Raw genomic sequence first — 231385 nt, 5'->3', positions numbered from 1 at the left:
CATTTGTCACCCCAAATCAAGAATGTCAGCAGTATTAAGACCGAGGACCCTTGGAGCAGCCACTTCCAATTATTTCATTAGCAATATTCTGGTTGTCACCACCCCGAGACGAATATTTTGGGCATGATTAACGTTATCATTCCTTCCCTAAAGTCGCTCTCATGTTAGCTAACTCAGCCCCTAAAATCAGAAGGTTAAAAGGGTTACAAAGGACTGAGAATCTCAAGGAAATGAGAAGCGACCTTCTGCTTTCTGGAAAAGTTCACAGAGCGGGGCCCCTGGCGCTGCACGAACAGGGGGTGACACTCACCTGGCATCACTGAGTTCAGTCCAGACGCCCCAAAGTCCCCAGTCCTGGCTCCGCTGCAACACCGCGGAGAAGGTGGTGGCACGGCCCCTGAGCACCTCAGCGTGACAATACACACACACTCACAGGGGGACGGCTGCGGAGATCAGACTCCCGCAGTGACAAGCCCAGGACGCGCAGGATTGCCCGCAGCCCGCCGAGAGGGTCTGGGAAGAGAGCACAGCCCTGCAGGGGGCATCCCAGCCCTCTGGTCTCCAGCACAAGACAGAGTAAAGCTGGTGAGCACGTGTGAACGCACGGCTCCCATGTGGATATTGGCGGGAGTTTTAGGGACCATTAATGGCGGATCTAATTTGAATGGAGGTTGGGGGCTGCGGGGTGGACAGGGAAGAGAAAGGGATCTTGGGAGGGCAAAGGGGAGCTGTGCCGGCATCTGTGTTGTTTTGCTCCTTAAAGAAGTAAGAAGCGAGTGTGACCAGATGTTAGAACTCAATATGGCTGAGTGGTGCACGGGCCCTGAAACGTTAGGGGCATCTCTGTGTACGCGAAGCACCTTATACCTTAAGAACGCCACTCAGAGGCATGCCTTCTAATAAAGCGAGCCTTCCTTTCTCCCTCAGCCCCTCTGTTGCCCCGGCACATGCACGTGCCTCCACCCCACCCCACAATATTTCACACCTTGGCCTTGACCCTGCCCAGGCCTCTGTCAATCTGGAAAAAGGACGAATGTGTCACAGTTACACAGGCTTCTGCCCAGCAGAAGATAACAGGAAATGTCCTCTCGCCCTTCGTGAAGTGGGCTACCTCCCGCTGACCACTAGGGGGACACCAGCTTGCCCGATGCCAGTCAACACAGCGCAGCCCCAGTCCCGAAACACAGGTCCCTACAGACAGGACTGCAGGCAGAGAGCTGCCAGTGGGACAGTCCCCCGTGTGCGTCCTGGTTTGGAAGCGGCACCTCTTTGAACTCCTGCCGAGGACATTTATTCTGGGGGCAGTGAGTAATGTATTTCTAATTCACACAATTCCAACTGGAATTTCCTTTGGTCCATAGTTGGTTTTTCTCTGGCTAACTGTGGTTGCAAGAAGGAAGAGAAAAATGGAAAACAGCATTTATTAAGTATCTACTATGTGCCAGAAAACAAACTACAGCCTTATCTTGTATAACCCTTAGGCTCATCCTTCAAGAAAGGATATCATTTCACAGTTAAAAGTGGGGGAGCAAAGGCTGAGAGGCGCTAGGTGCCGCGCCCAGCACCCCACAGTGCGCAGCAGACAACAGGTCTGCACCCACCTCTCTCAGCCTGCACGGCTCGCTCTCCTTTCCCCGCTCTCCCTCTCCAGAAAGCCTTTGAGAGACAGAGAGGAGAACGTATTTAATACAATTTAAATACCCTTAGGTACAACTATAATAGAAACAGATAATAAGAAAATAGATAAAAGGTCAATCACCTCCTGGTTCTGCCTGAGCCAAGAACACCAAGTAAAATAAAAACCATTCCAGCTTATTCTTTCCACAAAATGAGTTTTTAAAGAAAGTGAAGGGTCTAGGGGGCTATTCCTAGATACCAAGAGTGAAAGGAGAGCCCTGGTATAATCTTTTGACTTGGGGTTTCATGAACTGGCAACAGATCCTGGGGCTCACAAGTGGGGTGCGTGTGAGAGAGGGGGAGAGAGACGGGGAGCGGGGGGAGAGGAGGGAACTCACTCGCTCAGGCTGCCACAACAAAGCCCCACGGAGCAGGTGGCCTGAACAACAGAAGACTGTCTTCTCACCGTCTGGAGGACAGGGGCCTGCAATCAAGATGTCGCAGTGTGGGTCACACCCCACCCTCCTCGGCTGCAGATCGTCCACTTCTCCCTGGGTCCTCACTGTCCCTCTCTGTGTGCTTATGCCCTCTTCTCACAGGGACACCAGTCAGACTGGATTAGGTACCGGTAGGTCAGCACCCATGGGTTGCGCCTAAGACCCTGTGTCGAATACGGCCCCATTCTGAGGGTCAGCACCTCCACACAGGAGTCTCAGGAACCGAACCAGCGCCCGGCAGAGGACACCCAGGCCGCGAGGGGCCAGGCGAGGGCTGCGGGGCCCCATGCAGACCACCCCAGCAGGGGACGTGGCTTCATTGGGCCACCCGGCCAGGAGAAAACCATCGTCTCTAGGAAGACCCCAAATGCCTGGCATTGGTGGTGAGCCATCAGTAACCTGGGAGGTTTAAATAATCCTTTGAAAATGATTATGACAAGGATTCTGGGAAGACTGTGAGAAATAATATTTTAATACCGCCCCCCAATTCCCCCATAAAAACACACCAGGCAGCCCGTGTATCAAAAGCAAAGACCTCGGAACATCTCCCGCAAAACCAGTGACAAGGTTCCCCAGTGACTCTCACCGGAGGAGCCTGCAGGTGGACGGCCCACGGCTGAGAGACCCGTGGGGCTAAGCAGCTGAGCCCATGGGGAGCGAGGGGTCCCCAGAGCCCCACAAACAGGGACCGACAACAGCGCTGACCCACGTTCCCCGGGAAGCTCGGAGGTCCAGTTTGAGGAGACGGAGGGTCAGTTCCCGGGCGGGAACCCACCTCTCTCAGCCTGCACGGCTCGCTCTCCTTTCCCCGCTCTCCCTCTCCAGAAAGCCTTTGAGAGACAGAGAGGAGAACGTATTTAATACAATTTAAATACCCTTAGGTACAACTATAATAGAAACAGATAATAAGAAAATAGATAAAAGGTCAAACAGGTAAGAGCCTCAAAGAACAAGATGGAAAAGAGGGGATCTGACACACTAAAAAAGAAATAAAGACGTTTCCCTCCGATTCAGGTCCGACCCGGGCGAGGACCTGGACCCACGAGACAGTGTTCTGACCGTGCGGGCGCAGGCAGACCGAAAGACCTCAGAAAGGGCACACGAAGCTACCTGTCACCAGTGCCTGCACCCCAGTGAGGCACAAACCGCGCACAGAAAAGCGATGATGCAGGAAGGACAGGGGTTGCGGGATCCGAGTGCCAGGTCTCGAAGGCACAGGCAATCTTTTATCACTTCGCAAAAGTGGCAGAAGGGGGGAACGCTCGAGCCGGGAGCCAAAAACTTATCTTGACTCGTCTCTCCCTCCTAAAATACAGAAACACTCATTTTATGTAAAAGAGAGAGAGAGCAATAGAAAGCGGTCGGGGGTCGACTCTAATGTAAAGTTACTAGAAGAGGAAAGAGAGTAAGAACATAATATTGTCCCCACAGACAAGGAAAACGGAGCAGAAAGACACACTACCCGAGGCGGATGGAAACGCAACCTGACGTTCCAAATGAGGTCGCGAGGATAAGAAAAGGGTAGGTGTCGTTCAAGTGTCACTCCAGTCGCAGCTGGAAACCTTCAGAGAGATCCGATTTGAAAGGCCAGGTGACAGGCCTCAGAGCAGAACTCCAAGGCCGAGGGGAAATTTTCAGAAGTAAGAGCCAAATGAGAACGCACAGGGAAACCAGTAAGTAAAACAAGTAAGAGCCTCAAAGAACAAGATGGAAAAGAGGGGATCTGACACACTAAAAAAGAAATAAAGACGTTTCCCTCCGATTCAAACAGAAGGGCTCACAGAAGACCACCACCAGAGCCTGGCAAAGCGCTGGCCAGGCTTTCCATCATCCGCGTCTTTAAACCCATCGCCGGGCTGCAGATCAGAGCGGGTCCGAGCAGACGAAAATGCAGAGGCATGAGCCCCTCTCCGGCAAGCTCGGACCAGTGGCCCCTGCCTTTCCCAGGGCACAGTGTCGAGTATGGGGGCGTGGACGGGCAGAAGAGCCCGTCTAAGGGGGACGCGAGCATCTAACAGCTGGAGTGTGGGCCTGAGTCTGAAGGAGTCCCGGCAGCAGCGCTGGACACCGCTGCCTGCAGACTCCCTGCCGCAGAAACACACTGAGTGGCTGGCGGCCCGGGAGCCCGGCGATGACACAGAAAAGCCAGAGAGATCTGCAGTGTTATGGTGCTCGGGGGGCACAGCCCTGAGGGAGGGAGGGAGGGGCCTGCACTGGAGACAGTGAAAGCCAGAGGCAAACGAAGTTACCTGGAGCGGCAACCCTGTCCCACTTCAGCTGGACCAAAGAGGGGACTGGAGAGAGCAGACCCCAGTCCAGACCCTCCGCTTGCAGAGGGAGAGGCTCTTCCTGGAAAGAGAAAGGAAACGCTGGGGTTTTCTCCAGTCTCCGTTGCTCTGTACGTCATACGCAGTCTGTACCAGTTAAGACACGTGAAAGTGTACAACATGTGAATAAGCTAGAAAATATGGCCCATAATTAAGAGGAAAAACTAATCAATAGAAACAGACCCACAGATAACCCAGAAGCAGCCTGTGCTCATTTAAACACTTCAAACATGTTAACACTTTTAGAGGGAAATACAGGACAAAATGGGCAAAAATATAAAGAGTTTTAGCAGAGAAATATAAACCCCCAAAGAACCCAATGGAAATTATGGAACTAAAATGCACAGTGCCAACACGAATGATTCAGTGAGCCAGCTTACGAGCAGCCTGAACTAGAGAAAGGACCCATGAACTTGAAAACGCGTCAGTAGAGATTCTCTCAACTGAAGCTCGGGGAGAGGGAAGTACGAAGGAGAAGCAGAAGCTGGAGAACAGGGAGACAACACCCAACCGCCCGGCTACCTGCCATCGCGGCCCGGAGAAGGAAAGGGGAAGACCAGGTCAGGATAAGCGTTTGCAGAGACGGTGGGCGGACTGTGTTCCCCAGAACTGATGAGCGACATCCACACCCCAGTCCAAGAACTAGACCGCCGTCCCTGAGTCGCACTTCCTCCTTGTGACGGGCAGACTGGAGTGGCCTCGGCAATTCTGGAGAGCTGGCCAGGGGGAAGTGAAGCTTGGCTTCAGTGTGGCTCTCACAGGTTTCACGTGGGAGGTTTGCAACCGCTTCCACGTAAAGTGAAGTTACCGATAGCTAGTCTGGGGCAGAAATGATTTGCAGGAATCCTCCTTCTGCCCACTGGTCCAAGTCACCTGGCTTGGTGACACACACATCATAGTCTCTGCCTCGTGCATCTCATTTCTGTGACCGAGTAGGAGAAAAAACTGCCGGCACAAGGCCCAAAGCTGTTGACTTCAGTGAACGTTTGCAATCGTTATGTTTTCCTCTCAGGTTTTTTGATGGAGTATTTTCAGCACACAAATCAACTGGATTTTCTTTGAAGAGTCCAATTGTAGAGATGCCATTACGAATCTACCCAAGCCTTGCAATTTGAATATAACAATATTATATTTCAAAGATGTAAGAAAGAAACCCAAACATAATAGGAATGCCAAAAAAGTATTCAGAAAGTTGACAGTACTTGAATATGCCAATTTAACTGCAGTTTGGAAAGATATTTTGGAATGCAGCAATAACACAAGTAAGAACATACAGACCCCTTACGTGGGAATGTTTAAGAAGTGCTGTTTTTGACGCTTTACAATACGTTACCGTGCTGAGAGAAAACACACTAAAAATTAATAGAACATTTAAAAAGCAATTTATAAGCAATAAAGGTGAAAAATGAACAACAGAAATTATTCCAATATTGAAAAGAGAATTTTAATAACAGAAAATTTAGATTAGACCAAAAGTAATAAATCATTAAGACAAAGAAAGAAATTTCCAACAGACAGAATAAATAGACTGTTGAATGATTTGCTATCCAGTGAATAATGAGACATGAATCATAGCCACGCATGGAACGTTTCCATTTCCTGTTTATGCGACTGAATACTGGCCCTGAGAGAGGCCGTGTCAAGCCCCTAGCATGCCACTGTAACGAGGACACCAGTGACCGTCTGCTTCGTGAGGAGCGCTAGTTCAAACGACACTCCATGACAGCCCAACACAACGAGTCACCTTACCCGTCGTGAGCCGTGTCAGTAACACCGCATATGCAGCACTCGCCCATCGTGGACAAGCCGGTGACAAAGACCTGTGGGGGCAGTTCTGTGCCAGACCCTCGGGTGGGAGCTTCCTCAATGTGTTGCTGGTCCGACACTTGCACGAACCGCAGAGGGCGGTGTTACTGTCACCCCTGGTCTGTGCACATGGGGTTACTGTCACCTGCGGTCTGCGCACATGGGCACAGGCCCAGGGACGCTGGCCAGAGGTGTGAGCTGGACCTGGCCCCCCAACCCTACACAGGATCCTCTCTTCCACTGAAGGGTTGGGTGGATTCGCTGAGGCAGTTTCTGCAAAATCTTCTGCATTCTACACACACACCCCAATACAGTGTTAGCTCATTTTACCTGTTCTTCAATTTTAAAGAGGTGAATCAAGAAAACTGACCCGAAGGCTTAGCTACAAAGCTACAGTATGAAGCTCAGCCAGACCTCCCACCCGGGAGCCATGGAAAGCACGGTGATCATGTGATCAGAAAACAGCCCTTCCTGTCCTCACGCCTCGGCTGCAGACGGACAGCAACTGCCTGGACGTGTAAAGGCCTGGGGCAGGGGCCAGCGCTCGGCCAGGCAAGAGTTACTGCGGAGAGGCCACGGCCAGGGAGGGGCTGCGGGTGTGTGGGTGTGCGGGTGTGCGGGTGTGCGGGTGTGCGGGTGAGCTGGGGTAGAGGTGCNGTGAGGAGCGCTAGTTCAAACGACACTCCATGACAGCCCAACACAACGAGTCACCTTACCCGTCGTGAGCCGTGTCAGTAACACCGCATATGCAGCACTCGCCCATCGTGGACAAGCCGGTGACAAAGACCTGTGGGGGCAGTTCTGTGCCAGACCCTCGGGTGGGAGCTTCCTCAATGTGTTGCTGGTCCGACACTTGCACGAACCGCAGAGGGCGGTGTTACTGTCACCCCTGGTCTGTGCACATGGGGTTACTGTCACCTGCGGTCTGCGCACATGGGCACAGGCCCAGGGACACCGGCCAGAGGTGTGAGCTGGACCTGACCCCCCAACCCTACACGGGATCCTCTCTTCCACTGAAGGGTTGGGTGGATTCGCTGAGGCAGTTTCTGCAAAATCTTCTGCATTCTACACACACCCCCCAATAAAGTGTTAGCTCATTTTATCTGTTCTTCAATTTTAAAGAGGTGAATCAAGAAAACTGACCCGAAGGCTTAGCTACAAAGCTACGGTATGAAGCTCAGCCAGACCTCCCACCCGGGAGCCATGGAAAGCACGGTGATCATGTGATCAGAAAACAGCCCTTCCTGTCCTCACGCCTCGGCTGCAGACGGACAGCAACTGCCTGGACGTGTAAAGGCCTGGGGCAGGGGCCAGCGCTCGGCCAGGCAAGAGTTACTGCGGAGAGGCCACGGCCAGGGAGGGGCTGCGGGTGTGTGGGTGTGCGGGTGTGCGGGTGTGCGGGTGTGCGGGTGAGCTGGGGTAGAGGTGCAGTCCAGTGCTCAGGGAGCACGGGGGTCTGCAAATCTGGATGAAAGCCACATAAAAGCAAGTTTCCAGCAAACCCTGAAGTTAGGTCTGACGGCAAATGAGGGCGAATTGTCAAAATTATCTTTTTTCAGAACTTTGGACCGTAACCCAAGGGTTTGCAACAATTTGAAGAGTTCCAGTCAAGAAAAGAGGACTGAATCTCAGACAGCATTTTAGCTTGCCCTCGGCCGGACATCCTCTTCCCAGCTGGGGCCGGAGGGGCACGGAGCCCCCCAAAAGCCCCAACGCCCAGACATTGTCATTATCTGTCCTGCCTGGAAGTTCCCTAGAAACCCCAGTGGCTACACATGATGAAGAACAGATGTGCCCGTTTTCGACAACAAAAAAAACTGATTAGACTGTAAGGACGGGAAGCCTGGCCCACAGGCGGAGAAAAGTAGCGTTGGAAGGTGCCCCCGAGGAAGCCCAGAGGGTGGAGCCACTGGGCACAGATGTTAAAGCAGCGGTTACAACTGCAGTCAGAGAACTACAGGAGGCCACGTCTGAAGAAGGAAAGGAAAGGGTGAGAACCACGTCTAAAAATATACATGGTGCATAACTTTTGGAGCTGAGCAGGCAGAAACCACAGTGGAAAATGGGCTGGTGGGCCTCACCAGCAGATTCGAAGGGAAATCGGCGGAGGGTACCCAGGTCGCTGTCGGTGAGGCAGCTGTAGCAGAACTCCTCAGCCTGGGGCTTCTGTGGCACGCATTTCTCTCTCACGGTTTGGGGGGCTGGCAGGTAAGGGTGCCGGTGACAGGCCCCTCCCCCCCACGGACAGCTGCCTACCTGCCTCTGCTGGGAGAGAGGGAGCTCTCCTCCCTTCATCCACATGCAAGGACACTAATCCCACTGAGGGGCTCCATCCCCAGGACCTCATCTAAACCTAATCACCTCCCAAAGGCCCCACCTCCAAATGCTGTCCCGCTAGGAATTAGGGCTTCATCACTTGGATTCAGAAGGGACACACACATTCAGTCCACGACAGACAGAAAAAAAGAACTTTTCAAAGAACAAGCAGGACCTCAGGGACTGGTGGGACACCATCAAGTGTACCACCATGCACATGATGGAAGCCCGGAAGGTGTTTCTGCCACGGGACATCTGCACCTACTGCTGCTCCTCGGCCCAAGTCGTTCCTCCTTTATCTATCAGCAGGGCTTACTGCCTTTCCCAGGCGTCTGCTCAGATATGACCTCAACACTGAGACCTCCCCTGGCCTCCCGTGTAAACCAGCAACTCCCTCCCATCCCCAGCCCACCGTGAACCCTCCCACCTGGCTTCGCTTCTCTCAGTGCCATCACCTGTCAGACAGTCTGTGTGACTGCTTGTCTATTTGGCTGTGGTCTGCTCCCTCCCCGGGGGAGACGAGTTCCAGGAAGGCTGAGAGTTCGCAGCCCCTGATGCCACACACGCAGTCCTGGTGCCCCAACAGACCCTCGCCAAATGTTTTCGAATGAATGAATTCCATCGGCCGTAGAAACGTCCTCTGTGTGCTGTGATCCAGGGAACTCACTCCTGGCGAATAGAGCAAGTGCTTCAAGGGAAGAGAAAAGTTACACAAATGCAAATTTTTGTTGCCAGGGAGCCGGGTATGTTGAACTTCATTTTACCAAGCGCACAGGGAAGGCCAGGGGTGGCAAAGGAGCCTGTGGAGCCGGGTTGCTAGGGAAGACCCCTCAGAAGAGAGTTTTGAGTAGAATCTCCCAGGAAGGGGCAGGTTGGGTTTGGCAGAAGCAAGTTTCTGGCCAAAGAGCCAGGGGAGGGGACAGCTCCTTGAGACCCAAGGTCACCAGCCAGCCATCAGCAGCAGGGGTACTGGGGGCGCAGAGCCTGAGGGCCAGAGAGAAGTGGGTGGGTGTGGGGTCTGGGGGTCACAGAACACACCCCAAATCCAGTATAAACACCGCAGAGCCCTTCTCTCAATAAGTATCGGAGCACCCCAAGACCGTGTAAATGTGAAGTTTGCATCTTACAAAAACCGTTTTAAAACACCTGCAAACGTGTAGCACATCTGAGATCTGCTCCTCCGAATCAGGGAGTCAGTCTGCAGCTCCTGGCAGATCCTGTCAAACACCCGCCCACCCGGAGTTCTTGACACAGAGCCCGCCATCGGCAGGGCGGCCCCCTTGGCTGAGCACGCCCTCACGCCTACTGAGGATCCGTATCAGATCTGTTGAGGGTTGTCGGCGTGTTTGCAACTCTATCAGAAAAGATCTGAGAGTAATTTCAACAGAAAGAACGAAAAGCCTCTCCTCGAGATGAGAAAGGTCCTCAGACGGGAAAACTACTCAGGCAAAAATATCTGAGAATACAATAGCAAAAACAAAAGTCTTGGGGCCGGGACTGAACTCTAAAGACATTTGGGGGGCTCTGTCTTAACTGATGAGCAAGTGACTTAGGCACATGTGAATCTCAGCAGCGCGTGAATCTGCAACCCCCACTCATTGACTGGGGACCTGTATGGAACCAGGCACAGAGCTGGCCTCAAACCATATCAGCTCGTGGAGCCCACAGGGGCAGTTTCTGTGCTCAGCGTGTGCACAGATACGAAAGTGGTACAGTCCCAAATCCCTTACCCAAACTCCCGGGATGCCTGGCAATTCAGAATATTCTGGATTCCAAAGGAGAATAAGGTGCGCAGACCTCACATTTCATAGCAGCCCTGGTGAAGTCCACAGCAGTGTCTGTAATCAATCACATAGGTAAACATAGCCTATAGGTAGCCTCTGTTCAGGTCACAGATTTGCCACCAAACAAGTTGGCTGCTTTCTGGGTTTTAGGATTGTGGATACAAGATGGTGAACGTGGAAATGAGCTCTAGGTCCAGAAAGGCTCAAAACCACAGAGGAGACAGAACGCATGGAACTCAGCAGACAGAGTTGGGCCCACAGGATTTCCATGGCTCAGCCTCTCAGCCCCAGACCACACATGACCTTCACATACCATGCATGCGACTGACCAAGGGAAAGAAACATCCATGCCTTGTGATCCCTGAGGCTTTTCAGAAGCAGGGAGCACCAGGGCCTTTGATTTGCTGAGAACCCAGACTGCAGAGAATGGGTGGAGGCCAGGATCTGCTCAGGAAAGAGGTGGGCAGCGAGCAGAGAGGACGACTCTGGGAGGGGAACTGGAGCGGGATCTGGTGCCATTTTGCTTTACAATTTGTAATTTCTTGTCTCCCCACAAGTCATCCAAACTCTCCATATCTCATTAAGATGTTAGAAAGTTAGATTTATTTTTTTAATTAATTAATTTATTTTTAGAGAGTGGGAAGGGAAGAAGAAAGAGAGGGAGAGAAACATCAATGTGTGGTTGCCTCTCATATGTCCCCCACTGGGGACCTGGCCTGCAGCCCGGCATGTGCCCTTACTGGGAATCGAACTAGCAACCCTTTGATTCGCAGCCCGAGCTCTATCCACTGAGCTATACCAGCCAGGGCTAAAGTTAGATTTAATTCAGGGATGCGTGCAACTGCTGAGTCCTGCTTGAAAGTGGATGTGCGCCTAGAACTGAGTCCACGCTGGGATCAAGCCAGACCAGAATACACCACCCACCACCTGCGTGTTGGGTCAGTTACCGAAATCTACAAACTGAAATCTACAGCATATATTGCATCAGCAAAAAGCCAGAGCAAACAGGAGCCCCCTAGTGGTTGGGAGCCCCTGTTGGTTTCAAGAAAACACTGGTATTGATTAGAAATTAGAGGGGACCCCAAATGACTTTAACCATTTAAAACCAAAACTGTAACAGAAATACCTTCTAAGGTGGCTTGGTGGGAGGAAAACTTGACGGGGTGGTGGGGGCGGGCCAGGGCGCTGCATAAGGTCTAAATGCTGCTCCTTATAAAGAAGTAGGCAAGCAGTGACCAGCACCAAGACACTGTCCTATGGGGAAAGTTCCACGAAACAATGGAAATGGAAGTTGCTAGAGTTTGTCAAACCAGTAAATGTGAAAAGGGGCTTCATAAACAACCTGGTCTTCCAAGCCTGGGTTCCTGCAAAATGCTGGAACAGAGAGACCCACTCAGAAGGACAGGCTCTGGCCTGTCCCAGGCGCATGGCAGCCTGGGAAATTCTGAACTCAAGACACACAGGACAACCAGGTGATGCCAAGCAGTGGCTGGGAGTGGAAGAGTCAAGCACAGAAAGGATGCTGGAATAACCCATGTGGATTTCAATGTCTGCTGGAATAAACCTTGTTCCTCTGTGCTGAGTGCCTTTGCAGACGCCGTTCCCCTTGCCTGAAACTTTTCCTCTTCCCCACACCTACCAAATCTGCTTTGCCTCAAAGACCAGTTCAAATGCAACGGGAGAGCAGTGGCTGGAGTCCTGTAGGCGGAGCACGTGGCTTTGACCCCGTAGCATGTTACTGTGCTTATTAGGGGTGAGTTGAAAGCCTGGATTAAGAAAGAACCCCAGTTCTAGGGTCAGATGATCTGGATTCGAATCTCAACTCTGTCACCTACCAGCTTTGTGACCCTGGATGATTCACAACCTCGAGAGTTCCAGAGTCTCCTTGGACAACTTGGAGATAACTACGTCAAGGGTAACTGAATTTCACACACATATACACATAGGTGTGCGCACAGGCCTAACTGGGGCCTCTTGGCTGGTGGAAGCTGCTGCACTCTGCACTGTAATAGTTCAAGAGCCAGTTCCCTCTCCCCTTCTAGACTGTGATCCCCAGTGGGCAGGGTTCCATTTTCTGCAGGTCTCTGAGCCCCGCGTACACGGTTCTGGACGCTGCAAAGAGCTGGAGGAGGTGGGGGATCTATTCAAGCAGAGCTTGTGGGAATCCTGAGCAGGCTCCCCAGTGAATTTACACGGCAATGAGGCCAGCAGCAGCCTGCCACCTTCCGCCAGGAAGGAGAGAAATGTCTGCAACTGTGAGTCACTGTGGAGGTTTCACTGCAGATCCGCCTTGGGGAACGCGGGGGTGGGGGCGACGCGTGGAAGGAGGGGGCTGTCCTGAGGTGCGAACTGTGTTCCCCAGGGGAGCACAGTAAAAAGCAAGCTGGGACTGGGCTTGGACGCTGGGGGCAGGAGACTTTGGCCTCTGCCCGGATTTTCCTGGAAGGGTGCCCTCTGGGCAGCGAGTCTGCCTCAAGCCGCGGGCAGAGAGCACAGCCAGGAGGTGCCCCTCGAGGCGGGCTTGCTTTCCTAGAGCCCGGGAGCCCTACGGCGTTCTCTGGAAGGTCCTGTTCCGGGAAGCGGCCCTGCACGTTGCTAAGGACCAAGGGACAGAGTCCTGCAGGACACAAAACTCGGCACATCGAAGGCGCCCGGCCACCTGGAACCCTGCAGCACACACGGCGACTGTGACCGGGCTGGCAAGATGCCCAAGCCGGCTGCACTCAAGGGCGCTTGAGGACACGTCTTCCCCGCCAGCAGCACCGCCCCGGGGCGTGGTCCAGGAGCAAACGGCCAATAGGAGTCGTGGACGCTTGGTCACGTGGCCAGCGCAGCGGACAGGCTCTTCCGTTTTCCGCCTTGCAGCTCCGTCCCACGCTGACACCCCCACCCCGCCCACAGCCAGGGTTTTCTCGCGATAGCACCCCTAAGAGCGTGTCTTCGCTTCCGTCCGACACCGCGGAGAGCCGCGCCCTGGAGGGGAGGCTGCGAAGGGCAGTGACCCCGTCAGGGTTAAGGGCCAGAGGTTCGCAGGGTTCGGCAGCCCTCCCGCCCCTTTCCTGGCCGAGTGGTCTCCTCGGGGCTGCACGCCGCCCTGGTTTCATCTCGCATCCAGCCCACGGCCCCGCCCGTGCGCTTGCCCGGCCGGGTTAGCGGGCGTCCGTGGGGGCTTTGGGTACTGCGATTTTTCCGGCTTTTCTTTATCTTTGTCAGCACTCGCCACTCCAGCCACTGAAAACCTTGCAGGAGAGAACGTTCCAGCCAGAAATCCGGGTCGACCTTAGTGTATCACACGGAAGCTCCTGCTCGTCCCCAGACTGCCCTGCCCTGCCACCACCCCGAAGGGTGGGCTTCGTCGCCTCTGTTTCAGAGATGAGGACACAGGCCCAGATGTGTCTGAGGAACTTCCAGGTTTTGCGTCTCGGCCGGTGGCATCACCAACCAGAGCACCCACTTGCGGTTTCTGTCCCAGAGCTGCCAGACCCAACCCCCCGGGCTGTCAGGGCAGACAGGCTCTCACCAGTACCCACAGGAGCAGAGCCCCTGGCATGCCCCTGGCCTAGGAGCCCGGTGCTTCGCCGCAGCTGTAATGAGAACTCTTCTGGCTGTGTAGGGGCGGCTTCTTAACTTCGGAGCCGGCCATGAGTGAAAAAGCGCTCTCTCAGGCCTCTCTGAGGGACCTCCTGCGGGGGTTTTGAAATTGCCCCAACTTGCGTTCATTCCTGTCAAACGAACCTGTATCTCAGGTCCAACATGATACCTTGGTAGATAGAGCCAAACCGATCACCTTCAGCCACCTACAGGTGACTCAGAGCCACCCCCCACCCGACCCCCACCATCTAAAACACTCTGGAAATGCCCACCAATAGCAGTTCTCTGAGATTAAGAACCCAGTTCTCTCCGTTCATTAATAGATGAAATGGACCAACCCCTAAATTCCGACAGAACAGAAGGTAAAACTAAAGTGCTGTGACCCCAGGCAGAAGGAAGAGGATACAAATATGAGAAAGGGACTCCCTCTCCCAGGAAGGACTGGGAAGAGAATCTGAGAGGGACCTTTCCACTTGGCACAAAGCTCTCAGGAAGTTTCTGGCACCTGTTTTGTCCCCCTCGGTGTTCCTGGAGCCTTGGAAGGTGCTTTTCTTCCTTTCGTGGGGTTCTAAGGCCACAGGAACCGACTGATCGCTCACAGCCAATGTGGCCACTCTCCAGGTATTGCAACAGGAATCCCAATGCTGTCTGCTGGCGAGATGACCCTCTGAGCAGCCACAACGTCAGAGAGCAAGAATTCAAAACAAGGCTGCTCTCAATTCATCAGAACAATTTCTGTTTCCCATTCTAGGAAGCAGAGCAAAGTCATATTCAGAATAAAATGAAAAAGAGCCATTAAGACAAACCGAAAAGGAAAACAAGTCAGTAAATCAACTGTGTGGCTCTAAAGAAGAGATCAAGAACCCCAAGGTAACACAAACATTAAACATTGTGATTAATGTGGGAAGACTTGCAATGTTTGAAAATGCTTTTGACGTATATCTTCGTCTGCTCAGACTCCTGCTGACATCAAAGAAAAGCCCCGGTTGGCAGTGTGGACATCGTAGAAGGGGTGCTGGTCATTTAACGTCTGACAAACAGAGTTTACATCCCCCACCCTTCTAGAAATAAAGGATGTATTTAGACAGCAAAAGCATAAATTTTGAGAAATGGTACCAACTAAATAAAGCATGTGGTCCAGAGGAAATTAAGTGCGTCTTCAGTGCGCGAGCAGCAGCAGCAGGTGCTCAGGGAGTGGCCGTGCTCAGCTCTCTGATCAGAGCCCGTCTGATGGTGCTCAGAGGAAATCACCCTCTCCCAACAGGCAGGAACCCTGTTAGCCCCCTAATAAAGGTGCCATCACTTCCACCCGCATGGAGGGTCAATGCACCCAGAAGTCAGGCCCCTTTACATCTTGGTTTGGGCCATCCCTCCCTTTCCCTCCTCCTCCACCTCACATCCCACCCCACTGAACCTAACCCGCTAAACCTCCACTGAGTAAATGTCAGCATACACTGGGTAGCAGGGAGGTGGCCCATTCCAGACATTTGCTCCCATTTGCAAAAGTTATGTCGCAGCTCTGCTTACTACCATTTCTCAGCTGCTCACCACACTGTTTTCACACAGACAGATGCAGACACGCAGTGACCCTGCATATCAGGGCCCTGAGAACATGGCACATGTGGGAGTTCACTGAACACTCTGTTCCTCCACAGGTCCCTCCTGAGGCTCCCTATATAAGGCTGTGTAGCCACGCTCACAGACAGACAGACAGACCGAGTCATCAGCACCCCAGGCTTGGCATTGCTATCTTTGGAAACAGTGCCCATCTTTTGGGTCCCACTGAGGGCATGTCCACCTGTGGTTATCTTCTGGCTGGGCGTTAGCCTTATAAAGGCACGCACATGCCCACGCCACTCACTCAGAAAGAATGCAGGCATGCGGCTGACACAACCCTCCCAGTTTAGGGACTGCGGAGAGCTTAGCCCCACATTCCGAGGTTGTGCAGTCCCAGCTCCTTCCTTTTGCTGGGCTTAGAAAACAGTCAGGTGCGTGTGACCTGAGATCCAGGGAGTCAGGTTCAGAGGAAGCTGGAATTCAAGTCACAGGCCCCAGGAGCTCTGGCCACCAGTGGGCCATGGAGCACACTTTGAGAAGCTGCTTCACCATTTTACAACCACAAGCTAGTGTTGGAGGCAGGTGTTTGGAGGGGTCAGTCCAGGGCAGCACACAGATACCTGTACAGAGCACAGAACAGCTTCCTTTTCAAACCCAAGTGCAAACCCCGCCAAAGTTTAAGGCAAGAAGCAGTCTAGAGGAGATTGGGTGGAGAGGGTGTATTTTTCATCGCATCACCAGGGTTCCCACTCTTCCCACCAAGATTCTCCCTCCCTGTTGGAATTGTCTTTTTTTTACTCTGATTTCCATTCTGCCCATCAAAATTCTAATCCTAGATCAAAGTCTCTTTCCTCTTCTCCCCTGAGTATAACCAAAATTAGCTGATATTTGCAGAAGAGTGTTAATAAAACTAACACTGCAGAAAACTAAGGGGAATCCTTATTGAAAATACCAATAGCAACAAACACACATGTTTCCAAAGGGTAGGTTTCTGGTGCTCAGGTGACGGCCCACCAGTGGTGAGTGGGCATCCCTCACCCCCCCCCACCCCAACTCCCGGACTCGGGCCAGCCCACATTCCCATCCATTCACCGGCCCACACAACCTTCACCTCCTCTGAGAACTGAGGCAGGAAAGTTGGTTTCTTAGCCATGTGCATGGGAGGGGGTTCTCCCCTGTCCATAGAGAACTCCCTCCCATGCTGGTCCCCCCAGGCCACCCTGGTGTCTCTGGCCCCTGGGCTCTACAGGGATGCCTTCGGGCAAATCCCATTCACTACACACCTGTCTCTTTACAGGTAAATGAAACAAATGTGCTGAAATAATCCACACCCACAGCAGTTCACAGTGTGTTCCCCAGAGCCATCCCGGAATCCCGTGAGATGCAACGTACCAAATGCAACAAAACCTTGGTCCAGTTAAACACACCCAGCTCTCCAATCAGAAACTCTAGGGCTCACTCTTCCCTTCACACCTGGCTGTACCTCCAGCACATACTTCCATGAGCTGTCCTTGGTCTTAACCTCAGGAAGAGGCCATGGCCTCACGGCGATACAGCAGGGGGCCAAAGGAGATCCACTGTGGTGAGCACGTGAAACACAGAGTTCATTCCTGTGTCCTTATTTATTCATTATCTACTTTTGCCTCACCCTATATTTTCATTTTAAAAAAGAAAAAGAAAGAATGAGTGTTGACATGCCAAAGCACGTGTTTGGATTTCTGGATTCATGTATGTGTAATGTGGTATAATTTCTAATAACTAACTTGCATGTAGATGGTGAACAGGTCACCTGTACTGGAAAGAATCAGATTCCACAGAAGGGAGACTGTCCTGACAAAGCTGGATATGTGGTTGCTGTAGTAATCGATGCCTCCCAGAACAAATCCATCCTTGGCTAATCACAGCCTTCTATTTTAAACTCATCTACATTCTCCACCCCCCCCCCACATTTCTCACCCCACTTCAGCAGTAAAACACTATCACTGTGGTTTGCACAGCCTGTGCTGATCTCAACATAACACGTCCTGCCGGCTCCCACCGGCCTGCAGCCTGCCCTGCGGGGCGAGAAGCACTGGCTCCTGGGCACGGCAACCAGAGGCCACACCACTTGCCTCTGGCAGAGACTTGCGGGCCAGTGGGGCGGAGAAAAGCTTCCAGTGGCCCTGGCCAGAGGTGGTTGGCACAGAGCAGCTGGAGGCAGCTACCCAGAAGCAGCCATCCTCTGTGACTGGTTGTGAGCGACATCTGTTCTCTCTGGTGGGTCCTAAATTGGAAGTCGGGGTGCAGATTAGGGAAACTGGCTGTTGCTGACCAAGTCCTGCCTGTCTGGGCCTGGCCGCTCCCAAGGATGCGGGTTGGAGACCTATTTGTATATGTACGATCTCTCCAGCATCCGTTCACGTTCGGTCTGCGCAACAGCGGCCTCCCGTGGGGCCCAGGTGCTGCCGGCCTGTAGCCTGGAAGGGCCTGGGAGGAGGGCCTGGGGCAGGCGGTGTGCACGGCCCCATGCCAGGAAGGCTCAAGGCCCCAGGAGCAGGGCGCAGGCAGCACCACCACACATACTCACCGAGTCCTCACCCAGAGCACAGGTGACCCCACCTGGGGCCCCTTCTGCAATCTTCTGTCTTTTCATTCCCAGAGGGCTGAGCACAGAGCTTAGCACCATTTTGAGGATCGCAGAAAGCTTTTGTTTCTGTGCCGGAAAGCTGTCAGTATTTTCCACCTTAGAACTGAGGCATTTTCAAACCACTAAGTGGATTATATGCTAATGTAACAAACATTTTTAGGGGGGGAAAAATGGCCCTGGCTGGTGTGGCTCAGTGGATTGCGCACCAACCTGCAAACGGAAAGGTCACCAGTTCAATTCCCAGTCAGGGTGCGCGCCTGGGTTGCAGGCCAGGTCCCCAACTGGAGCATTCAAGAGGTGACCAATTGATGTTTCTCTCACACATTGATGTTTCTCTCCCTCCTTTCCCCACTCTCTAAAAGTAAATTAAAATCTTTTCTAAAAAATTATTTAAAAAAAGAAAACCACACTGTATTTTCCAAAATAAAAAATTGCAAGAGTGGCACTACTTAAACATTTTTTAAATCTCTTGATTCCTTCTATTCTGGCTGAATGGAGGCCAGCTGGAGTCTCCTGTCTGCCTCTGTGTCCAACCTGTCCGGACGTCACACATTGAATAACGCATCTGGAACCCCCACACCACAATCCCGAGTGAACAAAAGCTATACCATGGTAAAATTATCAGGAAAAACAGTTTGGATCTTGCAGACCCTCTGAAGTGTCTCGGGACCCCCAGGAGTCCCCAGACCACTGCCGTAGATTCATGCCTCTGTGCTGAAGCAGGGTCAGACCCGCCAGCTCTGACTACGGGGAGTGTGGGGGAGGGCACTGTGATGTGGGCGAGGAGTACAAACAGCCTTCACAAGCCAAGACAATGCCCCAAGCCTGGGGGAAGAGATAAGAAGTTTCAGACTTGGGTCAAAGTCAGAGTCTAACCTCTACCTTAACATGAAAAGGTGAAAAGGGCAGAAATGAAAACAATAACCCCTCTGTGTTCCTTAGCTCCATTTTTCCTCCACGAGTTCCACGGCCACGTGGAATAGAAATGGGTTCCTGTTTTAACTGGTGGGTGCTGGGGGGCATTAGCACCCCCAACTCCCAGCACGTGGAACAGAGTCCTCAGCAGACCTGCCCGGTGGCTGGCGGCTGCCCAGGGATCCTGTGGGAGCTTCTGTCGCTTCCCACGCTTCTCTCTTCCCAGCTACTGCAGGGTTTTTGTCCCTTTTTCTCCCCTGACCCCCACCCACTCTGATATACTCACAACATTTAAGACGAAAGAGTCCTAGCCACTTACTAGTGTGGATTGAGACTAGTGCCTGTCTTTAAAATGGTTTTCATGTTCTGTGAATTTCACCTTGTTTAAAAATAATAATAATACCCTTATTTTAAGTCATGTGTTTTCATTTTTAAGTCGCTACACAAAGTGTTTCATCCATTGATTCGGTAAGAGCAAACTGTAACTTACGATTTCATAAAGTGTGATGTGTTAACTCTTAAGGAAACATTGGCAAGCCGTGTGAAGTTTCCGGAGGTCACGCTCCACCCTATTGAGATCCATGGAGAACAGCAGGTTTCGTATGGACACCAACGTAGAGAACCAGAGATACTCGACTCAGTTCTCAACGTGTGTCCCCAGAAACCCCACTTCACAGACCTGTCACTGCAAAAAACAGGTGTCCGAAAATAGTGTGGGGGTCCCTTAAGAAGTTAAAAATGGAACTACCCTATGACCCAGCAATTCCACTCCTGGGGCTTTATCTGAAGGAATCCAAAATGCTAATCTGAAAAGACACATGCGTCCCTCCGCCCACTGCGGGATGATGGACAACAGCCAAGACGAGGGAGCAGCCCAGTGTCCATAGAAGGAGGCACAGTGCGTATACACAGTGGAATGTTACTCGGCCATAAACAAGAATAAATTCTTGCTATTTGTAACAACAGGCAGGGAATGGGAGGGTGTTATGTGAAGTGAAATACATCAGAGACAACTACCACATAATGTCTCGTATATAAAATCTAAAAACAAAGTGAACAAATGAAAAAGATTGAAGGCTGCCAGAGGGGCTGGACAGAAAAGGCGAAGCGACCACGAAGTCCAAGTTGCTGGTTATAAAAACAGCCACAGAGGTAAAGCACAGCACAGGGAATACAGTCAGTGATGCCGTAATGACTGCCCACGGTGCCAGGCGGGCCCTAGACTCGGGGGAGGTCGCCTTGTAAGGCACATAGATGTGTAATCACACATGAAACTAATGTAATATTGTATGTCAACTGCAATAGAAAAGTATTTAAATTAAATTTAGAAAATCGGTGTCTGAGCAGAACCCAAAGACGTAGGTGGTGCAGAATGGCTGGGGGAAGTAAACATGGACAAAGATGGAATGAAAGCGGAAGCATCGATCCACCACGGCTGCAAACAGAGCCTGGTGCTCAGCCCCTTGCTGCTGACCGCGACCACGGGCCACAGAGTCGGGCCACAGAGTTGCCCAGCTGCGACCAACCCAGGCTGTGGTGAGGGCTCCAGTCTCTGCTCCCTGTGCTTCCCAGGATAAACAGTGGGGGCGAGAGAGGTGGGAAAACCCACACGGGCTCCACTAGGGCCTCTGCTCGCACCCCATCAGCCAATGTCCCATTGGCCGCAGCCGCCCGCCTGGCCAATGACCCTGCACCCACAGGCACAAGTGCCCACCGTGGCAGGGGCTTACTGCCAAACAGGAATCCTCAGGATCCGTCTGGGGCACGGCCCGGAGAGCAGCCCGGAGAAAATGTGGGGGGCACCCTCTTCCAGAAAAGTTGCAAAATGCGTCGCCTGGATTTAAAGCCTGGGATGGAAGAGAGCCTTAGGGAAATATTTTAATAAGCGTCTTCTTAAATCATGGTGTCTTGCAAAAATGAAATGTATTTCTAACTACACTGGAAAACATTGATTAAATTATGTCAGACAGAAAGAATGTACGTTTAGTAGGAAAAACTCTGAATCCAGGCATGTGACCCACAGACGGCGAAGGGAGAGCCTTGTCACTTGGTTGCTCCGTTTCTCATTCACACTCGCGTGACTGGCGGCAGCCGCGTGCCAGGCGCTGTGCCAAAGACCCTCAGAGTCCCTCTGGGGAGGACTTGCCCTGCGATGCTCGTAAATAACTAGCACTGGAGATAAGCAGTGATAAATGTCATTTTTAAACAGGAGATGCAGCGCCCCGGGGATCGGCAGCGGGAGTGTTCCCTCCAGATGCAGAGTAATCTGGTGGCTGTCAGGGTTGCCAGGAATTCGCAGAACTTGCAAACCCGTGGGGACCGGCCCTCCATCACCTTGACTTTACTGAGAAGGAAACTGAGGCCTGGGGAGGGGACATTAGGTGACGGCCCTGCGATGTGCCCCCTGGTGACGGGGTGGGACTTGCACTCCGCCTCCCGCCACGCGGGTCCTCGCCCTGCTCTGTCTGCTGTGCACCGGCCCAGCGCTCAGCTGGCCCCTCTCCTGGCGACGTTTCAATTTCGTCCGATGAAAAATGGCTCAGCTCCCAGGATGGCGTTTACAAGGGGCAGAGGCGGGCAGGGGGGGACGCGGTTAAAGAAATACCAAGCCTTCGGAAAACAACTGAGGGGAACTCGGCCAGAAATTTATGACCCACAAGTATTCGCCTCCCTTTTTCTGCCATGTGTATTCATCCAGACTCTTGGGTTTTGTTTTGTTTTGACCGAAATACCCAGAAACGTGCTGGTCGTTTTGGGCAGGAGGAGCTGGGATGTTTTCAGCGATCCCAGGTGCCTCCTGCTCTAAGCGCTCTTTAAGGATGTGAGTTATGGGGCCCTTCCTTCTGCGTTGCTGCCTTTAAATCATGTTCAGAGCTTGGCAAAGGACTGTTGGCTGCGCGGCCCATTAATCAGGCCAACCCATCAATTTCCTGCCTCATTGCCCCGGGGAGAATGGGGGGGGGGGCGGTTCGCTCCGGAGCAGTTTGGGAAGCTCCCACAAGACCGACGGCCTTGTCGAGGCGGTGTCCCCCTGCCCGCAGGGACAGCAGGGCAGCCGCAGGACGCAGGCCGGGGCCTCCCGCGCGTGGTTTCATAACCTAGGGCAGGCCGCTGGTCCCCGTGGGACCCTCGCGCGAAAAGTGGGAGAAATCCTGTTCAAATCCTATTGAAGGTTAACGACAAAGTGAACCAGAGGCGGTAATGAAAACAACAGGTCATCGCAATGGCATCCGTACAGCCCAGAACGGACAGGCCCCGGGCTCCCCCGAAGCCGCCTCCGCGGTCTCTCCTTCGGCGCCGCCGGAGTGCCCCGCCCGCTGTGCAGGCCCTCCCTCCACCCGCCCGGGTGCGGGGGCTGGTCCCGGAGCTGCTGAGCAGACTGGGGTCGGGCGTTGGCTACGGAGCAAACTTATTTCGTCTCTTTTTTTCTCTGGAAATGGGAAGCGCGCAGGACACAGCGCCCCGAGGGCCGTGGGAACTGCCGGCCCAGCGTGGGAGGCCGCCCTCCCGGCCTGGCCAACACCTTTCCCTCTGCGATCTTGGGTGGCAGCCCAGGGGTCCCCTTCGGGGACGCCTGTCAGGGCGCGTCTTCCGTGGCTGCGCGGCTCCGTTGTGAAGGAGTCACCCAGTGAGCGCGAGCCGGTGTCCGGCGGTGGCTGGGACTCCAGATCCCGCCTCAGGCCCAGCTGCGGCCCCTGATGGGTCGCACGCACCGGAGCTGCCTGATCCTGGGGAAAGCGGGCGCATAAACCCAGAGGGACGCAGACGTGCAGACGATTAAAGCTGCAGCTGGACGGGAGGGGACAGCGAGGCCAGAAGGGGCCCCGGGTGTGTCAAAAACCAGCAGCTTCTTTGTTCTGAGTGTAAATCAGCCCTTCCTGCTGCCCTGTAGGAGACCCGAGGCCCCCACTCTGTCCAGGCTCGCAGGGATGGTCTCTGGGGACCGGGCCTGGGACAGGACCTACCCACAGCATCTGACCTGACAGGGTCATCCTGGGCAGATGACCACCACCGCCACTTACCGCCACCCCACGTGCCTATCCCCACCTCAGAGACAAGTGTGTGGAGTGGGAAAAAAGGGGTGTAGTTTGGGGAGGTTCATCTTACCTTTGTTGTGTTAGGTGACTCAGTAACAAACAGAAGTGACATGAGGACTTCCTCTTGATTATGTCTGAAAGCAGTAAAGTGAACGTAATGGGGTCCCCAATAGAGCCCCGACCTGCTCCGATCTTTCTCAGGAAAGAGTCAGAGCCCTAATCCCTTCTCAAATCAACTCTGGCTTCCTCCCACTGCTGTGGCACACAAATCAGTGGCATGACTTCTTGAAAAGTATTTTGTGCCCTCAGCTGGCGTAGCTGAGTGGATTGAGCACAGGCTGCGAACCAAAGTGTCGCTGGTTCGATTCCCAATCAGGGCACATGCCTGGGTTGCAGGCCAAGTCCTCACTTAGGGGCACAAAAGAGGCAACCACACATTGATGTTTCTCTCCTTCCCTTCCTCTCTCTCTAAATATAAATAGAAATTTTAAAAATCTTTAAAAAAAAGAAAAGTATTTTGTGTGTCCTGCATCTGAATGGGAGATTTAAGCCATCTCTCTCTCTTTTTAATGTTAGATCTGTTCCTTACCTTTTATTTAGGGTAAAATGAACATAATATTTAGGGATGAACAGATCTTCGGTGTGACGAACAAGCGGCCCCGTATGAGTCCAGCCCTGGTCGTAACACAGAATGTTTTACGGAGGAAGGCTCACTCGGGTCCTGCCTGTGTATCTTTCTGCTCGGGGAGCTCCTCTCGGGACTTCTCTCTGCACAGACTAGCCTGGCTCTGAGGTTTCACATACAGAACAAAACGGGCTCTTTGGTATCTGGCGTGTTTCGCCCAACATGCTGCTTTGAAGATGCGCGGGGTCGCCCGTGTCAGGAGTCTGTCCTTTCCTGTCGCTGAGTAGTATTCCGTTGTCTGGATACATTCAGACACTCGCTTGGCCCACGCTCCTGTGGGTGCAACTCTGGGCTGTTCCCAGTGGTCAGCGAGCGGCAATAAACCTGCGGTGAAGACCCTCGTACAGCAGTTGCGGTGCATGTGTTTTACTTCCCATCAGTAAATGAACACCCAGAAGTCCAACTGCTTGCTCACAGCGGCCGTGGGTGTGTAACATGAAACTGCCATTTTCCCCACGCCATCGTAGCCTCTCGCGTGCCTGTGACATCTGCGAGTTGTCACTGCACCCTCGTCGTTCGGTGTGGTGGATCTGTGGCATGAGCCACCCTCCCGGGTAGAGGGGCACCTTGTTCCTGTTTTAATGTGCACGTTACTGAGGAACAGTGGTACCGAGCACCCTCTTAGGAGTGCGCTCATTGGCCATTATGTCCTTCCTGAAGGGCAGGTTCAAATTTCTTGCCCCCGCCTTAGTTGGGTTCTTCATGTTCTTGAGTTGCAAAGGTTCTTCCAGAAGTTTTTTGTTCGATAAACTTTATAGTTTTACCCCTTCTGTTCAGGTCAGGGATCCATTTAAAGTTCACTCCTCTCCATGGTGGGAGGTAAGCCCAAGGTTCATGTTTTCTCAATGATGCATGTCCAGTTGCTCCAGCTTCACTTTTTGAAAAGACCACCCAGCCCCCCACTGAATTACCACGGCGCCTTTCACGAAGATCAGCTGACCGTGAGTGTGGACCCTTTTCCGCACTTTCTCTTCCAGGACAGTGATCTGTTTGTCTACTTCTCTGTGCAAACACACTCTCTTACTATGTATTTCTAGTGCATCCTGAAATCAAGTAGCATATTCTCTCCAAGCTGATTATTCTTTTTCAAAATTATTTTGGATATTTTATGACATTTCTATAAACATGTTAGAATGACCTTGCCAAATTCTACAGCTAAACCTGCTGAAATTCTGATAGGGATGGTATTGAAAACATAGATCAGTTAAGGCAGAAAAGCCATCCTAACAATTGTGAATATTTCAATCCATACACACGGATACTTATTAAGGCCTTAAAGGATATCGTCAATTCTCTTTTCTTCATTCGTCTCCATTTATTTAGGTCTTCCTTGATTCCTCTCATAAAAATCTTTTCATTTTCAATGTAAAGTCTAGCACACATTTTCTTAAATTTGTCTCTAATCATTTCAAAATGTTTATGAAACATAAAGCATAACACCATATGAGAGCAATTTCCAATTACTTGTCCCCAGTACGCGGCTACTGAAATTTAAACATGCCCACATAATTTCATGACATGAAATATTGTTCGTTCCATGTTCTTCAGCCATTTGAAATGTAAAACCCATTCGTAGCTGGTTGGGCCATACGGAACCAGGAGGCTGGCTGTAACTGGCCCGTGGCCTGTGACAACGGACAGGAAGTAGGGACCAAAGCTAACCCCGCTGTTCCTGAAGGGCCTGCCCCCAGGGAGGATGTCCCAAGGGCTCACTGCCAGCCGCCAACGGAGACATGCAAGCAGCCACAGCAAAGAAAGCAAGCTGAAATGGTTCAGGGCCACAAACAACCAAGGCTGCCAGAGTCCCTAGAAGGTCATGATCTCCTTTCTTCTTCCACTTACCACCCGGTCGTTCCTCTGTCCAGAGTCCCGCAGAGCCTCCCTGTCTCTGAACCCAGAGCCATGTTCTGGGGACGCTCTCGCAGAAGGGCTGGCAACAATCCCGTGGAGGAAGGGTCACACGTGGGGCTCCAGGTGGGACGGGTGGGAGAAGCATCACTGTAAGGGGTCGCCCGACTTGGTGTCACGACACCCCGGAACACCACTGGGGAGGAGTTGAGACTGGGGTAGGAATGATGGGCCCTGGAAAGCAGAAGGGGCCAACATTCTGCAGGGAGGAGGCAGGGACAGGGAAGCTGGTTCAGCGGAGGAGGAAGACAAAACAGCAGAACCTTTGCTGTGATTCTTTGGAGCCCCCTGGAAGCTATTTTAGTTACCTAGTTAAACGAAAACAGAATCAGAGACAAACCCGTTCAACATTTCCAAGTTCACGGAAAGCCTGCCCCAGTAAAAACGTGGTTCACCAGGGCGATGCAGCCCTGCTCCAATGGCTGCGCCTGCCGGGCTGTAAGCCGGGCCCATGCTTGCTGACATCCACAGAGGACAACCGTCTCCCCGTCACCCTGGCTGCGGTGGCACAGCAAGTGGAGGGCTCACCCAGCTGTGGGTGGTGGTGTGTGAGCTCAGTGTCAAGGTCAACCTGTGCAGGACTGGAAGGAGGCCTGGGCGAGCAGCCAGGGACTGTCACCGGGGCGCCGTGATGTCCTGAAGGAGCTGCTTATACTCTTAGCCTTTCTCAGATGGAGAGGGAGGCCCAGGGCTGCTGAGTGCTTCATGAGAATTACCCGAAGGCCTTGTTCAAGTGCAGGTTCTGAGCAGGTCTGGGCCAGGCCTGAGGTTCTGCAGTTCTAATGCGCTCCCAGGCGACGCCTGACTCCACTGGGTGGTGAGGGACTCGATGACCCCATGCCCCTTGACGGCTCTAGAACATCGTCTCATTCATCTCCCTCACTCGTCTTCACTTGCCTTCATGAGGACAGACCAAACACCGACCCTCACCAGCTTCCCCACCTTCAATCCATTCATCTACACCAAATTCCCAGCTTGACTCGGGTGTCTCAGAAGCCCTGAACACTCCAAGCCCTAAACTGTGAATGCTCTACGCTACCACAGATGTCCCCAGTCCCAGTCAACAGCACTGCCACCGCCAACGTGCTCCAGCCCAGGGCTGGACGAAGCCCGACTCCTCCGCCTCCCATCCCCCTCGTGCTACCCAGTGGGTTCCTAAGACCCGTCCACTCTCCCTCCTCAATAGCGCTAGACTCCGTTCACTCAGATTGCTGTGGGAAAGGCCTCTTGATTTGCTCATTACACCAGGCTTTCACCATTGTTTCCTCCTGCTGGATTCTAGGACATTTCCACCACCACGTGGATGAAGGGGAATGTTCCTTCCCTTTGCCCAGTAAACACCTACACAGACCTCCCTCCCCCAGGGAAGCACCCCCCAGCCCTCGGACCAGAAGAGGGTCCCTGCTCACAGCCCGGCTCTTAAACACGTGCCTTACTTGGGTTTTTTACCACCTGGCTGCACCTCCCTTGAGAACAGTGACACACTCGTGGGTGTCACGCCTAGGGCGTAACAAAGCCTTGCACAGGACAGGTGTCCGTTATTTCTGTCATACAGTCCTCACGTCAGCTGACAAGACGCCCCACCGATGACACATCTCTCCTCAGGGCAGGTCTTCTCCCTTTTAAATTCTTTCCCCAGGATTAGTGCTAACCACTTTCATTGATTGGGAGTGTCTTCTGCAGGAAGTGGGGAGATAAGCCACTCAGTAAAGCAAGTGGCTGGTGGCTTGTGGCACTACTCACCGCTAGTCACCCACTTGCAGTGGAACTGAAGCAGACGGAACTCTGACCTGCCACACGCCCTCGCTGCGGAGCAAGCCCACGGTGAGTGACTTCCCCACAGGAGGCCTCACCGACAGGCTCCTAACTCGGGCCCTTGTAGGCTGCCACAGAGGTGAGGGCACCATCAGGAGCACATCTGGGGGAGGAGGGCACAGGAGTCCCGAGTGCCCACCCTCCTGCCAGTGCAGCCAGTGCACCTTAGGAATGAAGAGAAGGGGGGCTGCATGGAGGGACCCAGAGCTGATGGATGTAGAGCCCCCTGACGTTGCAACAAATAAAAGTAAAGACGGAACCCAACGGCAGCTAGCCCTTCGCTGCTTTGAAAATGCGGGTCACGACACAGGAGGTTGCGGAAGCTTCCCCAACACTGTGCTGTTTAAGAACTTGGGGACTGATTTCTACTTACCCTGTTTCCTGTCTGACCGAAGTCAAACCTCTGAAGGCTGACATTCGACAGACATGCCACGGGGGGCGGGGGGGAGGGGAGGGGCCCCTGGGAACACAGGGTGACCGGGTCTCACGGCAGTGCTTGGTGGGAAAGTGCCCTTTCACAGTCACTCCTCCAAAGAGCCTCCAGGAACTTGCAGAGGGAAATTTTGCCCCAAACTGACCTCTGTGGAACATATAGGGAAGCAAAGGCAACTACAAAACTCACAACTCAGCTCTGCAGCAGACGCGGGCACCGCGCAGCAGCAACACGGAGCAGGAAAGAACGCTAACGCCCAGGCGGACCCCAGAGGTAAGTCCACTGGAACACACTCCTGTTTCACTGTTCACCCAAAATGGTCCTTGCCGTCCCCCACACGGCATCTGTCACATTCCTACAAAAAATTAGATCTCTGGCTGTTCACAGATTCTATGTGCTGAGCACTTCCCATACTGTGCCAAGACCCTCCTGGGTGTCCCCTCATTGAAGCCGGCATAAAACCCCAAAGTGGACACTGCAGTTGCAGTGACAAAAAATGGAAGGAAGCCCAGAGAAGGAACGTAACTTGCCTAGGATAAGAGCGAGCATTTGGACCCGACTGTGGAGCTGAAAATGCAGCCGCTGCACCGAGGGCGCTCCGACCAGGGGGCTAACACCCCGGAGAACTCCCATTATTCTCCCGGACCGTGAGAGATTTGGGAAATCCACTTAACGTGTGCCACTCTCATGGGACACCTGAGAGCTACCGATAGGATGTCACATCAAGCCACTTTCCAAAGATGACAAAAAGATACATTGTGAAAGTTTTACATACTGCCACCTGGTAATTCCTGCCTTTCTTGGAGGCCTGTTTTCTAACATTTTGTGATGCCATACATGTTGTGAATTTGAGTTATGTTTAATTATGTACACAGAAACTTCAATAAAACAAACACTTTAAAATGCTAATTCGCACCGCCAGGTGAGCCACCTGCTCCTCCCTGCCGGCTGAGTCGAGCCGGGGTGCAGGTGTGGAATCACCTGCGAGGCTGCTTCATGAACACGGGTACCTAATCCCACTCAACTCCCATCACAGGCTCTGGGTGTGATGGGCACGTCTGTGAGGACAAGCCCTACAGCTGAGTCTGGGGTGCAGCGGGGTTGAGAACTTGTTCATCGACGGGCACAGGGATTCAGCGGTCTGACGAGATCACCCGGAGTTCACCAAAACCACTGTGTTTCTACCAGATCTTGCTTACCCACTGCTGGTCGGTGAAAGGGGAGCTGTGTCTTAAGTTCACTACTGACGTTTCACCCTGCTCAGGATGTCCTCCCCTCCCCAACAGACTGGCTTTCTCCTTAGAAATAGTGGCCGTAGAACGCTGACCATATGACGCTGTGATCTTTAAGTACATAACCCCGTGAAAGCACCAGGAGACGTTTTCGTGCCAAAGGGAGCTGACAGCCCAACCCCCACCCAGCCCACGACCGCAGCTCTACGCCGAGCTTCCATGCGAATGACGGAGCGCGATGCACCCATCCATCACCCTGGGCTCTCTCTCGCCCCATTAAACGTTTTGCTCTGGAGTAAGCTCTCCCCTCTAGGCAGCTGTCCCTCCATGCAGCCCTCTCAAATCCTGCCTGGGTGGTGACATGCTGGCCACCAGCCCCGCCGGGCTTAGTACTGCCACCACCCAGGACCTGCCACTGTATTTTTCCCTTGGCTCTGAACCTCCCACTCGAGCAGCTTCAGCTCAAGAACTCGGGGGCAACTACAGTGAGTAATGAGTAAACATTGGGAACATTTCCAAGAAAAACCCCCGATATCCCAAAGGTAGCAATTTTCAAAATTTAATTGGTAAGATAAACAAGTAAACTATGGTTGAACAGACAAGACATTTAATGTAACACCTACACGGCCTCTGTGTGGCAACCTGAAAACACGGTGAGGACCTCTCTAGACCTGAGAGCACGCAGGGAACTGTGCCCACAACAGGGCCACCTAATCACCCCATCTCCCACTGGGCACAGGGGGCGCTCCACTCTGTCCCATTGCCTCCTCCTGCACCCAATGCTTGGCCACCATCTGTGCGGCTTTTCATTAGCCCTAGGGGCTCCCACCCTATCACTGGGCTCCTCCAGAACCCAGGTGAGGCCAGACAATGACACCTGGCGACAATAAAAGGAAGAGAGTCCAAGGCCCCTGTGCCTCCCCTCTCCCAGGCAGCACACCAAGTTCCACGGCAGGTGGCAGGGAAGCCACACTGGGGAGACACAGACACGCGACAAATCCCGGCCTGGCTTCTCAACGGGCTTACCCCAAAGACGGGAAATTGTGGAAAAACTACGGGTCTCAGGCAAAGACACTGTACCAAGGCCTGTGGGGTTCTAGATATTCAGTATTACGCTTCCAAGTTTACGTCAGTGATCTCACTGCAGAAACACCAATCTTTGAAGAAACCCTAAGGTAGGGAATTGGAAGAACTTGACAATGACAACTACTGTGCCGAGTTAAAGTATTATCCACAACAGTGGCGATGCCAGAATTCCCTGGTTCTTCACCCCTTCTCACTGCAGGCAGCTGAAATCTGGGACCTTGAGGGGACATAATGACAAAGACACACACACACACACTTCCAAAAAAAACACCTAGGGCATTAAATACAGCGACACGTAAGCCTTCCTAGTCCCAGGTGCGAGCCCAGAGGGCACCGTCGGCACTCTCAGGGGATGCACTGACAAGGTGCTACTGTGCATTGAGAGGGATGAACAGAATAAAGAACCTGGGCGACTTCCTCAAGGTTTTCCTTGATGTACTAAAAACTGCTCGCCCTGTGATTCCCCCTAGGAAACAGGTCTAGGCGGAAAGAGCCACAGCCGGGAAAACGAGGACTTCTGTCCTCCTGTTCTGGCGCCCAGGGTTCGACAGAGTCCGAGTGTGGTCACACACACCACAGCCAGCACCCCCACAACCTTGACCTCAGCATCTCCCACTTCCTTCACGTACAGCCCGAGGACCATGCTCTGCATCTGAAAGGAGCCACGAGGAACATGGATACAAAAAGGGTACTGGACCGGTGTTCTGAGAGCTAACAGCAGCCGGGCCAAAAGGCACTGAAGTGCCAGTGAAAGGCCGAGAAGAAGGTGGGCGTCTGGCGTCCCATTGGCGGCTCTTGGTGATACATTTCCTTATTGTAAGACTTGTGGCAGGAAATTTAACACAGGACCTAGAAAAGAGGGCACAGTGGCAAACACGGCGGTCATTTCGTGGGCCTCACAGAATTACTGAAGCCTTAGTGATTTCTTTACATGTAGTTGTAACATTCATTAAATAAAAATAAGCCTCGGTTTTCCAAGTCCAGTATGGTCCACAGTGTGCGATTACCTAAGTAAAATGCTCACTCTTAAGAAAAACCTGAGGGAGTTTCTTCTCACAACCAACACTTTAAAGTTTCTTTGCCTTCTGCAAGCCACCTTAATATATACTTATGCAAGTTAATTTATATTAAAAAAGACTTTATGTTAGTGATTCATCCACCGTAGCAGAGTTCTGCACTTTGTACACGGAAGGCTCCGACAGGCCCCGGGACGAGGCGTTTCTGGGTCCCTATCGCTTCCCAGGAGGTCGAAGCTCTCCCACCCACGGCAACCACCACGGGCTGTCGTTGCTCGGCAGCAGGGATGCCATGTGAATGTAGTCATCGTTCGTGACAAAATCAATTTCAACAATCAGAATGATCTGTTCCACCTCCAAGTTTTACTTCCCGAGATTTCTGGAGCCTGGGTCAATGTAACTACTTTCCTTCTTACACGTGACACTGAACTTCTGTGCTCAGGACACCTGCCAGACCATTACCTGGGCCAGGAGAATTGCATAGGAAGATTTTTACTAAGTTTACATCATTCTGAAGTTAATTTTAAAAAAGCATAGTAAAGAGTCTGAGGACAAATTATTCAACTGTTTATCATACATAAGACCGCATGACTATAATACAAAGGGGGGGTTCTTTTTCATTTAACGTTACAATATACACAGCAAGTCCGGACCAGATCTTACAATCTGCACACAGGTATTTAACCTTTTCCATGCTGTTTATGTTTACAATGCACAGAAGTCCTGTAACCAAACCGTGTAGTAAAGCACACAAAACTGGACTGTAACATAACACAGTATGCAGAAGCATTGGATTTTATGATTTCCTTTATGTAAATAGCGGTTTAAAAACTGCTTTTGATTTTTTGGTGCTTTTTAAGATGTGGCAACCAGCACAGAAAAAAATGACCTGACCCATGTAAGTATCTTTACCTTATATTCCTAAACAGCAGTAACTACTGAATTCCTTTTGATATTGCTATACTCAAGATGATATCCTTTTATTCACTGTAAACCTTTATGAACTACCAAGTTCAAAAATCATCCACAGGCTTGACATTTAATTATAAAATAAATATGGGTTTCCTGATTAATAACAAAAAAAATTGTGGTATATAAAAACGAGTATTTCCCGGTTTCCATTCACATAGTTCTAAGCCTTTCTTTTGTTATTGTTTACATATAAAAACCTGCTTTTGTTCAGAAAAAACCGACTAGCCAGCCACACGGAACTGACCGGTAAGAAGTAACGCGGTGTTCTGCTGAGTTGTTCTGAACAGGGTTGTCGGCAGAGGTAGATTACCGCTTCTTTCCTAGGCTTCTTTTGATCCTGGACAGGTAAATTGCTCATCTCCATTCTCCCAATTCAACCGCTCAAAAGTGTAACACCCTAAAATTGGTCAATTTAAAATGGGAACAACACAAATTTAGCAACTGCCAGACTGTGTTACATTAAGGCAGCATCATCTCGAAACTAGGCACCTGTTCGACACCAGCCTGTTTGCTTCAGGTCACGCAGGAGACTTTCACTTTGCTCGCGATCTTACTCTGGACCTGTTGGTGCAACCAAGGTCTCGCTTTCAAGTTCACAAGAAGATTACTCAGGGATAAAGAGCCGACTGCTGGCTCCACAGCTTCTGGACCCAGTGCCCTCTCCCTTCAGAAGCCTGAACACATTCAGAATGTAACAGATGTTGGAGTCTTGAATTAGATGTCAATCTATTATGTTCAGTACACAGATTGCTGTAAATGTATTGGCTATGGATTCGACAACAGTTCCAGTTTTGTTTAAGCAATAGTACAGCCATAATTTCAACTGACATTTAAAAATGGTCTAGTTACACCTTGTGTCAAAGTGCAGAACTGCTACATTATTGGTTACAGACATCTATGTGCTATAAAAACAGCTTTGGTACAATAAATTATCAAAAAAGAAAATAAATTTTTGTAAAATTCACAGCATAATTGTGAGGCAAAAAAGCAGTCACATAAAATTCTGCATTTTTTAAAAATGTTCAGGATGAACAGAAGACATCTTTGTGCAGAAGAAATGGTGGAGATACCACGTGCCGAGAAAAAGCAAAAGAAAAGGTAAAAAGCAGGAAGGGACACAGCTGTAGCTATTTCCATCAAAGCAAACCACTACCTCTGTGACCTTCAACCAATAAGGAAGTCAACTTTATGACACACGCAAAGTGACCTTGCAATACCTTACAATTAGTGGGTCACAAAAGTCTATTTTAAAAGAAAGGCCTCTTGAATTACCCATTCTCTGTGTTTTCAGCATTAAGGACTGTCTGCAAAAGCATGTCCGGAAGTGATTGCATCTGAAATGGCAGGCTCTTCTAATGTCGAGTCCAAATCCATAAGGCCAAAGGCTATCCCAAAGACCACCACTCAGACCTCCCCGGGGCCGGCCGCGACTGACCCGTTGATTGCTTCTCAGTGCACCTTGTCGGGAGGCCAGTCACACTCCACTATCTCCCTGGGGCCCCTCCAACAGGAGACCCACAGGATCCCATGTAATTGCTGCTTCGCTCCTCAGTAGGTTCAGACAGGAGAGTTCCGATCCCCGCCACTTAGCGTGCTTCCTGTGCCTCACAGACGCCGACGCAGCCAGCCGCCCCTCCACACAGCCGACGGCGATGTCTGCGTGAGCTGGAGGCCCTCTTCCTTACAGTACTGCGTTTCCGTGCCCGAGTGTGTTTAGGACTTAAAAACCCAAATTTCCCACCCCCACCCCAAACAAACAAAAACGAAAACAAAAAACAGAAAAGGAAAAAAAAAAGGAAAAAACACCCTCATGGGGCCCTTTATGCAAATATGTGCAGTGCCTTTTTATTTTAAAATTAGTTGGCAAATGACCAAGACCAACATCTGAACATTAACTTCTGTGGAATAGAAAGACAAAACCCCACTAGGACTGGGATGTGGCAAGTTAAAATGGGGGAGGCAGAAAGAGGACCTCTCTGAGCTATCCATGAAGATGGGTGTGGACATGGCTCTTTTAAAAACTTCATTGTCCCTTTGCAATCTTTTCAAGTTAAAAAAAAAAAAAACACGTCAGCTTTGCCCTCCTGTAGCGGTTCAGTGTGTTAATCTCCTTCTGATTCAAGCAGCTTTGCACTTTGTTTTTTTGGAAAAAAAACACCACTTCTATAAAAACACACAAGAAACAAACTCAAGTTTCAATGTAGTCACGAGCTAGCTACAGGACTCTGTTGCACACAAACTCCTGTCATGGGAGACTCTTCTCTATCGGCCCCTTGCCTCATCGTCAGATGTCCTTCAGTCATGTAATGTGCAGGACCTGTGTTAGCAGAAAATTGGTATGTTGGATGTCCAGCTATGCCAGTCTCTTGGCGGGGATTGGAGTAGACGGTTAAATTAACGTCCATCGCTCCATTCTGTCCAAAGTCCAAGGTATTAGCAGCCACTGGGCGGTTCTGGTAGGCCTGATTGCCTTGATTCCCAGTAGAGGAGGAAGATGTAGAGGAAGAAGTAGTTGAGGAAGACAGGGATGTCATGGAGTGGTGACTATGGCCAACCTCCATAGAATCCTGGGTAGAGGAGCTATTCGTTGGAGAATTGTAGACCCTTGGCCTGGTCCGGTTACCCAAGGCTTGTTGTCCATGGTGGTGGTGGTGATGGTGGTGGTGGTGGTGGTGATGGGAACTATTTCCATGGTGATGATGCAATGCATTCGGTTGAGAGGCTACATGAAAGGTTGTTTCTTGAACAGGATGAGTTTCGACAGTGACTTGTGTAGGAGCTTCAGTGCCTGACCAACCAAGGGGAGCAGGAAATTGCTGACGCACCTGTAAGAACAGATTTTAAGAAGATTTATACAGAGTTCTGTTTCAAAGTTTTAATCTCAATCAAAAGCTACAACACTAGCATTTACACTAACTAGAGAGGGGAAGATTTTAAAACTGATAATATGTTAGACAGTTCTATGATGCAAAGTTCCAAACATGCCTAGGAGTGCAAAATATGTTATGATTAAATGCTACAATTTTGAGCAAGTTATACACATAACTAAGTTCTTGTATTTCACAGGCCACTTTCTTTCCCTGGAAGCACTGTTTACGCCGGGGTCAGTGCCTTTCCTCTGAAACGGGGCAGCTCAGTAAGCATCTGACAGGCCCAACGGGAATTGGGAATTCCTCGCTTTCCCCCTAAAGCCCCTCCTCTCTCCCCACCCTTCTGCTTCAACGTAAGCACTGCTCCCCACCCAGCTGGTCAGCCATCCCTCCGCCAAAACCTTCAGCAGTACTGCTGATGCTGCCTCCCAGCTGGACCCAAACCTGGACACTTCCCCGTTCTCGCCCTGACGCTCTCTCCCAGGCCACCGCCATCTCTTGCCTACACTAACATAGCAGCCTCCTTGTCAACTCCCAGTTTTATCTTTGCCTTTTACCAAACTATTCTCCTAAAAAAATCAAAAGAATAACCTTTTTTAAAACACAAATCCAAATTAGACAAGGAAAAGAAATAAAAAGCATTCAACTTGGAAAGAAAAATGCAAAACTGTCAATATTTTCAAATTATATACACAAAAAATCCTTAGACATCAAAAATTGTTAAACAAATTCAGTAAAAGTACAAGATACAAAAGATCAATACACAAAAACCTGCATTTCTATAAACTAATAATAAGCTATCGAAGACATAAAGAAAATAATCATGCCCTGACTGGTGTGGCTCAGGGGGTTGAATGTCATCCCGTAAGCCAAAGGGTCACAGGTTTGATTCCCAGTCGGGACACATGCCTGGGTTGTATGGCCAGGTCCCCGGCTGGAGGTGTGTGAGAGGCAACCAGTCAATGTTTCTCTTGCATATCAATTTTTTCTCTTCTGTTCTCCCTCCCTTACCCTCTAAAAAAATAAATAAAATCTTTAAAAAAAGAAAACAATCCCACTTTTAACTGCATCAAAAAGAATAAAATACCTAGAAATTTTAACCAATGAGGTAAGAGCCTTTTATCCTTTTATATTGTATAAGACACGAATGAAAACTGTAAGACACTAATGAAAGAAACTGAAGACAAGTAAATAGAATGATATTCGTGGAAATGGACTGGAAAGATCAACATTGTTAAAATATCAATACTACCTAAAACAATCTACAGATTCACTGAAATATCTATCAAAATTCCAATAGCATTTTTCAAAGAAATAGAACAAATAATCCTAAAATTTGTATGGAACCACAAAAAAGCCTGAATAGCCAAAGCAAAACTAAGAAGAACAAAGCTAGACGCATCACCCTCCTTGACTTCAAATTGTAGTACAAAACAACAATAATTAAAACAGTATGATAAAGGCAATAAAAACAGACTCACAGGTCAACAGTACAGGAGAGAGCCCAGATATAAACCCATGCATATACAATCCATTAATATGACAAAGGAGCTGGAATATTCAATAAATGGTGCCAGGAAAACTGGACACACACACACACACAAGAACTTTGACCACTATCTGACACCATATGGGAAAATTAAGTAAAAATGGATTGCAGACTTAAACATTAGACCTAAGACCATAAAACTCCTAGAAGAAAACACATGCAGAAGCTCCTCAGAAGCCCCTGGATGGAGGTCTTGGTAATAACTTTTTGAATCTGACACCAACATATAAAAGGAACAAAAGCACACTAACAAGCAGGACTACATCAGATTGAAAAGCTTCTGTGCAGTGAAGGAAACCATCAACAAAACAAACAGGCACAGCATATATCAAAAATGAGTGTTTACACACACAGCAAATAAATGAGTATCACATACCACATATAAAGTAAGGGGCTAATATTCTAAATTCATTTTAAAAAACCTCCTACAACTCAACAGAAAACAAACAAAATATCCACAACAATCCAATGGGAAAAATGGGCAGAAGATCTGATTCACATTTCTCCAAACAAGGCACACAAACAGCCAACAGGTACATGAAAAGATGTTCGACACATTAATCATATTAATCATCAGGAAAATACAAATCGAAACCACAAGGAGGTATCACCTCACACCAGTCAGAATAGCTATTATTAAACAAACAAACAAACAAACAGAAAACACAAGAGTCAGCAAGGGAGAAGAGGAAAGAGAACTCTCATGCGCTGCAGAAGAATGCGAACTGCTGCGGCCTCTATGAAAACCAGTACGGCTCTGCAAGAAATTAAAACGTATTCAACGCAGGTGAAGTGAGAACCAAGATTCAAAAACCACAACTGAAAACAATCCAATAGAAAAAGAGGCAGAAAGTCTTCAGAAAATAGTACAGTCTGTGGAGCTATGCAAATTCATCCCTAAAAAGAAAGAAGCACAATAAAACTGTACTCGATCCAATACCACTTTTCATCTCAGACTGACCCAAAGGCAAGCACACTGACCGCCCCTCCAAACTGTCAGTGGAGAACGAAACTGGAGGAGGAAGGCTGGCCACACAGGAGCCAGAGGCTGAGCGAAGTACGAAGTCCTGGTGACGGCAGGAGGACAGGGCAGGGCACCCAAGGGGACTGGCCTCCAGCAGGACGGAACCTCTGCCTCGAGTGGAAAAGGGCAGGACAGAAGTGTACAAGCTCACAGAGGCCGAGAAAGCTGCTCCTATTGGAAGAACTGCCTTACACAGAAAGAAGTGATCGAGAGCAGAAGGGGCGGGGCCAGAGGGTTCTGACAAAAGTCTGCGGGACAGGCAGTGGGGGAGACGCGATGACCTGAGTGGCACGGGTGACTGCCCAGGAGACACGGGTGGATGTTACTTCACAGTGGCAGCAGCCCAGCAGATGTGTGTGGTCTTCCCTCATGGCCTTCAGGAGCCCGTCAGGAGAATGGGGATGCAAGTCAGCAGCCTCACTTTCAAATGACCCCTCACTACAATGCACCCTAAAAATAGTGCTCTGTGGGACCCAATGAGATCCTCTTCTTTCACAGGGTTAAAAAACTAAAAGAGAAAAAAGCCGCAAAGCCCTCCCCAAACACTGCGGAGTTAAAAACCAAACCACAAACCGACTCAGGACCGAGGACAATGGGCACTGAAAGAGCACTGGGGTCGGGGTGCAGTCGGGGCAAGGCACACCCAGGGAAAGCCCGTCTCAGCTGCCACCTGCCACCGTCAAGTGAAAATCCGAACAGCGTGAAGCCAACGACGTTGCCGTTGCCATAGTCCCTGAGATAAGCGTGGGGGCGGGGCAGACAACCGGCACCAGCAGCGAGGGCCGGTCTGCACCCGACAAATGCTAACTCTTTCTGAATGAGGCTGTGGTGTCTCAGTTGTAAGTCATAATTCTTTACAAAGGAGGAAGCCACGGACCTTTCCAGTCCACGACAACCGTTCCCCAGACACTCAGCCCCCGATACCGCTCACCAGGAGCCTGGCGAGGGGTGTGAGCCAGCAAGGAGAGCGCTCACCTGGGGACTGTGGGTCTCGCAGTCCATGGCCTGGACGGCAGCCGAGAAATGCCCGCCGCTGTGCCGGTGCTGGTGCGTTGGGTCGGACCGGGCTCTCCCACTGTTGCTCGTCCCCGACGATCCTCCTGAAGTTTCACGACACCAAACAGCTCGTGAGTTTAAAGTCAGTTCTGTTCAAGTCTAGTAGCTTAAAACTGAAAGGTTACAACTGGAAGCGCGACAGCAACAAACACAATCTGTATTAAGGGAAAGTCACCTGACTGTCTGATCTAAGTTTTTTCACATGAACCGCTATCAGTTTGGTTTTGTTACTGGAAAACTCAAGTTATGTGGACAGAGTATTTCCATTTTAAAAAACAATTTAAAAATGTGGTTAATAAAGAGTTTTGTTTCCAGCTATCAAACAGAATTTATGACACGTGTAATTTCACACTGAAGCTTTGGGGAAGGTGGAGTTTTTATTAACTACAAAGACCAGGTTTGGGTAAAATAATCCCTCCCCACCCCATTAACAAATTTTTAAAAACACTTTACAATGACCCCCCCACTCTGTAAAGCAAACAGCCATCACTGGAAGCCTCGCCTGCACCCCGAGGACGGACCTGAGCTGGACGAAGTGCTGGAGGTGGTGCCTGAGGACTGCGACTGCTCCATCGCGGGGCTTGTGGACACGCTGTTACTTGTGTTTGTACCTTCATCCGCTGTTTTCTTGAAAAAACTGTGCTGCAGGGCATAGTAAGGTTGAATTCGAGTTTTGGGGTCATAGTCAAGCATCCTTAAAATGAGGTCTTTGAACTTCAAGTAGTCTGCTACGGTATGACCCGATTCCCCTGCACGACGTCCACCAGGTCCTCCTGTCTCCACTCCAAGAATATTATGAAGTTTACGGGTTCCTGGTGGTTTATACTCCTAAAGAGAAGAAAGAGAAAAAGGCTTTCTCTAAATTTGATGGGCTATGTAAAAGTCTATGTAACTTCAGATATACTCCAATATATTACATGTTGAGGCCTTCATAAAACAGAACACTTCATAGTTAGACCCTCGAATGTATTTTCACACATTACTATTCCAAATGCACTACAGTTAGAAAAACTCAAAATAATCTTGGGGCCAGAATTTACTGTAAAGACCACCTGGTCCTGGGTTCAGCAAACTGTCCTGGTCCCAGGGCCTGATTCTGTATGGCTTTATAAAAACCAGCACCAGGTATGGTTTTTATACTTTTAAAGGTTGTAAAGACAAATAAGCCAAACCGAATAAGGACACGCAGTGGAAGCCCACCAAGCCTAACCCCACCCTCGGGTCCCTTAGGAAGAGGCGAGCCGCCTGCTCCAGCCCCGTGGCTCTGAGTCTCCTCTCTCCCTGAGGCACCCGACAACGTGGGAGCCCTTCCTGTGGTGACAGTGGCTTTAGCGGTACTGATCACGCCAAGTAGGCTCCAAGTAAAGAATCACGGCCTAACCCTGCCTGCTCATGTTTGGATAAAGAAATTAAAAGGAAATTTTATTTATGCCTCCCTTTACAATATCTTCAATAGATTACCTTAACATGTGTTGAGATTTTCTGGAAGCTCACTTTTAAATACATATAGTATAACCCTTAACATCCCCATGAATGTTGAATTCACTAAAAAATTGAATCACTGAATTTTTTTTTCCTTTAAAAAAATCCATCAGACAGCTGAGGAGGAAAGAAGCCAGAATTAAGTAAATTCTAGAATATGAAAAGCTTTTCCTCAAGGAGCCTTTCCTTCTTGTGGTGAGGGAAGGAGCAACTGCTGTCGATCTGGGTAAGGAGAATCCAGCCTGGCTCTGAACTGACGCCTAACAGCTGCATTTGGACAGGCCTGTGGCTGGGGAGAGGCAGAGAAACCCAGACAGCGGCCCCCAGGGCACTGTAAGGACACACAGACACCGGGAGCACAGAGCAGGAATGGGCTGCTGGATGGGAGACAGATAACGTAGGAATTGCCCCGTCTCCTCAGAGAATGCTCCAAACCCCAAGGACCGTGGAGAACACAGTCTGAGTCAAGCACACAAGCAAAGCCTTGACTTCCCGAAACTGTAAGCAGGACTGAGTCGTCCCCCGCGAGTGACCCAACAGAGTGAGAGACGCGCCTCTTCTTGAAGAGAAGATTTGCTTCCATCAACGAGAAAGTTTGGCATCCCTTAGAAAAAATTACAGACACAAGAAACAACAAAAAAGGGTCCACAATGAAGTGAAAAAAAATCGAAGAGCCACATAACTGGTGATCCAGATGTTGAAAATGGCAGACAGGCATTTTAAAACAAGTATGATAAAAATGTTAAAGAATTTAGTTCGGAGGGTTGACAGCATGTGTGACTAGTCGGGGGATTTCAAAACAGAAAGTAAAATTTAAAAAAAAAGCCTAAATGGATTATAATATGGAAATACTAAAGCAAAAAAATGCAATATCAAAAAAGAAGAATCTATTTAGCGGTTTTTTTCCCCAGCGGTTTTAATGGATGACTGGACTCCGCAGAAGAAAAAAAAGTCACTGAACTAGACGACAGACCAAAACCAAACCAAAACAAACAACCCCGCCCACAAACCAATAAATAACCAAAAACCCAATAAATAAACCAACTAGAGAGCTTTGAGATAATATTAAGCACTACAACATACACGTATTTGGGGGGTTCTTAGAAAGAAAGATGCTGAATCGGAACTAATGTTTACAAAGATAACGTCTGAGGATTAAAAAACCCAATAAAAGAGATCATCCACCAGATCCAACAGACTCACCAAACTCCAGTTTTTGTGAAATATTGAAGATCATTGGAAAGAGAGGATATCTGCCTGAACAGGCTTTAAAGGCAGACAAAAGTGCCCTATCCTGAAAAAGAGACACCATGAAGGCCATGCACTAGTAAGAAAGAGAAGCAAACTTAAGGGCGAAGGGCTAGGCTAGTTGTGTTCTGTGGAAATGCAGGTGGGTTTACCATGCACACTGCCTCCCTCTATAAAGCTCACCCCCAGGCCTTGCAGGGAAGATGAACACCAGCTGCCAGGCTTGTGGTTGTACCAGAAGGCAGGACCAACAAGAACGTGCCCCTGCTCGGACTGGCTCCACTGATGCTCTGGCCCTGAAGTCAGGCAGTACCTATACAGTAAAGGACTGCCTTCCCAAGTTCCTCTGATACCGGACAGCTACCCGGAACCCACGAGCTCATCAACGGAAGAGTCACGGTGGTCTACTTGCCCCAAACACAACTTTAAACTCCGACTCTACACCAGAAAAGCCATATGGACCCCTAAGGCCCGTCACACACGGCACTCCATGGACAGGATCATCAACGCCACCGAAGAGAACCCCAACAGAGAACACCGCGGAAGGAGGGGAGGACTGCACAACTGAAGATGCCACTGTTATTCCAGAAAACGCCATGAAAACCACCAAGCCCAAAACAATCAATTCATGTCCGGGTCTCGTGTATGACCTCACAGGGTTTACGACACGGCCAACCAAAAAAAGGCATAAAAGAAATTGTAGATAGGACAAAAGGGGTGAGGGTGGAGGAGAGAGGGTTTCAAGACACAGACCTTGGAAAAGAACGAACAGATCGCACCAGAGAAATGAACAAACAAGGACGTGATGGAGATGAGTGCTTGTCAACCAGTGAGGAAGAGGAGGCACTGTCGGGGGAAACTGACATTGGGCCATGCGGTAGAAGAACTCTGAATACTCAAGACTGCTTCTGACTACTTTTATGGCAGGAACTCTCCCATGACATAGGAAATTTTTTTTTTTAATGAAAAGAAACAAAAAAGCCAGCCGGAAATTTCAACATACTTCCATGAAGTTATGCCCTGCTCTCCCCGCCTCCATCTCTGCCACCTGAGACGGCGGAGCCAGTCTACCCCGGCAAGGCCTTTGCTGCCATCTACTTCCACTTAAAGAACAGTGAGTAACTGTCATGCCACACAGTTGGTAAGCTCATCTGTTGTGTGCGTGTCTCCATGTGAAAATCTAATCAATCTACAGCATGATCTGCAGATGTCCCTGTCATCATCGCTGTCATCATTGCCAAGTGCCCACAGCGGAGAGCACCACGCACAAGACTGACCTGGAAGCGGATTAACACTCATAAAGGACCTTCTTACTGTTCTGTAACTATTCCTTCAAAAAACTATGCTACTATATGGTATGCCTCTCTGTATCTCTCACTTTCTCTCTTGTAATTGGAGGAACTACATGTCAGCTTATCATCACAGATAGTGCTTTTTAAAAAATACAGCAATGTTTCCAATACTGTTTCATAAAGTGACTGTGATACTGTATGACAAACATTTATTTTATGATGATTCATTCATGTGTGTGTAAGCTAGGCTTCCATGAAGGTATCATATCACTGCTTCTTCACGATCAATGCATGAAGTGTTATACCTGTAAAGTATGAATCTGTCTTTTTGTTTTTGGTGTCTACTGTTAATAATATTGTATAACATCTACAGTGTTTGGTAACATATAAAACTGTTGATATAGGTACTAACAATTTATCTTGTAAATAGATGTTAACTTCCAATATTGATAAATACAATACTATACAGTATTGTATTTATCAATATAGTACTATATTGATAAATACAGTACTATAAATGTATTTTCTCTTCCTTATAATCTTTGTAACATTTTATTTTCTCTAGCTTACTGTATTATAAAACTACAGTATGTAATAACTTTCATACTAACTAAGACTTCCAATAAACAGTAAGCTATTAGCAAAGTTTTGGGGAAGTCAAAAGTTATTTGCAGATCTTTCACTGCATGGCAGGGTCAGCACCCCTAACCTCTGTGTTGTTCAAGGCTCAACTACTTGAATTTGAGACTTACCACAAAGCTGTAACCAGCACTGTAGTAATGGTTTAAGGACAGACAGACCAATGGAACACAACAGAACCCAAATATAGACCAGCACATGCAAGACAGCTTTGCATGGGACAACCATGCAATGTCAGGTAAAGGCAACAGGGAAAGACAACTGTTCTCAATAAATGACGCTGACACCAGGTAAACATTCGGGGGAAAACTTCAACTCCTACTCCTCGTTCCATACTAAAACATCGATTCCAAAATGGACCACAGAACCCTCACTGTAAAAGTTCAATCAGAAAAACTTAGAAAATATCAGACAATACCTTCACAAACTTGAGAAAGGCAAATAATTCTTTAAAAAAAAATACATTATGCTATTACAGTTGTCCCATTTCCTTTCCTTCTCTTCTACCCTGCACATCCCCTCCCACCCACATTCCCCCACTTTAGTTCATGTCCATGTGTCCTAAGTTCTTCAGCTTCTACATTTCCCATACTATTCTTGCTCTCCCCATTTTTCTTTCTTTCTTTTTTAAAGGGTTCATGGATCAGTAAGGAAGACAGACATTACAAGTTAGAATGAAATGAGGTTTATGTTAGAAAGGTAAGTAGAATCATAGATCTTTGAAGTACATATCTCTGGCAAGTAGCTTAGAGTATATTGCCTTTTTAAAGATTATTTATTTATTTATCTTTAGAGGGGAAGGGAAGGAGAGAAGGAGAGAAATATCAATGTGTGGATGCCTCTCGTGGGTCCCCTGCTAGGAACTGACCTGCAACCCAGGCATGTGCCCTGACTGGGAATCAAACAGCGATCCTTTGGTTCTCAGGCCTGTGCTCAATCCACTGAGCTACACCAGCCAGGGCCCCCTGTCTATTTTCTATCTACAATCCATGCTGTTTATTCTCTGTACCTTTCCCCCCTCTCTCCTTCTCCCATTCCCATTGCTAACCCTCCATGTGATCTTCATGTCTGTGGTTATGTTCCTGTCATAGTTGTTTCCTTAGTTTGTTTTAGTTTTAGATGTGGTTGTTAATAATAGTGAGTTTGCTGTCATTTTATTGTACATGTTTTTTTACCTTCTTTTTCTTAGATAAGTCCCTTTAACATTTGATATAGTAAGGGCTTGGTGATGATGAACTCCTTGAATTTGACCTTATCTGGGAAGCACTTTATCTGCCCTTCCATTCTAAATGAAAGTTTTGCTGGATAAAGCAATCTTGGATGTAGGTCCTTGCCTTTCATGACTTGGAATACTTCCTTCCAGCCCTCTCTTGCCTGCAAGGTCTCTTTTGAGAAATCAGCTGACAGTCTGATGGGAACTCCTTTGTAGGTGACTGTCCCCTTATCTCTTGCTACTTCTAGGATGTTCTCCTTCATTTTAATCTTGGCTAATATAATTATGCTGTGCCTTGGTGTGTTCCTCCTTGGGTCCAACTTCTTTCAGACTCTCTGAGCTTCCTGGACTTCTTGGAAGCCTACTTCCTTTGACAGATTGGGAAGTTCTCCTTTATTATGTGTTCAAGTAAGTTTCCTACTTGTTGCCCTTCCTCTTCCCCTTTTGGTACCCCAATTTGGATGTTGGAACGTTTAAAGATGTCCTGGAGGTTCCTAAGCCTCTCCTCATTTTTTTGAATTCTTGTTTCTTGTTTTGTTTGGTCATTTCTTTCTTCTCTCTGGTCCATTCCATTGATTTGAGTTCCAGCTTCCTTCCCATCACTATTAGTTCCCTGTGCATTTTGCTTCATTTCACTTAGTGTAGCCTTCATTTTTTCATCTAATTTGCGACCAAATTCAACCAATTCTGTGCGCATCCTGATCACCAGTGCTTTGAACTGTGCATATGATAGGTTGGTTATATCTTTGTCATTTAGTTGTACTTGATGCGGAGCTCTGATCTGTTCTTCTGTTTGGGCTTTTTTTTTGTCTTGTTATGCCTGTTACCAATGAGGGGTGGAGCCTTAGATGTTCACCAGGGCGGGGCAACCCAGTTGCTGGGTTGTGACGCTGGCTGTGGGGGCGGGGTCCGAGAGGGAACAGTGGTGCTTCCTCCGCTCTCTGTTGGGCCTCAGTCCCTTCGCCACTTCCCCCAAAGAAACTGGGCCCTTCTGGCACTGATTCCCATGTGGGTGGGCTTGTGTATGTTCCAGAACCCTGTGCGTCTCTCTCCAATGAACTCTCCTGTGAGGCTGGGAGTCTCGCCTGCACCTCAACCCCCACAGGTGTTTTCAATTGGTGTTTTGAGGCTTTATTTCCTGGCGCTGGAACCCTCGGTTGCAGAGTCTGTCTCACTCCCCAATTTAGCCTGGCTTACCTGCACGTGAATGTGGGACCACCTGGCCAGCCAGCCACCATGTGCGCAGTGCCTTGCTTCACAATCACTGCCTTGCTGGCTCTGCCAGCCCCCCCCTGGGCGTCCAGGGTCCATCTGCTGCCGTCTTGTGCACCCAGGGTGCCTTGTGTGCCCAGTGCCACCGCTGTTTGTGCCACGACCCCTCTCTGCTTGGCGGCCCAACTCCACCCCACCTACTGGTCTGGATGAATGTGTCTATTTTATCTCCTTGGTTGTCCAACTTACATACAGTTTAATTTTCTGTCAGTTCTGGTTCTTACTTTGTTTCTAAATTGTTGTTGTCCTTATTTTGGTTGTAGGAGGAGGCACAGTGTGTCTACTTACGCCTCCATCTTGGCCAGAAGTCTCCAAATGTTTCTTAAAATACAAAAAATACTACTCATAAAAAAGTTGGCAAAATTCATCAATATTAACATTTCCTGCTGATCAAAAGATAATCACTAAAAAAAATAGGCAAGCAACAGTCTGGGAAAAAACAGACACATATATGACAAAGGACTTTATAGTATGTGTAAAGGACTCCTACAACTCAAAAATTAAACAAGCAAATAACAAAAGGGTGAAAGAATAGAAAGATTGCCACGAAAGAAGAGAGACATTAATAGCTAGTAAGCACATGAAAACGTGGTCAGTATCATCAGCCATGGGGAAATGCAAATGAAAACCGGCCTATACCCATCAGAATGGCTAAAATCAAAAAGATGAAACATATTGAACAGTGAGGACACCATGCAACTGGAACCCTCACTCACTGTGGGAAGTAAAATGATAAAACTCTCTGGAGTACTGTTTAGTATTTTCTTACAAAGGTGAAAACACATGTACCCTATAACCTGGTAATAATTCTACTTTGAGGTAGTGACATCACAGAAATGAAAACATGTAAATACAAGAGAGTTTCCAGTAGCCTTATTTGTAATATCCCAAACTGGAAACAAACCAAACATCCATCAACAGATAAATATAGGTAAGTTATGGTATTTTCATTCAATGAAATACAATGCAGCAATAAAATGAAGTACCTCCTGAGACACACAACAATATGAATGAAACTCCAAAAACAATGTTTACAAAGTCAAAGAAAAACATAATAGAATTCCAGTTATATGAATATTTTTCTATGTATAGGCAAAACTAACCTATGATGATAGAACTCATAAAGCGGGGGTGGGATGACCAGATCAGGGTGGTAGAAATACAGGGGTAGGCCAAAGCAGGTTTATAGTTGTTCGTATGGAAAAATATATGCAGGTCATCATTATTACAATAGTTTTATTAACTCAAAAGGATGTCACAATGCAACCGTAAACCTACTTTGGCCCACCCCTGTGTATCTTGTGATAGTTTTATACACTGTAAATAAAGATCAAAACTCAACAAACAGCACTATAAATACACCTATCAAGTTGAGTATAAATTACACTTTAACAAAACAGCACCATTTATAGTCTTAATTCTTCATCCCCCTTCCTCATGGAAGAAAATATATATATATACAGTGGATATGGATTTCAATCCTGGGAAGTTAAAAAGGACTCTTGAATCATAAAATGAGAAACTGAAATTAAAAATAAAGCCACTAAGAAAATCAACTGCACAGACACCTAACGGCAGCACATGCGCATCGAGTCAGGCTCATGGTTATAACTCCTGGGGAGGCCTTCACAATGTGACCCTTTGGCTACAGATTTGTGGGGGCTTTTCCTTTATTTTACAAAATTTATTTCTGTTTAAAGAGAAATAGTTATTTTATACTTTAAAAATTAAGCTTCTTAGATCAGTTGCTAATTGTGGCTACAGAAAAAATCTCATAAAAATCTAGTTAATTATAGGTTAAGATACTTTTAATTCTAGGAAGGTACAAGATTTATGTACTCTTATGAAATGACCCCCAGAAATGATTAAAAATAATGATTTATAGCTCAAATTGGGAAAAATGACAGGTTATAACCCATAGTGACTTAACTATGGTTTTTATAAGGTAGAGATTTGGGAAATGGGACGAGCATTTTATTTAGACAAAGAATGAAAACAGCATAAGAAAAAGACGATCTCAAAGTGGAGGAAGCAGCAGTAGCAGCCGGTACTGCAGAGAGGTAAAATACAAAGCATGTTTCACATCCTCCAGACTCATTCCAGTCAACTGGCAGGAGCTACCTTGAGTGCTGGCAAAGCTAAGCAGGAGTCCCAGGCTGTGTTCTGGTTCAGTGGGAAAATAGGGCCGTAACTGATTAAGCTATGTGAACAAAGGCAAAAGGGCCCAAGATGTCTGTGTGGTATTTTCCATCCCTTCCTTATGGGGAGGTAGGCAGAACTTAATTGCCGGATATTGCACTGCCCTGAAACTTTAGAGAATAGGCAGAATGCAGTAAGTTACTGATCACTTGTGAAACATACGATGACATCTATATCTTTAAATATTCTAAAGAAAATCACTTGATATTGAAAGTGAAGAGTCCTTAGCTACATGAAGGTGAATGAAAACAAACCACAATGATTCATCCCCTGAAAATGAATGACACGTGGCGGCAGTAACGCTAAAACCAAGGGCAAAGTAAGGGCTGGAGCAAAGACAGAATCTCTTAAGTGTTAAAAATGCAAAACCACAGTCATAGGTGTCTGTTACACACATCATATACAACTGCATTTATAAATTATATTCATTTTATACTAAAACAAGCTAGATCACAAAATGCATGATTATTTTCTGATATCTAACACAGAGAGTCGAATCAACATGCACCACTGCCATCACTGCGTTAAACTTACATTGTTTAGGTGTCTGAAAAAAGTTGTCACATGGAAGACAATCACTAAACAACCCTAACGTGTTAAAGCCTCACTTCTAAAGATTTCAGAGATGGGCCATCCTTGCTATCCATGTCATCAGGCTAGGAATATAAAATCACAGAACAATCTAGTCAGTTCATATTCTTGTCACATATTGCTTAAGTCAGAAACCTTTTCCTTCTATCTGAACCTGGGGGGGGGGGGGGAGCCATTCACTGCAGTCCTGGTTTCTACTGTTCACAGCTGCAGTGCTGTCGACTGTGGGTTCACCACACCACCGAGTTGTGAGAAACGGAGGTTGAACTTACCCATTCTGCTGCTGCGATCTGATGAGCTGTCTCCCAAGGCAGAGAGTGGTTACAATGAAGCCTTAGAGAGAACTCTTGACCATTAAGCAAACACTGGACCCTACAGAGAGTTCACATCAAACTATATATCCAGCTTGTGAAGAAAATATATACCTAAGTGACTCTAATTACAAAGCCTCAAAAAAAAAAAGTTTCCCATTTTACCCGTTTTCCATCTTTGGTCTTCTTTAAGTTCCAAGTGCCATCTGGCAACTTCTCAAAGAACTTTCTTGCTTTTGGTGCTTGGTCAAGAATATGAGCAGGTGGAATACCCAGAACTTCCACTATTTTATTCATCTGATCTACCTGTATTAAGAACAAAAACAAAACAACAAAGCCTGTAATTTCTCGTTAACTTCAGCTTTTGCTCATCAACTCGTTGTGCATTCATCAATGGTAAGTAAGTACATGGGCGTCTCCCATGTGCCAGGCACCCTTCTAGGCGGTGAGTGTGCCACAATTAGCAGAAGAAAGTTGAGGCCCTCCTGAGAACCTGCTGGGGTGCAGGGGTGTGGGGGGGCACAGACAGTGACACACACACACCCACACCCCTGTGGTGTATCAGGTGGTCATGGATACAAAGAAGAAAAAAACTAGAGGGAGTTTTTAAAAGTTTTTAGAAAGTCTTAGATAAATAACCATGAAATAAACACCCAAACTGTCCTTGAGCAATTTAAATAAAAAAACAAGAACAAAACAAAACAATAAACCCCAGGGCTTCCTAAGGTGTGGATCTCGTAAACCATTTTTAGGTACAGATCCATTTAAATACCAAGTATCCACCACATGCCAAAAACCACACTCAGGAGAATATGGCAGTGAACAAAACAGACACACTCCACAGCAGGGAGTTTGTGGGGAAGAGATCACCAATAAACTATACAAATACATTATGTTAGATGACAGCTAAGAACTCTGGAGAAAATGAAAAGGGGACAAGGAGAAAGGGCACTGCCACTCACCAAGACAGTGACTTGAGAGCAAAGACGAAGGGCAGTGAAGGAAGGAGCCCAGTGCTCTCCGGGGGAAAAGCACTTTAGGCACAGGGAGAACGAATGCAAAGGTCCGGGTACAGGCCTGTGCCTGCTCTTTGTTTCCGAGGGACTAGACAAGGTTGTGTGCTGGGTCAGAAAAAGTGAGGAGAGATGAGGAGGCAAGTGGGTGAGAGAGGACAGAAGTGAGAGGAAGGAGGGAGTTTTCCATTCACTCGGAGGACTCCGGCATTTACAGAAAGTGAGACGGAGGCCACTGAAGTTGTGGGTGATGCTAGTGTTTAGGCCACGACAAGGCACCAGTTTACAGTGATATCGTTTACACTAGAACAGAAATGAACACACACTACGGCAGCTACTGCCCAACAGCAGCTCTTCCTGTGAACAGTTGCAGAGCCCAGGAGAAGTCACTAAATTTCACTGGTCTTTCTTTTCACGTTTATAAATGAATAGACTGATCAAGGTCTTCGATGGTTAACTTTTCTTTAAAAATGAAGAGAGCACACAGGTGAAGTTTTTGTGTTTTTTTTTTAAGAAGACAGACTTTGCCCTGGCTGGTGTAGCTCAGTGGATTGAGCTCGGGCCTGCAACCCACAGGATCACGGTTCGATTCCCAGTCAGGGCACATGCCTGGGTTGCAGGCCAGTTCCCAGTAGGGGACTCACGAGAAGCAACCATACATTGATACTTCTCTCCTTCCCTTCTCCTCTAAAGATAAATAAATAAAACCTTTACAAATTAAAAAAAAAGGCAGATTTTAATTTTTCTAATTTTTTTTAGTCCTCACCCAAGGATATATTCACTGATTTTAGAAGGAGGGAAGCGGGGGGAGAGAAAAAAAGAGAGAGACAGACAGACAGACAGACAGAGAGACAGAAACATCAACTGGCTGCCTCCTGCCCAATGCCACCCGCCCCCAAGTCAAACCTGCAACCTTTCGATACATGCAAGGACACTCCCGCCAACTGAGCCACCCAGCCAGAGCCAGATTTTTATTTTTAAATTAAATTTACTGGAGTGGCATTGGTTAGTAAGATTATACAAATTGAGTGTACATTCCTATGATACATGATCTGTATATTGCATTGTGTGCACCCAAAGTCAAATGATCTTCCATATACTTGACCCACTTTACCCTTTATTACCCCCACAGGTGAGCACTGTTAAAACCAACCAAAGGCAATTCAACTCATCTGACTGTGAGGGAGTGTGGCCTCTCCTTGCCCTGCCAGATACTGCCCCCTGACATTCAAAAATCTTCTAAGAACACGGGCAGAAAACCTGGGGACAAGAAGAGTGATATGCAGTCTGTAGCTCTAAAACGCTGCAACACTGATTTGCCCTACGTTACCCACAGGCCCAGCTGGTGAGCACTGGTCTCACTCCAAACCACACTTGAGATACAGGGCGTACTTACTCTGTCGTCGGGGTGGCCCCACTCCTCCACTACCGTCTTGTTCTGGTATTATGCTTAAAGTTTGTAAAATCTGCACCCAAGTACTTAATGTTTTATTAATCTCCTTTATCAGCAGATTTAAAGATCTCACTTCCCATCTCATCATTATATGGTAAGTGAAAAAGACGAGTAACATAAATTCGGAAGTACGCCAGTGTTGGCATGACTACGTCGGTGAGCAGACATCGTGTCCCACAGACAGCTCTCGGGTCGTGCTGTCCCGGATCAGAAGCACAACTACAGCAGCAGAGACAGGACAGGGCAGCCCGCCGCGTACCTCATTGGCGCCGCTGAACAGAGGTTCTCCAGTGTGCATTTCAACCAAAATACACCCGAGGGACCACATGTCGATAGCAAGGTCGTAAGGCATTCCCAGTAGCACCTCTGGAGACCGGTAAAAGCGACTCTGAATATACTGGTATATCTGAAATATATTTCAAACTAGTATTAATTCCAAAATAAGTTTTGTTTATTGTAGTCCACACTAGATTAAGAACACTAATCTAGTGTTAACAAAATAATAACAACAATAATAATAGATTACCTTATAAATTAGGTTCCTTTTACTGATTTCAATAGAAGACTATAAATAAAGTCTTCTCATTTAGTCCAGTCCTAACTAGTAATCAAGATACATCTTAAAACAAGTATGCCTTATTATAAGAAAATATTGAGAATAATTTGTTTCCCTATTAATTATGTTGTTGCTATGGCTGGCACTTGATTTACTGTTAACAGCTAAACTGTATTTATAAGGTTAACCTTCTTTAGGGTAACTTAGGTTGGACGTATTTCAGCAGTAAGAGTCAAACACACTGAGCACGACGTAAAGGGAAGCCCGGACGCCGGCACTACACCAGTGCCGCAGGTTCACCCCAGAAACACGGCCGTGCACAGATGCAACGGAAGTTGTTTCTGGTCAATCAGTCCCGTCTCTGTTCTGTCCCCCTCTCACCTCAATCTAATACTTCTTAGAAAAGAAAATACTGAAATGGGTTCTTTTCAATGAAGTAATCTGAAAATGTCTTGAAAGACCAATTCATCTTCATTTAGCCATTGTAAATTTATATCTAGAAATACTGGCAAAGATTAATTAAAAATAAAAACAACAACTAAGAAATAAAATCCTCCTAACTAAACTTTCTCAGTGAAACTCAGACCAGGCAGCCAGGAATGTGGCTCCCACCTCTTGCTCCCAATCTCTTGCTCCTCGGGCAAGTAAACCCCACCTTACAGTATTCTCAGAAAAGAAAGTCTAATTCAAAGGGGCCAGGAAGAAAGGCTACGTTTCCCAGTGTTTACAAACTAACTTCACTGCTGAGTCCCAAAGACTCCCCGCTACTGAGATGATCTTATGTCCCACCTAAATGCAAGTCAGCCTGTCACCTTCACACGTAGCTTGGTTACCGTGGCGACAGAACCATCTAAAAGGCTGTGCACCAGGATCTCTGAATGTTCTCTGAAATTCACCCGCCCTGCCACCCTCTGACGTTGAGCCCAGAGACCTAGGGCACGGCCAGTGCATGTGTGTTTTGGAAACGATTGCCCACGTGGATGCAAGTCACTGAGCTCAAGGGATAGTTGTCTCTGTTTGGCTGGCAAGAGAGTGTTGGACATCCGACAGAACTTGGTTCAGACAGAGAAAATGTTTTACCCAGTGTAGAACCTAGTCAAGTCACTGTAGGAGGAGTGTGTATTTTCCCGATACACACGCCACCTCGCATAAACAGCTCTGAGCATCCCGACCTTCAAAGGCATCTGAAACAGCAAAGTTTCCTTCCCATACCTTCAGTTTTGAAAATTATTTCAATGATCTATATAGTATTGCTGCCATAAAATAATTTGCAGAAAATAAAAAAATAACAACAAGCTGAATAATCCTGTGAGCTGGCTACAACCCCCCCAGATTAAACTGATCTGCCGTATGTGAAGCTCAGAAAAGCACTGCCCCAGACAGGAAATCTCACTAATTTGGAAAAACAGAAAATAGAAAGGCAGTATAAAATATGAATATACGTAAGTTAACTTGTGTTTTTCCCTTTGTTAAAATAATGCAGTCTCAATACTTTCGAGCAGAAGGAATAGTGTTTAACACAGTAAAATATTATCAAATGGTGATCCTACATCTTCCCAAGAATAACCTGTAACTTCTATTTTAGACCTAAAACACTGTTCAGAAAAATGTAATAATGCTACAAAAAATAAAAAAACTTCCTTTCCTAAGTCACCTAAACCTAAATTTATGTTTTGTTATAGCCAAGTCTATTTTTAGCAGTCTGAAGAAAACCAGTTGGGACAAGCTTCAGAATTTATATAAGAAAAATATTTTTATTTAATTATCAGAAAAAGTATGTCTATCAACTATGCAATTTCTATATTATATTCCCACGTGGAATACCAAGTTATCTATATTTTTAACCCATTAGTTTTGTTTAGGAAAAATATTTCTCTCGCTGTATCACTAGGGAAGTATTTTACAGCAATGAGTCTATGTTCTAGCACTAGAATTTCCCCAAGTTTACACTAAAATCTCTATCTGAAAAATACAGCTACAAGTCACCTAACATTTAACTCACTCATTGCCTACTGTCTCAGTCTGTTAGCATACAGTTTAACATTTAAAATCCGCTTTGAAAAACCAGTACCTTCCAATTCAAGGTATTACTAGTCACATTTTAAAAGGCATTTCCACAAAACAGGTATCAACACAAGTTAATTCAAGTGCTACCTTTTAAAGACAACCATTCCGTAACTGCCTCTATACTGTATACACATTAATAACACTTCCCATAGCTTCCGACATGATTTCACCTAATTCCAGTTAATTCACAACTCCAGAAGCGTACTTACCCGCTGCCCCAACTGACAAGAACTGCCAAAGTCAACGATCTTGATTGCACTGCGTTTGGGGTTACAGAGAAGGATATTCTCGGGTTTTAGATCACAGTGAATGATGCTAAGTTCTGGAGTCGCAAGGAAAAGCAGTGCAGTGCACATCTGCTGTGCAAACTTTCGTGTTAGGTTCAAAGAGACCCCTCGAAAATTGGTGTTCCTCAGTAAGTCATAGAGGTTGTAGGACAGCATTTCAAAAACTAAACAGAGATGGTTTCGAAACATAAAGTGGCGTTTCAAATGCACTGAAAGAGAAAAGAGGTTCATTTAAAATTATACATGAATCAATAAAATGAAGGTGCGTGTGACCTCTTAAAACTCTGTAACATTACAATGTCACATGTAGAGTGAAAATCATGTTAGAATCTGGAGATGCATATCCTGCACATTCTTTAACAGTTAAGAGAATCTAAATTGTCCATGTGCTTTACTAGGCAGCTGCCATGTCTGCCAATAAGAAACATAATGGAAGAAGTACCACCAAAATGTCTTGTGTTTAAAAACCTAGGTCAGGTCTAAAACCTGAGTAGCAGCCTGACAAACAGCCCGTAGAACAGAATGCTTCAGAGCCTTTACCCTCACGTGTGGGACAGAGCACCTTCCACCTGCTGAAAGCCCTGCCTCCGAATCTCACGTGCCCAAGCTCCACCCCAGGATCTGGCCTGTCCAAGATCACAACACAGCCCTCTCCAGGGAAGGCTCCGACATATACACACGACCTGCGTTGCTGTGCCTTGGATCTCACTAGCAGTTTCCTATAATAATTGTCAGAGAAAAATATAGATTTTTTTCTCTTTTAGGCAAATATAGCAAATGTCTGAAAATCAGGCTTTGCAAGGTACAAAGTTCATAATCAAAGCATTAGATCATCAAACCAGTATATGGGACATCTTGTGTAACGCTGAAGGTTTGGGAACACTTCAAAATACAGTTCAATTGCAGGAAGAAATTATAAGTATACTTACAAATAGGGAAGGAGAACACATTACTTGCTATCGCCATTGATTCTCTATAAAGGCTTAATACTTGCTCGACTTCTTCAAAGAATGTGCTTTAAGTACTAACACTAACTGCACATCAGATGCAGTCATTCGGCCCAGTGCTGCCCTTCACTGTAAAAATTCTTACATACGTTTAAACCAAACACCTGTGACTCAATCGTTTGTCAAGGTTGCCTTTGTTTTGGTCTTTTAGTATCATAAAAACAGGTTACTCTACAGGTCTACCTGAAGTAACTATGACAGTATTCAGTGTCTGGTCCCTGAGGATCAGGATATTGGATTTATCCTGGTAGCAACACTGTTTTTAGATCACTCCTAACACACACATGATCTAAAAATAGAGTAAACACTACATGCCTCTATGGGAAATCTACAGTACAAACCAATACTCTGCAAATAAAAACAATCCTTGCAGATTACATAAGAATGTGTAACATCTGCTCTCCATCACTGAAATCCATAGGTTTAAAACTAAAAACATGGCTCCGTGTGACAGTAAGACACCTCACATAGTCCACAAAGGAGTTTTAATGTGGTCAAGCAGCAGCTACAAAAGGAATGTGAAAGAATGCTTCCGATGAAGATCAATCCACTCAGCCCCTCCTGATCTCCCTCCTCAGCACCCACTACCTACAATGTGCTAATAAGCACTAAAGACATCGTCAAAGAATGTTCAAACCCAAGTACATCTGTCTAGCCTTTCAAACTAAACTTTGGGGGGAAAAATAAAGGGTTATTAGCAAGACTTTGTTTTAGACCTAAACTGAATTTTCTTTGAACCAGACTGTAGAAGGTACTAAATAATCCAGGTAAGAAATCACGCCAGCCTTGGCACGATAGCTCAGTTGGCTGAAGCATCATCCCGCGACCCCGAGGTTGCAGGTTCAATCTCTGGTCAGGGCACATACAAGATTGAATGTGGCAATAAATGGAACAACAAATCAATGTTTCTGTCTCTTGCTCTCTAAAACCAATAAATACAAATTAAAACAATAAAGAACTGTCGTAAAAGAAACTATGCTAGATGAAGATTTTTTAAGAGTTCAAAGACTTAAGACTAAAACACTCAGATCTAAGTAAACTATACTAAACAATCACTTCAAAATATAAATAGTTTGCACCATAGAAGATCAACAGGACTTTCAGACACTTTGCATTTCAGTATCAACTCTACTGGTGTGGCTGNATCAATGTTTCTGTCTCTTGCTCTCTAAAACCAATAAATACAAATTAAAACAATAAAGAACTGTCGTAAAAGAAACTATGCTAGATGAAGATTTTTTAAGAGTTCAAAGACTTAAGACTAAAACACTCAGATCTAAGTAAACTATACTAAACAATCACTTCAAAATATAAATAGTTTGCACCATAGAAGAGCAACAGGACTTTCAGACACTTTGCATTTCGGTATCAACTCTACTGGTGTGGCTGCATCTACTTCAGAAGTCCTTTCTTTACTGTTTTCAAACACAGAACCTTAGTTTCTTGAGACACTGCATTCACCATCTTCCCAAAAGAACTTAAAAAAACTCATCCAAAGGAACATCTGTGATAACTTACCTAATTAATAAGGATTAATCAGTTTACTAAGAACAAAAATGATAGCCATTATTAAACAAGAACACACTAGCTAATAACATTTATTGAGCCCCTACCACATGCCTGGCATATTTTCTTTCACTGAAGCAAAATTAAAACGTTACTGCAACGGAACAACACACAACACAACACCCAAGAGTGAGAAGAAGAGGAAAGGCAGGCCCAGGGACCACTGTTTAAGTCGAGCTTCCTCAGAACGACCTTCTTGTGTTTCCAAGCCTCGTGAATAGAAATGGGCTCTCCTTATACTAAGTTATAGTCAGAGTGAACAGCAAATGCTCAGTAAATGTGAAGGAAAAAAGGGTTGTTTTTAAGTGTACTTTACGTATGTATGTATGTATGTATGTATGTATTTATATATTTATATTTTATTTATTTATCTTTAGAGAGGAAGGGAAGGAGAGAAGAAGAGAAACATCAATGTATGGTTGCTCTCATGAGTCCCCTGCTGGGAACTGGCAACCCAGGCATGTGCCCTGACTGGGAATCGAACTACAATCACGTGGTTCGCAGGTCCGCGCTCAATCCACTGAGCTACACCAGCCAGGGCAAGAAAAAAGGTTTTTAATAATAATGTTATCACTGTGGATTATAATAGATATCTGAAGAGAAGAAACTAAGAAAGAACAAATAATAGTATAAACTCATTTTATTGTACAGTGGGGAATGAAGGGTGTTCATAAATGAAATCTACTCTGAGTATCTGAACCTTATAGCTTTGAATATACATTTCTTTTGTTTCTACTACTTTGGGGGGAAGGAATTAAAGAACCATTAACACCACAGTGTCCCCCTTACTTTCTTAAAACAGAGTTAAATAAAATTTAACCTCATGTTTATCAGGTAAAGCCAGAATTTCTGAATGTAAGTTGCTAAGTATGCACATGCCCACAGAAACTTCTCTAATTAATTAATTAATTAGGTTTCTATCATTAAATTGACGGCTTATTTATACTTGGCAGCAATTTATTTCTTGGTGGCACATAAAATATTGGTGTCTGACAACCACCACTGGCATCTCAGATTTAATTAAGAATAGTGTTAAAGAATGTATAATTAATTTTATGTTTTGCCCATACATCAACTGGCCCTAGACTTCACTATTCTCTTCGTTTTTCTGTCTCTTTCTTTTCAGGGAAAATATTACGTGAAAATGAAACAAACCCAATGTCTGAGGCTGGGCAGAGGTAGGTTCACATCTGATCTCCAGAGTCCTGAGGCCTTGAGTATTGTTTCTCTTTACACTGGGTTGGCCAAAAAGTCCACTGAGTGTTTTCCATAAAATGAACGACACATTTTTCATTTTCACCAATACTTTGTTGATTTGAACACTTTAAGTATGTTGGCTACCTACTGCTTTTGGCTTCTAGTGGGTAGAGGCCAACGGTGCTGCTGAACATCTTCCAGTGCATAAGACAACCCAACACAAATAATTATTTGGCCAAAATGCAATAGTACCAAGAAACTTTGCAAATCACTTTAACATGTTTGACCAGTCACAGCACCTTCTCCATACAGTGCATAAATTTTTTTTTACATCTCAGTTGTGTTTTTACCTTTCTTGAAATAATGCAACTTAATATGCTGAAAATGTTGCTCATTTTCTTCCACCTTCAATATTAAAAGGGCTACACAAAAATTCACCAATTTTGGTTTTTTTTTTAATGCACACTGATAATGACAGCTGTCACAATACAATCTAACAAAATTGTCTTGAATGAAGTTGAAGACAACTAAGCACTACTAGAGCCATCATATGGAAAAAACACAAAAGACTTTTTGGCCAGACCAATATAAACCGTCTGTACCACCATCTTCCTTACAGGACTGCCATGATTATTACAGATGGTGGGAAAAAACACAAAGGATATGGCCGAAGTTCAATAGATGGTTGCTATTATCTCTTTTCTGTTGTAATCAAGTCCCACAGTCTCTAATGCTGCCAAATTAACAAACGGCCTAAGGAGGAGCCTGAGATCTTGACTCAGAATGGTTCTATAACACTAAGAACATTATTAGCTTAAGTCTCACTTCTGATCTATAATAAAAAGGTTCAAGTCACCAGGAAGAGGACTCTCTACATAACTGTGCATGATTAAAGCAAACGAATGTGACTTGTAAGCTGCCACCAAGCCCGTAGGACGCTGCTCCCGCTTGTCTCTAAACAGCAGGCACTTGGAACGCACCTCCCCCAAAACTCAGACCACGACCACCAGGTCAGGCGACTCAGACAAACCCATGCCCGCTGACAGACACCAACAGCTGAGTGTTTAGTCGATCACTTTAAGATAAAACGAGCCCATTTCCACACAGAGAGGACCACTAACTCAGGGTCCTGCTCTGGGTCAGGGCTCGCCGCCCCCCTCGCCCACGCGCTCACCTATGTAGTACTTCATCTCGGTGTCATGTTTGTTCATGAGCTCAAGAAGTCGCACTTCTATCTGGGCTTGATTCAGAAAAGCCTTCTTGTTCTTTATGATTTTAATGGCAACCCATTCTTGCTCCACACGGTCATAGGCCTTTACAACCTAAAAGAGAAGAAAGAGGAATCACGTCTCTATTTCATTAACGGCAACAATTTCTCAGCAGCTGACAACTCACCTTAACTGCACATTTACCTAACTCTCCTTTTCTCACTCCCGGACTCAGAGGAGACCCCCCTTCATTCCCACTCAGTACCATCGCTTACTACTGCTTCACAAGCACTCTAAGTCAATGTTTCCAACCGAATTTCTTTTGCATCCTTATAGTATTTATAAATATCCATAAAGTAGAAAACTTTCTTAACAAAATTATTTCCCTGCTTAAAAAAAGTGTGAATTTGAACAAGTGCCCCACTCTTCCCTTCCCTACTAAACAATACTGTAAGACAGTCGTCCAACTCTTCCTTCAATGAGAGAGAAGCCTGGTTCAAACCCCAAATTTTAGTGTAAAATATTTTAAAAGTTCTAAGTCACCTGAAAAATGTAGATAACTTTCTAACTTTAAATTAGATTTTCATAGATAAAAACTAGGTATGTGAAATAAAAATTTAAACTAGAAAAGTCAAAAACAAATTACCAGTACAGTTCCACAATACAGGGGTGGGCAAAAGTAGGTCTATAGTTATTCATATGAAACTATATAAGTAATACTAATTACAATAATGAATAAATAATAATACAAGAATAAACTGTTTCTTGTACTCATAACTGTAAGCCTATTTTTGCCCACCCCTCTACACATTAAATGACATTATTAGAAAATTTTGATTGGTTTAAAATGAGAATCAGTACTAAGGAAAGAGGTGTTCCTGACCAAATCACCATACATACCTCTCATTTTAAATAAGTATAATACTAACAAAAAGGTTTACATAAAAATTAAGAAATATGAATAAAAGAAACTATCTCTACCAATCACAAATACCCACTGTAACTAATTAAATGAGTTATATTTATAATATTGTACATAATATGAATAGTTCACAGTTTCAGACACATTATTTAGCACATCCAGAAAGTCTGGAGACGCAGGGAGACGAATCCCAAGTGATTCCAACTTGTGGGCTGAGCAACACTGGATTACAGGACACACATGGAACATAGTTTTTTGAATGTATCATTCAGGGTTAAATACACTGTTAATGACAAGGCAGAAACAACTCAGCCGAAATCAAACTTGGAATAAAAAACGCAGTCCTTCTAGCTACACCCAATGCTACAAATGACTGTCTACTGTCTTTTAAACCAGAAGCTGCCCGCAGAAGCAAGTGACCCAGTGCTTCCCACCGAGTCTACACATACTGGCTGCACCAGAGCTGCAGTTTGGTGCCCAGGTCCCAAAGGTCTCCAGGACAAAGGCCACAGAGGCGGCCCAACGGTTCACTCAATTAGCAAGCAGTTCACCAGCTAAATGCCAAAGCAACATATTTTTGACCCTGACTCACGCATGTAAACAGGCAGTTTTTAAAAATACCAATATCCACAGGAACTATTATAAAGGACACATGGACAACAACTAAGGGGGGTGGAAATGGGAGGGAGGTGGGGAGCACTGGGGGGATGGGCTGGGATGGGAGTAAAAGACAGAAAACTGTACTTGAACAACAATTAAAAAATTAAAAAAACAAAACAAAACAAAACAATATTCTTCCCCAATTTGGTTGTAGAGAGTCTGATCCAACTGGTTTGGAGCCTAGCCAATTAAGCTTCCCAGGGAAATGTCCACATGCAAGGATAACCACTGGCCGAAGAAATGAAGGAGAGTCCCTTATTCAACAAGGACCTGGCAGAGAATTCAGAGAAAGCCTGACCAAGTCACTAGGGAGACATTCTCTGGTGAGTGGTGGGTCCTAACCCTGAACACACCACAGTGTAGGAGAGGGGCATCGATCTGACCTGTTAAAAGCAAGTTGGATGTTAAAGAGGCCTGTATTTTCACAGGTTCATAGGAACTAGAGCATAAAAAAAATTACAGTGGAAGAGGAGGAAAACATCACTCTGAGCTCAGAGGCTGAATATTCAGGGGAAACCAATTCAGAGAGTAGGCTACATGGCCGTAATTTTTTTGGTGGACATCACAAAAGTAAAAACATCCTGTAACTAGCAACTGCCTGAGCGTTGGAGTGACTTTAAAGGTGGAGACAGCAATCCCTACACTGAAAGTGTTCATAACCTTTCTTAAAAGCTGAGCTTCTGAAGTACCTTTCCTTAAGAAGCTTTGCTAGAGAAAGCAGCTGCTTGACAAAAAGTAATATTTTCATAAAGAGAAACACCGCACACACTGAGAAACCCCAGACTCATAAGAAAAGGGGTCACAAATCAAGAAAAAAGTTTCTGAATTATGTGCAATCAGTAAAACCTCCTTGGTATCTCGAAGGGGGAACAACAAAAAAATTTTAAGGTAGTTCAGGACAAGTAATACTAAGACTCCTATCTTCTTCATTAAAATGTCAAAAGAAGTATTGATAACTCGACTGAGGTTAATGACTGACTCGCTGCACAACCTTTACAAAACAAAGGATTCTGGATCAACAGTAAACTGTACCTCAACAAAACAGCTCCAGACTCAGTGACACGCAATGCAGAGAGCTGAGGGAGCCACAGCCAGAGAAAAGGCTTTTAAAAGTATAAGGGGGAAGATTGGCCAGCTCTTGGTCCAGCCACAGCTGATGAAAGACTATTGTGTTTAGGTTTTTGTGCTTTGTGTTCGGCCTGAGCAGCCAGGTGAGGAAAGGAGAGTTGTGGGTAAAAGAAAAGGCTAGGAATGAAAAGAAAAAACAGGTCCATTGGAGTTCCAAATTTCTGGAACCCCAGATGAACTTCATTTCTGGGACTCCCATGAACTTCTATCAGCCTTGGTAGGAGCTGCTGAAATGGCCCTTTCAAAGCATCGGAAATACTCCACCACACTACTAGTCGTGCTGGTCCTTAGAGGCCTGAGAGAGTCAAAGGTGAGTTGAGAGAAAAACCTCAGGCAAGGCGCTGGCTTCCCAAGCATTTAAAAAATGCTCGTACCAGCGGAAAACAGTAATTCTTTCCTCTCTGAAAAGGACCATCACACGGCAAGGTGAGTATCTCCACAGTCATAATGAAGAATCATCCACAGACTACACAAAGCCCATATGAAAGGGGTAATACTATATTAGCGATTAAAGTCAACCACTTAGTAGCCTGAAGTAGTTAGTAGCTACAGAAAGTAAATAAAGAAAAAAAGGTCCAATGGGAGTTTTATAGCTGATACAGTTTTACTATCTTTAGAGAACTATGATAATCCAAATACATACCCACTGTTTAGCTCTGTTTACAAATACTAAAACATATGCTACTGAGGAAAGAACACAACAACATGATTCACTAAAAAGTCCTGATTTATGAAATCCAGCATCTTCCATTAAATTACCTGTCCAAAGGAACCTTTGCCTATCAAGGAATCAATTTCGTAACGATCCATCCACTTCTCCCCGTTTTTTACAATATAGTCATAGTTATCGTCGTCATAACCGTCATTGTAAACCTTCCGCTCCTTCTTATGACTCGAGTCGTCTCCCTGGCCCTGCTGGTGTCTTCGCTTCTTCTTTGCATAGTAAACCTGGAAGGAGAGCAGGCAGGGCGACTGTGTGATTTCAAACGGCACCATGGGGTGGGGGTGGGGGTGGGGGTGGGGGGGGGCCATGTATCTAGAGACAAGTCCACTATCAGTAGGAAATTAATGAATTTTTGTTCTTTATAACAAATACAAAGAATAAATCAAAAATTTCCTGTAGTTGCTATTTGAATTACAGAATGACACTGATATATAACCAATGAAAAGTATTGACACTGAAATTCACTTTAAAATTATACTGCTTATACATTTTATAAATAGATGTTAACAGAAACTGGCCCAAAGTGCCCCATGTCTGAAGAGTAACAGGACTCGATTTACATTTATTTTTGAAACTAAGGTACACCTTATATACAGTGAGGTGACATGGATCTTAAGAGTGTAATATGAGGCATTTTGAAAAATATGCATATGCTGACATAATCAACAAATGACAAACAAAATAAAGAATATTTTCATCTTCCTCATGTGTAAGTTTCCTCATGACCCTTTCCCATCAATCTCAATTTTATATTGGTCATGAGGCAAAGAGATTTTATAAACGCAAATTTAAATGTACATACACGATACATTCTCAGACATGCTCGACTTTTCAGCCTGTAATAATGTAAGAATGAAGGGAAAACAGCCACTCCACACCCCAACACTCAGGGCCATACCCTGGTGGTGCATTACAGAGTGAGCTATCTTCCTCTGGTTTCCTTACAAAACAGTTACTAAGACCAGTAAAAAATAATAGGTCGACGAGGCAACAGTCCAAGTAATTGGTAACTAACTTTGAGGAAATTATAAATTAAGTTTCATTGAGTAACATTAGAAAAACTCTAGTTTACAAGGTAGCAATACAGTTAACAAGCTTCAACAAAGTTATTACTATTAACAACAGCTTAACAGTACCTTTTAATATTTATCAGATCTTAACAAGTTAACATTAATAAACAATTTATCCAAGATTTTCAGATGATCAAAAGCTAGTTGGGCACATCTTTTGCAACTCAGTGCATACAAAGCCCAACTCAGGAATGTTCCTCATGGAGTCAATTCTAATTGTATCTAGTCACATCAATATAATAATACTGGCATTAAACAGCATCAAACTGCTGTGAAATCTATATATAAGAAAGAACATCTTTTTTGTTAAACAGCTCTAAAAGCTGGTTGTGAAAGATGCAGGGCTCGCATTGGAAGAGGGAAAAAAGCACAAGCGTGTCCACTCTTCTCCAGAAAAGCTCACTGAAGCATTAAGTCACAGGGCTAGAGTCGAAGCTAGAAGCAAACGGCAATCAGCCAAAGGGCTAAGACACTAAAGAATAAGTTTTAGTGGCAAAGAGTCAAGTTGGAAGATGAGTGATGAGTAATTCAAACTGTTGTCTATGTTTTCTCTCTGACCTACTTCCACCCCAAAGGGCTTTCAGATATCTTACACCGAAAAGATACAGATAAAAGAACACACGCAAAACTTAAAAAGATAACTTAAAACCACAAAGTAGAGTAGATCAAATAAACTAGGCCAAATGCCTGTTAACTGGTTATTAAATATTATCTCAGAGCTCCCTCATACGCATGGCGAAAGTAGAAACAGATACATCAAATCTTAAGCAAAATTCTAACATAAACATACTTCTATAGTGTCACTGTGCCCTCACTTCCCTCTTTCTTATTTTAGAAAAGTTATTACATAAATGATAACTCAGCACATATTAAAGACAACTCTGAGAGAGGGGGAAATTATCTACAAGTACAGTCGTATTTTTTGCAGTCCTTATTTGTGTATCTTCCTTCTTTACATAATCATATTGTCTGAGGATCATTAACTTACCAGTTTTCACAATAATCATCAACACAACAAGCACTGGGGTAAAACAAAAAAGTTTAGCATGACTAACAGGTCACAAAATAACTTTTCCCCTATACTGCAAGAGACATGCTGTTATAACAAATCAACAGTCTTACCTCATTAATATGCTTGTATGTTTTGATCAAGTCAACAGAGAGTTTCCTCAGCGGAGCGGTTGCGGGGTCACGGAAGGTTTGGGGCATCCGCCTCTGTAACATGACAATATCAGGCATCACCTTAAATAGACAGAAAAGACTAGCACTTTAACTATGCTGTACTGGTATGAATTCCCTCCTCTGTAACCCATGTATATGCTACTGTTTAAAAAGGCATTTACATTAAAGGGTTATACATTCCATTATCTCTTTCAACCAGTTCGACTAAAGACAATGGCAAATGATTCAATGAAATTAGCAGATAATAAACCCAGCTGCCCAAGGCTTCGATCCTGTTCCCCAAATGAAAAAGTGGGACTGCAGACACGCCCCTAGTCCAGGAGTCTCTCACAATGCTGCCTAAGAGGGCTTCTCCATCATAAAACTAGCCCAATAAAAATTTTCTCCTGAATTATTCCTAAAGCCTGGCCTGGTTCATGACAGTCAAAGACAAATCCAACGTCAGTTTCCTCAAACAGGATTTCAGGACCCAGCTGGCACCACAAAGCAAGCTGGCTGTGGAGCAGGAACGGAGGCAGGTGCTGCAGAAGTACAGCTCCCCAACACCCCAGGCTCTGCCCTCTGCTCTCACTTCATTCCCACACTGAGTCAACAGGCCCTCGGCAGCCCCACCCCCGTGCTCTGCTGCTCAGGACCAGCGGACAGACTACACACATACACACTCACTAGTCTGAGGCTTTTCTCCTCTTTCCACTCAACGGAAAACTCCATAGGGGCAAGAATTCTTGTGTTCAATGTTGTATTCCCTTTGCCTCTAACAATGCCTGTCGCACAGTAGGTGTTTAATAAATATTTGAATAAACAAACGGATCCATTAATACCGATCAATATCGGTACTTATGATTACACTAGGAACGCGCCACAAACAAGTTCCACAGGACACTTAAAGCCAGTGAAACTGTCTTTTAAAAAACTCCTTTCACCTATACTCCATTTCCTCCACTCCCCTGCCATGCCCTCCCTGCCCCACCCTGCGCCAATCCTAAACCACATCTTTTTCATCACCTAATAGGCAGTCAGGGTTCAACTGGGAGTTTCCTGCTAGAGGGGCAGGGAGAGCAGAGCAGGTGCCTGCCCTTCCCCCTGTACCAACACCCAGGACCACTGCAGCTAGCTCCTCACCAGCACTGCTACTTTCCCCCCACTCTTCCCCTGTGGGTCAGGACAGAAGGGGAGCCCAATGGGGCTTTTGCAATCAGCACATCCTCAAAACCAAGTAATTGGATCAAGGTACCTACAGTCACCACTAGCGGCCATCCTGGGGTTCCCCTCTAGCTCTTACTGACATTTACACCAGTATAATCTACTGAGCCCAAGGCCAATGATGCAGGCCCTCTCAAAGGACACTTGGGTCAGTCTGAGAGGCAGAGAGACAGCAACCACATCATATTGAGCAAGTCTTCACAGAAGTTCCTGGAGTCTTGGGATAATTAACCAAGTTGGGGAGGGGAGGAAAAAAAGAGGGTTCTAAGGTGACAGTGGACATAAAGCAGGACAACAAAAAATCACCACCCTTGTGGCATGAAAAGATAAGAGTTATCACAGCAGTTACCTAGGCACACATTCTCTTTAACCAGTATTAACATTAGTTTCCTGCGCACCTATACACAAACTCTAAAAAGTTATCCACATGGTACAGTCACAGAATTACATTAATAATGATCTCTTCTCATGATCATCTGTCTTAAAGTTCCAAATAAGGTTTAGGGAGAAAAAATCTCCAGTGATTACAATTTTTCTGAAAAGATAGTAAGACTAAGAAAATCTGATTAACTTTTCTTATAGTTTTGTTTTTCTAAATATAAATAGAAGGTACAGCTAGACTCACAGAATATTTTATTCTTACACTATTCCTTGAAGATTTAATTTAATGAATAGAAAGGATCAGTAATAAGCATGCCAATTACTTTATGTGAATGAATGTTATTCGCATTTAAGGTAATAGATTTCCTTCAACATATTTCCTTTTTTAATTCTGAAGACCCTGGCACTGTCTTCATGCAGGTGATCCACTCAGCAAGCCCCTGCTTGGACTGCTGAGGTACACAGCCTCACTGTGAGGTTTCCCAAAATCGGAGCCAATGAAACATTTCATTACAAATGTAATGAAAGTCGGTAGAAGGCACAACTACTGTTAGAAGCAAATGTGTTACTTAAGGAGCCAATTATAAAATAACAACAGTGGTAGCAAGTATTTGCTACATACATTTTGAGCATGATATTCTACATGTCTCTCACATAATCCTCTAAACAATCTCTGAAGCATAAGTAATGTTCCTATCACCACTCTACAAATGAGAAACATGAATCTCTGGTATAAAGTTACTTGGCGAAGTCTTAGAACCAGTGAAGAATACAGGTGAGATGACAAGAACTAAGGCCATCATCTCATGCCCAATCCCATGCTTGAACCACAAGACTAGGCCAGGAGCCCCTTATTAATTGTATGCCCCGATCTACCCTCCTGGTTGAATCATTTTTAACTTATTTGTTGGGCAAAATAATTGAGTCATTTATAACAAATACCAACAAAATAAGCACACTAATTTATTAAAATTAGTCATATATGAAACTATGAATGTGTTTAAGTTTTTAACTTGCCCACTTACAATTCCACTGGCATTTCAAACATCTGAAAAAAGAACCACTGACTGTATCTTTCCAGGACTAATCACGCTCATTCAAAACACCAACATCACATGAATTTTTTTAAAATCCTTAAATGTATACTATGTAATATAAAATTGGGTGTGGGTGTCATCCTGACCAAGTAACGATGTTCTTCTGCCTCCCACACGAGTGCACACTATGGGCCGGGCACGCCCTAAAGCACTGTGGACCAGGCCCACGAATGGCCACACACCACCTATGAAGCCAGGTCGAATAGCCAAGTCTAAATACCTTACTTTTCTTGGATAACTCAGGCAACACAAGTTACTATTTCAGGGGCATCTGTATATTTACACCAGATGCATTCTGTTCACAAAAAAATTAGCCCTTGAACCAGACTGTTATTTCACTGCTTCAAAAAGGGCCTTGTACAGAGTAGGTTCCAAAATAAATGCAAAGAACAAATTAATTTCTACAAACTAACACTCCCTTCACTAACTTTTGTTGTAATTTCATGTTAGGTGACCAAATTTTCTACTTCTCAACATTGTGCTGCCAATAAGCACAAATCCAGAATTAGAAAATAGCTCTTCTATATACTGAATTACAAATCTATATAAGACTCAAGACCAGCCCTGTGTATTTGATGCTTTCTCCACTTCCTGCTTCTTATAGTCACCAAGTCAAAAAAATGCAGAGTAATGTAGCAAGCTCCTTTCTTCCTTCCACAACTGAGAAAAATTTGCCCACTGCATTCAGAAGACTCAAAAGCTCACCAAGCTGAAGGCGCTGGTCCCCCGCCCGACTCCACGTCCTCACTGTAGAAAGTCGAGTTGATGAGCTTCTCTCCTGCTGCTTCAGCCACCGGCTGGGGCACCCAGAAAAAGCCACCCCCACCCCACCCCCCGCCACATGGCTTGGCCTTTCTGTGTGAAGACACAGAAGCAAAAGAAAAGACACAGATCACAAAGCAAAAGAAAAGTCGTGGCTTCTGCCTCCTGCTGAGGTAAGGGTCAAGAGCTAAAACAATCTTTTTTTTCCTGAAGAGATTCCGCAGTATAAGCTCCAGAACTTTATTTAGAAGTTATTTTCTAGTGTAACTATCTATTACATCCATTTTATTTATATTTACCTCATATTTTTGCTTATAATGCAGAATTAGAAACATCATATTCTACTTGTTATTTTGAGAGCCGTTAATAAGGCTGAATGCCCCCACGCTGAAGAACGACGAAAGGTACTGTGAAAACAGCCCAGAGATTCAGCACCCCAGATAGCAACGATCCTTTCCATCCTTGTCTTTACTACGTCTTCTCTTCTTTCCTAAATTTATCTCTTGAACAGACAGAAGGTCCTTGTGACTTCTGAATGCAGTGGGCAAAACTCTTGAACAAAACTGTGTTTAAACGTGTATGAAACATTACCAAAAATAAAAATGTTAAAGTTATCTCATTTCAATTTATTTGTATAATAAACCTAGTTTAAAAGATGATAGGATGATTAACAAGAAACAAAGAGTCAAATAACTAAATTATAGAATTTTAGGGCTAGAAGGTACGGAGTGGGGTGGGTTTGGGAGTGGGGGTCCCTAGTCTAAGATCACAATCTTACACTGAAGGAACAGACAGAAGGTCCGTGTGACCCAACTCCTACAGCCAGTCATACAACAAGACCTTGAACCCACGCTTTATGACTTGCAGCCCATGCCACAGCAGCACCCAGCTGTAGTGTTCCGCACACCAATTACAGGAAAGCTCTCTCCTATCTGAATGCCTTATAGGGCTCAGAAATGTATGGGGTTTAGCAGAAATATTTTGCTGAATACTATTTTATAATATAAATATTGAATATGAATATTACACTTAAGACAGTCTTTTACATCATATAAATCTTTTCAAATACTTTATAGATTAAAATGAAAATCCTAAGTGAATTATCTCTTATTCTAAAAATAATCCACAAATAGCCCTGGCTGGTGTGGCTCAGTGGATTGAGCACCAGCCTGAGAACCAAAAGGCTGCAGGTTTGATTCCCAGTCAGGGCACATGCCTGGGTTGCGGGCCAGGTCCCCAGTAGGGGGCACACTAGAGGCAACCACACATTGATGTTTCTCTCCCTCTCTCCCTCCCTCTAAAAATAAATAATCTTTTTAAAAATTCACAAAGAAGATGTTTACTATATCTAAAAACAAGCATTTTGCTAAATTACCTACTACAGTAACTATAAAACTAACTTGAAAGGACTGGAACTTTCCCCTTCAATGGAGGGCAGGTGTTAGAACTCACAGAGCACTGTATCAGAAGAAATAGGCCTGGGCTGGACCTCAGAGTTAACTGCTTCCACATTTAAAGAAGTCAGTCCCGCCCTGGCTGGTGTAGCTCATTGGATTGAGTGTGGGCCTGCAAACCACACAATCGCAGTTCGATTCCCAGTCAGGGCACATGCCTGGGATGCAGGCCTCTCTCTCTCTCTACTTACCTTTCCCTCTAAGATAAACGAATAAAATCTTTAAAAAAAAAAATAGAAGTCAGTCCCATTGGCCGTGGAACATATAAAAACAGGCATCCTGACGGGCTAGTTTTGAACAAGCAGAAATTGAATCCTAACACACTTTGTTTCTTAAAAACACAATACATACTCCGGTTTCTGCATAGCTTGTATAAATCTTTCACCTGCTCCTAACAGCACAATGCAACTAAAATAGTGTGCTGTCATTACTTTCCAGGTGTCCAGAGAATTTTCTTCTGCTATACAATTTAATTCTTCCCAAACCTGAATGTTCTGACCAACTCTTTAATTCTGAAACATATGACTTCTCATTTAAAGTCCTGCCACAATTCATCTTACTGCTTAACTGAATGTTATTCACACGCTACACACATTTATAAAAGTAAAGCTAGTTCGGCTAGACAAAATTTTATAATACAAACAAAGGGGGGCCCCTCATAATGACATTATTTAACTGTAGCCAAACACATTTCCTCCAAATAATCCAGGATAAGAAATACTTTGATATTTTCCACATTTTTGATCCTCACTTAATATGGTAAAAGACCTAAACGAAACACGTGCAGAAACTGGCCATTTTCAGCACTCCGTGCAACTCAGTCCCAGCAGGGAAGGCAACTACCACACTGCAGCTGGTAAAAGATCGTCCCCAACCAAAAGCAGCGCAATGAGTACAGATAGCTCAGGAAGATATTAAAAATACACATGCACACTCATATGCATGCGTGTGTATATGTACATCAAGAGATTTCAGCATTTACTCTCTTTATACAACCTATTTTTTTTGAAAAGTGGTAACTCTCATCTATCAAAATGAACACCATGGTTAATTTGCATTATATGTGTTCCTTTTCAGTTTAAAAAGTATTATTCATTTTTATAAATGTATACATGCTAAAGTAGCTTATACAAACCTAAAATCAACTCCTTAAGTTGCTGTAATGGACTCTGACTTGTTCTCCTATCATTTACATTTTTCTTCTTAACCAGCTTTCCCCCACCTCTCCAGAAAAATAAGCCTTTTAGTTTCTTAATATTTTTCTTTTTTATTGTATTTTTTCCATTACATTTACCTCCAGTTTCTTTAGCATTCTTTTTTTAAAGGAGGCATTTATTTATTCGATGTTACTACAATGGGTTTTTTTAAAAGGAATTTTATTTATTTATTTTTAAAGAGAGAAGAAGGAAAGGAGAGAGAGAGAAACATCAATGTGTGGCTGCCTCTCATGTACCTGCTCCCAGGGAACCTGGCCTGCAACCCAGGCACATGCCCTGACTGGGAATCGAACCAGTGACCGTTTGATTCACAGGCCCGCATTCAATCCACTGAGCTACACCAGCCAGGGCTCTTTAATATTCTTTAAAAATAACTTTCTCCCCTCCCTGTCACAGAATGAGATAACATGGTTATGTTTTAGTGTATTTTAAGAGAAATACATTAAAAAAAAAACCAAACACCAAACTCTTTAATGTGACCTTCTTAATATATTTTGTCCATCTAGAATTCCACCTGACATGTAAAATTTAATACCATTAAAGCATTTTACCTATTTATTGCCATTTTAAGGAATAAACTATCATTCCGATAAGTCGTTTCTGGCATGTCATGAACTTACCTGGTTAGTTAGAGGTTGCTGGATCTGGTCAGAATAAGATAAGGCAGAAACCTGTTGGTCACTTATGGTTGGCTGGCGACGGTCACTGTACTGATGTGAATGGGGCATCTGTCCAGCCATCTGAAGGCCAGCAGCATGGAATGAAAATGACGGTGCGAGCCGAACAGATGAAGGTTTGCATGCTGAAGTCTCTCCTCCTACAAGACATAAGGGAGGGTTACTGGAGGTACTTAGTGCCTGATATCTATCCGTATGTTTAAAGTAAGGACTTTAATAATGTTCCCTGACATCAGAAACCTCTGAAACTACGAACATTAAATCACTTAACACAACAGCTCTATGTTAAATGGCATAAAATACAGTAATTAAAATGAGTATCTATAAATCTGTATTAAGAGAAAATCCTAAGTAAATAATTTTGTAAAGCAACAGGAATACTCTTTAATACTTGTATTTTCACACATGAGGTTTTCATCAACTGGGAACCATAAATTACATAAATAATCTTCGAATTCTTGTGAAGGGCCTCTCCAATGGACTGGGCTTCTCAGACACCAATGAAAAGGAACACTGCTAAGATGCTGCTTTGTACCTGTCAGGTGTATGGCAATTAATACCCCAAGCATCCCCAAGCCGGGTGAAAGATACGTTCTAATGGTGCTCACCACTGACACAGGTAACCAAAGGCTGAGCACATGATACATAAAAACAAATCTACAGGAATGCTGGATTGCTCTGGACTCTTTCAACAGCCCTGAGACAACCGAGATCTGGGGAGCCTGCCACAGGATGAATAGTCAATGATTACCCCACGGATAAGCTGGGCCCATCCATGACCATGATTTTCATAGTAGAAATAAATTTCATAGTAGAAATGAAAATGTTTTGGGCCCATAAAAGTATTTGGCAGCTAATAAAAGTTCATTATTCCTTAAAGGAGAAAAAAAAAAAACCCTCCTTACATTCAACCAAACTTGCAATCACAGACTAAAGCCAAAAGGCAGGCATAAAAACCCTAGTCAGCAAACTGGAGATGCAGCATACTCATGCTTGTCTTCCTGCATAAAGCAACTATCTCCCACCCCATCACCAAACAAACTGTTCAGCAACAAGGTCCTTTTCTAAAGCCTGCTCTTCTCCAGACACACAACAGCACTGGCCCAAGAGGGACCAGCATGGACTCTTGGCCAGCTGCTGCAGTTTGAAATCTCAGTTCCACACTTACCAGCTGTGTGGCCTTACACACCTAATTTCCTGATAATGATAATATCTACTTCAACAGGCCATGGTGAAGGTTAAGCGTTTTAACACACGTAAAGTACTTAGAACAGCTCCAGTAATTAATAAATGGTCGGTATCAGCGGCAATTACTATGCTGCACAGTGAAGGATGACGGACAGTGCCCATTCTTGCAGTCTCTACCTGAATGCTGCACAGACTCTGCCAACTGGGAAAAACCAAGCCCAGCCCCCCCCAAACGTAAGTTCCCCTTCTATTCCTACCACAGTGGATAACCTGTCTTTCACCAGCCCACCAGAATCAAAGTTCTGGGAGTCTGGAAGAGTCTTCTCCTCCAGAGACCACCTCAAGCAAACAGCCACCCAACTGGCGGGTTCCACCTCCCATACAACATTCCAATATTACCTCTTCCTTTCACCTCCATTCCTCCATGCCTCACTTAGATGAACAACTGCGAGACACCATCTGCAACTTCGCATTTATTCAACAGCATGACTAGAGTAACCTTTCTAAATTGCATGTCCCAAGTCTTCTTACCCTACTTTTAACTTGATTATCGCTTGCTTTAGCATTGCTTTTATTTTCTCTTTTTAATTTATTTATTTAGTTATAGAGAGAAGGGGGGGAGGGAGGGAGGGAGAAAAACATCAATGTAAGAGAGAAACACTTACCAGTTGCCTCTTGTACGTACACCAATGGGCAACCGAGCCTGCAACCCAGGCACATGCCCTGACTGGGAATCGAACTAGTGATCTTTTTCTCTGCAAAATGACGCCCAACCCACTGGTCAGGGACTTAGCATTGATTTTAGACCCTATCTACAAACTGTCTTCAAACACACTGAAATTGCTCTTGTGAGACCTAAATAAATGCTCACATTTTTCAGTCTAAAACATTAATTAAATCTGTGTATTAAATTGTTAAGAATAACAATGGGGTAGAAATAAAAACATGTACCTTTGAAGACCTATGATATCAGGCTCCCACTTCTGACTATTTTAGAGTACCTGGTACCAAACCACCTCACTTACAATAAATCCCTGTAAAGCTGGTCAGAACACACAAAGTAACAGCTTTCTGACATTACACGACAGGCAGTACAGAACCGTGATCACTGAGAAAAGGGGACAAAACCGGGCAAGCCTCACGATCACCTGTGGTCCCTCCCTGGAGGCAATCCCAGAGTACAGAGTGGAAAGGGGGAGCCTGAGCAGACTGCAGTGACCTCACTGAGCTGAGGACATGGAGATGAGAGTTCAGGGCTTCTGGGTGAGCGGGAAGGGCCGCGCAGGCAGCAGGAAGCAAGGAGCTATGCACAGAAGGAGCTCCACAAATCTGTACCCAGAGACCCCTGTGACTCTCCGGTCAAATACAAAGCTGCACAGGAGCCAGGGGAAGGCCCATGAGGCCAGGCAAAGCACAAGCCCTAGGAAGGGAGCCGGGAGCAGAACGACCACAAGAGCTCACACAGGACGGGGAGTCAGAAAGTGTTCCAATCACCAGGGTGAGAAAACCCAGACTGACCCTATGGACGGTCAATGAGACAGGAAAAACCCACGCTCTTAACACAGGTGTCCAGCCTGTGGGCCATGTGCAGCCCTGGATGGCTATGAATGCAGCCCAACACAAAATCATAAATTTACTGAAAACACTGAGTGTTTTTTGTTGTTGTTGTTTCCATTAGTGTTTGTGTATTTAATGTTTGACCCAAGACAACTCTTTCTCCAGTGTGGTGAAGAGATCCAAAAGGTTGCACGCCCCTATGAGAAGAAGGGCTAAACCGGCCCCTCCCTAGAGGCGGCCTTCTATCCGTCCTAACACAGACCAAAACGGCAAGGGGTGAAGATGACCCACAAGTAAGTGAACAGCCTGTCAGGACAAAATTCAGCACTTCTGTGGAAGCAGGACAACAAAATCCAGATGCTTAAAAACCTAGCATTATTAATGCCCACACCCAATAAGAAATGACCAGGCACAGAAAGGAGCAGGAAAATGGGGCCACATTTAGTAGGAAAATAAACATCTATAGACCCAGAAACAATACATGAAAACTAGCAGGCAAAAAATAGGTATGTTTTAATATAAAAAGAAAACATGAACAAAATAACAGGACAGCAAATCTTAATAAACTAACTATAAAATGGAACCAAACAGAAAATTCCAGAAATGAAAAAGAACTGAACTTAGTATTTAATTAAGGGACTAGACATTAACAGATTAGATACTTTAAAAAATCAGTGAATATGAAAACAAAGCAATAAAAATTAAGCAAATTGAAAACAAGTATAAGAAATAATGGACAAAATATAAACAAAGCATCCGAAACCTAAAAAACAAATCAAGCTAACATTCCTGTTTGGATGAAGTATCAAAAGTAGGAAAAAACTAGGGAAGGAAAATTTATGAAGGAAAAAAGTTTTCCAAATTCAATGAAAAGTATCCACCCACAGATCCAAGCTCAAAGAACCGCAAGCAGGACACACAAGCACAACCCCCACAATGAGGCACTAAACCAAATTTCTGAAACCAACCACGAAGCATACAGAATGCTGTAAAAGCAGGTGGGACTGCAGACTGGTACAAGCCACTATGGAAAACAGCATGGAATTCTCTCAGAAAACTAAAAATGGAGATCCATTTTGACCCAGCAATTCCACTGCTAGGATTATATCCTAAGAACCCTGAAACACCAATCCAAAAGAACCTATGCACCCCAATGTTCATAGCAGCACAATTTGCAATAGCCAAGTACTGGAAGCAAACTAAGTGCCCATCTGTAAATGCACGGATCCAAAAACTACGGTACATTTACACAATGGAATTCTATGCCGCAGAAAGGAAGAAGGAGCTCCTACCCTTTGCAACATCATGGAGGGACCTGGAAAGCATTATGCTGAGCGAAATAAGCCAGGCAGTAAAAGACAAATACCGTATGATCTCACCTTTAACAGGAAGCTAAACAACAAAACAAACAAGCAAGCAAAATATAATCAGAGACACTGAAATAGAGAACACGGGGACAGGGACCAGAGGGGAGAGAGGAGGGAATTTCAGGGGAAAAGGGGGAGGATTCACAGGAACAAGTATAAAGGACACATGGACAAAAAACTAAGGGTGGTGGAAATGGGAGGGAGGTGGGGAGCACTGGGGGGGTGGGGCTGGGATGGGAGTAAAAGACAGAAAACTGTACTTGAACAACAAATAAATAAATTTTAAAAAAGAATGTTGTAAAAGCAGCAAGAGGGGGAAAAATACCCACTGACATACAGGAGAACCCCTGACTTCTCATCAGAAACCACACAAAGACACACAAAATAAAGGAACATCTTTAAAATGATAGAAGAAAAATACTTTTAATACAAATTCTATATCCAGTGAATACATCCTTCAAAACTGAAGGCAAGCCCTGGCCAGCGTGGCTCAGTTCGTTGGAGCATCATCCTGTAGTTGAAACGTTGTGAGTTCAATTCCCCAGTCAGGGCACATGCCTAGGTTGAGGGTTCGGGTCCCTTGACAGGCATATATGATTCCAGGTCCAGGCATGAACAGAAGGCAACAAGTCAATGCTTGATTCTCTTTTGCATCAATGTTTCTCTTTCACTGATGTTTCTCTCCCTTCCTTTCTCTCTAAAAAGAAATTTTCTTAAATGCCCTTAGGTAAGAATTTTTTAAAAAATTTTAAAGGCAAAACACTGTCAAGACAAATGAAAGTGCAAAAATTTGTCAACAGCATTCTTGTACTAAAAAAGTTACAGTTCACAGTGGAGAATGAGTCAAGATAAAAACTGATATCTTCACAAAGAATTAAAAACCACCAGAAACGGTAAATATGTACATGAATAGTAAAGACATCTCTCTTACCAACTTTTAAAAAAATAATTGTTTAAAGCAAAAATAACAATGTAATTATGGAGTTCATAACATATGCAAAAGTAAAACATGTGACAAACTTAGCATTAGGGGCCCAGGAGAGACAGATAGACAGACAGACAGACAAAGTACACTAATGAGCCACTAGGGGAGACAACATGGAATACTAACTGCAGTTAAGAACTAAAAATAACAGTCCTGATACTTTGAGACTAGTATACATAAGCATTCATTTTATTCACACTATGTTTGAGGTACTATACTATCTCCAGTAACCACGTTATAGAAAACTTACTTAACCTACTGTAAGTGGGGCCTTTACCCTTTCGTTATAAAGAACAAACACCAAACTCTTAGCACTGAAATAAGAGATCAAGAACTTACTTTTAGTCATAGCATCTGGAACAGAAAAATGACTAAAACAGTCACCCAAGATGTAACTACTAAATTCCATAAATTATATTGTACACAGTATAATGTGTAATATGCATAAAATTATTCTTTCCCCCAATATTCTAAAATTATAAACTATTTTAATTAGTAAAAATAAGTAAAGCAGATAATACCACCTAATATTTTAATACGTATCAGTAGTCATGAAAACTCCACATGGGAAAAACAGTATCTTTTTTACAGTCCATAATAAAAAATGTTTAACCAGTAGCAAACTCATTTAAATAAAAAATTTCCCCATTCAGTAGGAAACCAGTACCAAGAAGAACCACCCGCCCTCCAGCTCTGTGTCCTCCTGAGTCCTGGGCACACAGGACAGGCTACCTCAGGGACTGCTGCGTGTCTGACTGAGTGAGCGGTACGTAAGGGGTGTGGACATTCATGCGAATCTACCACTTGTAAAATGACCCTATCATTCACAGGTTTAGAAATACCAACACGAAAATGAAAGATTGTTTATTTATTTACTTTTAGAGAGAGGGAAAGGGAGAAAGAGAAGGAGAGAAACGCCAATCGGTTGCCTCTCGCACATGCCCTAGCTGGGGACTGAACTGGCAGCCTAGGCATGTGCCCTGACCCGGAATTGGGCTGGAGACCCTCTGCTTTGCGGAATGACACCCAGCAAACTGAGTCACACTAGTCAGGACCAAAATGGAAGCTTATTAATATGTTACAGTAAGTTAAACATACAAGGCAATAAATTTTAGGTATGATGAACTGACAGCTGATTTTAAATGTGAGAAAACTTTTGAAATCAAAACTGGAAACTAATGCTTTACTAGGAAATTACAGTGTATGCTAAAGAAATCAATGTATTTAGCACAGCAACTGAAATAGTTATTTATACAAAATGCTCATGAATATGCTTTTGAGGCAAATAAATTTGAGGCAAAAATGACTTGTTTATCTTCAATAACTATAGCTGCATGATCCTTGCTGGCTTACAAGTACTTAAATTTTCCTATTCTCTAACCTGCCTGCCACACCTGAGTCCTTTGAGGGAACAAAATAAAAACTCATTTCTGGTAGAAGTTTAACTTTAGATGCTAGCTCACATCCCTGCAGAGGGGCAGAAAAAGATGCCTTTCGGATTAGCAGATTCTCCTAACAGCACCAGAGAAGAACAAGTAAGACTGCTGAAGCAGCCTTTTCAGACACTATCAGTGTCTTATTACAGAAACAGTGCTACACATGAACACAGGGCCTATGTTACATGAATTTCTTTCCAACAGAGTATTAGAACATCATTATTCATGGAAAAGGTAACTAATCGGGCTAAAGACCAAGTCCCTTCAAAAAAAAAAAAACTACTACCAGTAGGAGAATGAAAGTATTGTCAGGAATCTAAAACATCTCCACAGAACAGTGATGGTTGCTCCACTCGGCATCCAGGTTAATCCTAAAGAAAATGAGCAAATAATTGGGGGTCCTGACTAAACTGCTTGTACAGGGGTGGGCAAAAGCAGGTTTACAGCTGCACTGTGACAGTTTTGAGTTCATAAAGCCACTGTAATACTCAGAAGCTGCATATCTTTTTCCATGTGAACAACCGTAAACCTACTTTTGCCCACCTTGTATAAATGTATAAGTGCTAACTACGTCTTCATTCACTCTCACTGTAGCTATTCAGCCTTCAGTGTTTAATTTTCACAGACACAACGATTTCAAAAGTTTTATAACAATGATGCAAGTCATTCAAACTAACATATTAGTTATAACCAATAAACCAATTTTTTTCAAGCTAAGAAATTCTTATTCAGATTAGATGGTAAACCAGATCCTCAGATCTAGTATATTTTCAACAAGAAAAATAATGCCAGTGACCATACAGCTCAAGGCCATGAGACAGTCTTGATTTCAAAGCTGCCCCTCATACAAGTACCCATCAGATGATGCATCCTTGCTGATGGCTGAGCAAACACAATTGGCTGGGACAGAAAGTAGCAGTGGTCGACAGCACATGAAACAAGGTCAAGTCCAACCTAACTGGATGTAACATGACACTCAGTGAATGCTACTTCCTATATGCAGGCAGAAGTTGGGGTCTTCGTTCACTACCTCCCAGGTCAGAGTTATCTGTGGGGCAGCTGAGGGCAGCACTGGGACAATCTAGACAGCAAAGCTCTAAGTCTCAAGTCTCTCATAATCGCACTCGTGAAAGCCCCAGGGCCTGGGCCCTGCTTCCTGCATCTTCAGATTCCTCCATAACACGTAAATTTCACATTTTCAGTTACAAGACAGGTAAAAAGAGAAAAACATTTCGAAAGTTCAGTTTGCTATATAGAAATACACTGAATGAGGATTTACGACCTCCTCTTCCTTGCCTTAGCACCAGAATAAATGCAGGGACAAACAAGTCAGGGTCCTCATACATGAAATGAGGTAATTCGTCCTCTTGTCCAATCATGTAAGACCAAAGTATTCCTTCCTTTCTAAAGCGCCAGAGACCTGAACAGTTACACAAATTGTAGCCAGACAGAAGGGAAGGTTGTGCTCCCAAGTCTCTGTTTAGAGATTAGAAGGCACATTTTAATAAATAGTGGTTGGATTCTAGCTTGGTTCCTTTTTTAAAAAAATACCTACAAAACCCAGTAAACTACTACCTAACAGTTTTATTTTTTAAAAAATTAATTGCTTTTTTTTTTTTTATTATTTTAAATTTTTAAGAGAGCGGGGAAGGGAATGAGAAAGGGAGAGAGAAACATTGATCAGATGCCTCTCGCACATGCCCTGACCTGGGATGGAACACGCAACCCAGGCACATGCCCTGACCGGGAATAAAACCTCTGACCTTTTACTCTGCAGGACGAAACCCAAGCAAGTGAGCCACCCAGCCAGGGCTACCAAAAATTTTTTAAAGTTATACATACACACACACACATAATGTATGTATATGTGCATATATAAAAAACCTAAATTACCCAAAGATGCCCCCCCCCCCCTCCCAGCTGTGTTCCAGGGTCAATCTCAGATCTCCTGACCNATGGAACACGCAACCCAGGCACATGCCCTGACCGGGAATAAAACCTCTGACCTTTTACTCTGCAGGACGAAACCCAAGCAAGTGAGCCACCCAGCCAGGGCTACCAAAAATTTTTTAAAGTTATACATACACACACACACATAATGTATGTATATGTGCATATATAAAAAACCTGAATTACCCAAAGATGCCCCCCCCCCCCAGCTGTGTTCCAGGGTCAATCTCAGATCTCCTGACCATGACTTTGCCAGGGCCTACAGGCACACTAAAGGTGAACTTCCAGAAACCTGAAAGTACAAAAAGAAGAGAAATTACATGCTACAACACATCTAAAGGCTCAAGTATTATGAACCCATTAAAAAGCTGAACTTCACCTGCTTGGCTGCCATCACCTTGAGAGTAAAAGGATCAAAACAGAGAGAGGCAGCTAGGAACACAACAGAGACAGAAACATCACCTAGCACAGGCTGCCATCGCCATCAGCTATGCAAGACCGCGCCAGCTTAAGAAGCATCTGAAGACTCTACTAATCTCGGGCACATAAAGTTTCTCTGGAAAGAAAGCTGCCTCGAGCCTTCCCTGATCTTTACCTCTGCCTTCTCCCAAAGCAGCACAGCCACAGCAGCCAGGAGGGGAAAAACCACCACTTTTAAAAACCTTCGTCCCTCCACCCCAGGCAGAAAAGAGGAGAACCTTACACACACTCCTCACTCATTTTTAGTTCTAGCTAGACAGCTGTTAAACACAGATATTTTTAAATCCAGTTAAGTACTTGGGTACCTATATTAAATTGCAGCGTAACTCTTAAAATTATCCAGTGAGGCAATCATTTGGCTTTGTGATTCCAATTAAAACACTGTATATTTATGGGGATTTTCCATTACAGAATGCCCAAAAGGCAAGACATTCATCTGACCAGACACTTTAAAAGTGAAGCATTAAGCAAATTTTTAACTGTTCAGGAGAGGTTATAAAATTTAATAATATAAAAACAGTGACCCTTCATTAAAACTATATTTATACACTTTTATGTACAATATGCAAATATGTATATGTACAATAGCAAATAAATACACCATTGTGGAGCTCATAATTAGTTTTACCTCTTCTATATCTACTGTGCAAAAGCGGTTACAATTTGCACCTCAGTTCTCTATCAAATGAAAATAGTCTGGCCCTAGCAGGATGGCTCTGCTGGTTGGAGTACTGTCCCATACACATACATCAAGGTTGCAGGTTCAACCCTGGCCAGGGCACAAACCTTCATTGTGAGTTGAATCTCCAGTTGGGGCACTACGGGAGGAAACGGATTGATTTTTCCCACACTGAAGTTTCTACCCCCTCAAAGGCTGGGCCTCAAAGAAACAGGGGAGCCCTGACTGGTGTGGCACCATGGGCTGAGCACTGGCCTGTGAGCCAAAATGTTGCCAGTTCAATTCCCAGTCAGGGCACGTGGCTGGGCTGCAGGCCAGGTCTCCAGCTGGGGGTACACAAGAGGCAACCATCTGATGTATCTCTCCCACATCCATGTTTCTTTCCCTCTCTTTCCCCCCCTCCTTCCCCCTCTCTGAAAACAAATAAATAAAATCTTTTCTTTAAAAAAGAGCGGAAAAGTGCATACAACACGTAAGAAATGCCTCCATGAGACAAGAGACTGTTGAATCCCTGTCAAGGAGTGAAGGTAAACTGAACTAATAAGGAGAGGGGCGGGGGGTTAGGAAACCCACCTGCCTGAGCATGTCCTTCCCCAGCACAAGCCACTCAAACTCGGGTGCAAACAGGCCAGTAAGTGGCTGTGGCTGGAAGAGAAGGGAATTTAAAAAGGAAGCTAGGAAAAATGAGAAAACTTCACATCATTTGACAGAGCATCTCAAAAAAAGGAAAAGCCAGTTTTCTAATACTCATGAATTTTAAAAAGCTCATGAAACTATCCTGTGGAACAAGACGAGACTAGAAGTGTGCACAACCCGGCCCCGAGCTCCACCTAGGGTGGCACCCTGTGACTCCCCCGACCTGCCCCAAGGCTCCAGTCCCACCCCACCCCTCCCCCTCCCGGCTGTTTGTTACCCGTCCTCTCTGAGCTGCCTCAAACATTACAGCCTCACTGATCAACTCAACCCCCATTCCTCAAATGTCACCTCAAGTTTGACTGGACAATAGAACATAGAGGAGCAGGCTAAGGACAGAAAGGCAGGCTGCACCCAAGAGACTTACTGCCAGGCTAAGGAATTTGGACTCTAAAACAGATAAGAGGGTGTCTGAAAAGCTGTGCCAGGAGTGACACGACTCCAGCTGTGTTTTTAGTTACAGCAGTGAACACTCCGGATTGTCTGGATTCAATTTCGCACTGACTATCTAGCTACTGTGTGACTTTGGGTAATTAAATCCATGTCCCCACTGGCAGAACTGGTTATTTACAATATATGAACCTCAAGATTATTATAAAAATTAAAGAGTTAATGTCTAAATACTATCTAGCACATGGTAAGTGCTCAGTAAATGTCCTATTACTTAAGTTTATCATAATAGAACTGATGTATAAAACAGATTGAGGCCCTGGCTGGTGTAGCTCAGTGGATTGAGCGCGTGCCTGAGAACCAAAGGATGGCGGTTCGATTCCCAGTCAGGGCACATGCCTAGGTTGCAGGCCAGTTCCCAGTAGGGGACGAAGGCAAGGCAACCATACAGTGATACTTCTCTCCCTCTCTTCTTCCCTTCCCCTCTAAAGATAAATAAACAAAATCTTTAAAAAAAAATGAACTGGGAAAGGGGAAACTACAAGCACAGATTAATTAGGGGCTTTTATTTCAGCAGTCCAAGTGAAAGATTAAGAGAGCCTTTCGGAGGTTAATGTTGAGAACGGAAAGAAAGGAGTCATAGGAACACACACTGAGAACTGAAAGGACTGGAAAACTTGTTTAAATACAGAAGGTGAGTCTGATTCAAAAATGACTCAAAAGCCTGGAGCCTAGGTGGCTTAGAAAACTAGTGGTGATGATTAGAAATTCAGAAAAGGGCACTCAGTTGAATGATGACATCTCCTTTAGTACATTGTGATTTAAACTTAAAAGATTACCTGTGAGTATAGCTCAGAAGTTTTCATTTTATCAAGCACATGTGGCAGTTAACATTTTATTGAATATATAAAGGAAAAAGGTACAAAAATAATAAAAGGGAAAAAGGGTGTGGCAGAGAAAAAAACCTGCCCAGGGAACAGAAGCCCTGGGTTCTGGTCCCCACTGAGAAGTGAACCACAGGACATTGGAGAAAGCATGCCACCTGTCCAGATAAGCCTGCCCGTCACAGAGGAAGGGAGGGTGGGAGTGCCACTACGCATCTGGGGCCTCCTCAAGTCACATACGACCAGTCTCCTGTCTCCAAATCACTGGTTTGGAGAGCCTTTATTTTTTTGACAAGTATAACCAAACTGTGCTCTGCATGCTTGAGCAGGGAAAAAAGTTTACCACACCCAAATAACCATCTCCAATCACTTTAAGCTTTGACATTATCCCCTTTTTTTTTGAAAATCTAACTGGGTTTATTAAGTGGTTCATGAATAGGACAGCATGCCATCCCCCACCCAGAAGGGTGGGCGCTCGCTCCCTGACACCCTGTCAGCCTGACAATACCACAATCGGGATGACAAGGCAGCCCCAAAGGCAAGAGGACTGCGCATCTCTCCACAAGACCAGCACTGCATCTCTCTATACAAGAGGCACTTGTCTCAATATGCTCAAAAGCCTGTCACCTTCGACCCCAGTGCCTCTGTCAGCAACCAATTTCCCTGAAAGTCCTCTAGGTTTTCACGAGCACATAATCTCCCAGCGGTTTCAAACACAACCCTTTCGAATCCCTGTATGATACTATAACTGGATACTTCATCCTGGGTAATAACATTACAAAAAATGTTACCATTGGAACAACTGGTATTTTCCATTAACACTATGGGTATATTCACAATTACTTAAAAAAGAGAAAACAATCTTTAAAAGTTTTATTTACAACACCAATACCTGAAAACATGAAGTCATAACTTCAAAATCTATCAAACTTCTCTGCCTCACTTTGTACAGATTCATTACATCAAGTGACCTCCATAAGCCTCCCCAACTACTATTGTAAGAGGTGTCTCCGTGCCTACGTACCACCCTCAAACAGAACTTATTCAGAGTAAAGCAATGGACAGCACATCCCATAACATGAGACACCACCTGAGACTGTTTAGGGACTCAAACTTGTATGCAAGGACTGAGGGGTCATTTGGGGAGACAACCTCACTGTATGCTGACATGTACAATACATAATTTAATAAAATTCCAAATACAACCATAAGGCTAAAAATCATACTCAGGTATTCTTAACATAGAAAATACTTATTTTTCTAGTTGAAGGACACCAGAATATGGATACATAACACTCCTCCCTACTTCTCACCTAAAAAGATATTTTACTTTTCCTTCTTAAAAAAAAAAAAGTGTTTAATTGGGTTTAAGGGCCATGTAACATCCCGTTAGTCTCAGGTGTGCCACGTGACACTTTGGCCACTCTCTGCTCTGTCACTCGAGATCATCGCTGTGCTCTGGACCCTGCCCTGGCCCACAGGGCAGCCGGAAGTCAGAGGAGATTACTGAGAGCAAGAAATGCAGTCAGCTGGGACTAGATGTGCTATGCATGTAACACAAAATTTCAAGAATTTGGTGCCCCAACAAGTAAAATAGCTCATTAATAATTTTTAATTTTGAAATAATATATTTTGGAAATACTGGAAAATAAAATATATTACTAAAATTATGTAACTTTCTCTTTCCTGGTTTTTTTAAACTGAATCCTAGAAACTCTAAGTACAAAAGTGGCTTATATTTCTATTGAATCGTGCTATACTAAAGACAGTTCTTAGCACTAAGGACATAAATGTGAAGCTATTGGGCAGAGTCTCTTGCCACCTGGAGTTCACATTTTATTGCCAGGGGTGGTAGGAACCCTAAGACAGTAAACAAGTAACCTCAGTAAGATCAGAGAATTAGTGTTCTGAAGAAAACAAGACAGAGAAAAGAAAGTGGGAAAAGGGAAAAGCGCAGCAGCTGTCTCACTCTTCCCACTGCAACAGAGAAGGCGGCCAGGTTTCCTCTCAAGCACAAACGCACACAGACCGGCAGCGCTGTCCGGAACAGGCGCTGGTAAGAGCCCAAGGCTACCGGAACCTCGGCGGGAAAGCACAGCACGCTGTATTAGCGGTGTCGGCCCAGGGCTGCAGAGTGGGTAGGAGCGCCAAGGGTGGCCCTGTTCCTTAGGGCATCTCCCTGCCCACCCACTCGTGCCAGAAACCTGAGTCTTGTCCACTCTTTCACTTCCCCTTACACACACACAAACACACACCCCGCCCCCCCCCCCCGCAACTACATTCTCTGCCTTTGGCCTCAGGAATGTTTCCTAAATCCACCTGTTTATTTCCTTACTCTGTCAAGATCTTAATTCAGGAGACAGTGGTGAGGAGGAATTCTGTAGTAACTGCTCCTTATCCAGTCTCTGTGCCTTCGGTTAATTCTCCCCAAATTAACTCCCTTCAAAATGTAAGTTTCAGAATCACCAACACTCTAAAACATGAAGGGCTTCTCCAGTTTCAATGTTCACCCCTCTCTCTTACCTTACCACACACCATCCTCTCTCCTGCTCCCCGAACAACACATCCTTCCGCTCACACACAGCAGGACTGTTCCATCTAGAATCCCGCCCCTACGCTTCTCTGCACCTAGGAATCTTGAACTCGGCCTTCAAGACCCAGATCTACTGTTGCCTTCTCCAGGAAAGCTCCCCAGAATCTCAGGAGTGAACTGCTGCCCCCCACCCGCCCCATGAGGCGACTCCTCAGGAACAGCTTAGTCTCACTCATCTCTTCTACGCCAGCATACAGGCACGTTAGTAAGGTAAATATTACTGCGGTAAATATTTATTCAATGAGTGAGCGGATGAACAGGTATCGGACATCAAGTTCCCCACCTCAGTTTACAGAGGGGCAGCTGCAATCCAGAAAGTTTAAATCACTTGTCCAAAAAGGTTAGTGGCAAAATCAAGACTGAGACACTTTCCTATGACACAGCACAACATGGGATTGTCCTGGTAAAAACGTCCTACAGTAGGTTCACTTGTCATCTTTCAGTCACTTGGTATCTCTCCCAGTTTGGGGGAACTGTAGATGACAAAAAAAGCCGTGTCCCTACTATAAAAGCCAAACTAACAAAAAAGTCACTCTTCCTCACTAATTGAGAACTAGGGGTTTGCTAGAGACTGAAATTTGGAACAAACACTCATGCTCCGAGGTCAGAATCCTGCTGGCGCAGGGACAGCGCGAGCACACCCACTGTGGGTCCCGTGAAGCTCGTGCAGCAACCCACTGCCATATGCCAGGAGTGGCGTGCTCCCCAGACTTTGCCCAAGGCTCGACCCTGGCTGTATTCTATGCTGCCTGCCACTCTGGTTCCTACTTCGTTTTTCTACCCTAATCTTCAGCTTTCCCATCAATTCTGTGGGCTAACATACAGCCTTCCATTAAATTCACTGTCTGCCCAAGTTAGCCAAGGATGAGTTTCTGTTGTCTGTATGCATACCAAAACTTCGTCACACATAAACAAACAATGAGTGACCAGCCCCTCCCCCCAGAAAACAAGATCATGAGGGATGGGAATAATTTTGTAGAAACATGGGGAAATGGGAACAGAATAAAAGACACAATTAATTATGCAGGATACATCAATGGCTGATGGGTGTTTAGGGTGGCCACACTGACCACATGATCGAGACTGCTCACCAATAACCAAGGGTGCTTTCTCTTTCCTGCCCGAGGCAACGAGCCATTTCCCAGGCTGCCTGGCAACCAGCACAGCCACAGACTAGGACCCGGCCAAGAGAGTACCAACGGAAGTGGTCAGTGCTGTGTGTGTGGTGCTAGCAGGCCCGACCCATGAAAATCTCCCATGTGTAAACCTCCACGCTCTCTACCAATCCAATGACTGAATGCCAAAACCAGGGTGACCTTCAGACACCATATGTTTGTCAACTATGAGAAGTGTCCACAGTGTGGCCCCTGGGCAAGTAAGTGGAGAGGGCAGAGCAGTCACCCCCTGGTCTGACATTCACTGGGCTATTACATGAGCAAGGACATAAACTCTGGATTTAAACCACTGAAATGTTGGGTACGCATATTGTATCAGTTAGCCTACCTTAATGAATACAGAAATTAATACCCACCTGAAACAGCTGGTAAACACTTACAAGAAATGTTATTTCCCAGTCTGAAAATACTGATCAGATGTATGCCGCTTACCATCAGTAAGGATTTGGACTAATACAAAATTAGCTCCCAAACTTTAAGTGTGTTTGTCGTTTTGAAAAGATGAACTTTTTCTTAGAGAACTGATACATAAGAGTAGAGGCAGGAGTAAGAAAACTGATATGAATTATCAAATGAAATAATCCTTATTTTATATATATTTCCATCAGTTCAATATATGAATTCAGAGAAGTCAGCATACAAACTTTCTTCCAAAATAAATCATGACCTAGACTAGAAGCACGTTAAACTTGGTTACTATCCTACCAATTTTCATTATAAAAATTGCTACCTACTAAATATTTAGCTCATGTGGGAAGCTTTCATAAATACAGATGACATACACCTGAAACTAATACAAAATATTTGACATAAACTGTCACTGAATAATAAAATTTAAAAAATTAGAATGATAAAGCCAAAAAATACAGATGACATCCCAATTTCTACAGATTTAAACTCAAATATATTAAGTCTGGAAATGGGGGACAGACATCAGTATTTTTCAAAGATTTCCGAGGTGATAGGATTATAGGGGTCCCTCCACTAAAACAAGAATTTGATTAAAAACTTTAAGACTCAAAATAGCTGTTATATAGCACAAAGTACTTTAGTAAGTGGCATGAAAGTGTGATTTTAAAAATGTACAGTATTAGCTCATCAACTGACAGGGAGGCTTCTACTAAAATCCTTTCAAAACTGTTTCACGTCACTATTGTGTGAAACAAACACTCAGCAGCTGGTCAACCCCTATTAGCATTGTGAGGAACCACGTCAAACGAGGGGGGTCACAATGTGAAGATACAGGATCAGAAATACAGATTTTAAAAAGTATGGCTAGAAAAGAATATTTAGACAAAGGGAAAAGTCCAACTCTTAACGACTCTAACTCTTCCTAACACTTCTGAAGAAGGGGTCTAAACAGAAACCACTTTCACTGTCTAATTTACACAGGTACACATTTTATTGTGCTTGACTTTCCTGGGTGCCATAAATGTCATGTTTTTTGACGATACCTCCTTTACTGAGGTGGTCTGGAACCGAATCTACAGTTAACTCCAGAGGTATACCTGTATATGCCCTTACAATCGTTTTAATGCACACTTAAACAACCACTATACACAATTTACATTTACTAGAAAACACCAACAATAACACTCCTTTGAAAGCACACTAGGTTTCCCACCTGGAAGCGAAGACGCTCACTCACCTCTACCTTCTGACTCACCACGGTGACCCAACACTAGAGGACAGGAACTACCCAGCTCCAACAACCCGTCACCTCTGCTGCCACTGCAGGCAAGCTGTCTTGTCTAGCTCTGAAGCTGAGCCATACACCTTCTAGTACAGTGGTGGGCAAGGTCTTGAGAAGGGATCAGCCAACTTTTTCTCAGGCCAGAGTGTGCATATTTTAGGAACATACTGCCTGTTGTAATCGATCAAGTCTACTCTTGTAGCACAAAAGCAGCCAGACAATACATATAAACCAATGAGAGTGTCTGTGTATTTATAAAAAAGAGGCAGCAAGCTGGATTTGGGGTCTTGAAGCTTCTGAGGCTACAAGGTTAGTTTTAGTCTGAGGCACCCTGAAATTATCATTCGTATGTACATGAAAACATCTACAGACACACATATAATTTACATGTGTGATATGTGAATTATCATGTGATAAATCACGTGATAGAGATACATGTGATGTATCTTTATATACAACACTATACAGTTATATATTCATTTCTATAGCCCACATGTTTGTCATTATCTCTCTCACACCACTTTAAGGACAGAACTGCTGCTTCGTGCGCTAACCGTTAAGTGACTGGGCATGTAACGACCCTCCAGACATACTGCTTGACCCAACTCACTCAGGTCAGGAGACTCAACACAGACTAACAAAGAGGAGGGGAGTACAAAAAAAAGCAAACAAACTTTCTTGTGTTAGGAGAGTAGAAAGGCCATGAAGTTACACTTCTAATGTCAGGTGCTAAGCACCATTCATTCCCTCCCCTCTCAAGCCATGATTGTCCCTGGGGGGTGAACAAGTGCTGAGGATATGGAAGAGGGTGACCCTAATACCAAGCAGCAGAACACATAGTCTAGGAAGAGCTGCAGACCCGAGAATCACTGAGGGAGCCCTCAGAGCGAATGCCCACCATTGGTCCTGGAGGCTGTGCTTCCACAGGGGGAAGGAGGGGTGGGAGCCAGGTCTCCCCAGTGCTGGCGCCTGCAGTGCCCGAGCAGACAACAGGTACTGTGTAAGTATCGCATCAAAAAGGACCAAGTCCAGCCTCAGCTCTAACTCGCGGTGTGACCCTTCACCTTCTCTCCAAGGCTCAGGTGCCCTTCTGTCGAGTGGGGGTGAGAAACCATTCCAAGACCCAGGGGAGGCTCATCTGAACTGACACATCTGAACATACTTTAGGGACTCAACCACACAAACTCAAAAGATGAAGGGTCTGAAAGCTGTCTTCATGCTGTGGATTCCAAATGTCAGGACGACGGTATTTCAATAGCTTGAAAGTAGTGCCAATTTTCCCATTAGCCACTTTAATGAATTAAAAAAGTCAATTAAAATCTTTTTAAAAATTTCCCCCATGCTCCTAAGTAGACAACTGTCATTTTTCGTTTTTGAAAAATGCAACTTGTAAGCTTCGTTTTCTCAGTGGCACCCACAGCAGGTATTTAATAATAATGGCTTTAGTTCAATATGTTTTAGAAAAAGGGAATTTCAGAAACAATTACAATACACAGGATAGTTACAGTAAGACAATGCAGTGTAATCCACTTTATGCAAAATGAGTGAATTGAGAGACCTAGAGCTCAATTTTTCAAACTTTTTCAAACTTTCAGTTATCAAATGTTCTTCCACATTCACTAATGAGAACTATGAAGGGTAAGTACGGTTCTCTAGTAGGGACTTCCATCAACTAAATGTTCCTGCACATTATCCCACTGTTCTGCCTCCTAAAGCCTCTCGCATTTTGGTAGCAAATTCGACCCACTTTTTTAAAAGCAGGAAAGCCCACAGTGGCCAAGCGGATGGAACATCGTCCTTACACCAAAAGCTGCGGGTTTGATCCCTGCCAGGGGTGCGTACCCAGGTTTGGTTGGGGTCCCCAGTCAGGGTAAGTACAGGAGGCAACTAATTGACGTTTCTCACACCAGTGTTTCTCTCCCTCTCAATGGACTACATATCCTCAGGTGAGGATTAAAAAAATTGTAATAATAAATAAAAAATAAAAGCAGGAAAGCCCTGACCCCAAAAGGAGTAACCAGAATGTTGAGAGCGCTAACCCTGAGAACAGGGCGCTGCCTCCCCCTCGGCCCCACCTTTCCCCTGGCTCAGGGGCGAGGTGGACAGTGGTTACACGTGAACACACTTCTATAGGCAGCTAGCTCCCTGAGTTTTCCTGTGAACTGCCTCTCATCCAACCAGGAAAAACACTAAGCTGTTCACGACACAAGAACAGATCTGCAAGAGCCTGTGCCTGACGGTGACTGGAACTAGAAGCCAGAGTATCCCAGAGATGCATGTGGTCATCTGAAAGAAGTCAAATGAAACTGAAGTAAAGCACTCCCTTGAAGGAACCATCTTTGACCTTCTAGAAAAAAACTGTACTTTCCCCAGCAATGTACTTTTTAAGACAGTTATGGTACAGCTGCATCCATTAGAATGTAAGCACCATGACAGCAAGGATTCAGTCTTACACATGATTATACACACAGCACCCAGAGAAAATGTTCGGCATAATGAATGCCCAACAAATATTTGTTTATCTCACATAATATCTCATTATTACCTTAAATGACCTGACATCTAGCAGAATACCCCTTAGTTACTAACGCAGCATAAACAGCCCCACTGTTTCCAGATATGGATTCTATAAGGTGTATAAATTTAATACATTGCTTTGGTTTTCCTGTATTTATTTTTTCTCCTTCTACAAGGGACAAGTGAGGCTGATGTTCTAACTTTAATTCTAATAGTATTAGAATTTCCTTATGAAAGAAACATTAAGTAAGTGAGCAGATTTAAAGAAACAGAGTAACAGAAGCACAGAGTAAGCCTAAAAGCAAGAACTGTGGAGCCACACTGCCCAGGTTCGAGTTTGGGCCCCCCCACTTCCCAGGGTCCTCGGGCACCTTTCTTCACTTCCTATGCCCCAGTTTCCTCACGAATAAAACAGTCTCGCCCGCAGTTCTCCAGCGCTCTCCAGGGAAGCCCTGGCCTTGCCTCTACTCTCTATTCCTTTCATGGCAAAGTTAGACCAATACCCATCACTTCACTCTTCATTTCTCAATGTCCTACAATCTGGAATTTCTACTTAGGGGTTCTATATATTTTATCTACAGGCAAATTTATTTCCATCCCCCACAAAAAGAATGCCTTTGCCTGACTTCCCTTTTCTACTAACAACACTCCCTCACTCACCCAGACTTGGCATGCCCCACCCTACATGGCTAACCCTCTCCAAGTTCTGCTTAGGGTTCCTTAGGAAATTCTTTCATATCCCTCTTCACTGTTCTTTTACCTCGTAACTCTTCACAGACAGTGAGTTCCATAAGAACAGGGGCAGATTCTGATATTTTCATAGGTTTATCTATTCCAAGCAGTTACTGAAGGGTTCTATACGTAGGCTCAACAAGCATTTGTCTAATAAATTACTATGTGCTTGGCATACTATAATCACCTCCTAAAAGGCTTCCCTGGCTCCAGATTCCTAAGACTATAGTCTGTCCTAAAGTTATTAATCTTTCTTAAAATGCTTCCTTCGTACAATTTGTCTACTCAGACACACTCTCTCATATATTCAAGTGACCACTAGTTACCGCATTACAGACAATCTTGTGGAAGGAAGAAAAATTGGGGCACAATTCCAAACACAAGTCGTCTCCAGCTCTTCAAAATATTACAAAAAGCCATTAAAGCTAATAAGTGATTTTTAGCAAGCTTACAGAACACAAGATCAATATACGAAAATCAGTTGCATTTACTTCTATGCACTAGCAATGACAATCAGAAACAAAAACTTAAAAAATAGTATAGCAATATAAAAATATAAAATGGGTATGAATTTGACAAAAGAGGTGAAAGACTAGTATTTAAAAGTTTTCTTTTCATCCTCACTCAAGGACTTGTTTACTGATTTTAGAGAGTGGGGAAAGGAGGGAGAGAAACATCCATCAGTGCCTCTTGCACATACCATGACAGTGGACTTGACCCTGAACCTGGGCATGTTACCTGACTGGGAATCGAACCTGCAACCTTTCAGTTTACAGGACAAGACTCCAACCAACTGAGCCACATCGGCCAGGACTAAAAAGTTTTTAATTAAAAAGTTAAAGAAAAACCTAAAATAGGAGAGATACACTATGTGTCCACCATATGCATGACTCTTTTTTAATAAATCAATATTGAGCACTGGCTGGTATGGCTCAGTGGATTGAGTGCAGGCCTGCAATGCAAGGAGTTGCTGGTTTGATGCCCAGCAGGGGCACATACCTGGGATGCAGGCCAGGTACCCATTAGGAAGTACACAAGAAACAACTACACGCTGATGTCTCTCTCCCTCTTTTTCTCCCTCCCTTCCCCTCTAAAAATAAATAAATAAAATCTATTTAAAACGTTTAAAAAAATCAGTATTAACATATCAATTCCTCCCAAAATTATCTATAGATTCAACACAATCCCAATCAACATTCTAGTAGGCATTTGTATAAAAACTGACAAAATGATTTGACAATATGGAATTGCCAAGAACCTAAAGTAGACATAATTTTGAAAAACAAAGTTGTAAAACTAACACTATCTGATTTCAAAATGTATTATGAGGTAGGACCCCCAAAAACCCAGAATCATCTTCTGAAGGGCAGGCCCTTTATAGTACAGGCATCTCCCACTCGGAGTGTTCTAGGAACCCATCTGTGCCAATGTTCTAGACGGCACTGTTGTGATAGGCTGCATTTGGCTGCAGTGAAATTTTTAAAAAGATTCCTTTGATGTATTTGCCTTTCATGATGGGTGATTTATGAACATGCCTGCCTACAATGTGCTGAGTGGTCAGCAGTTTTTTTTTTAAAGATTTTATTTATTATCTTTAGAGGGGAAGGGAAGGAGAGAGGGAGAGAAATACCAACGTATGGTTGCCTCTCGTGGGTCCCCTGCCAGGAACTGGCCTGCAACCCAGGCATGTGCCCTGACTGGGAATCGAACCACTATTGTTTGGTTTGCAGGCCCGAGTTCAATCCACTGAGCTACACCAGCCAGGGCAGGTCAGCAGTTTTTGATCAAAAACAGCATAATCCCTCTCCCACCCATGCCCTACCCTCCCTATTAAGACATTTTGAGGACATGTCCTCAAAGAAAAACATTTTGTCAATGTGGGAAAGGTGAAACAAAAAAACAACAGAAACTCTAAAAGCCATCAAAATTGATGAGTTCAAAACTGTTTTGAGCAATGAAAAAAATGTTTCAATAAATGTATTGCATCATATGGAAAGTACTTTGAAGGTGACTGAAGTTTAAACATGTAAGAATAAACACACAATTTCTTATAAGTAAATTCCATCTTTTCAGTCCCCCCATAGAAGGCTACAGTAAAAAAGACAATATCGTACTGGAATCAACACACACAAATAGATTAATGGAACAGAATAATACAAAGTCCCCAAATGGATCTGTATACACATGGAAGATTGATTTTAGACAAAGATACAAATTTGTTTTAAGAACTTACTCTTTCTCCAAATGGTTCTAGAATAACTAGATATTTGCCACACCAAAAAAGTGATCTTTTAGTTATACCCTGTATCACCATTTACAATATTAACTCCAAAATGATAACAGACTTAAATGTAATACTCAGAACTATAAAATCTGGAGGAAAAAGTAACTATAGGAAATCTTTTAGACCCTGGGACAATTGGGCAAAAGTTTTCCCAAAAGCATAATCCATAAAGAACATCAATAAACTGGACTTTAAAAAATTTGAAAATATTTGTTTTTTAAGACACTTTTAAGAGAATAAAAAGATAAGCCATGCAGTAAAAGAAAATCTTTGCAAAGCATTTACCTGACAAAGGACTTTTGTATCTAAAACCAGGTATTTCTCAAAGCCTAATAACGAGAAGGAAAAAAATAGTTGGGCAAATATTTGAACACGTCCCCAAAGATGACTTACAGAGGGAAAATAAACACAGGCAAAGATGCTCAACATCATTAACCACTAGGAAATGCAAGGAAGTATCACTGCACATCTATAGGAATGGCTAAAATTAAAAAGGCTGACCACATTCACCAACTATGAGAAGGTGGGGAGAAACTAAAACTCTTCTGTACAGCAGGTAGAGGTGAAAAGTACCACAGCCACTTTGGAAAATAATTCAACAGCTTCTTAAAAAGTGAAGCATACACCTGCCATATGGTCCAGTCATTGCACTATTAGGTGGTTACCCAAGACAAATAAAAACTCATCTACAAAAAGACTTGTACATTAATATTCACAGCAACTCTGTAACAACCAAAAACTGTACACAGCCCCATCCTTTCAACAAATGAGTGAAAGGTATATCCACATAATGGAATACTACTCAGCAATAAAAGATATGACTTATGGTATGTGCTACAACATGGGTGACTCTCTAAGTGATTATGCTGAATGAAAACAATCAGGGGAAAAAAAGGCCACACATTATATGATTCCAATTATGTAAAATTCTAGGAAAGGTGAAGTAATTTATACTGACAGAAAGCAGACCCATAGTCACTGAGCGACTGAATGGGTAGGAGTAACAGGAAGCGAAATTACAAAGAAGCACAAAGAAATTTGGGGAGGGGGTAGATATGTTCATTATTCTGACTGTGGTGAAAAGCTTCATATGTGTTACATGCAAAATTCAGCAAATCACGCATTTTAAATATATAACTTATTATATGCCAATCATATTACAATAAAGCTAACTGAAAATTTTTAACCCATCCAAAACTTGACCATTTTGAGATATACCTACCCATCCCAAATATCTGCTTTCCCTACAGTGTATTTCATCTCATGTGATGGCAACTCAAACCTTCCAGTTGCTTAGACCAAACTAATTTGCTTAATTTGCTTGCAAATGATCTTGAAATTATTCAATGTAATATTTCCATACTTTAAAAATTGAAAAATGCCTCTGAAAATTTATGAAAAACCCTGGCTGGTGTGGCTCAGTGGACTGAGTCCTGGCCTGCGAACCAAAGGGTCACTGATTCAATTCCCAGTTAGGGCACATGCCTGGGCTGTGGACCAGGTCCCCAGTAGGGGGCATGCAAGAGGCAACCACACATTGATGTTTCTCTCCCTCTTTCTTCCTCCCTTCCCCTCTCCAAATATAGATAAATAAATAAAATCTGTTTTCTAAATAAATAAATCTTATGAGTGCTCATGGAAGGCATGTTGTTTTAAAAACACTATAAAACACTGCTATAAATAATTTAATTGCCCACTTTTTACAAGAAAAACTTCAAAGTCTATGTTCTCCACTCTTCATGGCCCTTAACAACAGTCTCCTTTACCATCGATCTCAGTAAACTAAGCTTTCTACAGAGGCCTCCCTCGCCTGGTACAGCATCTTCCACAACCTGTAGCCCTCCAGAATCCCCTCAAAACCCCATTCCAAAAACCATGTAAAATACCACTCTCAAGAGAATCGCCCTGGCTGGTATAGCTCAGTGGATTGAGAACGGGCCCGCAAACCACACAATAGTGGTTCGATTCCCAGTCGGGGCACATGCCTGGGTTGCAGGCCAGTTCCCAGCAGGGGACTCTCGAGAAGCAACCATACATTGATACTTCTCTCCTTCTCTCCTTCCCTTCCCCTCTAAAGATAAATAAATAAAAATCTTTAAAAAAAAAAAAGAGGATCTTTATCTAGTCCCAATCAAAAAAAGCCAGTCTTCTGAATTCCCACCTCTGGCATGGATATTCCACAATGTGATATAGTTAAAAAATATCTTATTTATACCTCCACTGAATTATAAACATCCTAAGTGCAGGAGTCAATGGCCTTTTGACTAAATGGTACAATGAAGTGATTCCATACATTTGTTTTAGAATATTTCTTAAGTATATATACCTAGAAAAATAAAATTAATGATCAAATGTTAAAGTTTAACTTTTGTTTTCATTATTCACAAGGCTGTAAGACTGTCAAATTAGCTTTTCTGCTAGGCCTTTGAATAAAAGAGAGAATGATTAAACTTTTAGAAACCTTGATACAGACATCTAAATTCACGTGAATTATTTTGGTGCTATCCTGTGTTCCAGTGCTTTAAGGCAAGAGAAAGGGATGAAGGGAAGTTAAAAAAGTCTTTGGCAATAGACACAAAAAGTGAAGAGAACTGGCTGACACAAAATCAAGTGCAGAAAAGCCAAAGAGAAGGAGAGTTAGAACAGTCAATGCAGCGGTTCTTGTTTGAAAGAAATGACACCAGTCCACATGGAAGCCTGAGCACTGAAGCAACGGAAGATGGGAGCCTTCATCATCATGACCACCGGCCGTGCTGGGTAACTAAGTAATACCAGAAATATTACTGTTGTTCACTTATTAACTATTCTTCCCACTAAAACATTATTCCTTCCTATTACTCTCCAGCTATTTGAATCCTAAACTATATTTAAAACCTTCACACAAGTTCTATGGGCTTCCTCTTTAAGCCTTTCCCATGCCCATATTCTCAAAACACCTCGGTAGCTTTTCCCCAGACACTCTTCCAGATAAATCCTTGTGGCACTTTCTGTGTAGTTGTCTCACATTCTCATTTAACTTTATTGTTCACCTCTTACATTCCTTGAACAAAAGCACTGAGCTTTGTATTTCCTACAGAATCTCCCACCTAACAGTACCCACTACAGACTGACGATAAACCAAAGATAGAACAGTACAAGCAATAGTTAAAACATCTGATTAAATGTGAAAAGTAATAATAGCAGAAGGTGGTGAATAAAAACCAAATGAACAGGGTTTCAAGTTTATGCTCCTATTTGCTAGATCAAATGAGCAATACAAGATAAATTCTGCCCAAAAGCTTGCACAAATTTGTTAAAAACAAAATGTACCTTTATAAAAGGTCAAAATCATGAAAAAATCAAATATGCTCCTTTATATGCAATGGTACTAATTCTAACCTGGGGAAAAAAGATGGATTTTACTGAGCAAAGTTTGTAAAAGCCTGTACATTGTGCTGCTCAGTTATATTTTAAGAGACAAAGCTAAAGTGTTTCCCTTTTATGTTATAAAGTACTTAATTAGGTAAAGATTTTATACAACTTAACTTCTACAATATAATACACATATTCTGGTTACAGGTATTTAACAGAGCAATTAAATCCTTATTTCCACTTCTGTTCTAAAATCTGCCTGCCCGCAGTGAGTGGGAACTGCTGCAGATCATTAAACACTCATTTATCAATGTCTCTCACCAGGCAACACAATGCAGCAGAACAGCACACGGGAAACCATCCTGAACCCCAGCAACAGCGGCTAATTAGCATAGCCTACCACTAAACCTACACCATATGATTGGAACTGTTAGTCGGAATGCTAGCCAATCAAACTAGGTTATGCAAATAGCCTATTTTAGTTGCCAGGGCAGGGCTACTTCCCATTGTCCAATAGGAAAACAAGCAATAAACAAGAAATGAAATTGAGCTTTGTCACATTTTCAAGTCGCTGTTAACGCTTTCAGGTTTACAGCAAAATTAACAGCAACTGTAAAGGATTAGAATCATACTCTACTTTTCAATCCAAAAGCAATTCGATGACAAAACACACAGAATACACTTAAAGTCATGCATTTGTTGTAAGTTTAACTTTTTACTATATAGGTATGTTTTACTAACAGAAGCTGCAATCAACATTCAACTTTACCCCTCAACGACTCAAAAGGAAGTATTCTGTAAATGTGTTTCTATGCATTCAAATAGAGTCTCAAACATTACATTATAGACAAATCCCACAAAGCATTTTTACTCTACTATGAAAAGACTAAAAAAAAGGTGGGGGTAAGAGAACAGATGGCTCACTGGGAGTCTCAAGCTTTACTAGGCTGAAGAGAAATAACATTTCGGTTTTTTATTATGATGTATGTTAACATATAATTTCAAAAATAACTTAAAAATAATAAAGCCAAACTAAGTATTAATCTGTAAGTCTTTGAATATATACATTGAGACCACATAAATAACAACATCTCTTGGAACCAAATTAAACTAAGATATAGGCATAATATAAGCATACTGTATTTCCGCAAGATTTCTAATAAAACAAAACAACTGTCAGTACATACTAACAGCTACAAAGATAGTTTTAAAGAACATCAGTGTTCTGACAATTCTTAGTGGTTGAGAGAATTTCCTTAATCTCATATATTCAGAGAAATGCTTTGAAACATGTCAAGGAGACACAGTTCCCATTTGTGCCTTATAATTTTATCTTTATAAAAGATACAATGTAATTTTAAAATAGATAGACTAGTCCCACCTATCCTAGCAATTATCTCCTAAACAAAGTACAGATTCATCCCACACCAAGAAGTAGTGATTCTTGAATGTTTTCCACAGATGTCTGTATATACATCTCCAGAAGAATATCTAACATTTGTAAAATATCCTGAATTAAGACACTGAGCAGATTCTGATCATCACATTAAAAGAACACACCATGTTGGTCCTATTTTTATCTCCACCTTCAGAAACCTGAAGCCACCTCTCCACCATCCCCAAGCACCCACCACCGACACTTGTCCCCTAATTTCTTTTCACGTTCTCTCTACTCAGGTACTCTAGATGAAAACCACTTTAAGTCCAATGAAACTGGAGCCAGTTTCTCAGAAGAAAGAGAAGAATCAATAACTGAACTTTAAGCTAAAAGAAACTTTAAATGCCATCTAACAGTAACCCCTCATTCTATGAACCAGGGGTGTCAAATTCATTTTCACCAGGGGCCACATCAGCCTCGTGGTTGCCTACAAAGGGCTGAATGTAATTTAGGGCTGTATAAATGTAACTACTCCTTAACAGTTAAGCAAGAGCTTGGCGCTGTTGCCAGCTGGAATCAAGATGCCAGGCCAGATAAAACAAGGTGGAGGGCCAGATTTGGCCCATGGGCCTCATGTTTGCCACCTGTGGTCTAAACCAAAAACTTTACATTTAGAAAAACAACACATGAGATAAAGATCCCATAGACAAAAATCAAAGCCCTCCCAAATTATCTTTCAAGAGTACCTATGAATAGTTAATATACTACTCAGGGTATCAGTCTAAGTCTCTTGGTTTGTTTTCATATGAACATACAAGGTCTGTCCAGAAGGTATCCAGCCATGTAATACGAAAAAGAGACATTTACTGAAAAAAACACAAGATATAAGAAACAATGTACACAGGACAATGAAGCCACAGTCCCCTTCAAAATCGGCACCTTGGGACCTTAAAACAGCTCTCCCAATTGCCATCAGCTGCCCCACTGCATTTTCCTGAATCTCATCAACTGCTTGGAATCTCCTACCTTTCAAAGGTGATTTTAGTGTTAGGAAAAGCCAAAAGTCACTGGGTGCCACATGTGGGCTGTACAGGGGCTAAGCCCCTTGACTGATTTGATGTTTTGCCAAAAAACTCTGCACAAGACGTGAGGCACGAGTGGGCACATTTCCATGATGAAGCTGCCAATCACCAGTTGCCCATATCTGTGGACTTCTAAATCATCCAAATAGTTTCCACAAAGGAAGTTCAAGCTTAACTAAGCAAAACTGGATGCAGATTTGTTGCTCTACTCATTCAGTCATTTTGAATGAGACAGCCACACAGTACACATGCTCACTCAACAGCATCTACTGCCCCGACTGACTAGTACAGTGAAGTGGTCACTGTTCACACATGTGCCATGTGCATCCTAGTCCACTCTCTATGGCTGCCAGGTTACATCAATGTCACGCAAACTGGTCTTGATGTACCAACAATGGTTGGACTTTTTCTGGACAGACCTTGTATACTTAAATATAAGTGTTTAAAAAAGATTTCATATCATTCTCCATACCATCATCTGTAGTATCGACTAACCAAGGCTTCAGGAAAGTCTGAAAATCCCTCTCTAACCCAAAGCAATTTAATCCATTCCCTAAAAGACTCAATACCAATTTATGGTATTTGGTATGTTCCTGAACTACTCAGAACCCTAACAAGCCCCCCTTTAATTCCTAAGGATAAAGGCAAGAAAAGATATAAAAGGAACAATTTTTTAAAGCAGTTTCATTTACACTCTTGCCCATAAATCTTTAATATTTTGGTTAGTGCTCCCAAGTTCAACTTTCTCTTTCTGATCCCCTCCACACTGACAAAGCAATCCTAACCCATCCTGTCTTCCAGTCTTCTAAAGTAGCAAACAGAGAATTTTCCATGTAATCCAGGACTGAATCCTGGTCTACCTCCTAAACATTCCTCATATACAACATTTTGCCAACAATGTTTGCCAACATTCCTCAACATTTTGCCATCCGTGCAAAGAAAAAAAATTAAATCCCTGGCACTCTTACTTTCCTTTGTGACCTGGAAACACAAGAAAACTATCTTCTGTCTGGCAACAGATGCTCTGGGATAAAAGACCCTAAATTTAAATGTGGTTCCGTTTTTCTTCAATGCTTTTAAAAGCTACTTACTTATATTGTGGAGTCTAGGAAAATACCAGTGAGTAGTACTACTTTTAGAGTCAGAAATTAAACACCTAAAATGTTTAAAAATAGTTAACCCACTAAAAATTAGACTCATTGTTACATAAAGTATGTATTTTAGAATTCTTAATAAAGAAACTAAGTTTTCTAAACAAGTAGTCATTAACTTTTTAAAAATACAGTATTCCAATTACATTTTCTCTCCAACATTATACAAATACATTTACAATAAATAACTGCTAACATCTCACCTGCATTAATGATGCTTTAGCTATATAAACAGCCTCTATCCTCTCAATGTATTAACAGGCCATTATTATGCAAGTAATAAATCATCCAACATTATCTCAAATGACAACTCATATCATACAATTTTGCCTTTTAGGAAGAGATAAAATGTAGCTTTAAAGTTTTTAAAAATGCTAAATGGATAAAATGTATTTTCATTTTTTATTTTGAAGCCACCCAATCTTAAAAAAAATCTTTTTAAACTCTGAGAAATCACTTTCATCAAGTTTATTAATTCCCTAATCTATAAAGTGAGGCTGCCACCATATTGTTTAACTGGACATCTTTTACAAAAGATTAAATACACCCAGTAGAGATCTATCGCTTCCAATTGAAGAACCATCCTAATGCATTCCCCACCCTTCTCAATTATGCCTACTTATAAAAATAGAAGGTGAAATGTTGAAATCTGCATTATAAACAAAGTTTTTTGAACTGTATGTTTGTGGATCAAGTAATTCATGTTTGGGAAATGTTCCTATCCTCATCCCGCCTCTCCTCCTAAACCAAAAATGCACTTAGACCGTTATGACACCCTGGACGAGTAGCTCAATTGGTGATTAGAGTGTCAAGGCAGGTTTGATCCCCAGTCAGGGAATTCATAAGAATCAAACAATGAATGCATAAATAAAGCACACAACAAATCGATGTTCTCTCTCCCTCCCCCTGTCTCTCTCTAAAAATCAATCAATAAATAAAAATTTTGAAGTAATATTAAATACACTTCTGCTCCTTCATTTAGGTATCATGGAAATACAAAAATTGACTGATCGAGCCTTTATTTACATGATGTTATAATTAATGCACACTGCTAAGAAAGAGAGGTTTAAATTAGTTTTAGAGAGGGCCCTGGCTGGTGTAGCTCAGTGGATTGAGCACAGCCCTACGAACCAGAGGCTCGCGGTTCGATTCCCAGTCAGGGCACATGCCTGGGTTGCAGGCCGGTTCCCTGCAGGCCAACTCCCAGCAGGGGACACACCAAAGGCAACCATACATCGATGTTTCTCTCCCCCTCTCCTTTCCCCTCTAAAGATAAATAAAATCTTAAAAAAAAATTTAGTTTTAGAGAATTTTAATCACAAAAACTTTTTATTTTTAAATCATTTTTTAAATTATTCAATTACAGATGACATACAATATCATATTAGTTTCAGTTGTACACCCCAGAAATTAGACTTGATATAACTAAGTGATCATGCTGATAAATCTAGTACCCATCGGACACCATACACAGTTACACTGTATTAGTGAATTACTGACTATATTTTCCATGCTGTACTTTACATCTCCATGACTATTCTCAACAGAAAAATGATTAAAAGGGGATAAAAACTGGCAGGGAGAGAGGTAGCACAGAGAGTTGTTTGATTTCATCTTTCAGGGAGGACAGTCACTATTTTTTTAAATAATAAAACAGAGCTATAAACACATTATTGTATTTAAAGCAATGGAAGTAACCAACAGAAAAATTTAAAAACTAAATCTTAAATGGGATTTTACCACTAAGGTGTGAGGAAAGGGAAAACTGATTACATTTCATTTTTTACTTCCAGAATGAATTAAATTTTATTAACATATGCATGAAAATTGAGTAATTAATGTTTAATATAGAAAAAAGTACAATCTAAATTTAAGCTGTCAGTTGAGCAATAACCTGAAAAGTATGGCTATTAGCAGGAAGAAAAAGACTAGTTGTATGTAACCAGTATATTACAGAAATGCAAGCAGTCAACATTTTTTTTTTGCTCTTTTGCATTACTGAAAAAAATACTGACATTTTCAAGTGTCTGCTTTTTGAGTACTGAATACTGTGTAGTGTATTTTGCACATGGTGTGCAAAAATGAAAGTTAAACCTATTTGTGTTTTTCTCTAATGTAATCTCTAAGATAGATCTTTTTAATAGAAAAACATGGATCTCTATACTTTTTATAAAGAGCAGCATTAACCTTGAGGACATACAAGCCTCCATCAACCTAAAGAGTGACCACTGGGCAGGAAAAGGGAGAAAAAACACTAAAAAGTAAACTTTTTGCACTTTTGGAGGAGCTGATGATCCACACTACCCAAACCTTAAGCAGTAACAACTTTTTTACATCAGCTTTCTTAGTTTGGGTTTCCCTTTTAAAGTGTCTGCTTAAAGCAAACCAAAATCTATTCAAAAAGTTTTTAAACAATGGACAAATCTATCCATTTGCTAAAACTCCAAAACCAAACTCCATCAAATTATTCCTAGGACCAAAACAAGTATTTTCTTTCATGTGAATCTGCAGTTCAAATCACTGTCAATAATACACATTCTTCACAATTCGTATTTGCTCGTTTAAGAACACGTGTTCCTTTTCACTCCTTTTTAAAGCAGTAACTACTACCACAGACTTCCCAGAATAGCTGATACAGATAAGCTTATTGTATCTTACCAAAACCAAAGGTAAATTATTTATGAAACCCTTGGGAATCCCTTTAAAAGAATAATACCCAAAATAAAAGATCACCACCATCCACAGATTGTTAATGGGTTTATTTTCACTTGTCTAACAAACATTTGAGAGTCAGTTATACTACAGGCATTACAGTAGTAAGATCTAGTCCCTCCACACAAAAACTCCAACCTCCTGTATAAAATGACACTACGAGCAAAATTAAAACCCAAATGCAAACCAGAAAACGTACTTGCAGTAAGAAACACAGCCGGACTGTGATGGTTTGGGGTCAGGAGTCATGCTCCTGAGTTTGTACCCTTGCTCCATCATTCACTGGCTGTGGCGTGGGGTGGGCTACCTAACCTGGGTTAATGTGATACCCATCTCAGAGTCATCACCAGGACAGAATGAGTTAATAAATATGAATCATTCCAAATAGTTCTTGGTAGATAGTAAGGGTTCAGTGAAGAACTCCAATACATTACGTAGAAATAACAAACCCAAGAGAAATACCAGCAAAAAATATTAAAAGGAAATTCACAGAAAATATGAACATGGGGAACTTTTTCTATTGTACTAATATTCAAATGGAAATAAAAATGTTTTATCTATCAAATTGGCAAGCATTTTTAAGTACCCAGAATTCTAGAGTATGAGAAAATTCTGACGTATAACTACTAAGGAATCATAAATTGTACTTTTAAAAGGTATTTAAAAATATGTAGAGAAAGTCTGAAAAATACACATCTTTTATTTATTTATTTTTACTATATTTTGATTATACCATTACAGTTGTTGTTCTATTCCCTTCATTCCCCTCCACCCTGCACATCCCCTCCCCCACCATTCCCCCCCTTTATGTCCACGTGTCTCAGGTTCTTTAGAGTCTATATTTCCCCCACTATTCTCGCCCTCCCACCTATTTTCTACCTACCGTCTATGCTATTTTCTGTACCTTCTCCCCCCTTCTCCTCCTCCCACTTCCCTGTTGCTAACCCTCCATGTGTTCTTCATTTCTATGGTTCCACTCCTGTGCTAGCTGTCCTCTTGGTTTGCTTTTGTTTTAGGTGTGGTTGTTAATAACTGTGAGTTTGTTGTCCTTTCACTGTTCATATTTCTCATCTTCTTTTTCTTAGATAAGTCCCTTTAGCATTTCATATAATAAGGGCTTGGTGATGATGAACTCCTTGAATTTGACCTTATCTGAGAAGCACTTTATCTGTCCTTCCATGCTAAATGAAAGTTTTGCTGGATAAAGCAATCATGGATGTAGGTCTTTGGATTTCATGACTTGGAATACTTCTTTCCAGCCCCTTCTTGCCTGTAAGGTCTCTTTTGAGAAATCCGCTGACAGTCTGATGGGTACTCCTTTGTAGGTGACTGTCCCCTTATCTCTTGCTGCTTCTAGGATTGTCTTCTTCATTTTACTCTTGGCTAGTGTAATTATGATGTGCCTTATGTATGTTATTTCTTGGGTGCACCTTCTTTGGGACTCTCTGAGCTTCTTGGACTTCCTGGAAGTCTATTTCCTTTGCCAGACTGGGGAAGTTCTCCTTTATTATTTGTTCAAATACATTTTCCACTCGTGGCTGTTTCTTTCCCCTTCTGGTACCCCTATAATTCGGATGTTGGAACGTTTAAAGATGTCCTGGAGGTTCCTAAGCCTCTCCTCGTTTTTTTTGAATTCTTGTTTCTTCATTCTTTTCTGGTTGGATGTTTCGTTCTTCCTTCTGGTCCACTCCATTGATCTGAGTCCCACTTTCCTGTCCATCACTATTGGTTTCCTGTGCATTTCCCTTCATTTCAATTAGTTTAGCCTTCCTATGTTCCTCTAATTTGTGACTATAATCAACCAGTTCTGTGAGCATCCTGATCACCAGTGTTTTGAACTGTGCATCTGAGAGGTTCGCTATTTCTCGGTCGCTTAGAGTTATCAGCTCTGGGGCTTTGAGTTCTTCTTGAGCCATATTTTGGACTGTTTGTGCCTGTTATGTATGAAGAGCAGAGCTGTAGGTGTTCACCAGGCCGAGGCAACTCAGTCGCTGGGTTGTGACGCTGTATGTGGGGGTGGGGTCAAAGGAAATCAATGGCAGTCCTCTGTGCCTCCTCCCGCCGCTGGGGCCACCCGGTACCGCGCAAATGTGCAACCTCGGTCAGCCTGCCCCGCACCCTCACTGGGTTCGCCGCTGGGGCCTGCAGGGTCTGTCTCACTGCTCACACCTCTGCTGGTTTATCTGCGCGCGTATGTGTGACTGCAGTCAGCCTGACCTGCACCCTCACTGGGTTTGAGATGCTACCCCGGTTGCCTCTGCACCTGGGTCGCCTGGGTCTCGGGATCCTTCCTGCCTGACCCTGCTCCGCTGCTGGCTCTGCCCCTCTTACCAGTCCAGTTGAACGGTTCGTTGTCGTCAGACTTCCATATAGTTCAGTTTTCTGTTCTTTGGCTGCGTCTTTGTTTACTAAACCTTTGTTGTATTCAAACTTGGTTGTGGGAGAAGGCACAGTGTTTCCACCTATGCCTCCATCTTGGCGGAAGTCTCCACAGGTATCTTCTAACTGAACGACTGCAACTTTTAGGAATTGGACTTAGGCAATAAATCAAAGATGAGCAAAGACTGCCACAAAGTGTTCACTTAAACGTTATTTATGACCTGATTAGCAATGGGGTTAAATAGCAACTGATGTGCAGAATAATTAGACATTAAAAACGATGCTATAAAAGAACAATAATAATAAAGAAATGTTTACATTTCAAAAAACTGTAAATAGTCAGCAAAATGTGACCCCATTTTTCTTAACTATTGCCTGAAGGAGCTATGTGCATATAAAAGAACAGGCAATACAGAAACTAAAAAATCACAAAAGATTTATGTGAACTTGAATTTTTTTCAAGTAAAGTGCTCATTTCTTAGCATTAGGACTTCAATGGAACAGTTTCTAGTAAATATGTTGAACTGCAATGAAATGACAGAAAAAGGTGAAGTTCAGACATGTGGACAGCGGGTTCTTACTTCTTCCACTCATTCGTATCCAATCCCACTTGGCAGAGAAGCCCTGGATCGGCCCGACCTTCGTGTCAACCACCCTCTCGATCTACTTGGCCACCCACTCCTCTTCAAAGGTGTGTGGGATGGGGCCAAACACCCATCTCTTTCCCAGATCAAAATGAGAGCAGTGAAGCCAATGAAAAACAGGGCAGTACCCACAACTGTCCTCCATTCACTCACTCATGCTCCTGTTCATTTCAGCAAAGCTCTCTTGAACTTAATTCGATACAATTCAACTTTTCCATCAATCAATAGACCGCTCCAGAGGTTCTTCTCTTTCGAGACTTTCTGGCTGGTGGAAAGGATCTCAACATGGGCCACATCAGGTAGGGAAGGGATAGTCACGTGGACCAACAGGACTAGGGAGGGCGAGGTCCTCACTCTTCCCAACACTCCCGTGTGCTCACACACTGATGTGGGAACAGCTCGCTCGCCAATTAGGCTAAATACTCTGGTAGTCACCATTCTGCCGCGGCTGCCTCCGTGCCCACCCACAGCCCGCAGTGCCAGATGGACTGCCCTCTACACCCTGGCTGCTAGCAACCAGGTGAGAGAGAGGCAATGCCCAACTTGAATTATTTTTAATTAAAAATATATAAACTGCCTGGCTGATGTAGCTCAGTAGACTGAGCACAGGCTGTGAACCAAAGGGTTGCTAGTTCAATTCCCAGTCAGGGCAAATACCTGGGCTGCAGGCCAGGTCCCCAGTGGAGGCCACATGAGAGGCAACCACGCATTAATGTTTCTCTCCCTCTCTTTCTCCCTTCCCCTCTCTCTAAAAATAAATCTTTAAAAAATATATATGTATATATAATCTGGACTGTGGGGGTGATAGCTGCACAACTCTAAATTCACTAAAAACTCAAACATTCAAACATGCATAAATTTTATGCTCTGTAAATTGTTTTAAATATTCACACACAGGGTACTTATTAAAAAGGTAAGGGGTAGCCCTGGCTGGCGTAGCTCAGTGGATTGAGTGCGGGCCTACGAACCAGACAATCGAGGTTCGATTCCCAGTCAGGGCACATGCCTGGGTTGCAGGTCAGTTCCCGGCAGGGGCCAGTTCCCAGCAGGGGATGCATGAGAAGCAACCATACATTGATGTTTCTCTTCCTCTCTCCTTCCCTTCCCCTCTAAAGATAAATAAATGAATTTTTTTTTAAAAAAAGGTAAGGGGTAGGAAAAAGTCCCCACCTTCAGAGAACAAATTATAACCATATTATGTTTTATTTTAATGCGCAAGGAGAGCTTAAGTATTTCAGCTTAAGTATTTATCTTCCAACAATAAATTTACATAAGCGCAACAAAATATTTTTCTACTGTATTCATGTAAAAATGGATGTTATGTAATCATGTCAAGCATATCCATATCCAAAAAACCAAAATGTTGACTTTTTGGCTAACTTGATTCCCAGAAAAACAATTTACTTTGTCACACTTTTCCCTACCTACCCTGCTCCTGAATTTCCTTTCCGAATAATTCCAGTAAGTAAAAAACCAGCACAATTTCAATGCATAATAAAAGTCACTTAACAAAAATTTATATAATGTAAAGTTAGATATGACTTCAAAATGACTGCTTGAAGTCTGATATTCAGGCAGGCAGAAGAAATAAAAATTGAGACTTTCATGTGTAATTTCAGAAGACAAGACAATTTCTCACTAAGAAAATACAAGCCCCAAATATGTATAAATAGTCAGGTAACAACTGGGAGGGAAAATAGTAATAAAACTAGAGGACGTCTACTGGGCATGTGTGATGTGCACACTGTGCACAACACATATTATGAGCTGTGGCCACTAGTTTACTCGGTCCACTTCTTACTCCCCACGTGAAGCACATAGTTTGGAGCTTTGTTTTTTGTTCTCATGGTTACCACAAACCCTTTGACTTCCCCTCCCAGGAAACATCAATGAAATTTAACTAGTAAGTTCTCTCCCTCCCTTTCCTCTTCTCCAAGCATCTCACTTGAAGAAATACATCTTTTTACTCCCTGTTAGTAACTATGAATCAGCAACTTTATTCTACTTTTATTCTTTTATTTATAATGGATCTTCATCACAGAGAACATAACCATTACATATTCCATTCAATCATACCTATCATTTGGTTTAAGTTCTCCAAGTTATCTATCAAACGTTCCCCTACATCGATGCCACTGCAGTCAGTTCCTGGTTGCCAAAGTTTATTCTCTAGTGGAGCCCTTAAAAGATGACTCAAAGAAAAAATAGTTCACAAATTCATACTCAGCTTCATAAAATTCTGTCCATCTTTATACTTTGTTCAACTTAGCTGGATGTAAAATTCCTGGCTCTCATTTGTCTTCCTCGAGTGTATCAGAAGTTACCCCACTGCATCTGGCAGAAAACAATGCTGTCAGAATCACATAATCTAATATTGTTTACCTTAAGAATTACTTGGGTTCTTTGCTCAATACGCTAAGAATCTTCTTTTATTTACAGCCCAGTAATTTTTAGAGTATGTCTACATGTTGGTCATTTCAGGATCAACTTATCCAAGTACACAACATGCCGTTTCCAAATGTAGTGCATTGTTTTTAATTTCAAGAAATTTACTTGAGTTATAATTATTAGTACTTACTAAGTTTTTCATTGCTTTGGTTCTTCAGGGACTCATATTAAATGTATGTTGAAACTTCTTTGCCTGTTTTTATTAATTGCCACTTTCTCTAGAATGTTTATTTTTCAATTATTTTTGTTTACTTTTTCTCCTATTCATCTTCTGTTTCGTTAAAGAAATTTCCTATTGTTTTTTTACTCTCATGTTCCTTCTAGTTTAGGTTTCACTTTTTAATGACTGTTTTCCTTTTACTTCCCATTCTTGAGTTATCACATTTCTAAGATTTCGTCATTTGGATTCATGATGTTTTCGTTGAAATTTTCTAAACTTCTTTGGGTCTATTTTGAAATACCAGGGTATAGCTTTCAGGTGTTTCATAGACATTTTGACATGCTTTCAATGCCTGCAGGAATATTATTCTGTTCCTTATTCCTCTCTTCATACAAAGACTCTGTGGGAATTTGACTGTGGATCCTTGTTTATTGCTCATTTTTGTGTAAAATAAAAAACTTCTGGGGAACTGGAGCAGCTTTTCTGGCTGCAGTAAGAGTCCGCCTCTGTTTCCACGAAGGACACTGCAACAGAGCTCCATGATCGCGCGCCTCCACCTTCCTCACTGCACCTGACCATTTCTCCCCTGCCCTCACTGTCTCCAAAGGGCTTAATGTGAATTCTCTTCCACCAGTGTTTCCTCAGGGGGGAAGGGGGGCTTAAGAGGCATGGGTGCTTCACCTGGTTAGTTCTGAAAATTCACAAGGACCAGATAAGCTCAACCCCACAGAAATCACTGTGAGCTCCTAGTATCCTGGGAACTCAAAACTGTCTCGGTTTCAGTTGGCTGTTCTCAGACTTGCTTCCCACCTTTTAAGGGGTCTTCCTTGGTCTTCTTGAGGTCCCTTCCTGTTCTAAGGCCCACCTGAAGACACTCCACTGCTTCTTTCTGCATCCTTTGGTATAAACGTTGACACCGCAAAGTTACTTAAGATTTGCCTCCTCCCACCTGTGTAAGGTTTGCGGGAATATGTGTTACCCAATTTTGCAGAAGGTATCCAGGAGTTTCTAGTTTTGCTCTCCGTCGATTACTGTCTGTTTTTAGAGAAAACGCTGGAGACTTAAAAAAGTATACCCTACCCCGCTGGTATAATTCAGTAAATTGAACGCAGGCCTGTGAAACAAAAGGTCCCCAGTTTCATTCCCAGTAGGGGCACAGGCCTGGGTTGCAGGTCCGGGGGAGGGGGGGGGGGGGCCGTGGGGGNGGGGGGGGGGGGGGGGGGGGGGGGGGGGGGGGGACCAGCACAAGAGAGGCAAGCACACATCAAAGTTTCTCTCCCTCTTCTCCCTCCCTTCCCCTCTCTTTAAAAATAAAACATAAAACATACAACATACAACATAAATAAATAAAAAGTGTGCCCTGCTGTCATCTTCCCCAAACTAAAACATTCTTTGGGGGTACATTTAGTAGGACCCCTAAAATCTGAACTAATGAAATGAGTCTATTTGTTTTCCCCTGGGTTTTGCATAAAGGCACTAAGGTCTAAGAAATTCAACTTTCTAATGCAGCTCACCCCAGGTTTCCCATCATCTCTTCTGTAAATACCACATGTTCTCTTACATGAGATATATGATATAATCACTATTTCCACTTAGAAATTAGAAATGTAATAATAAAAATATAAAACATGTAAAAAGCCCAGGCCGATGTGGCTCAGTTGGTTATGTGTCATCCAACAAACTCAAAATGTAGCCAGTTAATTTACGGTAAGGGAACATGCCTGGATTGAGGGTTTGGTCCCAGGTCACTGTGCGCACAATGGCAGCCAGTCAATGTTTCTCTTTCTCCCTCCCATTCCCTCTCTAAAATAAAAAATCAAAACTAAAATCTGAAAAATACAGATAAAAACATTCTTAAAAAGAAAATGAAAAATAACGAGGAACTCTTAAATCCACTTGAAATAATTTATAAAGCAGACACTGTGATTTTTTAGGAATTACTAGGATAGCAAAAACTGTTCCTTTCGCAAGTATTCGTTAAAACCATTCCACACACATCGCAGGAACCCTGCTACACACACACACAGGGCACACGAAAAGGATAGGCCAATAACTCCCTGACCTTGAGACTCCAACTGGTTGGGATAAAAAACTGGTAGGCAACACTTGCAAACTCCATCAGCATGAACTGAAAATCATTTGCTAGAAAGAAAGAATTCTGGGGGGAGAATATCCAGACTATTAGATTTGTCACTTACTTCATGCATTTGTGAATCACTTGAACTTTTTCCTCTACATTGTCATTTTTGTATTTTCTAAAACAGAATATTCTTCTTTCGAATTAGAGATGTTATTTTTAACTATAAAACTCAATGCTCAGAGAGATACATTAAAAGATACACACTCATGTAATGTTAGTGAGTATAAACTAGTACTTACTAATTACCAAAAAGCTTTCTGAAAAGCTGAATTAAGGACCTTAAAACATTTTCAAAACCTATGACCCAATACGTATACCCCTAGGAATCAATTACAAAAAATAACTTATCATACAACCAAACATTTATGCACAAATATGAGTACTTTTAACAAGTAAAAAGTATCCTCACGGGTGTGGCTCAGTGGGTTGAGCACTAGCCTGCAAACTGAAAGGTTACCAGGCCGATTTCCAGGCAGGCCGCATGCCCAGGTTGTGGGCATGGGAGGGACAGATGGATGGTTCTCTTGCACATCAATGTTTCTCTTCCTCTCTTTTTCCCTCCCTTCTCCTCTCTCTAGAAAATAATAAACCTTTTAAAAAGTAAGGAAAAGAGAACAGTAAAAAACAAAACAAAACAGTATCTTATAAGAGGTATCTGTCAGGATGGGCAGGGTAGGACAAAACGGCGGCTGGATTACAACCCGGAAAAGACCGCCACCGTCCAACCAGAGAGCCGAAGGGGCAGGCTTTGTCTGCATAGCAACCTGAGCCCGACAATGATATATCGCCACTTGTTCAAAGGGGACCAACCCCCAGCTCCCATGAAAAGAGCCAGCCAGAATAAAAGCCCGCCACATTCCCTGCTTTGGTGCGACTTCCCCACCGGGCCGGGGTGGGAAAACCCCAATAAAGCTCTATACTGCCTAACTTTGTGGCTAATTGGCTTTTCTTCCTCCGCTGAGCCTAAGAAAACCTTTCAGTATCTAAAATAGGAAATTATCATACAATGTAACAGTCTCAAATCGGCACACTTTAAAATAAATTTCCAAAGTAATTCACCCTCAAAACATTCTAGTTCTGAAGGCTCTAGATTTGCTCCAAGTTCAAAGTGACAGCAGAGAACTACAAGTGGGGAAATGTTTATGATATAATGATGGGCAATATAAGAGAAGATATACATAATATTAAAAAAATTCCACCTAAGTATACCAACCTGAATGAATATTCAGTATGATCTCAATTAATCATAAATGGCATAAAAATAAAAAAAAAACTAGAAGAGAACATGCCATAGTATAGTGGGCAGTAGAACTTTAGAAATACTTCCTTCTACTTACCTGTGTTTTTTATATATTTTCACAGTTTTCAGTGATTATGTATGAATAAACAGAGAGAAAAGTGAAAACCTTAAAGCAAAAATACATCCCTGAATTTACCATTCATCAAAAATAATAAATTTACTGAATTATTAAAAAAATAATCAGACCTGCTTGGGGTTAAAAAAATGAATGAGGAATAGGGAGGAGAAGTACAGAGAAAGACCAGACACCCAGCACACGCTGCAAAGAGCGATCTCCGAAGGGCAAAAACTGGCCCTATGTCCCAAAGTACAAAAACGCACTAACTCTGTGACTCCTCCAATGTACCCTGCACGCAAATGGACTTAAAGAAACTGTTGGGTTTTTTTTTTAATTTACAGATCTGGCTTCTAATCGTTCTATAATAAAAGTCACATTCTAAAATGAGTTAGAGAATTTAAAACTAAAAAGTGCCACATCAAATGGCTTTAAGCGGTTAAGTTCATATGTATAAGAAATATAATGACAACATAAACAAATCAGCATAATTTAAAATAAATTTCTAAGGCTATTCATCCTCAAAGAGTTATAGTTCTGTATGTGCTAGAACCACTTCAAGTTCTAAAGTGCCTAACCTACCACTATTGTTAAAAACATTTTTTAGGCCCTGGCTGGCATAACTCAGTGGATTGAGCGCGGGCCTGCGAACCAGAGGATCGCAGTTCGATTCCCAGTCAGGGCACATGCCTGGGTTGCAGGCCGGTTCCCTGCAGGCCAACTCCCAGCAGGGGACGCACGAAAGGCAACCATACATTGATGTTTCTCTCCTCTCCTTCCCCTCTAAAGATAAATAAAATCTTATTTAAAAAAAAACATTTTTAGTTGTTAACGAAGTCCATGTCAACAACAACAAAAAGAATTGTATCAACTGCTAATATCCATCAGTTTTTCTCAAATAATGTTCCATTAAATGTTAGTGGGTGTAAGTACAAAATAAATGGGGGGGGGGATCTTTTATCAAGTACATTTTAAAAATGCAAGAGCCTTTATGTTAATATGTACAGTAACCTCTGAGCCAGTACCTCTTCCAAATTTAATCTCAGAAGTAATTCCATGTCCTAAAGAAACTGAACTCGGTTACCTCTTAATTCAAAGGCGTAAGGAGGGGCTGCCTCAATTCCCAGGATGATGGTGAGTAGAATGGGGTCACTTACCACCAACAGGGATAAATGGGAGACAGGGAGGTGTGTGCAGGAGAGACACCCAGGGGCAGTTACGTGAGTCGGGAACTCTGGAGAGAAGAGTTGGACACAAACTCAGATTTTGACAACCTCGGAGCACCAACGCCAGGTGAAGCCGTTACTGTGACCGCTATGAAGCAGAGAGTGTTTTCTGTTTTCCTTAGATGCCTCAAATTCAATAGATGCCTTAAAATTTTTCCCTAAACACCCACTGTACCATTTGTTTACACATGTGCCCCTCCTCCAACTGAAACGCATTCCGTGATTCCTAACCACAAGGATCCTATGGGCAAAGTATCTGTTACAGTACTTGGTACAAAGCGAATGTTAGTCAAATAACTGATTTGTCACAAATGATTTTTCTTCCAAAAATTTTTTAAAATACAATTTTACCTATTTATATTCCAATGATATATTAAAATACGCTAAAAGACTCTCAAATTAAGTACAGAAATACCTATATATACATGTACTAGAGGCACATCAAAATTTGGCTTGGTGTTGAGTAAAATTCTGTTATTAAGGTTTGGCTTTTGAAAGATCAGTCAGTGCTGACTCCCATGTCCTTCCCAGCACCCCTGAACCTGCGCCTAATCGCTGAAACGGCAGGTGAATGAGGTATGGTCACATCTAACCAACACACAGGCCCTGCCGGCCTGTGGGAAGAGGAGCATCCTCTTTCCAGTGTGCATGAGCATCTACCAGCTGACGTGTGATAAACGTGTACACGGAAAACACGAGCAAACGGCTGCATTCACTAATGATGGTACAAAAGCTGTCAATTTTATGTTCAAAAACAATTAACTTTCAAACTGTTAAGAGGAAAATACACTAGAAGCTAATACATATACTAGAAAGAACCAGACCTTCCGTGAGTTTTTCCCTTACAAGCCAATAAATGCTGGGAATTTTTAAGGAATACAAAGCCAAGTCAGAGAGACCAGATTGTATCACACATCAAATCTTTGTAGATTTTTTTGTGTGTTCTAGCATTCATAAAATTAACTAGATAATCTTTATAAACTGTATTTACTCTTTACACATTTCATTCATCCATAAGCCTTTCTTGAGAAATAGCTTTCTGGAAACTCTTCCTATCTTTTTTAAAAAATATATATTTTATTGATTATACCATTACAGTTATTCTATTCCCCCCCCTTTATTCCCCTCCACCCGCACACTCCTTCCCCCACCATTCTCCCCCCCCTTAGTTTATAACCACGTGTCTCAAGTTCTTTGGATTCTATATTTCCCCCACTATTCTCGACCTCCCCCTATCTATTTTCTACCTACCATCTATGCTATTTTCTGTGCCTTCTTCCCCCTTCTCCCCCTCCCACTTCCCTGTTGCTAACCCTCCATGTGTTCTTCATTTCTATGGTTCCACTCCTGAGCTAGCTGTCCTCTTGGTTTGCTTTTGTTTTAGGTGTGGTTGTTAATAACTGTGAGTTTGTTGTCCTTTCACTGTTCATATTTCTCATCTTCTTTTTCTTAGATAAGTCCCTTTAGCATTTCATATAATAAGGGCTTGGTGATGATGAACTCCTTGAATTTGACCTTATCTGAGAAGCACTTTATCTGTCCTTCCATGCTAAATGAAAGTTTTGCTGGATAAAGCAATCTTGGCTGTAGGTCTTTGGATTTCATGACTTGGAATACTTCTTTCCAGCCCCTTCTTGCCTGTAAGGTCTCTTTTGAGAAATCCGCTGACAGTCTGATGGGTACTCCTTTGTAGGTGACTGTCCCCTTATCTCTTGCTGCTTCTAGGATTCTCTCCTTCATTTTAGTCTTGGCTAATGTAATTATGATGTGCCTTGGTGTGTTCCTTCTTGGGTCCAACTTCTTTGGGACTCTCTGAGCTTCCTGGATTTCCTGGAAGTCTATGTCCTTTGCCAGACTGGGGAAGTTCTCCTTTATTATTTGTTCAAATACGTTTTCCACTCGTGGCTGTTTCTTTTCCCCTTCTGGTACCCCTATAATTCGGATGTTGGAACGTTTAAAGATGTCCTGGAGGTTCCTAAGCCTCTCCTCGTTTTTTTTTAATTCTTGTTTCTTCATTCTTTTCTGGTTGGATGTTTCGTTCTTCCTTCTGGTCCATTCCATTGATTTGAGTCCCAGTTTCCTTTCCATCACTATTGGTTTCCTGGACATCTCCCTTCATTTCAATTAGTTGAGCCTTCCTATGTTCCTCTAATTTGTGACTATAATCAACCAGTTCTGTGAGCATCCTGATAAACAGTGTCTTGAACTGTGCTTCTGAGAGGCTGGCAATTTCTCAGTCGCTTAGAGTTATCAGCTCTGGACTTTGAGTTCTTTTTGCGCCATCTTTTGGGCTGTTCGTGCCTGTTATGTAGCAGGATCAGAGCCCTAGGTGTTCACTAGAGCAGGGCAACTAAGTCGCTGGGTTGTGATGCTGTATGTGGGGGCGGGGTCAATGAGGAGCAATGGCATCCCGTCTGCCGCCTCCTGCCGCGACCCCCACAGGTGCAGCAGCTGCCACCGTCACCAGGGCCCACGCGTTTCGTCCCACTGCACGCGAGTGTGCCACCGCCGTCAGCCCTCGCCCCCTGGGGCCTGCGTGGTCCGTCTCACTGTGCGCGAATGTGTGACCGCGGTCAGTCTGCCCCACACCCTGACTGGGTCCGGGCCACTTGCGCCCTAGGTCGGGGGATCTGTCCTGCCCGACCCTGCTCCACTGCTGGCTCCGCCCCTCTTACCGTCCCGGTTGAACGGTTCGTTGTTGTCGGACTTCCATATAGTTCAGTTTTCTGTTCTTTGGCTGCGTCTTTGTTTACTAAACCTTTGTTGTATTCAAACTTGGTTGTGGGAGAAGACACAGTGTTTCCACCCATGCCTCCATCTTGGCTGAAGTCCTAACTCTTCCTATTTTATAAAAACAAAAAATAAATAGCAAACTTACCCACCTCAAAATCTCATAAGGAAAAATCTCCAAAATTGTTAACAGTTATGAATAAATCCACGAGACACGCCCAGCACACTCTGCTCTTCTTCCGGCCTCCCCGAGAGTGAGCACCTACTTAGCAGAGCCAACGAGCCGCTGCGCCCAGGGTCACTCTGGGCGCAGACAGTGCTGAGAAACTGCTCCTGCACCAAAAGGTCAAACTCACAAAATCTGACAACAAAATTTTCATAAAATTCTAAGTTTTCTCTGTAAAGCCTCCTGGCTATTTCTGTCTGATGGCAATAGTCCGTCTCAGTACCCTGTCAATCAAATCAGCAGCCGCTGTTCCTCCAGGGTGTTCAACCCAATGTATCTGTGTACACCGGAGAGCAGGATTACGATCATGGAGATGATCCCTCAATCGCCATTCACTTAAAAAAGGATTACCATCATACTCTTTGAGTCCCACATGAATGTAAAATAGTATATGCTCTATAATTCAACTGCGAATATATTCATATTTCTTCATAGAAAATGGTACACCTGAAATATTTTTTTAAATCACACTCTTAAAAATGTTAATTATTTTTCTTTTTTTGAAAATGAAGATCGCCAAAAACAAAAACCACTGGCAGAAACTTTAATCCTATACTAATAATGTAATGAAATAACTATTCAGGATTTATGTAATTACTCCTTTTCTGGTTAAAGACCACATTTTCAAACATATCAAATATCTCTGACAATGTCACAAATATAAGCCACCTGGTTTAACAAAATGCCTCACAATCGGCCTCACTTAAGAAGATACAAGTTTAAAAGCTAGTAACACTTGATTCATTAGCTATACAACCTTTCCAAGAGTTTCAACACAGCCATACATGGATTAGCCTCTATTTTTTCCTGTATGATTAAGAGCACCTCGAGCAAAAATATTCTTTCAAAAATAACTTCATCCTGCTTCTCCTGCATAACACAAATGACAAGAGAATGAAAAGGAAGGAAGAAACAACAGAGAGAGGGAGAAAGAGGAGGAAGGAACAACAAATAGCAAAATCCCAGATCATCTTTTTTAAAAGAATCATACATTATAGGTGTAATATCCTTAATTTAATTTCAGATACACTGATTGTGTCTACTCCAAGACTTGCTCTAGACTAACAGGAATCTGAGGAAACCTGCATTCAACCATAAAAGGAGGTATTTCATTTATTTTCAACAGAAATATTTCAGTTCTCAAAGTATCAGTCAACCATCCACCTTTTAAAAAAAAGGCCAAGCACTTGCAATTACTAAACTGTGTTTGCATTCGTACCACTGTAAGTTATTCCCAGAGCTAAATAAATTTCCCAGCGATCTTTGCATTACTGATGTAAATAATTCTCCCCACTGGCGCTGTTTATCAGAAAGCTCTCCCATTCAAAATGCACCACATTCTCTCAGACAGCCATAGTCGTACTGTAGTTTAAAACTTGAGTCACCTGTATGCATCGTCTTCTTTCAAGTCTCATACCATCCTGACGGGGTGGGGGAGGGAGGGAAGAGTCCAGCAGCAAAACTATAGCACTGTGTGAAGAAAAACAGATTATGATAAGAGATAAGGATGCAAGACAATTATCCCTAATTGAGGAACATTGAACGTAACTATAATCCCCAACATAAAGGTAAAATTAACTCAAAGTCATTACTAACATTTAATTAAACTTACTGGAAAATAATTTTCATTAATGAGAATTGACTAGGTATAAAGTATTCAACTGTCAGGGAAAAAAATTTTGAAATCTGCCTACTACCAATGAAAACTTCACACATTTCTAGGTATGAAATAAAACAGTCAACATTCCACTACTCTATACAAATTATGGGGAGTGGGGGAGACTTTGTAATCTTGATCAATTTACAAATCAGTACGAATGTGACTTTGCCTCTCACAGGCTTACTATCAGAAGTAAGGCAACTTACTTCATAGGAAAGATGATGTGTCTGTCACCCACCTCACTAGCTGGGAAATGGAGTCTTTGACACTGCCCACCATGCTCCCCTAAGTCCACAAACCCTCTCTCACGTTCTGAATGGCTTCTCTTTATTATACTTCTTTTACTGTGCTTCCTACTTGTGGCTTCCACTGATAATTTCAGGGCTGACCTGCACATTCCATAATGACTGACAGGAAGTCAAAAGCAACCTCACTGCTGTTACCAATTGAGAGTACACGGGAACAGGAGGAGAGACAAAGATAAGACAAGCACAGGTTAAAACCAAACTTATACATTGAGTTCAGTCTAAAAATGTTATTTTTAAATGGATGCTATGGAATTCAGTAAGTATTCCTAATTTTAAAATGTTGCTTATGTTGGTCAAGTTCCCAGGGCAGCCGAAAGAAGCCTGCCGATCCCCAAAGACTCTACTGGTCATGGGCACCAGGCCCCTAAGAACAGACACAGGAGGTTACCCAATTCCAGACCCTCTCTTTATCTGGACAAATTCTAAAACTGACTGTGTGAAATTCTACATTATGGCATCCCATTCATCCTACTTAAAAATAAGCCTTTCCCCTAAGTGTATTCCTAAATTACCATCTAACACTCCTATTGCCTCCGTGTGGTTCATCTCAGGTGTGTGAAGAAATCAACTGGGTTGAGGTAACTCACTTTAACATTTGCAATTTTCAACGAGGATGCTAGTTAAGCCCAAATGCACCCCTAACTGGTAGAATAATAGTTTTGCAATATAAAGTAAAAAGTACAAAGATAGTTTGAAGAAAAGCATTTTTAGGGAAGTAGGTCATAATTTGGATTGGAGTCTATATTTATAGCCCCAAAATATTTCTGCTTTTCATTTATTTCTCCTACTCTTGAATGCACAGGTTCTACTAAAGCTCTAAGTCTGTAAACAGCAACTAACAAAGGAGCTCCGGGACAGGGTATAAATGCATATATTACTTGTAAATTAGTAATTGCTTGTCTAAAATCATTACCTACATCCCATTTTCCACTCTTGTAAAACCACCTTCCCAGTTCAGATGCTGCTATGAGCAGCAAGTAAAACTCTAGACATGGGACCAATTAGTATCCAATTTGGGGGGCATATGGATAAATGGACAGATATTAAATTTCTGCATCAAAATAGATTTATTTGCAAAAATAATGTTGAAATAACCAAGATTCAAGATTTTTTACTCCAAAGACATGATTTTCTAACCCCCCCCACACACACACATATCTTTTTCAATTCTAGAATGAACCATGGGGAAAGAAAATATAAATTAAATATCTAGCTATACACTATATATATTAAATCCTTTACACTCTGAATCATATTCTTCACATACAAAATATTACAATGCTACCTATGCCCAGAGAAATTCAATGGTTTCAACAGAAGAAGATATTACTGATATAAAAGCACTTTATAAGAAAGCAGACTCCAGTAAGACATTAATCTTTTTATTTTATTCAAAGTTGTTAGAAATTAGATTACTTTACAACTACTTTAAATACCTGAAGACAGTAAGTAGGTGTGAGCCAGTGGCGCAATGGCTACTGTATCTGACTAAGGCCATCAGAAGTGTCTGTCCCTGCCCTAGCCAGGTAGCTCTATTGACTGGAACACTGTCCAGATAAGCCAAGTTGGTGGGTTTGATCCCGGGACAGGACACATACGAGAATCAACCAATGAATGCATATACGTGGAGCAACAAATCAATTTCTCTCTTTGTCTCTCTTCCTCCCTCTCTATCAATAAATTATTTTTAAAATATATTTTAAAACTGTCTGACTTTAAACCTGACATCTTTTAGAAGTCATCCATTCATTAATCAGTACTCATTTGCAATATCTTATACAAGTTACAAAACGTGCTGCTGACATACACAGCAACTAAACCATCATATACTGAGTATAATAAACTTCTTAAGTCTTGACCTTGGAATGCTTTAAATAAACAATTCTAGTGATTATTTCACATATCCTTCAGGGTAGTCAGTCACTTTTCATACACACACACAAAAAACTGTTTAGCTAGCCCTGGTGGCTCAGTTGCTGGAATGTCTCCCATACACCAAAAAGTTGTGTGTTCTATGCCCAGTCCGGGGGCATACAGGAGGCAACAGATCGCGGTTTCTCTCTCTCACTCCTCCTCTCTCTAAAATCAATAAATACATCCTCCTCAGGTAAAGATCTTTAAAAAATTAATGTACAGCAAATCTTCAAGAACGTAGGGGAAGGAGGAGGGTGGAGAGAGAAAGGGGCAGAATATCAAGACACCTAATTAAAAGTGCCGACGTACTGAGATTTATAAAATAAATACAAATCCACAAAGACCAAGAGTGGCAAAACTGGGATTGAAATGAACACATCAGCACGATATGGCATAAAACTAAGGAGCTGGTGAATTAAAGGGAAGGTATGATGTTTTCTCCAGTGGCGCATGTTATATAACCATACAAAACTAAAAATCCTACCTGGTTTCAAAATAACTAAAGTAGCAGAGAAGCATTACAAGCAGCAAGGAAACAAACCAGTATGACTGAAGCTTCAGAAGTACTGGTAGGTATTGTTTTACAGTCTTTCTCAAGGTACAAATACACAGTGCTTTTTTACTATCACTAAATTTTAAATGCTATATATTTTGTATGCTTGTTTCATAATTTAAATTTTTTTATCCCACAGGAAAAAATAAAATACAATGCACAATAGTTCAGGATTTAAATAGTTCAGGAAATGCCAATTAAGAAAAACCTACTCCCCCCAAATAAAAGCTACAAAAATAAAATGAAGGGAAGCTTACTTGACATCTAAAATTTGATTCCATGAATTAAAGTTACATTATGACTACCTAACAATTATATTTGGTGACTAGCTTTCTTTATAAACTTCTGCCCTGTTACTCTAACAGATTAAGGAACAGAAGAAAATATCTTTCTCCGCATAATAATTTTATAAATTTCCTAGAATTGTAATAGGCAAAGGAGTCAAAGGGAAAATAGAGAAATGTCATGATTTCCATGCCCAACACACAAGGGAAAAGTTCTGTAACTCTAATTCCCAATAAGATGGCATACAGAAAAAAAGTGTTTTCACTAACTGGGTATTTCAAGTGAAATCCTAACAATCAAGAATATTTATGACTCCCCCTAAGAAATAGTCACAGCCTTCAAAAAATTTAAAAAGCAAAAAGCACAAGACTTTAGAATGTGGTATGAAATCAAAATTATGAGTGAAACTACAGGGAAAAGAACATTTGCTGAACAATGACTACGCACCAACCACTGAGCTAAGACACATCACAGACACTGCCACATTCACCAGCGGTCTCCTAACAGCCCTACACAAGCAGGCAGTGTTACTTCCATGCCGTCCATGAGGAAGCACGGGTCAGACAGATTAACTGGTGTGTCGTGAGGTCACATCTTGAGAGCTGGTTCCACACCAAAGTTCCTATTTTCAAACGCCACCAAAATGCCTTTCACCGAAGGTCACTGAAATGGTGACAACGAAATCCAAAGGCGCAAGAATCGAGCTGTTTCTCACTTTGACTTAAGACCCCGAACTCACCCTTCTACCTCAACCATCCCAAACATGAAAGAAAGCTTCTAAGAAGTAAATTCATTTGTAAAAAGAATGTCAATTTAGGAGAACAGAAGCAGAGTAATTTTGATTACAGCTTATAACAGATTGTTATATATTCCCTTAGCCTCCTCACCAAGGTTTTTTTAAGGAGACAAACTGCAAAGAGGGTAAAAAAGAAAAGCACGTCAGTCATTTCTGCACTAAAGCCTTGGGCAAGGTACAAAAGCACGAAGGAGTATAAACTTGAGTCTTGAACTCTACAACTCCAAACGCATGCTGGAGGTGGGAGTAGCTGAGGCACGTGATAAAGAGGACAGAAGGGTCCGACTTCTCATGGAATTACATGAAAAGAACTAACAAAACACTGTGTAAGCCCTGGAAGAAGGTTCAACTGAGATCTGAGTGGAGTAAAATATTCTCCAAAATTTCTGCTACCTCAAGCATCAAGCTCCTTGGCCTCTCTGACACTACATCTAGGCTCAAACAGACAAAATTGGGCACTATTTGGACACAGCACCAATTACAGGAAAACAGGAGGGAAATACTTTATCCTCATACACATGTTGTCTGTAATAATATATAAAGCATTGACAAACACATTCTTTATAACTGGAGGAGAGAGACAAACTTTCTAGGGTTAAAAGAAAGTACAGCACCCCGTCACCAATTCAAAGTATATAAACTACCACTGATACTCTCCTTTGCTTGCCATCCTTTGTCTTCCTTTAGTTGTGAGAAAACAAAGAGTTGTACAAGTTTATCTCGACCTTCAAGTCCTGAATTCTAAGTCCCTCAGGTATGAATCTCAACCACATCACTCAGGAGGAACCTAGCTGCCACCACTGGACAGTGACTGCTAGACAGACACCAGGAAATCTCCCTACTGGAAACAGACCTACGTTCCAGAAGGCTCATTTCTAGGACAGTCAGTTGAAAGTCAACCAAGTACCTTTGTACAGTTACATGTGGAACTGAGCACTTTCACAAGCTGGCTTGCCTCTGGCCAGCTGCTCTCCACAGAGTTTCAGGCCCCCATTTCTGAGAGCCCAGTGAACTGTGCCTGGAGGTCTCAGTGACTGCCGTCCAGTTATGACTGCAAATGAGGTGTCTTACCGTTACTGGACACCTCTTTCCTTTAACTCACTAAATCCTCATAAATAACTGCAGAAAGTAAGCAGCACTATTACCCCATTTTAGAGGTAAGACAACTAAGGCCCAGAGAAGTAAAGAGAAATCGCTCCAAGTCACACGTGCCTACTGGCAGGCAGATTCCATCCAAATACAACCGACCTGACTTTGCAACTGCTGCCGCCAGGCTCCATATAAACTGCCTTTACCGCCCTCTGCCCTGCTCCAACAAGAGAGCAAAGACCAGGCAGGACAGGAACTGATGCACTCCTCCTTCCTGCACTGTCACTCTTGGGTAATGGTTGTCACCATCGATCCCCCCAATCTCCCAAACTAAAACCCTCACCACCTAGAACCTCTTTCCTACTGCTAACCCTACATCCAATGCACAAATCCTTGTGCTGAATTTCACCTCACAAAAGTCCTTCAAACTGGCCTTCTTAGAGCATTTCTAGTGTTTCCATCTTAGTCAGGGCCCGCCTTACTGTCTGCCTTCCCACTCCAGTCTACCCACTGTGCAGCCCATTCTCACCAGAACTGCATGCCTTCAAAACCAATCCTGCCACCATTCCAACCCAACTGGGTGCATTTTGTTGTTCAGAAGCTAGAACTAAACAATGATGGTCTTCTCGCCATTTAAAATTAAAAACCTCAAGTTTTCTTCCCATCATTTACCTGAAATAAACAAGACTATTTTACGAGACTAATCAGAGCAGATAAGTCTTGTAAAATACTACATGCTGCCCTGGTTGGGTGGCTCAGTTGGTTGGAGTATCATCCCCCGACACCGAAAGGCTGAGGATTCGATCCTCAGTCAGGGCACATACCTAGGTTTGATGGTTCAATCCCCAGGTGCGTACAAGGGGCAAGTGATTGATGTTTCTCTCTCAAATCAATAAACATATTCTCAGGTAAGGTTAAAAATATAACCCTGGCTGGTGTGGCTCAGTGAATTGAGCACCAGCCTCCAAACCAAAGGGGTCATCAATTCAACTCCCAGTCAGGAAACATGCCTGGTTGTAGGCCAGGTCTCCAGTCAGGGGGGGCATGTGAGAGGCAACTACACACTGATGTTTCTCTCCCTCTCTTTCTCCCTCCCTTCCCCTCTCCCTAAAAATAAATAAATAAATAAAATCTTTAAATATATATATAGAGAGAGTATATATTGAGTTGGCCAAAAAGTTCATTTACTTTTTTCTGTACAAGGACTCTAGTAGTGCTTAGTCGTCTTTAACTTCATTTGAAAAGTTCTGTTAGAGTGTATTTTGAAAGCTGTCGTAACAGTATATATTAAAAAAAACTTATTAAAAACAGCCATTTTAATATTGAAGAAAATACACATTTCAGCATATTATGCTTTACTATTTCAATAAAGGTAAAAATGCAACTAAAATGCAAAAAACGATTTGTGCAGTATATGGAGAAGGTGCTGTGACTGACAGAACGTGTCAAAAGTGGTTGGCGAAGTTTCTTGGTACAACTGACATTTTAGTCAAATAATTCTTTGTGAGGCTGTCTAATACACTGGAAGATATTTAGCAGCACCCCTGGCCTCTACTCCCTAGAAGCCAGTAGCCAGGCAGAGCAGATATATTCAAAATACTCAAATCAATAAAATTATTGGTGAAAATGAAAAACGTGCCTAAAAAAGATCTTGTATTGCCCTGGCTGGTGTAGCTCAGTGGATTGAGCGCGGGCCTGCGAACCAGAGGATCACGGTTCGATTCCCAGTCAGGGCACATGCCTGGGTTGCAGGCCGGTTCCTTGCAGGCCAACTACCAGCAGGGGATGCACGAAAGGCAACCATACATTGATGTTTCTCTCCCTCTCTCCTTCCCCTCTAAATATAAATAAATAAATAAAATCTTTAAAAAAAAAAAAAAGATCTTGTATTTTACAGAAAAGATCATTCAGACATTTTGACCAACACGACGTATTAAATGCTCATTGCTTAAAAATAAGAAGGAAACTAGGAATAAAAAACTAAAAGTCGTACAAAACCGCATCACCCTTAAATCACTCCTGCTCACTCATCTTCACACCAACAATTTACACCCATCTGAGTTTACATGGCTGTGGATGCCCTGCACTGCACCAATGCAGGGTTACTCTAAGCAAACACTATTAAAGGATACGTGAGTTGTCTCCTATTTTCCACTACCACAAATTTTGAAACTTGGAGCCTGCTTTTGCCCACTTACTAATTGGAATCAAGAACAAAGTACCTTGAACAAAACACCATCATTTTTCAATCTATTCTACTGATGTGCTTAATATATTATTTTATACCACCTACACATCATATACTCAAACTTTTTGTTTTCCGAATCAACCCTAGTTTGTGAGAGAAATTATAAAGGAGTAGCCCAGAGCCCCCCAGGTGCTCGGAGAATACTCCAAAGTTTAGATACAGGGATCAGTGTCACCCCTGGTTACACTTCCCGCCCTGAACTGAACATCTGGGATGATCTCACTCATGTGCGTATCTGTAAACAAAGCAGCATCTGTCAGACAGAAGACCCAGGAAGAATGTATGTCCGCCCGAGAGCCGCCAAGCCCTCCCCACCGCCAGCGAGCGTCTAAGAGAGACACTGGGAAGCCACCCTCTCCCTTCTAATGACACCGGTTTGCATGAGTAGGATGGTACACACACACACACACACACACACACACACAATTTTATCTGTAAAATATACATTATATAAATTTAATTTACATAAATGTATGAACACATATACTTAGCTGGTAATATGCATTTTTATACTTACATAATTACATGTAATTTTATAAACCACTGCTTTTATCCTTGCATTTTCAAAACTCCACAAAAATAACAAGGCCTAGAATTACTAAAAAACACATGATTATTAACAGTTTACATTTCCCTCCAACAAGCCTATTACTAGAGTAGTAAAGTGAGTGGTAAAGTAAGTTCAATTTACTTCTTTTCCCTGCTACACTTCTGTGTAACTTACAAAAGCACCACCTCCTCAAAAATACAACGTGTGACCTTATTTTTCAGAGCACCAGCTATCCTCCAAATAGTCCGTGTCTCTTCGTCACTTTGAGCCCCAGCCTCAGGTGCAACCTCCGGCTGCTGGCCCCTTCACTCACTCTTCTAGACACCTCTCCCCTCAAAAGAAATACTCCAGCACCCAGCCCAGAGGCCCGGTTGGTTAAGAGTATCACCCCCATCCACCAAGGCTGCAGTGCAATCCCTGGTCAGGACACATACAAGTATCAACCAATGAATTCATGGGTAAGTGGAACAAATAATGTTTCTCTCTCCCTCCCTCCTCTAAAAATCCATCAATAAAAAAATTTAAGTACATCACAGATTTACTTGACATTATAATTATTCCGGACTCATTTTTCTCCACCCTAACTTCTCACACTTATTATCTAGACCAACAAGGTGCTGGACCAATTTCAGTAACCCATCACTACCACAACTCACCATGTCCAAAACGCACCCTCACCACTTCCTTACACCCCTCCTCCCCAGCTCTACCCTAGGACCACCATTCTTCCAGTGACTTCACAGAAACTGCCCACTTCATCTGCTCCAGCTCGTCTCACTCAATCCCACCCATTTCCAAAATGCCTGGTGCCCCTCCCCCTTCTCCACGCCCAGTGCACTCAGCCTGATGCAGGTCCTTCCTTCACAGCGGCCTCCTACAGCCCAGCATGCCCTGGGCCTGATGGCACATCGCCATCAGAAACACCACAGGAGGCTCCCCAAACTAAACTCCTCCGAAAAATCCTTTGAACAAGGACCCCATCATCTGTTGGGTTTGGGATTTTTTTCCCCCCTTCTTCTTTTTTAAACAAGAACTTCCAGGTGATTCTTGAGCACTACCAGGTTTGGAAACTACTTACTACACTTATCCCTTGTCACTTATCCCAATTCACCCTGCATATAGCTGCCACACATATCTTCCTAAAGCACGTGACTTTCAACACTCATTTAACCCCTCTGTAATTTAAAAACATTCAATCAAATCTTACTGCCCTGAACTCAGAACTCAGCATGACATTCTATTATCGTTTAACCCCCTCTGTGCCAATAGTGAAACCATTTCCCCAATCTAAAATTTGCCTTTTTTACCTCAATCTTTCTATCCATCACTGAAGACCACCTCAGTTCCCCTTCATCTAGCTTAAGACCACTCCAGTCTCGCCTGTAAACTTGAACTACCAAGCAATGCATTTTGTTAATGACTTGTTACATTCTTACCCCAGTGACAGTATCTACTGCTTGGCGAATCTCCTATTTCTATTATATCAAAGTAGATGTTAATTAAACACATCAGTATAGTGGAATAACAACATGGAAAAATATTCTTTTATGTAGCAAACAGTAAATACTAAAGCAACAGCAAACACCAAATGATTACTTTTTAAAAAAATGGAGCAAAAATTAGTTCTATGAAGATATAAACAGGTTACACACAAAATGTGAATAGCAGTTATCTCCAAAGAGAGGAAGTACAATAAATTGTTACTTATTTTCTAAATTTTCTAAAATGAATGTGCACTTTGTAATAAAACAAAGCCTTAAACATAGAATTTTAAACCTTAACTCTCTTAACCAATGAAGACTGCGCAAATAACTGGCATGGGGTGTCAGCAGTCACAAAGTCGCCATCCTAACATATGTGGCTTATTTGTTCATGTTGACATTTTCTACATGATACTTCAAATCCCACTCGGCCTCACCAGAGTGATGTGCAGCTCTGGGACCTGCAGGGGGACCTGCACATCAGTGGCACGCACAGGCCTGCCACTTCTCCAGCCGTCTGGGTTAAGGTTTCACTTGTTTTCTTACTGTGGTTTGCCCTTTCAATCAAAACCACAAATTTTAACACAGTATTACTGTTCTCTTATTTCCTAAGACCAGAGGACACACAATAAGTGAGAAAACAGACTACTAAAATACACCTAAGTAATAAAGGTCTGAAAACACCTTAAAAATACTATCTTAAGAAACCTTTGTCCTTAAGCAGAATAAAATCCAGAATATAGTGAAAATCCACCCTCAAAGAATAATTCTCAGGATAAGATATGTCAGCACTTTGCAATCCTCAGTCACGAATTGTTTGATAAATTCCTCTATAACTCACTTAAGTTCACGGTGTTTTTTCTGCACTGAAAAGCAAAATAAGCTATCTCTACACAGCCTACAAAACACTTCATGTGCACAAAGACTTACTCCTCAGCTTCTTCTCCAACTAAACATCAAGACACTCGCTGGCTCTTCTCAAATCCAACCAGCCAGTCTCCACCCCTTTTGCCTGTGCAGGCATGCTGTGTTTCAATTGACCATCTCCAAACCTGTACACAGTATACCTAAACACGAACCTCAGCAATGAGAAGTAGTGACTGTTCCTACAGTTTTCTTCACGCAGCACTGATTCGTGCTCCAGTTGCAGTCTATTTTCCCTCATGTTCAATGCCTAGTTTTTACATTTTTTTTTTACTTTTTACTGACATTAGAGAGAGGGGAAGAGAGAGAGACATCAGTTTGTGTCCCACTCATGTACGCCTTCACTGGCTGACTCTTGTATGTAGTCTCACTGGGGATCAAGGCCCCAACCTAGATGCATCAGGACAACACTCCAGTCAACTGAACTCAATCTCTGAACCCAGCCAGAACTCAATCCCTCCTTTTAAAAAGCCACTTCATGCCCTGACCAATGTGACTAGGCTGGTTGGCTGGGTGTCATCCTGCAAAGTGAAAGGTTGCCAGTTCGTTAGATTCCTGGTCGGACTACATGGCTAGGTTGTAGGTTCGGTCCCAGGTGAGGGCACATACCAGAGGTATCAGACCAACGTTTCCCTCTCACATCTATTTTTTTCTCTCCCTCTCTTTTCTCTGCCTCTGTCTCTAAAATCAAATAAATTAAACCTTTAAAGGATAAATATAAAAAATATAAAAGCCATTTAATCATAGAAAATACCAAATTTACATACAAAAGTGCACCATTAAAAATGATTTAAAAATTAGAAACAATAGTCCTGGCTGGTGTGGCTCAGTGGATTGAGTGCTGGCCTGTGAACCAAAGGGTCGCTGGCTCAATTCCCAGTCTAGGGCACATTCCTGGGTTGCAGGCCCAGTCCCCAGTCAGGGACATGCAAGAGGCAACCACACATTGGTGTTTCCCTCTCTTCCTCCCTCCCTTCCCCCCTCTCTAAAAATAAATAAATAAAATCTTTAAAAAGTAATAATGTTAAAAAACTGGAAACAATATAAATGTTCAACAAAAAGAAAAGGTGGTAAAGTCACATAAAATATGTTATCATTTAAGTTCTTACAATAATTGCATTACATGAGGGGAAAGGTCATATATCAGAAAGAACTCAAAACCTTCCGCAAAGCTCAGTCCCAGGAAAGTAAAATAGATGCATATAGAAAAAACCCTGAAAGAAAATATATAAAGTTATTAGTGATGAATGTCTTTGGCTAATAAGAATTTGAGTGATTTTGAATTTTCTTCTTTTTATTTTTCAGTGAATCACAATTTTATAAATAAGCACATCTTATAATCAGGGTGAAAAATGTTCCAAGAAATCCAGTCTCCTTCTTAACATGAAAATCATCATGAAATCTAGCTAACGACCCTGACTATGAGAACAGCCTCTAAGAAGAGCCGATTTTTAAAACTCCAATGTAAGGTAAAACCTCACAATAATAAACTGCTAAAGATCTTTGTGTTTGAAAACCAAATAATATACTGCTAGGTCACTGTCCAAGGAAGACTCAAAAAAGCATTCGACGATTCAAGGCCCCAAACAGTCAGGCTCCAGGGTCAACCTGCCTTCACTTAACTCCTGTCTTCAGGACTTCCCCAGGTGGCTTCTAGCCAAGTTCTAAAACTCTGAAGTGACTGAGTGTCCTCATCCATACAGTGAGGACAATTCCATAAAACTGATGTCCTCTCAGTGGCGTATCGCACACAGAGCACTTACATCACTGCACAGTACGTGCTCAACACACGCCGCAGCTCTGCATATTGTCATCACCTCCCCCTTTCCAGGCTTATCTCCTACTACACACTTTCCCCACATCTACACTACAGCCACAAAAGACAAGTTCCCCAAATACCACTTTTTTGCTCAGGCTACTTACTCCACGAGCCTTCCCTATCCATCTCTGCCTGTCAACACCATTCTGGAAGCCCAACGCCAGTGCTTTGTCCCCCAGAAAGTCTCCCACCAGCACCCCCTCCTCACCCCTGCCATGGCAGCATCTGCGCACCCTGATGACACCCCTTGCCCTACTGTGCCTGGGGCTGTAGGTAACGAACGTACACATGTCAGTGTCTAGCTCCAGAAGTGCGGAAAGCCTTGTTCACCTCACCCTCCGGGAGGCTGGCTTCTTCAACTACAGCCAGTTCCCAGCAGAGAACTCTCAACATAATCATCAAAGCAGTTCATCTCCTAAACATGAGATACTAATATTAAGCACATACACGTCATACCTGTAATGTAATGATGGAACACATGAGCTTGCAATGGTTTAGCTCTATAACTCATTTCAACACGAAAAGCACAAAGTCTAGTATATTTGCTACAAAAAGAAAACTGCTATAAATATTATAAATAATATTCACCTCCACATACATGGCCATGATCAGATAAAACTTGAGCATAAATTGAGTTGGGTTTTTTTTTCCTGTTAAATACCAACCCTTTTTTCTTAAAACAAAAAAATTAAATGTGGCATTACTTATATTAAAAATGTTAGAAAACCAGATGGGCAAAATTGATGACTACCAAAGGAGGACAGGAACATGTGGACTCATTATATTACTCTCTCCACTTTTGACTATGTTTGACACTTCCCATAGTAAAGTTTTAAAAAAGAGTAAAGAATGGTATTTTTAGGATCAGAAATATTATTTGAATTATATATTATTTAAACCCATGGTTTTCAACCTAAATTTCTGTGGTATACCAAGAAAATGTACTTTTTGACAATATGACTATTGTTGGCTATTGTCATTTAATTTGACGATTTAAACGAAAACAAACCAGTGCCCCTGACTAAACAGTCAGGTACTACAACTTCTACAAATTCTTGGGGGCACACCAGCGTGTTGCAGAACACCAGTTGAAAATCTCTCGTTTTAACTATGAAATGAGTGACCCACTTCACCAACAAAGTTAATCATAAAAAACCTAAGGGTTCATAATATTTTATGACAAGAGAGCCTACAAACATATCATAACAGTGGGCAAAATTTGCATCTTTATTCCTTTGTTTCTCTTTGGCGAGGAGAAAGGGGTTAAAATAGCTTGGAAATTATTATCCACAAAAGGCTGTTTTTAGTTAAATCACTAACTAAAACTTACCTATGTAACTTTTTATATGTATTGTTTAAAAAATCCAAGCCCTGGCTGGTGTAGCTCAGTGGACTGAGCGCAGGCCTGTGAAGTAAAGGGTTGCTGGTTCAATTCCCAATCAGGGCACATGCCTGGGTTGCAAGCCAGGTTCCCCAGTAGGGGACACATGAGAGGCAAGCACACATTGATGTTTCTCTCCCACTTTCTCCTTCCCTTCCCCTCTCTCTAAAAATAAATAAATAAAACATTTTTTAAAAGATCCAGGCACCCACATGTTAATAAACCTACAATGTGATGTGAAAATTCAGGAAGTTGGCGTGAAGTCTCCTTTAGGATGTCAGCTAGCTTTGCAGAATCAGTATAGAGCAAACGTCCAAAGTCAATATTTACTTTAATCTTCCTGCTTTTTCATATTATGCAGAATACATTTTTCATGTCTAATACAGATGAATTACATAATAACATTGCATTCAGAGCTAAGATATCTTGAATTTCACTTCATTTAAATCAACCCTTTACCAAGATGTGGAAACTAAGGTCTAGAAGTTATGTGCCTTACTTATGACTAATCTGAAAGTAAAATAAGCATGGAAAAGCTCTGAAAATCAAATCAATGAAAATAAGTAAAGTAATACTAAACTGCTATTTTAATTGAGCATTCAAACCCCATTGCTACACTGAAGTATGTAAAAATATATGCATATAACAAGAACAAAAGCATACTTACTTGTAAATGAAAGTACACAGAAAAATGTTCAGAAAGATAACGGCACTGATTAAAACAATGGGCTGATAAGGTGGTGGTGTAGGAGTAGAAAAAAGTGGAAAGTGACAACCATACACATTTCTGTGTACACTTCAGAAGTGCCATCATTTACACCTATTGAAACTGAAAAATTAAATTTTAAATAACTGCACACACACAAATAATATCCTAAAAATCAGATGATGTCATGAATGTCAAGAACAGAATTTTGAATTCACATTAATTTCTTCAATATGTGCTAAGTACTGGAGATAAGTGAGTAAGACTGTCCCTGTGCCAGCCCTCCGGTAACTCACAGTCCAACATCACAGACAGACAAAAGTCCCACTACTCTGACCACATATGAAAGTGCAGATTGCTTAAGAAAACATAACAAAGGGAACAAATTGAGGAAGAGGGAATATCAGAAATAATCTTTCCAACAATTTTACAGGTTAGGCTTGCATTTGTATTCTTTATATCTGTAAGGCTTATTAAGGCCCCAATTCTTTTAAAATCTAGATCGACACAAAAGAGGTGGTAAGAAAAACTTCTGAGAAAGTAATAGATGGGTGAGGATCTGGAAGTAGCAAGGATCATCAACCAAGACAATAAAAGACTAAAGGAACAGTGGATAGATTCCTCCAAACTGACCAAGTCTCACAAAAATAGAATGAATGGACTTGCTCCCCGTAGGTCAAGAAAGCAAAACTAAAACCACAAATAGGTACAATGTTACAGGAGAACAGGTGGAGAATGAATAGAACAAAGGCGCACAACAGGAGAGTTGTTTCATGAATGGCAAACCCCACCCCACCCCATTGTGTGTTCCTGAAAATCCCGGGACCTATAGCATCCACCTTCACAATGACTCCAACACTAAAAAGCCATGATTCTGGACCCCCACATCCCGCCCCCAGCTTGATCTTTGCCCAAAGGACCACATAACAACAATATTTTTTAAAGATTTTATTTATTCATTTTTAGGAAAGGAAAGGGAGGAAGAGAGGGAGAAAAACACCAACATGTGGTTACCTCTTGCAAGCCCCCGAGCATGTGCCCTGACTGGGAATCGAACCAGCGACCCTTTGGTTCACAGGCTGGCACTCAATCCACGGAGCCAGAGCAGCCAGCACACCATATAATTTTAAAATATGAGAAGGAAATCATTTCTTCCACTGAGACTTCTTTATTTTTTGCACCCTGTTTCACAATTCCCCAACATGGCAGCAAGAACCAAAGTCCCAGGAGAGCGCAGCAATCCTGCTGAGATGTGAAACTAAGGTTAGAGTTCCAAGCAGCTGGAACCTTCAGGGGACAGGGCAACACAGAGATGGAAGCTGCAGAGAAGTCTGTGGAGGGGACCCAAGAGGAACAAAATGCACAAAGACAGGGAAAGACTACCCAAAGTTTAGCAGAGCGACTTCTATGAGAACAGAAGTGACGGAACGAGCAGGCTGAGGGGAATGTGGAGTTCCTGCCAGCCACAGCAGAAAAATCGCATTAGCAGCATGTCAGCTTGACTGGGCCTAGGTGCCCAGCCACTTGGCCAGTGAGTATTATTCTGGGTTTGACTGTGAGGTTGTTTCTGGAGCAGAGTAACATTTGAAAGGGAGACTGCCCTCCCCAGTGTGGGTGGGCCTCATCCTGTACGCTGAGGACCTGAATAGACAAAAAGGCTGGAGCTTTTTATTACTCCCACAAGCGAAAGAGAACTCTTTCCGCCTGACTGCCCTGAGCTAGGACAGAGATCTTTTCTCCTGCCTCCAAACTCAAACAGAAACCTCAGCTCTTCCTGAATCTTAAGCTTGCTGGTTTTCAGACTAGGACTTACAGCACTGGCTGTCCTGGGTTTCCAACTCGCCAACTGCAGGGCTTGGGACCTCGTGGCCACCAGAATCGTGTAAGCGAATGCCTTATAATACATCATCCATCTTCTATGGGGTCTGTTTCTTTGGAGAACCCTGACTAACACATACCTTAACATTCCTTTCCCTCTTTCAACACGAAGGGACCATACTCTCAAGTACAGCCTACTCCAGACTAATACTAATAATGGCTAAGGCCAAACCCAGAAAAGACCCGCAGAAAGACTAAGTGTCGAAGTCATGTCCCATCGTATTAGACGGACTGGGAGTCACTTTGACCTGTCCATAGATCTTGCATAATAAAGCACAGAACAAAACCTATCTAACTAAATTCAAGGTAACCAACCAGCCTTTTTTAAAAAACATTAACACTCTCAAAAAGAAAATATGGCATTCACATCCTAAAATTGTAACCAAGCAAAGAAATAGAAAACTGTGACCCAGAGTCAAGTAAGTCAATAGAATACCAACCCCAGGATGGACCAGATGTTTGATTTAGCAAAGACTTTAAAGCAGCTATTTTATACAGAGAATTAGAAGAATATATGTTCAAAAACTTTAAGTAACATATGCTCTTTAATGTGTGAACACAGTATCTCAGCAGGAGAAAAAAAAACTACCAAAAAAAGGACAAAAAGGAAATTCTGAAAGTAAAAAACATAGTAACTAAATGAAAACTTAATGGATGGATTTGATAGCATATATTAAACATGGAATGAAAAAAAGACCAGCAAACTTAAAACAGATCAACAGAAATCATCCAACTAAAGAAGAGAGAGAAAAAAGACTAAAGAAAACAGAGACCCTCAAAGGTCAGGAGAACAATATCAAATAATCTAATGCACACATAAATTAAATCGGAAAACAATGACACACACAAAGAGGCAAAAAAAATTTTTGAAGGTATCATGGCTATAAATTGCTCAAATTATAACCACATCCAGGCATATTACAGGCAAACAGGTTAAAAGCAAAGATAAAAAGAAAATCTTGAAAGCAGATAGAGAGAAAAAAATACTACAGTTGTCCCTCAGTATCAATGGGGGACCCCCATAAACAGCAAAATTCCCAGCTGCTCACTTCCATTACATAAAATGATGTGTAACAATACATACAGTCAGCCCTCTGTATCCATGGTAAATAGTTAAATTATCCTGAGTATTTTTTTCTTTCTTACAATTTAATTAAAATATTGTTGATTGTTTAAGACAAAAATTATAAGCTGTAGTTTAAAAATGTGCTTAGCAAGCAAAAATCATAAAACTGTAAGCTACAGTTTGTAATACATATATAGAAGGCAAAGCCATGGAAACAACTGCAGGAAGTCGGAGGCAGGTAAGCAGACTGCCCGTGCTAGTGAGGACGACATTCGGAAACGGGGAATGGAAAGTGCAGAGTGTCACTGACTCTAATTATCTGATAGTCAATTACGTACTTCCATCGAAATATAAGACACTGGCACATGCGCTTGCATAAGACCCCTCTTTTGCTCTGTTAACTTGTTTCCTGAGCCCATACTGCCCAGCTGGCTTACTTTTTTTTCTACCTCTGTGATTTTCTGAATAAACTTTCACACGTTTGGGAAAAAATAATATATATATAACCCTGAGAAGCTCCTGTAAAGAGCTCATACACAGTAACTACAAACACACAAACCCTCTATCACAAGAGAAATTCAGACGGTTCCCTAAAGACTTCTGAGGAAGCCCTTTGGACTTTCACAAGGTGAAAAAGTCTGCTTAATTTATGTCAACATCTTATTAGGAACAATATAAATTAAAGTCCTACTGTTTTTTCCTGAAGATTTATTTTTAGAGAGAGGGGAAGGGAGGAAGAGAGAGAGGGAAACACGGATCGGTTACCTCTCGCACGCCCCAATCAGGGACCAGGCTGTGCCCCAGACCGGGAAGTGAACCGGCAACCCTTAGGTTTATGAACAGATGCCCAACGCGCTACGCCACACCAGTTGGGGTAGCCTTACTGCTTTTTTGTTGCATTCCTTCAAGCTTTATTTAAAAAGACATAACTATTCTGAGACATATAGCTTAAAATGACCTTCACTCTCATGCTCAGTGAAACCTAACATCAAGCTTTCCAACAGTGAAAAGTTCAAGAAAGTTCTTGCACAATCTACCACAAGAGATGTTAAAATGCCAAATCTGGATGTCAGTGACTTGAGGACACAAACTGTTTCTCACTAACGCTTAGTACATTATTTGTCAAATAAATCAAACCCTTATATTACAAAGCTTCCCTACTACCGATTGCTGCACCTTTACGTACCACTCTTCCCCACTTCCTATGTCCAGAAGCCTGATGATAAACCTGCAGGTCTCTATGCATAATACACATCCGAGTGGGTGAACAGTCATCGTGGCCCTATCAAAACCGAGGCAAACTTAACATGCTGAAGAGGAAAAATAGTCTTGATACGTCATGTGAAAAGCCACTTACTTGAACATCTCTGCACAAGCCAGATCTGGCTCTAACTGCCTTCAGGCTTATAAATCCCATGGTCCTTCCCCTATAGGATACTGCCTCTCTCAAGTCACAGAGCTGTTGGAATTAAGGTGACAGAAAGTACGTGGCACATAGTTTGTGTCATTAAATTCACTTCTGCTTCCCTTTATCTCAGAGACTAGGACATATCCTTAACCTTCAAAAGCTTCTCTATCACCTTCCTTGCCTGCAAGGTCCTGTGGCTGCACTAGCTCCTGGCACAGGCTGGTCCCTCTGGGGTTGAAAGAAAAAGGGAAGTCATTCCTCCAACCCAGGCTCTTCACCTCCCATGACCTCTTCCTTTCCCTGAACTTGGACAATACATCACACTAAGAACCTGCCTTGTTATGATTGTGGGATTCATTCTCTCAAAGGAAAATGTTATGAATGTTACCATAATTTGTTTTTAAGTCCTCTCTGCTAGTTGTAACGTCCTTAGGGCAGAGAGTGTGTAGTGTTCAGCTTGGCTTGGCCAAGTGCAAAGCAGAGCACTTTCCCACGCAGATGACACTGCTCATGTATGTAACTGAAGTCATCCAGTCAACACACGGTATCTTAAAACTACTATGTAAAAACAAAAGCATGTAAATAATTTGGCATGTACTGTTACTGGTAGTTATGCTGGGCAGAAAATCTTTTCTTAATCCCTGTCAATTATGCAAGATTAAGAAGGCTAGATTTCTACTTTATACTTACGTCCAGTTTACATCTAAGTGGGAAAACAGCTCTCACATTTCGAGACTGTTATACAAATAAATTAGCACAATACCTGGCACAGACCTGACTTATAATAACATCTAACTCTTTCACAGCACTTTTAAATTTATGAGACCATTTCAAATATAACCCTTTTTATGCTCTCCAAACCCTAGAAAGCCAAGCAGGTGCAACTTCCGCCCTTCACGCAACGCAACTGAAGGGCAGACCACCTGAAGCAGTAGCCCCCTGACCACTGCCAGCTGCATGGGGATCACCCAAGGGCTTGTTAAAAATCCAGGTACAAAATCACATCCATCAGAACCTCCAGAGGGTGGGGCTTGAGCCTATATTTTGAACAAGGGCGCCAGGTGATTTTGAGACCTATTCAATTTTAGGCATTTATGGTAAAAACGGCAAGCCCAAGAAGCCCTGATGATATTTAAGAGGCAGCTTCCTTTTACTGAACCAGTTTACCTGGTGGTGAACTACGGGCTGCTTCTCTGGAAAACTAGAGACATAGCCTGTGACTAAAGTGTGCACCTCACTGTTTCTAAGAACAAAGAATCTGGCAAATATTAAATGCTTGTTACCTGGCTTGTATATTTTAAGGAGACAAATAATCAGTAACCTGATAGGGCTGGTTACTTTTAAGTTTCTTATTAATTTCAAAATTTGTCTTTTGATATACTCTGCTTGGCATTTTAACCCATCACTTGCCAAAATAATTTACTATCTCTTTGTATTAATTACATTAACTTTTGCTACACAAAAGCGTTAAGTAAAAGGCTTCCCTTGAAAGCACAGCAAGAAAACCAAACAGCTGCACCTATACTGTTAGTGGCACAGACAGCTAGTCATCTCTTCTCCACACACACTACTTGTAGTCAAGCACACAACTGTCCAACTAGGTCACAATTCCCAGCCTCCCTTGCAGCTGGGAATAACCATATGACTAAGTTCTCATGAGGAGAAGGTGGGAGAAAAAAGAGTGGCAGGCCACTTTGGGGCCTTAAGACATGGGGGGTGAAAATTTCTCAGTCTCTTTGCCTTCCTCTGAGCCAGGGCAGGGACAACACAGACGAAGACCATACTGCAGGGGACAATGAAACCAGCTTTTATAATGTGTCTCTATAATGTGACTATGACCAGCTGAGGCGGTCGCAGTCACTCACACGCACACACACCCCACCAATCTGCCCGTTCACCCTGAGATAGTGTTCTTCATCAGAGTCATCAGACTCCCGGTTCTCAGTCACGGCAGCTTAACTGTGTAGGACACACCACCCACGGGAACTGGGAGTAATTTCCTCTCACAACTGCATCAGCCCAGGGCATTTCTAATATGTTCACAATATCTGATAATAAAACTTTAGACCCTAAAGGGCTCTTAGAAGATCATCTACAAAATTCCTCAAGTTTATAGACAAAGAACCTCCCAGTTGCCTTGAACATTATGCTACAGACTAGATTCTAAAATCATAGAAAAGAGAAATATATTTTAAAAATTTAATGCTGGATTAATTTTCCTCATTGATTCAACAAATAATCTATCCCAGCCACTGTCAGTCGCCAGGCAATGTTGTTTTCAGTTGAGTGCAGATTTACAAACCTTCAACTTTCTGGCTGTACTATGTATGCTGTACTTTCTATGTATGCTGTACTATGTATGCCTTTAGCTCTCGAGCCTGGACAAATCACACCGTAAACAAGTACGAAGCCCTGGCTGGTGTGGCTCAATAAACTGAGTGCCAGCCTGCAAATTAAGGGGCTGTGGGTTGATTCCCAGTCAGGGGACACGCCTGGGTTGCAGGCCCGGTCCCTCACCGTTGTTGGAGTGTGAGAGGCAACCAGTCGATGTTTCTCTTGAACATCAATGTTTTTCTCCCTCCCTTCTCCTCTTTCTAAAAGTGAACAAAATCTTTTTCTTTTTTAAAGAAAGAAACAAGTACAAGACGATAACAAGTACAACCTTGAAGAATCCAGAAATACTCAAATCAAGATCTGGTAGTTTTATTTATAGAAGGTAATATATTGGAAACAACTTCTCCCACTACTGACTGCCCTCTAAAAAACCCTCATCTCGGGGAGAGTGGTGGTGGGGGAATGCAGACAACTGTAATTGAACAACTATAAAATAATTTTAAAAAAAAAACCTCGTCCCCCAAAAGCTTTTTCATTTGTACCCAACCAAAAGCAAAGATGGAAACCAACAAATGCACATACAGTGTCCCTCCTACACTTCCCAGAGAGCGGGGACACCTGGGGCCTCACCCAGACCTAGGAACAGGCCTCACACCAGGACAGACAGGGACCTCTCACCTGTGGCGTACCAGGGATCACAGTGACCTGCATGTTAACACGCTAGAGAACATGAAGAGTTTTTGCTAATACAGCAGTCAGCCTTATCCATGGTCTCGCTTCCTACAGTTTCAGTTTACCACAGTCAACTGGGACCCAAAAATATTAAATAGAAAATTCCAGAAATAAACTATTGCACACCACTCTGAGTAGAGTGATAAAATCTCATGCCATACCAATATACAGTAACATAAGGTATTCTGAAAGAGACCACATCCACATAACTTTTATTACAGTGTGTTGTTATAATTATCCTATTTTATTATTAGTCATTGTTCATTTTACTTTGCCTAATTTATTAATTAAACTTTATCATAGGTATATATGTATTAAAAAAAATACATAGCCTTGGCCAGTGTGGCTCAGTTAGCTGGAGCATCATCCCACAGCCAAAAAGTTACAGGTTCAATTCCGGGTCAGGGCACATGCACGGGTTGAGGGTTCAATCCTCGGTCTGGGCGCATATGACTCCCTAGTTCAGGTGCACACAGGAGGCAGCCAGTTGATATTACTCTCGCACATCAATTTTTCTCTCTCCCTCTTCCTCTCTCTGGAAGCAATGAGGAAATGTTCTCAGGTGAGATAAAATAACAATAATTTTTTAAAAACTCACAGTATACACAGGGTTTGGTACTACCTGCAGTTTCAGACATTCACTGGGGATTGGGAACACGTACCCCCACAGATAATGGGGGATGACTATATAAAGCCAAACGATTTCCAAACCCCAGGACAGAGTCCATTCTGACCATGCTCCGTTCATGAGTGTAAGGTCCATCTGCTCAGATGCAAAGCACCACGGAGTAAACTCCTTTCACCCTCTAGGTTTTTTTTTTTTTAAGATATTATTTATTTTAGAGAGAGGGGAAGGGAGGGAGAAAGAGAGGAAAAGAAACATCAATGTGTGGTTGACTCTCTCACCCCTGCAACTGGGGACATGGCCAACAACCCAGCTATGTGCCCTGACTGGGAATCAAACCAGCAACCATTTGGTTCACAGGCCAGCACTCAATCCACTGAGCCATACCAGCCAGGGCTAGATTTTTTTAAAAGAAAAATCCATTTAGTGTTGGTAAAATCTTAGCATTAAAAAACATTACACAAATCACATCCTAAGGCAAGGGTGTCAAACTCATTTTCGCCATGGGCAGGCCACATCAGCCTCTCGGTTGCCTTCAAAGGGCCCAATGTAACTTGAGGACTGTATAAATGTAACGAACTACTCTTTAAGTAGGAGCAAGGAGCTCAGGACTGCCGCTGGGTGGAAACAAGGTGCGGGGCCAGATAAAAGGAGGTGGAGGGCTGGATTCAGCCAGTGGGCCTTGTGTTTGCCACCTGTGTCCTAAGGTTTCCCAGAATGGCAGAGTGGCATAGATCTTGCGGAGCATGTATTAAGTCAGAATAATTCTTACAGGATAAATATTTCTCAACCTTTGTTTCATTATTCCTATCCCCAAGGGAAAGGCAATTTAATTTCTCCTTAACAAGAGAAATTAAAAATCATGCAGTAAGATTTTGTCAGGCAGGGCTGGCTTACAGAGGGCCACAAATCATTGTATTATCTGTTTGGGGTTTTTTTTCTCATTTCCCCATGCCAAAGAACAACTTTTGCCCCCTTACAGAGTGACAGCAACCCTCCTGAGCATGTGAAGAGCCTGAAAATGTGGTCTTCAACTTCAAATGACCAGGCCCCTTCCAAGACATCTGGAGATGCTACTAAATCTTGGGTCGGACCCTGAAATCTACACTTCTTACTGAACTTTCTGGAGGACTCTGATGTATGTATGGTATATGGCCCATGTTTCTGACAAACTTCCACTTCACACCCAAGCCTAGTAATAGGATGATCTCGAGACAGAACGAAGACGAGAACTATTTAAATGAAATGCAACACTGTCCAGTCCAGGGCATCAAGACAGGAGACATCGGTTCAGGGGGCAAAACAGAGGGTCTAGAGCTGCAATTCCAGGATATATACAGCTGTCTATCTCTTGTTTCTCCTGTATAAAAGACAATTAGGGGATTACTAGAGAAATACTTGAAAATTTTTAAAAACTGTTTCCAGTTTTGTTGATATTCTAAGATATTTTATGAATTCAACATGTGACCCACAAGGTTTACATAGCTTATTTCACAAAGTACATATTCAAGGTTTTTTTCTAGTAATTTAAGTGTAATATATCTTTTTCTCCACCCCCAAATTTGTATTTCTGAATCCTCCCCAAATTACCAATCCACAGTTTAACTGAATTTTTGGACAAATTATATTAGTATAAAGGTATCTGAATGTAGCTGTAATAAAAAGTTAGGCATACAGTTACATAATCACCTTATAAAATTAATAACCTAGTAAGATTAGATAATTAAAAAAGAAAAGAGGTCGCCATTATTCCTTTTTTCCTTCGGAAAAATACATGGTTCCTGTGGCGTAGTGTTCCTTGGTGGCCCCCAAAAAGCACTCTTGCCAGTGTCTATACCGGGCACAATCCCCTGTGCTGGAATCTGGGCTGGCCTGCAACTTGCTTTTAGCTGAAAGAATCTAGTGAGATGAAGCTGCTCCAGCTCCAAGCACAGACCTTAAGGCGGCCCCGCAGCTTCCACTGTTGGCTCCTTCAGAACCAAATCATCACATATGAAGTCCTACTACCCCAAGGCCATGCTGTGAAAAAGCCACGTGGAAGAAGATGCCAATATAATATCAAGTTTCTGAAACTGGTCTGTATCCCCATATAGAGGCAGTAATGAGTAATGGAAAATACTGCTACCTCCTATTTGTAAGTAGCCACAGTGGGTAAATATTTATTAATGAATGAGTCAAACATTGAGAACAGTATATACTATATGCAAGGCATCCTGGATATGAGAGTCAGGGAGAGAGAGAGAGAGAGAAAGACAGACACACACACACACACACACACCCACATGGGCCCTAAATACGAGTAATGATTTAGGGCCTAGCAAAGGCCCTAAAGGCCCTAAATCCCATTAATGATTTTATAGATGCTAGAAGAAACGTGTACACAATTTTATAGAAGAAACGTGTACACAATGTGAACAAAAGAAGAACTAATGAGAACACAGAAGACAAACCCATCCTTTCTATCCTAATTCCTGCCTCATTCCACATGGGTTAACAAAGGCTAAAGGAGATGACATCTGAGATGACTAACTAAGGTTATAGAAGACTTCTCCCAAAGTCCATCCACAAAGGTTAAAATTTAAGGATTCTAATATTGGTTTCAGTAGGAGCACATGTGTCTGCTTCATTTCCCTAGTGTCTCTAGCAACTAAATCAGTGCCTGTCACATAATAGGCACACACATGTTAAATTTAACTACTAAAGTTATGACCTGGATAAATTCACACAGTATCATTTATAAAAGATGATTAATGGCTTAAAATTGCTTTGAAAATTAAATGAGATATTATGTGACAGTATTTGGAAAATGATAATGGGCAGTAAAAAGTTTAGGTGGCATTATTATTACAGAGGAAAGTAATATCTGTTTATTGATTTGATGCACTGAGCACCTACCATATGTAAAACTGTGCTCTATAGAAAATGTAATTAAAGAGGCACAAGGTACTCCAATGGAAATCTGAGAGGAAATGAGAAGATCGTAACATGTGGGGACATCCAAGCTACTTAGAACAGCTCTGGATTGGAGCAAGCAGCGTAGGGTTGCAGATAAAGAGCCTGGAGAGCGAAGCTGGGGTCCGACTACAAAGAAAACTTGAATACTTTGATAAAAGTGGTCTTCATTTCATGGGAATGGATGCCACGGGAGAACACAGCCTGTGGACTGGCATAATCAGGGTTGGAGCAGGTTCAGCAGGAGGAGTTAAGCTATGGTGCAAAAAAAAAAAATAATTAAAGAAAACTGATTTGAAGGGCACTATCAAAACTCCAACAAATACACAGTCAACACCGTGGATAATTCATGCATTTATTGCGCCTCTGGTTCTCTCACAAAACACTGACAAATAAAATTCACCTAAAATCAGTGAATTAGTCAGTAAATAATAAAACAAGGACAGAGACAAGTTTTGGGGCAACAGGAGAAGATGGACAGGGTAGCAGACTTAGGAGACAGAAGAAAGCCAAAGAATAAGTACCTAAACACGGAGACACACACCAAGGAAACTAGCTAATGTTGCCCAAACCCTGGAGAGGCAGTGGACAAAGACACATTCCAGCTCTGTCCACCAACAGACAGCCTGGCAGAATCCACACCCTCAAACTGATGAGCACACCTACTGCTCAGATCTTGGTGTCTAACACCAAACACTATTCTCAGTAAGAAAAGAACCAGAGCCCTAGGCAAAAAGCTCTTACACTTGACACCAAATACACGATCAAGAAAAATGCAATAAATTGAACCTCATCAAAATTCAAAACTTCGATTCTGAAAAAGAATGAAAAGACAAGCTAAAAACCGGAAGAAAGTAGTTGTAAACCACATACCTAACAAAGACCTTGTATCTAGAATATACAATATGAGGAAGCCTCATAAGTTGACAGTGAAAAAACAAACAATCCAATCAGAAAATGGGCAAAAGATATGAATGGTTATTTTACCAAAACGGTAAAATATCCATACTGGTGTCAAAGCAGCACACAAAAGTACACCCAACATTATCACTCATTAGGGAACAGCAAACTAAAACCACAGTAGGATCACCACTACACCTACCCAAACAGCTAAATAAAAAATTAAGTAAAACAAGAAAAGGTAAGGAAGACGCTGAGAAACTGGGTCCCTCATATATTCCTGGTGCGTATGTGTAGTAGTGCAGACACTTTGGAAAAGTGTTGGTTACAAAACTAAACATCCATTTACCGTGTGACACACCAATCACACTCTTAGGCATATACCCCCCAAAATGGAAAACTTAATGTTTACACAAAAACCTATACTTGAATATTCAAAAGTTATATTATAATATTGTAGAAAATGTTGGAAACAACCTAAAGTCCTCCCATGGGTGGATGGTGGAACAAACTTGCTACATCCATATGATGCAATGCTATTCAACAACAACAGGAAAATTACTGATACACACAACATGCTTTATGATTCCATTTGCACAACACATTGAAGGGACAAAAATACAGACATGGAAAATAAACTAATGATTGTGAGAAAGGGTACTGGAAATACATAAGGTAGCAAAATAGAGTTCTTTCAAAGGGATGGAAGAGCTCTGTCATCCATCTATCTGTCTGTCTGTCTGTCTGTCTATCTATCTATCTAAGAGAGAGGGGAAGGGAAAGAGAAAGAGAGGGAAAGAAATATCAGTGTGAGAAAGAAACAACAACTGACTGCCTCTCACATGCACCCTGACCAGCTGGTGATGGAACTTACAACCTAGGCATGTGTTCCAATCAGGAATCGAACCGGCGACATTAATGCTTTACAAAACAACACCCAAATGACTCAGCCACAATGGTCAGAGTGCAGCTGTTATCTTGATTATAGGGTAGATATACAAAACTATACATGGGATAAAGTTACAAAGAACACCACCACACACACACACACACACACACACACACACACAAATGCAGCTTTAAGAAACGATGACAACTAAATAAGGTCTATAGTGTCATTAACAGAGATGTACCAGATATATTGGTTTCTTGATTTTGATATTGTACTAGGGCCATATAGGACTTCACTACTGGGGTTCCAGTCAAGATGGTTGAATAAGCAAATGCAGTGATACTGGCATCCTCCCAAGACCACATCAAAGTAACCACTAAACTGCAGAATAACCATCACTGAGAACCACCTGTAATCTAGCAGAAGTCCTATAATTAAAAATATACAGGAGAACCCACACAGAGACTGGCAGAAGTGGAGACAGGAAAAAATTGGGAGAATGAAAATCAACTAACATGATACACCATATAAACAAAATGAAGGATAAAAATCCTATGGACATATCAATAGCTGCAAAAAAAGAACTTGACAAAATACAGTACTCATTCATGATAAAAACTGTCAGCAAAGTGGAAACAAAGAGAACATTATCTTAGCCTAGTAAAGGCTATATATGACACATCCACAGCTAGCATCATACTCACTGGGAAACAACTCAAGGAGCTTCCCTTCAGATCTGAAAAAGACAGGGATGTCCACCTTCACCTCTCTCATTCAACACAGTACTGGAAGTCCTAGCCACAGCAATCAGACAAGAAGAAATAAAAGGCATCCAAACTGGAAAGGAAGAAGTAAAACTGTTATTTTCAGATTACATCATAATATATATAGAAAACCCCTGATTCCACCAAAAAACTACTAGAATTGACAAATGAATTCAGTAAAGTAACAGGATACAAAATATATATTCAGAAATAGGTCACATTTTTATATACCAATAATGAACTATCAGAAATGGAAACTAAGAAAACAATCCCACTCACAATTGCCTTGGGAAAAAAAAAACACCTAGAAATAAAGTTAACTAAGGAGGTAGAAGACCTGTACTTTGAAAATTATAAGACACTGAAGAAAGAGCCCTGGACAGCATAGCTCAGTTGGTTGGAGCATCATTCTGAACACCAAATGGTCTGGGGTTAATGGTTGGGGTGTGTATGGTTTGTACATTCGGTCAAGGCGGCAGCATGGTAAACATGGTACTCACGTCCTCCCATGACGACATCAACATGACAACTGAACTACAGAACAATCATCACTCAGAAATGCCTGAAACCTCGCTGAATGGAAGCCCTACAACTGGGTTAAAGAAACTATGTCAATACTAGTGGGAGATGCGAAGACATGAAAGGGGCTGGGCTGGTCCCACACCCAAAGGTGGTGGGTAAAAATTGGCAGGAATATCTTTGCTGTGGAGGTTCTCCCTAAACAGCAAGAGGTCCAAGGCACACACCAGGGCCCCCAAACCAGGGTTCTAGTGGAAGAAAGACAAGTCCCCATAACCTCTGGCTGTAAAAACCTGCGGGGATTGAGGCTATTGTACTCACAGGCACGTCCTCTTTAAGGGCTCACATACAGACTAACTCAGACTGACTCACTCTGAGCTCCTGTGCAAGGGGCAGCAGCTTGAAGGCACCAGAGACATATGTGTAGGACCAGAAATGTTTGGCATGAGAGCAAGAGCTGGGAGCAGGGCAGCTTTCTCCCCAACAGAAGTGATGGCAAAGGCCATTGTTGCTTCGATAAGTATCAATTCCCCCCACAAAACCTGCAGGCAGGTGCCCTGAGATTTTATCTACCTGGATCAGTTTGCCCCACCCTGATCATTCCTTGAGGCCCCGACTCACCCAACTTTCAGACCCACCCAAGCCGTTTCTAGTGGTGTTTTCATTACAAATGGCCTGTCTTCACTAATGCTTCAGATTATCCTCAAGTCTCTTAAACAACATCTGTCCTGTACCTCTCACTAAGTGGCCCCAGGCTCAGCACTGGCAGCGACCAGAGCTGTTGGGCAGGTTGGCCTTGCCTAGGCACCTCCATATCCAGCACAAGTAGCAGCCACCTGCAGATCACTTCATAGCTCCTGCCAGACGGGCCCAGACAGAACACAGGCAGTGGCTGATCTTGGCCTACACCTCCTGGGAGGCCCCAGAGCCTGTGTACCCAGTGGACAGCTTCAGACCACATCAAAACATCATCTCCACAAGTGACACACTCAAGGGGCAGACTCAGCTGGCACTAGAGCCCTGCTGAAGTAAGTCCTGCTCTGTGGGGTGGGCCCCTGCACAGCTGATCCTCCACAGTACTCTCGTATTGGTGGTCAGTGGTTGCAGCCAGTTCTTGCTACTGACATGCCAACAGCAAATCAAGGCTCAACTACCAGAGAAGGGTGTACCACAAGTACCCAGCTAGGGTGACCAGAGAGGCTGTGGCACTGGACCCTCCAGAACAGCTACTACATTAGACCATTCTACCAAACCTGAGAGACACAGCAACTCTGTCTAATACATAGAAACAAACTGTTGAAATGAGAAGGAAAAGAAACATGGCCCAAACGAAAAAAACAGAACAAAACTCAAAAAAAAGAACTAAACAAAATGGAGAAATGGAATCTATCAGATGCAGAGTTCAAAACACTAGTTATGAGGATGTTCAATGAACTTAGAACCTCAGCAACATAAAAAAGAACCAGTCAGAAAAGAGGGCTACACAAACAGAAGTAAAAAAATAACTTATAGAGAATCAACAGTAGAGTAGATGAAGCCAAGGTTCAAGCCAGGACTTTGGAATATAAAAGAACAAAAAACATCCAGTCACAACAACAAAAACAGAAAAGAATCCAAACAAATGAGGACAGTGCAAGGAACCTCTGGAACAACTTCAAAGTACTAACATTCACATCATGGAGATGCTGGAAGGAGAAGAGAGAAAGCAAAACACCTCAGACCTATTTGAAAAAAACGACAGAAAATTTCCCTGACCTGGTGAAGGAAAGAGGCACACAAGTGCAGGAAGCACAGCGTCTCCCCAACAAGATGAACCCAAAGGGGCCCACACGAAGACACATCATAATCAAAAACCACAAATACATATGGAACATAATCTACAAAACAAACAAACAGGCAAAATATAAACAGAGACATTGAAATAAAGAACAAACTGACAGTTATCAGAGGGGAGGGGGGAGAGGGGCAATGGGGAAAAAAGGGGAAGGGCCATCAAGGAACATGTATGAAGGACATATGGGTGAAGCCAAAGTGGGTAGATCTGAGGGTGGGGCGGGGCAGCATGAAGGGTTGAAAATGGAGATAACTGTACTTGAACAACAATAAAAAAAAGTTAATTAAACTAAAATTAAATAAAATGCAAAATGTTAAAGAGAGAACCTTAAAAGCAACAAGAAAAAAAGTTAGTTACGTCCAATGAAGCTCCCATAAGACTGTCAGCTGATTTCCCAAAAGAAACTTTGTAGGCCATAAGGAATTGGCAAGAAATATTCAAAGTGATAAAAAGAAAAAATCTACAACCAAGGTTACTCTACCCAGCAAAGGTATCATTTAGAATCAAAGGACAGATAAAGAGCTTTCTAGATAATTTTAAAAAATAAAGGAGTTTCTCACCACCAAACTGGTATTATATGAAATGTTAAAGGGCCTTCTTTAAGAAGAAAAAATATGAACAACAAATACATCTATTGACAACTATATTTTTTTAAATAGATAAATAAATGAACAAGCAGAACAGAAACAGACTAATAGATACATAGAGAACATTTTGACAGTTGCCAGATGGGAGAGGGAATTGAGGGAATGGGCGAAACAGGTGAAGAAATTAAAAGTACATATTGTTTGCTGCAGAATAACCATGGGGATGTAAAGTACAAAACAGGAAATACAGCTAGTAATATTCTAATAACTTATGTATGGTGTCAGATCAGTGTGAGATTTACCAGGATCACTTAAATTATGTAACATCTAATATGTGACGTGTACACCTGAAACTAATATAATAATGTATGTCAACTGTAATTGAAAACTAAAAAAAACCCTTTAAAGTAAAAAAATTGAAGATTCAAATAAATGAAAACATATACAATGCTCATAGACAGGGAGAATTAACATCATTAAAATATTCATATTACCTAAAGCAATCTATGGATTCAACACAATTCCTATCAAAATACCAGCAGCATATTTCACAGACTAGAACAAATCATCCAAAAATTTCTCTGTAATTACAAAAAACCTTAAAGAGCCATAGTAATCTTGAAAAAGAACAAAGTTGGAGGTATCAAACTACCTGATATCAAACTATACTACAGGGTCATAGTAATCAAAACAGCATGGAACTAGCATAGAAACACACATAGATCATTGGAACAGAACAGAGGGCTCAGATATAAACACACACCTATATGGTCAGTTAGTATTTGACGAAGGAGACAAGAATATACAACTGAGTGAAGACTAATCGATAAACAGCACTGGGGAAAAACTGGACAGAGACATGTAAAAAGATGAAGCTAGGCCACCTTCTTACACCATACATAAGAGTAAAACCAAAATAGATTAAAGACTTAAACATTAGAGTAAAAACCATAAAATTCTAAGAGAAAACATAGGCAGTAGGAAAATCTCAGACATTTCTCTTAACAACATTTTTCCATCTCCTTGGACAAAGGAAAGAAAAAATTCATACATGAAACTATATGAAAAAGCTTTTGCACAGCAAAGGAAACCATCAACAAAATAAAAAGACAGCCTACTAAGTGGGAGAAGATATCTACCACTGACACATTTGGATAAGGGGTTAATATCCAAAATTTATAAAGAACTCACATAACACCATAAAAACCCAAGAAGTCCAATTAAAAAATGGGCCAAAGACATGAACAAACACTTCTTCAAAGAGGACATACAGATGACTAGTAAAAAGATGTTCAACATCACTAATCATCAGGAAAATTAAAACCACAATGAGACTCCACCTCACTCCTGTCCTGGCCATCATCAACAAATCCACAACAAGTGTTGGCAAGGATGTGGAGAAAACACAGCCCTCACACACTGCTGGTGGGAATGCAGACTGGTACAGCCACTATGAAGAACAGTGTAACGGTTTCTCAAAAAATTAAAAATGGAGAACTTCCGGCCAAGATGGAGGCGTAGGTGGAAACACTGTGCCCCCTTCTACAACTAAATTTAAAGACAGCAAAGTTGTAGAAACAAAAATGCAGTCAAAACAGTAAAAATTGAACTGTACGGAAGTCCGACAACAACGAACCACCCAACCAGACCGGAGGGGCGGAGTCAGCAGTCAAACGGGGTCGGCTGGAAAGAGGGCTCCATCCGACCGACCCAGGAGGCGGAGGCGGTTGGTGGATCCCAGGCATGAGGTGGCGGATGGACCCAGTGAGGGCGCAGGGCTGCTGGCTGACTATGGTCACACATTCTCGTGCAGATAAACCAAGCGAAGGAGTGAACAGTGAGACAGACCGCTCAGGCTAGGGCCCCAGAGACAGGAATTAGAGCCTGAAAGCACCAACTGGAAAGACTTTCTCGGGGTCAAGGGTCCAGGAGAGGCTTCCAGGCCCACAGACAGTTTGTTGGAGAGACCCACAGGGTCCTGGAGAGTACACAGGCCCCCACACCCGGGAACCAGCACCAGAGGGGCCAATTTGCTCGTGGGAAGCCGCAGAGGGGACAGAAATCTGTGAGAGAGAGCGGAGCAGAGCAAAGCACCATTTTTTCCCTCTCTGACCCCGCCCCCACATACATTGTGACAACCCAGCCACTGAGTCGACACGCCCTGGTGAACACCTAAGGCTCCGCCCCCCAAACATAACAGGTGTGAACAGACCAAACAATATGATTCAAGAACAGCTCAAAGCCCCAGAGCCAATAAGTCTAAGTGACCAAGAAATAGCCAACCTCTCAGATGCACAGTTCAAAACACCGGTGATCAGGATGCTCACAGAATTGGTTGATTTTAGCCACAAATTAGAGGCACATATGGAGGGGCTAAACTGATTGAAATGAAGGGAAATGCACAGGAAACCAATAGTGATGGAAAGGAAACAGGGACTCAAATCAATGGAGTGGACCAGAAGGAAGAAAAAAACAGAAAAGTATGAAGAAATAAGAATTCAAAAAAATGAAGAGAGGCTTAGGAACCTTCAGGACATCTTTAAACGTTCCAACATCCGAATTATAGGGGTACCAGAAGGGGGAAAGAAACAGCCACAAGTGGAAAACTTATTTGAACAAATAATAAAGGAGAACTTCCCCAGTCTGGCAAAGGAAATAGACTTCCAGGAAATCCAGGAACCTCAGAGAGTCCCAAAGAAGGTGGACCCAAGAAGGAACACACCAAGGCACATCATAATTACATGAGCCAAGATTAAAATGAAGGAGAGAATCCTAGAAGCAGCAAGAGATGAGGGGACAGTCACCTACAAAGGAGTTTCCATCAGACTGTCAGCGGATTTCTCAAAAGAGACCTTACTGGCAAGAAGGGGCTGGAAAGAAGTATTCCAAGTCATGAAATCCAAAGACCTACAGCCAAGATTGCTCTATCCAGCAGAGCTTTCACTTAGAATGGAAGGGCAGGTAAAGTGCTTCTCAGATAAGATCAAATTCAAGGGGTTCATCATCACCAAGCCCTTCTTATAGTTAAAGGACTTATCTAAGAAAAAGAAGATAAAAAAATATGAACAGTGAAAGGACAGCAAACTCACGCTATTAACAACCACACCTAAAACAAAAGCATACTAAGAGGACAGCTAGATCGGGAGCGTAAACAGAGAAATGGAGATCACATGGAGGGTTAGCAACAGGGGAGTGGGAGGAGGAAAAGGGGGGAGAAGGGACAGAGAATAAGTAGCATAGACAGTAGGTAGAAAATAGACAGGGGAGAAGGCTGGAATACTATGGGGAATACAGAATCTAAAGAACTTGTGACACATGGACATGAACGAACGGGGGGAATGGTGGGAGGGGGGAATGGTGGCGGAGGGGTGTGCAGGGGGGAGGGGAGTGAAAAGGGAAAGGGACAACTGTAATGGCATAATCAATAAAATATATTTTTAAAAAATTAAAAATGGAACTGCCCTATGATTCTGCAATTCTACTTCTGGGTATTTATCAAAAAAAACTCAAAAACATTAATTTGAAAGAATATATGCACCCCTACAGTCACTGCAGCATTAGTTTTACAACCGCCAAGATGTGGAAGCAACCCAAGTGCCCATCAACAGACAAGAGGATAAAAAAGCAGTGATACATACATACAATGGAATATTACACAGCCATAAAAAATGAAATCTTATCATTTGTGACAACATGGATGGACCCAGAAGGTATTATACTAAGCGAAATAAGTCAGACAGAGAAAGACAAACACCATATAATTTCACTTACATGTCAAAATAAATGAACAAAATAAACGAACAAGCAGAACGGGAACAGACTCATAGGCACAGAGAACATCTTGACGGATTCCAGTTGGAAGAATCGGTAAAAAGAAGGTGAAGGAATTAAGAAGTACAAATGGGCAGCTACAGCAGAGTCATGGGATATGAAGTATAGCAGAGGGAATGTTGTAATAACAATGTTATCAGATGGATACTAGATTATCAGGGCGATCACTTCGTAAACTGTACACTTCAAAGTAATATAATACTGTACGTCAACTGTAACTGAAAATATAAAGTCATTTTAGAAAAACTTCAGCATTGGTAGAAGCCAGGTGAGGGTGGTACATGGGACTTTATGCTACTGTTGCAACTTCCTGAGAGGTATTTCAAATAAAAGATTAAAAAAAAAATAAGCCTGTGCCCCTTGGAAAAATGGCCAAGTCCAATTCCAAGACTAGAAAAAAGCAGTTCAAGATAAGTTGGGAAAGTTTAAAAAACAAAATGGAGACCCAGCAAAAGGTCACAGAGGCCAACGTGAAGGGAATTACACTAGAAAAATCTTAGGACAGGTGAAGAATCAAAATAAATATTTACAGTAAAGGGTTATATCCCACTGTATAAAAATAGAAAACCATGTACCCACAGCAATGTAAGTGATTAAAGTCTGCTTAATAATGAGATATTACATAGTCTTAAAGCATCTGTACACAAAAGACTCATTAATAATTGAGGGTAGGGAGTGATAACTACAATGGAGAAGCCTGAAGGCAACACCATCATCAAGTGATCAAAGTAAACATTATTGGTAATGAGACAAACTGAAATCAAATACCACCTGTGGTAGGCACAATAATGCCCCCCCCCCCGCCCAAAATGTACACTTTCTAATCCTGAGAACCTGTGAATGTTACTTTACATGGCAGAGGGGAATTAAGGTTGTAGAAGAAACTAAATTTGCTAATTAGATGACTTTAAAATAGAGAGATTATCCTAGATTATCCTGGTGGGCCCAATATAATCACAAGGGTCTTTAAAAATGAAAGACAGACCCTGGCTGGTAAAGCTCAGTGGATTGAGTGTGGGCTTGCAAACCAAAGGGTCACCGGTTGGATTCCCAGTCAGGGCACATACCTGGGTTACAGGCCAGGGCCCCAACAGGGTGCACACAAGGGGCAACCACACATTGATATTTCTATGAGAAGAGACTAAGCCCAAAGTTGTTGGCTTTGAAAATAAAGGAAGCCATAAACCAGGCAGCATCTAAGTTGGAAAAGGCAAGAAAAGACATTCTCTTACAGAACCTCCAAAAGGAATGTAACCTTGCCGACACCTTGATCTGAGCCCAGCTGAGAACCATTTTAGACTTCTGAAATGTAAATTAATAAATTTGTTTTTGAGACAAAATGTGTAAGTGATCCTAGACAGTAGTGTCCTTGTCCTGTAGAGAACACCACTGGGTCAACTGTCAAAATCTGAATGGAGTCGTAAGGATCGGAGACAGCTGCAATGTTCACTTCCTGCCCTTGACGGCTGTATGGCTGTCAGGCCCATTTATAGGGATTATGCACACCACCACATTCAAGAGACATCACGCCAACAACTTTTTCTCAAATGGTGCAGCAAATAAATTATTTTTTGTATTAAACTGCAATTTATTCATTCATTCTGAGTTCATTCTAATAAAATGGTAAGTAAAGGTAGCAGACCGCAAACTGGCGACCAAACCCCATTCAGGTTTGCAACCACCACGTCCCCAAATAGCCCAGAGGCACAGTCTCTGGGGAAAACGAACAGAAGCTCTGCACTTGGAGGTCAGGAGCACAGCAGAGGTACCTGAGGCACAGTCTACACAGGTCCTCCCCCAGCTCTGCCTACAGACCTGCAGCAACTGGAAATTGCACTTCCTCCCGCTGAGCATAGGATTCACGGTTTCATTAGGAGACACCCAGACCCCGGAGTAAAATCCCTAGAGACAGTCATACTCCTGGGCCCCTTGATCACAGCACTGAGCTTCAGTGAGCGAGCCTCGCCCTCACAATCTCCCACTGGTTTCACTGGGCCTTACTCTTAAGCCACCAGCCCAGGGATGGCCAAAGTTCTGAGGAAAGCTGTGACATCAAAGAAGAATCAGAACAAGCAGGAAAACAGGAACCCAGAGGAAGCGGAGACAATGTTATGAAGAAAAAAAATGGGGGTGGGGGGTGAAAGAATATACATATTCATAAAGTAAAAACAAAAATGCAAGCGCCAGCAGTGAGGCCAGGGTGGGGGGAGAAACAGAGGAGTACAATAACAAAGTACCCCGATGCTAGATAAAAGCTGAAAAATATCTCCCAAGAAGGGTAAAAGAGTAAACAGAAAATAGACAAGACAACAAAATCACATGTCCCCTGAGAAGACCAAAGAGAAGAAATTATCAAGGAAACTATACAAGAAAATTTCCCAGATGTAAAGAATGTACATCTCTTAAGTAAAAGGATGGGTCCCCCCCCAAGAAAAACACCCATGCCAAATTAAGAACAGAACCTTAAAACTCCTGAAGGGAGAGAGGAGAGATGTCACATAAAAAGGACCAAAATACACTAATATATTAATGGGTTTATGCAACATCACAGAAAGTCAAATATTTTGTGCCCCCTGTAGGATACAGCACTCACGCAGCATTCTCATCACTCACCACCAGCGCCACCACCCTCCCCGAAGAAACAGAGAAAGAGAAGTAACCGGACTTTACCAAGCCTCTAGATCTTACTGCCAAGTATAAGGAAATACAAGGGGCAGAGGAACATGGCACTGATACCACAGAGGTTCATTCAACAACATCCGGGCTATAGAACACCACCAGGCAAGTGACAAGTCTCCTCAACAAGTCAAGGAGGGGAAAAAATATAGAAGGAAAACTAACAAATTAAAAGAGACAAGAGATCTGTCAATCAATGACAATTTATGGGCCTTCCTTAGACTCTGATTTGAATAAAATGTTCAAAAATATAATTATGAAGCAAGCAAGGTAATCTTAACTCTTTCTGGATATTTAAAAAATTATTGTTCACCTTTTAAAGGTATGATAATGGTCCTGGAGTTATAGTTTAGAAACTAGTCCTTAGAGATGCACACTGAAATATTCGCAAGTGAAGTACCTTGCTTGGAGGGAACTCTAAGGGAAGAGAGGAAAACGGGTATATAGATTTTTTTTTTAAGACAGAGGGAAAGGGAGAAAGAGAAAGAGCTATCAATGTGTGGTTGCCTCTCACATGCCCCTACTGGGGACCTAGCCAGCAACCCAAGCAAGTGCCCTGATTAGGAATCGAACCAGTGATCCTGTGGTTCAACCCTGAACAGGCTGGCACTCAATCCACTGAGTCACATCAGCCAGGGAAGATTTTTTTAAGTGGTCATGAGTTAATAAATGTTGAAGTTGGGTGACGAGTACAAGGGAGTTCATTATGTTCTCTAACCTTTCCATATTTGGGGGTATTTTTAATAGAATCCAAAATACAAATTATATCTACTACATGAAGCTATAACACCATGAAGCAATAGTTACAGAGTTCTCAGTAAAAACTATATTTAAACTGCAAATCTGTACCCAGTCAAAACTTTTAATCATGAGGGAAAGCAAATTGAAGATGTTTTCAGACACACCTCAAAAAATGAAACTCTCGTGCACCCTTCCTCAGGAAGTACTAAAAGTTGTGCTCCAGGAAAATGAAAGATAAAAACAGGACATAAAGGTCAGAGAAGCAGGAAACAGGAGACCCAAACCTGTTGGGAATATGCAAAAGGTACTGTTACCAGGCCCAGAAAGCAGGCATTTCACACAGGAGTAGTCTGATTTCGAGTCCTCTAAGAAGGTTAAAGGGGGAAGAACAGGGGGAGGAACAGGACAACTAATTATATGGTTTGTCTGTGCAGACAACTATATTGAGAATCTACCAGAGGGTATGAGAAAACTTAGTCACAAGCACCTAAAACACAAAGCAAATGGAAAATCAAGACAACTGTTAACTCCAGGAAAAACAAAATCATACAATGATGGAAATGTAACCGTAGCGTACAACTGGCTCTGTGATGAACAAGACTCTCACAGTCATAATTAAGTACTGAATGTGTTCAACAAAAAGTCTGTAACTATAATGAGTAGATGAAAAAAGGAAAGTGTAAGGCACGTAGTTTAAAGTTAAATATTCATCGACCTCAATAGAAAGTCAGTAATGTCTTAAATTTTAGCTCAAATACGAAAATAGGGTCAGGGATACCTACTGAGCCCCCTCCCTTTGTCACAAAAGCTAATTGTGTTCTGAACCCATTTTACCCACTTAGACACATGCTCAGGAAGAATCCACATTTACCAGGAGATAAATTTGCCAAAGAGTTTCTCGGCAAAGTTTCCATGTTCTTACGTAACTGTAAGGAAAACAACGTCCTCTTCTTCCTCTGGACAGTGTTGTGCTAGATACAACTCCTGCAACTGCTGCGGCCTCTTACTAATCTGAGGGCATAGCCAGTGACTGCACAGGGGAGATGAAAAACCTGAGGCCCTCGAGACATGATAGAACCACCTAATCAATTAGCCCTAGAGCCCATCCCACCCCTGGACTTTGAACTGCGAGTTAAATTCTCTCATTGGAGGCTAGTTTAGGTTAGAGTCTCAATGTTTGCATCCAAAAGCAGCCTGATACAATGAACATTCCTTACATACAGAGGAAAACGGCAAGAAAAAACAGCTAAAACTCGAGGTAGAAGTGATTACCTATGGGGCAGGGCTTGCCAACTAGTGGGCATGGCCCACATTGCCATGAGTGTTTTAGATGTGCCAAGATCATCCCAAGATCGCAGGATATCCAGAGCTCCTTCTATTTCACCCATGCAGACCCCAGGCTGAGATGGTTGGGGAAACAGTGCTCCAGGGAGCAGGCCTAAGAGCAGTGAGGATGTACCTGGCAGGCGATCCCTTCTTTCGTTATCAGCCTGTCACTAGCACTCAATTTTGAGTATACAAATGTGAAAATGAAAAATTAATTCTTAAAAAATTACTGCAGCCCAGCCCAATGGCTCAGTTGGTTGGAGCTTCATCCCAGTGCACCAGGGATGTGGTTCAGTCACTGGTCTGTTCTGTTGGTCCCTGGTCCCTGGTCCTTGGTTGGCAGGGCACATGAGGTAATCAACCAATGAATGCACAGATGGGTGGAGCAGTAAGTACGTCTCCCTCTCTGTCTGTCAAATCAATAAAAAATTTTTAAATTACTGCAGTAAGCAGGCCCTGGCCAGGTAACTCAGTTGGTTAGAGCATCAGCCCCAATACACCAAGGCTGTGGGTTCAATTCCCTCATCAGGGCAGATACAACAATCAACCAATGACGCATCAATGAGAGTAACAACAAATTGACGTCCATCTCTTTCTCTAAAATCAATCAATTTAAAAAATGTCTTTTTAAAAAATGTCTGAATTTAAAAAATGTCTTTTTTAAATTACTGCAGTGAGCAAAAGAGACTAAAAGATATGCAGAGAGGTCATTAAAAAATATAAAGAACTTAACTGAAGACTATTTCAGAAATAAAACTCAAGAGAGCTGGGTAATTGAGTAGGTTTGCAATAGGTTTGCAAGTGACAGGAGAGGAACAGTTACAAGGAATCAAAGATGACACAGATGTTTCTTATTTGGGACATTATTCAATCACAAAGAGAAAACACAAAATTACTTTCTGTTGTGCACTACCACTGGTTGGATCATACTAGATGCTATCTACCAAATTTCAAGTCTCTTCAAGTTTTATAAGAAATTCAACTCGGGAAGCTAAGATAACAGCATAAATTAACACCAGAAACCCTTCATTCAGCCGTGTTAAGGTCTAAGCAAGATTCTAGTCCTAGACACACAATGCTCAAAATATATATGGTCCTGCTCTCATGAGATTAATCCAGTATTTCCTAAATCATATTCCACAAAAGCAACATAGAATGGTAACTATGAGAGAGTTGATCCTGGTTTGAATCATATCTTACCAACCACTAGAAAAAAAATTACTTCACCTCTAAACCTAAGTTTTCCATCAGTTAAATGAATACTAGTTTCTGGTATATGTACGTGTATAAAATAAAGTGTTCAAGCTTAATAAAGATTGCCCCCACTATGTTAACAGGTAAGAGGTGGCTTCCTATAACATGCTAATGTGCAGTTTGAAATTTTTTTTTAAAGATTTTATTTATTTATTTATCTTTAGAGGGGAAGGAGAGGGAGAGAAACATCAATGTATGGTTGCCTTTCCTGCGCCCCCTGCTGGGAGTTGGCCTGCAGGGAACCCAGGCATGTGCCCTGACTGGGAATCGAACCGCGATCCTCTGGTTCGCAGGCCCGCACTCAATCCACTGAGCTACACCAGCCAGGGCCCAGTTTGAAATTTTTGAGAAGATAATTTTCTTCAAGTTTATTCCCTTCACACCACGCTACCTCAGAGAGCGGTCTGCAGAGCACATTTATGGCAAAGGGAAGCTCACTATTGGTTATCCTGCTTCTAATCCCTTAGGATTGATTTTTTATTACTGTGTCCTGATACTGTCAGCCACCTAATTTTTTTAACCACTAATTAGCATTCATGCAACAAACCTTCATAACCACAGTTATAAGACTACTATGCCTTGCCCTGGCTGGTGTGGCTCCATGGACTGAGTACCAGCCTGCAAACCAAAGGGTCACCAGTTCGATTCCCAGGGCCCATGCCTGGGTTGCAGGCCAGGTCCCCAGTGGTGGTGCCCGTAGGAGGCAACCACACATTGGTATTTCTCTCCCTCTCCTTCTCCCTCCTTTCCTTTCCCTGTAATAAATAAATAAATAAATAAATAAATAATCAATCAATCAATCAATCAATCTTCGAAAAGAAGAAAGTGAGGGGGAAAAAAAGACTATTATGCCTTGGTTCCCTACTAGACCCTGACCATCTCAGAAATGGAGCATCTCAGAAATGGAGTGACTAGACTGGTCACAAGTATCTACAAAAACACAATATAGTAAAAAAAAAAAAAAAGCCTTCTCAGAGAAACAGTACTCGCGTTTTAACTTCACTCCTCCTGTCATCCAGCATTTATGGAGCCTCTGGGCGCCAGGGCCCTAGGACACAGCAGTGAACGAAACAGGCGCCACCTCCACCCTTAAGCAGCTGAGTCTACACTGAGCCCACTCACGCACACAACCCCAGTAACTATGAAAATTCAGGCAGCTTGTGAAGCTCTGAGGCAAACCAGTTCAGGGTGTCTGGAAACCTAACCCAGAACGGAAGGAGGGGAGTCTAGAGGAGTCAGGGAAGACTGAACACACAACATCTAATCTGAGACAAAACAAGATGAGTAGAAATCAGCAGGACAAAGTCCTCACTGCGTCCCTTACCCTTCCAACACCATGAAGAGTGAATACATACCACCCCAGTTATACAGACAGGAAAACTGAGGCTCAGAAGAGTTGACGTCCTTAAGAAAAAGCAGGGCTAGGGTTCAGAGTCAGGACATCTCAACCCGATTCCACACAACGGACCCTTCACCGTCACTACACGACACCCTCTAAAGGGCTGTCCGGACACAGCCTCCTGCTGTGCCCTGCCCTTCGATGAACCAACCCCTCCTTCACCCAGGACCTCTGACTTGCTTTTAACCGAGAGAACACAGGAAAGGTGATGGAAAGTCACTTCTGCGGATACGACACAATCTTGTACACCGACTTGCGAGGAGACGCCCCCCTTCACTGTCTCTGAGGAAGTAAGTGGCCCAGTTAGAAAGGACCACACAGGAGGACACAAGGCCGACGTCTGCCCACAGGCACAAGAAGCTGCGGCCCTCAGCCCAGCAGTGCGCGAGGAACCGAATTCTACCCGCAACGCGAGGCCAGGAGAGCTCCTTCCCCAGCCAAGCTCCACGCGAGACAAGAGCCGGCCACCAAGACCCTAAGCGCAGCCCCCACCCAAGCCCTGCCCGGAAACCAGACCCACAGAGCCTGCAAGATCGTAAATGCAGGTGTATTGAGCTTGTAACTTTGTGGTAATATTGTTAAGTATCGAGAAATAACATAGTTACTTAATGAGGTTCTTCCACCATTGCCTGGCACTTTGCTGAAACACTGATTTCCAAATATTCTTAACTACACATCAGGCCACCTCAGGTAGCAGTAACAGTAGTTCTTTTAAAGCAAAATTCATGTACCCAGCCGTTAACATTAACCACAATCTAACCCTACATTTTACAGTAGCCATTTTTACAACCTTGTCAGCTAATTGCATTATTTCTCTTATTTCTGTTTTTATTGACTGAGGTTTCTGTTGTCTTCAAATTCACTAATCTTTTCTTTTGTAATGTCTAATCTGTCATTAATGCCTTATATTGTATTTTTCCTTTCACACATTAGTTTTCACCACTAGAAGTTTTATTTGGGTCTCTTTTATAACTTCCAAGTCTCTGCCTACCTTTTTAAGCATATGCATTACAGTGATAATTGCTTTAATGTCCCTACCTGTCAATTCTAACATCTGTCAGTTCTCAGTTGGTTTTAATGGATAAATATCCTAATTATAAGTCATATTAACCCTAGTTACTGCATATTTAGTGATTTTTAACTGCATGATGGATGTTACATTGTTGAGTGATGGGTTTTGTTCTATTTCTTTAAAGAGTGTTGGACTTCACAATGGCAGGCAATCATATTACTTCCAGATCAGTTTGCCAAGCTTTTTTGTCAGGCAGAACCAGATTAGCCTTTATTCAGAGACAGTGTATCAGGCCCACTACAAAGACCCCCTTCCGGAGCTTCCACAGGCACAGCATCTAACACAATCTCTCTACTCTACCTACACAATATTCAAGTATTTCCCAGCCCTGTGTGAGAGCGCTGAGATTTGCTCCGCCTTTAGTTTCCCAGTGAATTCCTTCACCCCAAAATCACCCCAGTGAATTCCTGTACCCTACATATGCACATTAAACTGGTATCCAGTCAAACATGTAAAGGGACCACCAAGCTCTAGCCAGGTAGTTCAGTTGGTTAGTGGGTTGTCTCAGTACACCGTGGTCGCAGGTTCAATCTCACATCATAGCACATAAAAGCAGCAATAAGTAAGTGGAACAATGCATCTTTCCCCCCCAACCTCTTTTCCTCTCTCTAAAATCAAGTCTTAAAAAAATTAAAGGGACCCCTACAGAGAATGTCTGTGGAACTGCAGCACTCCCTTCTTTCCAGAACTCTGCTTCCTGTGTTAGAACCACTCTGGGTGCTCCCAACGCCAGTCTTTGGGTCCTCAGCTCGGTGAGGCCACTGGGCTCCAGGCAGGACCCCTCACTGCACTGAGACCTGCAAACTGCCTTCAGGCAGAAAGGCAGAGCATAACAGGGCTCACCTCATCTTTTCCCATCAGTCAGAGATCAAAGTTCTTCACTGCCTGTTGTTCAATATCTGAAAATGGTGGTTCCATGTATTTTGTCCAGTTCCCTAGCTCTTTACAACAGTGGAGGATAAATTCAGAACGTCACTGCCTTATAATTAAAAGCAGGAGTCATGACTCCGGACAGTGATTTTAAAGGAAATGCTTTATAAGATACAACTCCTAAACGTGCACATACATACATCATCTATCACATTATCCCATCTTTATTTTTATCAAGGAATATACCACTCTTTTGTCATTGTGCCCAGTTTCCTCTATTGCTTGTTCTACATTTCACAATGGAATGTAAGCTCTGGGAATACAGGTATCTTATCTATCTCACCACTTCTGCGTCCCAACACCTAGAACATATCCTGGCCTAGACCCGATACTCAAATTCTGCAACTTCATTAAATCAATAAGCAAACTGTTTTATAAGTATTTCACTTAATATAGTAAATTCTGATCCAGACACAGGTAACACTGACCCTGGAGAATGCCTTAGAATTATCTATTATCTTAATTAACATCATCCAAGTAAAGATTTTTAGTTGCAAACAAAAGAAACTAACTGGCTTTGTTGAAACCGAAAAGGAAGTTATTGAAGTATATGAGACTACTCAGAGAAAACCCCAGGAGGGCCAGGCTGGAGGGATACATAATCAGAAACAGCCAAAATTCAAATCACAGATCTGGTCCAGTGGAGCCAACCCAGGATTCAGTCCCTGCCACTTGTACAGACACCAGTGACACTGGGAACGAAATGCTGCAGCTGGATCTGTGTCACTGCCACCTCTGGAAAACAGATGTAGCTGTGACCCCTCTCGCTGCAAATCCCAGACTTCTGAGGAGTGCAGGAGTTCACATGATCGCATTCAAATTCCAAGAGATGCAGATGAAGTGAGCAATTGGCTTCTATAATGGAATATTTCTATATCCCAAGATTCTTAAGGTAAAGAATTCCCCGAACACTGAAAGCTGTTGAATGTTGTTTATTATCCAAAAGTCTGACAAACCAGTAGCACAAGGCAGCAACTCTAGCATACCAGAACTTTCACCTATTTCTTTAGTTAATAGGTTTTAGAAGCTGTTTTTTTCCTCTTTGTTGTCTCTCTAAACATTCAGCTTTAGGACAGTAAACTGTTCACTGGGTTTTTATTATCTGGGGCAGCATATGCAATCTACAATAATTAACCTCAGGGCAAATTTACTTCCCTGAATCTCAGTTTTCTAACTTATAAAACAGAGATACTACCAACCACTTTGCAGTGTTGATGAGAAGATTAAAATAACTATAATGAGTATGTACATAGCAGGCAATCAATTAGTAGTAGCTATTGCTACTATTATTAAATGGTAGCTTACTTTTTTTAAGAGGAGAAACTCACTATGTAATTTACACACACATCTTTTTGTAATATGCCAACAGGTTGAAGATCCCAGATTCTTTCACTTTAGTGTAAAAGGTATCTCCCCTAGCTCCCACGCTACCAGAGACAGTGCAACAAGTAGCTTAAAGCCGTCTAGCATGTTGCCACCGAAACCAAGTTCAAGCCATCAAGAGACAGATGGACAGAAGCGAGGGAGGGAGGCCTGTCCACCCTGACCACAAGCCATGCTCCTTCCCATTCTGGCCAGTGAACTCTGACTGGACTGAAAACTGTGTGCAGGCAGGGGCCATTCATGTCCCTGTCACCCGCTACTTTGCCACTGTGCCCCCCAAAGCACAGCATGGGACCTGCCAGAGACACCTTCCCTAAAATTTGAATATTTGCTTTTCTAAATATTTACTATAGAAACTAAGTCAATGAGAAAGGTTTCAAAAGTATTTTAAAACAAATCACTTGGTAAGCTTTAGAAAGTTCACTCTCCTGTCCTGGCCAGGTGGCTCAGTTGGCTGGAGCGTCATCCCGCCCACCAAAAAGGATGTGAGTTCCATCCCAGTCAGGGCCTATGCCTAGGCTGTGAGTTCAAGTCCCCAACCAGGGTGTGTACGAGGGGCAACTGATCAATGTTTCTTTCTTCCTCTTTCTCTCTCCCTCCACCCCCAAACCCCTACTCTCTCTAAAATCAATAAACATATCCTCAGGCAAGGATTTTTTTAAGTCCATTCTCCTCAAAAGAACAGCCCTAATAATTTTCTAGCTGCAAAATTCATTCTTTGGAAAATCCACCCAAACAATGAACTTTCCCTCAATCATTCTTCTTATTGTCATTGAAAGTTGAAGAAGTTAAAAGCCAAAAGCATCCAACAAACCACTTTCATTTTTCCAACACTTTAAATAAAATGAAGCTAGAGCTTTTTTTAAAAATGTGAACCTAACAGCTACTACAAATGCTGGATTGACATTTCAGATATAACTGTTGAATGAACATCAATCACTCTGTTGGCTAGGAATCATGAAGAATACCCACAAGTTAAAACCATAACTTAAAACCACTCCAAATGACCACTAGGGTCTGTACCTGTGTCAGCAAACTAGTAAAAGTATGCACGCCTTGAAAAAAAGAAGGCACAATCCTTCCACCCTATAATCTAGCCTCTGATATATACTAGGTAGTTCATATACATTTAAATTATTAATCCATGAGTAAATAATTATGTCTTTTTTCTGGCTATTAAGAACTTTCCAATCCTCTTTTGAAAAGATAGGATTCAGCTTTTTCTTTTCCTCAAGGCTCCCATATTCCCTGGGCATCTCTCTTTCTCTCTCTCTTTTTTAGATTTCATTTAATTTTAGAGAGAGGGAAAGGGAGGGAGAGAAGGAGGGAAACAATGTGTGAGAGAGACATCCATCAATCAGCTGCCTCTCACATGGCCCCGACTGGGGGCCTGGCCCACAAACCAGACAGGCATATGTCTGTCTCTCATTTTCTCTCTCTCACACACATACTCATAAGGGCTGTTACCCTCCACTTCCACCAACTTGGGCTGCCCATGTGACCTCCTCCATGGGACTGTCAATTCCACTGCAACAAGCCTAGCCAATCTTTGGGACCAAAATCAAGTCCCACCTCCTCCACAAAGCAGGCTCAAGTTCTCAGAAATGACTTACTTCCTATGTTCTTCTAGTCCTTCATGTGTCAGTACCTCTCCTTGACAGCAGCCAAGGTTTTGTTGATTTTGCCTGCAATACACACAACTATCTCAACACTAGCAGTGGAGGAAAGCAAATCCTACTCACTTTTCTAGTCAAAGGTTATACCATCATAACTCACATACACAGAGGGCAAATGTTTACTCAAGTGAAGAGTAGTAAGAATCCCCTTTTACAGTTATCAAAGCATTTACAATGTACCAAAACACCAGTTTTTTATCCAAAAGAGTTCAGAAAAACCAGGAAGTATTTTAACTATATCTAACAAAAATGAGTATTTAAAGTACAAGACTGCTCTGGTTGGTGTAGCTCAGTGGATTGAGCACAGGCCTGTGAAGCAAAGGGTCCCCGGTTCCATTCCCAGTCAGGGCACGTGCCTGGGTTGCGGGCCAGGTCCCCAGTAGGGGACATATGAGATACAACCACACATCGATGTTTCTCTCCCACTCTTTCTCCTTCCCTTCCCCTCTCTCTAAAAATAAAAAAATAAAATTATAAAAATATAAATAAAGTACTAGACTTACAGTACAACTTACAATGTTCAAACTCACTCAAATTAAATAAATACCCAAACAACTAAACATCATTACTCACCTACTGAATTGACGAAGATTTAAAACTTTGAAAATACCACTGCTGGAGAGATTTGGGGAACTTTGCGCTCTCAGACAGAGTGGATAAAGCACAAATTGATGCTTGTTTTTTGTTTGTTTGTTTGTTTGAATTTGTTTCAGGGAGAGGAGGGAGGGAGGGAATGGAGAAGAAAGGGACAGAGTGACATTGATTTATTGTTCCACTTACTTATGCCTTCACAGGCTGATTCTTTTACAGGCTCTGAGCTCTGAGCGGGGATCAAACTTGCAACGCTGGTGTATCACGAGATGATACTCTAACCAACTGAGCTACCCAGCCAGTGTTCGGTGCTACTTTTTGGAAGACAATTTGGCAGTACATATTCAAATGTGTGTATACACAGTACAAGAGCAAATTTCCCTTACAAATGGGTATGGTATAGCTAATGCTAACAGAACAGTTATATGTATAAGGATGTACAGTGCAGTACTACTTAAAATAGCAAAACTATGAAAGCAGTGTAAGCGCTCTTTATCAGAGACTGACTAAACTGCAGTACATTCACAACATCCAGTATTTCCCAATCACTGAAAAAAACGGCACATGAAAATATTTCTAAGATAGATCAAGAAGCTGAAGTTGCAAAACTGTGTTCGGCATGATCCCATTTGCTTTTAACTTTAAGTGCACATTGTACAAGTACATACACACATACCTCCCACAGTGTCTATGTGTATTATGTTTAATATGTGTAACTGTAGATATATGTACACCTAAGACTTTTCTGGTAGGAAAAGGTGAACAGCTATTAGTTACCTATGGAGCATTCGGGGAGGGGGCGATTTTTGACACCATTCTATATGGTTTTTTTTTTAAACCATGAGTATGTCTGACTAGTTTAAAAACTGTAATTCCCTAGGTGACCAGAGCAACACTTTAGATGTTTGATATGCTGTAAGACTGCTCAAAGCCCTAAACAGATGGTAAAACACTAACAAAAAAAGGAAACTCTACTCCAATAGATACATAGTAAAGCCAGTGGGTCCTCAGTAAAACTAACCAGTTCCATTAGCAACACTCTCTATGTGATGGGAGGCCAGCAAGTGCCAGTCTAACCCTACCAACCCCTGGCCATCAAACCTCCATGCACCTTTCCAAGATTATAGTACAGCCGACATTTCTCAAACCCGCCCTTCACTTTCCTAGGCAAGGACACATGTGCCCTACTCTTCCCTCCCCTTCCAAAATAGCTTTCTCATTAGTGCAGGTGCTAATCTCCAATTGTTAAAAATGACAGCCGGCTAACTGATTAAAATAAAGTTTTAACCTGATAGCAGATAAAGGACATTCCTCTGGGAGTTTTTCCATTTTAAATTATGGAATCCAACTCTTACCTTAACCTAAAAGAATAAATTCAACAGAGAGAATTGCAAGCAAACCCAATGAAAAAGAAAGTAATAACTTGGGGACAAGCCCTAACTTTGTTCTTTCTAATCAGGCTGAGGAAAAACCTCCCTACCACCTACCCCAGTGACTTTCAGCCAGCGTGTCTCAAGAATTCTTCAAACATGCAACACCTGACTATGTGGTCAGGGGCACTGACCTCTTTTCCCTTAAATTGTCATAAAAATATGACAACAGTTAATGCAACAATAGCCATACAGTGCGACTGAATCAAAACCATACCTATTTTTTGTCAGATTGGCAAAAAATACAGTCTTGATGTGCCGCAGAATTGGAGTCCTTTGTGTGCACCACGAGATGAAAAAGGATGAAAATCACCGACCCACCCCACAGATGCACTCACCACCCTGCCGACCACAGCATTAACACTAACACCCTATTTAAAACCTCACCTTTTACCTGCAAGCATCCATTTGACAAACTTGAACTGTTCTTCTACCAATGAGCTCACACACCAAAAAGCAACAGATCTGAGAATGACAGGTATCCCTGTAAAACCCCAGTGCAGTTGGGTGACAGTCCTCTGTCCCTTCTTTTGCAAAAAGAACACAGAACCAGGAGTCAGGAAAGCATGCAGCAGTTCCAGACCTGCTTATTCTGAGGCACTGGTTAGTAATTTAGTTACTTTGCATCCATGTCCTTCTCTTAAAGAGATGAACTGATTAATGTTTCTCAAAATGTTTCTACAGTATCAGGATTAATTACGTGAAGCTCTTTTATGAAAGCAGATTCCAGAGGATCGTAGTACAACTTGGGAATCCCACTCGGACAAGTCCTCCAGAAGACTGTTTGAAAGCCATTAGGTTCTCAGGTCTCTACCAGATCTAAAAATGCTCTATACAGTTCAAAGGAATCCTCCATCTTACTTCTTTTTCAAACCTACAGAAATTAAAGAGGAAGATATTAGATAGTTAACACAACATCACTGCTACCATCACCTTTGCAACTTCAACAACTGGAACACCGATTGCCATCTGCTGAGAATATCAGCAGAACATACATAGTGTAGTTGAGTCTGTTAAAATGAAATCAAAAGCTTGGATTCCAAATAATGTTTACATACAGTACGCAGCAATCATGAATTGTATTTGTCAGAAAATACTGTTAGTAAAATAATGTGCTATTAGACTCAAAATTTCTTCACTACTAAAAGTTTTGCTACATTTTTTCTAATCTGACTATATATATATATAAACTGCATATGCTGAATAATGACAAGGTACTGGAACTTGCGCACCAGTTTAAATTATTGATGACCATATGTAAAAAAAAATTAAAACATTAATTAGTGCAGTAAGTTGTCTTCTCAAAAGTTTATTTCTGCAAGTTTCTCCCCAAACATCTGAAAGTATGACAGGTAATTACTCATAATCTCCCATTCTTCTCTTCTTCAATAGAAACAGATTTTCAGCCAGACAACTACCAAAAACCACATATCCCAGCCTCCTTTGCAGCTAAATGCGGCCACCTAAGTTCTGACCAATAAGGGTAAACAAAAGTGTAAACCAGTGTAAACGTCCAGGTTTGTCTTTAAAGGGAGGGGCATGCGCCTTCCCATTGCCCTGTTCCTGGACTGTGGGTGTGCTGGGGAGCCATCTCGTACTACACAGAAAGGGATGTCTCTTCAAAATGGGAAAGATGATGGCAGAAACCAAAGTCCCTACACCTTGGAACCACATCAGCCTTAGGCTGCTGACACTTATCTAAGAAATCAACCTCTTGTTAAGCCACTGTATTTAAAACATAGACCCAATCTCATGTTCCAACCAATGCATACAGAAAGTTTAAATTTGTAATAAATATTAAATTATAGCTACTTACCAACTCAATAAAGCTGAAAATAACTATAGACTCTTGGGTGACTCCACTACTGAAATTGTTGCTACTGTATCAGCTTACATTAATATGGCATTTTACACTTTTGCAAAGCACCTCATTACAGTATCTCATTTCACATTCTTAAAGTCCTGGGCAGGGCAGCTGGTGTTACGCACATTTGCCATATAGGACACTGAAGCCCAAAAAAGCTGCTTTGTCCAAGGATGCACAACTAAGGAGAGGCAGTCAAACAGGACTCGGCATATAGGTTCCTTGTTCCATCATTCTGTGTGCATACTTGTTTCTATACCCATGCTGCATGCCAGGCACTAGTTACAGGCATGCTCAAGAAAGAATTACTCCTGTCCAGATGCACCTCACAATGTAACAGAGTAAGGGAAGGAATGCTATATAGCTCTTTGTGATAAGGGCTGTGAAAAAAGCAGACTCCTGAAGAACACCTGGCCAAGAATGGACTTGGAGCATGGGAAGGCCTTTCTAAAGTAGTAGCCATTTATGCTGAGACTATAAGGATGAGTATGAATGAAGAGGAAGGGTGGGAAAGGGGGAGAAGAAGGCTATTAAGAAATTTATATACAGTATCAACCCTCAGAAGAAAATTAAGATGAGTACTGGTGACTTCATTTTACTGCTGAAGATGCGGCGCAAACTCACGGTGTTAGAGACACGCGGCCAGCGAGCGGCAGGTCCTCCTGCGATTCCAAACCTGCCTGCCTGGAGCCTCTGCCAGGTGCCATCTCAAAGGCCAGCGCTCGCCTCTCTCCACAGCACCACGCTGCCCCAACCACTACCAACACCTAGTTGTCAGGCAGATTTTAAATAGATGTCGCAGTTTCATGTTTTTACCCAAACACATGTGCTAAGATGCCAACCTTAACCACAGACATCCATACAGCAAACAAAATCAATCCTCGTCATTGGGTATTTTATATATGTATATACACACACACACACATATATATATGTATATATATATACACACACACATATACTATGTACACCTATAAACATACCTACACACACACATTTAGAAAAACTAGAGGGTTATTTAATGAACAGGGATGTTATCTGAAATAGAGGTGATGCTGAAAATCAGTTTCATTCCATGTTAAACCAGCTCACTAATTCCCCCCACCCACAAAATCAACTTCAACGAGCATTTCAATCATAGGGAAATAAAACTCAAAACAATACATCAATTCAAAAAATGCATTTTAAGCTACTATGCACTATGCATTATGCATATATGTGCACATGTCCCTCAAACAAAAATACACGTATAACTTGTCAAAACTTTAACAGTGATACAAACTTTTAAAAACAATCTTCTAGAAGAGAGGGTACATAGCTCTGGTAGGAGAATCAATTGCCAAGAAGCCAAAATGGTTCTATATTAGCAAAAAGTATGCCTACAAGGAACCACATCATTTTAGATGTTTGTTCAATGTATATAAGTTACTATCACCACTAAAGAATTTTAACTCCTTCTACAACTCTAGAAGTAGGATTTCAAAGCAAATGCATCACTATCAAAAGACATGTAGCTGGTTTAGACAAATCAGCATTTCCAAATTTTTTGTTTTCATATACCAAAAAGTAAAAGTAAGGCTGCCTGTAGCCTTCAGGTTANGCCTACAAGGAACCACATCATTTTAGATGTTTGTTCAATATATATAAGTTACTATCACCACTAAAGAATTTTAACTCCTTCTACAACTCTAGAAGTAGGATTTCAAAGCAAATGCATCACTATCAAAAGACATGTAGCTGGTTTAGACAAATCAGCATTTCCAAATTTTGTTTTTATATACCAAAAAGTAAAAGTAAGGCTGCCTGTAGCCTTCAGGTTAGGAAACAAGACTTATCTTTATCTACCTAATATGAACCTTAATTATTTCAGTTATGTGAAGTCAACATTTCACATTCATATAACCAATGCTCAACATTACAGGTCTAGCTTAACATTACAACATTGAGATAGGCAAGATTTCAAAAAATTTCTTCATTTAAGGGCAAATGAAAAGAAATTTTAGGTATTTTCAATAACTTGATAATTTTTCCAAATAATTAAACACAAATTTTAACCACCCAAAACTGCTAGTCCAAAATTGTGTGAGCCTTAGGCTATGAATTAGCAAATTTTCTCTAGCCATCAAAACATTGCCCAATGGTCAAAATAACACATGGTAATAAGTCTTTTAAATGGCACAGCCACTGTGGGGAAGGTGCTCTTCTGCAAGTTCCACGACTCACTGTGACAGGGCAAACTGTGCTAAGTGTCAAGTTTCAGGTGACCATGTTTGATAGTTTCAAGTAATATCTTTACTTCTAAAAAAATTATGCACAAGTTTCTGGAGGTAAAACCACCAGAATTCTCAGCACAAATTCTTAGCTCATAGTTTAAATTACTGATAAGGAATTTAACAAGTTAAAAAACTCACTAAAATTGGGGAGAAAAGAAACAAGATCTTCATAAAGAGTCTTTCTGGGAGTTTTGGGGTTTTGCTGGGTTTCGATGCTTAAAGGTTTTTCCTGGGGGATAAGAGAAATGGCTTGGGGGGGGGGGGTGCCTGTGTGTGTGTGTGTGTGTGTGTGTACGTACAGATAATGTGCGAGCTCTTTGAATTAGAGAAGTTAATGCTAAATCAAAGTTGACACACACTTTATCACAAATATCATCACAAATGAAGCTCCCTGTTCAATTAATCTTATATTTAATGTTATGTATAAGGTAATTCCCTTCTTGTAATGAAGTTACTTCTACCCAAATTTTCTTCCAGTAACTACAGACATTTGCCAGTAATAAACGCTCATGTGAAAACATCCTGGGAAGACTAGATTTCTAAGCTATTTCTTATTTTTTAAACTGTTTTCAAGTACTCAAAATTCAACACAAATTAACCTTTGCTTTCTTTGTATAGTTTCAAAACAAAATGCATGCCCAAGGTCATTCTGTATCATGTGTTATAACAAGTTATCTTGAATTTTGCTTCTGCATATAAACATTCATATCACTATAAAAACCTATATAAATTCTTCAAACACTAGTTGCTACACTTACCACTCCCCACCCCTACAACTTTAAATCATGACCACAGTAACTCTCTCTAAAAAAAACGAAAAAGCAATGTTCTAGATGGGGGAAAAAATTCTCACCAAGGGTCTTTTTTACTACCCACCTTCCCCAAACAGGACAGTGCATTAAAATGGAATGTTTTCATTTATTTTGAATGTTAGTGCCCCTAAAAGACTGAACTAACTCGTAAGTTTTTCAAAGTCATTAAGTTTTTTATCGCCAACACACAGTAATTTTGTGTTCGTTACGTTTCTAACAGGTCTCACCTAAATGTCTTTAAAATACTATTCCTTCAAATCCAAAATCTTTTTTAGATTTCAAGTAAGAGTGCCTTCACTTTACAGACACAGGGGTGGCTATGTCAGCTTATGTCTCATGAACTTCACGTTTCCCTGTTTCAGAACAGAATGCGGTACAGACACAGACAGGAGTCCTCAACTTCCTGGCAAGGTCTGAAGTCCAAATCCCAACAGCCACCGAAGGTGCCGCTGGATGGCAAGGCAGACCTTCCAAAAGCACCTGGGGGATTTTAAATCGAAGTCTTGCGCACCTTAAAAACCTTAACTATCACCAAGTAAACTTTTTTCCAAGAATCTACTATTTCTTTCAAACTACCTTCCTTCAGATTAAAATCAGCATCTGAAATTTTAATTTGTCTCAAATTTATAGTCTACCTGAAAATACTCTTAATATAACTAAACAATTAAAATTAGAAATTTAACAAAAACTAAAGAAAATTCCTCTGAATTATTAAACACCCCAAAATCAAAGTATTAAATATACCCATTCTTAAGCACTGTATATGAAAAGCATAAGGGGGGGTCACAGAAAAATAGCTACGATTTCAAAGACTTAAAAAAATAACATAGCTTTACACAAAACTTTACAACTCAACAATACTTAATGCCTATACTTAAAACTAAGTGTGAAGAACAGAGCGCACCAATGAATCCTTTTTAATTCCATTCAGGAAACAGTCTACGCGGTCGTAGACTGGGTGGGCGGGGGACTGACACCTTTCATGGAGAGGACCTCAACCACAAAGTTAAGTCCATGACATACATGGACATAATCTCTAGGTTAGAACCCTTGAGTCATTACACACGGATCGCCTCAAAATGTGCCAAGTATTTCTAATACCGAATTATAACCTAGTGACTAGGGGGCCTGGGCAGGCTGACCCGACACCTGGTTCCCAGAGTTCCTGCTGCGTGACCTTGGATGAGCCCCGGCTCAGTTTCCTCATCTGTAAAATGGGTAACAGTTTGTACCGTGGGGTAAACCAGCATACATATGTAAAGTCCCGAGAAGGGTGCGTGGCACTTTTCGTCCCAATCCTTAAACCAGTGTGAAAAGTGTTTTAAGGTGTATTTTTCTGATAACTTGATAACTTAAGTGGAACTCAAGAACCAAAACGTGCTGGCATTCAAGTGCTGCACCTAGATTACAGGATTCATATAACCAACGTCTACGAGAAAAGCACAGTCAAGTAGTCGGACTTACTCCCGAATTTTGCCATTTTTAACCATCTCATACTAGGGAGGGGCCTTTCGCTAAGTGTTAAGATATTCGGCAGTTTCCGTGCATCTAAGCGAGACCAGGCTGGGGTCTGTAAATAGACTTGTGAAGTTCTGCTGCAATACCCAGGTATCAATTATAATTCACAAAAATTCTTCGCTACCAACTCCTCCCAGCTGCTAGGCGGGTCATCACTCCATCCCGAGTGGCCGGGATAGCGTGCACTCCCCGCACAACTTCGGGGCACGCCGAGTGCCCTCGCCCCAGAACATACCCCAAAGGGCCGCGGAGGGACTGAGCTCGCGACCTTCCCCGGCGCGTCGCCCAGCAGCCAGCCCCATTTTCTTAACCCGTGCATTGTCCTTGCGGAGAACCCCGGCGGTTCCCACACTGGAGGGGGCCGAGAGGAGGGACGAGGGAGGAGCTGGGGGAAGAGGATGAGGAGGAAGAGGAGGAGGAGGAAGACAACCTCCTCCCCTTAGCTCGGGCGACCAGTGAAGGTCTGGCGCTTTCTCCGGCCCCTAAGGCCCCGGCTCCCGGGAGGCCACGGCCCCCGCTCCCACCCTCTGCAACTTTCCCTCCGCTCGCACCCGCCTCTCCTCCGGGACCCGGCCAGTCGGCTCCCTCCCCGGCGGCCAGCCCCGAGTCGCGGCGCCTCCTCCTAAAATGGCAGGTCCCTCCCTCCACCCGGCCGGCCTCGGCACGGGCCCGGCTGCAGGCCGCGGGGGGAGCCGGGCGCCTGGCCGGGCGGGGCCGCGGCCGGGCCGGACACTCACCAGGACGATGGCGGGGCGCTCGCGCCGCTCCCTCCGGTGAGTCTCAGCCTCAGGCTCCCGCCGCTGCACTCCCGCCGCGGCCTCCGCAGCCAGCGCCGCCCGGTTGCCTCTCTCTGCCCCCGGCGCTCCCGGCTCCGTGGCCGATCCGCAGCCTTCTCAGTCTCTGTCCGGCTGGCAGTTCCAGCGGCGCCCGGGGCCGGGGAGGCGACAGCCCCCTCCCCGGCAAATACCGCAGTCCCCGGACCCCGGCTCCCGGCGGCGGGGCCGCGCGGCCCGGCCCGCGCTGAGGGCGCGGTGGAGAGGCCGGCCGCCGATGCGCGGCCGCTCCGGCGGCTTCTTCCCGAGGAAGATTTTGTAAATCTCACAAAATGGCGCGCGCTCCAAACCTGCGCAGCCAGAAGCGCCGGGCCGGGCGGTGGCGGCGGCGGTGGTGGCGGCAGCGGCTCCGCCAGGAGAGCCCGAACCGCCCGCCCCCGAGTGCCCGCACAGACAGACAGACACTCACCCGCACGCACACTCGCCCGCGCACACGCTCACTCACACACACTCTCACACTCACACCGGGCCCGCCCGCTCGCCGGCGGCAGCAGCGGCACCAACAGCAGCAGCAGGAACAGCAGCAGCAGCAGAAGCGGCGGCGGCGGCGCCCGCACCCCCCGCTCGGGGTGTCCGCTCCCTGAGCCCGACCTGAGCCGCGATCAGCAGCAGCGACGGCAGCAGTCTCCCCGGATCCCCCCGCCGCTCTTGCCGCCGCCACCCCCGCCTCACTCCAATGGGGCTTTTTATTATTATTCGGGCGGGAAGCGAAAGGGTTTAAAAAAAAACCAACCAACAAAATGGCGACGGACCGACCCGGTCGCTATAGCAACTGTCAATCAAAACGCAAAACCCCGGCTGACGTGCTGACGTCGTCCTCCCGCCCCACGGCCCAAGCCGGTGGGCGGGGCCTGTTGCTCGGGCAACAGCAGATTCCGTTCCCTCCTTTACCTCTCCCCCTCCGTCCCCAACCAACCACCCAACCCCCCTCAGGTCACGTGAAGGATAAATTCGGAGCTCGGCCCGCTACGAGTGTCAGAGGAGGGCGCGTGATTCGCTCGGGGGAGGGGAGAGAAGAGGGACGGCTGGGCAGAGGGAGGGAAGGGGAAGGGTAGAAAAGGGGGGGCGAGGCGGCGGCCAGGCCTGTACGCGAGAGCCCGCCGCCTCCCCGTCAGCCTGGCCGCACCCCGTGCCCGCGCCGACTGCGGCCTGGGGAGCGCGCGCACGGCCTCTGCGCCTCCGCCCCCGGAGCCCCACGCTTCCGCGTCGTGCGCCCGCAGCCCCTCCCGCGCCCGGGGGTGGGGGCTGGACTCTGCGGCCGCGGGGAGACCGGGGAAACCCACCGGCGCTCGCCGGGCCCGGGGCTCTCACCTTCGTCCCCAGGGAGTGCGCCAGTCGAGGGACGGCATCCTGGGTGCGCACGTCCGCGCGTTTAAACTATTCTTGGAAGGGCTCGCATGCTTCCCTCGCCGGAAAATGCCCGCGGTGGCCGCGGCGGGGATGGGGAAGAGGCCGCCTCCGCGTTTCAGACATCTCAGGAATTCCGGACGCTTCCCCGGAATCTGGGATGCCCCTGCGGCTGACACCTTGATTAAATCATGGCACTCCTTTTGTGTAGCAACCAGTGCCTATGTTCAGAAATTATGGACGGAGCCATCGTGAAAACTTTTTTAGGCTGTGCATGCTTTCCCAGGCTTTCCACCTAATTCAAACCCCTACCCACTTTTCTGGGTTAAGCCTTGTATCGGAATGCCCCTTAAATTACTCCTGGAGCTATTACTGTGTCCTTGTTGCCCAACACCCTGTTTTTTTCTTTTTCATGAATCCTCTGTTTCCGGATTCTGAGTTCGCCCACAATTCTTTATTAGTACTCTAGCTTTCATCTATTTTGTTCTATCCCTTCTTTCTGCATGAACATTGCTAGGTGTGCTGCTCCCCAGGCACTGGCTACTTTGTAATCAGCCAGCCACTGGCTAAAAACTATTTTGTACCAAACCTAATAAAACGGCACTTAAATGTTACGCTAATCATATATAAGTATTATTTCACACCAAATCAGTAATTTATGGACTGATTTCTAAGCTTGATTTTGCCATCATATAGTAGTGTTCATACCAATTTTTCTTAAGCTAAAACTTCACAAATACAGTAGCCAACAGATACAATCTTCCAGGTGTAGAGGAAGACCACCCCGCAAAAGACTACTGGTCTCTATCCTATATGACTCAAGGAAAGATACTTGCTTTAATAAATGGGTTCTAACAAATGTTTACCTCTTTCAGTAGTTAAAACATTGAAACACTAAGGCAACCATTCAAATTAACAGAGGCCCTGAAATAACCCATACTAAACCTAGAATAAATTACGCAGAAAGTAACCTGGCAAATAGCTTAGTGTAATGACTGATTCCTCATGTTCTCGAGTTTCCATGACGGCAGTGGCCGGGCAGCCAGCCTGTCAAGAGCACCATCCAGATAGGCCAAGTTGGCCAGTTCCATCTCCCGCATAGGAGAATCAACCAACAAACGCGTGAGTGAGTGGAATGACAAATCAACCCCCCTCTCCCCTCATGTCTCTAAAATCAGTAAGTAAAAAAAAAAATCTTTGAAGTTGCCATGACTCTTAACAGTTCTTCTGGATTGCCGACTTTTTCAAAATTGTCCCAGTAATGTAATTAAAGTCCATATTCAACTGGACTGTTTTTGAAGGAAATGGCCAAGAGTGTTCCTGTTTAAGTGCGAGATGGCTACCTTAATTCCTCCCAAACTCACACTTCCACCTATACAATGCCTTCCTCCTGTTTCCAGCTCCCTGCTCCTCACCCCTGCCCCATTCGATGGTTTTACTTCTGTGGGAAAACTTGGACATTGCAGCCTTTAACACTAAGTTAAATTTGAGTCAAATTTTTTTTGCTGAAAATGAAGGAAACTTGCATAATCAATCATAGGTAACCTGGAAAGAACCTGACAGTGTCTCAAGAAATGTGCCCCTGTCTTCAGTCAAATCAATCTAGAAGGCTATAAGGGTGAAGTAAAATCTTGAGCTTTAGTCATGCAGTAATAGAAGGTATTGCTGGTCTTTATATCTAGAAAGTCTCACCCTTCCCTCTCCACACACCCCCACCTACCCCACCTTCCCTGCAGTGTGACAGCCTTATGCAGCATTGACCAATGAACTGTCACTCTGCGCCCAGGTTGTAAATGGTTTTACATAGGCTTTACCTAAAGGGTAACCTGTAAATTATGCTGGATCCAAACAAGCGAACAATATGTAAGCAGGAAGGACTCTGGTACAGATGCCAGTTTAGTGTTGACCAAGTCAAGGATTAAATTCTTGCTTTCATTGGAGAATCTCTTCACATGCACTGACCCCCAGCTCACCAATAATAGCAGCCTTGCCCTCACCAGTGTGGCTTAGTTGGTTGGGTGTCGTCCCACAAAATGAAAGGTCACTGGTTCAATCCCTGGACAGGGTACATGCCTGGGATCAGGGCTCAGTCCCAGGTCAGGGCACATTCAAGAAGCAACAGATGGATATGTTTCTCTCACATCGACATTTCTTTCCCTCTCTCTCTCCTTTCCACTCTCTCTAAAAATAAATAAAACCTAAAATAATAATAGTAACAGCTTACACTTGTCCAGTACATTCTAGAGTAGCTCTAATCCTCACAGCAACATTATATCCTCATTATACAGAAGAGAAAACAAATCCTGAGTAAGTAACTTTCTCCATATTATACCACCAGTATAATATGTAAAGCCAAGATGCATATCCAGCCATGACTGCAAAGCCCACTTCCACCACACTAAGATGATCCAAGATTATGAGATCAGGTCATTACAGAAGTAGTTAAGATGTCATTAGAGTGAGCCCTGATTCTATATGACTGGTGTCCTTACAAAAAGGGGAAATTTAGACAGAGACAGACATACACGCACAGGGAAAATGACGTAAAGACAGAGAGAATGCCATCTATAAGCCAAAGAATGCTTGAGTCTGGCAGACACTGGGAGAAAAGATGGGATAGATTCACCCTCGTGGTCATCAGAGGGAACCAACATCCTTGACACCTTGATCTTCTTGGACTTCTAGACTCCGAAGCTCTGACACAATACATTTCTGTGGTTTCAGCCACCTGCTTTGTCCTACTTTGTTATGGCAGCCCTAGCAAAGTAACACACAGATCCAAGCCAAGACGGCAGGGTTTTTGCTTGCTTCCACATCTGTTAATGTCCACCCTTAGTGGTGCACTGTACTAAGCCCAAAAGTTCAGGAGTTGAACCCCGCTGGGAGTTATAACCCAAACACCCCCAGGACAAAAAGAACTAACCAATAGGAAAATGAACCAGGTGGAAAGGGAGACAATGTACAATTTGTCACGGCTCAGAGGCATGGCCAGAATCTGACACCCCTGATCTTCTTACAGACTTCTGAGCGCAGCTCCTCGATTGTTCCCCTTCACATAAGATTTATTTTTTGTTCTGATTTTACAAGTTATATATATATATATACACATATCAAACAGATCAAAACAAAATAAAGCAAAACAAGAGAGGGGCCATATTTAAACTGACAATGACAGTGTACTATGAACCAAGAAGTGAATACTCCGTTCTCAACATCTGAAGTCAAAAAACAAAAATGAAAAGTCATTAGAAACAGTTTTACAATACGGAAAAACAAAGCACCACCCAGACAGAGATAAGCCTAGGTCGTATCTTCGCATCGGCATAAATCCCCCCCGACTTTCTTAGAGGGAGATGAACTCTCTCTCTCACAAACGCAACACGCGTACACAGGTACATTTTATGCCTTCTTTAATGTACAGTTATGAACACATTTTCGTGTTAATTAACTGAACTTCAGATCATTATTTTTACAGCTTCAAGTATTCCATCAGTTGAATGAGCCATAATTCACAATTACTGCTCCTCTATTTTTAAAGGAAGTTCTCTTCACTTTTGTTACTATAAATAAAGCTGCACAAACATTGCACGTATACATTTTGCATGCCTGTCCAGTCATTTCCTGAGGATAAGAGCATAACTCCTTAAAGAGCTTTGATTCATGTGGCTAAAATATCCCTCAGAAATGATTTCACCAGTTCACACACTAAAAGTAGTACGTGAGAAAGACTTTTTTCCACACTCTAGTTTTAATTTGCTTGTCTTTGCCCATTTAATGTCATACATATGCACTATTTGTGCCCTGCCAGTATATATCCCGTGCTCACTTAGGGGAGGAAGGAAGAGGTGTCATCTTTTAATTGATTTCTTTTTTTTAAGGTTTTATTTATTTGTCTTTAGAGGAGAAGGGGAGAAGGGAAGGAGAGAAGGAGAGAAGTATCAATATATGGTTGCCTCTCGTGCATCCCCTGCTGGGAACGGGCCTGCAACCCAGGTATGTGCCCTGACTGGGAATCGAACCGTGATCAGGTGGTTCACAGGCCTGCACTCAATCCACTGAGCTACACCATTTAGGGCTTCATTGATTTCTTTTTAAAAAAGTTTTACTGCAAAAAAGGAGGAGAAGAAGAAGCAAGAAAACTGGAAGGTATTGTTTTTAAGGCAAGCCGATGATGTAACCACCACACGGCCAGATGACCATCTGCGGTCATCTCCCCCTGAGCCATCTCCCACGTGGGTCCAGTCCAGACTTCTTCCCGGCTCAGCCTCATTGCCCGCCCCTCCCCAACTCGTCTTACCTGCACCAAGTGCTCTGCTGCCCTTCTCCCAGCATCATAACGTTGCTTTATGACAAGATGTGTTTCCAATGGTGCCATCTTTTTAAAAGAACTATATTCATTACTTTCCTACCATGGAGAATGTTTACCAATTTTATTTTACGAATTGTTAGCATTTTCTTTTCTGTGACATCAAGATAAAGTTTAAATAACAAATGTAAAACTGTTAGACAACAGTGTATAATTCACACGGTTTTGGAATATCTTGCAACAGTATTTTGCAGCACTTTGGCAAGACTTGAAAAGAAATTCACTTTAATATATTGATTTGTACATGTATTCTAGCTTTCTTGAAATGAACAGGTTTAAGAAAAATGTCCTAGATGAAACTGTGAAAAACAATTAAGTACTTGGAATTTAAAATTAGGTGGGAGGCACAGAAATCTACAAAGGTCACTTACTTCAGCGGTTCATTAGCTCAACAGTTCTTGAGAGTTTTGGCTTATTTTCTTGGCCTTTTAATGTAGGTATGTAGTAGACATTCCCGCAGTATCAACACGCACACTTACTGTCTTTAACGTGTTTTCCTATTTTACTCCAATTCAATTCAAAAGATACTTACGTGGTCATAGCAGTGATCTTACTTTATTATATAGTATTTGCATGCCTGTTTCTTAAGTATAAGGTTTTTGGGGCAAGGATCCTATATTTTCCTCTTTGTATCGCTAGCACCGTATCTGGCATACCGTAAATACTATTTCATGTTGTATTTTTTAAGTGAATGATGAGCTCCTGCTATTTTCTTCCAGTTTTCCTCCATCATGAAGGCTTTTTGTTGTTGTTGTTTTGCTTTTTTTTTTAAGCAATCATAGGACTTCAGAGTGATTGTATAGGACCTGGTGATGTTCTCTTCTGATCTTTAAATGGATGGAATTTCTCTAACACCAGAGGACAGATTGTTGCAATCTGCCAGCAAAGGTGAAAGAACATTCCACCGACGAGATCCAGGAATGTTAGCGACTACCAGGTAGCCAGTTGGTTCTGTTACAGCAGGATTCTCGAGCCAGCGTCCTTGCACAGTCCGCAGCTCACTCCAGTTCCCTCAGTCTGAGACACCATAGACCTGGGCATTCTCCTTAGAAGTGTAGGCAGGACCTCTGCACGGGGAAGTCTATTAATGTCTACAGGACTGTCAACTGATGGTTGTTGGCACAAATTCAGTGCCAACAGGAATCCCAAGTTGGGGTACAGTGGAGAAGGAAGTTTCATTTAGGGCAAAACGGCGCAATGGTGATAGAGCCCAGCTCTGAAAACAACACGGCTATAGGGCAGCTCAACAGTGACACAGTCCGGCCTGGAAACCTCGCAACTATGAGGCAGCCCTCCAGCCAGGTCCCTCTCCAACGGGTCAGCTGGGGTCCGCTGGGGTCCGCCGGGGTCTGCCGGGGTCTGCCCGGGTCCGCCCGGGCTTGCCGCTAGACGGCTCCTCTCCACGCCGATACACCTTCAGTGCCTCAGCTCACCCAAGAGAAACACACCCTCCAGCTTTAGTGGAAAGGAAAAGTGCATCCTCAGAATCAGAGGGCAGCTGCTTTATATAGACAGAAGTCCCTGCCTCTGATCTCTGATTGGTCTGACTGCATGCAAATGAGGACTTCAAATCCTTATAGTTTGATTGGTTCAAAAGGTACCCTCCTGATTGGTCAGAAACTAGCTGCTTTTGTTGGTCGGTGAAGATGTTGATTGGTCAGGGAAGGGAGAGGGAGGGAGGGAGAGAGAGGGAGGGAGAGGGAAGGAGGGGAGGGGAGGGGGAGGGGAGGGGGAGGGGAGGGGGAGGGGGAGAGAGACTCTGTTTGGTGTCGTTTTGTTTTGTTGTTTATTTTAATGTGAGCCCAGTTAGCCACAGGCCTTCTTAGCAGATACCGTCTTTCTCAGGGTTCACAGTCTCAAATGCAAAAATAATAATAGCCTTCTACCTGCATGCACCGTTAGCAGCTTACATGCAGGGTCCAAGAGCCAAATGATTTCTTACGAAGGACAGCAAGCATGTCTCTGCAGTCCCATGTCTAAATGTACTTACAGATTTTTAAAAGCAAAAATTGGCTGAGGCCAGGGGACATTAGATGACGGTGGTCAAAAGGGACAAACTTCCAGGTGTAAGGTAAGGACAGAGGAGGGACGTAATGCACAACATGGGAGTAAACTCTGCTGTCTGACGTGTGCAGGGTTGGGCAAAAGCAAGCTTACAGTTGTACAGTGAGTACGTGAAAAGTAGTTTATTCTTGTGCTATTATTTATTAACTATTGAATATTTTCCACATGAACAACTACAAGCCTACGTACTTTTTCCTTACCTTCTATGAAAGTTGTTGGGAGAGCAGTAAATCATAAAGGTTCTTAATACAAGAAAAAATGCCTTTTATTATTTTTTGTATCTTTATGAAGTCATAGATGCTAACTAAACTTATTGTGATCATCATTTCACAGTATATGTAAGTCAAATCATTATGCAATACATATTACACTTATACAGCGTAGCATGTCAATTATATCTCAACAGACCTGGAAAAGTAAATAAAAGCTAAAATTATTTATCATGTTACCTTTTAAAATCTATAACATGAAGAGTATAAAGAATAAGACAAAAGGAGTCATCACTCTCATCGCCAAGAAAACCGATGTTTATTTTTCATATAGAAACAATTCAAGTGAAAGCCACTCCCGGTCTCCCTGTCTCCTTTCTCTCACCCTCCTTGAGGCTGCAGGGGGTCCTTTTCAAATTCAGGATCACATCATCACCTGCTGACAACCTAGAGGACTCCTCACTGCTTTGGGAATGACATTCCTACCTGGTAGTTAGTCCCCAGAGCCCTTCAGGGCTGGACCCCTCAAGCCTTTGCACCGGGGCTTCCCCAGTTGAGGTCCCCAGAACACATGACTGACTGGTTCTTTCCAGGCTGCTGTTTTCTCAGAGGCGAGGCCCCATTCCTTCCTCAAGGCATTTACCTCCCTGCATTTTCACTGCAGATTTCCTCTTCCATCTGCCAAGAGACAAGGAAGCTCTTCAAAGGCAGCGACCTTACTCACTTTCCTCCCCCCACCCCCACCCCAGGGCTTGCATTACTGGGAATCAAATAAATGTTTTTGAAAGAATGGAGCCAGCAAGACCTAGCTCCAGTAGACAAGCAATGAAAACCAGGAAATGGTTAAAAGCAAGAGGAATATACTTCACAGGAACGAAAGGGGGTGGCCATCTGCTTCCGGCCTTCCTCTCCCTACCACAGTGGGTGCAGGCTTCCTGAAGATTGGGAGGGATCCTGTGGGTGGGTTGCAAGCTGGCAGGAAGGGCTGCGGGTGGCTTTAGTGGAGCACTGAATGCAGGCACCTTTGGGGGGAAGGGGTCACCTTCAGAAGCTCCTCTGATTGCTTTAGGGAGAAAAGCCTGGTGGCCAGGAGCCCCAGGAGTGAAGCAGGCAGCTGGTCACCTGCACATGGTGCTAGGCCCCCCTTAGCCAGAAGGAGACCTTGACATTTCCTTCTAGATTCTCTAGCCCAAAAGGACTAGGCTAAAGGCAAGAATTCAGGGTGGGTGTTGGAAACAGGAATAAATTCTTAGGCAGTGTGCTCTGCAGCTAGACAGGTAGAGTGGAGGGTCAAAGTGTAACAGGGTGCAGCCAAGAGGGGAGCCCCAAATAGGGATTTGTAGTGGGGTCCAGAACTCAAGGTGTCCAGGAAATATTATTATGGGACACACGGAACAGGGCCACTGAGAGCTGTTTTGTATAGCAACAGCTTTGCAGCTAACCTCTGGCATGGTCATTTAATAACACTCATATCCTTTAACTGGTTTCATGGATATGTTAAATAGTTGTGGCTATACTTTGAGCCTGGGAGATGGAAGTGACTTCTACCCAAGATGTAACTGGGAGGCAACTCCCCCTGGTTACAGTACCTGCGTGAGAGCTTGGAGAAGATTGGCTCCGTGCCATTGGGCCACACCTGCCCAGACTTACTATGGCAGCCCAGTAAAGCTGGAAAACTATGGGAAGGCTGGCAGGTGTAACTGATTGTGGGAGCAGTAGGAAGTGGGGCTGCAGAGGAAGACTGGCGCTGGGATTAAAACCCAGGCACCGCAGCCATACCCGGAGAGAATCACGCAGCTTTGGCAGAGTGGGGACTCCTTGGCTTTGGCAAGAGTCAGGACTATGTGGCTTAGGAAGCAGGAGAGACTTTGCTGGGAAGAAGAGGGGTGAAAGGACTCTTGCTGGTGAGCCATGAGAAGGTGCCACATGGCCCTGGATTAACTGGAGATCGTGGTGGTGGCATAGCTGATGGCGCCAGAAGCCTGAATCACGGACTTCTACTTCTTTTCTGGAGATACAGTACCCCTGACTGGGCAGAGGGAGAAGGAAGGACTGCGTGTGTCTGTGGGTACCCTAAAGGACTTTAGTATTTTAATGAAGACATTAAGTCATTACTCTAAGTCTATACAACTTTTAAATAAATAATTCCTTTCCTTTGCACCAATATCTGGCATTGAGAGACGTCTTTTTTCTGACGGCCAGCAAAGCGAACCTAGTAGGTGGGGGGAACCCCCAGAGAAACAGGGGGATCCTTTTGGTCATAGTATATCGTTCACCCCCCTTGGGTCTATGCTGAAACAAAAGCCCAGTGTTCCAGAGTTCTGAGTTGGCAGAGCTGAAAGTACACGTATGTAGGAGACAGCGGGCCAAAATTTGAGGTGTGTTAACTCAGACCTGGAAGGAAGGGCACCCTGTCCTGAGCAGAAGGCACCTGAGACATCACAGGATGAGAGGACGTCAGAGCGGGGAGAAGCTCCATCCTCATGTGCCAAACTCCTAATCATGAAGTCACTGCTGTGGGGTAGAGAGGACATACAGGAGACCTTACCTGTTAACTGGACAGTGACACTGTGCGCCTAGCCGTCATCGGGGGCATCTTCATCTTCCTGCAGTGAAGGAGGGCACAGGCGATGTCATGTGAGTCTGGATGTTCTAGAAGGTATTGGTGACCTGATGGTCATAACAGCACCTGAGCAGAAGGCGGGGGGTGGGGGGGGGGTGAGGACAGAGAATGTGGAAATCTAGTCCTGTCTCAACTACTTCCTAGATGCAGGAACTTGGGTGGTCTACTTACATCTCTGAATCTGTGTCCTCATTATGATCTTTATGAACTGTAGATCATTGTATAAATATTGGGCCCTGGCAGAAATAATAAGAGGACTACAGTCAAATTTTCACCTTTCTAAAAAATCCTCACCAGAGGATATGTTTTTAAACTGATTTTAGAGCGAGGGGAAGAGAGAGAGAACTCGATGTGAGCTATGTGCACCCCCACTGAGGCCGAACTGCAACCCGGATACATGCTCTGACCTGGGATCCGGCCCACCCCATTTTGGTTTATGGGACGACACTCCAACCAACTTAGCCACTCAGCCAGGGCTCAGAGTCTCACCTTAGACGCCTCCCCTCCCAAAAGAACAAACCCTCCCACGTTCTCAGACGCATCAGCGATTTCAAGCCTACGTACGTTTAAGCGTCTGAGGCAGCGGGACACTCACGCCCCCGNGAACTCGATGTGAGCTATGTGCACCCCCACCGAGGCCAAACTGCAACCCGGATACATGCTCTGACCTGGGATCCGGCCCACCCCATTTTGGTTTATGGGACGACACTCCAACCAACTTAGCCACTCAGCCAGGGCTCAGAGTCTCACCTTAGACGCCTCCCCTCCCAAAAGAACAAACCCTCCCACGTTCTCAGACGCATCAGCGATTTCAAGCCTACGTTTAAGCGTCTGAGGCAGCGGGTCACTCACGCCCCCGGTGGGCGCAGACCTGCTTTGGCACCCCCAGCGGCAGACAGTCATCTTTACACACCGCGGACTGATCTGCCCAAGTTGCCATCCGCTCTTTCTAAATGTCCAGCAGGGGCGGCTCGATTTCAAAATGGAGCACATCGTGTCAAAACAGAACACACACTAATAATACAAATATCTTTCACGGCGATGAGAAAAATGATTGTAGCCTATTTGAGGATAAATTAAGTTTTAAAGTAGACTTTGTATGACTTCAAATTTTGCAAGTAAACTATATAAAAATGTTTAAAGATTTTATTTATTTTAGACAGAGGGAAAGAAAGGGAGAAAGAGGGAGAGAGCAACATCAATGTGCAGTTGCCTCTCCCACACCCCTTACTGGGGACCTGGCCCACAACCCAGGCATGTACCCTTGGGGGAATCGAACCCACACCCCATTTGGTTCCCAGGCCAGCACTCAATCCACTGAGCCACACCAGCCAGGGATATATATATATATATATGTTAATAATTTGCATAAGGCTCAGTCCTGGGTGGTACGATAACAGGTGATAATTAGCTTCCTTGTATCTTTTCTTAAACTTTCTACAATCAATTATGGGTCGTTATGGCTACAAATAGACCCTAAGTCCACACAGCTTTTACCCATTAGTCTGGGTCCTAAATCCTTGAAATACGAAATAGACTTCTTCTTCCTTCTCATTTCACAAATCAGCATGCACAAGCAAACCCGGAGCACCAGGAGCCAGGCGGGCACCCAACAAGAGCTGCTTTCGCGCTTTCCTTCCCCAGGTGCTTGAGAACCACTCTCTCGCCATCCCTCTCGTTCAGCCTTCTCTGGGTTGGTTCCCATGACTTGATTTCTACCCCATTTCAGATGACTTCTGGTGTACCGCCGTCAGCTCTGTCCAGGGTATCGAGCAGAGATTCCTGAGAGTCTTGAGCACCACCAACAAGAAGCAGGCCCATCTCACTAAGAGGAAGGAAAGTATAGAGGGCATGCCAGTTCCATCACTTTGCGGTGCTCTCAAACCCCTAGGACTTCGGGATCTACTAAAGTGGCGTAGCCAGGAGTTGATCTTTGCACTTTTCATGACACTGGTAGGGGAATTCGAGAGTTAAAGACTTTAGCTTTGGTTGTAGTTGCCAGGCTTAAGTGATAATGCGTGTGGAAAGCTGGTATCCCAGAAAGCGGAGAGAACAAAACAAGCATGATGCCTCATTCATGATCTTGTATATGATAAAGATTTTTTTTCAAGAAAGAAAATCTAGACAGTGAGTAGCCAAACATAAGTAAATGGAACAAAAAAATCAGAAGTCTCAACTTGTGGGCCAGAACTCTCATCTTCTCCCTAAACAGTTTCTCTTAAATGGCTCATTCCTGGATGCAGCCACCATTTGATATAAACTGAATTACAAATTACCCGCAGTGAAGTGCATGACTAAATACATCACCCCACATACATTTGTTAAGTCTGCACTGTGTCAGACACCCTGATCAGCGCTGGGGACACTGGGATAAATTAGACTGAACCTCAACCCTGAAGGAGTGTGAGACCAATGGAGAAGACCAGCGAGAAGACAAACTAACTCGATCAACACTGAGTCGCGGAGGAAGGAGCCCGCGAGCCCTGCCCGGTGGCCTCTCTCCTGTGGAATGCATTTCGGCTCGCCCCCCTCCAGCTTTGAACACGGTCTGGAAGGTCAGGGGGCGAGGAGAGGTGAGCACTGAAAGAGACCGGATAGTCTGTATGAAGCCTGTTCTCATAAGGGAGCTCAGCATCTCAAAGAGTTGAGCCATCTCAGAGGGCTGCTTTGGCATACTGACATTGGGCTGAAGCCCTAGGTCAAAAACAAACGCTGTTTACTTGAATCTATTCTCTAATCACTTTCCCTCTTTTAAATGGGTATGAGGAAATATTCCATTTTTCTTTATTTGTTTGGTGCTGGTTTTGTGATTTTATTTTGCATAGTATTACCTTGAACTACAAGTTTTCCCTTTCCAGGAAAGCAACTTTTTTTTTCTTCAGGGTTTCCCTCAAATTCAGTTTTTTCTTTCCTTGCTTTACGGTCATGGCTTCTGGTCCCAGAGCTTTCTGAGCCTGTGAATAATTATCTGGTTTAACTTATGGATATCCTGGGCTAGTCACACGAATTGCCTGCGATTCAGTTCTGCGTGAACTTCCTGCAGAAACTGCCCCCCAAACACCCTGGGGGGGCAGCATCGCCAGCGAAGTACTTTAGGTGCACACAGAAACATCCCGGGGCGCCTCCCGAGCTTCTCATCCGGTGACCGTCATCTTCGGTCCCATTGGAGGGGCTCGTCAAGGGAGTTTTTTCACTTTTTACATTTTCCAATTCTTTTCGTAACTAATCTACAGAAACGATTAATTTTTGTATACTGACCGCATATCCCACAACTTTGCCTGATCCACTGACTGGTTCTGATACATAGTCTGTAAATTCCTTTGAATATTCTGTATAAAAAAGTATCATAGGTGTGAATGATACTTTAGCTTCCTTTTCAAACTACATACTCTGGATTTCTCTTTCTCTTCCAGCATTGCACCTACCTGAACGTACGTGGTGACAGCAGACAGCTCCGTTTTGTCCGACTTCACAGGGGACTTTTCAGTGTTTTCAGTTCAGAATTTTGAGCAGTGTCTTGGCCACAGGCTTCTGTGGGTGGTCTTATCCAACCGAGGACACTCCCTCCACGCCAACTTACTTTTTGTCATGAGTGGGTATTGAATTTCACCGAGTGACTTCTCTGCATCTATTGAATTTATATGGCTTTTCACCTTTATTTTGCTAGTGACTTTGTTAATAAGTTTTCAAATGTTAAATCTATTGGTCATGATGTAGTAGTCTTTCTATAAACTACAGGATTTAATTCACTAATATTTCATTTACGATTTTTGTATTCATCAGGAATATGGTCTATAATCCTCTTTTCTTATAATGTTATTGTCAGTTTCTGTTGTCAAAGATACACTGACTTCATAAAATGAGGAAATATCCTTTTTTTTCTTTTCTGTGAAAGATTATATAAGATTGGCGTTGTTTCCCTTAAATTTTTGAAAGAATTTACCAATGAGGTCACCTGGGTCTTAAATTTTTATAGAGGGACTGTTTTAAATAACAGAATCCATTTCTTTAATAGATATGAGGATATTGATATTATATTCCCTCTTATATGTTTTGATAAATTGATTTTTTTTCAAAGACTTTATCCATTTCATCTAATCTGTCAAGTTTGGCATAAAAGTTGTTCTCCATTCCCTCCTGCCGTCCTTTTGCGCCCGTAGGATCTGTAGTGATAGCACAGTTCTCATGACTCATATCAGTAATGTTTTTCTTTTTACTCATTAGTCTTATAAACACTGTATCATTTTTATTAATGTTTTAAAAGGACCAGCTCTGGGTCTTGTTGATTTTGTTCTTGTTTACATCTGCTTCTCCATTTCCTTGATTTCTGCTCTTACTTCTTTGGGTTGAATTTGATGCTGTCTTTCTAGTTTTTCAACTGTAAAGGTTAGATAATTGGCTTTTAACTTTTTTCCTAGTTTATGCAATACATTTCCTTGTAACCACTGTTCTAGCTATACCGCACACATTTTGATAAGTTATTTTGATTCAAAATATTTATAATTTCTATTGTGCTTTTTTGTTGATTCATGTTATTTAGAAATATGTGACTTACTATTCAGATATTACTAGTTTTTGTTGCTGAATTTACCTTTCATTCCACTGTAATTAGAGAACATTTTCTGTATGATTTCAATCTTTTGAAATTTGTTAAGACTTGATTTATGGTTCTGTGCACGTGTGGTCTAGTTGGACGAATGTTTCATGTGCACTTGAAAAGTGTGTATTCTGCAGTTGGTGGGTGAAGCATTTTTTAAATGTGAATTAGATTAACTTGGCTATTAACGCTATCCAATCTTTTGTGTCCATTGCTGATTGTTTTTGCTTTGGTTGTGATCGTAGACCTGTTTCTTCCTCTTTACTTTTGGTCCCATTTTGCTTTGTAGAACATATTGGTGCTGCCACAACATGATGAAATCAAGTCCCATCCTAATGCTGCACCACACTCAACGGAGAGTGCGCAGGGACCGTCCGAGTCAGGAACAGGATAAAGACGACCCGTATAGTAACATCACTTCAGAGTTTTCTGAGGGCACGGATTTATGCCATTTTTACTTGCGGATGATATGATTATTTACATAGGAAGCCCAAGAAGATTGAATTAGAAAAAAACTATGAAAAATAACAAAATTATGTCAGCTGGATATGTAAAAATTAATATAAAGAAAACAGTAGCCTTAGTGTATATAAAAAGCTCACTTGTGAGGGAAAAACATGGTAAAACTTAACTTATCAGGGAATGTGCAAGATTTACATAAATAAAAGAAAGTTTAAGCCCTGGCTGGTGTAGCTCAGTGGATTGAGCGCAGGCTGCAAACCAAAGGGTCGCCAGTTTGATTCCCAGTCAGGGCACATGCCTGGGTTGCAGGCCGGGTCCCTAGTGGGGTCCACGTGAGAAGCAACCATACACTGATGTTTCTCTAACTCTTTCTCCTTCCCTTTCCCTCTCTCTAAAAATAAATAAATAAATAAATAAATAAATAAATAAATAAAATCTTTAAAAAAAGTTTAAGTGGCTATGAGAAAGGTTGTAATTTGGAGATAAGAAAGCTAAATAACATAAAACACCATTCCTCCCCCAAGTCGTATACATACAGAAAGTGATAAAATATCCAAAGACTATAATGTTATATTCTATTTGTCAATTCAAGCTTCCTCTGTCCTACCAATTAATACCCTTGACTGTTTGCCGCCACAATTGGATATAATTTGTTGCCAAGTCCATTGATCTGAACTGCTTGTTTTAAATGCTTTAGTAACTGGGTAACAAATTTTACAAACATTCACAAAATACCCCATACTTACACTGGCAAGTGTAAACTGAGGAATAACTTAACATATAATTGGTGCACAAATCATGATAGGCTTGGACTTTTCACACACGTATGCATGTGTGTAACCCACACTCAGACCAGTGCCCAGAGTGTTTTCGGGTCTGCACAAGGCTCCCTCCCGACCGCCCCCCGCCCAGTCAGCACCACCCCGTGGGGAGCCGCACTTCCCCACTTTCTATCATGGTGGATTTTGCCTGTTTTTGAGTTTCACGTAAATGAAGTCATACAATCTCTCCCCTTTTGTGCCTTTTTTCACTCGATGTCTGTGGTTTAAATAGTTTGGTTTTTCTCATTGCTGCAAGTCACACTACCTTTGCTATGTGTACTTTTTGCTACAACCAATGATAAACTGTACATGTACTTATTTAATACATCCATATATGATATGTCATTTGAATAAATTTTTTAGTACTCATAACACTTATCCAAATTTTATATATTTCAATGTATTATACTTGTGGGTTAATATTTCCCATTTGCCAGCAAATAATATTAACTAATCAAATAGCTCACCTATATCAATTAAGGAAAAATTTGGAAGTATTTTAAAACATTATCAATGGTTTTTACCTTAATGACCTGAGGAGAGATTTAAGAATATTACCAATATGGTCTCTAGTGTTTATTTCAAGAAATGTTGGTGAGTTCTTAGGATAGATTGTAAGTCTTACCTTGATTAATGATTGATTAGATCACAGGAGGCAAATTAAAGTATACAACTCACTTCTCTACATTATTTTTGGCCAGGGGAATGTTATAGCTCTAGTTTTCTGAGCATCACAGACAAATCATCAAAAATTCAAGGGTCATCGTATTAGTCAGTTTTCACTAAGTTATGCTGTAATTACAAACCACCCCCAAATCTCAGTGGCTTGCTACAACTAACCTCTCCTTCATAATACACGTCTGTCACGGGCCACCTCTGGCTCTGCTCCATGTGTTCTTCATTCTGGGGTTCAGGCTGAAAGGAAGTCTCTCTCATGCTGGACTCTACACAGAGGGATGAAAGCATGTGATGTGTCTTAAACGTCTGCTGGTGCGTGGCACTCATGCCTCTGGCTGAAGCAAATCATATGGCCAGGCCTGATATGAAAGGGCAAAGAAAATGCTCTGCAGGATGAGCCCCCAGAGAAAGGTGATGAGTATACTGAGTGATAACTCAGTCTACCTTCGGCACTGCCATCATCGCCATCACCACGACCACTCACGGTAGGTGCTGGAGCCCATGGCACACGAGTTTCCCTCTTAACTCATCCTACAGTCTGTGGGACTGTTTCATTCATGACATCTCCCACCCACTCCCCACAAGAATGAACAACTCGGAAGTAAAATATGGATACTTTATTTAACCCATAAAATGTGAACTCATTTCCTTAGCATTCTCATTTCCATGCTGGGACACAAAGCCTGGGTCAGAAACTCTTCGAGGAGGCCGATCACTAACCACGTGCACAGCCACACCAGTGAATGGTCTTCACAGAAGGTGAAGTAGCACATTCGAACTAGCAGAGCTCCTGAGGGAGCTTACATGCCACCTGGATCTGAGTTAAAAAATAAACGAGCCAAGTAAGTCAAAGTGATTGTCCAACAGTCTAGAAGATGTCCCTGGCCAAACTGACCAATCTATCCCAATGGAGAGATATTTATGATATTAAGGTGTGGATAAATACCTACCTCACCTGTAAAAGGAACTCAAGGTCACGGTCTTGTTTGCCATCAGTTGGCTGCTATGGTGAACTGATGGGTAACCTCGCCTGACTTTGTGCTTGTAGGAAACCAAGGCTGAGGGGGACAGTGGATGCCCAGTTCCCTTTTAACTCCCAGGTCCACACCACGTCTTGGTTTTTCAGCTTGAAACTTACGTTGACTAAAAGGCAGAAAGAGCCCTGACCAGTGTGGCTCAGTTGGTTGGGTGTCATCCGACAAAGTGAAAGGTCACCGGTTTGATTGCCAGTCAGGGCACACGCCTGGGGTGTGGGTTCCGTTACCAGAATGGGCACGTACAAGAGGCAACTCATCCATTTTTCTCTCTCACATCAGTGTTTCTGATTCATGAGATCTATACTGTTGGAAAGTGATCCAAAGAAGGGAACAACTTTCCATGGCCCTTCGGATGACTTTCTCCACAAGGTGGAATGAAGAAAAAGAACACCCATTTTGTACTGAGATGGAAGGTGGAAATGCTGGCAACAAGGAGGACCAGACAAACAGGCTTATTAGGAGAGTGAACTAAAGTACCTACCATGGTTATCTGTGTAATCTGGTCAGTTAATAAACAGTGTCTACTTTCAAACTGAAAAAAATAAAACTTATGGCAAGAGTGAAACAGAAAACTGGGGAAAAAGATAGAAACCATAAAATTAAAAGAAGATCACTAGGAAAATATCCAAACTGATGCTCAGTGAGAAAAAACAACAGCACTTAATACGAGAGACCTGGACACAGCAAGAGGTCTAGATGGAAGGAGAGAGACAGGGCAGAAGCCATAGGTGAGGAGAGAGTGGCTGAGAAGGAAACACACGAAAGGAGAGATTCAAGAAGCTTGGAACCCGTGAGCAGACTGAATACAGGGACGTTCACATTATTTACATTGCATTTAGACTGCTGAAAACCAAAGACAAAGAGAAAAAGGCAGAGTAAAGAATACATCTTTAAAAAGCCACATTTAGCTAATTTTTCAGTGAAACTATGGGAGACATAAAAGAACGGAACAGCATCTGTAGAGTGCTAAAAGGAAAAAAACCAACAGCATGGACTTCTACATCTAGTGAAAATATCCCTCAGAAACAAAAGCAAAATAAAAGCATTTAAGGCAAAAAAAAGTGGGAGAATCTGTTGTCATCAGATCTGTACTCAATGAACTATCTCAGGAACTTTTTGAAACTGAAGAAAAAAAAATCACTGAAAGGAGACTGGAACTACCAGAAGCATTGAGAAGCACAAAAGAGATACATAATGAAAAACACAAAGGACTACTGAGTATACAAACCATAATAATAATGATACTGTCCCAGGTGATTATTGCCCACAGGAGTGGCAGCAAAGGCAGGAAAGCACAGAGTTAAGCTGTTGTTAAGATTCGTGATGTTCTGTAAACGGTAAAGTTACTACTGAAAGTGGACTATTACAAGTCGAGGATGCATACGGTGCTCTCGCTCACAAAAACGTATACAAGAGTCCCTACCTTAAAAGTTAATACAGGAGAAACGTGGACCATTCTGACCGAGATGGTAACTGTGGTTGTTACTGACCTCAAGGGAAGCATAAAGCAGCCTGAGACCATGCTGAAAATGTGTTCTGCTTTGATCTGGGTGGTATTATGTGTATATAGTTAAATTATAAATAGATGTAATAGATGATACATTTTACTGGAGTATGTGTACTTTATGGTACCTTAATATATATAATTTAGATATAATGAAATAATTCGGTATACACAATTATATGAATGTCAAAACTCATTATAAATAATATATGAGCATTTAACAATGTTTAAATGTAATACTTATATAAATACAATATATAATGTATGTAATATACACATTTACATATAATTTCATTGAGCTATTCTCTTAAGGTTTGTGTATTTAATTATAGGCAAATTAAACCTCAATAAAAAGTAAAAAAATATTTCATTAGAAAAATAAGAGAAATATCCTATCTATGAAACAAATATAGCATGCTTAAAATGGGACAAATTGGAGGAAAAAATGAGTCTTTGAAAACTAAAAAGTGATAGATATAAATACAAATGATAGCAAAAAATAGTAAAAGAGCTGAAAGATTAAGTCTAAGATAGCTCTATAAAAGTACAACAAAAAATGCATATTCCATGAAAGAAAACAGTAACAAAATTAGAAAATCAACGTAGCTCACTATTTGGCTAACAGGAGTCCCAAAAAGATGGACCAGAGGAAATGAAAGACCCACCCTGGTTGGAGTGGCTCAGTTGATTGAGCACAGCCTATGATCCAAAGGGTCGCCAGTTCGATTCCCAGTCCAGGCACAGGTCTGGGTTGCGGGCCAGGTCCCCGGTGGGGGCCATATGAGAGGCAACCACACAGTGATGTTTCTCTCCTTCTCTTTCTCCTTTCCTTCCCTCTCTTTAAAAATAAATAAAATCTTTTAAAAAATAGAAAATGAGAAGGGAAATATTGAATAAATAACTCAATAAATTTTCCCAGAACTGAAGAACACAAGTCTCCGAATGAAAAGTTCTAATGAGTGTCCAGCACAATGAATGGAAAACGACCCACACTGAAGAACACCATGGTGAATGTCCGGACATCAGATAGGAGAAAATACCCCAAGAATTTTTAGAGAGGAAAGGGTCACTTACAAAGTATCAGGAATCAGAATAGAATTCAACTCCTCAACAAAACACAGATAGCTGTAAGGATAAGGAAGCAAAGAAGAAAAAATGGGACTCAGGAATCTAGGATGCAATACGGGAGAGAGACCACAGGACTTCCCAGAGCAGTGGTGGAGGAGAGTCCCAGGTAGCAGCGGTGCTGCAAACCCGGCGGCACGCAGCCCCGACCCAAACAGGAGTCCTGTGGAAGAACATGGGGCTGGTGGAGATCACTTGGGAGGGAAGTGGCTGGCTTTACAGAGCTGTTATTCTTCAGTGAGGAAACATTTAACAATAGCTCATAAAAACCAAAGCAATTGAAGAACTAAAGCAATTAAATCCAATAGAGAAGGTAGTTTTACAACTTAGGAATTATAATCATTGCATGTGTACACTGTTTTATTAATCAGCATATGGTCCTGTATTGTTTCCTTAAAACTGTGAAAAGGTTGAATGTGAATCTCAACACAAAAGAGCTAAAACTGTCACTCACTCTACTAAAATGTCATTGGTTAGATCTAAATTGTAGACTCAACCAATAGTGGTATTTGCCTTTATTTTTAAATTTGGGGTAAATACCAGAACAAGCAATGAAATACATTGAAAGCAGATACCCTGGAAAACAGGAAGTGGCTGAAACAGAAGACCACGTTTTTTTTGGTAATGAGATTTTTCCCACTAGACATTTGTCTCTGATTTGTATTTTGAACAATGTTTCAATCTATATAAATGTAAAGAACAGTACAATGAATATCCACATACTCTTCACCTGCATTCCACATTAGCATTCCTTCCCCCTCATTTTGGGGGGAAGCACTTACAGGGAGCCGAAAACATCACAATACTTCATTCATAAACACTCCGGCCGGGGTCTCTTGAGAACAAGGACACTGTCCTCCACACTCTGAAAATCATCATCCCCTCTAAGGAAAGTAACAATAATTCCCCGTGATCCCCTGTGTGGATTGATACACAATCCACAAATTTCCTAAACAGTCCCCCAAATGTTGTTTATATGTCTTTTTTCCCATTGGGGACTTTATCAGATGTCAGTTTGCATTTGGCTGTTCCATCTCTTTGAACTTCTAAATTACAGAACAGTCCCCACCCTACCAGGCCTTTTTTGGTTTCCACGACGCTGAGCTTTTTGAAGATGTCTAGTTGTCTTATAGAGTGGCTCACGCGCTAGACGTTACCTCCTGGTCCCGTTAAGATTCTCACTGAAACCGTTTCTGTGGGCGTGTATTACTTTATAAACAACAACAAAACAATGGAGATAGCATTTATCATGTGCACTTATTAAAGAGACACCACTCTCTCCCCCAGGCTGGCTTGGGCAGAAGTTTGAGGTTTTCTCCATCGTTAACTGGGTCAGCGTGTGCTTTCTAGGTGCTCCCTAACACAAGTCACTCCAGGAAGCAGGTTAAACACCTTCTCACGGAGAGGCAGGCATTTTCACAACTTTTCATTTACAGTGTGTTCCTGGTGGGGACTTTTCCCCTCATTTGACCATGAAATTCTGTCACTGAAAATTCTTGTGTTATTGGAGCAGCAAGCAGAAGCTGTTCCCGCACAAACGCGCAGCCACTGGGCAGCACAGGTTCTCGGGGTAAGAAAGCTGAGACCGAGCACTGTGGGGACTGGGTTCTGGGCCCGGGCCTGCCACGAGCACCCTGCTCACCCTGGAGCAAGCCCTTGGCCTCTCCAGGCTCCAGTATTCTTATCTATTAAAAGAGAGCGGCAGAGCAAATTGGTAATGAAAATGGTCTGAGACACAAGACTAACCACAAAAGAATCCTCAAAGTACTCTTGTGACAGAGAAGCACTCAACAAACTTTTTGATGAATTTAAGGGTAAAGGATTCAGGATGTGCAATGCTCCTATACGGACTATTCTGCGCTGAAAAAACAGTGAGGGCGCTAGAAAAACAGCGCACATAGGGACAGGCTTATCTCGAACTCCCCTCATCCGGCTAAAGCCAGATCCTGCAAAAGGTACTCCTTGTTATAAATGCTGACCCTGCCCCCAGGAATGTCCATCAATCCAGGGAGACTGACTCTTATCACAGAATAGGAGTCAGCATCACAACCAAACTTTGTCACAAACTGTGATGCTTCCCCTCTAGTCTTCTAAAGTCCCCTTCATCTCTCCTAAAATTTACTCTCCCTTAAGTCAGCTACCCTATCCTCACCTTCCCCTATTAGGAGGGTACCTGAGCTCTCAAATCTCGGCAGTTACTAACTTCCTTTTTCTTGTGATGCTCCCCTGGACAAATATTAAGCATTAAGAAGTTTGCATGCCTTCTCTGCAAATCTGCCTCTTGTCAGTATACCACGGTCTCAGCTATCATGGTATAGCTATCGTGGTCTCAGCTACCCACCTAGGAGGGCAGAGGGTGAATTTTTTCTCCTCTGCAAAGGGATCTCCAGGTTCAACCTGTTGGTGATACCAAGTTACCTTTGTTGCTGGTGTTACTTCCTTCAAATCGCTGCGAACGCTTTGCACATTCTCTCTCATCTCTAGCAGAAGAGATGGAGAGCCGTGGAATCAGCCGGGTGGCCTGTGCTGTATGGTGCACTCCACAGACGAGTGCTCTTCAACCTGGGGCCACACTCACAGCCCCACTGGAATGCCAGTTTCTTGGCTATGAAATGGATGCGAGCGGGTGGTAGATGGAATCATTTCTCAAAAATCTCCATGAGCCATTTCTTGAAACTTTGAGATAAAGAGACAGTATTTTTTGTGTCATTTGTACTGTCATCACATTGAATAACTGGCTGGATACCTACTTAATGGTATTTCACCATCATCCTTTACTTAAGTTACATATTCTGTCATTGCTTTTCCTCTTTTAAATGGGTATTAAGGAAATTTTTTCTCTCTTTGCTTTACAGCCATGGCTTCTGGCCTCAGAGCTTTCTGAGCCTGTGAATAATTATCTGGTTTAACTTATGGATACCCTGAAGGTGGTCATATAAATCGCTCATGATTCAGTTTTGTGTGTACTTCCTGCGGGAAACTCTCCCCCAACAAAAACATCCGGGGATGATGGCATTACCAACAATGTACTTTAAATGTACACAGAAATTTCCACTGGAGTGCCTGCCGTGGTTCTCATACCAGCGAGGAATACAAGCTTTCGTGAGGAATAAGGAAGTCATCGTCCTCGGGCACACTGGAGGGGCTCCTCAGAAACAGCTTTCTCACCCATTCCTAGACCCTAAAATCTCTTCTAGATCCTCAGAGCCAGCAGAGTCTGGAGAGAATGGAAGAGGGTAAAATGGTGAATCAAACAGGACCTAGGTCAGCCTTTGTGGGATGGGAGGTGGAGAGGAGAGAGGAGAGAGGCAGGGGGAGAGGGGAGGGCTGGGGAGAAAGAGAGAGAGAGGGAGGGAGGGAGGGAGAATATGAATGAAGGAGAGAGGGGGCTGTGGTGACGGTGCCCACAGATTCTAGGAGTCTGAGGAGCCACATCAATCAATCACAATGAATGGCCCTTTTGCGGATCCTGATTTTAACAGGTTAAAAAAAAGTACAGAACAAGCAAGCCAATGGAACAATGACTGGGATTTTGTTGAAATTAAAGTATTTTTCTCATTTTAAGAGGCCACAATGATACTAAGGTTCGAGTTCTTTTTGAAGTGTTTTTATCTTTTAGGCATCCTAACAGGGTGGGGATGTGCGGTGTCTGCTTCAGAACCTCAGAGGTGGAGGAGTGGGTGGGGGTGGAGCAGACCGCCCCGGAGCAAGTCAGCGTGGACGGGAGGAGGAAGTACACGGTGTTCGATTCGTTTTTCTCTTTCTTTCTCTCTGAAATTTTTCATAACAATTTTTAAATAACAACCAGAAAAACAAATCTTTTCACAACTGACCATAAGAGGTGGAGAAGTCTCATTTTGTGTTCCATCTTACATCAGGTTGATCAGGTTAAACTTGCATTAGACGGTAAACATAAGGAATGGGAAATGGAAAAAGGGAGACGAGTTTTATTTTCCCAAATGATGCTAATATCGCCACACATTTAAATAATGGTTTACAGTTTCAAAGTACTTTATATCTTATTTGCTCTTGGAAAAAGCTTGGTTTGTATATTTGTTGTCATCTGTGACATCTGACAGATGTCTTCATTACATTGTTTTGCATTTGTTTGTTTGTTTGTTTGAATGACTTACTCTAAACCTCTGGAAATACTCCTATTGCTTTATTAGTCTCTTAGTTGATTCGGAAGGATTTATTTCCTGTTCTCACTTTGAAGGGAAAACGCAGCCCAAATGTCTACTTACAATATTAGAATTCTTAAGTGTTCCCCTATCATGACTTGGAGAAGCTTTATTTTTCCTCGTGGCTTCTATTTGGGGGAATGCACAAGGAAAAAACCCCTTTCTCATTTCCTTTGAGCCCCCCAGCTGTTTTATTTTGTGTTTGCTTATTTCCCACGCTCCCAGTTGGAGCAAGGAGCCATCCGAAGTGTTCTGTTCTTTTTAATACTTTATCAGCATTTCCTTTATTAGCCACATTATCCTTTATCTCTTTCCTGTGAAAGCTTTTAAAGTGGCAACTGATGAAGCCATGTCATTTGTCATTTAAATATTATGCCATCAACGTTTACAAGCACACTGTAAAATTTGAACACAATGTCCTACCTCACGGTCACAAGCCCACACGTGTTTAGTAATCTGACTTTTCTTTTCCCTTTTTGCATGTATGGAAGGTTTCAGGATTCCACTCTCTGAGCACAGGAAACCAGCAGAGGCCCTTGTTATTAAAAACTCCGACCGGTCACAGACCTTTCATGAGGTCAAGAGCAGTTGCTGTCTTCGTGACAGCAACACATTCTGAAGTTAATACGAGAGACCTAGATGTGGTTTGCCAGCACTGGTCTTTATGGAATCACAGGTTTGCCATTCAACGGTGCAATGAATTTCTACGCCATACCAAGGCCAGCCTATAAGAAAGGGTCTATAGGCAGATATCTGGGGGAGAAGGGATCCCTCTGGGGGAAGGCTTCCCTGGACTGAACAGGACTCACTCTATGACACTGCAAATATTAAATATAGCGACATGAATCATACCACAGAGTGCCAGTCCTGAAATCTGGTGTCAGGCATAACAATTTGTTCTCTCTCCTTGCTCATGAATAACAAAGAATCCATTGAAGAAATTTGGGTCTGCTGGTGCCTCATTCCTCCCTCTGGAAGCTACATTCTGCATTTGACATGACATGTGCTTCTCAGTGTTATTTTCTGTTTATTAATCTTTGAACTAAATTGTCACTCTCTGTAAGCACTCCCCAGAACCGTCCTGACTCATGTCAAGGGTACAGAACAGCTGATAAACTCTGTGACCTCTGAGGAGACAGATGGCCTTTGTGGCGCTGGACCACAGATGACAGCATAACCCAGGTTAAAGTGGTTGGCAAAAATGTTCAGGCCTTTTCCACATTTATCAAGTTGATCATAGGGGTTATGTCACCTGTTCTATGATTGTGTAAAATCTCTTTATTATAACCATCTTGCCACTATTTTTTGTCATTTACATATGTCTTTGTGTATATTTCTTTGTACGTACAAAATAATCCTTGCTTATTACAGCAGTAACAAGAGCTAACATTTAATAATTGCTTATAAGGTGCCAGGCACTCTGCTAAAAACTTAAAACTCTTGCCTCACTTACTTGTAAACAACTCTGTGAGAAAGGTATCATCTCCATTTTGCAGATAAAAAAGGCATGGGCATAAAGGAATCAAATTTATCACCCATTCATTCTTCCTGAAAAATTTCAAAAACATGCAAAAGCAATGAAAAAATAAAATAGTAAAATTTATACATAAACATCAAGGCTAATTAACACATGTATAAAAGGGTTTTAAAAAATAAAACAGAAAAATGTAAAAATGAGGCAGGATAGTAAGAAGCTAGGAAAATCCCTTGGCAAGTGGAATGGGGAAACTGAGACAGAGGGGTGAGCAAACCAGCCGAGCAATTTAGAGCCAGACAGTAAATCCTCAGGTCTTGTCTTACTCATTCCAGATTGTGCTGGGGCAGACCTGCTTACCCTGGTCCCTCTTGGGTGGCATTCTGTGAAGGTGAAACTGACTGGAGAATGACCTATTCACTCACTTTGATGCATCCGTGTGTTAAAGGACACACCTGGAAAGCTGATGCATACCCTATTAGGTACTTTCCTAAGATCGGCAGTAAAATTCCTGCCTTTGGAAAAACAAAAACCCTTAAGACAAAGGACCCAGTGTACGCACTCCCTTTCTAGAGCACACCTGCACCTTCCCTCTTCAGTGTGTATCTTTGCTGTCTTTCTCCTGAGCTCTAAGGGTCCCTACAAGACTTGCTCCTACAAGAGGAGCAACAGGCAGCGGCAGCTTATCCCGCACTCATCCCCTGAACCTGATTCCAAGGGCTCTTATTTTGCCGCATAACTTGTTTCCTCAGTCCATGCAGCTCAGCTGGCTCACTTCTTCGGCCGCTGACTTTCTTTCTACAAGGCTAGGGCAGCTCTCTGAGAAGCCCACTCCAATCTTCTCTTCAAGTGCACTTTCACTTTGCACGCTAAATAAACTTCCTCTTGCGCTAGAGTTACTGGCTCTGAATTCTTTCCTTGCTGAACTCAAGAACTAAGAGCGAACATCATTGGTAACAAAAAGATTGTTAATGATAAACTGGAGTTAAAATTTCAGATTATTGCAACAAAACACAGGCTGCTTTAGCTTGTATCTGGTCCCAGAGGAGTGAGTTATACTGATTTATGCTAAATTCTTGTAGAAAAGCATGTTTAAGGAGATGGCCTTTAATTGCAATTAACAGCCATCTCCTCAAAATTATCAAAGTTATCAAAAATAAGGAAAGACTAAGAAACTATCAGAGCCAAGAGGAGCCCAAATGTAATGTGGTCTCCTGGAACAGATGAATGATGTTTGGCAAAATCTAAATATGAATAAAGTATAAACTTCAGTTAAAAAAGGAATCAATATGCGGTCATTAATTCTGACAAATATGCCATATTAGTGGAAGATGTGAATAATAAGGGAAACTGGGTATGGCGTATACAGGGACTCTCTATGCTGTTTTGCCATTTTTCTATACATCCAAAATTACTCTAAAGTAAAATTTTATTTAAAGAAATACAATGAAATTCACAGAAGTATTGTAAGCATTAAATGAGATAATCTGTATAAAAACACCTACATAGGAACTGGAAAATGGTAAGTATTCAACAAATTGGAACTTTAACAATGACTAAAAAATTAAGGCCTACCAAGAGAATAGAGATACTATCATAATCTTCCAAACTACATGTGGGGACAGGGGAGAGGGAAAATTCAATCTATCCAATAAAAAATAGTAAATAAAAAAAATTAAAAAGTTAAAAAACAATGCAATGAAAATGAAAAAAACATAAGTCATCAGGAATCAGTAACTATTTTAAAATGTGAATTGGTTAAACACACAGTGAAAAAAAAAGATTTCACTCCCATTAAGATGGCTACTATAAAATTAAAAAGAACCAGGAAATAACAAGTTTTGGCAAAGAAAGTATTCTTAACCCAGTTCCAGTTGGTGGGGAGGGGGTTTCCCATACCAATAGTAGGAAATTAACTCAATTTTGACAGCACGGCTCCTTAGTGACAGCGTCAGACCCCACGGGTTAAGGGTCAGTCTCATAAGACTACCCCCTTCCTCCCCACTTCAGATGCCAAAGGCTAGTCCAGGACTTCTGACCAACTGGCTGTAGAAGGGAGGTTCCAACAAACTCCTTCCCTTGGGTTCCATTAACTTTCTAGAACAGCTCGCAGAACTCAGAGAGACATTTCACCAGTATGTCATAGAAGGACGCAATCAGGAACAGCCAGATGGAAGAGATGCACAGAAACAGGTAAGAGAACAGGCTTAAAGCCTTCAGGCTCAATCTGAGCACACCACTCTCCCCAACACCCACACACTCACCAGCCTAGAAGTGAAAACGTGAAGATCCAGCAATTACACAGTATGTCACTAGGGAAATGGAGATTAAATTAATAATGAGATACCACTACACATCCATTGAAAGGGCCAAAACCCAGAACACTGACAACGTCAAATGCTGTGGGGGATGTGGAGCAACAGGAACTCTCATTCATCACTGGAGGGAGTGCAAAATTTTGCAGACACCTCGGAAGACAGTTTGGTAGTTTCCTGCAAAACTAAACATACTCTTGCCACAGATACGGGCATTGTGCTCCTTGGTACTCAGATGAACTGAAAATAATGTGCACACAAAACCTCTACATGAATGTGTATAACAGCTGTTGAAGGAACCAAAAGCAGCCTAGAGGCTTGGGCTAGAAATATGTGATGGGTTATTCAATGGTCTTATGGTTTGCAAACCAGAAACACGACTAGGCAAAAACCCAGAAGGATGCTAACGAGGAAAGAAAAGCTAAAAGTTCTTAGAGTAAAAAGTACCATCTTGAGAATAGTAAGTTCTGCATTCTTAGCCCTAGGATTGGTCCAGGACAGCGAACAGTCAGATGTCAGGTGGTTCTGATAGAGTATGTCAGGGGATCTGGAGGGTGGGTACCAGGAGGATGGATTGCCAAAACTCAGAAGCACCAAGATGTCCTTCAGTAGGCAAACAGATAAACTACAGTACATCCAAATGACAGAATATGAATCCTCACTAAAATAAATGAGCTATTAAACTGGGAAGAGACAAGCAAGAAACTTAAATGCACAGTACTAATTGAAAAAAGCCAGTCTGTAAAGGCTAGTAACTGTATGATACCAACTAGATGACATCTGGAAGAGACAAAACCATGGAGACAATAAAAAGATCAGTGATTTCCAGGGGTTAGAAAAGAGGGACCAATAAATACAGAACAGAAGATGTTTAGGGAAGGGAAACTATTCTGTCCGACACGTGATGAGAGTACGTGTCATTATACATTTGTCAAAACACAGAGGATACAGGATAACACCTGGAGTGAACCCTAAGTAAGCAATGGACTTTGAGTGGTATCAACATGTTGATGTAGCTTCATCAATGGTAAGAAATGCACCTCTCTGGCGCAGGATGCTGGTAGTGATGGAGGCTTTGTACGCATTGGGTGGGGAGGCATATGGGAACTCTGTACTCTGATAAATTTTTCTGTGAACCCAGATTTTGCTGCTGTAAAAAATGTACTAAAATTTTTTTAAATCTAGCAATAAGACACATAACAACCAAAAACTGAAAATAAGGGACCATCAAAGGCAAATAAAACTATATATACATATATATGTGTGTAGATACACACACACACACACACATATACATACTCTCCTCCTTCAAATACCATAACCTGGGGGCACTAGGCCTCAACATATGAATCTGGGGGGACACCAACATTCAGCCACAGTAAGGGAACCTAAATAAGTGAGCCCCTTGCATTGATGGAGACTACGGATCCACACCTTTTTAGTAATTATACAAAAACAGGCATGGGGACAATAACGACCAAATTCAGGATAGTTCTTGCCTACCGGGAGGAGGAGGGTGTGCCAGGCCTGAGACAGGTACAAAGGGACCTTTCATTCTAGCTACACTGTTTTAAAAAATAATCTAAAGCAGATATGGCAAAATGTCAAGATTTTTCAAAGCCATGTGGTTGGTGGCTACACGGCTGTTTTATCATCAAATATTGTCATTATTTGTTAACAAAGAAACGTTTTCCAACCTGCGCTTTAAAGAAGTAGTTTGTAAAATCAGCTTTGTGGCTCATAACAAAACCTTCAGAATAAAAAAAAAGGAAAAGAGAATGTGGTAGAAAATATCAGATTATTTAGGTAAGAAGTTAAATGTTGTTTTGTGTAACTTTTATTGCAGGGTTTCATGTTAGCCATGTAAAATATATTTTTTCCTGAGGGTTCTGGACAAAAATATTCAAAGCCACTTATCCAATATCTGGAGTTACTGTCTGAACACACGAAGTACCTTCAATAAAATTCTTCTTCTGTCTGACCTTCAGTTACTTTACTGTTACTCTTAATTATAGTATATTATATATAATTGTATTATGCTTTGTTTCATACTCACAGCAAATAAATATAACCCACAGAAGAAACTGTGGTTTGAAAGGTCTTTGCATTTTTCTTTAAAATATTTTAAGTTAAACATTATTTCAAGGTCTGAAATTTGCACTTTAGAATGTAGGTTGTGTTGGGGATACTGGAACTTTAGGTTGGGAGAGGTCTAATCTAGGCTTTACTTCCCATTAATATCACCTCTTCTGCAAAAGAATAGGGCCCGTGGAAAATGATGTCAACTATTCACTGGCTCATTGGCTCAGCTACATTATTTGCTTTATTGTTTTTGTGATGTAAATATTTCATATCACAAAACATTTCTAAAACCTTGTCTTTGTAGTTCCAAACCTTTGGTCTAACTCAATTGGTGAACACCTGGAGATGCAATGAAGGGGGGGTCAGTGGGCCCTCGAGTGGCGAAACGGGTTTTATTGTTCTTTTTCGGTTCCAGTGCACTTTGGTGAAAAATATTCTTGCAATGAATTCATGTTTCCATCAGGTAGAGAGTGGATCTTCAGTCCTCGGAACCAAAGGACCCACAGCTTAGACAGTAGGATGCCCTGCTTTGAGTAGACAGGTGACATAAGAGCAAAAAGCTACAACAGCAACACTAGTCAGGAGTGAAGTATTGCCACAAAGTCCAAGCGAAGTAAACAGGCCCCTCTATTGTCGGAAGGAAGGGACAAATGGGCCAACAGAGCACAGGCAGCAATGAAAAGAAATGGACATCCAGACTCAGAAGGGGCAGGCAGAGACTCCTCGTCTCAGAGGTGAGCCTCAGATGTGTCCACAGTGTAACTATAAACTCAGCACAGCAATGGGTCACACCGGCAGCGGAGGGTCCCCCTGGGTCCTCCTACAGAAAACACTTCAGCCACCTTGAAAACCAGTAGGTATAGAAGAGAAATGGACAATCACAACTTAAAAATAAAACTTTTAATATTTCTACCCAAATCCGCAGTTCCAAAGAAGACCGCCCTTAACTATAAAGAACATGTAAAGGATGAAATCAGATGCTCCTGAATCCTCAACAAGCATCCTCCACCTCCTACTCACTCCTCTAAATAAGATGGTTTGCACAGATACAGGCAGCTTTTTAGAGCCACTGGAGAGCTCCCAAGATGCCTTATTTCCTGACACACAGGCTTCCAACCTATTAGGAAAATGTTCTACTTTGAGGGAATGTTTCTTACTCTTGATTCTACCAAGTAGTTTGTTATAAAAACTACTAAGCACCTAGTTTAAAATTTTTTTAATTTAAAAGAAAGCTACCAACCTTTGAATATTTCATTGGAGATTGCATCAGCAGAGGTGGACTGAACACAGCCCCACGGTGCGCTCTCATTCCGGGGCAGGAAGGACACACACACCTGCAGTGCTGTGCTCACACACTGGCCACAGGCTGCATGAGACCCAGGCCCCCAGGCATGACAAGGCAGTCACACTTTTCCAACTCTCATTTAAGAACCTTCATCTCTTTTTAATGTTAATAGTTTTATGTTATTTCAAGGGGTTCCCCTGAAAAAATTCCCATTGGTATTTTTAGAATTTCCTATTATGGAAAGTTTTATATATATAGCAAGGTAGAGAGCCTGGTACAATGAAACCCACTCATCTGGGTTCACAAGCCTTAGCTCAAGGTCAGCCTGGTTTCACCTATGCCTTCGCCCACTTCCTGCCCTCCATGATTGTTTAGAAGCAAATCCTGACATCACATCATTTCAGGACTAAATATTTCAATAAACACATGATTCTTTTCAATATAACATATCCATAGTTCCATTTTTATAGCTAAAATTAATAATAATCTCATAATATCTAATAAGAGATTAGAGATTATAGTCATCATATTACATTCTGGTAGTACGAACTGGACCCGTTTTTAAGCTCGTGGTGCACTATGAGGAGGACAGTGTGGTCTGTTTCCTGTCTACAGAAGGAAGCAGTGCGGGTTAAAGCCAGGACAGGGACAGCAGGTGAGAGGTAGCTGCAGGTCAGAGCTGGATTAAGCAACCAGAAAAGGACCCTTTATTCCAATCGCCCTGGAGTATCTCCCAGAACTGAAGCTCAGGAAGTCAGCCGTGCCTTGGAAAGAGCCTGGCCTGGGAATGGAATGCAGTCACCCCAGGGGTACCTTCTCCCTCACCCACATTTCTTGGCTACTCAAGCCTCATGAGTAGGGAAAAGCAATGCCAAAGTCTCTACCTTTATTCTACTCACCCGTAGAAGGAATCAGCTCACCCCAGGATGGGAATGTCCTCGCTCTAACTGCACATCTCCAGGAATAGGGGGCTCTGATCGGGCCACACTGGATGGTGTCCACTACGGACCCAATCAAGTGACTGAGGGGTTGGGTCCCATGTTACACACATGGCTGCCAATGGCTCACCCATGGGGCCCATGGGTGGCCAGAGCCTCCCAGAGAAAGCCAAGGGCCACTGCTCACGGGCTGGGCCGTCGTCAAGCAGATGGAAAGCAGAAGCAGCTCTGGAGCTAAGGGGTCAGCAGTGGCCCATTGTGTGCTGGCCTCTCCAGTGATGATGGGATGGACGCCCTCCCGAGGGAGGGGGTTCAGTCCTGAGCTGCGCTGTCAAGTCGACCAGCTCTGTGCCTCCCCCCCCCCGCCCCCCTCCCCCCCGCTTCCCCCACCAGGGTTTTAGAACTAGGAACCCCCTGCAGGTTCCTCTCCAGAGATCCCAAAGTGAGAAGCAGCCTACAGGCCTGGCAGCAAAGGCTTCACCTTCGTCCAGTTCAGTCTTGCCCCTAGTGGGTGGGGGTGTGTGCAAGAGAAAACCCTGTGAACCTATTTGTCTCCAGTCTACCTACCACAGGTGCACTCCTCTCCGTGAAAGAAAGGCTAAGAGGCAGGTAAGGATAAAGGCAGGGTGTGAGATGCAGATAGGGGACAAAGTTAAAGGTGTAGGAGTTTAAACTAAATTCAGCTGAGGTGCCTGAACAGCAAGGCCGACTGACTGGTACCTTCAGGGCCACTCCTTTCCATCCCACCCTCCCTCCTTCCTTCCTTCCCTTCTCTCTCTCTCAACAACAACTCCCCTTCTTCCTCTGCCCTCTTCATCCAGAGTTCCTTAAACCCTCTTCTGAAGACCTTTAGCATAACAGTCACCTCGGTGGCTCCTTAAAGATTCAGGCTCTAGCCTTTGTTCCCAGACATTCAATTCTGCAGCCTGGGCCCAGCCTTGGAACCTGTCCTTTTAACAAGCCCGGAGATTGTGATGCAAGCCCAACTTTGAGAACCACTTTCTGTGGACAGAAAGCACTAGCCAAGTGGACTCCAGAATGCCCCATTCATTCTTTTGCCCGTGAACAAGATGGATTTTCCTAATATAATTTCCCCACATTTCTGTGGTGACGGAGGTGTGCCCAGCCAACATACCACAGTTGTTAGCGAAGGCATTTGAGTCTACACCCTAAATACCCTCCCTCCCGCTGCGGGCACTGCCCCAAACAGCTGCCTGGGTCAAGACAAGCTTGTGAAGCTCTCCGGGGCTGCCCATCCCGCCACCATCTCTCTGAATTAGGGAAGCAGTTTGTTTCCCTCAACCCAATGGACTATTATTCTCATTAATAACATTTTTTAACTTATTGACTTTAAGTTAATAAAGGGAAGGGAAGGGAAGACACAGAGAGAAACTTGGATTTGTCATTCCACTTACGTCATTGTTGTTGATTGGTTGATTCTTGTATGTGCTCTGACCGGAGATCAAACCCACAGCCTTGGTGTATCAAGACGACACTCTAACCCAGGTACCCGGCCAGGACTGATGGACTAACATTTTTGAACATGGCATTGGTACCGTAAGTTGACTAATATAATAATAGTCTGAAACTGCACATTTAATTTTTGATATCTCAGCAAGCCCGGTTTAATATAACAGTATCTAGATTTGCACATCACATACCCTGCTGGGCAAAGTCTCCACATTAGGAAAGTATAATGGCCACTAAGAGTCAGACAGGTGAGGTACCTGTCTATGCAAAGCAATCTTGGGCCAGTCCTGGAAGAGCCACTTCTTTTTAAAAATACAGCTTTATTATACCCAAAGAAACCCAAAACACTAATTTGAAAGAATATATGCACCCCTATGTTCACTGCAACATTATTTACAGTAGCTAAGACATGAAAGCAACCCAAGTACCCGTCAACAGACGAGTGGATAAAAAGGCTGTGGTATGTATATATATATATACATACATACATACATATATACACACACACACACACACATACACACACACACACAATAGAATGTTACTTGGTTATTTTAAAAAAATGAAATCTTACTATTTGCAACAGCATGGATGGACCTAGAGCAGGGTGTCAAACTCATTTTCACCAGGGGCCACATCAGCCTCTCGGTTGCCTTCAAAGGGCCGAACGTAATTTTAAGACTGTATAATGTAACCACTCCTTAACAGTTAAGGGAGAGTTGGGGCTGCTGCTGGGTAGAAACAAAGTGCTGGGTGGATAAAACAAGGTGGAGGGCCGGATTTGGCCCACGGGCCTCATGTTTGCCATCTATGACCTAGAAGGTATTATGCTAAGTGAAACAGTCAGGCAGAGAAAGACAAACACCATATGATTTCACTGACATGAGGACTCTAAAGAACAAAATAAATGAACAAACAAAATAGAACAGGCTCATACATACAAAGACTGATGGTTGCCAGAGGCGTGGGGAATGGGGAGCTGCGTGAAAAATTTAAAGGGATTGAGAAGTACAAACTGGCAGTTACAGAATAGTTGGGGATGTGCAAAGTACAGGGAATACAGCCGATAATATTGCAGTCACTATGCGTGGTGCGAGGTGGGTGCTGGAAATATCAGCGAGCACTTTGTAAAGTGTATGATTGTCTAACACTATGCTATACCCCTGAAACTAACACAAAATAATATTGAATGTAAACTGGAACTGAAAACTAGAATTAAAAAATAAAATAAATAAATAAAGATAGGGATACTTGAGCCTGAAAAACCCCGAGCTTTACTGAGGTGTAATTTACATACCTCAATACTATAAACTCACCCATGGCAATGGTGTGAGTTTTGGTGAACTTATATATTTATGTAAACATTATGAATGAGTCCCATTTCCCATCACTTCCATTCACCCAAAAAGCTTCCTCTGTCCATCTGCAGTCGGCCCCTGCTCCCACTGGCAGCCCCAGGCAACCACCGATCTCTATAGTTTTCCCTTTTCTAGAAATTCCTATAAATGGGATCATTCATTCAGCAGTCTTCGTGTCTGGCTACTTTCTCATAGTAAAATGTTCCTGAGGTCCACCCAGGCACCGTGCAGATCAATAGTTCGGTCTTTTTTCTTGCTGAGTAGTAATCTACTGGGTGGATCCTTTTACTGTCTTGGTTTGCTCTCCTAACTCTCTGAAATAAAACGTTTTCCCATTGGATGGTTGCAACTTTCCTACGACTAGGACTCCAAACCTAAGCGAGTTCTCGCTGTCTCTGCGCAGGCAGCTGAAAGGAAACCCGCCCATCTTCCCCACGGTGTGCACTGGGGGCCAAGACGAACGGATCATTTTCTTAGTGTTGAGTTAACATTCAGCTCACATCCTTCAATTTCAACTACTGATACCTATTTTTCAGTGAAAAAAATCAATACACGTGTTTTTAAAAAGATTATTGTTTAGGAAGGTTTTTTAAGATGCTGTGTCATTGACTTACAACATGTCTAATCACAATTTTATGTGTATTTTACCATAAGGTCAACATGCAAAGATGTGACCTACTACAGGCATGCCTGTGGCGCACACGTTTTCAATTACCTTCATTCTGGGTTCAGGGGACTGGGCTGGAGCAGCTACACCTGGTGACAACTGGATATCCTCGGAAGGTCTCCATGTGCCCGTCTTGGAGTGTGTATTCTCTGGTTCAAATACCTCTGTGCGTATATCGCTTTGGAAATACTCCCTCAGCTTCCAGGACATCCTCCAAACACTCTCCAACATAGCCGGCATTCCGGGGTCTTTGCAGATGGGCCCCAGCTCCTCCCCCACCATCCATTTCTGGCTGCACAGCTGAGTGGCCCAAAGAGGAAAGAGCATGTAGTGGTCTGGAGAATTTAATTCAGTCAGCCCTGGAGTTCTTTATTTTTAACAATATGATTAAACAATACTTCTGACAGTGCAGGAAATTTGACACATGTTTTGTAAGTGCTTCTTTGAAAAGGGCCCAATGCCACGGTATAAAACGACGATTTCTATGCCTCATTCATTAAGAAGAACTGTCAGCACCAACTGCATGCTAGGTGCGAGACACAAAGCTGAGCAATTCTTTTCCCCAAGGTATGCACAGCCTACGAGGCAGCATAAACTGGGAGCAATTCTTTGTCTTTGCTGATGAACTTTGGAGATCTCCATGTTCTTTCTTTGGGTTGGCTTGACAGAAAAATCATTCTGGCATTATTCTGGGGAGAGAAATCCCTTGCTTCACCAGAATACAAGTTTCTTTCCAATCAGAAGAGCATGCGTTTTCTGAGCGAGCACTGAATCGCGGCTGCATCTTAAGAGCTTATTTAAGCTTGATGATACGAAACTTCTGTGCCCATCACAGAGGGTGCACGGGATGTTTCAAAAGAGCCTGGCCCAGGAGCCAGAACTACCTTGGTGCTGATTCTGGCTTTCCTGCTAATTAGCAGGGCAACATTTAGCATCACTTTGCTTTTCCAGGCCCGGTGATTCCATTTGGAAAGGGAAGAAGACCCTCGTGTCAATTAAATTGTTAGGTTGCTTTCAGCGAGAAAATTCCATGAGGACTTTTTCACTGAGAACCCAAATCCCTGGCCAACACTTGTCTAATAATTACTATTGGGTTACACTCCTAAGCCTTCATGACTTTGCCATTCTTCAGGTGTTACATATCTTTTCTTTCCACGGGTTTGTACAGAACAAAGTAAGAAACACGTGATTGATACAGACTGAAGTCTTAAACATTGAATTGACTGTGCAGTAAAACAGAAGTTAACGTTCGCATTTTTAACATACATACATACCAATATATATATATATATTTAATATATATGTATCCTACCAGAACAATGAGAAATCAAGTCATTAAGGTAGGCAAATCAGAAATACGACTTCTGGGTTTTAGTGTCTGCTCTTCCACTCTCTCCCAGCTTCCCATTTCAGCACTGATAAACCAGGAAGACAGTGACAGACGTCACCCGATGCCCCAATGCCCCGTGCTGCCAAGCAAATGAAGGATAAAATCCCCAACTTCATAATGTAGAAAGTAGCATTTGCTCATTCTTTAGGTTTTAATGATTAATTTCTTAGGTATTTACAAAAGCTGTGGTCGAGATTTCGTGGAAAAAATTACAAAACATCAAAAACATTAAAAAAAAGATGTAATTGACTGTGAAAAGATTTATCCTGCTTTCTGTCTGGCATAAAGCAATTGCGCACAAGGAATCCTGGTGTATTTTGATAAAATGGGGATAAAATTCAAACATCAGGTCTTAGAAAGATCTATGAATCTTCATTCTGATTAAACAAATATCTCTCTGTCAATTTTAAAGAGGTGAATCGAGAAAACCGACCCGAAGGCTTAGCTACAAAGCTACAGTATGAAGCTCAGCCAGACCTCCCACCCGGGAGCCATGGAAAGCACGGTGATCATGTGATCAGAAAACAGCCCTTCCTGTCCTCACGCCTCGGCTGCAGACGGACAGCAACTGCCTGGACGTGTAAAGGCCTGGGGCAGGGGCCAGCGCTCGGCCAGGCAAGAGTTACTGCGGAGAGGCCACGGCCAGGGAGGGGCTGCGGGTGTGCGGGTGTGCGGGTGTGCGGGTGTGCGGGTGAGCTGGGGTAGAGGTGCACTCCAGTGCTCAGGGAGCACGGGGGTCTGCAAATCTGGATGAAAGCCATGTAACAGTTTCAAGCAAATGTTGAAATTAGATCCTGCTACAAAGGACAGAAAATCTGAAGTCATAGTGGCTTACACATAATTTAAATGTTTTCTCTGAACAGCCGTACAACGCGTGCCTCAGTCAACAGGCTTCCAGGCTCCTGCTCCCTCGCTCCTCGCCACCTTGAGCGGGAACTTCACCTCAGGGGCGGAGGCAGCTCCTCAAGCCCCACCTAGTCAGCAAGAAGAAAGAAGGGGGACCAAGCCCCTTCCATCTGACCACACTTCCCAGAAGTGGCAAATACCATCTCCCCTACCTCCCAGGGCTAGAATTTAGTCACGTGGTCACAACAAGACATGTGGGAGACTGGGGTTCTTGATTCTGAGTGCTTTGTGCTCAGTTAGAAAGTGGGGCTCTCCCATGGTAGATGGATGCGTTTATGTGGTACGGAATTTAACCTTGCCCCAGGAGAAGTCCGGACTTTGCCTTCAGCTTCAGGTAAGTCGCCGCGCTCAACAGGCATGTCTTTGTTTAGAGGGGGGGCAGGGAGGCTTTGGGTCACGTGGTACCAGTCCAGCTTCAAGAGGGGCTCACAACTGAATCAGCCACGTGGGAAACGAGCACTGTGATGCGACGGAGCCCCAGGAAAACTCTGGACTCCAAGCTGGGCTGGGAGGAGAGAGTGTAATGTTGTCCATGACCCCCGGGGAGGGGACAACGGAGGCTTCACGTTGGATACTTTCATGGACTCCACTGGACGCCATTCTTCCCTCGGCTGATTTTAATCTGTATTCTTTTGCTGTAGTAAATAATAACCTGGGGAGCCACCGTCCTTGGTGAATCCTGTGAGACTCTCCAGCAAATTACTGAAACGGAGGGGGGTTGGGGAATCCCCCAAACTTGTAATTGGTCTCAGAAGTGAGAATGGTTCTCTGGAGACTGTGCTCACCCTACCTCCCCAGCACCCCACCTGTTTCCTGACAATAACACAGGGGAGCATGAGGACAAGGCTGCTTGTGGCCAGAGGCCCCATGCGCTCCAGGACTTACCTGCCTGCCCTGAGAACGAAGATGCCGGTGCCTGAACGAGCATCACGGGTTCATGCCATCCCAGCTGCAATAAAAGACAGTCTGCTACAGAAGAGTGGGGGGCGGGGGGGGAGTGCTGGCAGAGAACAGCACGTTCTCCCCAGAGCAAACCGGCCCTTTTGGGCACCCAGATACCCACCCACCTTTCTTCCACCTGCGTACAGGCATACCTCTCCCAAGAGCAACTCCTTCAAGGTCCCACGCAGACATATCCTCCAGCTCAGAAACCGGCATCTTGGGTGCCGTTCAGAGAACGTCATCGGTCCAGACACACTTCTCATGGTCTAGAAACCCCTGAAATAAAAGAAAAGGCATCTACTTCAAAATAAGCACAAGACCACGGCACAGCAAGAGAAGAAAGGTTAAAATACTCTCCCCCCTTTGGAAAAGAAGGCTCATGGGAGGGAGCCAGCAGTCCTTGGCCTGCGGCAGAGATCAAATCTTATGGGAAGGGTGGGGCCCCTTCTGTGGCAACACAGTGAACTTCTTGGTCAGCCCACCTGAATACCTTCGACTCTGCAACAGTCTCCTGCTCTTTATCTCCCTCTCGCTGCCCTGCTCGAGGGCCACCTTGTCCTTCATCTGTGAAAGCCACGTCCGAAGTGAGCGTTAGAGGTGTGCCCGCCCGTCTGTGGAACTGAACAGCTGTGGGGAGCCCAGGAGCGGCTTTGTGGGTGGTGTGCTCACCTGCCCGAGCAGGCCGGTGTGTGGCTTCTTGAACAGTGCAATCATTGCCCTCGCAAACTGAGCAGGCTTCTGAAACGTTTGTTCATTTTAGGGTCGCCAGATTTAGCAAATTGAAAAACAAAAGCTCTGGATTCCCAGTTAAACCTGAACTTCAGATAAACGATGAGTAACACGAGGATTAAAATAGCTGAGACATACTTATCCTGAAAAATAATGTGTTGTTAAAATTCAAATTTAACTGGGCATCCTGTGTTTTATTTGGCAATCCTATTCCATTTTCAAGAACCAGAGCCCAGATCCTTGCCTAGACTGTTTTTGGGTTTGTTTTTTTTTTTTGCTGCTGGGTCTCTGTGCTCCCCCACCCACTTCTCCTCAGTGTAATGGCCACTACCTTCACGCCTTATGAAATGCAGGGCTCAGCTAGGAAGGTAACACCCTTACATGGATGTTTGCCTCTGGACTGTCTGACAGAGACACTGAAATATGAAGCCTTTTGTAAAACTTTCAGATGTCAGTAATGCCGTCTGTCCAGGCTGCCTTTGCTTGGGGTCGGAAAGCTGCGGGTTATTTAACCCCGCCAGACCACAAACGACCAGTTTATCAGTCAAATAACACTGTCAGCTGCGGGCAGAGAGGGCTTCCTTGGTAGAGCCACATTCCCCACTCTGTTTACAGGCTGCTGGCTTCTCCCTGCACTCGCTTCTGTCTCAGACTGTGTAGGAAGTGGCAGGAAGCAGCTGAAAGTGCCCCCAATTCTGAACCTTTACAACTGTTTTTTCCTGAGGTGCAGCTTTGGCCCACCGTAGTATGCCTGCTGAAGTAACGTGGGGCACATGCCACCACAGGTCTCATGGCCATGCACTAACGTTGTCACTCTTCCTGGCTGCAATCGATTGCTAAGGCTGTCCGGGTTCTGTGTCAGATGTTTTCCCACTTCTAGAGACTGAATTCTGTACTCGTTAGGCGTGGAGCCGGCTGCCAGAGTCAGAAATCACAAAATAACAGTCACTTTCACAGGTATATTAGCTTCCCATTGTTACTGTCACAAATTACCATAAACTTAGTGGCTCGAAACAACACAGGTTCATTCTCTCACAGTGGCAGAGGTCAGACGTCTGGAATGAGGCTCCTGGAACCAAGGACCAAGGTTCTGCAAAGCTGAGCCCTGCTGGAGGACCCAGAGGAGACACTGTTTCCTGCCCTGTCGAGGAGACACTGTTTCCTGCCCTGTCCAGGCGGCTTCCTCAGTGTGCGGCTCTTCTCTCCATTTTCAAGGCACATCACTCCAACTGTTGCTGCTTCTACCACCACATTCCTCCCTTCCTCTTACAGGAGCCCCTTGATTTCCTGTTCCCACCAGGACAGTCTGGGATCATCTTCCCTTCTCAAGACCCTTAACTTGATCACACCTGCAAAGTCCCTGGGTCAGGTACCATGTTCACGGTTTCTAGGAGTTAGGGTATGCACTTCTTTATATGGGGGTGGGGTGTTATTCTGTCCACCACAGTAAGAAAGAAATTTCTTTCTCTCTCAAATAAATGTAGACATTCAGGGCCAGAATGGAGGGTTCAGGGCAACTAGTCTCCACCCCACAGTCCAGGAGGACTCCTCAAACTGTGGCCAACACACCAAATTCTAACCAGCAGGGTGGGGGAAGGAGAAAAGGAAGGACTTGCCCCCTCTCTTTATTATTATTATTTTTATTCTCACTCAAGGATATTTTTTCATTGCTTTTTAGAGGGAAAAGAAGGGAGGGGGAGACAAAGGGGAAAAGAGAGAGAAATACTGGTAGGAGAGAGAAGTATCATTTGGTTGCCTCCTGTATACACCCAGACTGGGGATTGTATGTGCCTGGACCAGGTATCAAACCTGCAACCTAGGTATGTGCCCTGTTCAGGAATGGGACTGGTGTGGAATGCCAGTGCATGGAATGATGCTCCAACCAACTGAGCCATATAGCCAGGGTGCTCCCTCTCCTTAAAGATTCATCACAGAAGTTACAGACTTTGCTTCCATTAACATCCCATTGGCCAGCACTTAGTCACTTGGCCATACTTAGCTGCAAGAGTAACTGAAAAATGCAAGAATCATTCTGGGCAGCTACATGCCCAACTAAAAAACTAGAGGAAGGGGAGGATATCCACTAGAGAACATCTAGCATTCCCCACAGCGTTCCTGACCAAATCCCTAAGATGACGTGAACATTTTCAGAGAGTGACTGTAACTCACACGCAAGTGCGCCCAACTCCAGAAAGCAGGCAGTTTTTATCTATCTACCACTGGTCTCACGCCCACCTCCGGAGTAATGCAGCACGCATCCTCCAAGTAGCACCCAAACCAGTGTTTCCTAAAAAAAAAATCACTTCTGGCCAAGATGGAGGTGTAGGAAGATACACTTTGCCTCCTCCCACAACCAAAAGAAGGACAACAACAAATTTAAAAACAAAAAACAACCATAACTGACAGAATATCAAACTGTATGGAAGTTCAACAACCAAGAGGTTCAAGAAGAAACATTTATCCAGACTGGTAGAAGGGGTGGAGATGGGCAGTCAAGGCAGAGAGGACTGGAGGTAAAGTGGTGGCTGGTGGAGCAGGTGGTCCCACATTTGTGTGCAGATAAACTAGGAGAAACAACTGGGGAGCAAGACAGACCACACAACCCAAGGAAAAGAAACCCTCAAAACCTCTGGCTGTAAAAACCTGTGGGAGTTGCAGCAGCAGAAGAAACTCCCAGCCTCACAGGAGAGTTCATTAGAGAGACCCACAGGGTCCTAGAATGTATACAAACCCACTCACCCAGGAATCAGCACCAGAAGGGCCCAATTTGTTTGTAAGTACAGGAGGAAGTGACTGAAAGCTGGCTGAGAGTCAAGCAAGAAGCCATTGTTCCCTCTCAGACCCCTTCCCCACAGACAGCATCACAACACAGAGTCATGGGTTGTTGCACCCTGGCAAATACCTAAGTCTTCTCCCCTTACTACATAACAGGTGTGCTAAGATAAAAATATGATCCAAAAGAAAGAACAGATGAAAGCTCCAAAAATAGAACTAAGGGATGAAGAGATAACCAACTCAACGGGCATAAAGTTCAAGACACTGGTAATCAGGATGCCCACAGAAATGGTTGAGTATGGTTGCAAAATAGAGGAAAAAGTAAAGAGCAAAGTGAAATAAAGCAAAATATACAGGGAACCAACAGTGAAGGGAAGGAAACTGGAACTCAAATCAACAATTTGAAACAGAAGAAAGAAATAAACATTCAACCAGAACAGAATGAAGAAACAAGAACTCAAAAATATGAGGAGAGGCTTAGGAACCTCTGGGACAACTTTAAACATTCCAACATCTGAATCATAGGAGAGCCAGAAGGAGAAGAGGAAGACCAAGAAATTGAACACTTATTTGAACAAATAATGAAGGAAAACTCCCCCAATCTGGCAAAGGAAATAGACTTCTAGGAAATCCAGGAAGCTCAGAGAGTCCCAAAGATGTTGGACCCAAGGAAGCACACACCAAAGCACGTCATAATTACATTACCCAAGATTAAAGAGAAGGAGAGAATCTTAAAAGCAGAAAGAAAAAAGGAGTTGCCTACAAAATAGTGCCCATCAGACTGTCAGCTGATTTCTCAAAAGAAACCTTGTAGGCAAGTATGGGCTGGAAAGAAGTATTCGAAGTCATGAAAGGCAAGGACCTACATCCAAGATCGCTCTATTCAGTAAAGCTTTCATTTAGAAAGGAAAAGCAGATAAAGTGCTTCCCAGACAAGGTAAAGTTAAAGGAGTTCACCATCACCAAGCCCTTATTACATGAAATATTAAAGGGACTTATCGAAGAAAAAGATACAAAATATGAACAGTAAAATGACAACAAACTCAAAACTATCAACAACTGAACCTAAAAAACAGAAATCAAAAATCAAAAAACAAAATGAACTAACTAGAACAGGAATAGAATTACAGAAATGGAGATCACATGGAGGGTTATCAGCGAGGAGGAGGGAGAATGGAGGAAAAGGTACAGGGAATAAGATGCATAAATGGTAGGTGGAAAACAGACAGGGGAAGTTTGAGAATAGAATAGGAAATGAAAAAGCCAAAGAACTTGTATCTATGACCCATGGACATGAACTAAGGGCAGGGGAATGCTGGTGGGAGGGGTAGTACAGGGTGGAAGGGAATAAAGGGGAAAGAAAATGGGACAACTGTAAGAGCATAATCAATGAAATATATTTTTAAAAAATCAAAGAGCTTCCCAGTCAGGGCACACACCTGGGTTGCAGGCCAGTTCCCAGCAGGGGCCAGTTCCCAGCAGGGGAGGCACGAGAAGCAACCATACACTGATGTTTCTCTTCCTCTCTCCTTCCCTTCCCCTCTAAAGATAAATAAAATAAAATAAAATAAAATAAAGTAAAAAATCAAAGAGCTTTACATAAATAACTTCCCAGGAAGAAGGGCATGAAATGGAAGTTTGATGGTTCCAGAAATAAACACAGGTTTCGTTNAAGAACTTATATCTATGACCCATGGACATGAACTAAGGGCAGGGGAATGCTGGTGGGAGGGGTAGTACAGGGTGGAAGGGAATAAAGGGGAAAGAAAATGGGACAACTGTAAGAGCATAATCAATGAAATATATTTTTAAAAAATCAAAGAGCTTCCCAGTCAGGGCACATGCTTGGGTTGCAGGCCAGTTTCCGGCAGGGGCCAGTTCCCTGCAGGGGATGCACGAGAAGCAACCATACACTGATGTTTCTCTTCCTCTCTCCTTCCCTTCCCCTCTAAAGATAATAAAATAAAATAAAATAAAATAAAATAAAATAAAATAAAATATCAAAGAGCTTTACATAAATAACTTCCCAGGAAGAAGGGCATGAAATGGAAGTTTGATGGTTCCAGAAATAAACACAGTTTTCGTTCCAGAAGCTTCAAGTGTACCAATGATTTATTACTTACCAGTGAATGGGGGTGGGGGGTATAGCAGGTGGAAGGGGTGGAAGTGAGGTTCCAGGACATGGAGAGACAGGAGGTGGTCACTCTCTCCTGTGCCGACCAAGAGATCCAGGAAGGCCACAGGACACACCTGAGAGGAACAGTGGTTCGGGACCCCCCCCATCTGCAGGTAGAACCCTTCTCACTCCCCCAGCTCAATAATTAAGTCATAATGGGACGAGCTCCGAAAATGTTCTCTGTTGGCCCACTTCTTTCACTCCTGTATTATTCCCACGACCATTGTCTAGTCCAAGTCCAATTGCCTCTTGCTAAGATTACTGCAAACGTCTCCTGACTGCAATGTTTAGTGACAGGTTACTCTGCAATATATTCTGCACACTGCAGCCAGAAGGATCTTTCTAGAATGCAAAGCTGATCACCTCCTGTTATAGACTGAATTGTGTCCCTGCAAAGAAAAGTTAGAGTCCTCACCCCCAGCACTTCATTCAGCATGTGACCTTATTTGGAGACAGTGTCTTTACAGAGATAATTAAGGTAAAATTAGGTCAAACTCTACTGGAGTTACTTGTGTGATCATCTCTCTTCATCTCTAGTCTTTAACATATGTGTAGGGAAGACTGTCTGTTTTGTTCCCCGTGAGTCCTCAGGATTTAGCGTAACGCACAACTGGCATCCAGTAAATAGATGCAAAAAAACTGATCAAATGAATTAATATATTTTCTTCAAAAATTTTTTTCAATTACAGTTGACATTCAATATACTAGTTTTACAAGTTATATAGCTTTCCTATACATTCTGTACATATCTCTATTTTCCTTTTCATCCCCAACTTTTAATATTTTTAAACTTTCCAACATGGTGAGGAACTAAAAAGGTTGTACAGTGAACACACACATCTACTATATCGATTTGCTATCTTAGCTTCCTCAAATATCTGTCCACCCACTAATTTCTCTTATTTGACTGAGTTTTAAACCACTGACATCTTCAAGGTGCCTGGCAAACACCTGTTCAGTTTAGCAGACATTCCTGGGACAGCCAACTGTGAACACACTTGAAAGTGCCAATGGTCTTTACGCTAACACATTGATCGTGTGGATTTCTAACTCTGGAACTGGAAGTTTAAAGAGTGGACTCTGCTGTTACCCAGCATTCCCTTTATCTCAGACCCTTACTGTTGCCAGTGTAGGTATATATTCAGGAGAGATTATCTAACACAATGTTCTGCCCTTGGTTTAGGATTAATAAGGGCATTGCCCAGGTAAACCAGGAGAATAAAGCAGTGGGACCCTAATTGAAATGGAACAAAGGACACCCCCTCTGGAGGAGGAGCCCGTGGCAGGCAGCCACCGCCCCCGGGCCTGGGTCAGGGTCAGGGAGGGTGAACTAAAATGTGGAACTTCCCTACAGACTGTGGCAGCACCTCAAGTCTCCTTGCCACCTGGCCCTCCTGGAACTCCAGGTAAACCCAGTAGCCCCTGTACGAAAGAGAAGTCCAAGCTAATGAGCTGATGGGAGTGATGGGAAAAAAAGAGGTTTGAGGCAGTCCAAAGGGATACAGCTCAGGCAGCAGGCCCAGAGCTGGTAGATAAGGACATTGGGCTGCAGCTGCACGCCTCACCGTGCCGCGCCACCCCCCCCCCCCCTTGCTTCAGGCCCAGGGTCACTCCATCAGCTGACACAGGAGCTGGAGTGGGGACCTGGCCTGCATCAGCTACACCAGCCATGACATGTCCTTAGGTGTTCATGAGCAATGGCAGGAAATCAAGGGAAATCTTGGTGATTTTCACTGAGNGCAGTGGGACCCTAATTGAAATGGAACAAAGGACACCCCCTCTGGAGGAGGAGCCCGTGGCAGGCAGCCACCGCCCCCGGGCCTGGGTCAGGGTCAGGGAGGGTGAACTAAAATGTGGAACTTCCCTACAGACTGTGGCAGCACCTCAAGTCTCCTTGCCACCTGGCCCTCCTGGAACTCCAGGTAAACCCAGTAGCCCCTGTACGAAAGAGAAGTCCAAGCTAATGAGCTGATGGGAGTGATGGAAAAAAAAGAGGTTTGAGGCAGTCCAAAGGGATACAGCTCAGGCAGCAGGCCCAGAGCTGGTAGATAAGGACATTGGGCTGCAGCTGCAAGCCTCACCGTGCCGCGCCACCCCCCCCCCCTTGCTTCAGGCCCAGGGTCACTCCATCAGCTGACACAGGAGCTAGAGTGGGGACCTGGCCTGCATCAGCTACACCAGCCATGACATGTCCTTAGGCGTTCATGAGCAATGGCAGGAAATCAAGGGAAATCTTGGTGATTTTCACTGAGATGATGTCTCTTACAAAGGCTTCACCTATTACTTTCGGTTATCAACTTTACCCCACAGCACACATTTTGGGGGCTTGTTTTGCATAAGTTCTGGCCACACTTACTATAAAAATTTCCTTAGTGGATTTACACTTGAGAATTTCGAGTACCCCCATCACACAAACTCTCAGGGCACGCTGGCCCACAGCTGATTCGTTGCAGGGAAACTTCCAGCTGGCACGTCAGCAGTCTCCCATGGTAAGCCACACTACGGCCCGGCCACAGAGCAAAGGACACAGCCCGGGAAAGAGGGGCGTGGCTCCAAATGTTAACTTCACACAGGCTGAATTACCAGAAGGCTGTGAGAGTGACACCAATGTAAGAAATAAAATACATGGTTTTTACAAGTTTTCTTTTCTGAGTTTATGATGAAGTATTAGTTGATTTATTTGAGATACTTTAAATGTCTCTCCTACAAATGGTAAGGACCTTAAGGAAGAACGTCCAGAAATGAATAAATTAATTTTATATATAACTTAATACAACTCTGTCTTGGTCTTCACAAAAGCTAATATATCTGTGTTTGCTTAAGACCATTTAAATCAGTCTCTGGTTCCTGCATTTGGAAGAATTCTGACTCTATCCTCATGGATCCCTTTTCACTCTTTTAAAAAAATTTAATGTATTTTTAAACTTTAATAGTAAATACTTCAAACTTTACAGTAAATATTTTTGAACTAACGTGCATTTATGAGAAGGGCAAAAGAGCACAAAAGATACCCACGGTCCTAATTGCCCCAGGACAGACACTGTTAATACTTTGGGGTAGTTCTTTTTCTGCTAGGCTTTCTCGGGGCGGGGGGCGGGGGGGGCATATGTTTAGTTTGTTTGCCCATTTCTCAGAGGTATAATCACCTTATAAAATTCTCTATTCTTCAGTAGCCCTTCTGTGGTTTCTCACAGTTCTGTGGGTCTACTGTGGCTCAGCTGAGGGGTCCTTTTGCCCATCTTACTTTGTGTCATTCATCTGGTGGCAGTCAGATGGCAGCAGGATGGAACCTTCAAGGTGGCTTCAGTCATGTGTCAGGTCCTGGGAAGGGATGGCAAGGTAGCTGGGAGCTCCTCGTAGACCTTCAACATGGTCTCTCCATCAGGGTTTGGGGTTCTTTAGGTAGTTCTCAGAGCCCCCAAAGTGCAAACGCAGACGTTTCCAGGACTTTTTAAAGCTCGGGACCAGAATTCCTTCCTCCGGCTGTCAGTTAAAGCGAAACCCGCGTGCTGGTATCTGTAGGAGATGGCCCAGGCCCCTTCCTCTCCACTTGCTCATTTCTTGCTGGGACTTTTTCTGGCTCTTCTCACCGATTTATTACTACAAATAGACTCGACAATCAATCTGTCTGTTCCAGGAATAAAGAGAAGGTGGTATTTTTATTGGCGTTGCTTTAAATGTATAAATCAAGTGGGAGAGAATTAATATTTTGATGATGTGGAACCTTCCGATCAAGGCATCTGGTAGGCTTTTCTCTCCATTCAAACCTACCACTATGTTGTCTGCAAGACATTAACCATTTTTCTCACACAGAGTTTTCACTTTCCCACTAAGTCTATGACTCTTTAATCCAACTAAGTTTTTTGTTTTTTTGAGAAGGAGGTGAGTGACTTATGGTGTAATAGCAAAATCTAAATGAAGTTTTCTTTTAAATATCAAGCCACTTAATCTATTATTTACAGAATGATCCTCTTTATAGACATGATCAGTCTTTTATCATATATTGAAATCTATAGATTAATATACTGGCATCTGTCGTGAGCTCTCTTGTCCAACTGATCTTATGCCAGAATGATGCTATATTAACTCTGTAGCTTTACTGTTTTATGCTTAATGAAGCTCTTTTCCCTACAATTAACATCTTAAAAAGACATATCTTTTTAATACTGTATTATTTTTTCAGAAGAATTTTAACATAATTTCATTAAATTTCCTCATTAAAAACTATATTGAAAGGAATTAATTAAGCCTAAAAATTATTTTGATAAGATTGGGCACTTGAAAGTACCTAGATTTCCATTTTTAAACTATGATACATATCTCTATTTTCATATTTCATATTTCTTAATTCAGCCTTAAAGCTTCATTTATGTAACTCAAACATATATTAAATTCAAATTACTGCAAGTATTTTATATTTTTATTGCTACTGAGAATACAATCCCTATTTTCATTTTACTTTCTAACTGGTTATTGCTCTTAAATAAAAATGCCTATTGATTTTTGTATATGTAGCTGTTTTAAAATTTACAGGCACAACACATAAATGGCCAAAGAAGGAGCCGTCTTCACTTCTCTATAAATTAACCCAGTTTAGCTCTCTAGCAACCATTTCTGCTGAGGGTGGGGGAAAAACCAATCTTCCTGTTCAGATGGAACCCAATTGATAGTGTTTCACGCTCCCTGTCTCCTCCTCACTCTCCTCACCCTCTCCCTAAAGTATTCTCCCTGGGCTGGGGAGGGGCATGGAGGTCAGAAACGCCAGTACCTGGGCTCTAGTCCCAGCTGGAGTCTGTTCCTACGGAGTTCTTTGGAGTCCCACAGGCAACCTCACAGGAGAGGGAGTCGGCTCCCCATTCCCGACAGCCAGCAACTTGCTCTTTCTGGACCCCTGACCCTACTGCCTGTCTTGCTTCCTACGATGGAATGCAAACACCCACCCATACAAAGCAGGCAGGTAGCATAAGAAAGCTCCATGTCCTCGTCACCCAGCTTAACCAAGTTCTGCCTAATGCCTTGCCCCAACCACAGCCCCCCACCCCCACTTCTTGCTTCTCCTCCTCCTCCTCCTCCTCTTGGAGTTATTTTAAAGCAAATCCCAGATATACCATTTCCCTCTGGCCAAATTTTCAAACTTCTTCTAATAAGTTTTCAAAGGGCTCTTCCTTTGCTTGTTTTACATGTTTTGCATTTCACAGTTGTTTTCAATCTGTTAGTGTATTTTTATTTGGTCCAGGACCTAATGTATTTGGAAATGTATGTCTTAATTTCTAAGTACTTAAAATTTTTAGTGGTTACGGTGTCCACATTGTACTTAGTTAATTGAATGAGATTTTCTTTGTAGCTTAGAATGCAATTAATGTTTATAAATGCATCATTGGCACTTGAAAAGGTGAATTTCCTGTGATTCCATTTTATTTCATTGTATCTCTTAATTTTTTAAATTGTCTTTATTTTTTTATCCACTCAATCTCTGATAGACTGTGTTGTGTCAAAAATTTCTAACTGTATCTGCCTGTTATTTTTAAAAGCCCAAATATTTTTGTTGTATACATTTTGTTGCTATATGTTACTGGTTTAATGTCACTGTCAAAACCACAAGCTGAAATTCTAATCCCAATACCTCAGAAAGTGGCAGTGTTTGGAAACAGTCTTTACAGAGGTAACCGAGTTAACATGAGGTCATTAGCGTGGCCCTAATATTGAGTTGGCCAAAGTTCGTTTAGTTTTTCTGTATGATGGCTCTAGTAGTGCTTAGTTGTTTTTAACATCATTCTAAACAACTTTGTTAGATTATATTGTGACAGCTGTTGTAACAGTATACATTTAAAACTTACCTAAATTGGTAAAATTTTGTGCAGCCATTTTAATATTGAAGATGGAAAAAATACACATTTTTGGTGTAGTATGCTTTATTATTTCAAGAAAGGTAAAAACACAACTGAAATGCCAAAAAAAAATGTGTGCAGCGTGTGCAGAAGGTGCTGTGATTGATTGAAAGTGTCCAAAGCGGTTTGCAAAGTTTCTTGATACTACTGACGTTTTGGCCAAATAATTCTCTGCTGTAGGGCATCTTATGCATTGGTAGATGTTCAGCAGCACCCCTGGCCTCTACCCACAAGAAGCCAGTAGTGGAAAATAGCCAACACACTCAAAATATCCAAATCAATAAAGTTATTGGTGAAAGTGAAAAATGTATCTTTCATTTCATGGAAAAAAACTAAATGGACTTTTTGGCCAACCCAATAAATAGGACTGATGTCTTTACAAAAAGGGAAAATTTGGAGGCAGATATACATGTGGGGAGAGGGCCATGTAAAGATGAAGACGCGTAAAAAGACGACGATGTAGCTCTGACTGTTGTGGGCTCAGTTGAGCGGGCATTGTTCCGCACTGGGTTTCATTCCCAGTCAGGATACAACGTGCCTGGGTTGTGGGCTTGGTCCTTGATCTGGGCAGGCGTGTACAAGAGGCAACTGATTCATGTTCTTCTCTCACCTCCACCTCTCCCTCTGCTCCCTCCTCCTTCCTTACCCCCCAACCTCTAAAAAGAAGAAAAACACAATGTGAAGAGATAGGGAGAAGATGGCGGCATGGCCGTGAGCGGGCCGTGCAGGGCTGCAACAGAACGTTCCCTCTCAGCTCTGGAAAACAACTCTGTTGACACCCTGTTTTCAGACTTCATTCTCTAGGACTGTGAGAGAATACTTTGTTGCTTTAAGCTGCCCAGTTTGTGCTACTTTCTTAGGCGGCCCTAGGATACTAATATACTATGCCATTCTGCTATGGTTTTATATACTGTCTTCATGATGAGTTGATAATATGACCCCATTCCTTTTTTAAAAATCACCCTTGACCGAAACCTTGCACCCCTGCTTGATTTTCCCATCTGAGCTGCAGTCCTTTCCCAGCCTTTTCATTAAGACCCTGTGGCCGTACAGGAAGCCCAGGTGTCTGTTGGGATGCAGCACGGTGACTGCTGAGTGCTCGCGTGAGCTCTGGGACCACGACGGGCACGTGGCCTTGGACGAGTTTGTTAATCTTCCTGTGCCGCTGTTTTTTTCCTTTTGTAAGATAAGTAAATAGTAATTTTAAGACTTAAGAGAATGGAATAAATCAAAACATTTAAGGTACTTAGAACAGGGCCTGGCCAACAGCAAGTAGGTGATAAATATGTGAGCTGTGCCCTGGCTGGTGTGGCTCAGTGGACTGAGGACCAGCCTGAGAACCAAAGGGTCGCCAGTTCGATTCCCAGTCAGAGCACAGGCCTGAGTTGCAGGCCAGGTCCCTGGTGGGGAGCATGTGAGAGGCAACCACACATTGTTTCTCTCCCTCTCTTTCTTCTTGCCTTCTCCTCTATAAATAAATAAACAAATAAATACAATCTTTTAAAAAACACATGAGCTATTACGAGTCTCGTCAACTTTCCTGTAATGGAGGTATCAGCTCATTTTACAGTGACGGAAACTGAGGCTGAGAGAAGGCAAGTCGGGAAGCTAGTGGACAGGACTGTTGCAGGTTGGGTCACCAGGCTCTGAGGGAGAGCCATGTGGGGGAAGCACATTTGGGGCGTTCTCCAAATCTACAGGTATGCAGGGGTAGGCAGAAGGAACGGGGGACTGCGATGCAGTTGCAACAAAGGTTCTCCGTCCGACAGGAACAGCGTGGGTCTGAAATATGTCCAGAGTTTCTGATGCTCCCTTCCAAGGTAAAGTCACACTTCCCTTGCCTCGAGCATGGGCTGCATTTAGTGACTCCCTTCTAATAACGAGAAGAAAAGTGGATCTGAGAAGACAGAGACTGGGCCACTCAGGGCACTGCAGCCCCTACTGCTTCCCTCCACTGGTCTAGGGGAAGTTAGCTGCCAGGCTGTGAGGGCTCGGGAGCAGCCTATGGAGAGTCCTGCAGGTGAGGAGCTCAGGCCTCCAGCCGACAGCCATCTTGGAAGTGGATCAGACAGCCCCAGCCACCCCTTCCCCTGCCTGGGGCCCAAACATCTTGACCATAACTACCCAGGTCAGGAGCCAAGAACCCAGGAAGGCTGCAACTAATTTCCTGACACACAGACACCATGAGATAATAAATGTTTCCTGTTTTCAACTACTAATTGTTGGGGCAATTTGTTATGTACAACAAATACTAACACAAGGAGAGCTGGAGCTGGAATTGTCCCTCAGAGTTGTCCTAAACTGGGGTGAGGAGGAGAGGTCTATAAGCTGACTACTCAATAGAAGTGGCCAGCCCCTTTAGAAGGGACCATGACTCGGAGTAAAATAGTTATCTTCAGCTGAGGGCAAGTTGTTAAAGAGTGACTTGGCTGAAAGCCGTTCAGACCAAATTCTGAGTGGCTCAGGAGTGTTCTTCAGTCCTGAAATGGAGGTCTGGGAGGAGTATGGCACTATCCACCAAAAGAGGTTTAGCAGGGCCTTCCCTATTGTCCCAGACTGAGCACTAGGCTCACAGCTGAAAACAGCAGTTAGAGGGCCCCACCTTTAATGCAAGCTGCCCACACTTGACACTTTCCCCGGGGCTTAATAGGATGTAGACCTATCCCTGCCACCACCCAGTATTTCCCCAATCCTTTCCTTTTCAGTCTGTACAAGAAGGCAGGGGACAGAACGAAAGGAGGGGGTTGGCCTCGTGGCAAGAACAGTGTTTCTGATGGGAGGTGATGGGAAGGCTGTAAAATAATCTCTCCTTGCTTCCAGTGGGACCTCCTGGAAGGAGGGGCTGGTGTTCCATTCCCTAGTTGCCAAACTGTCTAGTCAGCATTCTTGCTGATTTATTCCTGTCTGTATTTCAACAGCAAGAAAGATTAAAGACAGATGGCAGGGTGGAGAGGAGACGCCATGGGGCATCCTCCAGTCCAGCCCTTTTGTGTGGCAAGGATGAGAGTTTCTCACAAGTCAGGTGGGCTCTGTGGAAGATACACGGTCTTGCTGGGCCTCACGCAGAAGACGGCGTACTACTGCTGGGTGCTAGCTGTGGGCTGATGGAAAAGATCAAGCTGGGTATGGATCTCCCTTGGAAACGTATGAAAAGGACAACAGTCCTTCTCATATGTGCCCCTTGAGAGTGGTTTCACACAAGGGCCAGTCACCTGGAGAAGGTGTCGACAATGAGCACTTGCCTCAATCCCGGAGTCTGGCCTTGAAGAAAGCAAGAAAGTGACTGAGAGCCTTCACGAAGGAACCCAGGGCTCACCCAAGCACTTGGGATTGGCACTTGAACAGGTTTGATTTTTAGTAACTGAAACTGACCAGAAAGTTACAGTATCACCTAAGGTGTAGTTAAGGGGGATGGAAAATAGCAGTGATTGGAGAAAAACAGATTGCTTTATGTTTGCCGTCACACTGAGATGTCTCAACAAACTGACTACACTGGTAATTGCTGGAACTAAAGCTCTTTGCACTGCACCAGTATTGCATAAAGATTATACACAACCTACAAAGATGAGTAAAATACGGCACACCTGTCCTCAAGGAACAAGTAACATTCTATTGTAAAGGAAGTATGAAGTAGGTTTGCTGAAGCAAATGGCTAGGACGTAGATCCTTGAGTTTCTTTTCCTGTCTCCCTACATTGTCTACAGAGACTGCTGTTTTACCAGTTGGAAAAGATGGGTGAGTCTGGTGGAGAGGGATCCACTTCTTGAATTGCAAATAGACTGCGATTATTAAGTCCCTAATGAATTGTTTTAGAATTGCTGACTTGGGAGTTGCCAGGAAGAGAACCAAGACAGAGACGCCCTAGGGCAGAGAAGAGCGGAAACCTGACAACTGACTACGGGGAACTACCACGTGTACCAACCTTCAGAAGCAACTGCACCGTCACTGCGGTCCTGTAAAATACCTTACATTCTCGTGAGGGGGGCCCTCGTGATACTAATTCATAAAATCGCTTTGCAGAAAATTTAGGTAATCCTAGAAATCATGCAGTTTAAAAAGCACACAGCGGCATCAAGGAATTAATAGAAATCAGAAGCACTTCTTACAAATTTTACCTCTCTGCTTATTGGAGATGTCCTTGTTTAAAACGTTTACGAGGGCTTTTATTTCCATAAACGTAGTATGTTGCCTAACACTGTATTGCTGCCACTCCCGGAGGCAACTCTCCCCCCAAAACAATATATGACTTGCATCTAGTTCAGTCAGCTCTGAATGGGAATAAAAAGACTAGGCGGCCCGTTCGACTCTGAGGTTTTCATTTCCGCGCACTGCTGAGATCCAGGGCCTGCAAGCCGCGCCTTCCCGCATTCACCGCACGAATATGAATATTCAACACCCCGTTCCCAGGGGCTCGCCGAGGAAGTTCCCACAAGCCCCCGCGCCTGGCGAACCCCTGCACCGCGGCTCGGAGCGGGACGAGGTCACTCACACTGCCCGAGACCTTGGCCCCTGGCCTGCGGGGCGAGGCAGCCGAGCACGCCGCCAGCCAGCGCTTTGCAGGCCTTGAGTGCCGGGCCGCGGGCCGGACACAGGGGCGCGGTCCCTCAGAACCCCTGGGGGAAAGTGGAGGAGGTTGGCTATGCTGAGAGGAAGAGGAGGAGGGAACGCAATCCCCACTTATCACTGCCTTAAAACCAACTCACTAGCGCAGCGCCTCAGCACCGCACAGCCTGACGGGAGCCTCAGCATCCCTGCGCTGGCTAAGCCCGCGAGCGGTCTC

The 231385-nt window shown here is 43.3% G+C and overlaps 1 protein-coding gene and 1 pseudogene across 3 annotated transcripts; both read right to left on the bottom strand.

Moving 5' to 3' along the window:
- Nucleotides 1-31794: 31794 nt before the first annotated feature.
- Nucleotides 31795-175177, bottom strand: DYRK1A (dual specificity tyrosine phosphorylation regulated kinase 1A). 3 transcript variants are annotated; one of them, XM_037040633.1, is made up of 12 exons: nt 175101-175177; nt 118768-118852; nt 71741-71937; nt 64947-65066; nt 62790-62978; nt 59287-59434; nt 54265-54551; nt 51692-51838; nt 49132-49272; nt 39241-39547; nt 38639-38763; nt 31795-35045 (listed from the first exon to the last, which is right to left on the bottom strand). In XM_037040633.1, the coding sequence occupies exons 2-12, from the start codon at nt 118775-118777 to the stop codon at nt 34425-34427; spliced, it is 2292 nt and encodes a 763-aa protein (XP_036896528.1). In that variant the 5' UTR covers nt 118778-118852; nt 175101-175177; the 3' UTR covers nt 31795-34424. The 3 variants fall into 3 exon arrangements, with proteins under 3 accessions (XP_036896528.1, XP_036896529.1, XP_036896530.1); XM_037040634.1 differs by having other exon boundaries at nt 64947-65039; XM_037040635.1 differs by lacking the exon at nt 118768-118852 and having other exon boundaries at nt 175101-175172.
- On the bottom strand, nt 106925-107657 carry LOC118983287 (cytochrome c oxidase subunit 4 isoform 1, mitochondrial-like; annotated as a pseudogene).
- Nucleotides 175178-231385: the final 56208 nt, after the last annotated feature.

Source organism: Sturnira hondurensis, unplaced genomic scaffold (genome assembly GCF_014824575.4).
Source record: "Sturnira hondurensis isolate 20B ecotype Veracruz unplaced genomic scaffold, ASM1482457v3 Scaffold0002640, whole genome shotgun sequence".
NCBI classification, from domain to species: Eukaryota; Metazoa; Chordata; class Mammalia; order Chiroptera; family Phyllostomidae; genus Sturnira; species Sturnira hondurensis.
This window is presented reverse-complemented; position numbering and strand designations above follow the sequence as displayed.

Coding starts and splice junctions, on each gene's coding strand:
- DYRK1A (XM_037040633.1), bottom strand. Junction 65,067..71,740: donor AGCAACCTCTAACTAACCAG/GTAAGTTCATGA, acceptor TGTCTATTTAAG/GTGATGCCTGATATTGTCAT. Junction 54,552..59,286: donor CGAGATGAAGTACTACATAG/GTGAGCGCGTGG, acceptor TTTCTCTTTCAG/TGCATTTGAAACGCCACTTT.